Here is a 288,358-nt window from a genome sequence, read left to right as displayed (position 1 = left end):
GCATCCGGCCTAGGCAGAGCTGACTACGCATGCGCGGGCATGCCCTCGCATGCGCAGTCGGCTCTGCTCAGGTGTCGGGCCGGGCAGAGCTGACCGCGCATGTGCAGTCGGCTCTGCCTAGGCCCCGATGCCTAGGGAGAGTGAATTCCAGCTGGAAGACGCCACGGGAGCGCTGCACCGGGAGAAGACTTCAAGGAGAATCCAACTCGACCGTCAATCGTGGACTTGGTAAGTATAATTTTATCGAATTTTGCGTACCCCTGAAATGAGCATTTTCCCCCATAGACTATAATGGGGTTCGAAATCCGTTCGAACAGTCGAACAGTGTGCGGTTGTTCGAATCGGATTTCGAACCTCAGATATTTTAGTGTTCGCTCATCTCTATTAATATTACAATCCACAGTCAGTGGGCTAGATGGGGTGAATCATGTCTTCCAATGTGTGGTTCCTTCTCAATCAAGCTTGATCGTGTAGGATCAGATATCAGATAATGTAACGGTTCAAGTCGAATATTCCAAATTGCTCAGTTTTTAATGAAACTGAACAATTTGAAATCTGAACTGAAATGGCCGCCACGACATGAATTGCAGTTAATTATCATACTCTGGGGTTGGAAGAGAGAGTTTAATAGGAGGAGCCCATGGACCCTTTTGTTACCTCTTTTGGGCATCCTTCGCGTTATCTATGCCTCCTTGGTGACATTTGACTCTCTCCTGGGATGCCATACACCTGCAGAAGTAAATGATTGGGCCACAGCAATGACATGGGCACCCTGAGTCATACCGCTTGGCATGCCAATGTCACCACTGAGGCCCCATCACAGGCACATGACATCACAGAGGAGGCAGAGATAGAGGATTGGATGCCACGAGGAGGCACAAAAGAGGTAACAGAAGGTAAGTATGAATTTTTGGGTTTTTTTCACACATCCAACCTATTATACCCTGGGATCTGAAGAGACCCCAAGTAAAATAATTTCACTTTTGGTTCCATCCAAACAAATTTTGGCTGAAACAAACTGGAGGATCGCTTTGTACAAAAATAGGACAAAGGTTCTTCCATCTCTACCAATATTATAATCTTTTTGTTAGAAATATATATAAAAACAATAACTTAAGGAAGACCTTATCCCACCTCCATCAACTCCATTTCTTAGCATGTTTCTATAGGTACCATCCGCTGATTCCACAACAGCTGTTTTTTTTTCTCTAGCCCCCCATCATTCCTGAGCAACCAGAGCAGTTAGTTTTGGTGCCTGATATGCAACTTAGACTCTGTACTATCAGATGGGCAGTGTCAGGCAAGAGCAGGAAAAGGACTGTGATTCAGAGCTCCAATCAGAGGCAGACAGTATCAGAGTTCACAATCACACCCCTTGCCTGATCCTGCCTCCTCTTGACAGTATGGAGATGAAATAGTACATGATGCACCAAAAATAACAGCAATTATTACTGAAAAATTGTTTCCAACTGTGATGAAAACAGTGGAGCAGCAGCTCTTAAATTATGCAAAGAGATGGGCTTGGTGGAGGTGTGAAAGGTCCTCTTTAAGATACTAGAAGCGTTTTACCAAATACATTGCTTTATGTATATTGTTCTGTTTGTCAGATACTGATGATAATGTCTCTTCAGTTGCCTAGGTTTCCAACCACCCCTTCTGTTTTGTAGCAGTGGCCGAGTTGCTTACATCAGTCCCTATTTCTGGCCACCTTTATTCTCTTCACTGTGATTTGGGGCTAATGTAAGTCATATGACAAGAGGTAGAACATTGCTGATAGCATTTCTGTATGTAAATCCAGATAACAGAATTTCATTTTACTCTCAACAGAATGCAGCTGCCCTGGTCTGTACATGACACAGACTAAGCCAACCAACCACCAACGTATGGAAAACTAGGAAGTGGAGGGAGAGGAGACAGGAGAGTAGGTGAAACCCTTAGATGAGAATACCTCTTTAAACTTCTAACTTGCCCATAGTGAGATCAAGATCTACATGGTATGCAGGTTAGGCTCGGTTCCCATCTGTGCCTGGTCTCTGGGCATTGCGTTCACTTTGCTGCATGAAAAATGCGGGGAGAAAAGTGTGGCAAACTGTGCTTTCCTCTCTGCATTTTTGTCCCTTTTCGGGCAGAAACTGAAAGGAAATCACTCGAACCTCATTATGGTCTATGGAATAGAAACCCATGTGTAGATGTGAGTCAAGCCTTAGTTCCATTTAAACTTTACACAGGCTCTGAATACCTTCAAGAGTAAAAGAAACAATACTCACTACATTGATGCTGCCCAGGCACGTTGGTCTCTATTTTCCAGGTCCCTCTGGATACACAGGAAATTCCACTCGGTCACTGTCTGATTTGGGTCTCCATTGTGGCCATTGAGTATATGATTTACAGACCAGCACAGGATCTGGGCAGCGTTGGAATAAGGGATTAGTGACTAGGTTTAAAAAAAAAAAAAAAAAACATTCTAAGCATTTAAAAAAAAAAAAAAATTCCTGCCGGAAATTCGCTTAACCATGACCAAAAACCCATCGTATTGGCGCAGCCATGAATTCTTAACTCTATATGTGACTATGCTTGCCAAGAAATACACCTTGAAAAGTGTTGTTCATATAGACATGCTTAATATGATAGAATAGCTACAGCTGTTGTCACATGGAGGACATGGACATGGAGGACATGGACATGGAGACCATTGGAAACCATCTCTACGCAAGGATGAAAAATCATCCACTTGAGAACTTGGGCTATCCCATAACTTATATTGACAATAGTTGGTATAAAACGGTGTTATTACAGAGCACAGTGTATGATGGTTATATGTGACGTACTCATGTATCAAGACTTGGATCCAAACATTCCTGATCTATTTTGTTTCTTTGCCATTTCATGGTAAATCGAAAGACCTGATAACGAAAGAAAAAAAAAACGAGAACTCTTTTACACGGCCATAAAATCATCCAGCAGTTTGCCTGTATCTGTTGAGCGAAGCTCTTGATAGATTTGCCACAATCTACAGCATCAACTTTTGATTAAGTTTCCAGTAATAATTATATGTTTTTGGTTTAATTCCAGCTGAGAATTTAATGGGACTCATTCCGACAAGACACAGGAAATTGTCCCAATAGAGACTCATTTGGAAACGGTCCACTCGCAATTACCACTGTGCAGAGCTGTGCAAGATTAAAAGCGCAGACAGTGTAATTTCCACCTTGTGTCCTGGGCTCTGCAGAGTTGCTACTCATCCAGGCTGTCCATCTGGGGAGCAAACAGCATGTACACTTTGATGAGAAACCCTGGCCAACCGACCAGCTGTGAAAAAAAATAGATTACACTTGTCATTTTTTTCTCCGAGGTAATTTGCTGGGAGTAAAAAAATATAATTTCTTTGAAGGTGCGCCGTTAAAAAGGAATCCCGGGGATGTGTCTGATTTATATTTAAAAGTTCAACATACATTTTATTTGCCGAGGTTAAATTCTGTAAGAGCTATGTGGCTTTTAAGAGAGTATCACACCTAGGATGGTGCAGGATAAAAGCCGGCGCTCTTTGAAACTCAATACATAGAAAGGGATTATTAAGTAAATGGGTTTCTACATGTGTGGGACACGCAGCGTGATGCCATAATAGATGTTTGACACGCGGCTCTACAAACTGGATTGTGTGTTCTGCTTATTAAAGCTCAGTGGTCTGAAATACTTTGATAATGCAGAATAATAGAAAGTGAGGAAGGAGGATAGCACCTTTCATACTGGGTTACCTTGCCATACTAGCAGGGGGGGAAGGCTGAGAAGCTAGTAAGATCTAAGGCTTTGTGTGAGGTCAGCAGAGCACAGGAGGCATTCCCTTGTTGCCGAAGCTCATGGGAAACCAATGTGTCAAACTTCACATTCTGTACTTTCAGCTCAGTTTCCCTATGAGAGCAAGTTCAGTTCTGTATTCAGTTCTATAAGATGGCAACTCCTTGGTTCCAATACAAAACAGCAAATGTATCCTGACCATATAGCTTGGCTGGACATGTATAGATAAGTGTGTCATGAGATGAGCAACCTTTCATGATGTAATATCACAAAGTGATATTCTATCACAAAATGTTATGCTATTGTAAGGAATTGCAATAGGAGCAATTCCGCAGTAGCTGCTGGTGAACCCTGGGGGAAGGGGCACAACAAGACAGTGAGCCCTAAGCTGAATCCACCACTGCCCCACCTTCTTGCCTCACTGCCCTAGGTGGCAGAGGACAACTGGTCAACAAGCCCTTCCTATATATAAGTGGCAACACAGAAAGCAGACATGACAAACAACAACAAGGGAAGGTCAGCTAGCCAAGGGTATGGTAACAGTCAAGCAATGCAGTACACAATCGTAATCCAAGAGAATAGTCACAAGGGAAGCCAAAGGTCAGAAGTCAGTAATACAATAGTAGCAGAAAGAGAAACTTAGCAGGGACAAAGTTTAAGGACAGAGTCACAATAGCTAGCAAGCCTGTGTGGGCTGATAGCCTGTATATATGAAGCCAAAGACCCACTCTAGGCTTGACTGGAAGACAGGCTGTCAATAACACTGGCAAGGCTAGAATTAACTATTTGATGAACATAGGGAGAAAAGGTGCAGGAGATGGGTGTGGTGGAAATTCAATTACAGGGAGAGGTAACAGAGCAGTGTTCACAGTGCAATGAAAAACTCTAAGCAAAGAATCAAACTGTACATGACCAGAACAGGCAATGACGTTACAGCTATCTTTTGTAAATTGCAGGTTTTGGTTGTTTTTTTTTTTATCATGTAGCAACTTTGTATTGAATTTGTTTCAAGAGAAATTAGAGTCATTGTCAAACTAGAGGTAAGGATGGACATAGCTGTATTGTAAGCTGACCAGTGCCCATAATTTTATTCACAGCCCTCAGCCCTATTTCTTTGGCATTGATCTCCAATTCAGGGCTAGGGCAGAAAATAATCTTGGTTTGTGTAAATGGAAGCCTAGCCAAGACTTTGGTCCAAATATATGGTAGAGCAATATCTATAAAAAGTGGGCAGGGTGTAGCTGGGTTGGGACATGGTTGGGGCATTGATGGACTAATTCAACATTGCTTATACCAGAAAACTGGTGTAAATCATGCCTAAATTCTATGCCAGTTCAAGCATGGACCACCCAAAATACACCAAAATCATTGATAATGGTATTATTTGGGTGACTTTCACACATTCCCAGATACCTGAACAACTCAGTCCTGGGAGACTTGTTTCCCTCCAGAAAGTTGTGGGAAACTTTTTTTCTGTATCACATTCTATAAGGGTTAAGCTGTCTATTTCGGATGAGTGAGCAGGTATGGAATGAGCTGGCATTGTTATGATTTTCCTATAAGTTTCAAGTTCAGCAACCTATAAACCGCTATTGTACGCTGAGGTCTATCCAGACGCCAGAGTATAGACACTCACCTCTACTGGGCCCCATGGCATCTGATGCAGGTCCCTTTCCTGAATGATAGCAAAGGCCCCTGGGACACTGTTGAAGCCCATGAATGGGTCTCAGTGGTCACATGGGCATGCTGATATTATGACACTTGAGTATTATGACATTGGCCTGCCCCATGGAATTTCTAAAGGGCTTCAGGGGTCTCCCGATGTCATTCAGGAGGCTATAAGAAACCAAAAGGGAACAGGAACCTGCACCGGATGCCGCAAGGGAACCCAAGAGAGCAGAGTAAGCTTATTTATTACATTTATACATCTCCTATTATTATACTTTATGGTTTGGAGAGACTTGATCCTGAAATGAGACTGATGGGGGAACCTCACAAATATTCATGAGATGGCTCTTGCAAGGTTCTACTTTCTATTACTTTGTGAGGGCAGTAGATTTAGGTCTCACAAGCTTTCTCTGAGATTCCTGGTGGTAGTAGGTATCTCAAGACTGGGCTCACCACAAAACTTTATATCAATGTGCTCAGCTCCTCCTGCTCTATAAACAAGATGTCTGTAGATTGGACCGCATACTTATAGTGACAACTTCCCTTTAATATGTTGTAGAGACCGCTGTATAGCATTTCGAAAGGTTTTTCTACTAGATGTTGTGTCCAGAAATTTAGAAAGCCCAGGTGAATAATAATGGCACAAAAACTTCTAAAATTAAACTTTTTTTGCAGCTCTCACACCTTCTTCTAACACTACTGGCCTGCGAAATTAATCTTATCGCCACCATATTGGTTTGTCCCACATTTATGAACCCTCCTGCACCCTTTCATGCATTCTTAGCTAAGCGAGAACATTTTGGCCACGGCAGAAGACAATTAAACTGGTAACTTGTTATCTTGTTATAATGTCGTATAGAGGGAGAAGTCTCGGCGCACAGCGATGTCTGGTCAGGTCATAGTTTGAAGCTTTCCTATCACAGTATACTACTGAAATGTATCTGCATGTTCTTCGCCTCCCATGGAAATGTGCTATAGTGAAGCGCAGTCCTGCAGGTTTTTTAATAACATAAAATGAGTTTCCAGCAGACATGCAAGATTCACGTCTGAAAATGGAAAGAAGCCTTGAAAATATCTACATACCGGCAGTGTAAAGTCTCCAAGTAAAGCACTGTATAAAAAGTATATATATATATGTGTGTGTATATATGTGTATCCTACTAATGTTATAAATGTGAAAGTTTGGATATTTGTGTGTGTGTTACTCGATCACGCAAAAATGGCTGAACCGATTTGGATGAAATTTGACACACAGGTAGTTTGTAACCTCGATTAACACATAGGCTACTTTTATCCTGGTAAATGACATGGCTTCACGACTGTTATGAACTTAATTTCATATACTATATTAAATATGTCTTGCCAGCAGGATTATCAGCTAATTGGAGTTTGCTGATAAAGCCAGGTCTGTTATCTCTCTATGTAAACACACAGACAACACTGAGTCCATTGTGTACAAGCATCTGCATATTATCTGATCTGCTCTAAACAGCATGCTGACACACTGAGATGTGAAAACCCCTTTAAATCAAATTGGTAGTTTGCCAATTTTAAACATTCTGGGGGGGAAAAAAAAATCTAATTTGCCGCAAAATTCTAAAATTAAGAGAGCTAGACAGAAGCCCACAGACTTCTCCTCAAGTGAAGCTCAGGAGGATCATGGACACCAACAACACGCTCATTATATGGCGTCCCAGTGAGCTGCTTAGTTGCCGGAACAATCACGGGCATGACGCGAGAAATAAGTTCAGCGGCAGACCATCTTTACAGCTGCCAAAATGCCGGAGCAGGCAGATCATCAACGCCAACAAAACGCTCATTATATGGCATCCCAGTGAGCTGCTGAGATTCCGGAACAATCACGGGCACGGTGCAAGGAATGAGTTCAGAGGCAGGCCAGCTCTACAGCTGCCGAAACTCCGTAGCAGGCGAAAAATTGACGTCAGCAATTTGCTGAATATAAGAGGATCATCAACGCCAACAACACACAGATGAAGTCACGGGCAGAGGCTAGTCAGAAAATAAAAGGTTAAAAAAAAATTCAATACCTGGTACCCTTTAAGAGAATTTTTTAGTACAGTCTCTTTCAGCTCTAACTTCTCCAATATAACTTGAACGTCTTTAATTTTACTTTTAATATATTATTCATGAGCCGTTCTCCTGCTCCATTTGTCACCACCGGCTTACTGCGGCATGAGTGGGAATTATGTTCGCACAAACTGGACAACACCTGTGAAAGCCTTGTAATGATTCTGTGGCCCCATAGAAGGGAAATTTCAATAACAGCGCACGTCCCTTATTGTAAATGCTGTTTGAACAGCATGTTAGTATAGCAGGTTCACTTAAAAATATAATTTTCCTTTTGGTTGTTACCCGAGAAGTTTTGTTCCTTGTTTCCTCCCTACTGAGTGAATACTTTTAGAAGTTTCCCATAAGTTTTAATTAGGAATTGAAATACATTTTGTACTTTAATTTTGGTATTTTGGGCAGTAAAATGAGTTTGAAGAAGGGATCCTGCTGGTTTTTCTACTGAAATATTTCTATCTCCTCTCCACAAGCACAAGGTAGATAATGCTTAGCAATACAAAAATAATCTATGGAAGAAAAACTTTCTGATTACGAAAGTTAACCTGCCAGTCAACGCTACCGTCTCTGACAAGAGAGGGCTCAATCGGTAGATCATCTGTTACACTACAGTTCTGGCAAGTTTGGGGACTGTGTACCATCTTTCCCAGCATACTATCTCACAACGTGCAGCTCCCAACTCTCCAGACTGTTGTGTATTTGCTCCTTAGGCAACTACTGGTCAAGTCCATTGGGTGGGTTTGACCTCTCTCTCAGCAACTTGAGAGTTAACATGTATTTCTCTAGAACCTTCAGCCAATCCCAGAATATTCTGGAATATATAAACCTGCTCAGCCCTATGAACAGGTTTATATACAACCCTTGAAAGGGTTTTGCTATTGAGTTTCTGCTAGAATTTACTAATCTTGGCTTGCTTTCTAATTCTGCTGCTAATTCTGTCCTATGTCTTATCTTCTGCATGTGATCTTTTGGCTACTTACAAAAAAACAGCAAAATAAATAAACCTTTACTTCAAGTACAAAATAAGTAAAATAAAACACAGCCTTAACTTCAGGCAAAAAACGTCAAACATAACCCTGCTCGTCCGAGCACTAACTAAACAGTAAATACCTAACTATACATGTGGCTTACTACCAACCACATGAACAAACAAAATAGCACAGTATGTTTTCACCAGACTCTGAGTATTTCAGGAAAGACCCAAGCGCTCCCTCTCGCAAGCCCAGTAGCGAGCCCAAGAACCACACCTGGGATGAGACCTACTCCAGACCCGCACTGGACCACAAATATGTCAGAAACCTGGGGGAGATATATCGTGATTCCAGCACTCTGCCTGTCACCTTCTCACAATATATATATATATATATGTATATATAAAATTTCAATTGTATACAGTGCAAAGATTTTAGTTACGAGTGGAAAAATCGTTGCAAAGTAAGAATGTTTCCAGAATTAGAGGTGGCGATAGTTTATTTTTCCAATTACCAAAATAAAGTGAATGGAGAAAAGAGAAATGTGAATCCCATTAACATTTGGTGTGACCTTTGCACTTTGTCTTTCATCAGTTCTTCTCTGTACTTGTAGATAGTTTTGGCAAGGAAGCTGTTCCCGCCATCTTGGAGAACTAAGCACAGATCTTCTGTAGATGTAGGCCTGCTCCAATCCATCTGTCTCTTCATGTCATTCCAGACAGACTGGATAATGCAGAGATCAGGGCTATATCTGTGGGGGCATAGCATTACTTCCAGGACTCCTCCTCCAAAGGGCAAAGGTCACGCCAACATCTTTTTATTGCAGTGTTCTTAGGGTGCTGCTATCTTTTGCATTTTCAGACTGCCTCCTTTTTAGCCTTAGGAGGTGCACAAATGTTTTTGAGTTACTCAAGTGTGTTACATATTTCTATTCCATGCAATAGCACTAGAAGAGATCTTCAATTCTTTACTTGAATCTATTAATATAAAATGAAGATGTCATGGTAATTGTTCTGTCAAAATAAAATTCCATTTCAATCATAGACTCTAATGAGTCGAATAAGACTAAGACTATGCTACAGGCAATATTGAGAGTACATTACATGGACTATAGCAAACATTTTGGATTGAGCATTGTATGCTCTAAATATCATAGAGTTTACTCATGAAGGCTAAAAAAATGGCGTAAGATAAGAGTAACAAGATAGATTCTACTTGTCTCCACTTTAAGGCATAAAAGGGAATGAAAGACTAATGTACATCAGTGGCTCCACTCAGATAATTGGGAGCCTAAAAGTCACAGTAATATTGTAGGAACTGCGATGGTTTCCTATGGATTTACCATGAGTTGGGTGACCATTGTGAGAATTGTAACACATTTGGCATAGGAAACATGTACATGCACTGGCTGAAAGGGATCCTGGACAAATATTGGTTTCATTGAGGTCCGACCATAGTCTTACGTTTATGACTTGTTGCATTGTCAATGGTTGAAAAACCCCTTTAAGATTCCCGAATGCTAGGTCCCAATATTCTGCTCCCCATTCCTTGTTACGATTGTTCCTCCAATAGGTAGAGCATACTGAAGATGGACACTGCTGCAATGGAAGAGAATCATTATGCAAGCAAGTCTTCAAAGGGTTGTCTAGACATACTCTTCCACATAAAATGGCTCTGGGCAGGACGGTCGATGAGACAACTGTACGATTCAAGGAGGTATTGTGCTTGGATCCCATTAGATAGAATAAAAGCCACTCACAACACTTACTGGTTATCAGTAAGATGACTTGGCCACTGTCCCATGAAGCTTGCAGTTGTGTCTCTCAAGGTGTCTAATGGAGCTCTAGAGTATTCCTGACTAGAGATGAGCAAACACTAAAATGTCAGAGGTTCGAAATCCGATTTGAACAGCCGCACACTGTTCGACTGTTCGAACAGATTTCGAACCCCATTATAGTCTATGGGGGGAAATACTCGTTTCAGGGGTACGCAAAATTCGATAAAATTACTTACTAAGTCCACGAGTGACGGTCGGGCTGGATTCTCCTTGAAGTCTTCTCCTGGCGCAACGCCCCCGCAGCGTCTTCTGGCTGGAATTCACTCTGCCTAGGCATCAGGGACGAGGCAGAGCCAACTGCGCATGCGCGGTTGGCTCTGCCCGGCCCGATGCCTGAGCAGAGCCGACTGCGCATGCGAGGGCATGCCCGCGCATGCGCAGTCGGCTCTGCCTAGGCTGGATGCCTAGGCAGAGTGAATTCCAGCCGGAAGACACCGCAGGGACGCTGCACGGAGAAGACTTCTAAAGGTAAGAGAAGATCCAGTGTTGATTGGAAGAATGTATAGCATTCTGCCAATCAACGCTGGTTCTGCATCGAACCTTAAACTTCGAACAGCTAGTAGTGTTCGATCGAGTACGAGTATTTCAAATACCGTAGTATTCGATCGAACACCTACTTGATTGAACACTACTCGCTCATCTCTATTCCTGACCCCTTTAATATCCACAGGATTGTCTGATAGATGTGGATTTCTATTTCTAAATGAATTTCGTTCCATGGATAATCTTCACCCTGTCTCCACTGACCAATACAGATTATTGGAAGTGGTTGAGTCTTAACGCTTTGAGTTATGGTGCATCCAACACCCTTGCTGATCAGCCAGTGCTGGAACTAGACAGAGGACTAGCTAGAAAGAAATTTTTCCACCCACTCAGTAGTGGCTGTGTCGGCTCCAATTCATTAGTAGTCTATACAAACATCTGCTCCAGAAAGAGGGAGAGGAGGGGGATGTAGCTGCAGTCACTCTGCTTGAGCAGCATGATGGGGGAGAGGGGGAGTGACGCTGGGGAGGAATCTGATTGGTTCAGAGAAGACAGCACTAATATTATATCACAGCAGGGCCTTTCGCCAACTTAGCATACAGGTATGGCAGTAGCAGCAGGCAGTATATCTCCAGCTGGCTAAGTACGGTTTATTATAATGGTAGCTACTAAGCTTTTTAATCTGTTTATTAAACTAATAAGAATGCAATAAAATATTGCTCAGAGCATCAAATTATAAATTGGGTCACCGAGCCTGGTTTGCAAATAATTTATGATGTGTATAGTATATTACGGTGGTCTATTATCAGCGGAGTCTCTCTCCTAATTGTAAACAGATATATTTTTACATGCGTACTAGGGGGGCCTACGTATTCTGAATGCAAGAGTCTAGTTTAGAAAATATAAATCTCATCTGCACGGCTTTCCTAGCAATAAAATCATTTCTATAGGGAAATAAGACAAGATAATGTAAAATCTATGATAGACTATTATACTTGGTCAAGTGCCAAATTGCCCTAAATATTTTACCAGGAGGGTCTCAAAGCTATTATCAGGCAGCAGGGCCACATGCCGACAATGGTATGTTTGCTCTCAAGGCCATCATTGTCTAATTAGCAGTATCAAATATGCTTCCTTTTTAATTGACTTAATTAGTCAATTACTCCGAGGTTTGCTTTTTAATAAAATTGCAAAATTTAATAAGAGAACTGGAGTTTTATCCTTGGATCTATGTCCCACATATTCTTATGGAGAATGAATCTGTCTATCATGGTGGGTATACATTTCCATGTGAGTTCCTATGAGTAGTGAATAGCATTAACATGGGTAGACAGAACATATGACCTGGAGACCCTACTCTCCTGGGAGAGCGGACCTTCCTGGGTCGCTAGGTGATAATGGTGACAAATTCTCTCGCTAAGTCCAAATATTCAGTATGTAGGCTATATCTAGCCTGAACTTTGGTGCACAGTGGACAGTTGGCATACAAAAGGTCCTGCAGCAGGATGTATCCTAGGGGTTGGGAAGACAGACTGGGTGGTATCCAAACATCTGAGTCCGGAGAGCCATAGAAGAGGAGCCTGAGTACGGAGGAGTGTGCAGTTTGCTACCCAACAGGTGAACAGAGGAACCATGAAGAGAGGGCAGATATAATATCATCATGACCGTCTCCATGCAAGGGAGAGGGAGACTTCCCCTGTACAGGTCTGGTGCCAAAGACCACAAGTAAAAAGTTTTCTTCTCCATCCCAGGAACAGAAAATACAAAATTGTTGTAGAACTCGACAGGTGGAGTCTCGAACACTAGAATGGGTACCCTTATAACAATACTTGAATGAAGCGACAGCAGGCTTGCTGCCAATCCATTCATTCTATGGGACGGCCAGAGATTGCTATGACATGACTTAGTTATCCTCACCAACTCCATAGAGATAAATGGAGCTACAGAGTGCCTTACTCTTCTGACAGGGGCACAAGATACCAGGTTCATATTATGGGTACAAGTCCCATTGTTAGTGGATACTTTGGTCCTACCTCCTCATTGGCCAACGTGCCACCACAGTCCTCAGTGGCCAACGTGCCATTTGCTTGGTCAGCCTTCACAGAGCAGCTTCCCAACCACATTGCCCTACTGGAGACATAGGGACTTTCCCTGTAGGATTCTAGTGGACTCAGGCTTGGAGAATATAAAGGGAGTGTGACACCAGAACTCAGCATAATAACATAGCCCTGCAGATAGATAGGTTACGCTCATCAGAATCAAATATTTGTGTTTTCCTCTGTGCCATTGTTACTGAGATATCACAGTATTTTCTAATATGCAAATGAATTTTTTGGAACAATGAATGTCTTTCCCTTTGCCTCTTCGGAGCAATGACAACACCTTCATTGCTCCAAAGTCTTAATTAGAGATGAGAGAACAGTAAAATGTCCGAGGTTCGATATTCGTTTCGAGTAGCCCCTCAATATTCGACTACTCAAATCGAATATCGAACCCTATTATAGTCTATGGGGGGGAAATGCTTGTTTCAGCGGCAGGCAACATTCGATCAAATTATACTTACCAAGTCCACGAGTGAGGGTCGGGCTGGATCCTCCGAGAAGTCTTCTCCGTGCAGCGTCCCTGCGGAATCTTCCGGCTCTGAATTCACTCTGCCAGGCATTGGGCCTGGGCAGCGCCAACTGCGCATGCCTGCACTAAAAGTGGACATGCGCAGTCGGCTCTGCCCAGGCCCAATGCCTGGTAGAGTGAATGAAGAGCCGGAAGACGCCGCGGGAAAACTGCACAGAGAAGACTTCTAAAGGTAGGAGAAGAACCAGCATTGATTGGACAACTGTATAGCATTCGGCCAATCAATGCTGGTTCTGCATCGAACTTTTACATTCAAACTGCGAGTGGTACTCGATCGAGTACGAGTATTTTGAATACTGTAGTATTCAATCGAATACCTACTTGATCGAGTACTACTCGCTCATCTCTAGTCTTAATTTGCCTATTGAGAAAAATATCCTCAGTGAAGTCATCAATTTACGAGTGGAAAAATACTCCATTTTATAGAGGTGACCCTAACCTATCTATTTGTGGGACTAGGTTTATATGTAGGGTCCTGGGAAGAGGCTCCCTTTAAAGAGCCATTGAGACATTGACTTGTAGGGTAGCTAACTATACACTAGCTTCCATTAGAGAGTTTTCTTACTGCTAGAGTGTATTTGCTTGGCTTTTACCAAGGAGAATTGCCTGTAAAACTTCCTTCACCGGCTGGAATCCTAGCAAGAAGAATGGTAAGCCCGCCAAGTTAAAGTCAAAGGCCCTTCATCCAGCCAACAGTTACTGTACTATGTACTGAAAAGGGACAAAAAAACCCATATAACTGACTATATATGAGTGTATCTCCCTTTTGGTACAGGCTCTGGCTTGGTTACAATACCTACTCATGTTTCAAGGCTGGTTAATAGGTCGGACATTGACTTACAGGGTTTCTACCTATATCAGGCATCACCAAGACAGTCGTTTTCTAGAGGAGAGCCTTGGTGATCTGCAAAACAGTCTATGGGCTCTATATCCCAGCCTATGGAAAGATTGCTTGCTTTGGAATGCTTACTTTATAAGAACTCTATACATTTTGTGCAGTGTATACTTTTAATGCACTCCTGTCCTAAGAGCACCCTGGAGTCACGTCTACGCACAGTATTTGGAAACTATGGCTCTCGGCATGCCATTGAAGGCTATTACAATTCATATTATTAACAGTCAAGGTAGACTGATACTCGTGTAAACATATATTTGCTATGCCATTTTGCAAGTCGAAAACATAGCCTTGGAAAGTGAAGCGTTTATGTATCATGGCATGATTCCCAGTCAAAAGCCTGGCCCTAGGGAGTCGATGACCATGGAGCTAAGAAGCTGCCAGATATGTGGTGATTTCAGCTCTCTGTATCTCTCTAGCCAGGAGCATTGAATCCGTCAACACAGATAAAAAAAGATAATCCTGCGATGGGATCTGAGGCTGCTATTGGGGATATTCCAGGGCTTTGCATCTGGATAGAGCAGCTGCCAATCAAACCGATCTGCGTCCAAGTGATGCATTGTTCCAATAATGCAGGTAACACGGCGACAATAGTCATAAACACTCTGTACCGGTGTTAGCTGTCAGGCAAAATGAAAAGAGAATCGCTGCAGGACCATAATAATAATGAAATAATCATAATGCTGGTATATTTATTGATTTATGCTTTGACAAGGCGTCTTACCGTACTTAGAAAGCAGGCAACGCTTTTTTTTTTAAGTTTTACCTTGAATTGAAAAGCAGAGCCTTAGAAATATAGAACTAAACCTATGCGCAAAAGGTATTAATGGATGTTCAAGCGAAACTACGGCAGCCACCGAATCTGGAATTTAATGTATATACTCGTAATAGAAGGAGAGATTAGTATAAGGAATATTTTAATAGAAGAATATTTGCTTTGTGTTAGGGTAAGTTCACATGGGGTTTTTGGTCCGGAACCTGAGGCGGAGGACCAAAATATGGGTAGTTGCGACTGGATGCCGGACTGCACTGGCATCCCAGTTGCGCACTCCGCTCCGGATTAGGCCCAAATGAATGGGCCGAGTTGGGAGGGAGTGTCTTCAGGCGGATGTCACTAGGCGAATCCGCCTGAATAAATGAGCATCTCGCTTCTTTTTTCCGGGAGCCGGAACAAACGGCTCCCGGAGAAAAGAACTGACCGGCTCCAATGGGAGCCGTCTTTTTGGTCAGAATTTTCGAGGTGGATAGGGCCTCAAAATCCTGACCATAAAATCCTTACCCTAAGGGTAAGTGCACACAGGGTTTTTTGGATCGGAACCTGAGGCGGAGGCTACCTCAGTTTCCGATCCAAAAGCCGGGGTAGCCGCGATTGAAAGCCGCTGCGCTGCATCGGCATCCAGCCGCGCACTATGCTCCGGATTAGGCCCAATGAATGGGCCTAGTCCAGAGGAGTTTGTGTCTTTCGGCTGAATTACGAGGCGAAACGTCCTGAAGAATGAGGACCTCACTTCTTTTTCCAGGAGCCGGCTCCCGGAAAAAGCTCCTGAGCGGCTGCCATTGATTTCAATGGGAGCTGTCTTTTTGGTCAGGATTTTGAGGCAAAAACGGTCTCAAAATCCTGACCAAAAAACTCAGTGTGAACTTACCCTTAGGCTCAATGCACACAGAGTGCAAGAAGCATCCCCACCCAATAACAAAGGGTGTCTTGGTGCCCCCGCACTGCTGAAACAAGTAATAGACTCTGATGGTGTAAATAACAAAAATTTGTCAAATCTGGACTGGTCTAATTGGTGAGAGCTGCAAAAAACAAAACAAAAAAACAACCCTCAAAAGGCTGCAAATTTTTCAGAGACCTGGAAGGTATCATGATTTACTACCTAGTAGAGATGAGCGAACAGTGTTCTATCGAACTCATGTTCGATCGGATATTAGGCTGTTCGGCATGTTCGAATCGAATCGAACACCGCGTGGTAAAGTGCGCCATTACTCGATTCCCCTCCCACCTTCCCTGGCGCCTTTTTTGCTCCAATAACAGCGCAGGGTAGGTGGGACAGGAACTACGACACCGGTGACGTTGAAAAAAGTAGGCAAAACCCATTGGCTGCCGAAAACATGTGACCTCTAATTTAAAAGAACAGCGACGCCCAGCTTCGCGTCATTCTGAGCTTGCAATTCACCGAGGACGGAGGTTTCCGTCCAGCTAGCTAGGGCTTAGATTCTGGGTAGGCAGGGACAGGCTAGGATAGGAAGGAGAAGACAACCAACAGCTCTTGTAAGAGCTAAATTCCAGGGAGAAGCTTGTCAGTGTAACGTGGCACTGACGGGCTCAATCGCCGCAACCCAGCTTTCCCAGGATCCTGAATGGAATACACTGTCAGTGTATTCCCGTATACCCGATATATACCCCGATACCCGTTCCAACGGTGTGCCCCCCCACCTTCACCCCAGAAATACCCTGCAAGTCCCCTAGCAATAGAATTGGGGCTATATACACCCACAATTTTTACTACTGGTATACAGTGCCATTGTCTGACTGGGAATTCAAAGAATATATTGGGAATACAAATACCCTCATTTCTTGCTACTGCCATATAGTGCCAGTTTCTGACTGGTAATTCAAAGAATATATTGGGGTTACGTGCACCCACAATTTTTACTACTGGTATACAGTGCCATTGTCTGACTGGGAATTCAAAGAGTATATTGGGAATACAAATACCCTCATTTCTTGCTACTGCCATATAGTGCCAGTTTCTGACTGGGAATTCAAAGAATATATTGGGGTTACGTGCACCCACAATTTTTACTACTGGTATACAGTGCCATTGTCTGACTGGGAATTCAAAGAGTATATTGGGAATACAAATACCCTCATTTCTTGCTACTGCCATATAGTGCCAGTTTCTGACTGGGAATTCAAAGAATATATTGGGGTTACGTGCACCCACAATTTTTACTACTGGTATACAGTGCCATTGTCTGACTGGGAATTCAAAGAGTATATTGGGAATACAAATACCCTCATTTCTTGCTACTGCCATATAGTGCCAGTTTCTGACTGGGAATTCAAAGAATATATTGGGGTTACGTGCACCCACAATTTTTACTACTGGTATACAGTGCCATTGTCTGACTGGGAATTCAAAGAGTATATTGGGAATACAAATACCCTCATTTCTTGCTACTGCCATATAGTGCCAGTTTCTGACTGGGAATTCAAAGAATATATTGGGGTTACGTGCACCCACAATTTTTACTACTGGTATACAGTGCCATTGTCTGACTGGGAATTCAAAGAGTATATTGGGAATACAAATACCCTCATTTCTTGCTACTGCCATATAGTGCCAGTTTCTGACTGGGAATTCAAAGAATATATTGGGGTTACGTGCACCCACAATTTTTACTACTGGTATACAGTGCCATTGTCTGACTGGGAATTCAAAGAGTATATTGGGAATACAAATACCCTCATTTCTTGCTACTGCCATATAGTGCCAGTTTCTGACTGGGAATTCAAAGAATATATTGGGGTTACGTGCACCCACAATTTTTACTACTGGTATACAGTGCCATTGTCTGACTGGGAATTCAAAGAGTATATTGGGAATACAAATACCCTCATTTCTTGCTACTGCCATATAGTGCCAGTTTCTGACTGGGAATTCAAAGAATATATTGGGGTTACGTGCACCCACAATTTTTACTACTGGTATACAGTGCCATTGTCTGACTGGGAATTCAAAGAGTATATTGGGAATACAAATACCCTCATTTCTTGCTACTGCCATATAGTGCCAGTTTCTGACTGGGAATTCAAAGAATATATTGGGGTTACGTGCACCCACAATTTTTACTACTGGTATACAGTGCCATTGTCTGACTGGGAATTCAAAGAGTATATTGGGAATACAAATACCCTCATTTCTTGCTACTGCCATATAGTGCCAGTTTCTGACTGGGAATTCAAAGAATATATTGGGGTTACGTGCACCCACAATTTTTACTACTGGTATACAGTGCCATTGTCTGACTGGGAATTCAAAGAGTATATTGGGAATACAAATACCCTCATTTCTTGCTACTGCCATATAGTGCCAGTTTCTGACTGGTAATTCAAAGAATATATTGGGGTTACGTGCACCCACAATTTTTACTACTGGTATACAGTGCCATTGTCTGACTGGGAATTCAAAGAGTATATTGGGAATACAAATACCCTCATTTCTTGCTACTGCCATATAGTGCCAGTTTCTGACTGGGAATTCAAAGAATATATTGGGGTTACGTGCACCCACAATTTTTACTACTGGTATACAGTGCCATTGTCTGACTGGGAATTCAAAGAGTATATTGGGAATACAAATACCCTCATTTCTTGCTACTGCCATATAGTGCCAGTTTCTGACTGGGAATTCAAAGAATATATTGGGGTTACGTGCACCCACAATTTTTACTACTGGTATACAGTGCCATTGTCTGACTGGGAATTCAAAGAATATATTGGGGTTATAAATACCCTCATTTCTTGCTACTGCCATATAGTGCCAGTTTCTGACTGGTAATTCAAAGAATATATTGGGGTTACGTGCACCCACAATTTTTACTACTGGTATACAGTGCCATTGTCTGACTGGGAATTCAAAGAGTATATTGGGAATACAAATACCCTCATTTCTTGCTACTGCCATATAGTGCCAGTTTCTGACTGGGAATTCAAAGAATATATTGGGGTTACGTGCACCCACAATTTTTACTACTGGTATACAGTGCCATTGTCTGACTGGGAATTCAAAGAGTATATTGGGAATACAAATACCCTCATTTCTTGCTACTGCCATATAGTGCCAGTTTCTGACTGGGAATTCAAAGAATATATTGGGGTTACGTGCACCCACAATTTTTACTACTGGTATACAGTGCCATTGTCTGACTGGGAATTCAAAGAGTATATTGGGAATACAAATACCCTCATTTCTTGCTACTGCCATATAGTGCCAGTTTCTGACTGGGAATTCAAAGAATATATTGGGGTTACGTGCACCCACAATTTTTACTACTGGTATACAGTGCCATTGTCTGACTGGGAATTCAAAGAGTATATTGGGAATACAAATACCCTCATTTCTTGCTACTGCCATATAGTGCCAGTTTCTGACTGGGAATTCAAAGAATATATTGGGGTTACGTGCACCCACAATTTTTACTACTGGTATACAGTGCCATTGTCTGACTGGGAATTCAAAGAGTATATTGGGAATACAAATACCCTCATTTCTTGCTACTGCCATATAGTGCCAGTTTCTGACTGGGAATTCAAAGAATATATTGGGGTTACGTGCACCCACAATTTTTACTACTGGTATACAGTGCCATTGTCTGACTGGGAATTCAAAGAATATATTGGGGTTATAAATACCCTCATTTCTTGCTACTGCCATATAGTGCCAGTTTCTGACTGGTAATTCAAAGAATATATTGGGGTTACGTGCACCCACAATTTTTACTACTGGTATACAGTGCCATTGTCTGACTGGGAATTCAAAGAGTATATTGGGAATACAAATACCCTCATTTCTTGCTACTGCCATATAGTGCCAGTTTCTGACTGGGAATTCAAAGAATATATTGGGGTTACGTGCACCCACAATTTTTACTACTGGTATACAGTGCCATTGTCTGACTGGGAATTCAAAGAGTATATTGGGAATACAAATACCCTCATTTCTTGCTACTGCCATATAGTGCCAGTTTCTGACTGGGAATTCAAAGAATATATTGGGGTTACGTGCACCCACAATTTTTACTACTGGTATACAGTGCCATTGTCTGACTGGGAATTCAAAGAGTATATTGGGAATACAAATACCCTCATTTCTTGCTACTGCCATATAGTGCCAGTTTCTGACTGGGAATTCAAAGAATATATTGGGGTTACGTGCACCCACAATTTTTACTACTGGTATACAGTGCCATTGTCTGACTGGGAATTCAAAGAGTATATTGGGAATACAAATACCCTCATTTCTTGCTACTGCCATATAGTGCCAGTTTCTGACTGGGAATTCAAAGAATATATTGGGGTTACGTGCACCCACAATTTTTACTACTGGTATACAGTGCCATTGTCTGACTGGGAATTCAAAGAGTATATTGGGAATACAAATACCCTCATTTCTTGCTACTGCCATATAGTGCCAGTTTCTGACTGGGAATTCAAAGAATATATTGGGGTTACGTGCACCCACAATTTTTACTACTGGTATACAGTGCCATTGTCTGACTGGGAATTCAAAGAGTATATTGGGAATACAAATACCCTCATTTCTTGCTACTGCCATATAGTGCCAGTTTCTGACTGGGAATTCAAAGAATATATTGGGGTTACGTGCACCCACAATTTTTACTACTGGTATACAGTGCCATTGTCTGACTGGGAATTCAAAGAGTATATTGGGAATACAAATACCCTCATTTCTTGCTACTGCCATATAGTGCCAGTTTCTGACTGGGAATTCAAAGAATATATTGGGGTTACGTGCACCCACAATTTTTACTACTGGTATACAGTGCCATTGTCTGACTGGGAATTCAAAGAGTATATTGGGAATACAAATACCCTCATTTCTTGCTACTGCCATATAGTGCCAGTTTCTGACTGGGAATTCAAAGAATATATTGGGGTTACGTGCACCCACAATTTTTACTACTGGTATACAGTGCCATTGTCTGACTGGGAATTCAAAGAGTATATTGGGAATACAAATACCCTCATTTCTTGCTACTGCCATATAGTGCCAGTTTCTGACTGGGAATTCAAAGAATATATTGGGGTTACGTGCACCCACAATTTTTACTACTGGTATACAGTGCCAATTTCTAACTAGGAATTCAAAATGCGCAAGGCTCCCGGAAAGGGACGTGGACGAGGCCGTGGGCGAGGTCGGGGGAATGGTTCTGGGGAGCAAGGTAGCAGTGAAGCCACAGGGCGTCCCGTGCCTACTCCTGTGGGGCAGCAAGCATTGCGCCACTCCACAGTGCCAGGGTTGCTTGCCACATTAACTAAACTGCAGGGTACAAACCTTAGTAGGCCCGAGAACCAGGAACAGGTCTTGCAATGGCTGTCAGAGAACGCTTACAGCACATTGTCCAGCAGCCAGTCAGACTCTGCCTCCTCTCCTCCTATTACCCAACAGTCTTGTCTTCCTTCCTCCCAAAATTCCGAAGCTTTACAGAACAATAACCCAAACTGTCCCTGCTCCCCAGAGCTGTTCTCCGCTCCTTTCATTGTCCCTCAACCTGCCTCTCCACGTCACGATTCCACGAACCTAACAGAGGAGCATCTGTGTCCAGATGCTCAAACACTAGAGTCTCCTCCATCTCCGTTCGATTTGGTGGTGGATGACCAGCAACCCACCCTCATCGACGATGATGTGACGCAGTTGCCGTCAGGGCATCCAGTTGACCGGCGCATTGTGCGGGAGGAGGAGATGAGACAGGAGTTGGAAGAGGAAGTGGTGGATGATGAGGACACTGACCCGACCTGGACAGGGGGGATGTCAAGCGGGGAAAGTAGTGTGGATGTTGAGGCAGGTGCAGCACCAAAAAGGGTAGCTAGAGGCAGAGGCAGAGGTCAGCAGCTTAGGCGAAGCCAGGCCACACCCGGAATCTCCCAAGATGTTCCAGTTCGTACCCAGCCCCGAAAAACTCCCACCTCGAGGGCACGTTTCTCGAAGGTGTGGAGTTTTTTCAAGGAATGCGCCGAGGACAGATATAGTGTTGTCTGCACAATTTGCCTCTCGAAATTGATTAGGGGCTCTGAGAAGAGCAACCTGTCCACCACTTCAATGCGCCGTCATTTGGAATCCAAGCACTGGAATCAGTGGCAGGCAGCAACGGCAGGACAAAGGCCGCCTGCCGTTCACGCCACTGCCACTGCCTCTGCCTCTGCCACTGCCACTGCTGACTGTGCTGGCGATGCACTCCAGAGGACGAGCCAGGACACCACTTCATCTGCCTCCGCCACTTTGTTGACTTCTACCTCATCCTCCCCTGGTCCTGTCTTATCTCCTTCTCCTGCACCATCAAAGGCACCATCAGGCGTTTCTTTACAACAACCCACCATCTCTCAGACATTGGAGCGGCGGCAGAAATACACTGCTAACCACCCACACGCGCAAGCCTTGAACGCCAACATCGCTAAACTGCTGGCCCAGGAGATGTTGGCGTTCCGGCTTGTTGAAACTCCCGCCTTCCTGGACCTGATGGCAACTGCGGCACCTCGCTATGCCGTCCCTAGCCGTCACTACTTCTCCCGGTGTGCCGTCCCCGCCTTGCACCAGCACGTGTCACTCAACATCAGGCGGGCCCTTAGTTCCGCGCTTTGCACAAAGGTCCACTTGACCACCGACGCGTGGACAAGTGCATGCGGACAGGGACGCTACATTTCACTGACGGCACACTGGGTGAATGTAGTTGAGGCTGGGACTGCTTCCCAAACTGGCCCGGTGTACCTCGTCTCCCCGCCTAACATTCCTGGCAGGGACACGAGAAGAACACCCCCCTCCTCCTCCTCCTCTACCGCCTCCTCCTCCGCCACCGCCTCCTCCTCCGCCACCGCCTCCTCCTCCGCTGTTAGATTGACCCCAGCTACGAGTTGGAAACGTTGCAGCACTGGCGTTGGTAGACGTCAGCAGGCTGTGCTGAAGCTGATCAGCTTGGGGGACAGACAGCACACTGCCTCCGAGGTGAGGGATGCCCTCCTCGATGAGACGGCAATATGGTTTGAGCCGCTGCACCTGGGCCCAGGCATGGTCGTTTGTGATAACGGCCGGAACCTGGTAGCAGCTCTGGAGCTTGCCGGACTCCAACATGTTCCATGCCTGGCCCACGTCTTCAACCTAGTGGTGCAACGTTTCCTAAAGAGCTACCCCAATGTTCCAGAGCTACTGGTGAAAGTGCGGCGCATGTGCGCCCACTTTCGCAAGTCGACAGTAGCCGCTGCTAGCTTAAAATCTCTCCAGCAACGCCTGCATGTGCCACAACACCGGCTTTTGTGCGACGTCCCCACACGCTGGAACTCAACGTTTCAGATGTTGAATAGAGTGGTTGAGCAGCAGAGACCTTTGATGGAATACCAGCTACAAAACCCTAGGGTGCCACAAAGTCAGCTGCCTCAGTTTCACATCCATGAGTGGCCATGGATGAGAGACCTTTGTGACATCCTACGGGTCTTTGAGGAGTCCACAAGGAGGGTGAGCTCTGAGGATGCGATGGTGAGCCTTACAATCCCGCTCTTGTGTGTTCTGAGAGAATCCCTGATTGACATCAGGGATAACTCAGATCACACAGAGGAGTTAGGGATAGCATCCGATCCGTCACAGCTGGAGAGTAGGTCCACACATCTGTCCGCTTCACTGCGTTTAATGGAGGAGGAGGAGGAGGAGGAGGAGGAAGAAGAGTTGTCCGATGATGTGATGGTGATACAGGAGGCTTCCGGGCAACTTCGAATCGTCCCATTGTTGCAGCGCGGATGGGTAGACATGGAGGATGAGGAGGAAATGGAGATTGAACTTTCCGGTGGGGCCAGAGGAGTCATGCCAACTAACACTGTGGCAGACATGGCTGAGTTCATGTTGGGGTGCTTTACAACCGACAAGCGTATTGTCAAAATCATGGAGGACAACCAGTACTGGATCTTTGCTATCCTTGACCCCCGGTATAAAAACAACATCTCGTCTTTTATTCCGGTAGAGGGGAGGGCCAATCGCATCAATGCTTGCCACAGGCAATTGGTGCAGAATATGATGGAGATGTTTCCAGCATGTGACGTTGGCGGCAGGGAGGGCAGTTCCTCCAGTAGGCAACCAAGTTCTCACCGGTCCACACAAACGAGGGGCACACTGTCTAAGGTCTGGGACACCTTGATGGCACCCCCTCGCCAAAGTGCCGCCACGGAGGGTCCTAGTGTCACCAGGCGTGAGAAGTATAGGCGCATGTTGCGGGAATACCTTTCCGACCACAGCCCTGTCCTCTCCGACCCCTCTGCGCCCTACACGTATTGGGTGTCGAAGTTGGACCTGTGGCTTGAACTTGCCCTATATGCCTTGGAGGTGCTGTCCTGTCCTGCCGCCAGCGTCCTATCTGAGAGGGTGTTCAGTGCAGCCGGTGGCATCATCACTGACAAGCGCACCCGTCTGTCAGCTGAGAGTGCCGACCGGCTCACTTTGATAAAAATGAACCACCACTGGATAGAGCCTTCATTTTTGTGCCCACCTGTGTAAAGCACCCCAACATGAAACTCCATGTCTGTACTCAACCTCTCCAATTCCTCCGCATCCTCATACTCATCCACCATAAGCGTTGCACAATTCTGCTAATACTAGGCTCCCTCCAACATGATTTCCCCCAACTCTGCTGGTTAGAGGCTCCCTCCACCCTGATTTCCACCAACTCTGCTGGTTAGAGGCTCCCTCCACCCTGCTTTCCCACAACTCTGCTGGTTAGAGGCTCCTTCCACCATGAATTTGCCCAAACTGGGCTGTTTAGAGGCTCCCTCCACCATGAATTGGTCCAAACTGGGTTTTTTAGAGGCTCCCTCCACCATGAATTGGTCCAAACTGGGCTGGTTAGAGGCTCCCTCCACCATGAATTGGTCCAAACTGGGCTGGTTAGAGGCTCCCTCCACCATGAATTTGCCCAAACTGGGCTGGTTAGAGGCTCCCTCCACAATTAATTGGTCCAAACTGGGCTAATTAGAGGCTCCCTCCACCATGAATTGGTCCAAACTGGGTTTTTTAGAGGCTCCCTCCACCATGAATTTGCCCAAACTGGGCTGTTTAGAGGCTCCCTCCACCATGAATTGGTCCAAACTGGGCTGGTTAGAGGCTCCCTCCACCATGAATTTCCCAAAACTTGGCTGTTTAGAGGCTCCCTCCACCATTAATTGGTCCAAACTGGGCTGGTTAGAGGCTCCCTCCACCATGAATTTGCCCAAACTGGGGTGGTTAGAGGCTCCCTCCACCATTAATTGGTCCAAACTGGGCTGGTTAGAGGCTCCCTCCACAATTAATTGGTCCAAACTGGGCTAATTAGAGGCTCCCTCCACCATGAATTGGTCCAAACTGGGTTTTTTAGAGGCTCCCTCCACCATGAATTTGCCCAAACTGGGCTGTTTAGAGGCTCCCTCCACCATGAATTGGTCCAAACTGGGCTGGTTAGAGGCTCCCTCCACCATGAATTGGTCCAAACTGGGCTGGTTAGAGGCTCCCTCCACCATGAATTTCCCAAAACTTGGCTGTTTAGAGGCTCCCTCCACCATTAATTGGTCCAAACTGGGCTGGTTAGAGGCTCCCTCCACCATGAATTTGCCCAAACTGGGCTGTTTAGAGGCTCCCTCCACCATGAATTTGCCCAAACTGGGCTGGTTAGAGGCTCCCTCCACCATGAATTGGTCCAAACTGGGCTGGTTAGAGGCTCCCTCCACCATGAATTTGCCCAAACTGGGCTGTTTAGAGGCTCCCTCCACCATGAATTTGCCCAAACTGGGCTGGTTAGAGGCTCCCTCCACCATGAATTGGTCCAAACGGGTTTTTAGAGGCTCCCTTCACCATGAATTGGTCCAAACTTGGCTGTTTAGAGGCTCCCTCCACCATGAATTTGCCCAAACTGGGCTGTTTAGAGGCTCCCTCCACCATGAATTGGTCCAAACTGGGCTGGTTAGAGGCTCCCTCCACCATGAATTTCCCAAAACTTGGCTGTTTAGAGGCTCCCTCCACCATTAATTGGTCCAAACTGGGCTGGTTAGAGGCTCCCTCCACCATGAATTTGCCCAAACTGGGCTGTTTAGAGGCTCCCTCCACCATGAATTTGCCCAAACTGGGCTGGTTAGAGGCTCCCTCCACCATGAATTGGTCCAAACTGGGCTGGTTAGAGGCTCCCTCCACAATTAATTGGTCCAAACTGGGCTAATTAGAGGCTCCCTCCACCATGAATTGGTCCAAACTGGGTTTTTTAGAGGCTCCCTCCACCATGAATTTGCCCAAACTGGGCTGTTTAGAGGCTCCCTCCACCATGAATTGGTCCAAACTGGGCTGGTTAGAGGCTCCCTCCACCATGAATTTCCCAAAACTTGGCTGTTTAGAGGCTCCCTCCACCATTAATTGGTCCAAACTGGGCTGGTTAGAGGCTCCCTCCACCATGAATTTGCCCAAACTGGGGTGGTTAGAGGCTCCCTCCACCATTAATTGGTCCAAACTGGGCTGGTTAGAGGCTCCCTCCACAATTAATTGGTCCAAACTGGGCTAATTAGAGGCTCCTTCCACCATGAATTGGTCCAAACTGGGTTTTTTAGAGGCTCCCTCCACCATGAATTTGCCCAAACTGGGCTGTTTAGAGGCTCCCTCCACCATGAATTGGTCCAAACTGGGCTGGTTAGAGGCTCCCTCCACCATGAATTGGTCCAAACTGGGCTGGTTAGAGGCTCCCTCCACCATGAATTTCCCAAAACTTGGCTGTTTAGAGGCTCCCTCCACCATTAATTGGTCCAAACTGGGCTGGTTAGAGGCTCCCTCCACCATGAATTTGCCCAAACTGGGCTGTTTAGAGGCTCCCTCCACCATGAATTTGCCCAAACTGGGCTGGTTAGAGGCTCCCTCCACCATGAATTGGTCCAAACTGGGCTGGTTAGAGGCTCCCTCCACCATGAATTTGCCCAAACTGGGCTGTTTAGAGGCTCCCTCCACCATGAATTTGCCCAAACTGGGCTGGTTAGAGGCTCCCTCCACCATGAATTGGTCCAAACGGATTTTTAGAGGCTCCCTTCACCATGAATTGGTCCAAACTTGGCTGTTTAGAGGCTCCCTCCACCATGAATTTGCCCAAACTGGGCTGTTTAGAGGCTCCCTCCACCATGAATTGGTCCAAACTGGGCTGGTTAGAGGCTCCCTCCACCATGAATTTCCCAAAACTTGGCTGTTTAGAGGCTCCCTCCACCATTAATTGGTCCAAACTGGGCTGGTTAGAGGCTCCCTCCACCATGAATTTGCCCAAACTGGGCTGTTTAGAGGCTCCCTCCACCATGAATTTGCCCAAACTGGGCTGGTTAGAGGCTCCCTCCACCATGAATTGGTCCAAACTGGGCTGGTTAGAGGCTCCCTCCACCATGAATTTGCCCAAACTGGGCTGTTTAGAGGCTCCCTCCACCATGAATTTGCCCAAACTGGGCTGGTTAGAGGCTCCCTCCACCATTAATTGGTCCAAACTGGGCTGGTTAGAGGCTCCCTCCACCATGAATTTGCCCAAACTGGGCTGTTTAGAGGCTCCCTCCACCATGAATTTGCCCAAACTGGGCTGGTTAGAGGCTCCCTCCACCATGAATTGGTCCAAACTGGGCTGGTTAGAGGCTCCCTCCACCATGAATTTGCCCAAACTGGGCTGTTTAGAGGCTCCCTCCACCATGAATTTGCCCAAACTGGGCTGGTTAGAGGCTCCCTCCACCATGAATTGGTCCAAACGGGTTTTTAGAGGCTCCCTTCACCATGAATTGGTCCAAACTTGGCTGGTTAGAGGCTCCCTCCACCATGAATTTGCCCAAACTGGGCTGTTTAGAGGCTCCCTCCACCATGAATTGGTCCAAACTGGGCTGGTTAGAGGCTCCCTCCACCATGAATTTCCCAAAACTTGGCTGTTTAGAGGCTCCCTCCACCATTAATTGGTCCAAACTGGGCTGGTTAGAGGCTCCCTCCACCATGAATTTGCCCAAACTGGGGTGGTTAGAGGCTCCCTCCACCATTAATTGGTCCAAACTGGGCTGGTTAGAGGCTCCCTCCACAATTAATTGGTCCAAACTGGGCTAATTAGAGGCTCCCTCCACCATGAATTGGTCCAAACTGGGTTTTTTAGAGGCTCCCTCCACCATGAATTTGCCCAAACTGGGCTGTTTAGAGGCTCCCTCCACCATGAATTGGTCCAAACTGGGCTGGTTAGAGGCTCCCTCCACCATGAATTGGTCCAAACTGGGCTGGTTAGAGGCTCCCTCCACCATGAATTTCCCAAAACTTGGCTGTTTAGAGGCTCCCTCCACCATTAATTGGTCCAAACTGGGCTGGTTAGAGGCTCCCTCCACCATGAATTTGCCCAAACTGGGCTGTTTAGAGGCTCCCTCCACCATGAATTTGCCCAAACTGGGCTGGTTAGAGGCTCCCTCCACCATGAATTGGTCCAAACTGGGCTGGTTAGAGGCTCCCTCCACCATGAATTTGCCCAAACTGGGCTGTTTAGAGGCTCCCTCCACCATGAATTTGCCCAAACTGGGCTGGTTAGAGGCTCCCTCCACCATGAATTGGTCCAAACTGGGCTGGTTAGAGGCTCCCTCCACCATGAATTTGCCCAAACTGGGCTGTTTAGAGGCTCCCTCCACCATGAATTTGCCCAAACTGGGCTGGTTAGAGGCTCCCTCCACCATGAATTGGTCCAAACGGGTTTTTAGAGGCTCCCTTCACCATGAATTGGTCCAAACTTGGCTGTTTAGAGGCTCCCTCCACCATGAATTGGTCCAAACTGGGGTGGTTAGAGGCTCCCTCCACCATGAATTTGCCCAAACTGGGCTGTTTAGAGGCTCCCTCCACCATGAATTGGTCCAAACTGGGTTTTTTAGAGGCTCCCTCCACCATGAATTGGTCCAAACTGGGCTGGTTAGAGGCTCCCTCCACCATGAATTGGTCCAAACTGGGGTGGTTAGAGGCTCCCTCCACCATTAATTGGTCCAAACTGGGCTGGTTAGAGGCTCCCTCCACCATTAATTGGTCCAAACTGGGCTGGTTAGAGGCTCCCTCCACCATGAATTTGCCCAAACTGGGCTGGTTAGAGGCTCCCTCCACCATGAATTGGTCCAAACTGGGGTTTTTAGAGGCTCCCTCCACCATGAATTGGTCCAAACTGGGGTTTTTAGAGTCTCCCTCCACCATGAATTGGTCCAAACTGGGGTTTTTAGAGGCTCCCTCCACCATGAATTTGCCCAAACTCTGCTGGTTAGAGGCTCAATCCACCCTGATTTTCAAAACAAATGTTGGTGCCAACCTCAACTTACTACAAGGGCCAAATTCACTGCTGGTGACAAGCTCTCCTCACTGCAAGTGCCAAATACACATGTTTCAAGGTGTTTTCCTACTGTCAGAGAGGTGGTATTGAGTGTGTAAAGTGTGTAGTTGTTAGGCTGTGATGTTGGGGTAATAGAGGGTCTTTGGTGTGTTAGATGCCCCCAGACATGCTTCCCCTGCTGTCCCAGTGTGATTCCAGAGGTGTTGGCATCATTTCCTGGGGTGTCATAGTGGACTTGGTGACCCTCCAGACACGGATTTGGGTTTCCCCCTTAACGAGTATCTGTTCCCCATAGACTATAATGGGGTTCGAAACCCGTTCGAACACACGAACATTGAGCGGCTGTTCGAATCGAATTTCGAACCTCGAACATTTTAGTGTTCGCTCATCTCTACTACCTAGCACTGAAAGCTTGAAAAATTTCCTCTCAATAAATATATTCTAATGTGTTATTCAGACTGGACATGCCCTAAGACAAATTCATTTAGAAACTATCAGAAAAAAAAATGACCAGCTAGTCAGAGCACCCCTTTAATAGTGCCAATTACATAAGGAATGTAATGCAATGTACATATTGGCCCAGTAATAGTGCCAGAGTTGGTGGAGACAGGCGGCTTCCTAGGTTCCTTAGAAGGTGACCCCTATGGTATAAGAGATGACTATTCCCAATGATTTGGTCCCAGATGACCACTCTCAGTCCTACAGAGGTCTATGCAGTGACTCTCAACTTCAGGTACCTGATGGGGGTCCAAATGAGAAAGTCCTATCAATTGTTCCAGATTTCCCTATTAGAGTACTTTTTGGGTTGGAAGTTGAGCTGGGCCAATGGGTTCACACCAAGCCAAGTTCGAAGAGAATATTTGGCCATTTTCCTGAGGCTGAACGGGAGAGGCCACAGGAAAATGGCCGACGGACATGTGCAGTATATATAATAGGAACACAGGTTAAGGTTTTGTTGAAGTTTTTGAAGCCAAAACCATAAAGGGTTTGAATCTATAAAGGATAGATAGTACTTTTCTTCTTTCTTCAATTCACTCCTGATTTTGGCTTCAAAAACAACAAAACTTGAACGTGTGTTCTTACCCATGTGGAGTTAACAATGATAGAACCAAATGATACGTAACAGTCTCGCCTCACGTTCTTCATTTCGTCCATCAAACAAGATGAGAAACTGAGCGATTGTCCAATTGTCAATTCACATGTTGGATTTTTTTCCTATCAGAATCCGGTCCCACAAAATTGTGTTGCGTCTGCTACCAGCAAAGTGTGACTCCGCCAGCACTGAGCTTATTAACTTATTAACAAGTGTTTAATGCAATTCCTGCTGGAAGCTAAATTAAAGCCATTTAGCCAATGAACAGCACTTATTACCAATTAATTTCCTGGCAAAGCGGGCTTTTGCAATGTAGGACACAGTTTGTAGGTCAATGTGATGTCGCTAGTCTCGATAAACAATTCAAGGAGGCCCCGCTCATTAAACAGAGAGCTTGATTATAGCTTGTCGCGTGACTAAGTTGCCCACAATTGTCAGGTTGTGTAGAGAGTTTACAATTATAAACTGATGTCAAGGCGTTGTGTAGTAAGAACAAACACTCATAAACACCTCCTGGAAAACCTTGTTAGAGCAAATGAATCCAAAATTTTCCACATTGTTAAGTACCTCAATCCCAGCAAATAAAATTGTAATACAAGTTAAAGAGGTTTGCTAATGAAGACAACCTGTCTCCTACCACATAAATTGTAGATCAGTTGGGGTTGACTTCTTCAACCCCCACCAATCCCACAAGGGAGGGTCCATTGTACCTGCTTTTGAGTGAAGCCGTGGTTAAGCAGATGCACTGGTGCTGAGTTCATCTCTATGGGATTACTATCCGATTCTCAATTCGACTGGTATACCTTTAAGGATATTATGTCATCCTGGAAAGCTTCTGCAGTTTCAAAAGAAAGTAGCTGAGGAAGCATATATAAGCCTTCTCCCTCCTAACCCAAGTTGCTGAAAGGCAAAAAGGCCAGTGGCCCTGACGGCATCCTACCAGAGATGATCAAATACAGCTCTCCAGCAATACACGCGGCACTGGCAAAGCTATTCACCCTCGTGCTCAATGCTGGACACTTCCCCGAAGACTGGAACAAAGGGCTCATAACCCCCATCTACAAGAATGGGGACCAATATGACCCCAACAACTACAGAGGGATCTGCGTCAGCAGCACGCTGGGGAAACTGTTCAACAGCATCATCAATAACAGAATCCTCACCTTCCTCACACACCACGGGGTCCTCAGCAAGAGCCAAGCAGGGTTCATGCCTAACCACCGCACCACAGACCATATCTACACCCTGCACAGCCTCATCAAGACGCACGTCCACAACACCAGAAGAGGCAAGATATTTGTCTGCTTCGTAGACTTTAAGAAGGCGTTTGATTCAGTATGGCACCCAGGCCTACTCCTGAAACTCTTAGAGAGTGGAATAGGAGGAAGAACGTACGACGTCATCAAGAGCTCCTACACCGGAAACCAGTGCAGTGTGAAGGTGAATGGGAAAAGGACAGCATACTTCCAACAGGCCCGAGGGGTCAGACAAGGCTGTAGCCTGAGCCCAACGCTCTTCAACATCTATATCAATGAAGTGGCTACAGCCCTGGAGGCCTCACCAACCCCAGGCCTCACCCTGAACAATCGAGAGGTGAAGTTCCTGCTATACGCCGATGACCTCCTACTCCTGGCCCCCACCGAGAAAGACCTCCAAGAAAGCCTGTCAGTTCTGGAAAAATTCAGCACCACATGGGCCCTACCCATCAACCAGAAGAAGACCAAAGTCATGATATTCCAGAAGAAGGGCCACAATAAAGCCTCCACCACCCCACAATTCACACTGAACGGCTCCACACTGGAGAAAACCAACAGCTACACCTACCTGGGGCTGGAGCTCAGCCAATCAGGAAGCTTCAAAGCAGCAATAGAAACCCTGAAAGCAAAAGCCTGCAGAACCTTCTACGCCATCAGAAGACAACTGTACCACCTCAAACCACCGGTGAGGGTCTGGCTGAAGATATTTGACGCAGTCATCTCCCCGATCCTTCTCTATGGCAGCGAGGTTTGGGGCCCAGCCACCTACCCAGACCAGTCAAAGTGGGATTCCAGCCCAACAGAGAACTTCCACCTAGAGTTCTGCAAATACCTGCTCCATGTCCATCGCAACACCACCAACATGGCCTGCAGGGCAGAGCTAGGCAGACTCCCCCTATGGCTCACCGTACAGAAGAGGGCGCTAGCTTTCCAGGCACACATCCAGGGGAGCAAGCCTGACTCCTACCACCACCAAGCATGGCTAAACCACCTGAGCAAACCAGACTCTCACCAACCAAACAACAGCCAACCACCAAACCAAAAACACCAACAGATGATAACCAAGGCCGAAATAAAGGCGACCACAGAGGCAAACAGAGAGCGGTACATTGACGAATGGAGAAACGAAATAAATAACTCCAAGAAACTCACCATGTACCAATCCCTACTAAGGGACTACACCATGGCCACCTACCTGGAGAGGATACGCCACCCCAAGCACAGACAGACCCTGAGCCGGTACAGACTGAGCGCCCACAACCTAGAGATAGAGACGGGGCGATACAGGCAGACGTACAAGCCACGGGAGAAGAGACTGTGCCAGCACTGTGACCAGGGGGTCCTAGAAGACGAGACCCACTTCCTGCTACACTGCACCAAATACTCAGCTGTGAGGGCCGTCTACTACCAAAGACTCTCTGCCCACATCCCAGACTTCATATCTGCAGACGAGAAGAGGAAACTCTACATCCTACTGGGAGAAGAAGAGGCCACTGTGGAGATCGCTGCCCAATACGTGTCCAGCTGTCACCAAATAAGAGGACGATGAGACTCCACGGACTGTTATATTTATCCCAAAACACCCGCCCCACCCCACCTCCCCATATAGCAGTCACCAACGAAGAGGAAGATGAGACTCCACGGACTGTTATACCCCAAACCAACCGCACCGCCCCACCCCACCTCCCCATATAACGGTCACCAACGAAGAGGAAGATGAGACTCCATGGACTGTTATACCCCAAACCACCCACACCACCCCCACCACTCACCCACCCGAGTCCAACTCCTCCCCCCCAGCTCTACTAGCTTTGGCAATGCCAAATATCTATTCGGACGTGCCAATAAAGCTTTTTTTTATTTGATTTGATATGATTTGTTGCCTGCTAATTTAGTTCTCTAGTTTGGCTCTAAACCTGATTGTGACTCTCGGCTTGTTTTCTGGTTATTTGTTGGCTTGCTGATTCTGCCATCAACGTTCCCATTCGGGTTTGACCCTTGACTTTCTATTGTATATTGGTTTGTCTCCTTTTTCTGCCTCTGATGACTTCTCCTGGTTGTGACCCTTTGCCTGGACGATTATATTCCTGTTTCTGATCTGCCCTTTAATTTAGTTGTGGGTTCTGGTTTGGTTTCAGTTAGTGAATGTAAATGTAAATTTCTACATTTCCTTTACAGATTCTGGTGATGATAATTCAGATGCCCAAATCCAGAAAAGCTCTGGCCTTGCAGTTTGCATTGGTAAAGATGTTTGGAGTCTGTTTCACAGAGGTGCTAGTTTTAAATAGCTTGTTGTTCTGGCCTCTGTTATCAGCCAGTTTCTACTTTTGCTGTATTTTGTCTTTGCACTTCAACCTAGAACACTATCTATCTTGTAAAACCAGATAAGATAAGATAAGATATGATAAGATAATCCTTTAATAGTCCCACCATGGGGAAATTTCAGTGTGTTACAGCAGCACGATAATACGGATACAGGATAATACACAGTAATATATTGCAGAAGGAGACACACATAAGCTCAGAATAGCAGATAGGAGAAAAATACTAGGAGTCATTGCAGCTAAAGAAAAAGGTGACTTCAGGATCATTTAGTTCTCTGTGCAGACTGCACTTTGCTTGGCCTGATGTAGATCATGTAGCCTGACCGCGGTTGGGAGGAAGAACCTCTGATAGCGCTCCTTCTCACACTTGGGGTGAACCTCTGATAGCGCTCCTTCTCACACTTGGGGTGAAGCAGTCGTTCAAGTGCTGTCAAGGTCTCACACATGGGGTGGGATTTATTCTCCAGCATGGAACTCACCATGGACAATATATAGTTCTTAGTTTGAAAATGTGGTGGTAAATTTCTAACTATATCTGTTCAGGAGTAGAGATGAGCGAGTACTGTTTGGATCAGCCGATCCGAACAGCACGCTCCATAGAAATGAATGGATGCACCTGGTACTTCCGCTTTGACGGCGGCCGGCCGCTTAACCCCCCGCGTGCCATCTACATCCATTCATTTCTATGCGAGCATGCTGTTCAGATCGGCTGATCCGAACAGTACTCGCTCATCTCTATTCAGGAGTAAGAACTCCGGTTCCCCTATGTATACAGTGCTAATGGCCATGATGTAAATAGCGGGAAAGGTTCCGGACAGCATTGGAACGAGGCGTCCAAGGATTGGTGAAGTGAGTTTTTTTCTTTTATTCCTATGCAGTCTAAGTATTTGGTAAAAATTGTTACCTGTTCTAAAGCCATTTAACCCTTTATGAGCCCAGTCTGATTGACTTAAAGTTTCTAAAGTACCTTTCCCCTTTAACCACATAATGTTTCTGTTTGTAGCGATCAACATTCTCGCAATTTAGGTTTCATTCACAGAGAAACCTATGAAACTATATATATGTGGGGGGGGGCTTTTGTTTATTTGGTAGTAAATAAAATGTTGCCATTCTTTAACAAAGAGTGTGTAATCTCACTGTATAATAACAGAAAATAACAGTCATTGCAACTTAATAAAATGTCTCCATAACATACAATAAAGTGGATTTTAAGCCATCCCTGGGCCATACTTTAAGTCACAAAAGAATGATAAGAGTATATTGCAGCCATCTATTGGTAGAATAAAAGAATATGATAGAGGAACGCTCACTATAAAAGTCAGAATAAGCTCCTACGGTTATAGACTTTGAATCAGATGTTGCTTGTATGAAACAACACAAGAGCCATCTTTCTAATACTGTCAATCACACCAATCATTTGCGGGTTGACATTAGGTGGCTTGTTCTAGACCTCCAATTATTATAACGGTGTGACATCCATCCAGGGGTCGGAAGAAGCCTGAAGACAAGAGGAGACCTCCAGTTGCCCAAGGAAAAGGAGGCATGGTGAATATAGCTGTTTGTTAATTTACTCCCGTCCCTTGGCCTCCACTTATTACACTCTGGGATCTGATGAGACCTCAGAATTTAATAATAACACTAGGGTTGAGCAGATCTTGAGATTTCAAGATCGATTTTAATATCCAATTTCCAATTATTTTCCAGCCGATCTCGATCCCGATCTCAATCGTGAAATTTGCTCGATCGCCGATTGGAATCCGATCTTTTCTGATCCCGATCTTCAACCCTAGTCAATGCTTTTCTATGGGAAAAGTCACTTTTAGGGTTGAGCCGATCTTGAGATAACCTCCGATCTCGATCCCACTGGAAAAGATTGGGTCGGAATTCCGATCGCAATCGTGAAATTTACTCGATCACCGATCGGAATCTGATCTTTTCCGATCCCGATCGCTCAACCCTAAATAACACTTTTAGTTTGTGCTGAAAAAAGTTTGTCCCAAAATGAATTGGGAACCAAACCTCATGAATAAAGACGGCGTAGGCTCTTAACATTTGTTTCCAGGTTCGATTTTGTCCGAACTTGTTCTGATAGAACTGGAAGTGAATTTATTATACTCAGGGTTCTCTTCAGACCCAGAAATGTTTACAATCTGTGATCTGTTCAGATCCCAGATTATAGTAGATGGAGGCCCAATAGTCTCTTTTTGGTGACTGTTGCTTTGTCTCTGATTCCTCACCACATTAGACCCTTCCCTTGATGTCGTGTGCCAAGGGTTACCACTTCGGTCTGTAATTGGCCTTCAGCAGTGACATGGGCACTAGAGATGAGTGAACACTAAAATGTTCGGGGTTTGAAACCCGATTCTAACAGCCGCACACTGTTCAAACGGGTTTCAAACCCCATTATAGTCTATGGGGGGAAATGCTCGTTTCAGGGGTACGCAACATTCAATCAAATTCTACTTACCAAGTCCATGAGTGAGGGTCGGGCTGGATTCTTCTCCCTGTGCAGCGTACCTGCGTCCTCTTCCGGCCTTGAATTCACTCTGCTAGGCATCGGACCTGGGCAGAGCCGACTGCGCATGACCGCACTACAAGTGGACATGCGCAGTCGGCTCTGCCTAGGCCCGATGCCTGGCAGAGTGAATTCAGAGCCGGAAGACGCCACGGGGAAGCTGCACGGAGAAGACTTCTAAAGGTAAGAGAAGAACCAGCGTTGATTGGCAATGTATAGCATTCTGCCAATCAACACTGGTTCTGCATCAAATCTTAACTTCGAACAGCTAGTACTACTCGCTCATCTCTAATGGGCACACCAAGTGGCGGCAATTTTTGTTCATCAGAGACAAATCGCATTTGGAATTTTTGGCTCAAATGTAGTTTCTTACCAACCAATTCACCTATCTTTACTCATGAATATGCATTAAAATGAATCTCTTCAGGTAAATACACCAGGGTACCATAAATGATGGCCCTGTTTAAGCAAATAAATCAGTTTTTTAATGCAAAAATGGATGCAAATCTATATCTTTTATTACCAATAAAAAACCATATCTGTTAAATGGACCTTCTGAATGGACCGCAGAAACATGAATGGAGACTAAGATACATTTTGACATCTTAGACAAAGATACAAATAATGTTGCATGACGGTATGGGGTCATCTTTCTTATTCCACGTTTTTGAGCCAAATCCAGGAGTGAATTGAGCAAAAGGTAGAACTATAAGAACTTTCTATAGATTTCTCATTCTTTTCGTAGTTACTCTTGGCTTTGATTCAAAAAATCTGCAACCAAAAAGTAGCTTTTCTGCAATATGGCGCCTTATCCTTAAACAATGAGTTAAATGAGATAAAGAGGACCTTTCATGGATTTGGGCACATGCATTGTTATATACCGCTGGAAAGCCGACAGTGCGCTGAATTCAGTGCACTGTAGGCTTTCCCGATATGTGCCCCGGGTGAAGAGCTATCGGTGCCGGTACCATAGTTCTTCACAGTCAGAAGGGCGTTTCTGACACTCTGTCAGGAACATCCTTCGGCATAGCAGCGCCTATAGCACTGTACAGTGTAAGCGAGGAGGAACACCCCCTCCCTCTGCTTACAGTACTCATCCGTAGACAAGCACTATCAGGAGGGGAGGTACGGTACCGGCACTGATAGCTCTTCACCCGGGGCACAGATTGGGAAAGCCAATAGTGCGCTGAATTCAGCCTTACAGTGGTATATAACACTGCATGTGCCCAAATCCATGAAAGGTCCTCTTTAAAAAGAGCCCCAGAATTATTAACAGGGTGCATGGTTTTTTAATGCAAAATGCTGGTATGAAATATGTCAGCCAAGAGGTGTCGAATGAAAGACAAGACAGTCTTACATGACTAGCAATGTGCGACATAACTATTATGAAAAATTTGGTGCAGGTTTTCTATCCGGTCTACTTTCATCCTGTCTAGTCTCAGGTCAATACTAATAAATCTGTCCCATTGCATTAGTTTTATTTGCCTACCCTCAAATACTGAGTTCTATCTAGGACTTGATGGACAGAATGATAATCCACAAGAGTCGCGCAAGCATCAGTATGTATACAGTTAGCTGAGGTAGACTGGCTTAATAAACCCTGACAGGTGCCATTTTCGGAACATTTCCATCCAAACAGCCTATGTCACAATATCACCGTATTCCACTGACAAATACCAGCGCGGTAACGTGTCTGTCACTGTAATGTTTTACCTACAAATCATTGCCAGGCAGCAAGACACCTAGCCGGGACCCCCGGGGATTTTAATTATTATTTTATGAAGTATTTTTCTCAGATATTTTCTCCCTATCATTCTAACGTCAGATGTTTGGGCTTTGATGCTAAGTAAATAGTTTAGAAAAATCACAAAGTAAATTGACAGTGGAAGCCGAACCGCCATTATCTGCGACGTGGAATCATGTGGCTTTATTGTGATGAGAATTCAGATTATCTTAACCCTTTCCCAACCATTCTACGGCGTTATAGACGCTTGTTTTAGCAGCACCGGGATAAAATTTATTCAGCGCGAATGTATTTTTTTCGACTCCCATCGCTGTTTAATTTACATATTTCCTATTACTCATGAATATTGTAAAAGATTTCGAGAAAATAATGCAAAAAAAGGGAGAAGTTGTCAATCAATCCATGGCTTTCCAACTGGCCCGAGTGCTGTAATCTGACTGGCTAATTCTATTTACGTATTTATAAATTTTTTATGTATTTTTTTTTTACTTTACTTATTTATTTATCCATATGGTTTCGGCGATATAATTAATGTGGATAAAATTTATGATAATTTCCATATGCCACTGGGAAATACCACTGAATAACGGTAGGTATGAAATCAACAAGAATTTCCCAAAAGTTTTGTATTTCAGCAAATCTGAAACTTTTGGGATTTGTCTTTCATGAGTTGCTCAAAATTGGAGAAGATAGAGAAGAAGAAGGATCACGTAACCTTGAGCAGCAGCCTGGTGGGATTTCTCATAATGCCTTGCAGTCAGCGCTTCATCTAGCTGTAAGGGAATTGTTAGAAGAGCAATTCCCTAGTAGCTGCTAATGAACCCTGGGAGGAAGGGACATGACAAGAAAGTGAGCCCTAAGCTGAAACCTCCACTGTCCATGCCTACTTGTCTCATAGCCTTAGATGACAGAAGACAACTGGGCGACAGTCCCTTCTTAGCTAAAAGAATTTAATGAGCATCATATAGAACTATTAGGAACCTAATGCAATATATAATGGACAGTTAGTCCCAGGCTACTAAACTCCCCTGTACACTGAAGCAAAACAGCACTGAGCGTCCAACGCTCTCCAAACCGGAACCAAGACCCAGAGGTCTTCGCCAGAGCTCCTGATGGCGGAGATGGACTGGTAAATTCTGGGACACAGAACTGCAGCTGTCTAGAGAGCGTCACATACACAGTGCACCCAAGTTACAGTGGAACTAAAAAACCCATAAATTACTCACCTAGTTGGGTGAAGAAACAGATGAAGCTGGTCAGCAGGCTTCAGTGCAGTAATGGATGGTCACCAGTAGATAGTGGTAACACCGCAGGGTAGTCATACAGGCCGGGTCAGTATTCAGGAGGTCACACAGAATCCAGGGATAGTCAGGAGGTAGTCGAACAAGCTGGGTCATACACTGGAGGTCATGAGGTATCACAGGTCAGGAAGAGGGGGTCTAGGAGGCAAGCAGGGTTATACACAGAGGCCAGATAACAGGAACACATTAGGAGGCAGAAAAAGGCAGGACAGTCAAGGACAGAAGCGTAGGGTGAGCAGATCCCCAGGAGAACTGAATAACAAGTGGCGAGCCAGAATGAGGTCCGCTGCTGACCCCCTGACCTTGGAAGTGCCAGTTCCGGTCCAAGGAGAAGACTGGCCACCCCCGCAGACTATTTCGGAGCTTCCAGTTCTCCCCTTCCAGGGACCGAAGGCGCCAGAGACGGCGCAGAAAGCAGAGCAGGCTGGCAGCCTCCATGCATCGCAGCGGAGGCTCCGGCTTGAGATCTAACAAGAACATTTGTCAGTCCATACTCAAGACATAACACAGTTTTCCTGCTGTATCCACAATGAACCTTTGAAAGGATTTTCTGGGCTAAAGAGTTCTAGTGTTCTTGAGTCAAATCCTACTAGATCTTGTCATCAACCTCTGTAATACAGTATTCTCTTGTAGGGTTCCGGTGTACTAAGAAATTTCTCTCTTTAATCGCCTATTCTTCTAGGAAAGGTCTTCTTCTGTATGTTCTGGGTGTTGCAATAGCTTGATTCCTAGATACTAGAGGTCTACATGGGAAACCTAAAAATATGACTTTAAGAAAACTTGTGTTGAGAATAGAAGAGATGTCAGCAATAGATAATGACACTGGTTCTGGTACCAATGGGATGTTTGTAGAGAAGCTCCAAGTTGCAATTTACTCCAGGTATGATTTTTCAGTTAGTATATTACTGATATGAAACCTATTTATTCTCGTGTGCGCTTTGCTTCCAAGCTTTGTACTTTGTTCTTTCCAAAATGTATTTTTCATAAAACGGGGCCCTGCTTTTCCCCATAAAGCCGCTCTTGTCTACAGGCTGTTCCAACTCAGTGCCATTCACTTGAATGCAAAAATACCAAATAAAAAATAGACCCTAGTTTTAATCTTGTACAAACCCTTCAAGGGTCAATCTCTCAAGCCGTGCTGATGAAAGTAACTTGATTCTAACCATCCTTAAGATCTTCAAACTGAGGTTAAAGTATTCTGCAGAATTATAGTGTCTTTGAATAGTGGCAGCATTCAGAAGAACATCTCAGGTGTCATCTGGGCTAAGAGTCTTGGTCATTGTTCCTAATGCCTCTGAAGCCATTATTCGAAGCTTAGAGATGGCAGACAATGCTCGCTGATCAGACTATGCAATTTCCTCCATTGAATAATATCATTTCAATACTTTATCCTGGCTTGAAGAGACAAATTTGACTGAAAAAGAGCAAATTACTGATTATTTCATCTTGAAAAGGGGTCGTGAGCTGTTACCTTGATATCTCGAGAGCTGCTTTTGTTTGCTTTGTCAGCTAGTTTGCCAATTACGAGACCTCATATGCAATTATCTGCACAGTTTTGTAATGGATTTGTATGCGCCATTATGAGGAAGAATGATGATAATGAAAAGTGATTTGTAGATATTTCATGGGTTAATCAGGGACTGGTTTGACAACTCGGTGGTGCCTGGGGACAAACCCTTTAAGTGTATTTAATTGTTCTCATTGTCTCGGAAAACAAAAAACAGGAGCATAATAGACTTCAAAGTTATTCTTACATGTGGAAGGACCTTAAATTAAGGAATAAGACCCAGGAGATAAGATGTTTGGATAGTCTGTGTCTCCCTATAGTCTTCCACGTTACCTATTCTGCTATACACTCTCTCAAACTGTGCGTCCAAACTGTTCCCAACTGTGTTGTCTGACTTCAGGCCACAGAAGGTCATAAGGTCCACGTATTTTCATACCCTGATCAGGTACACTTTTCTCTTGCTTATAATTTTAATCTTAACTGCTGAATGACCCATGACTAGGGCCGGCTCCAGGTTTTTATGGGCCCTTGGGTGACAGAGCCTCAGTGGGCCCCCTTGTGGAGGAGGAGGGAGAGTCGGGACACTACACGTCGCAGATGAAGCGAGTGACGTCACGCAGGAATGTGACGTTACCAACGCCATACCTCCCAACTTTTGAAGAGTAGAAATTTAGCTCTGCCCACTTTTATGTTGACTCCGCCCATTCTCATTCATTTTTCGTGTGCTCCCACACAGTATAATCCTCCTACAGTCACCCGTAATTATATGCCCCCCTCCATCTCTCCCCCAGTTTTATATACACCCTTCCTCTGTCCCCAGTTTCATGTCCCCCCTCCATCTCTGTCCCCAGTTTCATGCCGTTGTCCCCCCTTCATCTGCCCAGTTTCATGTCCCCCCGTCTCTGCCCCAGTGTCATGCCATTCTTCCCCCCCCTCATCTGCCCCAGTGTCATGCCGTTCCCCCCCTTCATCTGCCCCAATGTCCAATGTCATGCCATTCTCCCCTCCCTCCATGACTGTCCTAGCTGGTTTTCCTCTAGCCTAGCTAGGACTATAGCTAAGCCTCTTCTTTCACAACATCCTTATACTTCCACAGAGAGTAAGAGATGACTTATTGTCTCCTACAATAAGAGACTAGATGTAGATGAACCAACTCATAATATTACAAAATATATCATAGATTGCCCTATTTTTGCAGTTCAATGTTCTTGGTTCTCTTATATTATGGTCAATTTTGCTTTTGTACAGTAACTCCTGGCAGAATTGCATGTAAACAAATCAAACAAGGTAGACTACTCCTTATTGTACAGGTCCACAGCCTCAAAGGGAAAAGCAAAATGTGCTTCAGCCATAATGTGATTATTAGCAGGAACAAACTTATAGGACATCATGTATGAAGGCTTATACAGCCATAAAACAGAGAACCTGCACATATTTCAACTTTTCATAAAAACTCAGATACCCTTTACTCAGAAGAAGACTCATTGACTTCTGTGGAAAATTATTGGACATACTCTGTAACATGAGACCTGAGGTGAGACTAGCTGTAACCATCACTGTGATCTTTAGGGAGACATTAACTTGAGTGTTCTTCAAGAGGATTGACCTATTTACACATTTTTTCACCACTAGCTATCTGCACATTTTCATAAAGATTCCAATTTCTCACAACATATACTAAAGCGTAACCATGACACGCCAGTATAAGCCTTGACACGTTGTAAGCCATACCACAAACATTCAACCTATAGCATTCCTTTAGGGCCCCTTCACACGGCGCAAGCGCTCGGCTCATTCCGAGCCATACACGCGAGCGCTTCTAAACACTTCCCATTTACTTCAATGGGAGCGCTTGTAAATATAGATGAGCGAACAGTAAAATGTTCGAGGTTCGATATTCGTTTCGAGTAGCCCCTCAATATTCGACTACTCGAATTGAATATTGAACCCTATTATAGTCTATGGGGGGAGAATGCTCGTTTCAGAGGTAGGCAACATTCGATCAAATTATACTTACCAAGTCCACGAGTGAGGGTCGGGCTGGATCCTCCGAGAAGTCTTCTCCGTGCAGCGTCCCCGCGGCGTCTTACGGCTCTGAATTCACTCTGCCAGGCATCGGGCCTGGGCAGAGCCGACTGTGCATGCCCACACTACAAGCGGACATGCGCAGTCGGCTCTGTCCAGGCCCGAAGCCTGGCAGAGTGAATGATGAGCCAGAAGACGCAGCGGGGAAGCTGCACGGAGAAGACTTCTAAAGGTAGGAGAAGAACCAGCGTTGATTGGCCGACTGTATAGCATTCGGCCAATCAATGCTGGTTCTGCATCGAACTTTTACATTCGAATAGCGAGTGGTACTCAATCGAGTACGAATATTTCGAATACCGTAGTATTTGATCGAATACCTACTCGATCGAGTACTACTCGCTCATCTCTACTCGTAAAGCTGGCTTTACGCGCGCTCCCATTGAAGTGAATGGGAAGTGTTTAGAAGCGCTCATGTGTACGGCTCGGAATGAGCCGAGCGCTTACGCCGTGTGAAGGGGCCCTTACATGGCTGATGGCCATCCTAAACTTGACATAATTGGTGAACCCTGTCCCAACTTTTTGTTAATTGATACTTATTGGGACAATTGGTCGACCACCCCTCCTAAAACATCAACTTTTTAGATGCAAATTATTACGGTCATAATAACCAGAAGTTATAGAGACAGTATTGTGCGAATTGTTCTGCTCATAAGTCCCTTGGGCTGGATGTTGATCAGATAGTTGGTGCTTGTCACGTAGGATTATAGAATTGTGCTATAACAAAGCTAAAACAATTTTGTCAAGCTGAAAGAAAAGTTCTGTTCGGGGAAAAACACAAGAATTTCCTAATCTTCTACAGACATTAATAACACCTGCGCAGATTTATGTGAGTTTGTTTCGGATCTCAAATTAGATTGTGGATTGATGGATATGTCAAAACTGAGCCTCCTCCTTGGAACTTCTGTAACTTTATATCTATAAGAATTAAAAAATATATATTCTTCAAACTTCTACCAAGTAAGAAAATACAAAGTGATTCTCTAAAGCATTTTAGATAAAAAGTTTCTCAGAGCATTCACTACACTGAAAAAGCCTACGTATTAAATATATCTGCCAACCCAGTGGGTGCACCAACTCTTGGACGGGACTGTATTCTACTCTATGTTCAAGCAGCAGGAGTAGAGCGTAGTGGGTCACATGACCAAGTCGGAACAGTAGCAGCAGTTTCAAATGAACGAGACTCCTGACCCTGCTCTGAGCTCTGCAAACCATATAATGGGGGACTTGCATATGTATCAGTAAGTAGGTTTATCCAGTGCAATGAATGCACTAAGAAACTTTTTATTTCCATGAATATCCCAAACAGCAAACCATGAAACAGCCAGAGTATAGCTAGAGAAGATGTTTATACACACAGGAAGGCAGGGATTGGCAGAAGAAAGTTTAGCAGGTGAGAACACTAATCCTTAAAGAAACAGGAGCAGGGACAGAGCTACCAAAGCAGCTAGCCCTGCTAGAAAAGGTAGTCATCTGGCAATCACAGTGCGCCAATGTTATACAACATCCGAATGGCAAGTTAATGGCCTCCCTCCAAGTGATTGAGCCTGAGCTTTGATGTTACTTTCATCCTCTGTAGGATGGCTACAGATAGCCTTGTAATGTACTTGGCCGCCCTATTTGCTTTGAATGGCTTTGCAGTGCATACACCTGACTTCACAACAGCATTTGACTTCTGTTCTCATGATCAGTGGGGAATCCAATGGTCAGACCCGCACCAATCTGACACTTATCTCCTATCCTATGGTTTGGTCTGCATTCACACAGCGCTACTGCTATACGACATGATGTATAAAAAATATAAATGCTCCTAATTGAATGCTATATGAATAAACCAGGATCTAAAAGAATATCTGCAGATTAGGTGCAATGTGTATTAGAACACTACATACCCTCTATTCAACCCTATGGAACATTGTACGCACTAAGTACCGAGCATTAATGGATTTCAGAAAGGAACATCTGCCTTTGTATAAATTATAGACAAAGTGATAATTGAATAAGGTGCCATTTGCAGATTCCCACCCGTTTCATTCACACAAGCCCACCACGATGTTGCTCTCCCATTCACATGTAGACATGCTTAGAACTATGTATAAAGCACTTAAATGCTAATATATTCTTATAATACACAATGGATTCCATTACCGCTGCATGTCTTATCAGTGCTATACTTATTAGTGGTGACGTCCTCACGTACTGTAAGTGTTCAGAGGTGAACAGGTGCAGTTACATTTCCGAAGATGCATCATGTGCTTATACTTCTTGTACTGTAGAGGAGTTTGTTTGCAGCAGCCACCTTACCTATCAGCACAGATCACAGCTATCATGTATACAGTGGCACACGTACCATGTAGATAGAACACTAGAGGGAGCACAGTGTAAGGAGATTTCTACAGGTTCCGCTGAGCTCCCCCTACTGGTGACTGTAGGCAGCAAGTTTTGAGGACAATAACTCCACATCGTTGCGTATATGGCCCATGGTCCATCTCCAAGAAAGAGGAATTGACAGATCATTTTGGGTTTAGTGGTCAGAGCTGGAACTGCATGATTTTTAGATTTTTTTTTTTTTATATATATAGATCATATCATAGAGTATCACAGTGGTTAGCACTGTTACCTTGTATTGGCAGAGTCCTGGGTTTGAATCTAGGCAAGGGCAACATCTGCAAGGAGTTTGTATGATCTCCCTGCGCTTGTGTGGGTTTCCTCTCATACTCCAAAGATATACTCATAGGGACTTTAGATTGTGAGCCCTACTTGGAACAGCTTTGATTATACTTGTAAAGTTCTGAGGAATATGGTGGTGCTATATAAGTAAGCAAAAACACTAGAAATTCTAGGCTTAGGGGCAGGATACTGGTTCTAATCACATGACCTGGAGTCAGAACCAGCCTGGGTTCACTGCTTAAAAACCCAGGGGGATGTTGGATCACAGACTCCCTGGATGACACCTTATATACGAAAGCAAAATTTGGGTCAAATTTTCATCAGACCTTCACAACACAGTACTTGTACAGAGAAGTAACGTGAAGCTCCTGGGCCTGAATGCAAACATTGTACCAGGTCCCCAAACTATAATATATTGTTTATAGTGCTGGTCTTCCCATATTGGGAAGAGACAACTAGAGATGAGCGAACAGTAAAATGTTCGAGGTTCGATACTCGTTTCGAGTAGCCCCTCAATATTCGACTACTCAAATCGAATATCGAACCCTATTATAGTCTATGGGGGGAAAATGCTCGTTTCAGGGGTAGGCAACATTCGATCAAATTATACTTACCAAGACCACGAGTGAGGGTCGGGCTGGATCCTCCGAGAAGTCTTCTCTGTGCAGCGTCCCCGCGGCATCTTCCGGCTCTAAATTCACTCTGCCAGGCATCGGGCCTGGGCAGAGCCGACTGCGCATGCCCGCACTACAAGCGGACATGCTCAGTCGGCTCTGCCCAGGCCCAATGCCTGGCAGAGTGAATGAAGAGCCGAAAGACGCCGTGGGGAAGCTGCACGGAGAAGACTTCTAAAGCTAGGAGAAGAACCAGCATTAATTGGCCGACTGTATAGCATTCGGCCAATCAATGCTGGTTCTGCATCGAACTTTTACATTCGAACAGCGAGTGGTACTCGATCCAGTACGAGTATTTCGAATACCGTAGTATTCGATTGAATACCTACTCGATCGAATACTACTTGCCCATCTCTAGAGACAACTCATGGACCTCTAAGGCTCTGGGTCCAGATACAACCGCAAACTGTGCATTTTCTTAAGTCACGCCCCTATACTTGAATAAGTTTCATCCGAAGACTGACATTTCTAAATATCTGGCGGTAGTGACTTACCGCTGGCTGAATTCCATAATTTGGAATAGGGCTTTAACTTCACACAATCGCACATTTATCATCCATCAACATCAGCAGACCTGTCGACCAGAAGAAACCGAGAACTATTGGAGGACAACGCGGGTGGCGTGAAAGTAATCATAATATGTAGCTTTAACTTATTTTCCATGTCAGACATAGTTCTTTTCTTTATCGGTGGAGATCTACAGCGGTTTGATAAAACAAATGAAAGTTCTTCATGATGAATGCTAATAAGGACCCAACACAGTCAAGGCCATCATTTGTACAAGGCTTTCAGAAAGTAAACTTTCGGCTCTAGACTTGTTCCGTGAAAGACACAAGGTCAATCTATGTCTATTCAATGCGTTCCACCACGATGCTATGGATGGTCGCTTTGATACATCCAATAGAGTGTATAGTTAGTAAAGGACATTATCAAAAGGTTGTATCTACTGGAGTATTGTTTATCTGTGTTGATACAGAATTATTATGTATAGTTGATGTTCCCATTTTATAAGAGGAGGATCTGAATAGGTCAACAATAGCAGCTGTTGTGAACTCGTCCGACTGTGCCAACCACTTGAAGGCCACTTGGCAGAAGAGCAAATGACATAATATGAGCCAGCTTCTTCTTGTTTTATAGCAGAAAATAATCAGGATTTATATCCTACTATAGTGAACACAGTTCCTTGACTTGTTTTAATGTCCTTTATAGGAATTTACTTGGATATGGCTACTCGTGATACATAGACGTGTCTTTCCTTATCGTTCCTCTTGGCTCAACACATCCCAAGATGAATGAGATACATTGACCAGCTTTGAAGACAGACCTTGAATTTACAAAAAAAAAGTAGACATAAGCAAACTGGTTAAAAACAAGATGGTTTGTTTTGAGTTTTACAAAAATTTGGGCTTGATTGAAATTGAAAATTTTAGGGGTTTGCCACCCAGGAACCAGTATTATACTCAGAGGTCACAGGTCTCAGCAGTTCCTTGGGCTGCCAATATCATTCAGGAGAGCCCTGAAGGGGACCAGATGGCGCCATGGATTCCAAGAGAGGAGAATATGACTGTTATATTTATGTACCCCCCCCCCCAGGCTCCCAAAAGGCCCCAAAAGGCCCCAAAGTATAATGATATCAGTTCCAGTTCAGACCAAAACGAAACCTAAATTTTCTTGAGACAAACCTTGCAAGGTTTACACAACTCTAGCCCGGAGTTGGTTATCCTATATGCATCTATGTGTGGACACCCAATACTTGTGATGTAAGTTGCAGCCTAAATATAATTTGTTTTATGGGAAAAGTTATTTAAGTTAAATGGTGTTTCTAGCACCATCTATTAGAAGGTAGCTTCCTATGATTCCGTGTCCAACTTTCAAGAAGCCTTGCATCAAGAATTGGATGTAAACCAAACCAGAAAATTGCTTACAAAACGAAGAAAACACCCATCTGCAAATAGCTGTTTTGGGGTACTTGCCCATTTTAAGTATATAGCAGCGTACTGGTTGGCTAGGTGAAATTTCAGAAAAAGGGAAGGGTAGACACATCTGTAGATGTCTGGTCTATCATCCATTCATTACAATACATGTAGCTGCCAATGTTAGACTGGCCCACCAGTGTACTTGAGCATCCTTAGGTGGTTCAGGTTCTGACATAATAATGGTCAAACAAAAACAACCAAATTTGAAGGGTATTATGTTTTTTTTCTAAGGGTTTGTAGTGGGTGAGCCCCCAGTATCATTTTGCCTAGGCCCTAGGAACATCAGTCCGACACTTATATCTGTACAAGAGCTGTGTAGACGAACAGAGGTCCATGTCTAGTCAAAGAAAGATAACATTCCGTCTTCCATTTCTAGATTCCATTTAAGTGGCTGGAATTGCGTGATTCTGTTGCATACATCAAAGGAAAAGGTCCCAGGAAACCAATGGCTCATCTAAGTAGCTTTTTATTCAATTATATCTTCACCCTAAGGATGCAGATACAATTCAGTTTAGTGGGTTTTGGACCAGGTTCTTGCTTCATGCCAAGGGAATGGGGAAGAACAGACTGAATTCACCCTGATAGGGGGTGGTCTGACCTCTATGACCTCCCCGATCATCCATCTGTTCTTTTTGGTGATTTGTATACTATAACCACACTGGAACAGCTTCTGGTCTCTACGTGTTTGTTCCTCCGTGGCTGCAGCCTCTGCTGATGACTTATGTACCTTGATACATGAGGCTAACGAATGTCAGAGATTTGCATAAAATAATTCAGCAAGCAATAGTGTTAGAATGTCAAGTTCCGCCTTACCGGTGTTGGCAGGTACTATAACCCATCACTCTGCTGCCCGGGGGAATTGAATGCATTGTAAGCTGTGATTTATTTGATAACAGTACAGAAAATAATTTTAAATATTTCTGAGAGTTTCGATGATTTTACACGGGGAGGTACAAGCGAGTGATTGGGGTTACAATGGTATCATCTCAGAAGCTGAATGCCCATTATCGAGGGCTGCAATTTCATCCTGTGATTAGAGCAATTTTGTGTCATTTATACTGTTCTTTTGTATGATAATTAGTAAATTTGCAAATGTCTTTTTAACTAAAATGTCCTGATTTTAGTCTTTTCTCTTTAAATAAAACAGAGTGCTATTTCTTAGCCATGGTTACTCTTAACCCCTGTCTGCCAGTGGCATTTTTCGATTTTCATTTTTGACTCCCTGCCTTCCAAACCCCATAACATTTTTATTTGTCCATTCACAGAGCCATGCAAGGGCTTAATGCTTGCAGGATAAATTGTTGTTAATAAAGGTACCATCTATTATTCCCTATAATGGGAAGCTGGAAAAAAATCTGAATGGGGTGGAATTGGAGTCTGGGACACACATGGAACGCTTGCCACAGCTTAAGCCCATTGAGTCATACAATACTAGTATAGAGGATGGCATTTACACAAACCTCATCCACACACCACAGAAACAAACCCATTGGACAAGTGTCTTGCACTGCAACTTTTGGACTCACAGCATGTCAATTATTACTTTATGTTTGGCCACTGTTTTCAAAGCGGGGGCCACTCGGACCTTGCAGATAAACTGCAGCTCTTGTCAGTGTTATATAGTTTGTTATATATTTACACAGTTTATCACAGTTATAGGTTGGTTGAAATGCAATACACAGCTTGAATGGATTACAGTGATTGTGTTACACTGTGCACAGTTCTTGTAATCAGTGGAATGATGGGGGCTCACCGGGGACAAGATTCACCTACCCTTAAATAAACCCCTGGCAAGAGACCTGGATAGTTCACATGGCCACTGGTAAAACAGAACACGCATTGCAAACAAACAGCACAGTAACGGTCAAGCGCACTGCGCCTCCAAGGCTAAAACATAAACACTAGAGATGAGCGAACAGTAAAATTTTCGAGGTTCGATTTCAGTAGCCGAATATTGAGGGGCTACTCGAAACGAATATCGAACCCTATTATAGTCTATGGGGGGAAAATGCTCGTTTCAGGGGTAGGCAACGTTCGAGCAAATTATACTTACCAAGTCCATGAGTGAGGGTCGGGCTGGATCCTTCGAGAAGTCTTCTCCGTGCAGCGTCCCCGCGGCGTCCTCCGGCTCTTCATTCACTCTGCCAGGCATCGGGCCTGGGCAGAGCCGACTGTGCATGCCCGCACTACAAGCGGACATGCGCAGTCGGCTCTTCCCAGGCCCGATGCCTGGCAGAGTGAAAGAAGAGTCGGAAGACGCCGCGGGGACGCTGCACGGAGAAGACTTCTAAAGGTAGGAGAAGAACCAACGTTGATTGGCCGACTGTATAGCATTCGGCCAATCAATGCTGGTTCTGCATCGAACTTTTCCATTCGAACAGCGAGTGGTACTCGATTGAGTATGAGTATTTCGAATACCGTAGTATTCGATCGAATACCTACTCGATCGAGTACTACTCGCTCATCTCTACAAGTAACTTAAACTTGTAGAAGTGGATTGTAACTCCTGCATTATTCTACACCAAAACTGTGAGATTCTGTTAATCTTATTTAGCGATTTACACTGGCAGCAGAAATCTTAGCAGAGCGTTGCCCGGGCTTGATCACACCCCTGGGTATATCACGAATGCATGACTATTTCCTCCGCAGATTTGCAATTAGGTTCAGCAAACATTTCCTCAATTTTTTTTTTCTACCTTTGTTACATTACATTATTTCTGATCCTTCTTTAACGCAGAATTCCGGTAATAAACGTTCTCGGAATAATTTTCCTAAGGGTTTCAGGACGTATTTGCTATAATTTTATGCTTATTTTCTGCTTTCAGCAAATCGAATCAGAATATTTATGTGAAATATAAGAATCAAATAAGTGAATGTAGGATGACACCGGCTTTATCCCACCGCTCTGACATTTATCATCTGCCCAAACTAATAACTGAGGTTATTGAGGAGCTATTCTTAGGAAGTTGTGTTTCATATTTTCCTAGTGTAGGATGAGCCTTGTGCTTTATTTCTGATGTGCTATGATAATTCTTCCTGCCAAATTATGACAACTAATCCGTCAAGGGAAGACACAATAATGATGATTTATATTATGAAGGAGAGGTGGACGCAGAGAGGGAGGGGGAGGGTATTTTATATGGACAGTGTTGGGAAGACTTGACCTTCAACGATGGAGACCTATTTTGGTGACATATGGGATCCACAATCTCAGCTTCAAGGGCTGCTCAGGTAACGTCCCAAATATGCCTCGTCTATCTCCAACAATATTTATTGCATTTACATCCATTTTTTGCAAAGTGTGCAGATTATCTCGCTCTCTACACCTACTCTAGAGAAACGCACCCCCCAAGACACCCAGAAAATACGATGTATTCTCCATACCGATTGTAGACAGTTGCATAAAAGATGCCCCAAAGTAAGAATGATTTCAGGAATAGAAGGGTTAATAGTTTCAAATGAAGAAAAAAGAAATACCATCAATATTTGGTGTGACCTTTGCCCTTTGCCTTCCATCAGTTCTTCTCGATACACTTGCAGACAGTTTTTGAAGGAACTTGGCAAGGAGGTTGTTCCCGCCATCTTGGAGAACTAAGCACAGATCTTCTGTGGATGTAAGCTTGTTCCAATCTGTCATCGCAGACAGACTGGATGATATATCCCTTGCATACTATGGAGTATGGGAGAAGATAATAATCTGGCTACCTAAAGCCACCACTTGGGGAAAATAAGATGTCCATCGGAGGCACACATCAGGATTTCGGAACCTGTACCCCTAACTAGTGTTGGGTGAATCGTTTCACAATGAAACTGATTCGACCCGAATATTCCAACAATATTTTCCAACAATATTCTAACAATATTCCAAAAATTTGGGATTCGTCTTGGGAGACCTAAAATGACTGTCACGACAAGATTTCTTCAGACCCAAGGGAGGTGTAAAGAAAATTAACCAACCATTTATACTCAACTTCCCTTACCTCTTTCAGGCCTCCTCACGGCATCCAGCAATCTGTATCATCCTTCTCCGGGCGCTCCGGTGCTCTTCTGTGATACCGTGCACCCTGGGTTACCGCTGAGGCCTGTGATTGTGACCTACGCTTGGAAACAGCCCAGATCCCCCGGTCCAATTTGCACAGAAGAAGTAAGGCTACTTATAACCCCTGCAATCTCTCAACCCTACCCTTTTATAATTTTTAATCTCCCCCTACCACCAGGGGGCAAAGCTTTAGTATTTACCTATTCCATGTCAGGTATTGCAATAAAATGGCGCTCCAATCCCTATAAAATGTTGCAAAATTTCTAACTTAGGGTTAAAAAAAAATTATACTTAAGAGTGTACGTTCAGTACAAGTCACCGGGTGGTTGCCATGTCCAGTGCCGGTTGATCTCTCTGATCGTATTTTTGGTTTTGTTTGCAACGTTTTCATAAAAGTAGCAGGAAAAAAGAACAGCCATTCAATAAATCTCAAACATGGATCACAACAGGTAAAATCTCTCTGCTTCTGAAATATCATACATCACAAAGCTACTGTAGCAGGCAGACATTTTTGAGAAGTAAAAAAAGAAAAATTGAAAAACAGCAATAGTCAACTTAACTATTTGTATGCTGTATCGAGGGCGGCTCGCCGGTATTAAGATAGGGAAAGAAAGGACGCACGTCTCACGCAGGCTGCAATTTAATTGATTTCTCTGCCTCAAACAAAATACATACAAGCTGTTAGGTAGAGATGAAAAGCCTCAAACCACAGAAGGAATCAGGCAAAGTAATGGGAAAATGTAGACGAAGGCAACGCACTGTTAAGTAATCTTTGATGAACACGAAGGAAGAGAAGAGCAGCTAGAAAATGGCAATGCAGATGGGGGCAAGTGGGTCACTGGCCAGAATCAAGGACAGAGGAGACCCTCAACTAGGGATGGGCAAACCACTCAAGATTCATTTTGGGTATCTCAAGTCCCAGATTCGTTTTGAGTCGAACAAATTCAGATAGAAAGAGAAGGGAAATTCATCAGACCCCAGAGTATCAAAGATGGAGGTTTAAAATTTTTTTAAAAAAATTATTCTCCCCTGCACTCACTTCTTTTCGGCCTCCATGTGGCATCCGGCACTCTGTCAAGGCCTTATCCCCACATTATAATGTCCCACGGCCAGTCCCCTCCACATTATAATGTCCCCCACCATTTGCCCTACATTATAATGTCCCCCACCAGTTGTTCCCACATAATGATGTCCCATGGCCAGTCCCCTCCACATTATAATGTCCCCCCAACTTGCCTACACCAGTTGTTCCCACATTATAATGTCCCCATCAGTCCCCTCCACATTATGATGTCCCTCACTAGTCCCATCCACATTATAATGTCCCCATCAGTCCCGTCCACATTATGATGTCCCCCACCAGTTGTTCCCACATAATAATGTCCCATGGCCAGTCCCCTCCACATTATAATATTCCCCACCAATTGACCCCACATTATAATGTCCCCCCAACTTGCCCACACCAGTTGTTCCCACATTATAATGTCCCCATCAGTCCCCTCCACATTATGATGTCCCTCACCAGTCCCCTCCACATTATAATGTCCCCATCAGTCCCGTCCACATTATGATGTCCCCCACCAGTTGTCCCCACATAATGATGTCCCATGGCCAGTCCCCTCCACATTATAATATTCCCCACCAGTTGACCCCACATTATAATGTCCCCCCCACTTGCCCACACCAGTTGTCCCCACATTATAATGTCCCTGTCAGTCCCCTCCACATTATAATGTTCCTGTCAGTCCCCTCCACATTATGATGTCCCCAACAGTCTCCTTCACATTATGATGTCCCATGGGCAGTCCCCTCCACATTATAATGTCCCCCACCAGTCCCCTCCACATTATAATGTCCCTGTCAGTCCCCTCCACATTATGATGTCCCCCACCAGTTGTCCCCACAGTATATTGGATATACCTGTTCAAGTAATAATGGATCAAGCAAACCCAGCATGGAGTGAATGGATTTGTTCATCTCTACCCTCATCAAAACATTTGTGAGCTTACTTTCCATTTCTTGGAGGCAGATAAGCAGAATAATTTAGAAAAGTTTAGTAATAACTGGTGATGGGCGAACCTCGCAAGATTCCTTTTGCCAATGTTTGCAAGATTGGCCAATAAGTTTTGGTTCAAAGTTGCTAAGTCCAAACCCCAAGGGCTATTATTATATTTGGGGTCTCAGAGGAGGAATCTTGTCTTCTTCTATAATGTCAGGTCTCCACCCATGGGTTCTTTCAGACTGTTTTTTATCATCTTGCCCCATGGGTAACTATCATCTTGCCCCATGGGTCAGATGTTATATGTGCAATCTGGCATCAAGTATTCCTTGTCCCTGCAACACCTCCGCAAGACCAATGCAGCATTACATCATGTCTATTTATTGTCTGTATAAAGCAAGTCCTCCAGAGCCAGAGGAGCTCTTTGTATCTATTCCCCGCTCTGTCCATGAGATGAGGATCCTAAACAGAGGACCTCATATGTAGATACATGGAAATGGATTTTCTAAAAACCTTTAAACCAAAAAGAACACAGTCCGAGGACTTTTACATACTGGTGATTTTTTTTTTATTATTTCAGGGTGAAATTCCACATTTGACATCAATCTTCTTTTAAGAACAAAGTGTCAAAACATCAAAAGCTCTCCCATCGCCCATGCATCGATAACCAGTTTGTCGCTGTATAATTTAATCCTAACTGTAATTTCCAGCCCACAGATTCTCATAATCCCGGGCACTTGTGAGTAATTTCCAAACCTGAAACAATTGTAGGTAGATCAAAATCTAATCTAAATACAATTCCAGCCAATATCAGCATTTCTGAGCTTCTGGTTAATATAATATGTCTATAAGGACAGAGCTAGAGTAACCAGGATAGCACTTTATATGTATACAGGGCCAAGCTGTAGCATAGAGCCTGACATGCAACCTGCAACAGCAGTGGTCAATTTCCCAGGTGTTGTTGAAGGCTGGGCCCCAAGAATCACTTTTTCTGAGGAGTCCGACAGTGCACGGAATATGCGATGGAAATCCATGCAAACACGGGGAGAACATACAAACTCCTTGCAGATGGTTTTATGCCCTTGGCGGGATTTGAACACCGGGACTCCAGCGCTGCAGGGCTGCAGTGCTAACCACTGAGCCACCGTGTGGCCCCAATGTGCATGGCCCCTTCTATCAGATAATGACCAGGTGTTAGACCCCACTGGTTTCTTACTGATGGTCAATATTCTAGTCCCATAAGGAGTTTGTCGCCTGGAGAATCTATACTGTTTGTTCCTGGATGTTTTTGTACTTTTAGCTTCTGTTTGATCAGCTCTAGAATACAAATGCCGCTCTGCAGAGCTGACCCTGAAATAATTCACTGCAGACCTCTCTACCCTTGGATGAGATGGAACAGCGTCTTGCACTTATTATTACAATGGATTCAGAGATGCACATGGCGGCAGCCAGGTCACAAGGAATGATTAGATTTGCTTGGATTAATAGGTCATAAATGTAAGTAATGTTAATCCACTTCAGTATATATTTTTTGCAATACACATGAAATGTCAAGGGGCATTCACAGAAAGTTAGGGTAGTTCTTGGAAAATGGTTCAATCTGATGGCTTGTCACTCCTCTCCAGGGTTCTTACAGCCCCTGCACTCCTGGTACTATGTTTTTGCATTCTGCACTTGCCCTGCACACTCCTTTAGGGTGGGTAAGCATTAAAAGGACTAGAGCATATAACCCATAAAGCATTCGCTACCCAATCCTCAGTTCCCATGTCATTTAACGGGAGATAAATCATTTCTAACAAACTGTTCCCCATTTTTCTTTTTCACTTGTTTCAAAAATTCTTCAGGATCAGGTCACTAAAGAATATAAGTTCCACCTGAGCCATCTCTGGCGCAGTGGTGTCGAAAAATGTACCTCCAGGGTCAGAGGAAGCAGTTGCTACCACGCCATGGATAATGAAGAGGCCCCAAAGGTCTCTCTGTCCCATAAAATAGACCACTATTCTAAATAGCAATGGAAGGGGCCCGATTACAAATTTTGCATTGGGGTCCGGGAGTTCCGACTTACGCCTTTGTTTCCATTCTGTAGAAGATTGTCGTTTGACTGCTCACATGCCTTACTTTCTTAAACAGGACCTTTCATGGGTTTGGGCACAGGCAGTTTTATATACCGCTGAGTTTTAGAACATTGTCTCCTGTGTATAGATGGGTGAACCTCCCATGATTTGTTTTGGGTTTAGGTAGCTTGCGTCCCTTAAATGTTTTTTGTCAAACAAGTTCAGACAGAACCAGAAATTACATTATTATACTTTGGGGTCTCTTCACCTCTTTTGGGTGTCTTTGTGGTGTCCCGCTCCCAAAGAAACACATGATCATCACAAAGCGGTTTGCCCAACTCCTGAGTCCTAAATCTTGCACCAACATCAAGGGCAAACCCAACCATGATCAAGTGAAAGCTAGGCAGTGCCCAGGGGTCAACCACTCCTGTCGACATCCAAAACTGCTCTTCACCATTGCACCAGCCCCCGTTGAGTACCAGAAGTTTAGTGATGTTCCCTGTAGTTACTGTGAGTCCAATCACGTCCAACTACTACTCCCGTCCTCCCTGCATTTCAGCATCTCCAAATATACCATAATGTAAGGTATAGACTACACAATGCTGTAGAGAAAGTGCAGAGCTGAGAACTTTACAGTCTTGGAAGCCATTGCCAGGATTTTTAATAAGTATGTGGGATATTTGGGAAACAGCTGGCGATTCTACTTACATTACAGTGGAGGTCTCTGTCAGCGCTCCAGAAATGTCAGGGAATACGCAGTGTTTCAGTGATGAATCGGAGCAGTGATTGAATGACTGCCGCTTTTTACCATATCTCATCACCAATTTCTTGTCCCCTCATTTTTCAACGTAATTTCATGACAGCGAGACACAGAATTAAAATGTTAGAAATGTCAAGAAGTTGCAAAAGTGTTCCAATATTTTTTAGTTAATACACGAATATTCCAAATATTCTATTCCCGCTCTTTTCATTCTGCATGCCTATTAACCCCTTGATGAGGACCTTTCATGTCCTCTAAGATCGTGAGAGTTATAAACTGCTGGAGAGCTGGCAGTGTGCTCAGGGATGGTTTTAGAGAAGGTGGGACCCTGGGCAAGTTTACAAGTGGGGTCCTAAATTCTAAGAAATACCCAGTGGCGGAACTACTACCACAGCAGCTGCTATAGAGCCCGTGACCATGGGGGCCTGGTGGGGGGCCCCTGCTGCTTTTGGTTTGTACATAGGTCATTAACTGCTGGAGTTACTCCAGCAGGTATCAGGCCCTATTTACTTACTGGTCCCAACTCCTGCCCATGGCCGCCCAGGCTTCCCCTTCAACCTTCCTGGAGATAGGGGCAAGGAGATTGGTAAGTATAGCCGCGGTACTTGATATTTGTCTCGCTTGGACAAATTGCTATTATTATACTCTGGTTGATACGGTGGAATTCCTCTTCACTTTCCACCCTCGGCAGTTTCGCTGCAGTCTGGCTGTGATGGGATGCCGATGCGGTGCGTCAACATTCCTTCCCGGTATCCCTTGCCTTACTAGACCCGAATGGGCCTAATCAGGACTGAGTCTTGAGCCGCTGAATCAGCCGCAGATTCCACGGCATGATCGAGCAGGACGCTTCTTTTTTCTGTGCCTTACTGCGATCTATTCCTCCCATTGAAAACAATCATTGGTGGATTCCAGGAGTAATCTGCTCCAGATTCAGGGGCGAAATCAGGGGTTCTGTATGCTGAGTTATTGGAAAACATGAGACCCATAACCATTCTTGCACAGGGGTCCTCAGTTATCAATGTCCACCCCGCTTATATGTATGGGAATATACTATATACAAGTCTTTATGTACTGTATATGTGTGTACATACTGTATTTTTTATTTTTCACCTGTCCCTGACTCATGGTATCACTAGTGACCACGTGGCTTGCCCTGACCATCCATATGGCAGGATCCTTCCATCCTCAGCTCTGATAGTCTTTCCCATCATCCAGTCTGCACCCATGGTCTCTTGCAGCCCTCTTCTCTGACATCACATGCTCCAGGTTCACAACTGAAGCCTGTGATTGGGCCTCAGCAGTCATGTGGGGCCGCCAATTTAGCCACAATTAGGTGCAGATGAAGACCAGTTGTCAGGAAAGAAGACTGGACATCCAGGAGAGGTGAGTATCAGTGGGTTTTTTTTTTTTTTTTTCTAAATGTAGATTGTGAGCCCCACATAGAGCTCACAATGTACATTTTTCCCTATCAGTATGTCTTTTTTTTTGGAATATGGGATGGAAATCCATGCAAACACGGGGAGAACATACAAACTCCTTGCAGATGGTTTTTTGCCCTAGGCGGGATTTGAACACTAGGACTCCAGCGCTGCAAGGCTGCAGTGCTAACCACTGAGCCACCGTGTGGCCCCTTTTTTTTATTTTTTATACCTCCCTATGGCCTCTGCTTACTATACTATGGAGTCTGAAGTATAATAATAGCACTTTTGGATTGGATTAAACTTGTTTGTTCCATACTGACCTTAGAAGGTGAACCTCGTGAACGGAATCTTGCAATAATCGCCCATGTCTAGTCTTCAGGTTGCTCTTATTGTTGGGGACATTATTACGTGTCATGGCTTCTAAGAGACTGAGATTACAGATAACCTAGTTATTGAGTATCATATGCACAATGATCTTTATAAGGCAATGCACCAGGTATCTGAGGGGAGAGCATATAATCCAGAATGTACCTGCAAGCCATAATCCTAAAACATTACCTGCGTCTGCAAGAATCTCTGAAACAGAACAATCCCTTCCTCCCTGACGGTTCCATGTAAGGCTGCCATAAAACATAAAGCAGCAGCGACGCATATGCAATAAGATAAGCAGGTTTTGTTTACAGCATTAGGAGCCTCGCAGAGAACAACAGCTGGCAAGAGTACAGACAACGCAACCTGAGGAAGAAACTGGCACCAACTTTCCATCTTCAAAGTGAACTACAGACAAGTACATCTATTTATCTCTGGATGAAGTTGACAAGCACATGTGTTTTTAATAAAGCCTCCGTGCAGAGCTCATGAAGAACCACGAGGGAAGAAAGAGCATAAGGAATAGAGCTGGACTCCAATCAGAGGACAAACCGAAAGCTCCTGGGCCCTAATGCTAAATCCGTAACAGGCCCCCCGCCTGCCAGGTGAGCAAATCGATTCAGTACAAAACAAATTTGTTATTTGAATTTCCAATAAAGTTTCAGATTACAACAAATCTGAAGAGACCTCAGAGTAGGTGGAAAAATAACGTAATAATTGATGTACCGAGCAACTCCTATGGTAGTGGGAAGTTGTTGACAGCCTGACGACTTGTATTCCTGGAGACAACAGCAGCAGTAGAAATATCCAGCACCCCCTCGGGGAGAAACGACTAGGAAGAACACCTGACCAATGCATGAACACTGCGCTACTCCAGAGGTGTTGAATTAACATGCACTTTATTGGAAATTCTTACACACGACGCATTCAGAACAGCTTTTCAGGGAGTACCCCTTTCTCAAGTGTATAACCAGTACATAAACGTTATCCAGACTCATTGCCTCTAGGAGAACTAGACTGAGCATGTGTGGAAGCAAGGCAACATGGGATACAAGAGCACAACAGTGAGAGAGATTGTTACAAGATCATTGTCTATAAGGACTATCAATAGATGTGCGGCCTCCAAAGTGATCCCTCCCGTTTTGGTCATTTGAATACTTGTCATGCAGTTTGTTCAAGTCACCGCTATTGGATCTGACTTATATGAACTGGCAGTCCATCTTGGAAGACCAAGACTGATTTAGCAGACAACTTAGAGAGAGTGAACCCCTTAGAAGGAGGAATAAAGAGGAGGCAATGAGTCTGGATAACGTGTGTGTACTGGTTATACACTTGAGAAAGGGGTACTCCCCGAAACGCTGTTCTGAATGCGTCGTGTGTAAGAATTTCCAATAAAGTGCATGTTAATTCAACGCCTCTGGAGTAGCGCAGTGTTCAAGTTCAAGTGTTCCTCAGAGTAGGTGGAGAACTAAAAAAAAAAAATTGAGACTTTTGGAAAACTTATGAACCTGGACTGTTACAAACCAGTTCTCTCAACTCTATCAGACACTAGTGCCCTGCTACCACCAATACCACTGTACCCCTAAAACTAGGCTGGTTATTCCAAATAACAACTCCACAGTGAAGCTTTTTTGTTATTCTTTAATATCTAGATATACAATAGTGCCAGTTGACCAGAATCAGGTTGTGGTCTCACCAGCGTTTGGGTCCGTCCCCGATTCCGATTGAAATACGAATGCAAGATTTTTCTCTTATTCGACTTTGAGTGGAAATCTGATGAACCCCCTTTACTGTCTGTCAACATAGTGAGAGCTCGGGGCAACACGATGGCTCAGTGGTTAGCACTGCAGCATTGGAGTCCAGGGTACAAATCCCACCAGGAACAATATCTGTAAGGAGTTTGTATGTTCCCCCCGTGTTTGTGTGGATTTCCTCCCATACTCCTAAGACATACTGATAGGAGAAAAAAAATGTACATTGTAATCCCTATATGGGGAGTGAGGGCTTGTTTTTTGTGTGACGAGTTGTACTTTCATCTTGCACCATTTTGGGGTACATATGGTGTGATGGTTTGATTTTCTTTTATTAATGTTTTTGGGGGATCCATGAGAAAAAAAAATCATAATTTTTTGCAGCATTCACTCTGCCTATGAAATGACATGACAGCTTTGCATGGAGGGTCATTGCGATGACGGTTATACCATATTTTAACGCCTTCACAAGTAATACCTCTTTTTTGAAAGTGAGCAGACAGCATGCAAGATGGCTCCTTAAGACTGGAATAAGAATAATACAACAGGCAACTGCTTCATATGAATAGCGCCCAGCAGTAGATGATCATTTTCATGGCATTGTGTATCACAGTGAATGTGAAGTATACAGCATGTAACATATCCACAAAGTGTTTTTATCCAGTATGTATTCTATTAAACATGTATGACTTGTATAACCTGCCACAGGGGCTGTGCTCACAGTGTGTCGGATATAGCCAAGCATGTAGAATATTTAACTATATCACTTCCCAGTTGCACAGCTCAGGGAGAAAAGTATGTTGCATCGCTCGAAGCCGTGCACACTCAGCTCAAAATGTGCCCATCAGTAACATTCATAAGGGAAGGAACGCATTAATAAATTATGCTGCAACGTAGTCGCTGCCAACAGTGCTGGCTGTTTATTTATTGATTCAATCTGTAACTTGGGAGGTGGCACAGCACGCCTGGATAATGCCCCGCAGGCAGCGTCTTCTCACTGCTAACTATGAGATATGTACTGGTGGTAATTCTAACAAATGTGCGCCTCTCAGCCATACCCCGTGCTATTTCTATAATGCGGAGAGTGTTAGCGCCATCCCATGTGCAGGTCATCCCACTGGGTGTTACTATGTACTAGTATACACCCAAATCCTAATGGATAATAAACTTCCCTATACGTGCCAGAGTGTAAAACTACTGTAAAGAGATGCCCCGCTAGGAAAGACACCTATAGAGGCCATACCGCGCTTCCCATAGCTATAGCAGCACATACGGATTCCAGTATACACAAGTACGGTGGGAATTGCTTTATTTACAATTGTGATATTGAGCCAAAACCTTTATTAGCCCATTAGAGGGTCCAATGTGAGGGTTCAAGGAGTCCGACCCTTTACATTAAATAAATATGGACCCTGGAATTAATACAGACCCCAGATCAGAGCCTCTAAACAAATACAGACCCCAGACCAAATTAAAGATAGACCCCCTAACCAAACCCCAAACTCACAGACAGTCTAAATGTAGACCCCCATAGAAGACCTACTAAATACAGACCCCAATACAACAATGAGACAAAAAAAAAAACAAATACAGTCCTTGAGACAAGACCCTAAACCAAAAACAGACCCCCACTTAATCCAAGGTTCAAAAGCAAGACCCTAAATAGAGACCCCCTAGATAAGACCCCCTAATAGGGTACTGAAAGGGTTGGACTTGATGTACTGGTGTCTTCAAATCCAACCCCATCAAACAACTACCTAATAAGGACACCCAGACAAGACTCCTAAAAACAGACTTCCATAAATATAGACCTTAAACAAGACCCCCTAAATCCAAGCTTTCTGACAAGACCCCAAACGAGAACCCCAGACATTTACAGTAATGTGTGCCCCACCTAGTTCTCCGGTTTTAGCCTTTACAGAACTGGTATATATAGTCTATATCTATATATGGAGCCTGGTGCCAGGGTGGATACGGATCGTTTTCCTTCTGAATAATTCTTCGTCTTTGCATAGAAATTAATTGGGTAAAATTAATAGGGAATGATTGGCTAGTGAGTTTTACAACATGAGAGGGGGTCTCATCCCACCCATTACCAAGGTGGAGTTAAACCGAGTGGCAGGGGTGCAAATCTTAGCTGAGCAAAATGAATGACATGGGACAATACATGGTGCTGGTCAATGGAGATCCCAGCACTCGGCCCCCTACCATTTTAGCTATGGAGATATGATAGCTCCTGGGACCCCCACCATGTGCCACATTGGAGTCCTGTGTTCCCTATTCTCCGAAACAAGACTGTGACTAGAAGACTTTAAATGGAGCTGCAAATAAGTATGTGCACTGCCACTCCAAAGTCTATGAACTGATGGAGACCATTAAGACCCCCCAGAATGGGATTTGTGTCTCCTTCTTTGAAGAGTAACTAATAGCCATCAAAAACAGGTACTCAACAGATGTGCAGGCCCATTTTCTAGGGATATCCAGTCCACTTTCCTCTACATTTTTTGGGCGGAAACTTGGTGGAAACCCGGCTATGGAGTCCATGAGCTTCTGCAGATAACCGCTTCCATTTTTTGGATCCCCAGACATTCCCGAAGAACGGAAACCAGAACACTACTGGTAACCTAAAGTCAACATGACAAATTCAGCTCCACGGCACCTCTATGTAAATTCTATTTATTGAGTGGAAGGCTCGGAGGAAAGATTAATAGGGAAACGCAGAATGAATAATGGAGACTAAATAGCCCCAAGGCCACTTGGCAATCCCGTCTCCACCATGCCAGAGGTTAGGTGGCCTTTCTACAAATCCCGGGCTGTTGCCTGATAGATATCCCGCCCCGAAAGACTTAAAATCCCATTTTTTTTCCAGTTCATGTATTTGTGATCTTTAACTAACCCTGAGTAAATGTGAAACAGCGGGGAATAGCTAATACCACAAGAAAAATCGTTCCTTAGAAGACATAAGCTGAAAGAGCACTAAAGTAAAAAAGGTTCTAAGTAGCTTGAGAAATGTCGCATATTGCGGATTCGAGGGGGAGGTAATAAAGAGCGTGCGGATTTATTTATGATGAACATCTGCCTTCTGTATATCAAGCAAATTAAATTAATACAAAAGGGATCTTCGGATGCGTCTTGTGCCGCAGACGGCTCTATCTAGTGAAGGGCTTCTTAGCAACCTCGGAAGGGATTTCATTTAGGGAGACAATGCCCGCTGCAAATATAACAATCTTCTCGCGTCTCCTTTGTTGTACAAGGTTACTGTAGTCAGATTTATGCTGGGGAGAACAGATACAATTCAAGTGCCAGGAATTCATTGTATATGTAACCTGCTCATGGGGCTTTCTGGGGAAGAAAGGCAAATGTTCTCCCGAAGTTTGTTCCAGTACAGAAGCAGAAGAAAACACATTGCTTACTCCGAGTGATTTATTTCTAATGAAATATCAGGCATGAAAGCTCCGGCACACTGGCATTTCAACAAAGGAAAGGAAATATTTTCTGCTTGAGAAATCAAGCTGTTTGCGTACGGTGAACTTCATCCTGACGGCTTGCAAATCTGTATATGAGAGGATTAGGTGTATGGGGGGAAGCAAGGTTCATGGGAGGGGTCGCTCATGTAAATACTTACTTGTATTGTGCCATATTATTCTGCAATGTTTTATAGACATTGGCAACACAGCCCCGTATAGGGCTCAGTCTACATCCCATATTAGTATGTCTTTCGAGGGTGGGAGGAAACCGACAAAAACGCAGAAAGGACAGGGGCCACACGGTGGCTCAGTGGTTAGCACTGCAGCCTTGCAGCGCTGGGTCCTGGTGTTCAAATCCCGCCAAGGGCAAAAAAAAACCCATCTGCAAGGAGTTTGTATGTTCTCCCCATGTTTGCATGGATTTCCATCCCATATTCCCCCCCCCCCCAAAAAAAAGACATACTGATAGGGAAAAATGTACATTGTGAGCTCTATGTGGGGCTCACAATCTACATTAAAAAAAAAAAAAACACAGAAAGGACATGATCAGACCCCAGCGTTGTAAGAGCTAACCACTGAGCCACCATGCTGCCCACAGGGTAGTCTGTGAGCCTTATAAAGGACAGTACCATATGGAAAATCCATTATGGCAGTGCCAGGTCCTTACAGGTGAAAAATTCGCCCTGGTAGCAAACCTTTTTGCATCAAAGTGAAATCCTGCTGCTGAAAAATTACATTTTTAATCATGCATATGAGCTTTTTGGTGCAGCGGACATGGGCGCTCCTGCCAGAGTATCCATTTTCACCCATCTGAATGTTCTGCCTAACCTGAAGTTTGGCAGCGTGTTGACCACAGGCATGAATGGGTTCTCCATGTCTTGTGTGCACTGTACAGCTCATCTGCACATGGATTAAAAGTTGGTTTTCTTGGCAGTGAACTTGCCCCTATTAAGGGTAAAATCTAAGGATCTAAGTTATTTTAACTGGGGCCAAACTGTGATGGCTGGACAAGTGGGCATATCCAAAGACCATAGGTCTGGAGGGAGGTTCCTGGTAGGCAAAGATTGGTACTGATCAAATCTGGTTCAAGGAAGGTCAACTGGTGATCTAACATCAGGGTCATTGGCACTCAGGGATCATCAGTGTACATGGGAAGCAAAGGTTAACCCATCGTATTCCATCTCACAGAAATGTTACTGTATCACAGTCGCAGTGTAGTCAGAGTGTCAGTGCTGACTCCTGTTCACTGCCAAGGCACCTACAATGGGTGTGCAAGTCCTCTGACCAATGTGGATGTGACTTTAACACGCATGACCTACCTAAACATTGCCACAGACCACGTACGTCCACTTTTAGCAGGATAATGCACCCAGCCACAAAATCCTGGACAACCCCTGTAAGACCTATCGTGATTTCAGGGAACAACATAGGAATAAGTGGTCCAAAAATACTTATCAGAATAATAAATAGGATATTTGGTCTTAGCACACACAGTTCTTCAGCTTTACAAAAGTTCCCACCAGTAGGTGATCTGTCAGGGTCTGACATCCGGACCCCACACAGATCATCCGTTATAGCAGCCTCAGGGTGCCATAAGCTGCTTGCAGATGAGCGCTGTATGCATAGTGGTGGTTCCAATGAACTGCAGCGACGCTACGATTACTTGAACATGAGACGCGCTACGCTCGCTGCCCGCCCACTAGCAGCTTCTGACACTCGGCGGTTGCTACAAAAGATGATCTGTGTGGCATTTGGGTGTCAGATCATGATAGATCACATACTTATTAAAATATATATATATATATACTTATTAATATATATATATATATATATATATACACACTGATGACAATTTTTCATTTTATTAATTTATTTATTTCTTTACATCTTAACCCATTAAAATTCCGATTTTTTTTTTCCAATCCGTCAGATGTTGATGTAAATTATTCAAAAAGAAAATAAAGGAATGATGTAGTCTGATGTATTTTTGACATATGCATTAAAGGATCCATTGAATTATCCATCATTTTGCAGTACATGAAGGACTCCTCGAAGCGACTGTATATTACATCCTGACTAGGAGAGTGTTATTGAATATATTCTGATTAATTTCAGAATTACATGATACAATATCAGCATCCCGGTATTGAATCCTGCTACATTGTAGCCATTACTATGGGATTTATGTTTCCATTCACGTTGCTAGATAGTTTATGTGATACAAATCAGTACGTAGAAAACTTTCACATAATGTATCTGAATTTCTGGTTGGAATCAATTTCTCTCCTCACTCAGTGGAAACTATTTCTATAGAAGCTTATTATGAGTTAGTTTGGAAAGATTTCAGTATCTTATCAGCGAAATAAAATAGTGCTCAGAGAATCTGGGGAAGGAAGAACTCTGCGCCCTACCAGCTCTTTGTTGTGATGACTTCAAACTAACAATGGCCGATACATGGAAGCGCCAGTCTGAAGCTATAAAGCTCCAGATCCTACAGTGTATAAATATAACACTATGATATTACGGGAATCTTGATTAAACTCAACTTGTGAGCCAAGATTCTTACATCCGATCCAAGCGATTCCTTTATAGAAGTGTCCTGATCTGACATGGGAAGTGGCGTCATACTGGGGGAGTCTCTTAAACCTGAGAATAAATTATCAAACGGCCCATTTTCCAGATATATGTAGGGCATGTACATCTCTACTTCTGGCATCAGAAATATTGGAGGAACTTTGTATGAAAGGGGTTTCCTACTCCAGTCTTAATTCATCCCTCCAGAGGACCCAGATGGAGCTGAATTATTAAGGGGGTCTTAATAATTCAAGTGTGTGTCAGCTGGGCCCATGTGCCTGAACCCAAGTCTATGCTGCTCAGGGACTGGTGTAGATTTCTGATATAACTCATGCCATTTTTTCAGAATGACTTATGGTAAAACGTTTGGATGGAGGAGTCACGGATTGCCTAGATTTCCACCCTGCTCCACCCACTGGCGAGAGGGACGCAGGAATTGCTCCATCACATGAATGAAATGGGCCAACTTGGGTCACAGTTTTAACCCCTGTTAGTAAATCTGGCTATATACAGGACACAGTATCACTACCATTTAATAGTCTACAAGGGTCTAGTAGACCCTTGTAGCAAGTGACTGACAATAGTCAACCCCAAATTGCCTTTTCATGGACTGGTCCATTTAAGATCATTATAGAGACACAACCTGGCAGCTCTGAATGCTCTAATGGCTATGTCCAACCCTAAATTGTCAAGGCATCTTGGTACTACAGTAGATTGGCAACGGATCTTTACGCCACAATATTTCCTGCATGTTGGCACCAATTCAGTGAAACTAAGATGACAATAAGTTTGGTCTTCCCAAACTCATGGCTCTGTAATGGGTCAGATATTGACTTACAAAGTACAGATTTAGGCTTTACCAAACAATTTTTGTACCATCCTTAGAAAATTTCATCTCACACTAACACTATGTGCATGGTGCAACCACGTTTCACTTTGCAAGCCATAGTGCAAAATCAATGTACCTTTAGTAGGATTGAGCGATTGTGTTCGGAAAAAAATCGGATTCCGAACACGATCTGTTTATGTGGGATCGAGATCGGTGATCTTTTCCCACAATGCCTTCACATTGAGTATATAGTGCGCCGGCTGCCTCCATTCAATCTAATGGGAGACTAAAGCTACTTACCGCCAGAGATGGCTGGTCCGCTGCCGTCTTCTTCTACTCGCTGCCCCCTCCCTGCCAGGTTAGGAGAGTGTGGGCAGGTAAAGGGTGGGGAGACGTGATGTCTCCCCTCCCACTAATATCATTGATCTCTATGAATGGGTTCATGCCCGGAAATCCAGTTCCTCCGATCCCTGGTTGCTCTGTTCCTTACATTATCAGAGCACGGTGGAGAATGGAAGTTCTATCTCTGCCTCCTCTAGCGATGCGCTGACCCTGGGTCACATGTCCGACCCTGCTCTACTCCACAGAGTAAATTGAGGTCAGTCATGTGACCCAGAGTTGGGGCATCACCCAAGGAGCCAGAAAGACAAGGCTTCTCCAGTGCAACATGGGTTATGTTGTGTCTTGGTGAATTTCCTAATATGATACAGTGAGTTCTTATACCCCAAATGACCCCTTTAATAATTCGCTATAAATCCAGATAGATGACTGGGCTAGGAGAATCATCAGCAGAATTAATTTATTCCTAAAAAAGTGCCAAAAAACCCCCACAAAAACATCACCTGTGAATGCAGACATAGCCAAGATTACTTGCAGGAAGTGATATCTGCAGCAGAACACATCTCCTCCACAATATCTCGTCGTTCGAGTCTCTTCCGTACGTTTTCGTGAATTACCGTATATTGGCCTCATTAAATATAATACAGCTTTTATTTTAGATTTAGCGTTTTGTAAGATTATCTTCCACTTCATGTGATAAACTGTGTGCGGAACAAACAAATGAAGCAATGCTAAGCCGCGGCGTCTTCTCTCCTCGCGCTCTAATGTATTTGCAGCTCAGATTTTTACTTCTACGTTATTATTTTTAGATGCAGAACATCTTTCTTGCCAGAGGCTTTATATATGCCGCAGATTAATATTATCGATGCTTCATTTTTTAATTGCATTGCCTATGTTAGTTTCGAGCAAGTTGCCGTAAATTAGCTTAATTAATCAATTTATGTTAATTATGTGTTACAAACACTTGGTTCATTTGCATATCAGTACCAGCGAAATGAATAAAATATATCAGCCTTAAACCGCAGGTGGGGTAAACCTATTGTCAGTCACAGGAACAAACAGAACATAAGAACAATAGGAAGGATTTAGGATTTTTTTTTTTACCTGAAATATTTTGGGAATTGATTATTGAAGGTAACACAATGGGAGGGTGATAGGGTTGAGCGATCAGGTTCGGAAAGGATCGGGTTCTGATCAGCAATCGAGTAAATTTCACGGTTGCGATCGGATGGAAAATCGGATTTTAAAATCTATCCTGAAATCTCAAGATCGCTCAACCCTAGAGGTTGAAGGTTTTTTGATGGGTTGTTTAATAAGGCTGCTGTCAGACGGCCATAATACCATTGATGTAATTATAGAGGTCGCAGTGGTTATAGCTGAAACTGGGCCCATATCCCAGGGGGGCCTACAGGTCATCTTCAACACTCTTCTCTACTCTATGGACCTGGAGAAGGAGTAGAGCAGAGTAGAGAAAAATAATCAGCAAGGGAGGTAGCGTGCAGAGACTTCCAGCACTCTACTATGCTCTGCAAAGGTAACCATCAAGGCTCCGGAGACCAGCAAGGAATTCACTGATCAGACTTAATTTTCATATCAGATCATAGGAAATGCCATTTCAGTACATTGAACTATAGATGTGTATGACTTTATTATTTGCTTTGTGATTTTTAGATAAGGCCTGGTTCACATCTGCATTCAGTATTAGATTCAAGGGCCCCTAAAGGGAATAGCGAATGCATTAAAAAGCGGTGAGCAATGAAAACCCACAGACTATAATGGGGTCCATGTGTTTTCTGTGCGGTGTCCGCATGAATCATGCGGAGAGAGAAATTCTTCAAGAACTACTTTTCTCTCCACATGATTCGTGCGGACGATGCAGTTCCCAAGCAAACTCCCTGAATGGAATACTGAATGCAGATGTGAACCAAGCCTTAGGCCCTGGCACACTACAGTCACTGTACACTGTAATGACATCTAGATACAGAGAAAGACCAACCAGAATTCTTCCTCCTTGAGCCCCATCGTGTCAATCACATTGCAGGGGCCCCTATGGCCAATCATTTTGCAGCTGCCTGAGGCCTACTTCTGTGCAGGCATATATCCTCAGCTCAGGCTATGTTCACATCTGTGCCAGAGTTCCGCACAAAGTGTTTTTTCTTCCTCTAGTTTCAGTTTGAAAACAAGGGCCACCCAACAGATCCCATTACAATGAGGGCTGTTGGACGCCACGTGCTGCCGCTGTTCTTGTGGTCCGCCTATCCGTTGTTCAGGTCCACCAATGCAGGGGTGAACCTGCCCCTTTCGCCGCCCAAGGCGAACGACAGAAAGCCGCCCCCCACCCCCCCGGAGGAGGAGGGGGAGTGGATGGGCGTGGCGGAGTGAAGGAGGCAGGGCTAAGTGAAAGGGGCTTAGCGGCGTTCGCAGGCATGAAGAGGACCTGCTCTCTGCCTGAGCGTGAGGGGAGGCAGCTGGAGCAGCGCTGCTCCAGTGGCCTCCCCAATCGACCGCTCGGTGCTAAGCCAGTCCAGGACAGCTTGTCCTGGACTGGCTTAGGTAAGCAAAAATGCCGCCCTCCCTGAGGCCCTGGCATAGCGCCGCCTGAAGCGGTCGCTTCAGGTCGCCTCATGGGAGGTGCAGCGCTGCACCAATGGACCAAAACAATGAAGTGTGAACCTAGCCTCACAGAGCGAAGAGGGACTAGTTCAAGGCAAAAGACTACTGACTGGGCCCAATGCAGAAATAATCAAAGGCAAGGTCTTGGAAAGAATCTAGTTATGAAAAGAAAATTTATGTTGATGACATTTTAGGAATTTGCAAACCATTGTCAAGTAATATTTGCAGATTGAAGTTTACTGATGGGGCCTTGGGCATCCCAGTCCAACACTGGCTGCAGTCCAGATTGATAGATCATTACCAGGATTGATGGGGATGTCAGAATTTGGGCGCCTAAAGTGAAAGAGTATTCTAAAATGGTAACTGTTAAAACTGGTTAAACACAATCTCCTCCATCTGCTGCCATTGCCAAGATCAGTCCGGGATCTCATCTGTATGGAGACCTTAGAAAATAGGCCAGGGTAGGTGAAATTTAAAAAAAAAAAATCCTATTCACCTGTCCATGATATCCTTACAACAAGGTCCGGTCCTTACACTGGGCTGTCTTTTCGAAGTGGCTGTGGCGTCCCGGATCCCTTTGAGTCTCAGCAGTCACATGACCACTGAGACCAATCAGTGGCCTCAGGAAGAGACCCTGGGACATCACAGGTAGACTTCAGTGGTCGTGCAGAGATTTCCACCGGGAGACAACAATGGACTGTCAGAACTGGACCACACTAGGAGGCAAAATTTGTAACAAAGCTGTCTCGTGACTAATTGTAACTTACTGAAGGGGTGGTGGTTAATATTGTAATTTCTATTCAGTTCATCTCAGTAACTAAAAATAAATCATGTAAAATCTCACCACATACATAAATGTCAGCGCTTCATGGATTTCCATTATTCATATTCATACCAGACCAGTTCTGATGAATTGGACCTCTTAGAGAAGAAGACAACATCACACTTTTCTTTATCACCGCTGATGTCCTACTTGAAGAGTCGGTGCAGAAATATTAATAATGGGAATAAAGATCTGTTCTCCCATTTACATATTAAATCCTATTTATTTCCTAGAGTAAAATCTGATTAACATTTCAGTTTGCTATCACAAGCTCTGGTAATGAATTTGGATGAGATAAACAGTTCACGACCAAATGATTTTCATGAAGACAGATGAGGCCCGAGACGGACATCCACATGCTTTTTTAGATGCCAAAGTAGCAAACACCTTTAAAGGGCAATTTGCTGTCCAATGTGCAGGCAGTGAGTTATAGACGGGAGGAACTAAGCAGGGTGAGGTGAGCTCTTGACTAGACAACGACAGCGCACACTGAAGAACCAGGGACAGGTGAGCATGATATTTTTTACACCTTCCTTGGCCTCCTGCCCAAGTACTAAAACTCTTGTACACCTTCTTTAAGTGCCAGACATAATAGTCTCAGGCCTTCTGGTCAGCTGCGACCCACACCGGGAGCATCTCAGGAGGTAGCGACATGGCAGACTCCCAGCAAGGAAGTTCAGATCCCCATATGGAGGTTAAAGGGTTAATACCGGGAAGTCATTGAAGACAATACCCTTAATACCAATGCACCAAGTAGCGGGTTGCAGCAAAAAAAAAAAAAAAGCGCTGTAGGAAAAACTGCAGCGGCAACACAGGTTTCCTCTGGAGATATATTGCTTCCATTATACCTATGGTGACGGTTTTGGAAATGGCAGCGTCTTTGCTGTGCGTGTTTCTTCACAAGGTGTGGATGGGATTCACCCGTGACTGTAAAACAGTGTGCTTTTTTCCATGGCTAAACAGCCGCGTTTACACCACCTGGGGTCCTGGCCTAAAGTTGGCCCAAAGTTAAACCATACTGATACCACAGTGGGTTCACAACCTGTAGCCAATATATATATACACTCACCGGCCACTTTATTAGGTACACCATGCTAGTAACGGGATGGACCCCCTTTTGCCTTCAGAACTGCCTCAATTCTTCGTGGCATAGATTCAACAAGGTGCTGGAAGCATTCCTCAGAGATTTTGGTCCATATTGACATGATGGCATCACACAGTTGCCGCAGATTTGTCAGCTGCACATCCATGATGCGAATCTCCCGTTCCACCACATCCCAAAGATGCTCCTCTATTGGATTGAGATCTGGTGACTGTGGAGGCCATTGGAGTACAGTGAACTCATTGTCATGTTCAAGAAACCAGTCTGAGATGATTCCAGCTTTATGACATGGCATTGCATTATCCTGCTGAAAGTAGCCATCAGATGTTGGGTACATTGTGGTCATAAAGGGATGGACATGGTCAGCAACAATACTCAGGTAGGCTTTGGCGTTGCAACGATGCTCAATTGGTACCAAGGGGCCCAAAGAGTGCCAAGAAAATATTCCCCACACCATGACACCTCCACCACCAGCCTGAACCGTTGATACAAGGCAGGATGGATCCATGCTTTCATGTTGTTGACGCCAAATTCTGACCCTACCATCCTAATGTCGCAGCAGAAATCGAGACTCATCAGACCAGGCAACATTTTTCCAATCTTCAATTGTCCAATTTCGATGAGCTTGTGCAAATTGTAGCCTCAGTTTCCTGTTCTTAGCTGAAAGGAGTGGCACCCGGTGTGGTCTTCTGCTGCTGTAGCCCATCTGCCTCAAAGTTCGACGTACTGTGCGTTCAGAGATGCTCTTCTGGCTACCTTGGTTGTAACGGGTGGCTATTTGAGTCACTGTTGCCTTTCTATCAGCTCGAACCAGTCTGGCCATTCTCCTCTGACCTCTGGCATCAACAACGCATTTCCGCCCACAGAACTGCCGCTCACTGGATGTTTTTTCTTTTTCGGACCATTCTCTGTAAACCCTAGAGATGGTTGTGCGTGAAAATCCCAGTAGATCAGCAGTTTCTGAAATACTCAGACCAGCCCTTCTGGCACCAACAACCATGCCACGTTCAAAGGCACTCAAATCACCTTTCTTCCCCATACTGATGCTCGGTTTGAACTGCAGGAGATTGTCTTGACCATGTCTACATGCCTAAATGCACTGAGTTGCCGCCATGTGATTGGCTGATTAGAAATTAAGTGTTAACGAGCAGTTGGACAGGTGTACCTAATAAATTGGCCGGTGAGTGTATATATATATATATATATATATATATATATATATTGTATATAGATAACAGATAGATGATAGATAGATAGATAGATAGATAGATAGATAGTACAGTCCACAGAGGATGTACGCAGGTTACAAGAAAACGTGGACAGACTTAGTGTTTGGACATCCACAAGGAAATGAGGTTGACTGTGGATAAATGTACAGTGCGTCTGGGTAAAAATAATCTTCATATAACATGTCCAAGGAGAAGTAAACTGAGAGAGTCCCTGATGGAGAAGGACCTGGGTGTACTGGTAGAATAGATCAGAAATTAAATAACAGCATAATGTCAATCAGCTGCTTCAAAGACTAGCAGGTTATCTATCTATCTAATATTATCTATCTATCTGTCCGTCCTATCTATCTAATATTATCTATCTCCTATCTATCTACAGTATCTATCTATCTACAGTATCTATCTATCCATCCATATCTATCTATCTACTCTCTCCTAATACAGAGCCCAGGCCGCACTACCCTAACTACACATCACCTCCTCCTCCCCCCTGTTCTGTTCTGACTCTGAGGTCTGCTCTGGTGCCCACGACACTTGGCCTATGGGAGATTTCCCTATAGCGTTGGCAAGTATAAGAAAATACTGTTCTACGTTACATAATGGATGCTATATAAACACAGTAACAAAAACCTGTATAAATAACCATAAATAATAATAGAAGTGAAAAATGCTAAACCCAGCATCGGCATACATTGTGTTGTATATACTGGTTATGTCCTATGAAACGTGATGATTCTTTGTTTAGATCAACCTCAGATTAATATTTAGCATTTATTTAAGTTTATTTATTCGGATCCTGCAAAGAACAAAAAATATTAAACAAAATGGAAACGTAGAAGGTAAAATAAAGAAATAAATTAATTAAAAAAAGAAAAATCTCGTATAAAATACAGTATTTCAGGGATCAAAATTTTGGTCTGGGTGTCAAAGACCAAATAAGATTGTTAGTAATAAGAAGAGGCAGATCCAGCGAGTGATGGGGCAGATATGGGAATAATAATATTAGTATATAGCACATACAGCTATGGTCAGATACAGAGCGCAGTCAGCCCGGGCTCAGGTATTACAGACAGTGGCAGATCAGGTAACTGTGTGTGACCGGAATGACAATAGTCGCACAATGTGAGCGCACACTCCCAGGGGCCGGCCTGCTGCAGGTTGCTAGGTGACACACACGCTGTTTTTGTGTATTTCCTGCTCCAGTGCCTGTACTGGGGATCTTCCAGTATATCCCAGCTCATTGCACCCCCAGCCCTGTATTCCTGGGAGGCCTGGGTAAGTTATGGCAAAGTTTTCCCCTCTAAATGGCTTGTGGTTAACCCTTTCTGTGCCCTGGCAGTGACTCCTCTAGCTCCCATGTACTGTAGAGGCTGCAATGTCATCCCCTGCACTGTGACTGCTACAGACCTGTGCAATGTGGAGCCAAGGAAGCCAATAGCGCCCCCCTGAGGAGACTGTACACTGCTATAGGGGGATGTATTCATTGGCACCCATTGAAGTGGATATGTGGTTTGCAACATGTGGCTCTAAATGCTGTTGTGGGACTACAACTCCCAGCATACCAGAGTATCTGAAGAGCTGCAGGTCACAGATCACTGATGCAGGTTATTCTGAGTCTACCAAGGTCAATTGTAGTTATGTACACAAGTATAGCATCCAGTTCAGACTTATACTTGGTAAGGGGGTGCAGTATCCCTCCCCTCTTATGTACTGAAATTATATTGATATTGTGGCCATTACTATGAGGCTGGCACTATGGGTACTGTAATAAATCTGGTATTGTGGATATTACTATATGATTGGCACTATGGGTACTGTAATAAATCTGATACTGTGGATATTACTGTATAGTTGGCACTATGGATACTATAATAAATCTGATATTGTGGCCATTACTATGAGGTTGGCACTATGGGTACTGTAATAAATCTGATACTGTGGATATTACTATGAGATTGGCACTATGGATACTATAATAAATCTGGTATTGTGGACATTACTATGAGGTTGGCACTATAGGTACTGTAATAAATCTGGTATTGTGGATATTACTATGGGGTCATTCCATATCAAGTGATCCAAATAGGAATATTTTTTTTACCTGACGTCTTTAGATTTTTTATGAAGTACAACTTAAGTTAATTACAAATAAAAAGTTTTGAATTTTTTTCTTCATCAGTTAATTTTTTATAGACTTCTAAAGTTTTGAAAAAGTGTGAATTTTGGCCTGGTATGGCTTTACATTTTTTAACATATCTTGGGCTAGAATTAAGATAAATAGGTGGGAGAGGCATCATTTTTCTCAGCGCGGTACCGGCTTTCATTTGATATGTCACAAGACGAGATTTCTTTATATTTTGTTTTGGAGAAATCAAATTCAAAATTTTGATGCGCAATTGTGAAAAAAATGTATGTTCTAAAATTGTGAAAAAATGCATTTGTGTTACTAGTGTTCTTGGTTATATTTGTACAGGTTTTCAACTTGGGACCAAATTGGGATCAATTTTTTTTAATTTTTTTTTTAAGCCTTGAATCATCTGATTTTAGGTTTGTGTGGCTTCTTCCTTTTTTCTTTTCAAATTACAACTTGCTGAATTCAACATTTATATGCAACAATAAAGAGAAACAAAAAACAAATCCCATAAGTGCCAGAATAAATACATCTTATCATCATAACACAACTTGTCCAGCATTTTCAACCTGAATGCATTGAACAAACCGAAAGAAAAGAGCTGCTCGTATCCTCAAGTGCGATTTTCTAAATAGTCTCATCCTAATTATATGTTAACAAGAGTACAAGAACCAATATTTATAACACCTATTTCTACATGTAACAATTGTTTTTTATTATATCACTAAACATGTAATTAATTAAGAAAAATAGTCCAGTAGATAAATCCTCATTCTATAAAATATGAACTAATCAAACAATTAATAGGACATTTTTAAACTACTGGCCTTTTATCATCAATTTGTCCTTTCTAGGGAGTGAAATGTAATCTTGTCCATAAGCGCTTACTAGCAATGGCCATTTCCTCTTGTGTCACAGAGTATGTACGGCCTGTCATGGTGTTAGGCTCCACCTGAGTTAATATCTGATTTTTGTTGACTTGTAAAATGTCTGGTTTTCTTGGATACAAAAAGGATGGTGCTGGACCAGAAGGATGCATAAAAGTCAATTTTATTGTCTTCATTTTCACAATCTTTGGAGAGTACAGTAGCCAGCCACCAGCGCCAATTATATTCACAGGTCACATAACCAGTTATGTCATCCATTGCCAATCTTGTGCCGCCTTCTACCACTTCATGGACTTCACTGTCATTTTAGACCACAGGCTGAACAGATCTGAATTCAAGATTTTCGGAATGACACTGTAATAGTTGTATTTTAAAATATTATCCCATCGCGATCCCAACTTGAGTTTTGGTACAGATGTGGCTAAGGGCATAGCAGGCCCATGTGCATTTTTTTGAAATTTTTAAATAAAACGTTTTTTTTTCGGAAATGCGTTTTAAAATTTTGCGTTTGCGTTCACATGGGTAAAATATAAACAAAGATACTCTTGTGACATATTTGGTGAAAGCCTGTATAGTTCTGAGTAGAATGGCGTTTATTTTGTTTCTCTATCTTTTTTCTAGCCTAAGTTATGAGGAGAAATGTAAAGGCAGGAAACACCGAAATTCGCACTTTTTCTGAACTTTAAAAATCAATTAAAAATCAAAAAAAATTTCTAGAATTTTTTTTTCTTCACATTTTGCATTCTCTGACACACTATTACCAAATGACAAAATCTCAAAAGAATTAAAAATATAGAGGGAAAAATCATTGGTTCACTTGACACGGAATGACCCTATGACGTTGGCACTATAGGTACTATAATAAATCTGGTATTGTGGATATTACTATGAGGTTGGCACTATGAGTACTGTAATAAATCTGGTATTGTGGATATTACTATATGGCTGGCACTATAGGTACTATAATAAATCTGGTATTGGGGACATTACTATGAAGCTGGCACTATGGATACTATAATAAATCTGGGATTGTGGATATTACTATATGGTTGGCACTATAGGTACTATAATAAATCTGGTATTGTGGACATTACTATGAGGTTGGCACTATAGGTACTATAATAAATCTGGTATTGTGGACATTACTATGAGGTTGGCACTATGAGTACTGTAATAAATCTGGTATTGTGGAAATTAATATGAGGTTGGCACTATGGGTACTGTAATAAATCTGGTATTGTGGATATTACTATATGGCTGGCACTATAGGTACTATAATAAATCTGGTATTGGGGACATTACTATGAAGCTGGCACTATGGATACTATAATAAATCTGGGATTGTGGATATTACTATATGGTTGGCACTATAGGTACTATAATAAATCTGGTATTGTGGACATTACTATGAGGTTGGCACTATAGGTACTATAATAAATCTGGTATTGTGGACATTACTATGAGGTTGGCACTATAGGTACTATAATAAATCTGGTATTGTGGACATTACTATGAGGTTGGCACTATAGGTACTATAATAAATCTGGTATTGTGGAGGTTGCTACCAAGGGTGTAGTTCTAGGTGGTAGTAAGTGGTTTTAGGCCCAAGACCCTGACGGGGCCCCAAAGTTCCTCTGCTACATACAATTTACCACTAATCTAAATGGCACAAGGTAGGTAGGTGCCCCATTACAGATTTTGCATTGGGTTCCAGAAGCTTCACGTTGCACCTCTGGTTGGCTCTGTATACTACAATGAGGCCGGTTATGTGGATAGTACTATGAGGGTAGTATTTTGGGCAATGCAATGATACTGCCACTGTGGATATTACTATGAGACTGGCATTATGGGACTACAATAACACTTCCAATACTATGAGCAGTGCTATATTGTTATATATATACTATATACTACAATGATACTGGCACAATAGACATTACTAGGAGACTGTCACTATGAGTGACTATGAGGTAGGAATTATGGATACTGTAATGATATGGGCTTTGTGGACATTACTATGGGGTTGGCATTTAGGGATCTGACAATGATACAGGTATTGTGTTCATTACTATGTGGGTATATTAGTCTTCCTATGAGGTTGACTACATGGGCACTATAATAATTCAATTTTGGGAAGGTAAGTACCATTTCCCTTTCCTGCAGAAACCCTACCATCCTACTTGTATATACAGAATAATTCTAGGCATTGATCTATAAACTATAAAACAGCATGAAAATACATCTAACGAAGCCTTATATAAATACTTTATAGGTGCTGAGAATAGAAAGCCTAGTGGGGGGTGGAAGTCTACAGAGCAGCTCAGATCTATTCAATAAATAGTCAATATATGATTTATGATATTGTTCTCTATGGAGATCTGCAGGATAATATATACAGTACTAGCTAGCAATTGTATAAGGACTATGCTCAACCACATATTGGAAGTGTCTACAAGGAATGAATGAACCGCTCGGAATACAGACGCGGGGGGCACAGTATACAAACACTATACGGCCAGGACTTATTATTATGTATGTATCTAGCCACTAGTATAAGATTGGTGTAATACAATGTAGCAAAAGACAATATGGTACAGAGATTGGAAACATTGTGTACCCTGGTTTATAATCTATAAAGATCGGGGACTCTATAGAAGAGGTCAGGGGACAGAGTACGCATGTGTTGCACGCAGTGTTGCAAACCAATAGAGGGCGCTCACTGGAATGTGCAAGCCTGTCTTCCCTGATGTAAATAGGAAGACAGAATCTCAGTGATATGGCCCAATAAAGGCTGCTCCCTTTAACATCATGCTCGACCTTCCAAGAGGCGTTTGTTTTGCAATGATGCTGGGATTATTACCAGGTATAGTCTCTCAACCGAGAACGGCTGTTTCGACGACCAGGTTAGTCTTCTCTACACCGGGCTGACGAGATGCAATAACATCGAAAAAGGGACAGATAAATTATTATGATGGGATATATGTCAAACTTCAAAATCAGTTGCACATTGTTTTTTCCCACGGTGCTTTTTTTTTTTTGCTGTGGCTCGCTACATGGTTGCTACGTGGTCTGTTAGTCTGGAGGACCCGTTCTGTCTGGGATTAGACAGGTAAACCAGGATTTTGGTTGTGCACTGTGTAATTCCCAATTTCCCCTCTAGGTGGTGCTGTAGAGAAATTGATCACATACTGTCAGATTCTGGCAAGGCGAAACATTGTGATTAGTGATCGCTTTATTGTTAAGGGATTGTCCAAAATTGTAACCGAAGCCCCCCTTTAAAAGTTATGTGATGAAGGAATGTTAACAGATTACGGAGCAATTTACCCATATATATATAACTAAGATGAGTACAACATGTTTATATTACATCCATGGATTAATTGAGCGCTAATAGATACACAGCAGAGGGAAAGGTGTCGGCGCTGGCGTCTGCTCTCCGGAATATAAAGTGAACTGGATGCTGTTTACCGTGCTGCTACTATGGAGATAATCCTGCTGCAAGGCTCTGACAACCCGAATGAGATCTGAAGATTTAAGTGCTCGGTGAATAAAGAAAAATGCAGCTATATAGTTCTTGTCTTCAGACTTATAAAGAGGAATTAATACCAGGCCTGGCCTCTTATAGGTATTTATTACCTAGGTGTCTGCAGTGGAACAAAGTAATAAACCACTCGCACTATATCAATAAATAAATAGCAATAACAAGACATTGCTGAGACATTTCAGATTAAGAGATGTCACGCTGGACACCTTATGGGAGTATAAAGGAGGCAAATCTGCAGTTCAATAGAACAGTACATTAAAGATAATCTGTCCCAATAGGAATGATTTACTTGTGCAAATAGACTCTTTATTGTAGCCATGTAGGGATTGTTGGTGCCATTATGGGGGGATGGGGGCTACGGTAGTATTACAAAGCAGTCATACGAAAGAATGGAAGGAGGATCATATCTTACATGGCTGTCTCATGACCACCAGACCAAGAGCGGCTTCTTATGGTGGCTGTCTGCATTGCATGATAGAGGAAGATAGCAAAGATGGGTGACTAGGGGTGAGCCAATATTGACTTTTCAGGATTAGGGTTGAGCGATCGGATTCCGATCGACAATCGAGAAAATTTCACGGAATTCCGAACACGATCTATCGGTTGGGATTGAGATCGGTTATTATTTCCCACAATTCTTTGCTACTGGCCAAGCAGGGGGTTAAGGCTGTGTGCCGGCTGCTTCCATTCATTCCTATGGAACCGCAGCGGAGCCTTCACACTGAGTATACACTCTGCTCAGAATGAGTGGAGCGTATACTCAGTGTGAAGGCTAACATTGTTAGCTTTTCCCACAATGCTTGGCCAGTAGCAAAGCATTGTGGGAAATAATCATCGATCTCAATCCCACCTAAAAAGATTGTGTTGGGAATTCTGAACACGGTCGTGAAATTTTCTCGATCGCCGATCGGAATGCGATCTTTTCCGAACACGATCGCTCAACCCTATGGGTGACTGTTCTTTATTACATCTGTATTCTCAATAGGAGGTGGTAGGAGGATTAAAAAGAAAGCACAGAGTGGAATGCGCTCTTCTTGGGACAGTATCATAGATCAATGCAGTTTACGAGTTGAACCCTCCAAGTTCGTCTGGAAATACCAGCTTCCCAAAGTCCTGTGGAATCCAAACACGATATGTGGACGTGATCGTTTAGATGAGGGTCACAGACTACCCTGGTGGAACGACTGGCAAGCAGAGGCCGTACAATGTCGGTATATGAAGACTAGTGCAAACACTGATGGACAGTGATATAAAGACAGGGTGGTGCACTCCTCGGATGCAAAGACACAGATGAAGAATAGAAGAATAGTTTATTGGTCAAATAACGTGTTTTGGGGTTTAGCGAAAACAAACAAGCACCCCTTCGTCAGATCTCAAATATAGCATGCCACCGGTTCCTGAACGTGGTCTCGTGCTTCAAGGGACCACGTTCAGAAACCAGTGGCACGCGGTATTTGAGATCTGACAAAGGGGTGCCTGTTTGTTTTCGCTGAACCCCAAACGCATTATCTGACCAATAAACTATTCTTCATCTGTGTCTTTGCATCCAAGGAGTGCACCACCCTGCCTTTATATCACTGTATTCTCAATAGGAGACACCCACATAGAACAACCACTTCTATTTCTCAGTCTAAAATTGATATTTATCACACAGTATAGGTAATAAAAGTCTTATAGCTGGGGACTACCCACTGCTAGGACCACCACTGATCAAGAACAAAGGTCCTGAATGGATTAATGGTTGTTCATGCTCGCTGCCACCCTATTAAAAGTCTATGAGACTGTCCATGGCTATCTCCATCAGTCCCACAGACTATGAATGAAGCAGTCTCATCTATGCCTGAGTGTCTCAACCCCTGCGATCAGATACTATATAATATTGGAATAACCCTATGAGCTCGAACTTCTATGGTCAGGCTAGCCATGGCTTTACTTTCAGAAGTTGGACCCATGGGGCTTAGCTGATCCCAATGAATGGATTGTAGTGAAATAACCACTTTAACACCTCCCTTTAACCCCAACATCTCACATCATATTGGCCTTCAGAATATTTAGTATCCTTTCATAGACTGAAGGTCCAATGCCCTCTTTCGACCAATGATCCTCCCCATTGCTGTTATTTTGTCGTGTTTGTGACTGAGCTCTATCATGATCTGTAAAGTACCATGCTAACACATATCCTAGAACTTTAGCAACCAGCTTACTTATTCAGACAGATAAGATAGACGACTAATGATAATGAATCCGGAATCGAAGAGGATGGATGAGTAAGCTCTAACCATCAGTAGCATGAGTTTTGGTGGATTGATGGGCAAGCCATGACTAATAGATTCATGCACTGAGATGAATTAGGAATTGATAGGCAAGGCAAGCATAATAGATGCATGAGTGGAACCAAATCGATGAGTAAAGCTCGACAAAGCTTTGTCGCCATCTTAATATTTTGTCTATTCCAGATCGAGAAGTGAATCTAAACTTAAGGCAGATTTCACATGAGGAGGCCTCCGTAAAGATCATTATTTAATTGATCTTGCACATTACATGGAAATGGTTATTAGAATATAAATCATCCCCATGGTTATGACAGACAGTCACGCAGTTATGCTTTCTAATTACAGACACCCAATAATAATTTCATCCATCATTTGCCAAGCAGTGAACTATTTAAGAACTGCCGTCATTTTGGAAAATTGTTTAGATCATAAAACGAATAACCTAGAGAAAAATTTTTTGTTACTCCCTTTACATAGGCATAGTCGAAAATTCTGCACTCTAGTCTCATCTAGATTTATCCAAGTATCAAAGAAAAAACTTAGTATTCATCCGATTAATAAAATCCCATGGATAGGGCTGGGCTACATGGTGACTTTGGCCAAGAAACGTCACATTCTGAAATTGTGATATTGTAGTATTGTGCTTTCCGTATTACTGCTAATAAAAGTACATTTGGTTGGCGCGACTACGACTACAGCCATCACCATAAATACAGTAGGTTTATACTTCTGGTGACTGTGATGTTGCAGTTGCAGCAACTTGTGGATCACAGTGCAGGACCTATAAGTATTGGCTTCCCATGAAACTGGGCCAACCATGTTTAGGGTCTGAGATAGGTTATTTGGATTGTGACAGAGTGTAATAAGAAACTCTTGGGCTCCAATGAAAAGTTTGTATCCAGGGCTCCCACTTACCATGAGCCTTTTATAATGTTGGTGTCTTCTAATATGGCAGAGCGACATTTGGTTTTCCATGGGTGCCAGGGTCTGGTGTCGATGCTACCATTCAACTTCTGGATTGGCAGCCCATTAGGCATAACACTATAGAAGATGGTAGAGCCATATGGACTACAAGTTATAATGTTGGTCATATACTTTAGGTAGTCGACAGCTGCACCGAAATCAGAGGGTACAGCCAACATACAACTAATGCACATGGACAAAGTAAGTTAATAGCTATGTTCCTCTTATAGCACCAACAGAACTAACCTTAATTGTCTACTTTTTTAGTAACTACTCAAAATACCAAAGTGCCCCATGACAGTCACAGTGCCCCATAACCAGGACAGTCACAGTGCCCCATAACCAGGACAGTCACAGTGCCCCATAACCATGACAGTCACAGTGCCCCATAACCAGGACAGTCACAGTGCCCCATAACCAGGACAGTCACAGTGCCCCATAACCAGGACAGTCACAGTGCCCCATAACCAGGACAGTCACAGTGCCCCATAACCAGGACAGTCACAGTGCCCCATAAGCAGGACAGTCACAGTGCCCCATAAGCAGGACAGTCACAGTGCCCCATAAGCAGGACAGTCACAGTGCCCCATAAGCAGGACAGTCACAGTGCCCCATAAGCAGGACAGTCACAGTGCCCCATAAGCAGGACAGTCACAGTGCCCCATAACCAGGACAGTCACAGTGTCCCATAACCAGGACAGTCACCATGCCCCATAACCAGGACAGTCACCGTGCCTCTTTAAAGTGCCAACTGCATTGCCCCTTTAAGGTGCCAGTCACTGTGTCCTTTTCATATTATGCTCAGGCATGATATTTGCACAAATAACCCTACAGGTATCAGGGACCAACATCAATTCTTGCTTCCATTTTTGACTAAACAATGAACCTGGAGACAAGACTGCTCTTCAAATGTCAATGTATCCAGTGGCGTAAGTAGGAATGGCGGGGCCCCGTGGCGCACCTTTGACATGCCCTGACCGACGCCGAAAACCCCGACCGACCCCGCCCGCCGCATTCCTGCACACACTATTACGCCCCATAGTGGCCCCTGCACACACTATTACGCCCCATAGTGGCCCCTGCACACACTATTACGCCCCATAGTGGCCCCTGCACACACTATTACGCCCCATAGTGGCCCCTGCACACACTATTACGCCCCATAGTGGCCCCTGCACACACTATTACGCCCCATAGTGGCCCCTGCACACACTATTACGCCCCATAGTGGCCCCTGCACACAGTATTACGCCCCATAGTGGCCCCTGCACACAGTATTACGCCCCATAGTGGCCCCTGCACACATTATTACGCCCCATAGTGGCCCCTGCACACAGTATTACGCCCCATAGTGGCCCCTGCACACAGTATTACGCCCCATAGTGGCCCCTGCGCACATTATTACGCCCCATAGTGGCCCCTGCACACAGTATTATGCCCCATAGTCACAGTATTATGTCCCATTGTGGCCCCTTCACCCACTATTATCCCCCCATTGTGGCCCCTTCACCCACTATTATGCCCCGTTGTGGACACCCATTAACAATTATTATACTCTGGGGTCTTTTCAGACCCCAGAGTATAATAATCGGAGACCCAGGGGAAGAACAACATAAAAAAAAAACAACACTGTAACTTACCTGTCTCCCGACTCCCCGCTGGCGGCCATCTTCAGTGACGTCATGTGACCGGGAGCCTGCGTCGCGACGCATAAGGACGCAGGCCCCGATCATGTGACGTCTGAGACGTCACACAAGTAGGCCGAAGCCTGCGCGGAGCCTGGAGAGGTAAGTAACGCTGTTTGTTATGTTCAGTTACCTCTCCTGCACTTCCGATCATTATACTCGGGGGTCCGAAAAGACCCCCGAGTATAATAGTGCTTGTGGGGCCCGCAGTGTCACTTACCGATCCCGGCCCCTGCCAGGATCGGTAAGTATATAGGGTCCGTTAGCGGCTGGAGTAACTCCAGCCGGTAACGGCCTATTAAAAACAAAACGCAGCGGTACCGGCTGCCACTGGGCCCCTAATGTCACTCACCTTTTGTGTAGTCTGATCCAATAATAAGTAAGACTCCACTTCCTTTGCAGTATATATTTGCCAATCTTCAGACACTGTAGTGAAGGTATATCATACACATTGCACAGTGCAGACATAGGTCCGGCTGGGAGCTGTGTACACAAAACGATAGGGGACTTTTAGTCAAGAGAACAGGCAACCAAAGGATGTTACAGTGTGCATAGCATCAAAAATGGCTACATTGGAGATTATATAGTGTTTCCTCCCTGAGAGGGGGGTCGTGGGGAATCACGCTTGCTTTTTGGGTGTTTTTTGCCAGCTGGGCAGTGCCCAAGTATCTACAGAAAGTTAGAATTGGGAACTTTCCTGCAGTGAAACTTTTCTAAGATATTTTAAGTTGAGTATATTTGATATTTCAGTATATTATTATATCATTTCTCTTGTGTTTTGCAGCTCCATCAGGCTCACAGAATACAGAGATTTTTTTTTCTCCAAGGCAACATCATGTACAAAAATGAGTATCAGGTAAAATCAGTCCATTATAAATATATCATTTACATAACACTTTCTAGGTGACTTTTTATGGTTGTATTATATTTAGCCATATATATGTCTTTCTCTGCCATTAAAAATGTAATGGAAAAGTTGTGAGAAACCAACATGACCACAATTGGTCATCCAATGTTTGTAGACCTGTAATGGCCACCATGTTGTTCATAATGCAACTTTTCCAGAATCAGATAAGAGTAAGTTCACACATGGCAGCCATGATGCCAATTGTAAAGGTGCAGACTTACAGGACATCTCTCGTCTTCCATTCCAGTATCAGGTCCATTCTGTGTCCAGACTGGCAGAGCCAATAGTAAAGCAGCTCAGGGGACCAGCCAATGACTGGCCTCAATGGTCACATGATGGGTGCTGATGATGTCACTGCTAATACATCACAGGTATCCATTATCTGACCGTTGAGGCTAGTGATTGGCCATGAAGGTCACCGGAGGCGCTTCATTTTGAGTCCAACCAGTGAAAGCATGGAATGGAGTGGAAGTACCCAATGCCGAAGAATGAAGGACCAAGAATAGATGAGCAGTGTTTCCTTTTTTTTTTTTTTTACTTTAGCCCACCCCAGCCCTACTGGGTTTTCCAGTTTGTGTGGAAAATCCCTTTAACTGCAAATCTATGTATTGTCTATCCATTAAACTGTAATGAACATTCCACACAGGATAGCTACACATTGGCCCTATAAGAAAGCAGCTGCTCCGGGATCAGAGGCTACGGCAAGATGCAAAGAAATGGAGATGGTGGAGGGGGTGAAAGGTCCTCTTTAAATCATTCCCATATAAACTTCTTTTATGAAGAGAAGACTCTTTACATCCATCTTCTGTAAATTTCTAAGCACCTGCAGGGACCATATTTTTTATCATTTACAGCACAAGATCTTGGATCCTTTAGACCAATGGACTTATGACAAGAAATGGGCGAACCTAATGAAATTTGTTTGGTGACTGTAGTTGGGGTTCATGCACCTGTTTTGCTTCAGCCCCCCAGAGTGTAACAAATGGAGGCTGGAGAAAGATAACAAACACTAAGGTCTTCGTCATGCGATTCTGTTTTGGAAATGCAATAATTTCAATATGTCCATTGACGTGTCCATCAGATCTGTTAAAAATGTCACAGTGGTGCGTATAAGTCCTAACTCACCTTCCCTCCTGGGCATTGAGGCATCCAGCGCTCCTTCAGGGATCTCTTCCGGCCTTCTGTGTGACATCACGAGCCCTGTAGGACTGCAGCTGCCTTTGATTGGACCTAAGCAGTCACATGCCAGTGTCTTTAAATTTTGGTAAAATTTGACAAGTCGGTTTGTTCTCTATTGATCGATACATGCCACCATACCTCTATTAAATACAACTAGGGTTGAGCGATCGTGTTCGGAAAAAATCGGATTTCGATCGTCGATCGAGAAAATTTTGCGATCGGAATTCCGAACACGATCTGTTTATGTAGGATTGGGATCGGTGATCTTTTCCCACAATGCCTTCACACTGAGTATATAGTGTATACTCAGTGTGAAGGCTCCGCTGCGGTTCCATAGGAATGAATGGAAGCAGCCGGCACACAGCCTTAACCCCCTGCGCGCCGGATGCCTCCATTCATTCTAATGGGAGACTAAAGCTACTTACCTCCAGAGATGGCTGGTCCACTGCTCTTCGCTTCGCTGTCGGTCCAGCTGCCGTCTTCTTCGCCTCGCTGCCCCCTCCCTGCCAGGTTAGGAGAGTGTGGGCGGGTACAGGGCTGGGAGATGTGACGTCTCCTCTCCCAGTACCCGCCCACACTCTCCTAACCTGGCAGGGAGGGGGCAGCGAGGCGGAGAAGACGGCAGCTGGACTGGCAGCGAAGCGAAGAGCAGCGGACCAGCCATCTCTGGAGGTAAGTGGACACCAGGGGGTACTAAGTAGCCAGAGGATTAAAAAAAAATCCTCCGGCTACTTAGTGATTCACTACACAGCGTGGATTCTAACAATTGTTAGATTCCATGCTGTATAGTGAATAGGATTGCTTTTAAAATCCGATCTCCGATTAATAAAAAAAATCCCATTGACTTGCATTGGGATCGGAATTGGGATCGAGATCGGGTTCGAATGAAAAATGATCGGAAATCGGATTTTAAAATCGATCCTGAAAAGTCAGCATCGGCTCAACCCTAAATACAACGTAACATCCTGAATTGCGCCGATCCATCAGTTTACATTAGATGCGAATACTAAGAAGAAGCTAAAGACAATCAAAAATTCCGGAGCAGCCGGCGTTGTGTACAGATAGGCTTATTTTTTAGCAGATCATTGAAGCGGAAAATGACAGGCACAGGTGTATATGTTTAAAAGCTAAGAAAATATTCGGAGAGTCGCTGGACCCGTACGGGAAATTGCTTTGGGCACCTTCACAAACAGCAGAACTCATATTTTGTTTTTTAAAGTTTATAATAGCGAGAGCGTGATCAGACACGGGCATAATAACCGGGGAGGGATGAATAAGCCGCTGTGTACTCTGTCATCCCACACCAAATAAGAACTCTCTGCCTTTGGCACAGAATTATATTAACTCTACTAAAAAAGTGATGGGAATGTATGAGTCGCTTTTGGTGAATATTTAATTTTTCTTTTCGCACCAGTATGTCACCCAGCGTAGTAAAAAAAATAAAAAAAATAAGCTTGTACGGTTGGCGACGGCAGTCCGCTGGGTTTGTTTAAGCTCCTGTGTTTTTATGTTCTTTGAAGCTAGTGGAATATAATAGAAACACATTAGTTATTCACAGACATAATAGGTATTTACTGCGGGATCCGAATACGGTACCCAAGCAGTTTTTGAAATTTTTTTTCATTAGATAGTTATTCATTTAAAGGAGCTGTTTAGTATGTCCAATTGCAAGGCCAGGGTTGTAACACTATAAAACACAAAAATTCTGTGATAGGGTTAACTATCTGTTGTGACGTAGGACAGGTTAAAGATACACAGTCCAGTCATATTAATGTGACCACCGCCTACTTTTGGCGTCAACGTTAAATAACCAATGGCAGAAGGCACGTGTCATCAGCCATCTGGGTGCGCTCATCATTGTGGAAGACACAATGGATCAACACAAGTATGCATCTATCCTTGTGGACCATGTTCACCCCTACATGCGAATTGTTTTTCCTCAGGATGATGGCATCTACCAGCAGGACAATGCGACGTGCCATAAAGCTCGCAGTGTACGTGCGTTGTCAGGATGAGTTTACCGTACTCCCTTGGCCAGCAAATTACCTGGACTTGAACCCAATCAAGAATCTGTGGGACTACCTTGATTGGGTTGTTCGCGCCATGGATGCTCAACCACATAACTTAGCACAGCTGGCCACGGCACTGGAGTCGGCATGGCTCAACATCCCAGTGACATCATCACATCCCCTCTCTTCCTGCACGTCTCGCCGCGGTCCGCTCTGCCAAAGGTGGCTATTCTGGATTTTGACAAGTGGTCACATTAATGTGTATGGACTGTGTATTTTGGTGCAAATTTAGGCAAATTGACCCCACCTTTCCCTCAGCCTTCTTGAACACCCATGGCATGGCCAAGATTAACTCATAGTCAGGACATGTTTCCCAGGATGCAGGAAAGCACCCGAATTCTGGGACTGTCCTGCCAAATCCAGGACAGTTAGGAGGTGGACAAACTGCGCCCCCAGGCATGGGTGGCTAGGTGACACCCATTGAGCTAACCTACCTGTCATCCAGACTCTTGTGTTATCATGCACATAGCAACAAGTCACTTTTGTTCCTTTTGATCTCTTTGGTTGTTATAATCTACAGTGTCCCTATGATAACCCCAAAAATAGGGGTGCCCTTTCTTGCTATGAATAGGTCAATGGTTGTAGTCACCACATTCATAGTCTTTAGGACTAACAAAGATAACTAGGGTGCCCTATTACCGATTTTGCACTGGGGCCAATACGATTCAGGGTTGTTTGCTGTTGGATACCGGTATGTGGTCCTCTTTCTCACTTGGGAATTGTTGCAGAGATACCAATAGAGCGAAGGGAGCTCAACTATTCAGTCTTCAAAAGTACCCACAAAAAAAGAACAGAATTTTCTATTAGGTGGTGCATGCATAGAAGGGCAACGCCGGTCATATCTTCAATGCTGGACATTATGGTCATCGGCCAGTTGAAGCAGCCTGTCACTGAAGAGTTACTTTATTGTTACTTTATCCCTGTGCTGCCTAATAAAAAAAATTGGATTTGGATCTCGTTTAACCAATTTGTCCTTCTTGCAGTCCAAAGCATTGTCTCAGAAAAGGATCTTCCTGGTCTAGGGTGGCCAATTTCTATGGTTGATTCTGATCTATAGTCATGTCTTGGTGTAGAAAAAACATACATGTCATCTTCCCTCTCCTCAAAAACACAATAATAAGGAGAGTACCATAGGTGTAAGATTATCCATGGTGGGAGCCCTTCTTCTGATGCCCATGTAGATTGTGCATGATGGGAGCCCTTCTTCCGATGCCCATGTAGATTGTCCATGGTAGGAGCCCTTCTTACGTTGCCCATGTAGATTGTCTATGGTGGGAGCCCTTCTTACGTTGCCCATGTAGATTGTCCATGGTGTGAGCCCTTCTTCCGATGCCCATGTAGATTGTCCATGGTGGGAGCCCTTCTTCCGATGCCCATGTAGATTGTCCATGGTGGGAGCCCTTCTTCCGATGCCCATGTAGATTGTCCATGGTGGGAGCCCTTCTTCCGATGCCCATGTAGATTGTCCATGGTGGGAGCCCTTCTTCCGATGCCCATGCAGATTGTCCCTGTTGGGAGCCCTTCTTACGTTGCCCATGTAGATTGTCTATGGTGGGAGCCCTTCTTCCAATGCCCATGTAGATTGTCTATGGTGGGAGCCCTTCTTCCGATGCCCATGCAGATTGTCTATGGTGGGAGCCCTTCTTATGTTGCCCATGTAGATTGTCCCTGTTGGGAGCCCTTCTTACGTTGCCCATGTAGATTGTCTATGGTGGGAGCCCTTCTTCCAATGCCCATGTAGATTGTCTATGGTGGGAGCCCTTCTTCCGATGCCCATGTAGATTGTCCATGGTGGGAGCCCTTCTTCCGATGCCCATGCAGATTGTCCCTGTTGGGAGCCCTTCTTACGTTGCCCATTTAGATTGTCTATGGTGGGAGCCCTTCTTCCAATGCCCATGTAGATTGTCTATGGTGGGAGCCCTTCTTCCGATGCCCATGCAGATTGTCTATGGTGGGAGCCCTTCTTCCGATGCCCATGCAGATTGTCTATGGTGGGAGCCCTTCTTCCAATGCCCATGTAGATTGTCTATGGTGGGAGCCCTTCTTATGTTGCCCATGTAGATTGTCCATGGTGGGAGCCCTTCTTCCAATGCCCATGTAGTAATACAGCTCTGTTATAAGTACCTGTTATCTACAAAACAACTAAACTTTTAGGATTACAATGTAAGTATATCGGGCAGTTCAGACACTGGTTAGTCACGAAGCTTTGCACCTGACTCTGTCCACTGCCAACAATACTCCTAAGGTCTGCCAGGTAGTCTGCAATTCCTCCCGCAATGGCCGCCAGGAGGTTCCTGTGTAATATTCCCAATTTCCTTTTTATGGCAACACTAATTGTGACAACATCCCCCCTTCACAGCACAGGTTTTACTGAAGCGTGTGATCTTTTGGAAGACGCTGTCGTATGGATTAGTAGCCCCCGCTGTGATAATGGAGACGGTTTTATTCGTTTTTATTTGCCATCATATACAATTATGTTGTCGCCTTCGTTTGTGCAGAAAAGTAAAATGTATGAATGATAGAGACCGATACAAAAGAGCACTTTACAGTAGTGACAGATATAGCGTAGAGTGTTCATGCTATGAGACAACTTAAAAGAAGAGGTTGCTTTTATGGCGGGACACTAGCTGAGCTTTTGGCATTCGGGAAAATCTCGCTAGTACAAAGGAATCCAATCTGTCTAAGCCCTTGTTCTGAAAAGCAGCGTTGGCTAAATTTATGACATAATGTATTCTTAAAGGGAAGGCCCCCTTAGTAATCATTCTTATTTCCTCCTACTTTCCACCTTTTCAATTGCCCTCCAATTTTTTTGAGGGTTTTCAATCGCGGACCATTTGCGGACACATTATATTTAATGTGGCCTCTTACACCACCGGATATTTTATCCGTGGTGTGGCCGGACCGCAACCGTGGTCCGCAATTGATAGGACATGGCCGTGAATTGCAACACTGCACGGACTCGCCCATAGAACTCTATGGGCGAGTGCGGCAGGACACGGACTCTTCAGAGCAACTAGTGTTGCTGATCAGCAATTTGCGGACTGTACATTCAATACGGTTGTGTAAGACCAGCGTACATTAATGGGATTGAGGGGCAATTCCAAGGATGGGGTACTAGGTTTTTGACTCCTACATAAAATAGTATTACAGTCATGTGAACCTGGGCAGTTTGTGCTCATATGTACGTAGGATGATCTGTTACACTAGGGTTCACACCTTCTTTCTGCTCTTCTGGTCCATTGGAGGACCAGCAGAACATCCATTAGAGGACCAGAAGAACATCCATTAGAGGACTAGAAGAGCATCCATTAGAGGACCAGAAGAACATCCATTAGAGGACCAGAAGAACATCCATTAGAGGACTAGAAGAACATCCTTTAGAGGACCTGAAGAACATCCATTAGAGGACTAGAAGAACATCCTTTAGAGGACCAGAAGAACATCCATTAGAGGACTAGAAGAGCATCCTTTAGAGGACCAGAAGAACATCCATTAGAGGACCAGAAGAACATCCATTAGAGGACCAGAAGAACATCCATTAGAGGACCAGAAGAACATCCATTAGAGGACCAGAAGAACATCCATTAGAGGACCAGAAGAACATCCATTAGAGGACCAGAAGAACATCCATTGGAGGACCAGAAGAACATCCATTAGAGGACCAGAAGAACATCTATTAGAGGACCTGAAGAACATCCATTAGAGGACCAGAAGAACATCTATTAGAGGACCTGAAGAACATCCATTAGAGGACCTGAAGAACATCCATTAGAGGACCAGAAGAACATCCATTAGAGGACTAGAAGAACATCCATTAGAGGACCTGAAGAACATCCATTAGAGGACTAGAAGAACATCCATTAGAGGACTAGAAGAACATCCTTCGGGGGACCAGAAGAGCAGAAAAACAGACACAATTACATCAGTCACTCTGTAGCTATATTAGAGAGCTGGTATTTGCCATGCCATTGTATGATAGATATACAGTAGATAGATAGATAGATAGATAGATAGATAGATAGATAGATAGATAGATAGATAGATAGATAGATAGATATGTTTTCAGATTACTGACCTGTTATTTTCTCATTTGATGTCTTGTAGGGGGGACCATTTGTCGAAGTCTTCAGTGCACAAGGAAAGGATCCGGTAGCCAAATGGAGACTCTTTGGCAGTCAATCAGCAATCTGCAAAGTAAGAGGATTCTTCCAAGAATTAATACAATGATTTTTCTACAATCCGCTCTCTATATTTCCAGATGGTAACTTTATACTGTGTAGATGAACAGTCTTTCTGGCTGTTATTGGAAGCTCGCTGCTGGGATTAATTAATAGAATATGATATTACTTTTGATATTACATGAGCAGATGTTGTGTGTACTCTGTAACTGTATAACTCTAATGTAATATACAATTATTAAGACAAAGGCAAAATTATACAATTACCATGAGTGAGCTGGACCAGAATATATGGGGGTTTCTCCTCCAGCTCTTTATTATCAAAGAGATAATACTTAATAAATTGATTTACTTTTTCCACAAACAGCGCCACTCATAGGCCATAGGCTATGTCTGGTATTACAGCTCATCAGCATTTAAGTGAATAGGAATCAATTGCAATACCAGGCCCAGTCTATGGGCATATGAGGCACTATTTTTGGTTACAAAAAAAAAAAGACAGACTTTTTTTCTAATTTTTTTTTTATCATGAGATAAACCATACTTTGTCTCACCATAGACAATCCCTTTTATATGGGATTTGCATGTTCACTGCAGGTCCAAATTCCCACAAAGTGGTCACTGTAGGGGAAATGTAGTTTTACAAGAAGGCCTTTCAGATTATTCATTCTTGCATATAAAGAAGACCTCCTATATAATGTTGTTATTCCCTAGTAGGGCATAGGAACAAGGGTCGTCCCTTTGGCTTTTATGGACAAAAAACTTCTCTGAGGGTAAGTTCACATGGAGGTTTTTGGATGGGAACCTAAGGCAGAGGCCGCCTCAGGTTCCCATCCAAAAACTGGGTAGCCGCGACTGAAAGCTGGTGCACTGCACCGACATCCAGCCATACACTCCACTCCGGATTAGGCCCAATGAATGGACGTAGTCCGGAGGAAGGAGTGTCTTTAGGCCGACTCGCGAGGCGACTCGGCCTGAAGGATGAGCATTTTGCTTCTTTTTTTCCGGGAGCCGGAAGAAACGGCTCCTGGTAAAAAGACCTGAGCGGCTCCCATTGATTTCAGTGGGAGCAGTGCCGCACCTCCCACAAGGTGACCTGAAGCAACCGCTATGGCAGGGTGACGGGGAGGGTGGCATTTTTGCTGTCCTGGACTGGCTTAGGGTCACCGTCACTGAGCGGTGGATTGGGGAGGCCGCTGGAGCAGCGCTGCTCCAACGGCCGCCCCTCACGCTCAGGCAGAGAGCAGGTCCTCTCCCTGCCTGCTCTCTGCCTGCTAACACCGCTCTGCTCGGCCCCGCCCCCTCCGCTCCGCCCCGCCCCCTCCTCCGGGGGGGGGGGGCGTCTTTCTGAGTCCGCTTCAGGCGGCAGAAAGCCATGGTTCACCCCTGAGTGGGAGACGTCTTTTTGGTCAGGATTTTGAGGCGGATACTGGCCAAAAATCTCTGTGTGAACTTACCCTAAGGGATTCTGCTATCGGGATAATCCCTACTTTACAATAATCTTTAATAGAAGATTATTATTCTTTAATGGAAGCGACATAGTCTGCCCGTCCCTTTAAATCTTTATTCCAGGTTTCAGGTAGACGGTCCTGCCAGCGCTCGTACGTTTCACACGGCGGTGCGTGTTGTAGCAGGTGATTTATTTTTAATCTAAAAATAATAACATGCTTTAGAAAATTGATTAGGACAATTGGCGCGTGGTTTAATGAACAGCATTCACCTATCATTCAGCCGCTTACACTACATTACCTGCCATCAGGCGCTCTCGGGGGTGTAATGTCTGCTATTCCAAATTGAAAAAAAACGAAAGAATCTTCTTTGATCAGTTCTGCTCTGTGATTTTTCTAATAGCATTTGATGGCTAATTTATTATATTTTTATTAATATGATTCAAGGACTTTGATAAGGAAGTGAAGAGTTTCGTCTTTGTCCTTGAAGGAAGCAGCCAGACTATCAAGATGCAGCTGCCAAAGGAGAACAAGCAAATGCGTAAGTGTTCGGGTGTTACTGGAAGTTTAAGGCTTGTCCTAACGTAACCCGTCTTCTGCCATGAGAACAAATAGATTAGGATAATACTGGTTGAGGTTTATTAAGAGTGTCATAAAATACATCATTTTAGGTAATGATGCAAATTGGCAGGTGCAGAGTTTTACGTTTTTCGGGACATTGCCAGATATCTTGAACATTTTGTCTTAGTAACATAGTGACACAATAGATAGGGTTGTACAAAGACACAATCCCACGAGGCTGGTGCCAACTCCAGATATGGCAATTGGACTAAACTTGGTCATACAATTTAGATTTTAGACTGCTGAAGTGGCAGGTTTTGGCCCACATTGTGCAGATGCAACTTTTTTGTTGCAGATTCTGCTACTTTTTTGAGCCAAAGCCAGGATTGGCTTCATAATGAATGGGAAATATTTAGAATCTATCCCTTGGGCTCAATCCACTCCTGGCTTTGGCTTAAAAAAAATGCAGCAAATAGAGATGAGCGAGTAGTACTCGATCGAGTAGGTATTCGATCGAATACTACAGTATTCAAAATACTCGTACTCGATCGAGTACCACTCGCTGTTCGAATGTAAAAGTTCGATGCAGAACCAGCATTGATTGGCCGAATGCTATACAGTCGGCCAATCAATGCTGGTTCTTCTCCTACCTTTAGAAGTCTTCTCCGTGCAGCTTCCCCGCGGCGTCTTCCGGCTCTTCATTCACTCTGCCAGGCATCGGGCCTGGGCAGAGTCGACTGCGCATGTCCGCTTGTACTTCAGGCATGCGCAGTCGACTCTGCCCAGGCCCAATGCCTGGCAGAGTGAATGAAGAGCCGGAAGACACCGCGGGGACGCTGCACGGAGAAGACTGCTCGGAGGATCCAGCCCGACCCTCACTCGTGGACTTGGTAAGTATAATTTGATCAAACGTTGCCTACCCCTGAAACGAGCATTTTCCCCCCATAGACTATAATAGGGTTTGATATTTGATTCGAATAGTCGAATATTGAGGGGCTACTCGAAACAAATATCGAACCTCAGACATTTTATTGTTCGCTCATCTCTAGCAGAAAAATATGCAACAAAAAAAGCTGCAATTCCAACGTGTGGGATCTCAGCCTTTAGATCAGGGGTCCTCAAACTGCGGTCCGCGGGCCACATGCGGCCCGCCAAGCACTTCTGTCTGGCCCCGCCGACAACGCCGGCAGGCGTGCATTTATAATGAATCTCCTGGGGAGCTCGGGCCAGGCCATGGAGTGCACTTCACTTTACCTATTGGAGGGCACCGCTCCCGATGTCTGTGCGACCTGCTCTGCCTCTGGCCCACTGTTTAAAAAGTTTGAGGACCCCTGCTTTAGACAGTCTACTGTTGGTTGATCATACCTAAACCTACGACAGTCTGTCCTATAAAGTCAACCATCAACTAAAGTTGATCAGAACCAAAGTCTGTCATGTTGAATTTTTTCTGCCATTCTTGTGTATGGCTAGCCACAAAGCCATTTACTTTTTCGGTACTTCAGTCAGCATTGAATGACTTTCATCTGTTAATATCCCAGGTGTCGTGGTTGTTCTTGTGTTTGGGACAGTTGGTTGTACAACCAACAAACCACAGTTCATTTCAGATAAGCGATGGCAGCCTCAACTCTAATGTATGGGCATCTTAAGTCCATGATCAGTAGCCTATCCCAAAAATTTCTAGCTCCCATAACCTTGGATGCACACTCGGCATTTTTATTCCCAACCCATCGACCCCATGGGTTTCTACAAATACTGGACAACCTCTTTAAGTGTAAGTTTTAAGACAAGACGAGAAGATGTTATATCCATAGAACTTAGATGTTGTAGAAACATTACTAACTTGGTTGGTTCCCATTCAAGAGAAGAGGCACTTTACTTCATAGGAGACCATCCTTCAATGCTAGATGAAGTTACGAGCCCGTAGCTTGAGGTTGCACTACTGAGATATTCTAATAATATTTTGTTCCCTTCTGGCGCTGCCAATTGGAACTATTTCACGAACTCCTTGTATAGAATCAAACCAGCAGTTATAACATTATAAACCTTCTTGGCTTAAAAAGTAATCAATCTTTGTGTGTATTCTACTCTGAATATTGATGTATTTGGTGATCTGAATTCACTCTGTAGATTAGCTATAGGAGATATAGAGGGACCCCGCTAGCACATGGGAAGACACCAGTACTATACATAGTACATGGAAGATGGGGGCTGCTGCAGGTATTGCATCCTTTAGTGGAAATGTAATGGAACTTAGCAGTGTCAAATGTGTATAAGTTCTTGAAATGAATTGTGGTCCCAGATCACAGACTACACCAATGTGCTCTTCTTGCATGTATAGTATAGTAAAGCATTTTGTTGGTGCTTCCCCTTTAAAGAAGACCTGTCCCTAGGTCTAAAAAGCCTGGTTTCACCTTGAACATGTTGGTGATTTGTTTATCCAAATCTGTTCAGCCATTCCAAAGATATAAGCCCTTTTAGGGTTTCTACAAATTAAGGTAGTCAATGGAGCGGTGACACTGTGGTTTCTCTGAGGGTGGAGTATCTGTGTGCTGTACATCATGTAGTGTTATTGCCCCCTTAACTAGTAGACCCTAATTTACTTCAACAACATAAGGGCTTATATCTGTGGAATAGCTGAACAGATTTGGATAATCTTAACACCAAATGCTCCGGGTGATAGCACCTATCAGATCTTGTATGTGACTGGACTTTTCGGACCTGGTGATAGGTCCTCCTTAAATTCATTGGATAAGACAGTAGAGCAGACATAGTAAAGTACTTGTGTCTAGATATTGCGATACAATTTTGGTGTGTCAAGTTCTAGGGACAATTATGAAGTTCCTAAAAAATAATCCTCTGTGCATTATGTAACAAGGGGATGTGGCTTTGCGGAAATGAGGTGTGACCTAGCAGGAAAGGGGGCATGGCTTAATTAACTACATGATTAGTAAATCTGCCCTATAATTGTCAGAAATATACAGGAAGTGACATCATTGATTGACATGGCCATCCGTTCTCCATTACAAGAGGTCTGGTATCTGGCTTGTCCAAAGATGTCACATCACATCCGCTAACAGCATAGCCTGCCCGCTAAGAAATAAATAGGAATATCAGATAATCGTGCAGAAGTATCCGGAAGACAGAAGATAGTTTATAGGCAGAAAATAATTTTAAAAAAATAGACGTATTAAAATGCAGTCTAGTGCTAATGGTAGGGAGATGAATTATTCTGAAGTTACTAGCATATTTTCAATTATTTCTATTAGCAGAACTTTGTATAGTAAATTAATATATCCCTACAATAAATGAGCCTTTAATTTGTTTATTGCTAGCATTAATATAAAGTGTTCCCATTCCAGATTTTCACATTGCCATTCATCATGCAATATTACAACTAAAAACTGGAACACAGTTTATGAATACTAATATTTAATGGAGTAAATGCTATCAAAAAATGAAGGCGGCTAATGTTTAGTTACCGTATATACTGCAAAGGTTTGCTACTCGCGGTAGATGTTCAAAGTCTAGGACAGAGCAGGTGATGTAAGAAGACCCAGGGGTTGTAAATTAGTTGTAATCTAATTGGTGGAGTCTAAATTGGGGCCACCCAATTCTCCCACCAGCCCCGCTCAACCCCGAATGTCCCAATACGTCAATCATATGACGGACCCAAATGGATCCCAATGGACCTTATTGGGTATAATGAGGTCTGTTGTGTATCTGTTATGGTAGTCGTCATATAGGCATGCATGGGACAAAGGCCCAAAATGGAACCTCCAACACAGATCGAGATGTAGCCTATGTCACAATTATGTGCAAATATAAGCTAAACTAATAACACAAAACTGTTGTACTTGTTATTTGTATTAATTACAGTGATAGAACATTCACACGGAGAAAAAGTAAATGTAACCTTAAATTTAATCATCTGTAGTGTTATGAACGTAGATGTAGGGCCACAATACAAGCAGTAGCAGGAGGTTGACTGATAACTGCGAGCCAAGACCAAGCCCAAGATGCCTTCTCCAGGGCTCACCACAAGGTGAGTTGGACTTGCACTGAGTCTAATCGGAATAGTCACCAAACAGATAGGTGTACCAAAATTAAATAGACTAAAACTTATTGGTTTGGATTTGTGACCCTGGATTTGTTTCCCATATTTTGCTTTCGTCTACTGACTCTGTCTATTACATCCTCTTCTGGTTTTGACCCGTGCTTGTACCACTTCTCTGGTCTCCACTAAAACTTACAGAGTTGTGTGGAGACCAGAGAAGTGGTACAAGCACGGGTCAAAACCAGAAGAGGATGTAATAGAGTCAGTAGACCAAAGCAAAATATGGGAAACAAATCCAATCAGATGCATTAAAGCAGAGTTAGGAGGTAAATAGAGTATCCAGAAAGCGAGCCAAAAGTCAAAGCAAAGAGGTACACAGATAAAATGGAGAGCCAAACTAGGAAAAGCACCTAAATTAGTCAGCGCTTGTGTCAGGAGGGTGGGGTGTTAAATAGGCCTGCTCAGCTTTATTGGGGCATTACAGCAGCCACCACTGAAACTAAACATTGTGGTCTATATCAGGTTTGCCCAAGACTACCTTGCATCAAATCCTCCATTTTCTGACTCGCTTGCCACTTTTTAGAAAAGCAGCAATTAAGTCGGAAAAGTGGTAGGAACAGGGTGAAGATCAAGGCAGATTTACTAGAACTCAATCAAAACTGAAATACATCCCAGTACCTAATGGGCGTAAATTTTAATTTTGGCACGTTCGACCTTGCAAGATATGGCAGAATATTTACGAGGTATAATTCTTAATAAATTGAGGCCAGAGGGAGAGAAATGAATAGAATCTCCCAACTGAGTACAACAAATTTGGGAGAGAAATAAGGACTATGTCACTTGAGTAGCACCAATGAAGAAGATGTTAATTCAGCCCTATTGAACTTGTAAAACTACCGTAGATACTGCATATGTTTCGGACTCCACCCTAGACTCTTATTAACTCTTTAGCGGCTCTCTAACTACCACATATACCATGAAATATCATAAATTGTTTGCTTATTTGTGACTGGCTTACCTGGTTTTCTATCTATACTTTGTATACACTATCCTGAAATGACCCATTCCTTTAAGCAGCCCGCCATCTACAAGACATCATGGAAGGATCATAGACGTAGTAGTGCGCATCACTATAATCCCCAGACACCTATAAGACTCTCTGTTATTGTGCGTTACACTAGGACATCGCCACCCACTGTATTAGTTTGAAGTCAATGCCCTCGTATGGTCTGCTTTTTTTTATATTCTCTATGCCCAGGTGCCATGTGGTTGACCATTCAATTCAATGAATGGAGTCCTGTTCATTAAACCATAAGTGTGTGAAAGGGACATGAAGCGCTTCTGTGTCCTTTGTATCCATTTCGCTAGCATTCAGCAGTATGTCGTGTCATCGGAGCCCCACTGAATGCGGTAAAAGCAGATGAAAAGCAGAAATGCACTTTTGATGCTCCTTTCAGGTGTTTTTGATGAGCCGGGCAGGATGTCTTCATTGAAATAAATTCAGTCGAAAAAGTCATCTCTGTGTCGAGATGCTTCGATTCAAGTGTGTAAAATGTTTTAGAGTAGATAGTGTACGGGCACGGATGAGGACATTTGCTATGTGGAGGAAAAGTTAAGGCGCTCCGAGTTTGAGGACAGTGGAAAGTACTCAATGGGTATTTACACCTTTGCAATTTGTATATTGCTCAAGTGCTGCTAAAATAAAAATTGGGTTACTTAGTAAAAAAAAATAAAAAAAAAAATATATATATATATATATATATATATATATATATATATATATATATATTTGCTTATAGGGCCTTCTAGAAAAAATTCAAAACCAAGGGTGGGTGTTAAATAGGGTTGAGCCAATCTTGAGATTTCAAAATCCGATTTCCGATCATTTTCCAACCGATCACGATCCTGAAATTTGCTCGATCGCTGATCGGGATCCGATCTTTCCCGATCCTGATCGCTCATTCCTAATTGTATATTATATATACAGTAGGGTTGAGCCAATCTTGAGATTTCAAAATCCGATTTCCGATCATCTTCCAGTAGATCGCGATCGTGAGATTTGCTCGATCGCTGATCGGGATCCGATCTTACCTGATCCTGATCGCTCATCCCTAATTGTATATTATATATACAGTAGGGTTGAGCCAATCTTGAGATTTCAAAATTCGATTTCCAATTATCTTCCAGTCGATCGGATTGTGAGATTTGCTCGATCGCCGATCGGGATCCGATCTTTCCCGGTCGCTCAACTCTAGTGTTAAATGAATAAAGTCATACTCACCTATTCCCAGTACTGTTATACAGATCTAGTCCCTATTCACGCCAGTGCCAGGACTGGCTAGACCAAAAGTGGCTTATATGATCTATGCGTGGCCACTGCATTTGTTGAAGAGGGAGCAGTGACGTCACCCTGATACCCTCCGAGGCCAGTGATTGGCCGCAGTGGTCACATGAGCCTATTCACTTCCTGTCTGGCCTAGGTCCAAAACGGAGAAAACGGGAACAGGACTGTACAACAGAGCAATGGAGAAATGAACTGGTATCGATTTCCCTCCGAGACAGTCTGGTAGTGGGGGGGCCTATAATGGGGCCTATCACCCTGCGCCGGCTCAAAGGTTATGAAGACTGGCATTCGAAATGCCAGTCTTCATAAATCTCCCCCATAGTTTTATCTCTGGCTTTCACGCTGGGCTCGGAGAAAGATGTTCCCTGGGCAGGATTGGAGTAAGCCTACATCCAAAGAAGATCCTTGCTTTGATCTCCGTTCACAAACGTAAACTATTAACCCTTTGATTTCTGCCGGTCTTCTTACTTTGCAGCGTTTATTCTGCACCTGCTTAAAACATATGCACAGCAATGAATGCATTATTTTCCTTTTCTATCTCCCTTCTGAAGAGCACTTTGCATTTCTCATTGATATTCATTCATCTATAGGACCATGGAGAGTTCATAGCTATGCATTACTTTTCATACACAATGTGACATATAGTAATATTACGGCGTCCCTGAAAGGAATTCATTGTACATTGCGGTTCTTGCCTGGCGACAGGCTTTTACGACTGAGAGCCTCTACAATATATTTTCCTCTGTGTCTATAGATTTCTAAGTGGAGTAATAATAATCCCAATTGGCTCTTGATATATCTTATGACTTGTGATACACCGAGATACGAGTGCAATGACGATGAAGCGGGAATCAATTCGAGGGTGACGCAGACTTTCTTCACTCTCGCCCCACCAAGATCCATCTTTTCTTTGCAATAAAGTAAGGATCTTCTTTTAACCCCTTGACTACCTATCGCTCACTGCATAGTATTGGGAGGATACAATTATGGTTTTGTTAACCCTTGTTTCTTGGGAAGTCATTGAGAAACACATCAAGACAAATTTTTACGTGTGTTTTTTGTTTTGACCGTGCCAGTATTTGAAGGACACCTGTCATCAGGATTCGGGCCCCTAAATCGGCAGCTTGTCCTTATGCTCCCAGGGCCCCATACTTGGTAGGTTCATCCCTATCTGTCACATGTTTGATGATCTACTGGAAAAGAGTCCCAGACTCATCTCCAACAGCGACTGGTGCATGTACATTGTGTCAACGAAACGTACACCTTGTACCCGAATAGAGAGACCGAGATATGGGGCCTTAATACCCAGCAGCATAAAGACATCCGGCTGGTTTAGGGGCCCCAAGGCTGGTGCTAGGTTCCCTTTAAAGGGGTGTTACGATGACAGACTAATTGCCAGAAACGGCGCCACACTTGTCCATGGACTACATTTATGCAGATAAGCCATATTCACATGAATGAAGATGAGCTGCAATAACACAAACATCCATAGACAAGAGTGGCGCTGTTTCAAGAAAAAAAATCTGATGTTTTGCTCTAGTTCTGAGCAAGGCATATGCCATAAATGTGTTAGGTTGGGTCTTAGTGCTGCAGAGCCATCAGCTAAAGCAGTCGCGGAGTCCACATGAAAATTGCCTCCCATTGGTTTCAGATTCTGGACTGAATTTGGAACTGATTTCAAGGCGGAATTGATGTCATATAAACCTAGCCTAAATCAGCTGATTAGTGGGGACTCCACCAATCTGAAATTGATAGGTCATCATGGTCTTCAAAAGGACATGGACTGCTAGGCGTCGGGTCTTGAGCAGAGCAGATTGCGAAGGTGCACAGGCCACGGGAAAATGGCCGCTTGCCCAGTATTGTTAGCGGCTATTTTCCCGTGGCCTGTGCACCTGTGCAGTCTGCTCTGCTCAAGGCCCGACGCCTAGAAGTTACGAGCCTGCGCTGGAAGAAGACATTGAAGATGACGCGGCGGACGAAGGAGGCGGCAGCGCTGAAGACAATTCTCTGGCAGCGGTGAGAATGCCCCAACGCTGTTTGGGCACTGGGGCCCGCCCCCATCGCTGCGAGAGAACTCATTTGCATACCGGTAAAAAACGGTATTTCTAAGGACCGGCGCAGCGGAGGTCTAAAGGTAAGAGATGCATAGCCTCTCTAAAGGCTATTCCGATGTCTTATCCACAAAAAAAAGGTTTTAATGGTAGAAATCCTTTAAAATCCATTAGCTAAGAATGGGCGTACAATGTAATGACAGCACGATATTTACCATGCAGTTCGCAGTTGTCCCGCTCCTCCAAATACACTTGACCTTAATTTTAAAGCCGCTGCAATGCGCCACATGTTTTATATGCCGGATGCAAATCTCAGTAGCTTTTCTTTTGTTGTTCTCATTACAAGATTATTGAAAGAACGTATTATCGTGAAGTCCGGGCTTTCTCTTTTGAAAAAAAATGGCAGTGTTTTAGAAAGACTTTGCTTCTGTCATGTAAAGTTACTGGAGGAATCTTAATATGGTGAGGGTGAAAGGCAGATGTGCCAAAATTATTAAGATGCCTAGTAATAATTCTGGCCCATTGCAGGAGGTCCCATATACTTGGACTGATTTTACGTGTAAGTCATGCCAATGACGGATGGGATTGATGGACACAATACTCCCGGATGCCTGGTGAGACTCCTGGTGTATGTGAGCCATCGGTTGGGGCCGTTTCTCTGGCCAGCACTCGTCGGGCTCTATCTCCCAGTTTCGGGGATCTGCCGACTAGAGGAACATTCCGACAATCACCGTTCACCTTCCACTTCGTAATCACACAGGCCACTGTCGATTTTGGGTAATTCAGTTCCCTTAAGGATCGACCATTTCCGTGGTACCCCACAATTACCCCTTTCTTGAAATCGGACAACTCTGCACTTCGTGGCATCTTGCACGCGACTAATGCCAATGCTGTTTCCTATTTAATAGCGGAAGGTATGACGTACATCACGACTGCAGATATCTTCATTTACATGGGTGTCCAAACACTTATTGATAGACAGTGTATAAACCACCTATAAACTAGTATAAAGTATATATCATCTAGCCCCAAAAGCTAGCCATTAAAGCTGATCGGTGCAGAGTATATGGCACCATATGGAACCTGCAAACCACAACCCAACTACTAAGTGGCCAAACGTAGACGCATCTAATGTGATACAATATCACAAAATGAGCTTGTCTCGAAAAGCTGGTTATCTCGGGACACATATATTTAGACATATCCCCCAAGAGATGCAATAAGAGCGGACACATTTGTTTGTCTATGTGGAGATTTTTGAATGGTTTGGTTTTATGATGTCTTCATGTTTCTGTCTTCAGGAATAGGTTTAGGAAATATATACATACGTATACTGTATATATAACTAGTATTCAATTTATGAACTATTAGAGTTGGTTGAGTCTTTCCTCTTTGTCTTGGCTTCTCTAGTTGGACTGATCCAGAGGTTCTTGGTCTTCCAGCTTTACATCCCGCTAGGACAAGATTTCTCTGCTGAACTCCTGTAAGTACCCGAAGCGTCTGCATTATTTGACACTTGATCAATTGAATTAGTACCATTCGCTATTAATTGCATCTGGCACGTCTCACATTAGAAATTGCGACTTATGAAGTCAACGGTAATTAAGCTAATTTAATTATTTCCAACGTACTAGTATATTCCGAGATTTCCTAAGAGACGACACGGACAGTTCATCTGTGGAAATAAACAAAACAGCTTATTTTGCGAATGTGCAGTGTTTCCTATCAGAAAGGATTAGACTATTTACCAAGGATTTCAAGTGATGCATGGAAAAAGTCTAAGACTCTATGCAAACGACCGTGTGCTTTGTAACTGTGCAGTTAGCATACTGACCTGTTCATCTCTATGGCAGCATACACACGCCTGTGTATTACCACGGGTCTGTGTATGTGGCAGTGAGTCCTATACATGTCACTGAGAAAAGTGGTTGAAGCCGTGGAAGCAGGAGCAGCCCATACATGTCATCGGATGCTGTACCGTTGTGTGACCGTAGAGTCATATGAGAAGCTTCTACTCCAACATAAGAAAGCAATAACCATATACACAGTCCAGTCATATTAATGTGACCGCCGCCTGCTTTTGACATCAACGTTAAATAACCAATGGCAGAAGGCGCGTGTCATCAGCCATCTGAGTGCACTCATCATTGTGGAAGACAAGATGGATCAACACAAGTATGCATCTATTCTTGCGGACCATGTTCACCCCTACATGCGAAATGTTTTTCCTCAGGATGATGGCATCTACCAGCAGGACAATGCGACGTGGCATAAAGCTCGCAGTGTACGTGCGTTGTTCGAGGAGCACCAGGATGAGTTTACCGTACTCCCTTGGTCAGCAAATTCCCCAGACTTGAACCCAATCGAGAATCTGTGGGACCACCCCAATCGGGTTGTTTGCGCCATGGATGCTCAACCATGTAACCTAGCGCAGCTGGCCACGGCACTGGAGTCAGCATGGCTCAACATCCCAGTGACACCATCACATCATCCCCTCTCTTCCTGCACGTCTCGCAGCGGTCCACTCTGCCAAAGGGGGTTATTCTGGATTTTGACAGGTGGTCACATTAATGTAACTGGACTGTGTATAATACAGGCAGACCTTTCCTTTAACCAGGGCAAAGGTTCCATTTTCTGCCCTAAACCTGTATCCAAATACCCTTGCTGATCTCTGTGTCCCAGTAGCTCCCCCTCAACTACCAGTGGCTTACCTGTATTAAAGGGTTTTTTGGACCCCAACAGTGTTTTTTATACTGATGGCCTGTTGACACGGCCATCAGTATCTGATCAGATCCTGACGCCCAGACCTTACACTAATCAGCCGTTCCTGATGTCTCTGGGCTGTGGTCAGGGCCAGAAGCAGCTCAGCTCTTATTCATGTAATAGGTCCCATCCAAACCACTTCGTAGGGATCAGAGCAGAGCTCCCTCCAGCTCTATCCACAGCAGTATCTTCCAGCACCAGAAGGTAGCCAGAACAGCTGATCAGTGCAGGGTCCGGGTGTCGGACGCCCACCTATCCTGTGCCAGGACACCCATCCTGATCAGCTGTTATAAGAGGTCACAGCCTATAACTCATCTGTATAATCTTATAGAATTCCTACAAAGAACAAAAGTGTTAACCGGCTACATCTCTGGTCCGTCTTCACCAACTCTGCTGACGGATCTTAGCCTTGTGGGCAGGGCAGACAAGATACAAGTCCTGTTGCAGCCACTTATATTATAGCCTGTCCATGAGAACGTTTCTTTACATTGTTCTCAGTTATAACTCCAATAAGAGACAAAACAGAAAGAAAGGAAAGGTAAAGATTAATGGAAGGAGTCTTGAGATTTTATTTTTCTGTGCATTTCCCGGGTTAGTGTTCCTTTTAATAGTCATCTACACAAGTACAGGCATCACGTCTCTCTTCATCTTCGCCAGCGTCTTGGAATGTAAAGGAACCCAGTGGTCTTTCACATCCATACTACTTAAGTGTGCTTTAATGTTAGCCACCAAGTGGAGAATAATTTGTTCACTCCTCGGCGAGATGGAAAGTGTATATCACAATAAACTCTCTTAGTTTACCTTTAATATACCAAAGAAAATCTTCACAGCTAGTAAAAGAAGTATATATAGAGCCAAGAAAAAAACCCGAGAGGTGCGGGAACAAGATCATATGGGATGTAAATGTAATGTTAAAGGGATTGTCTAGGCATTCAGATCAATGGTCATCCATGTGTATGGGCCATATCCATGTGGCCGAGCCAAAATTTGATTCTAATGGGGTTAAATCTGACCATTTTCGTTATGTTTTATTTTATTCTCCACCTTGTGTTTGCTGGTCCCCCCTTTTATTTGTTCTTTGTTGGTCCGGCCGTTGCAGGGGTTGCATTTTCAATATTACTAGATGCCAGAAAATGGAGTCCCCTGGCGTCCAGTTGGGGAGATGAGGAGCCCATCAGTGTGTTGTATTATTAAATATTATTATATTTTTGTGTTAGGCCTTATTCACACGACAGTGAGTCACGACCATCACATGGTCAGTTTAATACCCATGAATGTCTAATGGGCTTCAAACATGTCTCTATTTTTGGTGGACCATTTTTACGGGCATTAAATGAACTGACTTGCTCCATGTTAATCTGTTTTGACACACATGAAGATAGCCACGTGAATAGATCCTTAGACGTTCATGGGTTTTAAAATAGCAATAAGACAGGCCTCGTTCACATCTGCGTTTGGTAATCCGTTCGGGAGTCTGCATGGGGCCTCCCCCAACAGAATACCGAACGCATTGGTAAGCGGTGTGCAGTGAAAGCACACGGACCCCATAGACCAGGGGTGCTCACACTTTGTCAGCATGTGAGCTACTTTATAACATGACCAAGTCAAAAGATCTACTACCCACTACTTGTGGGTGGGGCCGGGGTGGGGCGTGTCTGTGGGCGGGGCCGGGCATGTGGGCCGGGCGGAGCGTGAGAGCAGGAAACAGCGGCGTTCTGTGGCCGCCCAGGGATCCCCGCTGTCTGCTTGTTCACAGCGCAGGCTGAGAGTTATCTTTGGACACTGGCAGGCTGGGACTGCGGCAGCCCCATCTGCCAGTGTCAGTAGATGACTCTCAGCCTGTGCTGTGAACAAGTAGCACCCCGGCTCCCTCCATCCCTAAGGGTGCATGCACACTACGTAACGCCGGGCGTGTATGAGAGCCGTACACGCCGGCGATACAGCAGGGCTGCCGAACACTTCCCATTCACTTCAATGGGAGCGCTCGTAAACGCCGCTGTTACGAGCGCTCCCATTGAAGTGAATGGGAAGTGTTCGGCAGCCCTGCTGTAACGCCGGCGTGTACGGCTCTCATACACGCCCGGCGTTACGTAGTGTGCATGCACCCTAAGAGCGGCCTGCAAGTGTCCGGAGTGCTTGTTCACAGCGCAGGCTGAGAGTCGACTCTCAGCCTGCACTGTGAACAAGCAGACACCGGGGATCCCTGGCTGCATCCCGCGATCGACCCATACGTCCATTGCGATCGAGCGGTAGATCGCGATCGACGTATTGGGCATCCCTGCCATAGACTATAATGGTGTCCGTGTGCTCTCCACACGATGTCCACACGGAACATGCAGACAGGAAAGTACTTTGTGATCTACTTTCCTGTCCGCATGATTTGTGCGGGCAGCACGCGGAGAGCACACGGACCCCATTATAGTCTATGGGGTCCGTGTGCTTTCACTGCACACCACTTGCCAGTGCGTTCGGTAGTCCATTCGGGGGGTCCCCATGCAGACTCCCTGAACGGATTACCAAACGCAGATGTGAACTAAGAGTACGCCTGTCAGGGATCGGAGTCAAACCCACACTGTATAACAATTCAGATATAGGTCATGTGAATAAGACCTTAGGATTTTGGTCGGAATAAGGATTGATATAATTTAGGCGATGATTAAGTATAGATTATAGATTATTTATAGACATGTTTATGTGAGTTGTTTACACCTCTCTTATGTATAGGGTACAGGTCTTACATGATGTGCTGTGGTCGTACTGTGTTTGCTGCAAAACGGCCCAAGCTTTGCCTCTGGCAGTGACTAATAGGGAACGCAGTGATTTAGTCGAGACCATCAATATGTATGTCCCAGAAAATACAGCGACTGGCTCAGCGGCTCTAAATTTCTAATAAAATTGTGCATGGAAGAAGTCACGAATCCGAAGTAAACAGCCGGTAATTAGCTTTGCCAGTGCAATGAGACCTATTGTACTATATCAGGAGATATCTCCGCACACATCTTAGCAGATGGTCGTACTTAGTCATATATGTGATATATAGAATAAGAGTCATTAAAACTTTCCTCCTATCGGCGACGGACTACCAATACGTTAATTGTTTGCTTAAGTTGCGGGTTTTTTTCCTCTTGCGTAACAGACCTGAAATGAAGGACGGCCTTAGCTTGCCATTTTCCTTAAATGATGAACGGCCTTGTGCGGGCTCTCGCCTGTTTATGCAGCAGAATGCAAAGGATCAAATCAACCTTGAAACAGACATTTTCATCTGTATGCAAAGATGTTACATGCTGCACTACATGCGTACGCCGAATTTACGCAAAGCATTTGCTTTGTTCCCGACCTTTCGATTAGCTCAGCTGCTTATTGCTGATGATGAGGATATGCTGAGTTACGCCTGAGAGATGCAAAATGACAGTAAATTATCTCTAACAGTCTTAAAGGGACCTGGACGTAAAAAAAAAAGGAGAAAGATTGTTTTTAGAAGTGGGCAAACCCAACTTGTACGGAACATGGTTTGACCCAAATATTCCAAATTGTTCATTTTTTTTTTTACCAAACCAACCAAATGGAGATTTGTCTAAAATGACCGCCGCAATATACTGTATTCTAGTCTACCGTAGAGTATAATAGATGGAAACCCGGGGGGAAGTGACAAAAACAAAAACAAAAAACATTTGTACTCACCATCTGTTACCTCTTTTAGGCCTCGTCTGGGACGTCTGGTGCCTGAGGTCACTGCTGAGGCCTCGTTCACATCTGCATCGGTAATCTGTTCGGGGAGTCCGCATGGGAACCCCCCCGAATGGACTACCGAACGCATTGGCAAGTGGTGTGCAGTGAAAGCACACAGACCCCATATACACTATAATGGGGTCCGTGTGCTTGCGCAAGATCTCCGCAGGGAACATGCGGACAGAAAAGTACTTCACAATCTACTTTCCTGTCCGCAGGCGGCACGCGGCAAGCACACGGACCCCACTATAGTCTATGGGGTCCGTGTGCTTTCACTGCACACCACCTGCAAATGCGTTGGTAGTCCGTTCGGGGGGTTCCCATGCGGACTCCCCCGAATGAATTACCAAATGCAGATGTTAACCAAGGGTGAGGCCTGTGATGATGTCATGATGCTCGGCCTGCCCTAGTCACTACTTAGGTCCAGTCGTCCACAGTGAGCCCAAGTGCGTGACATCACAGGAGAGGGATAGACATCATCAAAGAGGTCCAAAAGAGGTAATGATTTGGGTTTTTTTGAGTTTTGTTTTTGACTGAGATCTTCAGGGCTGCAGATATAATTGTAAAGTTGGAGGACTTGGAAGAGAGCAACAAATGCTGGGCAATCCAGATATGGGGTAATATCAAACTAGTGGAGGCCAACACCTGAGACCCTCACTGATCAGCTGTTTGGGCAAGTGCTACATACTAAGCACAGTGCCATACATTGAATGTGAAGGAGTTCCAGACAGACCATGTAATAAATTAATGCGACATCCATGACCAGTAAAGCAGAAGTAGCACTCACCACAGCACCGCTACCATTTCAGGCTTATCTAAGGGGGTTCCACGTATCTTATTAATGGCCTATATTCAACTCTTGGAGAATCCCTTTAAGTCAAATGGAAAAGTAAGAAAACCCCTTTAAGGGAAGGGTTCCCAGAGATGGAACTTTAACCTATCAAGCATTAAGCATACGGCTATGACTTAAGAGTTTTCCAGACTATAAATGAATGATGACTTACCCTAAGAATGGTCATCAGTATCAGATTGGTGGAGATCCAACACCAGAAACCCACATTCATAAGCGTTTTTAAGCATCTGATAGACAGAGAATTTAGCAGGAAGTAGACAGCTCCGTTCTCTGTGTAGTGGCCAGACCAGGTACTGCAGATCAGCTCTATACAGACAATGGAACTACGTCCCACTCCACTTACTGAGAACGGCTGATCATGGGGGTATCTGGTGTGGAACCCCCACCAATCTGATATTGATGAACAGTCCTTAGGATTGGAAAACCATTGCAATGTCCACGATTAGAAAGTCCCTTTAAGAAGAACTATAAAGTCGTATATGTACTGGATAAAGTCAGCCAATACGTGTGACAGTCCTCCATGTCTAATCTTCCATTCTAACTAAATAAGCCCTCATTGGACACATGCTGTCTATACGTTTCTATACCTTAGTACTGAAGTAATTTCAGAGCAGAAAATAACTTGTTTCCTCTCCTGAAAAGAGCAACTAGACAAAAGAAATAAAGCCGTTCCCTTCAGCGATAGAAGATATCTAATCACGCTCTATAGTCTTTGAGAGGCTTTCCTTGTATACCAGCGCTGTACTTGTCTTTTGACTATTGGGTTGACACAAGCGCGCGCCTCTTTACTCCCGGTAATTACATTGTTTGTCTATAGCACAGCACACGCCACAATAGCGAGCAACTCAAAGGAAAGAGAATATTCGAAAGGCAAGTCAGTAGGTGAAAACCAGGAGGGAATCCCCTTGATTCTGACAGGGAAGATGAATATTAGGAGCCGTGCCGCGATATATCTCATTAACCTGTCGAATTAGCAACTCTTACCACTGTGCCAGCCAAGACTTGTGCTGCTTTTGCTTTCATATCTGCAATACAGAAATAGATCTTCCTGGCAGTTTTATTTCACATACAGAACATAATAATTTAGGAAGGAATTCTCAGAGGTGCCGCCTGGCAGATTCCTAGTAAGAGCAGAATTGTTCCAAGATTAAAGTGCGGAAGTACATAAGCTTACATATTAAAAGGAAATGCAAATCCGCCCAAATCACATCAACCACAAAGTGTAGCTAAGGGAGTAGAGAAAAACCACAAAAAATGAGATTCCCCTTTGGTTACCCCTGGTACAATTAGAGACTAATATTAACATTAGTCTACTGCAAGGGGAAGGTAGGAATCGCAGGACGCTATAGCAAAAGCCTGATTTGTCTGAACCCTTGTTCCCAAAATAGTGCAGGTGGCATATCTAGTTATTTGCTTCCATCCCTCTCCATCTGGCTTAGACCTTCACCATGGCTTCTTGGTGCTGCGTCTACTACACCGAGAGATGTTCCTGATATTCTCCAGTTTATATTGTAGGTGGGGGTCTCACCTCAGCACATGATGGATCCTTTGGTCTCTGTCATATCAATCAAAATGGCACAAATGTATTAGGACAAAAGACGTCTATAACATCTCTGCCTGTTCGGGTCGGTGCACCAGGAGGCATGCCCAGTTATGATTCCTTGCTTTAGCTTTTTGTTGCTCTGTTCTATTCCCTCATCTCTATAATTGATTTCCCCCCACACCCATCTCCTTCTCCTTGGTTTCCCTCTTCTCCTCTAATAGTTTATCTTAGCCTTACCTGTGTGATTGACAGCTTATCTGCCAATAAAGTCTGGGGCAGGTCCTGGGTTTCCTATAAACAGGTCATCAACCCACACATGTTTGCTGACTTGTGACTTTGTCTTTGCTAGCTATTCTCTTGCTATTGTACTGTATTACTGACTTCTGACCTTTGGCTTCCTTGTGACTTTTGGATTGTGATTTGGTACTGCTTAGTCTCTGTGCATTTAACCCTTGGCTTGCTGACTCTGCTTCTCTGATGTTTTGTCTTGCCCTGTTCTGTGTACGCTTATTCAGAGAAGGGACTGTCACTCAGTTGCCCCTGTCATTAAGACAGTTGTGGCAAGTAGGTAGGGACAGGGGTTGGATTAAGTTTAGGGCTCACTGTCTCTGTCTTTCCCTTCCTCCCTGGTTTCAACAGCAGCACCTGGGAATTCTACAACTAGCAATTCCATTACAACATCCTTAATCTGTGTTTCTCGGCAAAATCTACAAAAAGATGAAGTTCTTACTATACATTTTGATCATGTTGTATAAGACCCCAGAATATAATGCTGCGGTCATTTTACTTCACCCAAAATAAATCTCCATTTGTTTGGTTTTGTAATATTTAGGTCGAACCCGGCTGGGAATGAGTTGGTTTATCCATTTCGTTTGATGACCCATTCACAGGATAAGTGGAACGGGGAGAAAGTGCAGCCCTGCTCCTATGCAAGTAATAGGAATGGTGCTGCAATTCCCTGGCAGCACGACTATGCAGTGGATGACACTGCTGTGCTACTCCTATTATTTGGATAGGAGCTGTGTTGCAAATGTTCCCCACTACCAGAGATCACATACGGATGACCTATCCCGTGAATAAGTAATCAGTATGGCAAAACAATTTGGAATCAGAAAACCCCTTTAAACTTTGGTTTGTGATGTCATGTGCCTAAAAATCCAGTGGCGTTTTTGCAATTGTCATGTCGCGGTTGGGTATGGTCGCCTATCACAATGCAACCTCATGGACAATCCATTAGGCGAGATATCAGATTGTGACATTGCGATCTTCTTGTCACCATCTAGCCATAGACTAAGGAGCAACTATAGAGAAATCGACAACATTTTAAAGGGCACATAGCTAAATTTGACCATGATTGGGACTACGGGGCTTTGCAGAGGACAAGGATTTTGTGTTCTGTGTTCTGCTCCATTACGCTATGAAGCTTAAATCTGCAAAATAAAACTTTTTGCAATGTATTGAAAATGTTGCATGCACTTACTTCCAATACCAACTTATATATGTGAAAACAATTCACATTCGTATGCAGTTATATTTCTATTGCTTAGTTTTCACATTGCAAATACTGCAGACGCTGTCTCTCCCAAGGGAGGTGTGTGCCCATTAGACATTCACCTAAACCAGCAATTACAAGTGTACATAACGCTGTGCACATATGCTCTATACACAGAGGATACAGAGCAGAACTTGTTGAATCTTGGTCGTGAAGTTCTGCCCACACAGCGGCTGCCGTCCCTGTGCGCTGTTTGCAGGCAGCCATCTGTTAGCAGCGAGGAGCTGTCCAGGTGCTGAATTGCCGCATTGTATAGCTAAACTGACAGGCTTATAATACTCTGCAAGAAACTGTAATTTAATATCTAGAACACGGCGATACCTGACATGAATGATAATCTAAGTGGGCTGTGTCTGTAGGGGTGGAACATTGACAACTTCAAGACTTCTTACATAACTGGCGATATACAGTATTGTGCAAAAGTTTTACGTAGGTTTCGAAAAAAACGCTGCAAAGTAAGAATGATTTCAGGGATAGAAGGGTTAATAGTTTATGTGTTGTCATTTAACAAAAGAGAAATGTAAATCCCATCAATATTTGGGGTGACCTTTACCCTTTAGAGGAGGAGTCCTGGATGATACGGCCCCCGCAGAGCCCTGATCTCAACATCCTCCAGTCTGTCAGGGATGACATGAATCTGCAAAATAACGCGACATTTACGATCCACGCTCCCATTGAAATCAATGGGAGCGTATACGGCCCGCAAAATCTCACACGGCGTATACGTGCCACATCACGCGGCACCTTACTCCGTGTGAACTCCCCCTAAGGATTCTTAGATCCTTGCTGGTCTCTTCTAGTCCCTCCAACATACAGGAAATGACTAATCAGACAACCACTGGCCCCACAGATAACCAAGGAGACCAATGTCGCTTCTTAAGTTTCTATGCCATTTCTTTTAATTATCCGAGCAAACCCTTGAGATATTAAAGTGTATCTCCAATAATGGATCATTTCAGAAATGAACAGTACAGATGTATATAAGAAACTTGGTAATAAATCTTAAAGAATTCCAGTTCTTCTCCACCTATTGGGTTGCTCTCTTCCTCCTAATCATCACTCAGACATAGAAGTCTATGGAGAGGGTAGGAGGAAGTTAATTGATGTATTGCCTTGTTATTAGGGTTGAGCCGATCTTGAGATTTCAGGATCGATTTTAAAATCCAATTTCCGATCATTTTACAGCCGATCCAGATTGTGAAATTTGCTCGATCGCTGATTGGGATCCGATCTTTCCCGATCACTCAAACCTAATTGTATATTATATACACAGTGGGGTTGAGCCAATCTTGAGATTTCAAAATCCGATCTCCGATTATTTTCCAGCCGATACCAATCCTGATCGTGAAATTTGCTCGAATGCCGATCATGATCTGATCATTCCCAATCACTCAATCCTAATTGCATATTATATACACAGTACGGTTGAGCCGATCTTGAGGTTTCAAAATCCGATTTCCGATTATTTTCCAGCCAATCCCGATCGTGAAATTTGCTCGATCGCCGATCGGAATCCGATCTTTCCCGATCTGGATCACTCAACCCTGCTTGTTTTACACAGTGATGGAGTCTTGTCTTGAAGATATAGCTGTGTCAAAGGAACTCCCTGACTAGCAGAGTAGCAGAGCTTGTGCCTTTTACAGCATCCTCCTCCCTCCTCTCCTCTCCATAGACTTCTTTCTCAAAAGTAACTGATAAGCAGAGAAGGAAATGTGTATAAGGAACTAAAGGTTTTTGTTAGACTTTACCATATTTTTGACAGCGTTTCTATTATTAGTGTCTAGAATTTTGGATCCCCACAGACCCCATTAAAACTACTAGTATGAGAGATCTGGCATACCTGTCATGGCTTCACTGTAAGCCATGATGCTAGTGTGAGCAGAGCCTTTCTCATCCTAATCAGTGTCCCTCTGGGCATTTCTCTGTACTCCGGACCGTTACCGTTGCAGACACCGAGAACAATGTATCTCTTCCTATTGTATCTGCTGTGTTCTGTATTGTGCTGCCTTTTCTTCGTTGTGCTTAGGATGGATCTGCAGGAGGCAGGAATACATCTGGATATGTTTGTCTTTGACAGTATAGGAGGAATCTTGGAATGTTGTGTGTTTAGTGCTAATGTGAGACTGACTTGTGTGTTCGCCGCCATCTGGATTGCTGCACTCATTATTATCAGACATGCATATTGTCTGTATCCTCTCCTGAATAATTAACAAAAACCAGACAAGATGGGCGCGCAAACAAGGCCTTTAATCTGACTTCATCCTAATTAGGAAGGGAGGGAATGTGCCGGCACGCCTCTGTGTTTCTGAGCACATTTTTATCTTTGGCTTCCATGTCTTATATGTCAGGATAGAAAAGGTGCTATAAACACGAGCACGTATTTGCAAACAAGTTTTGTTCTTCTTACAGTCATGTCTGTCTCAGGCTTAATGTGTCACATCTAGATCTGCTGACATTTGTGCCTTTTAGTGAGTAAGGTGTGAAGGCAGAAAAACAACTGTATATAAAGATAGTAAGTGCGCCGTGGCATGGGTGTGCCTTTAAGGGGCGCAGAGGCGGTGTTCACAACCGTGCCCTCAAGCCAAGCCACAAACGTCCCCCTGCCACATAAAATATACCACTAGAGATGAGCGAGTAGTACTCGATTGAGTAGGTATTCGATCGAATATTATGGTATTCGAAACACTCGTACTCGATCAAGTACCACTCGCTATTTGCTACTCGCTTGTAGTACGGACTTTCGCAGTCGGCTCTTCCCAGGCCTGATGCCTGGCAGAGTGAATTCAGAGCCGGAAGACGCCGCGGGGAAGCTGCACGGAGAAGACTTCTCGGAGGATCCAGCCTGACCCTCACTCGTGGACTTGGTAAGTATAATTTGATCGAACGTTGCCTACCCCTGAAACGAGCATTTTCCCCCCATAGACTATAATAGGGTTCGATATTCGATTCGAGTAGTCGAATATTGAGGGGCTACTCGAAACGAATATCGAACCTCGGACATTTTACTGTTCGCTCATCTCTATATGCCACGATTACTACATTGTACATCTTAGGAATATAAAAAGAATGAAGCCATGTCATGAAGTATGCGGTTTCTCACCTCTAGCCCGCTGGCTGGATGCCATTTGATCCAGGTTTAGCTCTGCTATCTGGATTTGCTAATGCAACATCATGCTCTTGTATTGCCGGCCTCTGGTGAATTCTGTTATCAAAGGGAGTTATCCACCTGTTTAATACCAATGACCTACCCTAGTACCCCCACAGATCAGCTGTTCCATGACAAAAATTTAAATGGGCTGTCCACCTTTGTAATATGGATGACCTATAGTTAGGATAGACCATCATTATTACATTTACAAGGGTTGAGGAGCTGGGACCCTCGCAGATCAGCTATTTCATGACATCTTGGCTTCTGGTAAGTTTTATATGGCCGGAGCCGTACTTCAGTGCTGTCCCATAGACGTCAATGAGTATCTAAATCCGCCAATATACTTTTTACTAGGGGTGAGCAATGCAGTTTCTGACATGTATACATTACCAGGAGCTGTACTGTCCTGCAACCGCTGATCTGCGAGGGTCCCAGTTCTTGATCCCTTGCAGATCTAATAATGATGGCCTATCCTAAATATAGATCATCAATATTAAAAAGGTGGATAGCCCCTTTAAATTATTCCTACTCTAATAAGCACTGAACTGTCCTAAGGATGTGTCATCAGGATAAGTGACACCTGGCACCCCCGCTGATCAGTTCTTCTCAGCAATTGAAACACTCTGCGGAGGGTCAGACAAGATACTCCAGATCATTAATTTTAGTGGGACCTAAGCTGCAGTAACTCAGTTCCACCACTACACAGAGAACGGCGCTGTCTGCTTCCTACTCCACTCTCTGTAGATCAGCCACTGAGAACAGCAGATCGATGGGAATGTTGGGTATCAGACCCCCACTAATCTGACATTGATGACCTATCTTTACGGTATTTTTTTATATTTTTATAGCCCAGAAAACTCCTTTAAGCTCACATATGAACTGTATTCTATGGAGGAAAACATCACAGGGTAAAAGCTGCAGATAACATAGTTACGTGAACGCCATTCTGGCTTGGAAAGTAGAGATTTATTGTAACTCCCACAACATATTGCAAAAATAAAAAAAGAAAGAAAATCAATTTTTATTCCTTTTAATGATAACATGATAAGGTAACTTATTCTTCTAACGCTCCATCGCCGTCCATTGTTCTTGGGGGTGTAAGATCAAGGGCTTTATGGTATCAGCGCAACAAAGGGTGTCATCTTCTATTATAGTATGCTTTGGTAATGATAAAAAGAAATGCAGTATATATCTACCCCCCGCAGAGGAGACAGCAATGTGAATTCAATCCACTTCAATCTGTTTAGTGTTGTCCTTGTAATAGATCCGCGGGAATCAGAAGAGTCTTCTTATAAATGGGGGTGATTATTTATTCTGTCTGATCGGACGGATATCAAATATTAGAGAGGAATCAATGTGGTAGAACAGAAGATAGAAGAATGATGTAGAAGGGAATTAAAAGGGAGGAGGGGGCAAGATGACAAGCACTATTGCACATTGGTTATAGGGTTGGGGGTCATAGGACGTAAGCAGGACTGGAGCGGAATTTGGTGGATCCATTGTATAAGGTCATGACCGGCCTTACATATTACCATATTATAGGTTATGCGTCTTAGATTTTTGAAGATGACACATTGATCCAGGGATTTATACTGATATACGGACTTGGAGTCAGGAAGGAATTTATACCCCTGATGTGGGCAATTGGCATCAGCCTCATGGTGGGGTTTTTTGCCTTCTTCTTCTGGATTAACACTGTAGGGTACTGTAGGGTTATAGGTTGGACTTGATCGACCTGTGTCTTCATCCAACCTCATCTACTGTAGAAATTGGATTAAAGGGGTTATTGAAGGGTCCTCCCATGGTGGTTTTTTTTGCCTTCTTCTTCTGGATCAAGACTGTAGAGTATGGGAGGGTTATAGGTTGGACTTGATGGACCTGTGTTTGTATCCAGCCTCATCTACTGTATAAACTGAATTAAAGGGGTTATTGAAGGGTCCTCCCATGGTGTTTTTTTTTCCTTTTTCTTCTGGATCAACACTATAGAGTACTGTATTGTTATAGGTTGGACTTGATGGACCTGTGTCTTCATCCAACCTCATCTACTGTAGAAATTGGATTAAAGGGGTTATTGAAGGGTCCTCCCATGGTGGTTTTTTTTGCCTTCTTCTTCTGGATCAAGACTGTAGAGTATGGGAGGGTTATAGGTTGGACTTGATGGACCTGTGTTTGTATCCAGCCTCATCTACTGTATAAACTGAATTAAAGGGGTTATTGAAGGGTCCTCCCATGGTGTTTTTTTTTCCTTTTTCTTCTGGATCAACACTATAGAGTACTGTATTGTTATAGGTTGGACTTGATGGACCTGTGTCTTCATCCAACCTCATCTACTGTAGAAATTGGATTAAAGGGGTTATTGAAGGGTCCTCCCATGGTGAGTTTTTTTGTCTTCTTCTTCTGGGTCAACACTGTAGAGTTCTGTAGGGTTATAGGTTGGACTTGATGGACCTGTGTTTGTATCCAGCCTCATCTACTGTATAAACTGAATTAAAGGGGTTATTGAAGGGTCCTCCCATTTAGGACCTCATCTAGTAGTCACTTAATAATGACTACAAAGATGGCTACCCAAATGGCGATCTCAAACTTTGAAGGACCCTACAGATCCCTGCATTGCACAATGGTGGCATTGTAGGGAAATTAAAGAGGTTTCCCCAGACTTTGTAATTGATAATCTATTCTTAGGATAGGTCATCAGTTGGAGATCCTTGGGGGTCCGACACCTAGACCACCCCACAGATCAGCTTTTTGAAATGGGAGCAGTGCTCTCTGCACTTCGCTTCCACTTCACAGGCCATGTGACATCATGTTCATCGTCACATGGTCTGATTCCAGTTCAAGTAAATGGGCTGAGCTGTGATACCAAGCCCCAGTCACTATACAGATGTACAGCACCGTGATTGGAATGTAGTAAAGAAGCCGCAACAATTGTCCAAACATTGTGGCCTCTTCACACAGCTGATCAACCAATGGGCTGGATGTTGGACCCTTGACCTATCTTAAGTCCAGAAAACCCCTTTAGATTAAGGCCTTGTTCATATTTGCATTGGTAATCCATTCGGGGGAGTCCACATGGGGACCTCCCTGAACGAAATACCAAATGCACTGGCAAGCGGTGTGCCAATGAGAGCACGCGGACCTCAGGGAACATGCGGACAGGAAAATAGTTCCCAATCTACTTTTCTGTCCGCATGACTCGGGCGGAGATCTCGCAGCAAGCACACGGCCCCATTATAGTTTATGGGCTCCGTGTGCTTTCACGGCACACCGCTTGCAAATACGTTCGGTAGTCCATTCAAGGGGTCCCTATGCCGACTTCCCGAACGGATTACCAATCTCAGATGTGAACCAAGGGTCAGGCTATTTGTAGTGGGCCACATCAAACAAAGCACTGTGGGAAAAAAAGTGGCGATAATTCATTGAGATTTTTCCTGCAACGCTTTGGTCTTCCATTATTCCTATGGTGTTTCCGTAGGTATAATTGACATGCTGCGATTTCCAGCATGTCCGCAGCACCCATTTCCTTGGATGGGCTAGGCCATTCAACGCTTGCTATTCTATATAACATTTCTATTGTCCAGTCTGTCGGCTTTTGTCTTTGCACTCGTATATTAGTCATTGTTCACATCTGAAAAAAGTTTTCCCCTTTAAGAACTAGAAATCTTTCAAGAAAGGTCGCTTGATAAATTACTAAGCATTTGTTGTAAATGGGATATGTAATGTAGGTTAGAAGGTTTTTTTACAGCGAACATTTTCGAAGTTAAATTAAAAAAAAAGGTCCATATGTTTGAGAGCTCGGCGTCTCCCGCATCCCGACTTCAGTGACCCAGAGTTGGGCTTTATACGCAGTTTGACTCCCATTTTGATTAATTGCATCTGTGAGATCATTGTAGCGTCTTCAACTAGGCTGAAAATAGTGTTGTGCTTGAGTTGCTCTTCCAATCTAGCAAGACTAATAGAAAAATAAATATGTTTAGGAGAATGGTTTAAAGGTTGCTGTGTGTGCAGGGAGGTGCGGGCCGGTTACCAACTTAGGTTTAGGAAAATGCTTCCTTCTGTGCCATAGAAGACAATGTGGGGAATTCGTCATTCCCTGTCCGCCATGACCTGGCATAGAGGGATAATATTGAGGTCCATGGTTGGTGCAAAGCCCTTTCTTGTGCCAATGGTGAGCCACAAGCCCCAACCCGCACCTCACCCATCGTGGGTTATCATGCCAGTTCTTCTGGCGTAGATTTCCATTATGGCGCCAGCATGTCCAACGCATTTAGGAAGAGCCCATAGTCTTAATAAATTTGCTCCATTGGGTGGTTGTTGTGGTTGGTAAGTTTTGGTTAGACTATCTGATCACGAGATGAGCAAACCAATTGGTAACAAGCCAGATTCATTATGAATTTTCCAAAAAATTTACCCATATCCAAAAATGTTAGGGTTTTCCACCCACTAGAGATGAGCGAACACTAAAATGTCCGAGGTTCAAAATCCGATTCGAACAGCCGCACACTGTTCGACTGTTCGAATGGATTTCGAAACACATTATAGTCTATGAGGGGAAATGCTCATTTCAGGGGTACGCAAAATTCGATAAAATTATACTTACCAAGTCCACGAGTGACGGTCGTGCTGGATTCTCCTTGAAATCTTCTCCCGGCGCAGCACCCCCGCAGCGTCTTCCAGCTGGAACTCACTCTGCTTAGGCATCGGGGCCTAGGCAGAGCCGACTGTGCATGCGCGGTCGGCTCTGCCCGGCCCGACGCCTGAGCAGAGCCGACTGCGCATGTGAGGGCATGCCCGCGCACGTGCAGTCGGCTCTGCCTAGGCCGGATGCCTAGGCAGAGTGAATTCCAGCTGGAAGACGCCGCAAGGACGCTGCACGGAGGAGACTTCTAAAGGTAAGAGAAGAACCAGCGTTGATTGGCAGAATGTATAGCATTCTGCCAATCAACGCTGGTTCTGCATCGAACCTTAAACTTCGAACAGCTAGTAGTGTTCGATCGAGTACGAGTATTTTGAATACCGTAGTATTCGATCGAACACCTACTCGATCAAACACTACTCACTCATCTCTACCACCCACAAATCATTATAATACTCAGGGGTCTCAACAATCGGAGGCTCAGGGGAGGTGTGGAAAACTGAAAAAACACATACTCAGCATTCAGGGTTCTTTCCCGGACGTCTTCCAGCCTCTTCTGTGACGTCAGCTCAAGCTCAACAATCAAGGTAACCTAGACTGAATGGGGTCACTGTATATCCTTTACAGTAGGTCAATCTTTTAAAGGTTAAAGTCAGTCGAAAGTCAGGCCGGACATTGGTCAACCCATATTTTTCCTATATTTTGTAGCTTGCTGCATAGCAACCATTTACAACTTTTTGGTACTCTTTTTAGTACTTTTCCATACTCACCCAAGGAGGCTAGGGTCGTGGCAAAAGTGACCCCGCCCAAGCAGAGCCCACCCACCGCTACGAAGCATGGCCTGTGGCTCGATGAAGGGAGAAAAGGGGTCAGAGCGGCTCGAGCAGCAGTGATGGCCACCTTGGTTTCCCCATCCCCAACCCAAGGAAAACTCATAGTAAGCAGATATGGAACCTAAAAATTTTCTACTGTTTTTGTTTTTTCATAATTTTCCATGTCACTATCCATATTTTTTAAAGCATTTAAACTTGCAATTTTCACTTTGGCCACCAAGATTGACAATTTGCAATTCTGTAGACGTTTACTTTGCAGCATTCACCTCATTTACATCAATAATAGTATTACAATAGAAGATAACACCTCTATAGAGATCATCACATAACACCCATCATTGCACCCACTACTGGCAATAGATGGCAGCAGAATCATCAGCGATGTATTTGTCTACGGACTCCATGTTTTAGATTGACATTGCTATTGACAGCTGTGTAAAGAAGAGGGAACCTCGTACTACGAATAATGAACCCCTCAACCTGGATTGTGTAGCATTGATTTGACATATATTGGACATTGAATTGACTCAGCTACATGATACGTACTTGACGGAACAAATAAGCGTGGCATGGGCGCTGCAAATAGATATGTAAGCAAAAATAATGTAATGTAAGAGACAATAGCCATAGACATGAGTGGTAGCATGAGAGTGCTCAGCCTGCAGAACTGTGTTTGTAAATATACTCAATGTCAAAAAAAAGCACCCAGATCGAAACATCAGATAGCTGGCGTGAAGACAGATGTGTAAACTATTATGTATGTGGTCGGAGTAAACACTGGTTCTAGCCACAAGAAGGAGTAAAAAATCTTCTTCCTGCTGCTCTACAAATAGGATTCTAGATGCTACTTTTGGGTAGTGTACTTCTTGGTGAAAGATCGTTGACATGCGTCTTCAAGACATATATTTTGCCCATTTCCCAAACTTTGAAACTGGTTTGAGAGAAGTATTATGGTCCACAAATTGCCCACTATCTTGGATGTTCTGACCTAGCTGTTGGGTGTTGGTGTGGAGGGGTTGGGTGAGACCACACACAGTGAACAGGCTATGGATGGACCACACCAGTAGAGAGGATCCAACATTGTACTTGTCCACCATCCAGACACAAGTGGCGTCTTCATTACACACCATGGACCATTTCCAAGTGCATGCTTGATGCCCAGAGACGTGTCGGGAGTGGTTCATGTACAATACCACCTCTTAGATCATCTCACTTGGTGAAATTCACAGGTCAACTTATTTTGTGGTCCCACCTTTGGACCTTGAGAATGGAGTCCCATGTACCCAGTTGGAATGGAGCCGTGGTTGAGCATGGTAAAAGTATCGGAAGAGAATTGCCCAATTGTTGCCTTTCGTAGAAGGCCAACAGAGGTGTCTCTGGTCCCATGCATATGGAGGGTGCTTAGATGGAATAGCTGTCGGCTAAGTCAACCTGAGGCTACCGGACGTGTATGGTGTTGCCATCTTGCATGAATGTTTTCTCCCTTTTTTGTTTCTAGGTTCGTACGTGTAGGGTCTATCATAGACCTCATTACTTTTCTATTCCATATGCAAACGACTCGTAGACATTGTGTTAGGATGTGATAATGTCCTCAGATGTCAGAAAGCATTAGGCCTGACGTCACGTACGCAATCAGCACAATAAATTGTCGCCATTATGTGCGGCTTAATGCAATCAGTAGAGCATTGGTATTTAATAATAAACCACAGCCACAGTTGACAAGTTAACAATGGAGCTGGTGTTTCCTCCAGTAACAATGCAACATAATTGACAGGTTTTTGCAACTTGGTAAATACTAGATATCAAGGAAAGCAGAAATGTTTTATTTATATCTCACGCTGTATTTACCGATGAAATTGCCGGCGGAAAAACACTGAACAACCAGATAAGCTGCAGGCCGCCTTCCAATGGCCGAGTTTATATCAAATATGAAAGCAGGTGTTGCAGGTGTGAGGCTGCAGCTGGCGATAGGCGTAGAATAATCGCCTTTTGGCGAATCATTAAGGTGCCCGTACAGATTATGGTAACTGCTTACAGTTTAAAGGGATTGTCTGTGACCCAAGGTCATTGGATACTGATGACCTATCCACAGTATAATCATCAATATGTGATTGGTGGAGATCCAACACCTAGAATCCACACTGATCGGCTGATGTGGCTGACAGGGCCGGAAGCTGTATACATGGTATATGGATGGAAGTAGTGAATAGGAGCAGAGATGTGGTTTCCCAGCCATATACTACAGTGGTGGCAAACTACAGCTGATCAGTGCAGGGGCCAGGTATTAGACTTCCATTGATCGGATACTTAACTATACTATTGACTGCAGACTGATACCAGGCAGAGGGTGAATGCAGACTGATACCAGGCAGAGGGTGAATGCAGACTGATACCGGGCAGAGAGTGAATGCAGACTGATACCGGGCAGAGGGTGAATGCAGACTGATACCGGGCAGAGGGTGAATGCAGACTGATACCGGGCAGAGAGTGAATGCAGACTGATACCAGGCAGAGGGTGAATGCAGACTGATACCGGGCAGAGGGTGAATGCAGACTGATACCGGGCAGAGAGTGAATGCAAACTGATACCGGGCAGAGAGTGAATGCAGACTGATACCGGGCAGAGAGTGAATGCAGACTGATACCAGGCAGAGAGTGAATGCAGACTGATACCAGGCAGAGGGTGAATGCAGACTGATACCGGGCAGAGGGTGAATGCAGAATGATACCAGGCAGAGGGTGAATGCAGACTGATACCAGGCAGAGGGTGAATGCAGACTGATACCAGGCAGAGAGTGAATGCAGACTGATACCGGGCAGAGGGTGAATGCAGACTGATACCGGGCAGAGGGTGAATGCAGACTGATACCGGGCAGAGAGTGAATGCAGACTGATACCGGGCAGAGGGTGAATGCAGACTGATACCGGGCAGAGGGTGAATGCAGAATGATACCAGGCAGAGAGTGAATGCAGACTGATACCAGGCAGAGAGTGAATGCAGACTGATACCGGGCAGAGGGTGAATGCAGACTGATAGCAGGCAGAGAGTGAATGCAGACTGATACCGGGCAGAGGGTGAATGCAGACTGATAGCAGGCAGAGAGTGAATGCAGACTGATACCGGGCAGAGGGTGAATGCAGACTGATAGCAGGCAGAGAGTGACTGCAGACTGATACCAGGCAGAGGGTGAATGCAGACTGATACCAGGCAGAGGGTGAATGCAGAATGATACCAGGCAGAGGGTGAATGCAGACTGATACCGGGCAGAGGGTGAATGCAGACTGATACCAGGCAGAGGGTGAATGCAGACTGATACCAGGCAGAGGGTGAATGCAGAATGATACCAGGCAGAGGGTGAATGCAGACTGATACCAGGCAGAGAGTGAATGCAGACTGATACCGGGCAGAGGGTGAATGCAGACTGATACCGGGCAGAGGGTGAATGCAGACTGATACCGGGCAGAGGGTGAATGCAGACTGATACCGGGCAGAGGGTGAATGCAGACTGATACCGGGCAGAGGGTGACTGCAGACTGATACCGGGCAGAGGGTGAATGCAGACTGATACCGGGCAGAGGGTGAATGCAGACTGATACCAGGCATAGAGTGAATGCAGACTGATACCAGGCAGAGGGTGAATGCAGACTGATACCAGGCAGAGGGTGAATGCAGACTGATACCGGGCAGAGGGTGAATGCAGACTGATACCGGGCAGAGGGTGAATGCAGACTGATACCGGGCAGAGGGTGAATGCAGACTGATACCAGGCAGAGGGTGAATGCAGACTGATACCGGGCAGAGGGTGAATGCAGACTGATACCGGGCAGAGGGTGAATGCAGACTGATACCAGGCAGAGAGTGAATGCAGACTGATACCAGGCAGAGGGTGAATGCAGACTGATAGCAGGCAGAGGGTGAATGCAGACTGATACCGGGCAGAGGGTGAATGCAGACTGATACCAGGCAGAGGGTGAATGCAGACTGATAGCGGGCAGAGGGTGAATGCAGACTGATACCAGGCAGAGGGTGAATGCAGACTGATACCGGGCAGAGGGTGAATGCAGACTGATACCGGGCAGAGGGTGAATGCAGACTGATACCGGGCAGAGAGTGAATGCAGACTGATACCGGGCAGAGGGTGAATGCAGACTGATACCAGGCAGAGGGTGAATGCAGACTGATACCAGGCAGAGAGTGAATGCAGACTGATACCAGGCAGAGAGTGAATGCAGACTGATACCAGGCAGAGGGTGAATGCAGACTGATACCAGGCAGAGGGTGAATGCAGACTGATACCGGGCAGAGGGTGAATGCAGACTGATACCGGGCAGAGGGTGAATGCAGACTGATACCAGGCAGAGGGTGAATGCAGACTGATACCGGGCAGAGGGTGAATGCAGACTGATACCGGGCAGAGGGTGAATGCAGACTGATACCGGGCAGAGGGTGAATGCAGACTGATACCGGGCAGAGGGTGAATGCAGACTGATACCGGGCAGAGGGTGAATGCAGACTGATACCGGGCAGAGGGTGAATGCAGACTGATACCGGGCAGAGGGTGAATGCAGACTGATACCGGGCAGAGGGTGAATGCAGACTGATACCGGGCAGAGGGTGAATGCAGACTGATACCGGGCAGAGGGTGAATGCAGACTGATACCGGGCAGAGGGTGAATGCAGACTGATACCGGGCAGAGAGTGACTGCAGACTGATGCCAGGCAGAGGGTGAATGCAGACTGATACCGGGCAGAGGGTGCTCTGCTTGCATTCTACAATGAATTGTCTGTCGCTGTCAACCTGTGATGGGGAGAGCAATGGATATTAATTATGGTAGTGTCAACCCACCCTTAGACAACTGCAATTGGCTGAACAAAACAAAAGAGCATATCCTCGCCTCCCTCCACCCCTGCCACTGCTGTTCCCGATGGTGTCCCTGTCTCTGCGCTCCACTTCCTGTACCTGTTCCAACATAGCAGGAAATGGCTGTCGTTACCGCCCCTTCTGCCATTCAAGGGTTCAATGAGTGATGAATTTCTAATAGGGTTGAGCCGATCTTGAGATTTCAGGATCGATTTTAAAATCTGATTTTCGATCATTTTCCAGCCGATCCCGATCGTGAAATTTGCTCGATCGCCGATCGGGATCCGATCATTCCATATCCCGATCGCTCAATCCTAATTGTATATTATATGTGCACTGGGGTTGAGCCGATCTTGAGATTTCAAAATCCGAGTTTCGATCATTTTCCAGCCGATCCCAATCGCGATCGTGAAATTGGCTTGATCGCCAATCGGGATCCGATCCCAATCGCTCAACCCTAATTTCTAATGCTTGTTTCTTTAGGTATGGTATAAATGGAAGCGATTAAAAATGCAAAGCTAACACCAGCCAACACCTGATGGGCGACATCCAATATTTTATAATCCCCCATATTCCTGCAGGGTAATTATCGGATGACTGACGCTTCTTGAAGGAACTGTTCTGATAATAACATTCTATTAGGGAATTGCGAGTTCTCGCGTTCCATCGTATCATCATTAGACTGGCTCCATAGTGGAGTGTAACCAACAGGGAAATTAAATTAATAACCATCCACCAAGAGCAGCTTCAAGGATACATTACTAAACTACCTGCCCGGATCTAATATTCCACCGCGCCGTCCGTCCTAAACAAGGTTCAATTTACAAGCCATTCTTACCTATTACTTATAGAATGTGTAATATTGTTAACGGAACGGGAATGGAGATTGTTCTAGTCTAGCAATCCATCTAATGGGCTCGGAGCCGTTCACTGTAACCGCCATTTACATACCTTACATGTTAATTATTTTCTTTTTTTATCCGGCGAGTAGATTTCTTTTTTGCTTAGTAAGAGAAAGTTAATTCACCCGTAAAGGAATTAGAAACGGCTGGGTGTTAATCACATCCATAATTTATCTTACAGATTTTCCTGGGTTTTTCGAAAAAAAAAATGGAGTTTTTAAGACTTTTTTTTTTTCTACGTGATGTACCTCTGTCTGTGTTACGGTACAGTAGACTGCATTGACACCTAGAGGCAGGAAAATAATTCGAGCTCCAGTCGGGAGATTATGAGGAACATCTATGGCGGGGAGTAGAAATGACAATTTTGCCCGTGATAATTTTTTTTACCAGATTTCAATAAAGACTTGTGGATCATATGACTAATTTACTAGTGTTCGGGGATTTATAAATGTATCTGCAAATATACATTGTACACGTGTACATATATGTAGATTGTATCGTGCAAAAGTTTTAGGCAGGGTTGGGGAAAATGCTGGAAAGTAAGAATGTTTTCAAAAATGGAAGGGTTAAAGAGATCCTATCTTTGAAACAGATTTTTTTTCTGAGTAATGAGTTCTTTCGCAGCACTGGGGGCAGGCTCCAATGCTCAAACAGCACTGGCGGCATCCCCAATGCTGCGAGAGAACCCTCTCCAGCGCCGCCTCCATCTTCATCAGCAACGTCCTCTTCATCCTCTTTTTCCGGCGCCGGTTTCAGACTTCTAGGCCTTGGGCCTCGGGCAGAACAGACTGCGCATGTCCACAGGCCACAAGAAAATGTCCGCGTATTACTTTGTACATTGAAAGCAATAGGGAAAAAAAGACTCCCACTGATTTCAATGGGGAGCGAACGTATGCCGGCTCGCATTCAAGTCAATGGGAGCTGCTTTTTACGCGCTCATTCTGAGCGTGTTTTTACAATCAGAATGAGCGCACCGTAACTCCGTGTGAAGGCTCCCTAACTAGGCTTAGTAGCAACAATGGAAATTGCAGGTACTTAAAGGGATCCTATTATCGGATACCCTTTTTTTCTGACTAAGACGTAGGAATAGCCTGGGGGGCCACACGGTGGCTCAGTGGTTAGCACTGCAGCCTTGCAGCGCTGGGTCCTGGTGTTCAAATCCCGCCAAGGGCATAAAACCATCTGCAAGGAGTTTGTATGTTCTCCCCGTGTTTGCATGGATTTCCATCCCATATTCCAAAAAAAAAGACATACTGATAGGGAAAAATGTACATTGTGAGCTCTATATGGGGCTCACAATCTACATTAAAAACAAAAAACAAAAAAAAATAAGACATAGGAATAGCCTTAAGAAAGGCTATTCTTCTCCTAACTTTATATGTCTTCTCTGCGCCACCGTTCGGTATGCAAATGAGCGCTCTTGCAGCACTGGGGGCGTCCCCAGTGCTGCGAGAGAAATCTTCAGCGACGCCTCTAACCTTCTTCTGGAGCTCCCTCTCCCTTTGTCTTCTTCCATCCTGGGTTTCAATCTTCTAGGCATGCGCAGTCAGCTCTGCCCGAGGCCTAGAAGATTGAAATCCAGGACAGAAGAAGACACAGGGAGAGGGAGTTCCAGAAGAAGATAGAGGCGTCACTGGAGATTTCTCTCGCAGCATTGGCGACACCCCCAGTGCTGCGAGAGAACTCATTTGTATACCGAAGAAAACCCGGATTTCTACCGAACAGCGGCGCAGAGAAGACATCTAAAGGTAGGAGAAGAAAAGCCTTTCTTAAGGCTATTCCTACGTGTTAGTAAGAGAAAAAGGGAATCCAATGATAGGATCCCTTTAAAAAAATAGATAATTAAAAATAAAATCATCAAAAATATTTGTTTAACATAAAAACTTTGCCTTTAAATACAGATAAAATACACCAACATCAATATCTTTCTGAAACAATACTGGAAATATAAGAGGCTTTAGTATTTTTTAGCACTTTATTCTGTAAATTGTTGAATGTCCCAAGTCAACCCCAATGTTATCTCATGAATATCTCTACGGCATATCGGCAAATAAGTAAACCTGTAGCGCCCCCTTAAGCAGTGTTAATTTTTAATATGTTATTGTTGTTGTTGAAGTCTAATTACACAAGCGGAGCCTTTATTTTGTCTTGCAGTATCTATAGAAAAAGCCAAGTTATTAAATATGCTCCCAGTGTTTCTAGCCTCTCATAGCCTAAAGACATCGAACTCCTCTGTGATGCATGGAGCTGTATGCAGAATATCCTATTGATCTCGGCTATGTAGAATACTTGAAACACTAGCTCAAAACAATTCAAGCCTTGTGCACTTGAAAACGTCTTAAGACACAAAACACCATGTCACAAAGATCGGAACATCATAGATTTAGGTAAAGAATTGCTTGAAGGCGTGATACACGTAGTGAAACATCCCTGCCAGCGGGGGCAGACTTATTCTTTGTCTTCTCTATCCGTACTTTGGAAACTGTTGGGCGTGGATCAATGGTTGGTGGGGTGCAGGTACCTGCCAGTGTCAGCTTTGGGACAAAACAAGGACTCTAAAGTAGAAACCGCACTGATAATGGCAGCTTTGTGTTATCAGTGCAGTGTCTGAGGCTAGAAGGGTCGACTATATCAGGTCCTACAAATCAGGAGTGGTTCACTTGTCTCCAAGCTGAAGGATCCAATCTGAAGACAGAGACATCATAAAATAGTAATGGAGGTAGGAGGCTCATCTTTTATATCCTCTCTTAGGAGGATTCTTCAGGAATGTCCTCTTCACGCGTCTTCTTCCGGCGGTGGCTTCAAACTTCTAGGCCTCGGGCAGCCGATTGCGCATGCCCGCCGGCCACAAGAAAATGACCACTTACACAGTATTGTAAGCGGCTACTTCCTTGTTGCCGGCAGGCATGCACAGTCGGCTGCCCGAGGCCTAGCAGTTTGAAGCCACCGCCGGAAGAAGACGCGATGAAGACCCGTTCCTGAAGAAGATGGAGACGGCACTGGAGAGTTCTCTCACAGCATTGGGGACACCCCCAGTGCTGTTTGAGCGCCGGAGCCCGCCCCCAGTGCTGCGAGAGAAGTCATTTACATACCGACGAAAACCGCATTATATACCAAATGGCGCCGTGGAGAAGACATCTAAAAGTAGGAAAAGAATAGCCTTTCTCAAGTCTATTCCTACGTGGTAGTGAGAAAAATTAAGTTTTAATGATAGAATCCCTTTAAGAAAACCCTATTTAAGGGGAGACTATTAGGTCCAAATGCCTCCCATACCATAATATAGGGGCTTTTAATAGGTGTAGTAACATACCTTCTTATTGACAAACCAATGAAGCAATGAACAGATAGTCATCTTATAATAGATATCCAAATCAACACGATGGCTCAGTGGTTAGCACTCAGTGGAGTCCTGGGTTTGTATCCTGCCAGGAACAACATCTTCAATGAGTTTATATATTCTCCCCGTGTTTGCATGGATTTACTCCCATTCTACAAAGACATACTGATAGGGAAAAAAAATGTACATTATGATCCCTATATGGGGCTCAAAATCTACATAAAAAAAAAAAATCAACCTCAAGTGCACAGGGGGCGGGGCTTGAGTTGCCTACAGACAGCTGTAACATAAGCAGAAGCTTAAAATGTTGTGGGTGTCAACAGAACAGAAGACCTCTATGACCTCAGAAAGCTATCCCACTGCAGACACACCTTCCACTGACCTTCCATGTTGGAAACGTAGCGGCGGCGTTGTCCCGGGTTGACATATCCTTAATGTCAGTCTAATTGAGAAGTCCAGTAATAGGTGCCTAGATCCTCTCCAGACAGGCTCGGGGTTAATGTAGCCGCGAGAGCATCTGCTGAGAACATATCTTCCAGCTTGTAGGGCAGATGACTATTATTAAATCCGATGCGCATTTGCAGGTGTTATTTTAGATTTTTTGCAAGATTTTTTTTTATTTTTAGCAGCAGATATTTTATTGTACAGTCTGAAAGCACTTAAACAGTCAAATGGAGCGATTTTGTGAAAGGTTACCCATGTCAGCAGAGTCGTGTTTACAAGGTAAATGCACTTAGCTAATGTCATACTCCATCTGATGTTATGTTTTATAACAATGCTCAAACGTTCTTGTTGTCTGCATTTTTATAAATAGTCTAGACACCGCGCAAAACCAAAATGCCTGGAAACCAAATTCCCATCCTCAATACAGTCAGGAACAAAGTCCAAATCTATTAATTTTACAAGTGTATCTGTAGAAAGATTGATTTAATGGTGCCGTAAATGGCGGCGGGATTGTTAGATTGGGCTCCGGGTTTAGCGGGTGATTTTACAAGCGCTAGTTTCTATGTTAAAAAGCTTTGTAACGCTCGGTATTAAAGTACTGTTTCCTTCCATTTTATAGGAATACATACTTAGAAATCCATTAGCTCTTTCTGTAGGATTTTATATGAATTCTAGAATGGAAAAGACATAACGTGAGACGCGGTATACAGCAGAGGGGAGACAGGAGACAAAAAGCTAAAGGATGATATTAGACTATACCCAATGTTAGAATCGTCCTGTAAGAGACCGGCTGGGTGAGGAAGATGGAGAATTCTCTTAACACGTACCGCTCAATACGGCTACTGTGCTTAATTTTATGGGGGGTGTTAAACGGAGGCTTTAAAAATTGGTGGTTTATCCAATAAATGGTGTATGAGCTATTATCTGGGCTCCAAAAAATTGCTCCATCAATTGAAGATATCGGATTTCTTGTTGAGTTTGAGTTTCTGTCTCGCAAGATAGATAGATAGATAGATAGATAGATAGCTATGAGATAGATAGATAGATAACTAGATAGATAGATAGATAGTATCATCATGTATTATGTATGCAGCAGTGGTGTAACTAGGAATTGTGTGGTCCCATAGCGAACTTTTGACATGCCCCACCCAAGACCAACACCGAAGACCTCAACCAGCCGAAACCCACCTCCCCCTTGCATTCCTGCATGCACTATTATTCCACATAGTGGCCCCTACACACAGTATCATCCCCCATAGTGGCCCCTAAACACAGTATTATGCCCCATAGTGGCCCCTAAACACAGTATTATGCCCCATAGTGGCCCCTAAACACAGTATTATACCCCATAGTGGCTCTTGCAAACAGTATTATGCCTTCTAATGGCCCCTGCACACAGTATTATGCCCCATAGTGGCCCCTACACAGTATTATGCCCCATAGTGGCCCCTACACAGTATTATGCCCCATAGTGGCCCCTACACAGTATTATGCCCCATAGTGGCCCCTACACAGTATCATGCCCCATAGTGGCCCCTGCACACAGTATTATGCCCCATAGTGGCCCCCTGCACACAGTATTATGCCCCATAGTGGCCCCTGCACACAGTATTATGTCCCATAGTGGCCCCTGCATACAGTATTATGTCCCATAGTGGCCCCTGCATACAGTATTATGCCCCATAGTGGCTCCTTGTTCACAGTATTATGCCCCATAGTGGCCCCTAAACACAGTATTATGCCCCATAGTGGCCCCTACACAGTATTATGTCCCATAGTGGCCCCCGCACACAGTATTATGTCCCATAGTGGCCCCTGCACGCAGTATTATCACCCCTAGTGGCCCCTGCACACACTATTATGCCCCATAGTGGCCCCTTGCAAACAGTATTAAGCCCCCTAGTGGCCTCTGCACACAGCATTACGTCCCATTGTGGGCACAATTATTATACTCTGGGGTCTTTTTTTTTTTAATAAATAAACCTCATGAAACAGGCCTGGACAGAAATGCTGGTTCCTTACCTTAATATTCTGTTGAACAACCTTTTGAGACAATCATTGCAATCAGATGATTCCTGTAACTGTCAATGAGACTTCTGCACCTCTCAGCAGGTATTTTGGCCCCCTCCTCATGAACAAACTGCTCCAGTTGTCTCGGGTGTGAAGGGGCCTTTTCCAGACGCCATGTTTCAGCTCCTTCCAAAGATGCTCAATAGGATTTAGGTCAGGGCTCATAGAAGGCCACTTCAGAATAGTCCAATGGTTTCCTCTCAGCCATTCTTCGGTGTTTTTGGGTCATTATCCTGTTGACCTGCGACTGAGACCAAGCTTTCTGACACTGGGCAGCACATTTCCCCTCTAGAATCCCTTGATAGTCTTGAGATTTCATTGTACCCTGCACAGATTCAAGACACCCTGTGCCAGATGCAGCAAAGCAGCCGCAGAACAGAGTCTCCTCCATGTTTGACAGTAGGGACAGTGTTCTTTTCCAAATATGCTTCATTTTTCCATCTGTGAACATAAAGCTGATGGGCCTTGCCAAAAAGTTAAATTTTTGTCTCATCTGTCCATAGGACATTCTCCCAGAAGCTTTGTGACTTGTCAACATGTTGTTTGGTTATTGTTACTTTTGTCAGATTGAAGTTATTTCTGTGACCATTGTGAGGTTTTTCTTTCGTTAAACGAGGGGACCAACAATTTTGTCCACGTGTGTATTTTTCAAGTTAGCTATGCTATATCTATAGAGTGCTGTAGAAACTGTAGTGACTGTACAGCACATGAGATTGGGTAGTCGTGTGTACAAGCCCGAACAATCAGATCCCTTAGCTTGTTACTCCGGATCATTCGAGTGAATATGCTTATCCATAGACCTCTGTATATCCCTTGTGCTGGATCATTAATACCAATGAGACGTCTATAAATAAGTAACTGATGTCATATAAACATAGTTTCCAACCAAAAGTGACATATTGATCCAAATGGGAAATATCATAGGAATAGCATTACCGGAGCGTGTGAGTCTATGCCTGTGGCTGCAAATTCCCATTTTCCATTAATGGCATCATTTTAATCCACCCCAGGAAAGCCGGCCTTCTGTTTATCACCAACATTATCTTAGATGGATTATTCATGTGTAAATATGGCTTTAGCTTTGTCCCAGGCTGCAATAAAAATGGATGTAAAAATCAATGAATGAATTCAGTATTGATATACTCGGTATAACGGTGAGGCTAAATATTCATATCTAGTATTTCACTCCTACAGACATCATACTTACAGAGCGCCTGCAGGAGGCGCCATACAACACAGTTATAGGTTACTACCAATGGGATCCAACTTTTATTTCGCAAAATTCATTTCAATTCACTCTCTACCAGAATACACATAGAATCGAAATGGTAAAAAAAAAAAATTAATGTATTCATGTTTTTTGTAAAGTAGGTGCCAAAAGCAAAGCTCCCAATATACTAGAAGCATGTGGGACTATACTAATTTACATAAAAAGGGGCATTATATTTAGTTTGGGGCTTTCTTGGGTAGAAGATGAGTTAAGGTTTAAAATGTTGGCATCGCTATGTATTTGACTTCTCTGTCCTCTAGAGGTCAGCTGCTAAAGGGGCTTTTCCATTTGGGCAAGTTTGCCCTATTCCATTGGTGGTGAGGGGTACAACTACTCAGACCAGGGGCATAGTTATAAGGGGAGGAGTGGGTAGAGATGAGCGAACTGTAAAATGTTCGAGGTTCGTTTCGAGTAGTTCCTCAATATTCAACTACTCAAATCGAATATCGAACCCTATTATAGTCTATGGGGGAAAATGCTCGTTTCAGGGGTAGGCAACATTCGATCAAATTACACTTACCAAGTCCACGAGTGAGGGTCGGGCTGGATCCTCCGAGAAGTCTTCTCCTTGCGGCGTCTTCCGGCTCTTCATTCACTCTGCCAGGCATCGGGCCTGGGCAGAGCCAACTGCGCATGCCCGCACTACAAGCGGACATGCGCAGTCGGCTCTGCCCAGGCCCGATGCCTGGCAGAGTGAATTCAGAGCCGGAAGATGCCGCGGGGAAGCTGTACAGAGAAGACTTCTAAAGGTAGGAGAAGAACCAGCGTTGACTGTATAGCATTCAGCCAATCAATGCTGGTTCTGCATCGAACTTTTACATTCAAACAGCGAGTGGTACTCGATTGAGTACGAGTATTTCGAATACCGTACCGTACTACTCGCTCGTCTCTAGTAGTAGGCCCTATCAGGACCTAGAAGGTTCTCATTATTCTAAATGACACAAAGTAGGTAGAGCCCCATTGCATGGAAGCTCGGGAGCTCCAAGGGGCTTACAGCAAAAGCTATTTTTGTTCCCCATTCTTAATGCAACAGTAGTCGGCCAATGTCTGTGCCACTCTATTCATTTCAGCTTGTCTATCCCCTACACTACCATTAAAGTGAAAGGAGTAGAATGCGCTTATCCTGACCATGACTATATTCAGTATGGAGGACAAAACTCCCCCGTTCACTCAGTTGGTGGTGATTTGAATAACTGGACTTCCATCAATCTGCAAGTTATCCTTTGCCCTTGGAATAGGTCATAACTAGTGTTAAGCGAATAGTATTCGAAACTATTTGTCGAATACCTCGCTCCCATAGGAATGCATGTAAGCGGGCGAACACCAAGGGGTTAAGCGTTGTGAATCTTTGCCGGCCGCTAACACGCATTCCTATGGGAGCGAGGTATTCGTATCTACTATTCGCTCAACACTGGTCATAACCTGTCCCTTTAACTCCACCAGAGCCTGGATCTGGCCCACTGTAGGGTAAACATAGGATTTACATGAAAGCCCCACTACAGAATTCCAAATTTAAGGCATATATAAGCTGAGCATGTTAGAAGCAATGGTCTGAGGTTCTAAATTCCACAGAATAGGTGCAGCACAAGAGAAGGTTGGATGAGAATCATAGATCTTTGAATACAGGATAGATGGGTGGGTCAACCAAGGTGAGAGAAGAGCAGCATGTGGGTGCAGGATTGGGGAGAGACCAGTGGGAGATTTTTATTTCTAAAAGATAGATCAAGTAAAACGCGTCGCGACAAGACATGGGAAAGCAGAGACGTCTAATATGACCTCATAAGGACTGTGGGAAAGGGTTGTCATCTTGAGACATATCCCTTAAAGAGTCGAAAAACTACTCTTGGTTTAGATTTCATGCAAATATTATAAGCTTGGATTTCGCGAGCACGACGCCGTCCAGGTAACTGGTTCTAAATCAAAGGATCTGAGAAATGAACTTGCGGCGCCGTTCGACTCTCCAAACACTTCTCCAAATGTAGATGTTACGTGTGGAATGATTGCGGCTAATGACCGCGGCTGGCGCAGTTACTCACCTCCTGATCACTCCAATATTATTATAAATGAGGTTGATTTTCCTTTTGACTACCTCATTTTTTCTCAACATGGTCCTATTACTTTCCTATCACATTCCTGACCCTTAGATATGAATGCTCCAGTGGAGACATAATAAAAATATATTAACTGTTCTGTGGCTGCTCCAACGAAACTTCAGGAGGGGAAGAGAAAAAAAAAATAATGAAATAAAACGTGACACTCGGGTCTTACGACTGACGGCAGCTTGTAAGAGCGGCAATAAATAGATTCCCTGGAACCAGTACCTGTCTGTAGAATGACAATGACTCCTGGCTCCTCGAAACTTGTACTGTGTAATGGGATTTCTATAGCTTCATTCCAGATACAATATTGTTGATTTTTATTACAGAGGGGAGAAACTATATTTCTGCAGATATCCTCTAATCTTAATTTCTGATGTTTCGTCACATTCGCGCTAGGAGATGGGAACATCTACTGTTTATGCAAATAGCCTATCTTGATTCAGCTCCGGCGAATTAGACTCATCTCATGCTTTTTATATGGAAGATGGATCTACCTGGAAGATTGAAACAAAAATGAGACTAAGCCTGGAAGTAGAGAGTGAATGTGAATGCAGATCAGATGATAATAAGTCAAGAGAACATCACGGATACAGCAGGGTAAAATCCGGACAAGTGCAAAATAATATTACAATCTGTGACCTCAAATGCGAATGGTGAAGGTTCTAGAATAATGTGCAAAATGGAAATAATCAGAGTGTTTACTACGGGGGAGAACAATTTTCTTGAAAGGAAATTCCAATTTCAGGAAAAATTATACAACTTCCGATATAACGTTCTTGGAAAGCAAAAACAGAAGAAGCCGAATAACACATCTGTACGGATAGATAGTAGTCCCTGTTGTCTGTTAGCATGGAGACACAGTAGATCTGCATAGGAGCTGCATACACAAAATTGTAGCCTATTCGTAAATTTTGTAGAATTTTTTTTATAAGAGGCTCTGGATGCCGTAAAACAAAAATCTCCACTCCTTTGGCTAAATTCTGTCCCGTCAGTTAATCTCCAGCCGAAAATGGAAGATTAACCCCTGTGTTTCTTTAAGAATCAAGAAGAAAATTCTGAGATCCAACAGATAGTGTGGAGGGATAGTTCTTGTTTACTTTTAGATTTTATTTTTAGATTTGGTGTTCTTGTAAACCTTACGTGACGCAGACATTTTTTAATTTGGAGTATTCATTTTTTACTCTCTACGTTCCAAAAGCCGTAACTTTATAATTATTATGTTTATATAGTTTACATAGGGCTTGGTTTTTGCTTGACAAGTTGTACTTTAAATTGGTACCATTTATTATTCTGTACAATGAACCAGGAAGCGTAAAAAAAATTCAAAATGAGGTGGAATTGAAAAAAAATGTAGTCCCACCATATTATTGTGGGTTTTGTTTTTGTGGTCCACTAAAAATTGTAGATTAGCTTTATTCTCTGGGTTGGTATGATTGCGGTGATACCACATTTATATTGTTTTTTTACATGTTTAAATAACTTTAAAAATTAAAATTTTTGAAGAAAAAAAATTATTTTACTCACCAAGTAGGCTTGGACCCAAATATTCCAGATAGTTTTTTTTTTTTTATACACTATGTTTTATGGATAGGTCCCTAGGAGTCCTAACAGTGTTCTACACTATGTTTTATAGATAGGTCCCTAGGAGCCCTGACAGTGTTCTACACTATGTTTTATAGATAGGTTCCTAGGAGCCCTGACAGTGTTATACACTATGTTTTATAGATAGGTTCCTAGGAGCCCTGACAGTGTTATACACTATGTTTTATAGATAGGTTCCTAGGAGCCCTGACAGTGTTCTACACTATGTTTTATAGATAGGTTCCTAGGAGCCCTGACAGTGTTATACACTATGTTTATACATAGGTTCCTAGGAGCCCTGACAGTGTTATACACTATGTTTTATAGATAGGTCCCTAGGAGTCCTGACAGTGTTCTACACTATGTTCTTCAGATAAGAATCTTTAACCAGAGTCACCTGAACCTGAAACTAAATGAACCCTGAGAGGTTCACCCATTTCTAGTAGAGAGCCTAGCCTGAACAGAAACAATTGCATGGGAATTTCTGGGGGCTAGAGAAAAAAAATGTAATTAAATAAAAAAAATTAGAAAGGTTTGGGTGGTTGGAGGAGGTGATTTGCAATTCAAAAGTGAAGATATGATAGAAATCTTAATCTATTTCATATCACCAGCCTTGACTATATATCATTTCGTCCACCGCACTTCGTCAAATCAGATGCCACTGTCGATAATAATATATAATAATCTAGTTAATATATTGAAAGAAGGAGATTGTTGATTGTTGTTAAACGTCGTCGGTCCAGGAGGAATATTCTATAACACCTAAGCTTGGAGACTTGGAGAGTTTAGTAAAGAAAGACCGGACTTTACGGTACTTAATGGTTTGCAATAGCTCCCATGATAATACGAGATGAAGGCTTCGCACATCCATGATTATTAAAGGCTGAGGCTTTCTCACTTCACACAAATTGAATTCTTTCACAGAATGAAGGGCTTTTAAAATACAGTACAAAGTGCAGAAATAAATTAGCATGTAAAGTGATCTGTGATATCGGGCTTTGTTTCACCTAAGTTTGAAGAAAAAAAAAATTCTCATTACTTATCTTATAAAATGTCATCTTTAAAATGTGCCGCAGCCGCACCTGACACTGAATTTTATAGGAAATGCATGATTTTACATGATGTTATCGAAAGGCAATTTATTATGTCTGCTATCATCTGCCTAATATTTTTTTTTTCTCTCCCAGAATAACCGATTTGGCAAATATTAAAAGAAGATTGTATTTATCGACGGTCCACAAGGAATTATCCGCAACGCCGTTACATGCAAAGATTCCGCTTTCCATCATCAGGCGTAGAGTCGTAAGTCCTCGGTCCTTGTTGTGTGGAAATTTGTGTAAAGGGCGATATTATATGGTAACACTATTGTAATGGGGATAATGATTAGAGGGATAATGAATAGAGATGAGCGAGTAGTATTCGATCGAGTAGGTATTTGATCGAATACTACGGTATTCAAAATACTCGTACTCGATCGAGTACCACTCGCTATTCGAATGGAAAAGTTTGATGCAGAACCAGCATTGATTGGCCGAATGCTATACAGTTGGCCAATCAACGCTGGTTCTTCTCCTACCTTTAGAAGTCTTCTTCGTGCAGCGTCCCCGCGGTGTCTTCCGGCTCTGAATTCACTCTGCCAGGCATCGGGCCTGGGAAGAGCCAACTGCGCATGTCCACTTGTAGTGCTCGCACTTCTCGAAGGATCCAGCCCGACCCTCACTCGTGGACTTGGTAAGTATAATTTGATCGATGGTTGCCTACCCCTGAAACGAGCATTTTCCCCCCCATAGAGTATAATAGGGTTCGATATTCGATTCGAGTAGTCGAATATTGAGGGGCTACTCGAAACGAATATCGAGTCTCGAACATTTTACTGTTCGCTCATCTCTAATAATGAACAGTAAGGTCTAAAATTATTAGATATATGCCTTACCCAAGTCACCAGTAAATTTACGGATATGTCCTTTCTCATCCTCTACGCTAGATATGTGTCATGGATGAGCAGCTTTTTGCAATATATCACAAATTGATATTCTATCTATACTATATGTATATATGCCGAAACAATTATCTCTCATCTTATAAAGCTGTTTCATTGCTTCCTTTTCCGCTGCTGAAAGAATTGTCCATTCGAAAATTGATGCTTTATCAGTCTATCCAAGATGGACTGCAAGTCACAGAACTCTGGTTACTCATCTCCATAGGATTCTATTGGGAGGGAATGGGAAGGAGCTGAAGTAGAGACACACAGACAGAGACAAAGCAGACAAGGACTTAAACATACCAAGTGCAGTATTCGCATCCATATAAGTCAGTACTTCTCTGTGTATGTCCTGCATGGTCCTGGGTCTGTTTCTGAGTGACAGAAAGCAGATTCTCCTCTACCTACTGTATGCAGAGTATGGCAGCTAGTCTCCACTCAGCAGTTCAGAAAGGACTGCAAACTACAGATAACACATGCTTTGGGAAAAAGTGGTCCTTGGTCTGTTTCTGAGTGAGAGACAGAAAGCAGATTCTCCTCTACTTACTGTATGCAGAGTATGTCAGCTAGTCTCCACTCAGCAGTTCAGAAGGGACTGCAAACTACAGATAACACATGCTTTGGGAAAAAGTGGTCCTTGGTCTGTTTCTGAGTGAGAGACAGAAAGCAGATTCTCCTCTACTTACTGTATGCAGAGTATGGCAGCTAGTCTCCACTCAGCAGTTCAGAACAGACTGCAAACTACAGATCAAGCATGCTTTGGGAAAAAGTTCTAAATAAATATGGTTATAAGACATATAATGACCAGATATTGTCTTACACCTCATGTATACACACATAGTGGTTTTTCCTGAAAAGTCATTTGAAATGACAGATACACTTGAAACCCTTGAGATAACAAAGTACTTTTCACTTCTAAACCTGGCCATTTGTGCAGCAGATCTCATCTGCTGTCCAGATTCACTAAGGCTATGTTCACACTTGGTTTGGGGGCTTTCATTATGGGTAAAAGTGTCAATAATAGGACAACCACTTTTAAGAGGACCATTCTCTGCCTCCACCAACTCCAATGCTTAGCATTAGAGATGAGCGAACAGTAAAATGTTCGAGGTTCAATATTCGTTTCAAGTAGCCCCTCAATATTCGACTACTCGAATCGAATATTGAACCCTATTATAGTCTATGGGGGGAAAATGCTCGTTTCAGGGGTAGGCAACGTTCGATCAAATTACACTTACCAAGTCCACGAGTGAGGGTCAGGCTGAATCCTCCGAGAATTCTTCTCCCTGCAGCGTCCCCGCGGCGTCTTCCGGCCCTTCATTCACTCTTCCAGGCATCGCGCCTGGGCAGAGCCGACTGCGCATGCCCGCACTACAAGTGGACATGCGCAGTCGGCTCTGCCCAGGCCCGATGCCTGGCAGAGTGAATTCAGAGCCGGAAGACGCCGCGGGGAAGCTGCACAGAGAAGACTTCTAAAGGTAGGAGAAGAACCAGCGTTGATTGGCTGACTGTATAGCATTCAGCCAATCAATGCTGGTTCTGCATCGAACTTTTACATTCGAACAGCGAGTGGTACTCAATCGAGTACGAGTATTTCGAATACTGTAGTATTCGATCGAATACCTACTCGATCGAGTACTACTCGCTCATCTCTACTTATCATCCTTCAAAAGGTGTTGTTCCGCAGATTCTGGTCCAGTTGGAATTTTTTATCTATCCCCCACCATTCCCGAGCAACCAAAGTTCTAACTGAAAAAATTCTAACTGCATCGGAATCAGTGGAAAGGTGCCAATTGAAAGATGCAAAAAGTTTAAGGTGGTGAAAGGTCCCCTTTAATGGGGTCTTTACAGGAAAGGGTCTCTTTAAGGGTGAATGCTACATCCCTGTCTAAATGGGGAACTCTAAATGAAATCCCAGAACACACCTAGGTCCTAAATACAAGGGACACTTCCTATCTGTGAACCTGTCGAAAAAGAAGTTCGAAGAAATGATTCCATAAAAACTTTTTAGATCGAAAAGCGACTAATGAAATGCAAATCCTTCCGAACTATTTTGAGATGGCAACACTTATGTTCCGAGCATTTGTCTTCTAAATAAGTTTGAAGAAAATTCAAGTTTTCTGCTTATACGCAGTCTGTGCTAGAGCGGAGGGGAAAAATATGCTGATAAAATTATTATTCATAAAGTTGTACCACGGAGGTAGTTATTAATTTGAAATAAAAAAGAATAAATCTATTTTGCCGGAATGTAATTTAAATTAGTTGGGTCTGGTGTCACCCAGTACCAATGCTTAAAAAACAAAAGTACACTTTAATGAACAATAAATTAAATTGTATCTGAATACGTAGTTCAATTACACGGTCTCCATCGGAGAATAAATAAATCATTCATGCAAAATATGAATAAAAAAACTTGATCAATTGCTCGGGAAAAAGTGATTAATTGGCTTAAATCTTCATTAGACTTCATAAGTGCTGCATTTCGGTGTGTTTGTCTGTGCAACCCAGACAGGGAAGGATGAAGAATCCAGCAAAAATTGGTCAACTAGGGATGTATTAAAGGGACTCTCCGAGAAAAACACTGATTTATTAATGCCGTCTAAAAGTAAGACAGTCCGAACCTGAAGCCTACCTCCTGCTTATAAAATCATGTCTCACAAATACTTAAAGAAATCTGTTTTCTTTTTCTACTTATTAGTCTCCTTCCTTATGCTTACTGAGGCTGTTTATTTGTATAGGAACAATCTCGTGTATACAGAAGTCTATGGAGAGGGGAGGGAGGAGGAGGCTATTATTTGATGTATTGCCTTATTCTGTGTAATGGTAGAGTCTTATCTTAAAACACAGCAGTGTCAGAAGAGTTCCCTTACTTATAGAGTAGCTGAGTTTAGCAGTTATTTGTCTGTCTTTTCCAGCAGCTTTCAACACCTACCCTCTCCATAGACTTCTATGTAATAGACTTCTTAAAGGGATTCAGTCATTAAAATGCAATTTTTCTCCCTAATATGTAGGATTAGCCTTAAGAAAGGCGATTCTTATCCTACCTTTAGATGTCTTCTGCGCACCGTCATTCGGTAGAAATCCCGGTTTTCTTCTGTATGCAAATTAGTTCTCTTGCAGCACTGGGGGTGTCCCCAATGCTGCGAGAGAAATCTCCAGCGCTGCTTCTATCTTCGCCTGGAACGGTCTCTCCCTGAGTCTTCTTCTGGTGTTGGCTTCAAACTTCTAGACATGCGCAGTCAGCTCTGCCGTCGTGCCTCGGGCACAGCCAACAGCGCATGCCCGCGGCCATTTTCTAGTGAAGTTGGTGGGGGTGGAGGTGGTGTCAAGTCCTCTTTAAATAACATTTGTCTGATGTAATATATACGGCATGGGTATATGAGTAGTGGTCTCCAACCAAACTTTTAAAAATTACAATTAGTCCTAGAAAAATGGGTGATCCTGAAAGAGAGATGTCAAACTTTTTGGCCAGAATGTCCCGAAATGTATGATACCCCCCTATACTGCCAAGATGCCAATTAAACTGGGACTAAATAGTGACACTACATTGAGATAAATGGCCATACATTGGTAGGTGTGTTATTCACATGTAGGCTTAGCCTAATAATAATGACAGCCAGGAACCCCAAATACAGTCCATGCCATAGGACTTCTCTAAAGCCATTTACAGAACCACGTGACCCATATAATATGCTTTTAAAACCACAAGATCCCCCTTAACATTAACAACGAGGATACCCTTCAAATACAATGATAAAGTAAAAGTCATGGGGGGCGGCATACTTTCCTAGGTGGAAAAAAGGAACCACTGCATCCAGATGACCTTCCTTGTGAAAGTTATGATGGTCAGGTTGTGTAGACAGATGGTTTCCTCTTGGTTCCACATATCCTGAGTTGTGTAGTTGGATATGAGCAGTTTAGAAAAATATGACATGTTTCCTGATATTGTGTCAGGTAACGTTTATGTTATATATGCTCTATGCAGCCACCTAGTGGTTATGATGGGAAATGCAACCATCAAATCTTTTACTAGCATGATTTTTTTATCTTGAGAAATTGGAGTCATTAACAAAATTTGCAGAATTTAAGGGTTAACATATGTTTGCAGTTTATAGAGCCTGGTGTGTTGCGTGCTCCATTATTAATCGGAGTCAGAGGTCAACCATTTATATTTAGTTTTATAGCCAGAATCCTATACAACTCTGCATCTCGTAAGCTGAATGTTTTCTCTCGTAGTGGTGCAATCTCTGTATCGACCTCGTTGCCTTTACAAGTGGGATCTTTAAAAGCGCAGTTTTCCAGTCATTGGATGGAATCACTGTTTCAGCAAACTGCAAACTGAGGAAGATTTACACCATGAAGCTGAAGCCGCAGGACACGCTGGAGCAAGGTTTGTAAAGTGATATTTGTTTAGTGCCCATAAGTTATCTAATGTATATGTTCTGTAGATATTCCCATGGGTGCACTTTACAGCATTGCAGGATTTCGCAATAAATAAGCTGGAGTTTAGAGTTTTGCAGGATAAGTAGAGGTGTAGGCCGGATATTTGGTCTCCGTGTAAAAGCAATACTACTCTAATAGCATTTAATTCTGATATATATAGTATATAGTAAAATATTCTGCCATATAGCGTGTTGTAGGATATATACTTTATACATATGCTTATGTACAGGGCTTCATGACATGTTACATTTATCACCTTCTACCATATGTGCATGTGTTTCACAGTATTTATGTAATTGTATATGTGTTCTAGGTTAAGGAGTGGAGGGGCGAGTTAAAAAAAAAAAAAATTTTAAATTGTATTTATTAGACCCCCTATGAGGTCCTGAACCCCATGGGGTCCAATCACTAAGGCAATGCACTGCAATGCTGATGCATTACAAATGCAATACAATATTTCCGACACTTCTATTACAGGCTACATAGAGCAGCCTGTAATAGAAGTTTATTGCAGATAAACCTGAGAGCCTTCAATAGGTTCCTGGCTGTCATGACAATGGATCATCAACCCTGGATCTCATTCGTAACACTGGGGATTCTTCCCAAACTGTGCTGCTGAGAAAATGGCGCCTCATTTAGCTGTAACTGAGGCATAGGGAGTCATAATGCCCACAGTCAGTACAGCTTGTGAGTGCCCGCCAAATTTAAAAGTATGGAGGATGTCGGGAAGGGGTTACATTCTGGATAACCTCTTTCAATATGTTATCGCTGTCCTCTGGTGCACTGAAGTGAGATGGGAAGATGATTTATGATACACAGCATTCCACTGTCAGAAAGGTTAACATTAACCTTATAGTGCCAAAAGTAGCTGCTGTTCAGCAGCATATTGCCAAAGAGGGATTATTTTGGGGGACTGTAGCGCAAAGAGGGAAACAATTAGTGTGTGTGTGTGTGTGTGTGTGTGTGTGTGTGTGTGTGTGTGTGTGTGTGTGTGTGTAACTACCAGGGGATGGGTAAGATGGGAAGCTTGTGTGTACAGCCATGCTATATACAAGTCTTCATGATGGTCTTTGCTCAGATAGAGAAGGAAAGGTAAATGTAAATACTGCTAAGTTGTAAAGGTAGTTGTGCAGGGCTGTCCATGCAAAGCTTGGTGTATGTGCGTGGCTCTAGTGCCGTACATGCATTGCATTACATGTGACCTCAGCGCGTGCACTGTACGACATGCAACAAGGTCACATGACTGCAGTATACACAAGTGACCATACCCTATATTACCCTTGTTAGCATTTGGGGGACAGTATAGCCACTTTCCAAATAATATGAGCAATCCTTTTAGTACATATCCCCCAAGCCAGTACAAGTGTACATAACACACCATCATAAATGTGCAAATATATCATCCATATAACGTGTGAAACAACCTGTCTTCAGGCACATCTCCTCAAATAGACCCCGGGAGATGTTCTCCCTGCGGTGACAAATATGACAATAAGTTCACACTTTATCTGTGACACCTTTATGTTGCCTTAAGTGGGTGAATAAGGTGTTATATGTGAGGTATGTACTAATAATAAGTCACCAGTCATCTGATTATTATCTATATCCTGTACATAGTAGGAAATATTGTGCAAGGAGACGATCGCCGGGAATAAAGCCTCGTCTTACATGGACCTGCTACTGTGACTCGCTTTCCTTCTATATTATATTACTAACCCTATGGATATTCCAGGTTACTGTATTTTACTAGGTAGTTTGTGGTTTACTAGGTAGTGAGTAATAAAGGGGTTAATGGTGTTCAAAAATTCTTTTATATTCTAAAAAAATAATGAAAAAAACAGTAATACCTTACCAATCCTATGGTGACGCATCTGGGATTTCTCGGCAATCTCTGTTTAACCAGCTCCATTTTGTCAACACCACTGAGGTCACCATTGTGGTCTATGGTGACCAGTGGTGACCAGTGGTCAAGTGTCATTTCAACACTTTCTTGGAAGGTCACCAATATGGCCAGTGATTGGCTAGTGGCCAGGTAGATAAAAGCAGGATCATCAACTATGTCATCTGGAGAGCAGATATGGTCAAAGATCTTTGGGGTGTAGTGTCTATTTTGATATGGAGGAGGGCTTTCTCGTTCATCAGATCGCAACGTTGTTCCAAGCCCTGATCTGTAGACACCAGGTAGCCTTGACTTAGGCTGCGGCCCTTTATACTCTTTAGATCATTGACTCTGTCTCCATCCCTATTACATTGCAGCTTGGAATTTCTAGCATACACAATATGTTATGGAAATGCTGTGGAATTTCACTTTGGATTGAATGAAACCTATCAGTTTGATTTACAACACTAAATGACCCACAGGTCCCTATGGGCTGGGGGTTATGCGCAGGGGTGTAAATTGAGGCGTTGCAGAGGGTGCAATGGCACTGGGGCCGAGGAGCCTTAGTGGGCCCATAAGCACTGGCATCAGTACTGAGATTGCGACTTCCATCTGACCCATAAGCCAAGGAGACCCACAGATTCCCCTAACCACACTAAGGTGGATTAAACTCCTTAGCTCCTGTAACCATTAAGAACTTGCTATAGGGATGAGGTAGAGGGCCCCGGACAAAAGATTGCATCGGATCCCACAAGACTTTAGTTATGTCACTGGTTATGCCCCCCAAATAGACGTGCACGCATTGAAAAAAACCTTTATACTTACCTAGTGTGGTTCTCCTAGAACCTATGCAGTTGTTCATTGAAGTCAGGGATACTATACGTAATGCATCAGACCTTGGAAGCATACACAGTAAAGGCTAGGTGTAGTTCCCCTACTGAACAAACACGCAGACGCCAGGTGCACTAGAAATGAATTCAATGAGACTAATCAAATTCACCTCTAGGTAAGTATAAGGCCCCATGCACACAACAGTATGCTGTTCGAGGGACGTTACGATTCTCCATCCCATTCTGTGGAGTAAGAAGCATGTCCTTTCCAGCTCTGGAAACCAAGCAGGACACCCCATTGAAATCAATGAAGACACTTGGATGACCCTCAAATGTCGAGTGCCTTTTTTAAAAAAAAAACTTGAACCCCTCAACCTGCAAAATTGGTCAGTATATAGTCAATTAATGGAGGCCTTGGAGAAAAATGTAACTGAAAGGAAAGGGTTACTGCCTGTCAACTGGACTAGTGGACTCTATAGACATTACTAAGCCTCTTAATACATTAGGGGCATCTCACTCCAGAGTTGTTAATATTAAGACTGTCATAGGAAACTCCAGTCTTACTATATGTCCCCCAGGGTGTCTACTGGCCCCATAGTTTGGACTTTCCAGTACTTACGGTTCTTCCTTACTGTTCTTCCATCGTCTATGGCTTTGCCATGTACATGATGCCTCATACTGTACAGACAGTTGCATCTGGCTCAACGGAACAGCAATTTACACTTGAAAAAAGGCGAGAGTACGTCCGAAACGCGTTGTGTGAATATTGCCAATAAAGTCTCCATTTCTTCATCCAACTGTGGAAGCCCCATTCTTATTCTCCTCATCTTCCAAGTAAAGGTTCAGGATTGGTCCTTGTTCGGTTCATATATACACCTCCGGGTGTTAAGAATCAGCTGCACGCTACTCATAGAGGAACCCTCTGACGAATCAGTCCCGATGCATCCAAAGGATCCCCACCAGGAGAGATTTCCATATATTTTCACTTTCCCTTGGTTTATCCATTGAATTACGCAATGGGGCGCTCGGTGTCCTCTCTTCTTCTGTTTTAAGATTGGAACAGCAGAGGATGCTGAGAGATTTCAGCTCTGAAGTCTGCAAAGTTATAGACTGAAAGGCTGAGGCCATACATTGTAGAAAAGCTGTTTTGTGTTGCTGATTTTGCTAGATTTCGTTGAGCCAGGCGTCCTTCTTTTTTCTCATTTCCTTTAAAACCGTTTTTGGCTTTGCCTAAAAAAAAACATAGTAAAAACCACAACATAAAATGCAGCTTTATCCGCAATGTGCAACCTCCAACAGGCCACAACGCTGTGTAATTTTTCTATGAAAGGAACAATTATTCAGCAATATTTTCCATTCCTAAAAAACTGCGGAAACCGTACCTATGCCTCTGTACAGGGTCTGGTGATATTAGCTATTTTATGGGAACCAATTTGTATTTTGGGTTTAATGGACCTGGAAGAACATCTTAAAAATATATTCTTGTATTCCGTCATATCCTTGTAGTTTTTAATACTCATTTTTGTTTAATTAGAAGAAACAGGCTAACTTTCCCAATAAAATTACAGCTCCAGCCATGCTTCATTAAATCCGCAAATCCGATCTTCTGAGAAGCCCAGATAGCTATCGGCGCGTCTGAAGCCGAGAGGTTTAAATATATAAGGGCTGTACTTTTTTATATCTGAAAAACCCTCCAAACAATTAAATGTAATGACGGCTCTCGAATTAATAAAATTTGTTTTAAGTCTCCCTCTGATACATGGCACAGTTTTCCCCTCTTGGTCCGGTTTGCTGGGATCACAAATGACTGTAATGAAGCTGGTCACTGATAATCTGTGGACTTCAAGGGGATATTGAAATAAATTTCTTCTTAATCATGAGCTGTGAAGCCAGTGAATCGTGAAAAAGAGCCATTTAAGCGAACCAGATTGCTTCAAGCCATGCAAATCTTAAAGTCTTAAAGCGAGTAGCCATCCTTGAACACCATAGGTTTAATATATTGTGCTGATTCAAAGGGTTTAAAAAGTAATATGTTGGAAAAAATGTGGAGTCACTAGGGGGCACTTTGGAGCTGAGTGCATACAGATCTGTCCTTCTTTACCTTTTTTCTTGGCAGATATGTGTGTCATGAGTTGGGATGAGTGGACTGGTTCGTAACAAGCTGGGTTTGTTACCAATTTTCCAAAAAGTTTGGGCTCAGCGGAACCAATAGTCTTGGAGAGTGCCACCTATGAACTACTGTTATACTGTGGGGTCTTTTTAGACCCCAGAGTATAATAAGCAGTGGATTGGTGAAGGTAAATAGATGAGTAAATATAGGGAAGGGGAAAGGGAAGGTGAGTAAATATAAAAAACAGTCATACTCACCTCTCCTGGCTCCCAGTGTGGCATCCAGTATAGATCCCTGTTCTCTTAAGGCCTGCTCCATCATGACGCTTGCATCAAAGTCCCACCTGGGGCTGCAGACAAAATTAGCCCGAATGATATCTGAAGAGACCCCAGAGTATAATAATAACAGTTCTGGTCCGATCTGAAACACAACACCAGACAAAACCTTGTGAATATTTATGTTAAGAGTTTTGCGCGGTTCGCTCAACACTAGTGTGAGAAGGTGTCAAGCAAAGTGCTAGAATCCCACTATATCAGCCCCAGGTTTCTGACATATGTGTGGTCCAGGGAGGGTCTGGAATAGGCCTCAGCCCCCAGGTGTGGGTCCTGGGCTCGTTACTGGGCTATAGAAATTTACAGAACCTGCACTTTCAGGGCAGATCCAGGGACTGAGAGGAGGCGTCTGGGTCTGTCCTGTTACTCTGAGTCTAGTGAGACTGGATCTTGCTTATTGGTTTGTTCGTGTGGCTGTTAGTAAGCCACACGTATAGTTAGTTTATTGTTACTGTTTAGTTAAGAGCTCGGACAAGCAGGATTTTGTTTCTTATTGTTTTGCCTGAAGGTAAGGCTGTATTTTAGTTTGCTCATTTTGTGCCTGAAATGAAGGTTTATTTATTTTCCTGTTTTTTGACTGTGTCTATTGGGAGAGGTGGAAAATATTAAATAGCTCATACTCACCTTTCCTTCCTCTCTGAAGCTCTCCTGCAACATTTGATCATCTTTCCTGGCATCCTTCAGCCTCTTACGGCTTCCTGGGTGACTCACTATGTTATTGTATCCCATATAAGCCGAGAGTGATGATGTCACCCACGAGGCTGAAAGATATGGGCAAAGAGATGGCAGAACCCTGGAGAGGTGACGGGAACTGGGTATGAACTGTTAATTATTTTTGCACGCCTCCCATGGTCCTATGATTACTACACTCTGGGGTCTCTTCAGACTGAGATTTATGGGAGGCAAACCCCAAAAATATTGGTCTCAGTTGAACCTGAAATTTTTGGAAAACTTGTGACAAACTCAACTCGTTACTTGCCGGCATACTCATCTCTAGCAGCTTATCTGCTTTGAAATGAAATGATCAGACATGTTGAAACTCAACATGCCCGACCCTTTTTGTCTTCACTTGCCATTGGGGAGGAGTTGGGGACACCATCATACAATTTAGATTATCAGAGAGTCTTATTACAACTAGGATTTCCGTGAAGGACTACCTGGCAGAACACACTTGTAAAAAATACAGTCCGATATAACAAGTATACTTCATTGTGCCGAAAAAAGGGGTCACCGAAAGCGTCCTTTAATTTTCAATCACAGTAGTATTTTTGTAAGGTATTAGTTATTATACCATAAAGTGAGAAAAGTATATTTTCTTCCTCATTAGAATAATAAGCTTATCAAACCTCTTTACGTTCCATAAAAGCTTTGAGCGGAAGGAAAACAAATGAAAGTCGGGTTTGTTTTTTTATTGTGTACTTTTTGTTTCTAGAACAATGGTAATGTTTGATTTATGACGTCTATAAAGAGGTTATGCAAATATCTTAATTACTTTATACATTCCATTTTCCGTTAATGTGTCGAGCGCTTAGCACAATCCTGCTTAGCGGAAGACTAAATAAATTATACACTTTGAGAAAAGTCGAAACTGAAATAAAAAAAAGTCTTCAAAAAATAAAAAAGTTGACATAAGACAAATGCGGGAAAAAAAAAAAGTTTTGCCGAGAATATGAAATGCCATTTGTATCTGGCAAAAAAAAATAATAAAAAATCATCGAAGAAGGAAGATTAAAGATTTGTGACAGATTTAAAAATAAAAAGATTTGCGTGCGTATGTGCCAGAGACATAATGGAAAAACGCTGTCCTATTTATCACCTTTCCCTCGCACATGCCTGTCAATTAATGCGGAAATCCATGACATACTGTACTTTTTATGATTACAAGCCACACATGGTAATTTTAACGAAATTGAAGACTTAGGACATCTGCAGAAACGAGTCGACTATTTATACTCCGGGCAAACAAAGTGAACACAGCGGGAATTCTGATTTTTAATAAACAATAAAGATGTTTTTTACAAGCTTTTCCAACAGCTCACGCTCTTTCCCTTATTGCCACAATGTGAACCGAGGTGATTTGCATAATTGTCGAAGAAGGTTGTGGTGCGGGTGTGAGATTTTATCCGTAAATGATCTGTAATTACAATACGCGTGAACAGGGGACTGACTTATTTACCTTTCAAAAAGAGCAGAATGTTAGAGTACAGGGCGAAGTTGTGCTCGCCAGTGCCAATCTGAGGCTAAGTTTAGGAATTCTGGTTTTCTGCTTCATCATAGGAGTCGAAGAACGGAATTTAGACTGTGAGGAACAAGTCTTACAAATCAAGTGGCCAACTTTATTAGATTCCATTAAACACAGAAGGTTAGGTGTACTGGAGTGTTGGTGGCCGCCAACACGATTCAGATAGGACACCCTCTGCCACCACCTCTGTACACCTAGTTTATTGGGTTTTAATGGAAATTAAAACAAGATTTGGTCTTTATTGGATGTTCTTTGTCCCTATGTTGCTCCATGAGGTAAGTGAAAGCCATCCACATTGAATTGGTGAGCTGGATCTAATTCTTATAAGAGTAATGGATCCATCACGTGGCTGACGGACCCCATGACCTATAATATGGAATGCTGTGGTCTGTCCACCAATTTACCATGCAAATTGGAGCTGAACAGAGATGGGTGAACCTACTCGCACTAAGCCGGGTTTGACCCTAATATTCCAAATTGTTTGTTCTTTTATGAACAATTGGAGACTCGTATATGGCAAACTAAAATAGCCACCACATTATACACTCAGGTCTTTTCAGATCCCAGAGTATAATAGGTAGAGACCCAGGGGAGGTGACTAAAATTAAAAACACTCATACTCACCTTTTGTTACCTCTTGTGGTTCCTCATGGTGTCCATCGGTCTCCTGATGACATCATGTTCACGGGTCACTGCTGAGGCCTATGATTGGGCCACCAGCAGTCACATGGATATGCCCAGAGTCATGACATCACAGCATCTTGGCATGAGTCTCATGGGGTATTTTGCCTTCCTCTGGATCAACACTGTAGGGGATTGTAGGGTTATAGGTTGGACTTGATGGACTGATGTCTTCATCCAACCTCATCTACTATGTAACTATCTGACTAAGGAGGCGGAGAGTATTTACTGGACACCATAAGGAGGCCCAAAAGAGGTTAGGGAAGGTGAGTATGAGTGTGAGGCGAGTATTTTTTTTTTTTTTTTTTTTTTTGTCACATCAATACAGGTCATCTTCTCTATAGTATCCTATATGTTTCTGCAGCTGTTTGTATGAGTTATGGAGCAGATTCTCCCCTACCTACTGTGTCTTGTCTATGGCAGACATAGCATCAGCTAGTCTCCACCTACCAGCTCATGGAGAACCGAATATTAGAGACTGAGCCTGCAAAGGGGAAACTTCTAGGAATGCAGAATACGCATCCAGAAGTAACAATATTTCTCATGTCCACATTGATTCTTCATCAGTATCTCATAATATATCAAATCTAAGGGAAGTGAAATGTACAAATGTGTCTGTTGTGCTTTGTTTTCCAGATATCTATGAATCTGCATTATCAGGTGGTGAGCCCACCGATACAATTCCTCGAAGCTGCCAAATTACCAGTGATGTGGAGCAGGTCACCCAGGTCCTGGATCTTACAAAAGTACGTAACACTGAAGTCCGGGAAGATGGAAGACTTGTCTTATCAACAGAAACAGGTACGGCCAGACATTTCTGTTCCTGTTATTCATCTGAGTGGTTTCTAAATGTTTTTAAAGGGGAATTCTACACTTCATACCTTTGTAAACAATATATATTTTACTTACAAACTGTATTACGGCATGATGATTGATAAGGGTTGAGTTTTGGGGGTTTGCAGACTGAAGAAGGTTCTAGTGTCTTCTGTAACGCTAAGTACCCTTTATCATTTTTTGGCTGTTTTTGTAAGGTGTATTATAGATCTATGATGGACACCTTCCAAATATCCCTTTATTATGGGGTCATCCCACAAAATGGACATCAGAGAGGTGGCTCTTACCCAAATTTACCCCCAAAGCAGGACCTCCTAGGTATTTTTGTTGCTGTTTTTGGATAATCAGCAGTGGGGCTTAAATTGTCCCATGAATGCTTGTCCTGGACTGACTTAGGTAAGCAAAAATGCCGCCCTCCCCGGGGCTCTGGCATAGCGCCGCCTGAAGCGGTCACTTCAGGTCGCCTCATGGGAGGTGCGGCGCTGGCCAAGATCAACTCCATACATTGCTCAGGGATGTGCTTTGTATTATAGCTCGCCCCATTCACTTCAATGGGTCTGAGCCTCTACTCTACCTTGTGACTGTATTTCTATCTTCAATAGCTGATCAGCAGGTATCTCAAGTGTTGGATCCCACTGATCACATATTGAGAAGTCATAAGAAAGTTTGGAGAACCACTTTAGGCTATGGCCCGACGTAGCAAGACACAGCTAAAAATGCAGCGAAAATAAAAGCCCCGTCACTGGGGGTGCCCGGAATCAGACTCTGACCAATGTGATATTAATGACCTATCAATAGGTTTCGGAGAACCCCTTTAAATATTAGATCTGTATCTGCTTGGACAGGCCATGGCGGCAGTATTATCTGACCGATTCTCCTTGGCCATGGTTCGCACACGTGTTGATAGAAAACTCAGAATAACCTGAAAGCTACTTTTACCTCTCCGGTTTTGTCACTTGTTTTCTAGCAGCTAGATATTGAGTTGGCAAGCGCCATATATCAGAATAACGGCTTGTGCTGGCAGTCTGCGTTGTGATAAAGGAGAGATTTTACAGACAGGGTGTGGGTACCGGAGATGAAGTATATTGCCTGTCAGGACAGACTCGCTGTGCCGGCTGTTGTCACCGTGATTGAATATATGTGCTTGGTCTACAGAACTATCACATGACATGTTATAAATACAAGCTGCTAAGAGTCACTCGGAGAGAACGCTCTCCGCTTAAAGCGCACCTGTCACCTATACGTTTCCACCGTAACGCACATGAAGGAGCACAAAGCAATCACATCTTCTTATTTATTACTCGTAGAATATATGGCTGGCACAATCATTACCTCGCCGGTTTCTTCCTCTCGCCGCGTCCTGACTTATATGTCAGCCTGGACCGCCGTGCGAATAAAGTGCCGCAGGATTTGTAGGATTTTTTCATATTATTCATGACAGTCCCTGTGGTCTCCTAAGGTTTCTTAAAGGGGTTTCCCATAAACATCGCCATATTTAAATTTGTAGAAAGTTCATTTTGAAGATTTCCTCTAACCATCTTAGTGGTGACATCTTCTGTCCATGAATAGAAGAACTTTCTATGGTGTGAGACTTGTCAGAAGCCCAGTCATGATGTCCTTATTGGGGTCGGGTTATTAGGCAAGGATACTACATGTACCAGAAGATAACCTCATGCTTTCTCCAATTCTGCCAATTCTGACTTTTTGCACCCCAACATATATCGATAGTGTGGTGTGAGGACCTGGGAGATATGTGGGGACACCATGAGCTACGTGGAGGAAGACTATTACCTGTAAGCATGATGTATGTTCCTTCGTGGTCGTTACACTGACATTGTAGGGGGCACAAGGGGGCAGTTTTTCCTTGCAGGTGAGACGGGGATTACAGTTATGGGGGGCTGTTACCTTGCAGGGGGCACACAGAGTTCACTATTAATTTAGAGGAACTTCTAAGAGGGATCTATTACCTTATAGTGCTACAAGAGAGCACAATTAATTTACAGGGAGTTTAAAGAACACCTTTTTACGACCTCCACCAACAACATCTCTTTTTCTTCTTTAATGGGCACAGTTGGAATTTTTTCTCTTGCCCCCACCATTCCTGAGCAATGATTTTGGTTAAATTCAGCAAAATTATGCCCTTTACTGCCAGGTGGGAGGTCCCTGCCTGGTAGTTCCTGTCTGATACCACCCACCTGACAGTAAACAGCGTAATTGTGTTGTAAGTAACATCACTGATTTCTCTGTAATGATGGGGGCTAGAGAAAAAAAAAATTCAACAGTTCCAGACTTAGTGAAGCAAAGCCTATGGTGTGAACTGCAATTGGTGGAGGTAGTGAAATGTCTTCTTTAAAGGGGCCTTTGGCTATAAGTGCTGCATTAATTGGTCACTTAAGAGAGCGCCTAGGGTGGATGTGAGGCACTCGGGCCCATGAGCTTACATAGCTATCCCCTAGAATACTACTGTAATTAGTATTGCTATATAATTATGTGCGATGCGGATGAAGCAGATGCCGGAACAATCACAGTCACAGCACAAGGAATTAGTTCAGCGGCGGGCCAGCTTGACAGCTGCCGAAACACCGGAGCAGGCGGATCCTTGATGCCTAAAACACGCTCATTATATGGTGTACAAGCCAGCTGCTGCGATGCCGGAACAATCACAGGCACGGCACGAGGAACAATTTCAACAGCAGGACAGCTTAAGAGCTGCCGAAACGCCGGAGCAGGCGAACCATCGTCGGCAGGAATTTGCCAAATATAGGCGGGTCATCGACGCAAACAACACGCAGACAAGGTCACAGGCAGAGGCTAGGATTTGATAAAACAGGAATCCAAGAGACAAAAAAAAGTCTCTAACAACTTTTCGCCCACACTAGAGCTCCCTATTCGTAGTAAATCATTTCTGTAATGTGAATAATAACATAACCCTCGCGCTGATTTCCAGTCCCCATCTTGCGGCCGCCGCGTCTTGATCAGGTAAGATTCGCAGCGTTTCATATTCCTTCCTCTAATTGAACGGAGTCGGGGCTTGTTATTTAATAGAAGAGTCAAGTCACTAATGGCAGCGCGTATTGCTCCGCTGAGTCTGCATCAAAACCAGTCATTTACTTTACAATTACAAGCTTGAAAATGTATTTATTTCCTTCCCGGTAATGGTAGAGATTCATGATCATCATTTTAATTAAAGAAGTTTTGGAATTCACTTCAAACACTTGAAGTTTTCTCAGTTTAGAAGGAGATTAAATGAGAAGGAGGAAGGCGGCATTTTTTTTTTTTCCCCCCGAAATGCTATGTATTAAATGGCGCCCGTCTCCTGCAAGCCGTGGAAGGAAGAGATTCAATGTAGATGTCAATTTATTAGGAAAGACATCAATAAAAACAACACTTTGTGTACGGCCCATGACAATGCCCAAGAAATAAAAACAGATTCTCGTATCATAAAGTGATCCTTAGAAGATGCCGTCATGTTATGTGCCGTCATTCCAACGAAACAGAGAATAAAGGGTTCTCCATCCGCGGTACGTGTACTCCAGGGGGTAATGATAATGATTAGAGATAAGCGAACAGTGAAATATTCGAGATTCAAGATTCGTTTCGAGTAGAGCCTCAATAGTCGACTACTCGATCGAATATCGAATCCCATTATAGTCTATGGGAAAAAATGCTCGTTTCAGGGGAAACCACTATTTGACTAAAGGAGAGTCACCAAGTCCACGAGTAGCAGGAGGAGAGCGTTTAGGAGGAGCGCTGTGCAGTTAAAGCGCACGGATACCATTATAGTCTATGGGGACCGTGCGCTTTAACTGCACAGCGCTTGCAGTTGCGATGATAAAAAGTAAGCTCCCTCGTAACCGCAAGCTGCCAGCTCTCCCGACTATCAAAGACGAGCCTGCGGCAAATCAACACTGGTTCTGCAGCAGGCTCGTCCTTGCTAGTCGGAAGAGCTGGCAGCATGCTGTTACGAGGGAGCTGACTTTTTCTCATAGGAATGCATTGACCAGCGTTGATTGGCCAGTGTACAGCATTCGGCCAATCAATGCTGGTTCTGCCGGAGGCTCGTCTGTGAGGAGGCGGAGTCTATGTTCAGACCACAATGTAGACTGCTGTGGTCCGATCTTAGACTCCGCCTCCTCACAGACGAGCCTCTGGCAGAACCAGCGTTGATAGGCCAAATGCTGTACACTGGCCAATCAACGCTGGTCAATTCATTCCTATGAGAAAAAGTCAGCTCCCTCGTAACAGCAAGGACGAGCAAATTTTTTACATGCCCCCCCTCCACCTACATGGCATACCTCTTTCCCATAGTGTCCCCTTCACACAGTATAATGTTCCAAAGTGGTCCCTGTACACAGTATAATGTCCCATAGCAGCCCCTCTAGACAGTATAATATCCCATAGCAGCCCCTCTAGACAGTATAATATCCCATAGCAGCCCCTCTAGACAGTATAATATCCCATAGCAGCCCCTCTAGACAGTATAATGTCCCATAGCAGCCCCTCTAGACAGTATAATATCCCATAGCAGCCCCTCTAGACAGTATAATGTCCCATAGTGGCCCCTCTATACACTATAATGTCCCATAGCTGCTCCACACATGCAGTGTAATGTCTCATAGTGGCCCCCATACAATATAATCCCCCTTAGCGCCCCCTCCACACAGTATAATGTCCCATAGTGTCCCCTTCACACAGTATAATGTTCCAAAGTGGTCCCTGTACACAGAATTATGTTCTATAGTGGCCCCCATATAGTATATGATTCCCTCCACACATTACAATGTCCCATAGTGGTCCTTCCACACAGTATAATGTCCCATAGCGGCCCCCATAAAGTATAATGTCCCGTAGTGGCCCCCATACAGTGTAATGTCTATTAAAATTCCAAAGCCATTTTAGAATGTCCCTATTATTTTTTAGTAATTAAAGCCTCCCCCTCCCCCCCCAGCCTCCTTTCGTCTTTTCAACAGGGACAGAGGAGCGCTCCTTTAAAATTATGATTTTTACCAATGTAAATTCTATTATATACTGTACATTGTCTTGATAATATAGTGGTGTAGAAGTAAAATATTTGTCCAAAAACGGATCTAATTCCTTGGTAAAACATGTTCTTTTCCATCCAGTAGAGGGAATTAAAACATATTAAAATAATTAGGATGTCAAGTGGGTAAGATTATTAATGTACATTAATATTACGGCACAATTCCTCAGGGCCTTAGTCTAAAAACCACACTCGTATTGCCGGATGTTTGTCATGAGCTTATGCCTTATGTCTTTAATATTTCAGAAAATTGTGAGAATTAGGTGGAAAAAGAAATGAAAGAATGTTAAATATAAAAATAAATTGTAAAATAAATCTGACATGAGTTCCAGTTGTATGCTCGCCTTAAAGAGGAACTGTCTCTAGGCCGGAAATGTCCAATGACATCCATCATCTGATCGGCGCGGTCACCCTCAGCGCCCTGGCTTTTTGGTTATCCAAACAACATGTCCCTATATGTCAATGTCAGAAAAAGGAGACATGATGCGCTAAAAAAGTGGGGTGTCCAATGCCAGAGTGGGCAGGGTTTTAGTGGGCATAGTTGTACAAAAATTTGCTTCGTCCCCAGGTGATTTGTTTCAGGACACTAGACAAGATTCCAGGACTGTCTTACTGAATCACATATTTGTCTTGTGGTTGGGTGGTCAGGGTCTACAATAAAGAGATTAGTGAGCCTCACCACAGCCATCTTGGTCATATATGATATGATGTATGGATATAGGAACAATTAGTATATACTAGTTACCATAATAAAGTTGTGCCATAATCTAAGAACTTCAAAGAGCAGCGTGCCCTACTCCATAGACTACAATGTATCCTACTCCATAGACTATAAAGATCAGTGTACCCTACTCTATAGCCTACAAAGATCAGTGTACCCTATGCCATGGATTGCAAAGATCGGTAAGCCATGCTCCATGGACTGCAAAGATCAGAGTGCCTTATCCATGGACTACAACGATCAGTGTGCTCTACTCCATGGACTACAACGATCAGTGTGCCCTACTCCATGGACTACGAAGATCAGCGTGCCCTACTCTATAGACTACAAAGATCAGTGTGCCCTATCCATGGACTACAAATATTAGTGTGTCCTATCCATGGACTACAAAGATCAGTGTTCCCTACTCCACAGGCTACAAAGATCGGTGTTCCCTACTCCACAGGCTACAAAGATCGGTGTTCCCTACTCCACAGGCTACAAAGATCGGTGAGCCATGCTCCATGGACTACAAAGATCAGTGTGTTCTACTCTATAGCCTACAAATATCAGTGCCCTACTCCATGAACTACAAAGATCAGTGTTCCCTACTCCATGGACTATGAAGATCAGTGTGCCCTTGTCTATAAACTACAAAGATTAGTGCGCCCTACTTCATGGACTACAAAGATGAGTGTGCCCTACTCCAGGGACTACAAAGATGAGTGTGCCCTACTCCATGGACTACAAAGATGAGTGCGCCATAGTCTAAGAGAAACAACGTTTATTAAATGTTGTTACAACTCCATAAAAAATTTTTGATCCATGGGTTCGAAACACATAAGAGTTTCCATGGAGCTGTTTTGTTCCCAAAGAACCATGAATTACAATACAGTCCCCACCAGCGCCGCACCTCCCATGAGGCGACCTGAAGCGACCGCTTCAGGCGGCGCTATGCCAGGGCCACGGGGAGGGCGGCATTTTTGCTGACCTAAGCCAGTCCAGGACAAGCTGTCCTGGACTGGCTTAGGGTCACCGTCACTGAGCGGTGGATTGGGGAGGCCGCTGGAGCAGCGCTGCTCCAGCGGCCGCCCCTCACGCTCAGGCAGAGAGCAGGTGCTCTCCCTGCCTGCTCTCTGCCTGCTAAAGACGCTCGCTCCACTCGGCCCCGCCCCCTCCTCTCGGCCCCGCCCCTTCCGCTCAGCCCCGCCCTGGGGGGGGGTGACTTTCTGACGTTCGCCTCAGGCGGCAGAAAGCCATGGTTCACTCCTGGTCCCCACCTCATTGTACTCGACTGAGATATGCATAGCAATGAAAATCTCTTCCGATGATTGTGTTTTATTGTGCCACCACCTTGCTGAAGGTTACTGTCACTGCTCTTTGTATTTGGTACATCTTGGTTTAGTGCGTCGTTCTTTAGACACCAAGTCCTCCATTTTGGACTCATACACTCGTATATACTTGTATTTAGCCCTGAAGAAAAGAAAACATTGGGAATTATAATCAGCAGTGCCGTAACAATCTATTTTACATTTTTTGCTTTGCTTTTGCGTTTCTTTTTGCGGCCTTTGCATGGACACAATGTAACAAAGCAGAAATGATAGTAATGGAGTGGAAGGTGGAGGACTGCAGAAATCTGTCTATTTTCAGATCTAGAACTATAAGCAGCAATTTCAGTTTACTTTATCCTACAATATATAAAGAATATTCCACTGGGGTATTTGTAAAGATCGGCCTTGTTCTAGGTTACGACCCATTCTTTTGTAGGAGGTGCGCAGTAAGTTCATACGGTTTCTGTGTATAGAAAGTACAAGGTGAAGATTTAGATAAAGAACCAGGTTATGACTTTATCTTGTGATGGATCGCTGCAGGAACATTACACATTACTATCAATAGTCAAATGTGCTGTTGTTGTATTATTTTGCTTTTTGCTCTTGGCTGTATCCGATCTCTCCGTTGTATACTTCCTTTCTCTCAATGTTAGTGAGAGCAGAATGGTTGGGGATTCCAGCCTAACTCTTAGGGCCCATTCACACATTGGAAAATGAAGAGGAATTTAAGATAGACATCGGATCCAACTTTGTTTTCCAGGCCCGGGCTACGCAATGTCTTCCACTGCAAATTAAGCCTAGATGAATCAGCGGGGAGTCTCAAGCCATGAACTATAGGACTGGAGCAATTTCAAAGGTCAAGCAGATCAAGCAGGACGCTTGTTGTGATCTCTGCTTCCCATGACAAACAATGGGAGAAAGAATCAAAGCGAAATCCACCCCAAATCCAATTCCAATGTATATGGGGCCATAGGGTTGACGTGGTCTCAGCTGTGACCGGGCCTAGAAGCCAAGACACTCTGAACACACTAGGACTGGATATATTATTTTTGATCCCCTTCCTGAATTTCTTTTAGGGGGCATTCACACGGAGTAACGCCGGGCGTGTATCACAGCCGTACACGCCGGCGTTACGGCAGACTGCCGAACACTTCCCATTCACTTCAATGGGAGCACTCGTAAATGCCGCTGTGACGAGCGCTCCCATTGAAGTGAATGTGAAGTGTTCGGCAGTCTGCCGTAACGCCGGCGTGTACGGCTGTGATACACGCCCGGCGTTACTCCGTGTGAATGCCCCCTTATGGTTGGCAATGTGTGTTTTAAATTTATGGCCTCTGCTCTCTGGTGCACTGAACTAAAAAGATTTATGATACACAGTCGTCATTCACTATTACAAAGGAGAAAATGAATCCTTTAATGGTAAAAAATAGCCTTAGTCAGCAGCATATAGTCAGGTGGAGATTCTGTTGAGGAGGCTGCGGGCATTGGTTTCTGTGTAGGGGGCGAAGACAGGAGATGGGAATAGTGGGAGGCTTGTACACAGAATTTTGATGAGGAAGTCTTCACAGTGGTCTGGTCTCAGGAAGAGAAGGAAAGGGAAATGTAAGTGATGCTAAGTTGTATGGATGGGACAAGGCTTAAAGTTGTGAGAAGAAGTTGCCTTGGGTGAGCAAGTGCGAGCTTTAGCACTCAGACCTGTGAGCCTTGCAGGGGTATTCCTATAACTCTTGTTCTGCAACCTGCAGGCTGTGTGCTCTTTTCACTTCCTGGATTTCTCAGCACATTGGTGGGCGGGGTTTCACTTGCTCTGCTATCTGCTATGTTTTCAGTCAGTAATGAGGGATTGGTTGTAAATGCATTACCACAGTAGAAAGCTGATGTTGAAACTGATATAGCAGAGTTGAATTTGAGTCAGCTTGCATTACATACAGAGGTAAAGGACTCCTTATCTCAACCCTTATCAACCAAACTTAATTAAACCAGCTGATAAGTGGAAAAGCTGAAGATAGACAGCACAGTAATCCCAAAGCTCTCACCTCCCCCATCTGAGGAGCTCCGTTGCTTGTCAGACATACACAGCTCAGAGCTGCACTCAGCCCCTCCCTCCCCCCCTGAGAGCAGGCAGCTATGTCACTTGGGAACTGAGCAGATAAGCCCCCTGGCCATAGAAACATAGTGTCAACAATGAAGTGAATAAATTAAGATAACGGCCAAACAAAGCAGTTTTGATAAAGAAATGTATTTAGGAAATGTCTTAAATCCACACAAATTAGCAGTACAGATAGGATGCTTTTCATGGGACAACCCCTTTAAGTTATGCGCTGGTTGGGGCAGATAAGAGTATGAGTCGGGGGAAGCATCCAATTCTTGAGGGAGGGCAGATCACACAGGCTTTACTGTATCAGACTGTAGATAAATTGAATAGCAAGCAGCATTCTGCAATGGGTAGAGAAATGAGGTGAATAACACAGGCTGTGTATCTGTATAATGAGATAGGAGAGCAAATACAGAAGAATACACATGGGGATGGGAGAATCACACAATCTTCACTATTAGGGTGCATGCACACTACGTAACGCCGGGCGTGTATGAGAGCCGTACACGCCGGCATTACAGCAGACTGCCGAACACTTCCCATTCACTTCAATGGGAGCGCTCGTAACAGCGGCGTTTACGAGCGCTCCCATTGAAGTGAATGGGAAGTGTTCGGCAGCCCTGCTGTAACGCCGGCGTGTACGGCTCTCATACACGCCCGGCGTTACGTAGTGTGCATGCACCCTTAGTGTATGTTAGAACTAAGGAAAAAGATTCCTCATGGGCTGGAGAAATAGAAATCAGTCAAGAAATGGGCTATGCTTATATATAAACAGACAGCAGCAATCTGGGCAAACAAGATATGCCATAAATGGCCAATAATATGGGTCCCACCTCTACGACTTATGTCTGTCTCAAGATCATAAGACGCTGCTTAGGTGGTGGGACTCACATCTATTGAACATACCCTATGGATATGCCATAAATGCAATGAGAATGTTATGTGATATCACTAAATAACAACAAGATGTTCTATTTGGATAGATCTGCTCACAAACAGAGGACAAGGTAACTCCCGAGACAATAGGAAGGGCGATAAATCTCATATAGCTTTTGGATCAAAAGTTTCAGGCCCTCCTCCAGCCAGTGGGAGAAAAACTAGTGCCAGATCTTCAGGAGAGGTGAGAAGTTTTGTGGTTGCCAATAGTTAAAGGGACAAATACCTTTCATTGATAGAATGTACTTGTATATATTATGTCCAGTGGTGTCTGTTTGGCTCTGTATGTGTCGGCTGGCTATTTTACCAGTCCAGTTAAACTTTTCTATATCTGTCCCAGATGTAAAGGGGTATAAGGGTGAATTCACACTGAGTAAACGCTAGCTTATTCTGAACGTAAAACACGTTCAGAATAAGCGGCGTCTAAAGCAGCTCCATTCATTTCTATGGGAGCGGGGATACGAGCGCTCCCCATAGAAATGAATGGGCTGCTTCTTTCACTCCGTGCAGTCCCATTGAAGTGAATGGGGAGTGCCGGCGTATACGGCAAGCTCTGCTCATGCCGGAGCGTACACGCCGGCACTCCCCATTCACTTCAATGGGACTGCACGGAGTGAAAGAAGCAGCCCATTCATTTCTATGGGGAGCGCTCGTATCCCCGCTCCCATAGAAATGAATGGAGCTGCTTTAGACGCCGCTTATTCTGAACGTGTTTTACGTTCAGAATAAGCTAGCGTTTACTCAGTGTGAATGCACCCTAACTCCTATTTGTATGCACCATTACAGAACATGGATGTCATAAAGTGAGGGTTGTCTAGGGCTGGAACCCATTATTTTACTGTTTTTATGCATTATCCAGTCAACTAGGTCTACAAGTAGACACGAAAAGTCCACGCAACAGATGGCTCAGGAGAAGGGATCTACAACTTTGGGGCATGTGACAGAAACAAGGGTCCTTTCCCCCACACTTTCCCATACTTCAGACCAGAAGAATAAAGAAAACATACAACACGCAAAGAAAAAGGAACAACGGACCCGAGGTGGGTCACATATAAGATAAAGAATGCCAACCTGTGGTCCTTCATCTAGAGAATTATAGGGGTTCAATCAAATGGGTTACCTGGGGAATGATAAAGCTTACAAGTGCTAAGCATCATTACTTGGGTTGAGCGATCGTGTTCGGAAAAGATCGGATTCCGATCGGCGATCAAGAAAATTTCATGATCGCCATCGGAATTCCGAACATGATCTTTTTATGTGGGATCAAGATCGGTGATTTTTTCCACAATGCATTGCTTAGCCTTCACACTGAGTATACGCTGTATATTCAGTGTGAAGGCTCCGCTGCAGTTCCATAGGAATGAATGGAAGCAGTCGACACACAGCCGTAACCCCCTGCGCGCCGGCTGCCTCCATTCATTCGAATGGAAGGCTAAACTAAATCTCTAGCAGCTACTTACCTCTAGAGATGGCTGCTCCAGTGCCCTCCTTCTTCTTGCCTCGCTGCCCCGCCTCCCAGGTTAGTGTTTAAAGCGCTAGGTAGGCGGGGCTTGTGGCTTAGAGTGTGGGCGGGTACAGGGCGGGGAGACGTGACGTCTCCCCTCCCAGTATCCGCCCACACTCTCCTAACCTGCCCACACTCTCCTAACCTGGCAGGGAGGGGACAGCAAAGAGAGAAGAGCAGCGTGGAGCAGCAGCGAGGCGAAGAATGAAGGCACGGGGCACAGGACCAGCCATCTCTGGAGGTAAGTGGACACCAGGGGGTAGGATTGCTTTTAAAATCCGATCTCCGATTAATAAAAAAAATCCCATTGACTTGCATTGGGATCGAGATCGGGTTTGAATGAAAAATGATCGGAAATCGGATTTTAAAATCGATCCTGAAAAGTCAAGATCGGCTCAACCCTAATCATTACTAATAGACAGACCGGTCCCCTGGAGCCCTGACATTACCTCTACAAGGGCAGTTGGGTAGACTGGAATTCTTGTGTCCGGACCTGATTCAGAGAAAATGACCTGGTCCTGAAATGGTTAAGATACATTACGGTTATTGGTCCTGGTTACTTGTATTATTGTTTATTTATCGAGTAGATGTGCTATTCCCTATACTTCTGTTTGGCTGCAGAATATAACACGTAATAAAAGTAGAATTCCTTGTATCGTGTTCTCTGCCCAAAGAAACCATCATCTAAGATTGGTGCTTGAGGCATTGAGTTAAAGTGAGCTATCAACATAACAGCCCCGTATACTACAATACACTACGATACACTACGGATCAGACCTGCATAATAGCACTAAGCCCTGAGGCTCCTCTCGGGTAACATGTACGAATGCAGCTGGGTGCGCCTCAGGCTTATCACTGCTTAGTATACAAGGTCCCAAGTGGAACCTGCCACTACCAAGTTATGATACGGCAAAACATCTCTAATAGGGAATGTTCAAAAGTCATTGTTGTAGGGGGAACTACCTCAATGCTAGTGCGGGTTTTCATTATTTTAGTCATTTTTTACTAAATACATTAAGTCTAAGTGACTCGGACATACTGTAATTCAGGTTTGTTGATGATTCACAGCAATATTAGTATCCAGTCTGAAGCTTGGCAAAATTTCAAGGCAGCCAAGACCTTGGTCAGAACTCTAAGGGCTCAGGATCCCAGTGGAAGTTGGAAAGTTAAGCAGCAAAGACCCCAACAAAACAATCAGGTCCAGACATAGACCAAACTCATGAAAAATAGTCTGTTTTGCATCTGTGGTCTGTGAACAATTTCCATCCATGTTGAGGTCCGTATGCCCACGAAGGAGACAGATATGGATACTGTTGTAAACCAGGTCTTTATACTTCGTCACACAGACTGAAGTAACGCTTCTGTTGGGCGTAAGGAACCCTTGTTCGATCTTGTCAATGCCCCATAAATTTGTAGGTGCCAAGGTGAATACATGAGGAACGTCAGAAACTGTGTGGCAGCAACCTGATGGATATATGTCTTGAATGTATCAGTCTGGGTAATGAACTAGTTAATATGTTTTAGGAACAGATCAATGGCCACATCCACCAATGGATCTTCTGACTAATGAGAAAGGCAGGAGACTGAGAACTGCTGGGAGTGCAAAGAAGGAGCAGTCAAAATCTGTGCTTGGTAAGTGACCTCCTAAGGGTTTGTTCAGTTTGGAAAAAAAGACATCTAATAATGCGCAAATATAGGAATGAGCAGTACGGAGATGTGTCTAATGGTCTCTGTATATGTACGTCTGTAACCGGGACACCAAAAGAGGAGAAGAAGGTTTACCATAGTCTTAGGCGGGGGCTTCACCGTATGATGTAGATGACTTTTTAAAAAAGCAAAAATATTATAGGTTATAGGAACTCAAATTTTTGGAACAGGATGTTGATCCACATATTTAGTCAAATGGCCATATTTTGATATTTTTTTCCTCTGAGACAATTTTACACACACACACACACACACACACACACACACACACACACACACACACACACATATATATAGACATACTTATTTCCACAAATCCTGAGTAGATTTAAAAAAAGTCAATGCGTGTAACCCCTCCTTCACATCTGTGTTGGTATTCCGTTCGGGGAAGTCTGCATAGGGACAGAATACCAAACACAATTGCAAGCGGTGTGCAGTAAGAGCACACAGACCCCATAGACTATAATGCGGTCCGTGTGCTTGCCGCCAGATTTCTGCACGAGTTATGTGGACAGGAAAGTAGTTCACAATCTACTTTCTTCTCTGCATGTTCAGTGCAGAGATTACACAGCAAGCACACGGACCTCATTATAGTCTATGGGGTCTGTGTGCTTTTACTGCACAGCGCTTGCAATTGCGTTTGGTACTCTGTTGGGGGGGGTCTCTATGCGGACTCCCCCGAATGGGTTACCAAACGCAGATGTGAACGAGGGGTAAGTTAGTTAGTCCATAGAGGATCCAGAAAGTATTTATACAGCATCTAAAGATATGGTGTCATCTAATATCCAGAGTAGCTGTAGCTTCTACAAGATGCTGCACTACCCGATAGTTTACATTTTACCATAACAACATGGCCTAGCGCGAAGTATCCAGCCTCGATGTCTAGTGATTTGCCATGTCTGCTCAGATGCTTGTGTCACGCCCGCCTGCCCCACAGAGAATCCCAGCGGAGAGCCTTCCCGTCCACTGGGTGGAGCCTGCCTATAACCCTGCCCCCATGTGACCAAAGCCCTGCCCATGTCCCATCCCCACTCTGACCTTGTGGGGCCATCGAAAAATGGTCTTGCTTATAGCTGGTCCCTGGTGCAAAATAGATTGGGGACCACTGATGTAGACACTATTTATCTGGATTCTTTATTCTGGATCCTATAATGGGGTCCATGTGCTTGCTGCCAGATCTCCGCACAGAACATGCGGACAGGAAAGTAGTTCACAATGTACTTTCCTGTCCCCATGATTCGTGCGGGCAGCGCGTGGCAAGCACACGGATACCATTATAGTCTATGGGAATCTGTGTGCTTTTATTGCACAGCGCTTGCAATTGCGTTTGGTATCCCGTTCAGAGGGTCCCCATGCGGAATACCAATGCAGATGTAAACGAAGGGTCAGTTTCCAGAAAACCATAAGGATCCTCTTTCCAAATGGCGGCTCTAGAGCGACTGCTTCTCGTTTCCACCAAGACGGATTTATTGCATATTAATCTTTTCGGAAATTGTCGTTTCTCTTTAAGTTATATTGGTATGAAAAGTAAAGCTTGGAAATAGATGAAGAAAAAAAAATCAGAAGTGAAAAATAAGCCAAACAACAACAAGCCATATGTGAGAAATGGAAGCCCTGTCTGGAAAGTAAATTGGTCACCTTAGTTATGAAACAGAGAGCAGCATTCTGAGTGAATAAAATGAAAATCTCTCCTCTGCTTTATGGCTTATCAGTGGGAACAGCAGGGAGAGATCTCAGAACTAATAAAAATCCACTTGCAATTTAAAACATGCAGATAAGGAGAAATGTATTTTATATGATATATTTTCTCTCAGACAGCTCTTCAGTGGGACACTGCGGAAATGAAGATAAGCTCTCTGTTCAGATCCATATGCCGTCCTGCGAGAGCGAAAACAGACCAAAGACATCAAGCAACGCAGGCGCAGACGTCCCAGGTTAGGCTGCCCCTCCCTTGTAATGGCTCCTGTACCTGCTTGATAGGGATATAGATCAGTTACAGACAAAGGATAAACTGTATACAGCAAGGGAATATATATATAGACTGTGTATATTAATATTAGTATATCCCTACAATGACTAAGAAGCTGCCAACACTGAAATATATCTCTTTAACCCTGAAAAGTTTAGACATGGCTGTACAGTCGATCTGCTGTATGCAAGATTCATCTCAAACTGGAAAGCTGCTATTTGGTCGTGGCAGAAATTCTGCAGCGTTTTACAGGGCCTGCAAAGTGTGGAATCGTATCCACATTTGGTGGGAAATTGTGTGCAGTGGGTACACGATTTCCAAAAATGAAAATCGCATGTCACTTGTGCCTATGTAAAAAAAAAAAAAAAAAGGTAAAAAAAAAGTGCTGTGGGAAAAAACGTGATATAGTGCACTACGTGGGACCTGAGCTTAAAGGGGCTCTATCAGCAAAATCATGCTGATAGAGCCCCACATATGCGTGAATAGCCTTTAAAAAGGCTATTCAGGCACCGTAAAAGTTATATTAAACTACCCCCCCATCCCCTTCCCCCCCAAACTGACATTGCTTAAAAAAAATGGCTTGGGCGCATGCGCAGTAGCATGCTGCTTCTATTACGGCTACTGCGCAGGCGCCCAGGCCATTTTTTTTAAGCAATGTCAGTTCGCGAGCGCCGGAGGAGGACGGGACCCGAGGAAATCGGAGGAAGAGGAGGCGTGGATGAAGAAGACGGCGCACCCTGAATGCCCGCCCACTGTGCACATTCGGTAAGTTTATCACATTCTGTTTTAGGGTTTTATTTTAAAACGGGGGGGGGGGGGGGGGGTAGTTTAATATAACATTTACGGTGCCTGAATAGCCTTTTTAAAGGCTATTCACGCATATGTGGGGGCTCTATCAGAATGATTTTGCTGATAGAGCCCCTTTAAAGGAGGCAATCAACGAAAAAATCTCTTCCAATCCACTTATATACTACTGTAGTAGGGGAAGGGGAATAGTAAATATACCTTTTATATACTAATGTGCAATCTTAGGGCCCCTTCACACGGTGTAAGCGCACCGTTCATTTAGACACGTATACACGTGTCCGAGCTCGGTGCTTCAAAACAGAGCCCATTGTTTTCTATAGGAAGCACGCGTATATTGGCATATACGCGCGCTTCCCATTGAAATCAATGGGCTCTGTTTTGAAGCGCTGCACTCGGACACGTGTATACGTGTCTAAATCAGCAGCGCGCTTACACAGTGTGAAGGGGCCCTTACTGTCTACAAAATCTGTTCAGTGCACCCGCGACATGTTCACATCTGCTAAAAGTTGACGCCGTAACGACACCAACCAATAGATGCAAATATATACTATTTCGTTAGAATCATCACACCTGTTTTTCCTTTAAGTACTGGGACTAAAGTAACCGTCATACATCACACGGTGGTAGAGATTGGCAAAACTCATGAGAATCGGTTCACCGAATAACTGTGGGGTCGTCTGCCTGTTTCTTTGGCCTGAACCAGAACTGCTCTTATTATACTCCAGGTTCTCTTCAGACCCAGAGGAGGTGTGTCAACAATAAAACACTCTCCTCACACACCTCTTCTGCACTTTGTTTGACATCTGGTGGTCCCTTGGATGGTGGCTCCGGATTGCTCCCATGGGAGCTCCATCCATCCTCTTTGGGCCTCTTAAGGCTTCTGGAATGAGATCAGCAGTTGCTTGTCATGTGTCATGATGGCAGTGCTCCCCAATGTGACCTCTGAGGCCAAATTACAGGTTTCAGTAGTCCCTGGTGCCCATTGACATTCTTCGAAGTCAGGAAGAGACCCAAAGAGGGCACCGTCCGCCATGACAGAGCCCAGACGATGGGAGTGAGATTGTTTGTTATGTTTACCCTACACCCCTGTGTCTCTGTTTATTGTACTCTGGGGTCTGAAGACCCCAAACTATAATAGTAGTTTGTGAGTGGCAAGCTCCAAATTTTTGGAAAATCAATAACAAATCCGGCTTGATACGAATGCGTTAGTTCATCTCTATACAGTGGAATACATTATCAGAGTATACAACATAATACACATCATACAATGCCTAATAAGAAAAATATACACAAGAGCTCTGGAGACCAATCATGGGTAAGAATAGAAGAGTCGCCCGCCAAGACATCTCAGGTTAACCCTTCATCAGGCTGAACAGACAACAAACAAGTGTACACAATAAGGGTGTCTTAGAACAATGCAGCTCTTTCATGACAACTTCAAGAAAATTCATCTTAATTATTTAGTTTTATAGCTTTCATATTTTTCAAAGGCAGAAGAGAACACATTGGAACGCAGCTGGGGGCATATTGTTTCCATATATCAGAGACATAAAGCAGAACTTGTTACGTCGACGTTATTTTTATTATTCTACGATGATCTGATTTGCAATAGTCATTAACAAGATTAATATTTTACCGGTCTCTATAAAAGGAACCAATCAGGACGGAGCTTGCTAATGAAGATTAATAACTATAGAAAATGGAATACATTAGGATGATTGTTCTGCTATTGTCTTGCAGCAATCCTCATCTGCTCTCTATGCTGTGCTAAACACTGGCACTTTATTGCAGTAACACGCACGGGCAATAAATAGGCAACAGCTGAAGGGGCGAGGCAAAGTTTACAAATGTAGCAGAGATGACTTTGTCCATTAAAACAACTTTCCAGTTCCTTTCACTAGATAGTCATCTTTTGGGTTGGATTTTGACCACATGTGGCTATTGCTACGTGAGCATGCACCTTTATATAGAAGAGAAAGATCAGCAAATAACAATAAAAGAGTGTTAAAGGGCTTGGCCAGGAATCGATATGGGCTAGCCTTAGGATACATATACATAGTTGATTGGTCCGGAGCCAATAGATGGCCCCGCACAGTCATTCCAATGCCCATGAAGTCTATGAGAGTTGCAGTGACAGTACCTGGGCACTAGACAGGACACAAAGCCAACTGCTTCTGGCTCCAAGCTGATCCGTGCGGGGCCAAATCCTCGCATACTTACAAATCCACCAGGTCTCTATATCTTTCATGCAGTTGCAGTGTGAAGTCGCCATTTATGTACCCACTTCCCTATCTGAATCAATGGCGTCACTTTCCTATACTACTGTTATAGTTATACCACCACCTTTTAGCCATTAGGTTTCTCCAGTAGAACAATATTGTAGAGCACATTAAATAATCATCTGTACTAATGTTTGGGGGATAAAAAAAATAGTTGCATGTGGTTTTTGCATGTGGCACATTATCCAAGCCACAATCTTTATTTGTTACACCATTTTTCTGGCATAATTGAATGCAAAAATCTACACCAGCCATGGGCCAAGGCTGACATTCTGGTGGACGATGGCCCTGGTTCATGAGGAGGCTTGAGCCTTGTCATAAGTTGGGCAAATCCTTTACGGTCACAGTTATCATTAACACCAGCATCTTGATGAATCCACTGCTATGTGTACAGTACCACTTTGTAGTATTTCCCCTTTAAGAAAAATGTCTATTTTTCTAATGATCAGGTTTCTACTGCCCAATCAACTTTTTGCAGTCATTGCATACTCATAAAACTGCCCTTAGAAGTCTATGGAGAGGGAAGGGGGGAGTAAGAGACTAGTTTCTGCCATACACTGCATATACAGAGTCTCCTGTCTTCCTGTAGTGCATAATCTGAAGCAGCAGCATGGAGGACGTTGTACAGCAGCACAGAGGAGTATAAGCTGTGTACCTTAACCCCTCTTACTCTGATCACTGTTTCTCACCCCCCCTCCTCCTCCATAGGCCTCTATGGGCAGCAACCATGGACATTTGTACAAAATGATAATCATAGTACAAAATTATCCTTCTTCACTAGGGTTGAGCCAATCTTGAGATTTCAGGATCGTTTTTAAAATCCGATTTTCGATCATTTTCCAGCCGATCCCAAATCATGAAATTTGCTCGATCGCCGATCGGGATCCGATCTTTCCCGATCCCTATCGCTCAACCCTATTTATGATATACAGTACGTTCCCTATAGCTTTAGCCGATGCAGTGCCATTACATTCCTACTCATCATAGTTCCTTGACCAACAAAAACTTATCATTATGAAAATTAAACCTTAAAAAATGTATCAGCCTCCTGTAAAAGCTTTTCTTGGTTGATAGTCATTGCTGACCAACAACTAGTGAAGAATTTCATCTTATATTGATTTTTGCTTTAAAATAAGCCTCAAACATCTTCAGGAGATCCCAAGGATCTTGATGTTTTTTTTTCCAAAAAGTTAACCTCCAGGACACAAACCTAGTCCTAGTCTAGTAATACATCAAGCTCAGTGAAATCAATTGTATGTAGAGAATTGCCAGACGGCCGTCTCGTGAATATTGGCTCAGTTCATAAAATGGAATCTGGAGAAGGATTGTTTGGCCTTTAAGAGTGTAGCATCTAATGAACTACGTGATCCATTCATCAATCCCCCAAGCTTGATTGTCGATAGCCGTACCTCCATGTAATGCATCTGCCTAGTAAGCTCTCCACATTCCTTTCCTAAAAGAAATGGAACATGACAAACCTATTTGTGTGAGCCCAGTCATTAGTCCTCCACCACAACAAGCATTAAGAGCCGTGCATTGGAGAGCAGCTGTGCTACACGGATAGCAAGCTTTCTTTAAACAAGATAAATGGACATCATCTTTTTAATGCAGCACTTTTGGAACGTACGGCAACACATAAATCATCAAGGTTCCTGTTTATGTATAAAATGTGCTGAAGGTTTGTTTCATGTTCTACATGGTTAAGCCCTAGGCTTTTGCTTATATCCTTAAAACAGCCCAAGCCGATCATTTTAAATATCGCATGCCTGTCGAAAGACCAACGGGATCATATACCAACGTACAAGAACAATCGGCAACGGACTGTGATCCATACGTGAAGCCATTGGATTACAAAGAGTCCCACCAATCCTAATCATCCTAGATCATAAGATATCCATATCGTCAAGCTGCGAGTATTAAAGGGGTTCTATATTTTCTATCGTTTTAACCATACATTGGTTTTCTAACCCAAACTTTTTGAGTTACGGTGTTGCATCACTTTGGAAAGGACCTTCAACCAAAAATATCAAGAATCAACTTAATTAATGTGAAAAGTTCTTTATTCTATATCAAAATTATCCATCTTCACTAGGGTTGAGCCAATCTTGAGATTTCAGGATCATTTTAAAATCCAATTTTCGATCACTTTCCAGCTGATCCCAATCGTGAAATTTGCTCGATCACCGACTGGGATCCGATCTTTCCTGATCCTGATCGCTCAACCCTATTAATGATATATACATGAATAGGGTTGAGCCAATCTTGAGATTTCAGGATCGTTTTTAAAATCCAATTTTCGATCATTTATTATATATTCTATACCAATGCCATCAGCAGACGAATTGTAACACCCAGAAGGTACAGAAAACCTAATTGTTGTCCTCGGGAACCTCAAGAAGTTTATGTTGCCGAGTAGAGATGAGTGAGTAGTGTTCGATTTGTTTAGTAGTACTCGATCAAATACCTCCCTTTGCATAGTTATTGGTGTACTCGGTCGAATATCACACAGTAAATATTAGATTCCCTTCCCACCTTCCCTGGCGCTTCTTTTTAAACCAAAAACTATGCAGGGGAGGTATTCAATCAAATATATTCCCTCATCTCCATTGCTGAGTCATAACTTTGTTATGCAATATATGAACAGTTGGACTTAGTGGACCCGATCCCAAAATAATAATATACCCCAACTTGTAAAGGTACCATATCCAGGAGAAGTTTCAGACCTGTCTCCTCTAGTGGAATCAACAGAATCTAACTGATCCTTATATTTCCCTTACCCTTCATTCACATCTGCGTTCTGTATTCCGTTCGGGGAGTCTGCATGGGGATCCCGTGAACGGACTACCGAACGAAACTGCAAGCGGTGTGCAGTAAAAGAACACAGACCCCATAGGCTATAATGGAGTCCGTGTGCTTGCCGCACGCTGCCCGCATGAATCATGTGGACAGGAAAGTAGATTGTAAACTATTTTCCTATCCGCATGTTCCCTGCAGAAGTCTGGCGGCAAGCACACGGACCCCATTATAATCTATGGGGTCCATGTGCTTTCACTGGCACACTGCTTGCAGTTGCATTCGGTATTCCGTTTGGGGGTTGGGGGGTCCTCATGCGGACTCCACTGGATGGAATACAAATGCTGATGTGAACGAGGCCTTACTTTATTGCAAGTTCTGATTAAAGGGATTGTCTTTTATTAAGTTTTATTTGATTGGTCCAGTTCAAATATTTGGAACCATCTCGTAATACCAGTAACAGCCCATGGACACCAATTTTTTATGTAAAATACCCTAATATATGCTTTTTTGGTGGTGGTGGTGGTGGTGTTGGCCCATGGACACCAATTTTTTATGTAAAATATCCTAATATATCCTTTTTTGGTGGTGGTGGTGTTGGCCCATGGACACCAATTTTTTATGTAAAATACCCTAACATATCCTTTTTTGGTGGTGATGTTGGGTTTTGGGGTGGTGGCAGGTGAGACTATACCCTTATTTTTAATTTTACACAATCCCTTTAAAACCAAAAAGAAGACAACATAAATTTTAACCAACCCCAAGAGTTGCATCAAATTTACAACAATTTTCATTGTAGTTTGATTCCAGAATAAAAGTTACACTGTACGATTATTACTCCCATAACTCTTCTCGCTACAACTCTTGAGGTTCAGGTCTCCGTTGCACCACCAGTTGATCCCACGGGAAACAGGAACTCGACACCGGAGCATATACTCAATAGGAACTTTAGAATATTTGCGAAGAAATGTCCGAAAATCTCTCTCTCTAAAGACGTTCTATTAAATAATCCAGATTCTAACCCCGATATGTTGTCACCTGTCAAAGCCAAAACTTATCCCTAATGAAGTCTTTTTCCACGCGTTCTGTTCCTCTCCATTTCTTGATGACATACCTCCTCTTAATTTTCTTCGGAGAGCACATTAGGTTAAACCATGGTCAGGAGAACTCTATGAAATAGTTATCTTCATGCATTTTTTATTTGCGTAGCCTTCTTCACGAGGGCGAGAAATTTGAAAGTCAAATTAAAACCGGAGCTAATGGGCCTCTTGGGAAACTATTTAAAAACTTTAAGTTTCCAGGAGACTTGGGCATCACAAGAGCCGATCACAGGAGCCTCCAGTTAGTTCATTTACATTCCTCCGTCACTGTCCACGAGAAGGTATCGCCGAACGATTACAATAAATGAAGCGTGTTCAACCCGAATTACATCAAAGTAGTAGAAGCCTTAAAGGACTTACTGCAAGGCAGGTGTTAATTATCATTTCAGACTTGTGAATTTCTCACACATTATTACAACCCAAACTGACAATGAAATGCAAATGAATTGCCCGTAGCTATGACCACTATTTTCCATCAATTATTGAGAAAATGGCAAGTTTGTCTAATGCCGTACCGGGGACAAAGTCTTTATTTTTTTTTCCTCTTCTGTGTTTCGAATCATCTAAGTGGAAAATATTATAGGGTAGTCAATGAGTACTTTTGTTTAGATTTTGTACCTTTGTACTTTGTAATGTAAAAAAGGGGTATAATTATACATTTTAATTGTAGTCATAGTTAATGGTCTCGAAAGAAACATATTGTGCTCTAAAGACGCGCGTCGTCGTATTGGCTAATAGGCATCGAGGGCTTTTGTTGTTTGAAATGGACGGATGGCATATTAGCAAATGTATTAATATGTCCATTAACAATGACGAGGAACAATACGAGAGCTGGATGTGGTTAAATGGACAGATATGACTTGTAGGTGAAAAACATCATGCATCGATCCCAAGGCAGGTGACTTACATCTATGGGAAGACTACAACTCTCACCAGTTACATAGCCAAAGGTTAAAGTACACCGGAGTAGAATTTCAGGAGGCAGCAATTTTGCAAACATATCTAGTTATCATAAAATTTTGGTTAGGAAAGTCGTGATTTTTTAAACACTGGGTCACTAGAACCCAGTATATCAACCCAGCCCAGATGGGAGCTGTATACAGTGGAATTGCACCTCTGCTACCAAACTTGAGCTTCTCATGGCAGAATACCTTGTCTAGGTCTTCTATCAGCTGATAAGTGCAGTGTCCATGTGTTGGACCTCCATCAATATGTTACCGATGACCTAACCACACGATAGATCATTAGTATCCATTATACCTGGGTTTTGTGCAACCTCTTTAATAGAGATGAGCGAGTAGTACTCGATCGAGTAGGTATTTGATCGAATACTATGGTATTCTAAATACTCGTACTCGATCGAGTACCACTCGTTGTTCGAATGTAAAAGTTCGATACAGAACCAGCATTGATTGGCCAAATGCTATACAGTCGTCCAATCAACGCTGATTCTTCTCCTACCTTTAGAAGTCTTCTCCGTGCAGCTTCCCTGCGGCGTCTTCCGGCTCTTCATTCACTCTGCCAGGCATCGCTTGTAGTGCGGACATGCGCAGTCGGCTCTGCCCAGGCCCGATGCCTGGCAGAGTGAATTCAGAGCCGGAAGATGCCACGGGGATGCTGCACGGAGAAGACTTCCCGGAGCATCCAGCCCGACCCTCACTCGTGGACTTGGTAAGTATAATTTGATCGAACGTTGCCTACCCCTGAAACGAGCATCTTCCCCCCATAGACTATAATAGGGTTCGATATTCGATTCGAGTAGTCGAATATTGAGGGGCTACTCAAAACGAATATCGAACCTCGAACATTTTACTATTCGCTCATCTCTACTCTTCAAGAAACGTAACTGTCTTAGAGAAAGGAATCGAGAAAAGTGAATAAAGATCTGATCCTTCTAGTAGCACGTCTGACTTTCTAGTTTTATTTCATGTTTATTTAATGGATATTTAACACCGGTGGACAATTTATTATGAAAGACTCTCAGGGTAGGAAAGCTCTTGAGCACTGACGGATTCATCTTGTAACATATCTATGTTATCTACGTGATAAAAAGACCTCGGAACATGGCATGAATATTTTACTGTGCATGTGGAGTGCACTGGAGTATGCTACGATTGCTTCCTCAAAGTTTGTCAGTCCGGTATATCGATAAAATTCCCTTTTCCTCCATCGATGAAAGTTTTTCTTCTCTGCATGGCAACATATTGATTAAATAAGAACATGGCAGCAAAGAGTTCTTGTAATAACCACAGTAGGGTTTGTATTTCAAAAAATGGATTTTCATGGCCTATGTGAAAATGGGATCCATTGGTCTTTTGTACAAGTTCAATTAAAGAGTTAATAACCTTAACCTATCTATCTGCAGACTGGGTTGATATATTGGATTCTGATGACAGACTCCCTTTCCGAGATTTTTTTTTTTTTTTTACAGATAAAATGTGTACTGAAAAGATTTTTTCTAATTGAGATCACATAAAAATGTCCTACCTTCTTGCAAAATTTTGTGAGCACCACAGTCTCTGTTATTGTCACTTCTTTTCTGGTCCTGATCCTGCGCTGCTCATTGTGCACATGACTTCAGTTGTCACACCCAACATTAATGTGATGAAAGCAGCATTTGTCTAAACTTTGACTGCCAGAGCAGCCAGGGTCAGGGAGGGTCCTGATCACCAGACAAGCCAGCACCTTATTAACACATCTAGATGATCTACAGCAGGGGTGCCCAATACGTCGATCGCGATCTACTGGTAGATCGCAAAGGATGTATGGGTCGAACGCGGGATGCAGGGATCCCCAGTGCCTGCTTGTTCACAGTGCAGGCTGAGAGTCATCTGCCAGTGTCCAGAGATAACTCTCAGCCTGCGCTGTGAAGAAGCAGACAGCAGGGATCCCTGGGCAGCCACAGAACGCCGCTGTCTCCTGCTCTCACGATCCGCCTGGCCCGGCCCCGCCCACAGACACGCCCATCCCGCCCATATGCCCGGCCCCGCCCTAGTAGAGCTTTTGCCTTGGTCAGCTAATAAAGTAGCTCACACGCAGAAAAAGTGTGAGCACCCCTGATCTAGAGGTTTGCATAAAATCGGTGGAGAGAATAGTTCTTCAAGGAGAACTTTTCTCTCCATTGTTTTTCTTGGACCTCTGCCTATTTATACACTGGGGTCCGAGGAGGGGTAATTGACCTACAGGTCAATGGGCACAATCCAGTGATAGATTGGTGGTGAAGAAAAGAACATTTCACGCCAACAACTTGTTACAGTTTTGATAGTAACTCAATGGTAACTTTTAGATTTACTACATAGCATAATTCGGTTATGAAATTTAGTTGTAAATTTACTAATAACGTGTCATCTTCCGCACCGTCTTCCATGACGTATCATTGCTTCTTGTGTATTGTATTTTCTAGATGACTGGATTTTTCCTGACAGTTTTCAAGATGTATCCAAACTGTCTGACAGTCAACATCAAACAGACACCAGCAATTTATATGATCGGTTGTCAGATAACAACCCGAGTGACACTGCCTATCTTGAAGAAAGGACCTCCAGGGACCCCGACAACATCTCCACTCACTCTTCGGTGTCTAGCTCACTGTATCATGGGAAACTTCAGGGTCCATCGTCTGACAAGGATACAGTCTCTCTAGAAGTTCTGGAACATGACAGACGGGGGGCTCGGATGGAAGATGATTTTTATGGAAGTGACAACAGCATTGAGGTAAGTTTCGGCTTCAATGGTGGAAAAGACGTTTGCTCGATGGACAATAAGTATTTGTGTAGAGGTGAGAATTATGAGAGATAAGCGTCCCATATAGACATTGTCCCGTCTGGTAGAAACCACTTTCTGGTCCTTCTCCTGGGACAATAACTGATGGATATAAAACTCATTTTTGATAAATATCCTGTAGATTATCATATATATAAATACATTATGCAGAAGCAAGGACACAGAATGACGGCACTAAAGCCTTCACTATAGCAACACTTAGGTATACAGGAGCGTCTTACTAGGGGTGCTTAGTTATCTGCTAATACAGATCTACAGTAATCCAGATAAGAGACAACTACAATGATACATAATATAGAGTGTAAGTGCGGTCTTTGTGTGCCTGGTAATATCCTATGTAATGTCAGATCTTAGCTATGCAGTCCTCAGCATTCCCTGGATATGATTGCGGGAGTATTACGCAGATGAGTATTGCTAAGAGCGCCTTCATTGATCCATCTCCGCAGATATGCTATTAGAAATGTGGCATTTTTCTCCATCATACGTCAATCCAAGAAACTACTCGACATTTCTCAGTGGTTTGTTCTTTTCTAACAAAGCTTACAGTTATGTTTTTTTGTGATCGATAGAATGTGTGCGGAGTCTTTTAGAAATTGTATTCACGTGGGGATAGTTATAAAGAAGACGTGACATTACTTTGCCCTGTTGGTTAGCTAGGTCATAATGACCTGGTTATAATGATCCTATTCCCGTGGTATTTGGGATCACCAATTACAGTTACTTTGTATTGTGACATTGATGACCATTATGTAGGTTAGGTCAACAATATCAGATTGGTGGGGTATGGGGTTGAGCCGATCTTGAGATTTCAGGATCGATTTTAAAATCCAATTTCCAATCATTTTCCAGCCAATCCCGATCGCTCAACCCTAGTTGGGGTGTATGAATTTAGAGGAGCGCTGTAACACCATGTATAAAACAGTGGCCGTGTTTGGTATGGAAGACCACAGTCTCATTTATTTGAACGATGAACATGGCGTCATGGCCCGTGAAGCAGCAGCAGTGTTCTTCCAAGGGCCCCAAGCAGTGGTCTCCAAAAGGTGTTGGGTATTGAACCCCTGCTACACCAATATGGATGACCAAACCTACGGATAGGCCATCAAAATCAAAGTCTTGGACAATCTGTAAAATGAAATATAACACATGCTTCATACACAATCCAGTCACATTAATATGAAAACCTGTCAAAATCCAGAATAACCACCTTTGGCAGAGCGGACCGCTGCGAGACGTGCAGGAAGAGAGGGGATGTTGTGATGATGTCACTGGGATGTTGAGCCATGCCGACTCCAGTGCCGTGGCCAGCTGCGCTAGGTTACACGGTTGAGCATCCATGGCATGAACAACCCGATTGAGGTGGACCCACAGATTCTCGATTGGGTTCAAGTCTGGGGAATTTGCTGGCCAAGGGAGTACGGTAAACTCATCCTGGTGCTCCTTGAACCACGCACGTACACTGCGAGCTTTATGACACGTCGCATTGTCCTGCTGGTAGATGCCATCATCCTGAAGAAAAACAATTCGCATGTAGAGGTGAACATGGTCCGCAAGGATAGATGTATACTTGTGTTGATCCCTCGTGTCTTCCACAATGATGAGTGCACCCAGATGGCTGATGACACGTGCCTTCTGCCATTGGTTATTTAACGTTGACGTCAAAAGTAGGCGCTGGTCACATTAATAGGACTGGACTGTGTAGCTCAGGTCGACTTCAATTCAATATTTGGCTATGCCACCTCTGGTAACAAACTCCCCGGTAATAGGGTAATTGTCGTGGTCTGGGTTATTTTATGGAGATGGATAGCCCCCTTTGGTGGACACACTACCCTCCCTGACTACAGCATCACCTATTCTATGTCATAGTCCTATATCAGATGTTACTTGAAGCTTTTGGAATCCAGTGCAAAATCAGTAGCAAATCCTTCAAGTGTTTACCTGGTATCTCCTAATATTAGGCAATATGACCTCATAGGCCCCAAGACCGGGTGCATTTGCAATCTCACTCCTTATCGATACGACCCGTCAGAATTCTTAAGTTCACATATTATCTGTAAAACATTATGTTCATGGATAGATTTCCTTGCGTCCAGACCAGTAGACAGCACTCCCGCAAACTTCATTAGAAGTTGATGTTCCTGTATTATTCCTAGCTGAATGGCAGCGTGACATTGTCTTCAAGTCTTTGTGATTTCCAGATTCCTTCTTTCTGAATCCAGTCACAGCCACAGACACTTAGGACTTTCTATGCCAATTAAGTCAGTCGGCCGGCTGATGAAATAAATGACTGAATATTTTAAGGTTGATTTCTCTCTAATAAATTGAATAGCATAGGCTACTGCAGCGCATGAAGATTATAAGGCGGGTTTCAGTAGCGTATTGTATTCAGGGCTTATCTCCTATTCACCTGCGATGAACCAGAAATGGACACAGAATTAATGCTGTAACCTGCAGTAGGGTAAAGTAGGATACAATACTAAGCATGCACATGATTTATAGAAAATGCACATGTGAGGATGCAAAGCTTGTCAAGTATCATCATCGTGTGCATGTTCCTGCTAACACAGACGGAAACAGAGAAGTCCTTATTCCATAGCAGATGAGGCTTTCAGACTCTTAGGTTGCAATGTAAAATTTGTAACCCCACTGCTTTCGTCTGTCATGTATAATGGTGCTACCTTGTTATCTGCCAGAGCAGGCTTTAAATTTCCCAAGGCATCAGGGTCAACGCGACTGCTACCTCTCCACTAGGTCCCAAGGGGTGGCCATAGTTTGGCTTTTGAGTCTCATGTGGCTTATGGGCCTTTTTTTTTTTTTTTTTTTTTTTGTCGCTTTCCTTACTATTCAACCTAATGACTGGCAGTGACTTACTAAATCTGTCCAAAATTCTTACACTGGTTTACTTCCCCTCCCTAGGAGTCTGGCTGCAACTTACTCTCTCTCCCCAGGATTCTGGAAGTGACTTACTGTTTCTCCCTGGGTGTCTGGCAGTGACTTACTCTCTCTCCCCAGGAGTCTGGCTGCAACTTACTCTCTCTCCCCGGGTGTCTGGCAGTGTCTTACTCTCTCTCCCCAGGAGTCTGTCACTGCCTTACTCTCTGTCATCCCAAGATTCAGCAGTGTCTTAATCTCTTACTCCAGGGGTCTGGCAGTGACTTACTCCCTCTCCCCAGGAGTCTGGCAGTGGCCTAATTCTTCTCTCCTGGAAGTGATTTATTCTCTCTCCCCAGGAGTCTGTCACTCCTTACTCTCTGTCTTCCCAGGTTTCTAGCAGTGACTTACTCTCTTACCCCAGGAGTCTGGAGGTGACTTATTCTCTCTCTATAGGAGTCAGGCTTTGACTTACTCCATCTCTCTCCAGGAGTCTGTCATTGCCTTTCTCTGTCTTCCCAAGATTCTAGCAGTGACTTACTCTCTTATTCCAGGGGTCTGGCAGTGACTTGTTCTCTCTCCTCAGGAGTCTAGCAGTGACTTATGTTCTTACTCCAGGAGTCTGGCACTGCATTTATCTCTCTCTCTCCCCAGGAGTTTAGCAGTGACTTATTCTCTCTCTTCAGGAGTCTAGCAGTGACTTACTCCCCCAGGAGTCTTGCACTGTGTTACTCTCTCTCTTCCCAGGAGTCTGGCAGTGACTTACTCCCTCCCCCCAGGAGCCTTTCTCTCTCTCCAGGAGTCTGGCAGTGACTTACTCCCTCCCCCCAGGAGCCTTTCTCTATCTCCAGGAGTCTGGCAGTGACTTAATCCCTCCCCCCAGGAGACTTTCTCTCTCTCCAGGAGTCTAGCAGTGACTTACTCCCTCCCCCCAGGAGCCTTTCTCTATCTCCAGGAGTCTGGCAGTGACTTACTCCCTCCCCCCAGGAGCCTTTATCTCCAGGAGTCTGGCAGTGACTTAATCCCCCCCCCCCCCCAGGAGCCTTTCTCTCTCTCTCCAGGAGTCTGGCAGTGACTTACTCCCTCCCCCCAGGAGCCTTTCTCTCTCTCCAGGAGTCTGGCAGTGACTTACTCCCTCCCCCCAGGAGCCTTTCTCTATCTCCAGGAGTCTGGCAGTGACTTACTCCCTCCCCCCAGGAGCCTTTCTCTCTCTCTCCAGGAGTCTGGCAGTGACTTAATCCCTCCCCCCAGGAGCCTTTCTCTCTCTCTCCAGGAGTCTAGCAGTGACTTACTCCCTCCCCCCAGGAGCCTTTCTCTATCTCCAGGAGTCTGGCAGTGACTTACTCCCTCCCCCCAGGAGCCTTTCTCTATCTCCAGGAGTCTGGCAGTGACTTACTCCCTCCCCCCAGGAGCCTTTCTCTATCTCCAGGAGTCTAGCAGTGACTTACTCCCTCCCCCCAGGAGCCTTTCTCTATCTCCAGGAGTCTGGCAGTGACTTACTCCCTCCCCCCAGGAGCCTTTATCTCCAGGAGTCTGGCAGTGACTTAATCCCCCCCCCCCAGGAGCCTTTCTCTCTCTCTCCAGGAGTCTGGCAGTGACTTACTCCCTCCCCCCAGGAGCCTTTCTCTCTCTCTCCAGGAGTCTGGCAGTGACTTACTCCCTCCCCCCAGGAGCCTTTCTCTATCTCCAGGAGTCTGGCAGTGACTTAATCCCTCCCCCCAGGAGCCTTTCTCTCTCCAGGAGTCTGGCAGTGACTTACTCCCTCCCCCCAGGAGCTTTTCTCTCTCTCCAGGAGTCTGGCAGTGACTTACTCCCTCCCCCCAGGAGCCTTTCTCTCTCTCTCCAGGAGTCTGGCAGTGACTTACTCCCTCCCCCCAGGAGCTTTTCTCTCTCTCCAGGAGTCTGGCAGTGACTTACTCCCTCCCCCCAGGAGCCTTTCTCTCTCTCCAGAAGTCTGGCAGTATTTTACTCCCCATTTAAAATGCACAATAAATGTATATTTTGCCGGCTACTATCTATTACATTTGGACAGTCCAAGTTAAACCTTCGATTCTTCCGAGGCAGGGAAAAGACTAACAAGATTTATAAGTTCACCTGGAATAGACATACAATAAGTCCATTCAGAATCCACCTGCTAAACACAAAAACCAGCAGGATAATTCTTGAGCGAAGTTGTGTATCCATAGGGTTTTTTCCATCTGCCTGGTGGAAATAGGTAAATTACAGTTTTTTACATATCAAACAGCACTTTCTTTAGAGCTGGTAAATTATTTATGTGCCGGAATAACACCGGGGATTCTACATATAAGTTTGTGTTTTCGATGAGTTTATATACTCTTGCAAGCAAACACAGTACACAATATGCTGTATTCGCTTGCAGAAATATATTTACCCGTCATATAAACCTAGGAAGTGTTATTTTACAGCTATACCATGCTGAGTGTATATGCTATAAGGATTTTATTACTGTCATACCTGGTGTATATGCGATATATATACTGCATATATTGTAATATACCAGAGGGGCTCTCCCATAATTACATATTTAATTTTCACAAAACAGAACAATTAGTATAATTATCCCAAAAAATCTCTTTCTATTGTTGTTCCAGATAAGATAAGATATTCCTTTAATAGTCCCACAATGGGGAAATTTCAGTGATACAGTTTCATAGATGGTACAGTAGTATATAACAGGAGAGAAACACATACAAGCTCATGGCAGATAGAGAAATCCTAGGAATCATAGCAACTAAAAAGGAAAGAAACACAGACACACTGCAGGATCATTTAGTTCTCTGTGTGGAGTGATGTGCTCATCCTTGTTGGCTCCAGATATCCCTAGTAGAGATGAGCGAGTAGTGTTCGATCGAGTAGGTGTTCGATCGAATACTACGGTATTCGAGATACTCATACTCGATCGAACACTACTAGCTGTTCGAAGTTTAAGGTTCGATGCAGAACCAGCGTTGATTGGCAGAATGCTATACCTTCTGCCAGTCAACGCTGGTTCTTCTCTTACCTTTAGAAGTCTTCTCCGTGCAGCATCCCCGCGGCGTCTTCCGGCTGGAATTCACTCTGCCTAGGCATCCGGCCTAGGCAGAGCCGACTGCGCATGCGCTGGCATGCCCTCGCATGCGCAGTCAGCTCTGCTCAGGCGTTGGGCCAGGCAGAGCCGACCACGCATGCGCAGTCGGCTCTGCCTAGGCCCCGATGCCTAGGCAGAGTGAATTCCAGCCGGAAGACGCCGCGGGGGCGCTGCACGGAGAAGACTTCAAGGGGAATCCAGCCCGACCGTCACTCGTGGACTTGGTAAATATAATTTTATCGAATTTTGCGTACCCCTGAAACGAGCATTTCCCCCCATAGACTATAATGGGGTTCGAAATCCGTTCGAACAGCCGAACAGTGTGCGGCTGTTCGAATCGGATTTTGAACCTCAGACATTTTAGTGTTCGCTCATCTCTAATCCCTAGTAGTGTTGAGCGAGTAGTATTGGATGGAATACCTCGCCGGTGTAGGAATGCGTGTAAGTGGCCAAACAACAAGGGGTTAAACGCATTGAATATTCAAAGCGTTTAACTCCTTGGTGTTCGGCGGATTACACGCATTCCTATGCCGGCGAGGTATTCCATCGAATACTACTCGCTCAACACTAATCCCTAGATGAGCAATATGACCGGCTTTGAAAAACAAGAGTCCCAGTGGTCAAACCCTCACCCATCAGACTTATTTATAAGAAATTAAAGGGACTATCTAGGATTAGAAACCATGGCTGCTTTCTTTCAGAAAGAACCCCACTTCCACTTCTCGGGGTGTGACATCACGTCCATTGGTCAGATGGCCATGCAACAGCTGAGTCCCAATCAAACGAATGCTAACACTATACAACCCCTTTAAGTGTCTATATTGGGACAACCCCCTTAAGACCATTTTAGGGTTGGGCCTGTTGTACCATTTCCTTGCTTCCTGCCTGTTTTCATGTCTACATCCCTATATAAGTAATTTGATTCCTCCTAGTCGTTATCAATCATAGTAAACACTTATCACATTAGTTTACTTAACATTTCCTCATTGTCTAAGCATATTTTACCTTTGTGACTGATCTTTGTGTTATCCGTCTACTCTTAAAGGCACATTTAATTGGTTCTATATAAATTATTCAGTTACAATGCTATTCCGGGTCCCCAGGCAGAAGAAGATCATTTGAGTTAAATTTGAATAAAATGATTCTCATATTTAAAAAGAATATTTTCCCAGATAAAGCCTCAGAGACACGGGATTTTCATTTTGTGAAATTGCCTGTGTGGGATTTCTGTTAGCTCCTGCCTTTTCATCCCTCTCGATCTGCCTCGTAGACTATTTCTTCTTTATATACAGCTCCACGTGACATTTCAGATAGGAATTTATTTTATTTTAATTCAAAGCAAGTACCTCAAAGCAACTCGCGAAAAATCTAAGGAACGAATGTAACACTTTGACCCCGCTGGTGCTCGTCTAACATTTATAACCGCACGTCTATGGAGAAGGAATTTGTGTAAATATGTATTTAAAGAAGACAAGTGTTAACAAAAGGTGAACGTGGAGGAGACTTGGACAATGCTTATCGATTGTGTAGCCTTACGGGCTATTATTGACTTCTCGAAATGACCACATGATAAAGGACCAAAATAGGTGTGTGATTTATAATATTGGTATCACTATATCATTAGAAGCTATGACAATCAAGGGTAAGTCCAGTGGCGTAACTACCGGGGTAGCAGGGGTAGCAGCTGCCACAGGGCCAGGGACATTAGGGGACCCGGTGACAGCCTCTACCCCTGTGTTTTTTTTTTCTTTTCTTTGTAGGCCATTACCAGCTGGAGTTACTTCAGCCGGTAACGGGTCCTATTTACTTACCGATCCTGGCAGTGGCCGGGATCAGTAAGTGACGCCCCGGGCCCCACAAACATCATTATTATACTCAGGTCTTTTCTGACCCCCAAGTATAATGATCGGAGGTCCAGGGGAGGTAAGCAAACATAAAAAACCATGTTACTTACCTTTCCGTGCTCCGGGCAGGTTCGGGCCTACTTCTGGACACTCCCTGACGTCTCTATGCAAGGATCTGGGATTACCGGTAATTCATACAAGACCAGAAAGGGGTATCCCCACAGCAACAAAAATTAAAACCTAACTTTTATTAAAGTCATTTAAAATAAGTCTATACAGTTCATGTGTACCTCCTTCTACCACCTAGTGCAATAACATCACTATTCCTCACTGAGTGGCAAATCTTTTTATGCAGGCGTGTGTTCTGTGATACCTAATCCGTATGTCGGGTGTTCACCCTCAATCTAGGTACTTGTTCACACCACTCTCTATAGCTCACCTAAGCTGACAGGTGCTCGTTCTGACCGCTCCCTCTCCCCTCCTCAAACAATTGGGTTTCAAATTGACTGTGCTGGGAGACTCTGCCTGAGCCTGGACACTTATGAGAACCTGCAGCTCTGGACCCTGCTAGTTATTCTGCCTGTATCTGTGAGGACAGATTGATATCCTAGGACATCAGATATTATAGCGTCTCTACGCATTTCATCAAGATCATCAGGAGACGATTAAAATTTTTTTGCAGGCTGCCCTAATAACTATAGCCTGCCATCTAGCCTATTGCAATACCAGCGATATGGCATGTGGTAAAAACCACAGTTGAGACCGGGACCCTGATGGTGGACTCCCTGACGTCACATGACCCAGGATGCAGGTCCTGGTCATGTAATGTCCCAGGTCATGTGTCGTCCCGGATGTTATTGAAGATGGCCGACACCACCGGGGACTGCAGCGGAGCTGGAGATAGGTAAATAACAGTGTTTTTTAGGTTGGTATCCCCTCTCGGTCTCCGATTATTATACTCTGGGGTCTGAAAAGACCCCAGAGTATAATAATTGTTCATGGGTGTCCACAGTGAGGCATAATAGTGTGTGTAGGCGCTACTATGGGATAAAATACCGCGTGTAGGGGCCACTATGGGGCATAATACTGTATGTAGGGACTACTATGGGGCATAATAGTATGTGCAGGGGCATAATAGAGCGTGCAGGAATGTGGGGGGGGTTAGTCGGGGTCTTCGGTGGGCGTCGGTCGGGGGGGCCATGTCAAAAGTTCGTTACGGGCCCCGCCAATCCTAGTTATGCTACTGGGTAAGTCTCTATGGCACCAGTGTCTCACGTATAAAACTTACGTAACAATGTTATTGTCTTTATGGGACCAGTATGCTAGTTGAGCCCCTTAGTCACCAGGGCCTGGGTGCGACTGCTACTTTACACCCATTAGATGTATGACCTCAGGCAAAATATTGGCACAACTACTAGAATTTCAACACAGGATTGTTGCAAGTAATCTCTTATGAGGTTGCACAAGACATACTACTACTTTCACCAAAGGTCACCTTGACTTCCTCGACTTCCATACATTTGCACTAATTTGTTAGAAACCTAAATGAATTTGGGAGAAGCAGCCCTCAATGCTTCCTCCTTTTGTGATTTTCCTAACATAATTGATGATGTTGGATAAAGTCCATCAAGTCCAACCAATAATCCCACCCTGAGGAAGGCAAAACGAAAAAGAAGGGGGAAGTCAAGGATGGGGAGTTGGAGTTATGGAAAAATAGAGCAGTAGGAGTTGTAAATTTGGAACGCCATTGCCTTACTACTACTCAGTGATTTATGTTACTGGAAAATCTAGTAGTACATGGGACCATGTAAACAAGATAGTGGAAGACTATGGTATTACACACATTGGGGTCTGTCCTTTGCTGAACGGAAATATAAGATATCACTTTAAAATGATAAAAGCTCCGCTCATTCATTATCAGAAGAAACATTGTTCATTCCAAGAACGTAAATGTGTCCAGCAGAATCCATTTGCTTTCATAGTATTGGGTATATGTGAGACCTGATGCCATTACATCCCTCACAGTCCCGTATTCACGCCTCCATCTCTGCAATTTTCACTTATTTAAACAGTATAATGAAGTTGATTGCATGGAAATTCCCCCCAGACCTGTCCTCGCGGATAATCCATACATCTCGTCTGAAAGGTTAGCGTATTTGTGGAGCCAGCGCTGAAAAGATCTGAAGGATGTAATTACTGCTTGCAAATGATCCTGGATTTAGGTTACATTTCTTAATTTCCTGCTTGTAGAACAAAGTTGGTCCATTTGCATGAAACCGTGGCTTCTGTAGCGATGACCTGAACCGGTCAAGAACCTTTTGATATCTGCACAGGTTTGCTTGTGCTAGATACTGCCCTGATAGACCAAAGCGAGAGCCGCTTATCACATTAGAAGATAAATAGACTCTAAAAGTCAGGTTGGAGGTGTCAGATCATCTTTTGTCAAGTTCTTTCGCTCACAAACAAGAAACAATCTAATATGAAGCCTGGACTGAAATATCTGTATACAGTGTGTGGAGATGGAAGGATACTACTGGTCCTCTCTAATGGAGGTACATGAAGGGAATTTTCGTGAAGATAATCTTGTTGTATTTGTGAGTTATCTGCTCCCTACTGGTCCTCAGCTGTGTCATGTGACCAGCAATGAGACTATCCAACTAACACAGTAGCTTCCACTATGTGTGGTCCTGACTTACCTCTCAATGGCAGATGTAAAGGGGAAAGGAAGATCGGGGTCTGGAATTTCAAAATGTCCATTACATTGTTCTAAGGAAGAATAAGGTGCCACAAAAGGTGTCTGGTTGTGGATACCTTTTGTCTCCCCAACCTTGACTTATGTTGGCTTCCTAAGATGAGTGTTCATGTGTATAGGGGAGTTGGTGGACATAGCTGTTGGCCAAACAAGCCAATTCCTATTGAAAATCTATTGACAACTGAGTTACTTAAAGCAAAATATTTATACTCATAGGATTCTGACGGCCCTACTGTAGGGACAAGGACATAGACTATGAAAGTGGTTTTAGGGTATTAGAAAATGTGTCTGATTTTTTCCCCGTGCTGGACACTGTGAGGATATAGAGACAGAGTGCCGGGTGCCATGAGGAGGTCCAAAAAAGATAACAGAAATCCCTGGTTCTCCACCTATTATATTTTGGGGTCTGAAGAGACCACGGAGTATAATATTTTCACTTCCAGTTCACTTCAAACAAGTTTGGGCTGAACTGGGGGATTGCTTCAACCAAACATTGAATGAAGCAAATATTCAGAGAGGTTTGCCCATCTTTAAACAAAAGTCTTTGACAACTCATTGAAGGAGTCAATTGAACACTCTGTGCCACAGTGTTGTTAACGCATTATGAGTCGTGTTAACTTTTGCTACATCTCTACCTCTTTGTGCTCTGGTGTCATCTGAATGTGAAGATCATGACTTTTCTGACTCAGGAGACATTGAAGTCCTTTTTTTTTGTGGTGTGTTCCTCTCCTACATTATCATCACAATCACTCACTTTTTTCCTGAAAGAAGATTTTCCTTCTGCTTCTGACCATGGCTGAGCGATGTAGTGGTTCTGTTGAGTTAGAGTTGGAGTTGTAGTCGTAGTCGGTGGTTTGGCTAACCACGTCCACAGCCCTGGAGTAAATGGTGCAGTTCTTGATGGTTGAGTGCAGTTAAGGTCTACATTCTCCATGCTCAGATTGCTCCTGAGATCCAGGTTTTTTGGCAGATCCCAGGAAAAGGGGTGCTGAGAAATTTACCAGCAAATTTATTCAGCAAATTTCTGCCGTCGATGGTTTGCCTGCTTCAGCATTTCAGCAGCTCTCAAGCTGTCCTGCTGCTGAACTGGTTCCTCGCACCGTGCCTGTGATTGTACCGGCATCTCAGCAGCTCGCTGGGATGCCATATAATGAGCGTGTTTTTGGCATCGATGATCTGGCTGCATCGGCGTTTCGGCAGCTGTAAAGCTGTCCTGCTGCTGAACTTGTTCCTCACGCTGTGCCTGTGATTGGTCCAGCATCTCAGCAGCTGGCTGGGATGCCATATAACGAGAGTATTGTCAATGATCTCCCTCAGCTCCGCTTGAGGAGAACTCTGTGACTTCTGGCTTCCTTCACAGCTCTCGCTGTTTTAGAATTTTGCAACGAATTAGATTTTCTTCTTCCCGGCATGTTTAAAATTGGCAAACTGCCAATTTGGATTAAAGGGGTTTTCCCATCCAGTGTGTCAGCACACTGCCTAGAGCAGATCAGATAATATGCAAATGCATATACACAGTTTAATCTAGTATGTGAACATAGATTCATAACAGTCATGAAGCCATTTCGTTTACAAGGATAAAAAGTAGCCTATGTGTTAATCTGGGTTACAAACTATCTATGTGCCAAATTTCGTCCAAATCCATTCAGCCGTTTTTGCATGATCGAGGAACAAACACACAAACATACAAACTTTCACAGTAGACTAAAAGCTGCTCGTAACATAAAAAGACCTTCAGGCGGTCGTATTCGCATAGTCAATTTTTTTTGGTATAACACAGTGTTCCAACACTTATCATTTGCACATTTTTATTAGTTCCCGAAGGTCTCTCATCACATGTCCAGGCCTCTATGGGAAGCTTTTTCAAAGCCGCACTGATTAATAGATCAATGGCGGAAGGATTATACCAAACATTAAGTACTTTAGGGCAGATTTAGAAATAACACCAGCAGGCGGGCATATTGTTGGCAGACCTTGAGAGGTTTATATTCCACTTATACGCACTTACCTCGGCAGTACACTGACAAGCTGGGAGTCCTATAAATCACTTATCGCTCTCTTGTTCTATATACACCCAGTTGCCAGCCGTTCTTACATCATAATTTGCTTTGAAAAAAACAAAAAAAAACAAAGAAAGTTTGCGTCTGTCTAGTCCTGCCAGGAAACATTGCACATTCGCCTTTTCATTATTAATTTGTCATTTATATTTTAAGACCGCGCAGATCAATGCGATTGGCAAAGGAAAATACAACAGAACTTTAAAGGAGACACCGGAAAATGTTGTAGGAGGTTCTGTAGATGTTAAAAAATACATGTCTACAGATAGTATATACGTTTATATGGATAGCGGGGGCAAGTTATTACAAAGTGTTTATTTAGGACAGGTAGGGGCTAGGCGTTGCAAAAATCACAATAGGCCACTACCTGACCATGGACAAGGTGACCCTGGACTGTTCACCTTCCTATATTTTCTGCATCTATTAGGAGATGGGATATAAAGGGATGTGTTCCACCACCTCGTGTCACTCCCAATCACTATATCTGATATTCTCCTCTTGATTCTGGCTACTAGCACTGCCCTGCTGGCTCAGGCCATGGATTTACTGATATCAGAACACTCTCAAGTTCGGTGGTCTATTTAAAGAGGAATCCTCTTGCCAAGCCTTGCCTTGTGTTTGAGAACCATTCTTGGTCCCCATTCCATTTTAGTTGTCTCCACTGTTGATTCTAATCCTGACCTCGGCTTTGTTCTTGTTCCTTGAATTGTCTACCTGTTACTTGTAGTCTTACTCCTGTCTCTGATCCTTGGCTCCTGACTACACTTTTATCACATCCTATGCCATGTCGCATTCTGACCTCCTGGTGACAGCTCCATTCCTAACCAATGTTCCATCAGTTCTACTGGGCCAAACCATTGTGATTCTTGGGAATGCAATGGTCTGCAGTAAAGTCCCCACTTTAAGTGTGAAGGTGATTCCTTAGACATGTCCACTTCACATGTTTATGTGACATGATTTCTTCTCCCATCACAGGTCCATATCACCCATGGAGAGAGGGCTTAAGCCAGACTCAGCTTGACTTCTCATCCACAGGACCATCAATGGAGGGTCAGTGAACAGTATATGGCCCCTTTTTCTCTTAGTCCCTTAAGGGATCCTATCAGTCAGACAATTTTTTCTAGGTACCACGTTGGAATAGCCTTAAGAAAGGCTATTTTTCTCCTACCTTTCGTCGTCTTCTCTGCACCGCCATTCGCCTACAATCCCAGTACTGTTTGGTATGCAAATTAGCTCTCTCGCAGCACTGGGGGCGGGCCCCAGCGCTCAAACAGCACTGGGGGCGTCCCCAATGCTGCGAGAGAACTCTCCAGCGCCGCCTCCATCTTCGTCAGGCGCGTCCTCTTCCTCTTCTGGTGGCTTGTAACTTCTAGGCCTCGGGCCTTGGGCAGAGCAGACTGCGCATGCCCACAGGCCACGAGAAAATGGCTGCTTGCACAGTATTTAGCCCCAGACAATTGAGGACTCCACTGATGTGATGAAACATTTTTTTGACAAATTTTGTCTTAGGGATTCAATAAAAGTTATATTTTAACTTAATTTCCAACAACCTGAAGGCCCCCTCAGCAGTTCACCAGCCTAGGAGGAGCACTGAAGGATCTAGTCGAGATCCTAGACGTGACCACCACAACTACGTTATCGTTACAGAGCCTGGTACAGATTTTGCACCAAGACCCAGGAGTTTAATGTTGTGTCTCTGCCCCAAAACGAACATATTCTGTGGTTACGACATATCTTTGACTAAGGCTATATACTATACCTACAGCATATGTGTGAAGCGCCTCGGTCTCCGATTCTGAACAAAAAATGCCTGACAAAATAGATCACAGCATGCAGCACTATTTTGCCCAGTAACATGATGAACGCCTGACAGACCATATTATAGCCAGTGGAGTCCATTGGGCAGAGCAATGCAAAGGAACAATGCAGATGTGAACAGAGCCTTATAACACATAGCTACCTATTGTGCAAAGTAATTTCAGAAGAAATTGCAAGAAAGCAGATCGCTGTTTTGCTCATGACTGTGGGAAAACACAAAAGAAAAGACTCCGAAAATGAAGACTGATTTTGTTTCTTGCCTTGTGTATTCATGGTGTATACTGATAAGATGATCACATTGAGTCCAAGAAGGGGGTTATCTTACTCCATTAGAATAATCTCTTTAAAATGAGCTCTCAGCATGGGTAATAGGGTCAGCGTATCCAGCATGAATGTCCATATAACCATATGTATGGTCTCTTTAGTAAGACATTTCCAGAGGAACTCTGGGGAAATCACTTCCCCACAATATACATATGCAAGATACAGTTCATCTGGCAGGCACTATTGATGTTTCTGGAACAAGTTTCAGCTTGAACAAAGAAAATGTAGCTGCACTCCAAAGATTTTCTGTTTTTCGAGAGATTTGTTTTGCAAGTTTAATAATCCAAATATAGTCATATTCTGTTCATAAAATAAAAATAACATCTACATATTCGGCTTATTAATTCAGCTCCGTCTGTAAGCTTAGACACTTCTTCAAGTAAGATAATTATTACTGCTGTGTATATTTTCCTAATTATTTTGCCCTCACCTAAGTTGATCCTTAGCCCCCACCACCACCACCACCCATCTCCTTGGCAGCCTAGAAAAATCAGGGTTCACACAAAATGGAGACTGGTCCAGAAGGAATACGGGGGTCTCTAGCTTGTCGATTCCCAGTCTAACTCATTGATTTCCAATATTTGCCTTCCAAGGGAACAATTACTCCTCTCTCGAGCAAGCTTGATGTGTAACTCAACAAAACCATTCCACAATTCCCAACCATTGATGTTCTAATGGATTCGTCTTCCTGAATATTAGGCAATTTTGAACAGGTTGAAGTCATGGATCATCTTTACCATAAAAGTAGTCCAATTTCAATTGGTTTGGCCAACCATCTAATGTTTATGGGATCATACCTAATCATTACCTGGTAACAGATGTTGGGGGAAAGTCTAGTAGTGGCTTTCTTCGAGAAAAGTATGCAAGTGTACTGGGGAGTCGGGTGAGGTTGGCCAACAAATATGTATATGGCCAGCATTTGTCTTTGCTATCTTCTAGAAAACCACTGGCCAAGTTCCAAGGAAGACCAGAGTTCCACATTACCCTAGTGGGAGCTCTGTTCTAGGTAATTACCTCCTACACTTACAGGGAAACATTACTGAGCTCCAGCTTCCGTTTCAGGCAGGTGTAAAAACATCTAAAGTAAGAAGGTCTACAAAAATAGTTAATAGTTTATTTTTGTGTCTTAACAAAAATAAGTAATGAACAAAAGAGAAATCTATATCCCATCAATATTTAGTGTGACCTTCGCCCGTTGCCTTCCATCGGTTGTTCTCGCTACTTGCAGACATTTCTCAAAGGAACTCGGCAGGGAGGTTGTTCCCATCATCTTGGAGAACTAAGCCCAGATCTTCTATAGATGTAGGCCTGAACTAATCTGTCTATCTCTTCATGTCATCCCAGACAGACTGCATGATGTTGCGATCAGGGCTTTGTGCAGACCATAGCATCGTCATTATCTTGCAGCATTTTTTCCACACCTGCCTAAAACCTTTTGACTACACCCCTACCTAGAACCTAATCTGATTACTTTATTTTTTGGTGAGTTATAGTATTTTATGTTTGATATATACCTAGCTATAGTTTTTGCTAAAACCCTTAGTAACAACTTACATCCTATCCATGGGGTAGGTAATAAGTGTCTGATCATTGGTGGTCCCACTGTTAGCAGTCCCGTGAACATGACAAAAGGGGTTCCATGCCCCCCATTGAAATTTAGCAAGAGTTAAACAATGCCACTATCTCTCTATTTAAAGTCTACCGGACTTAGAACATTGCCGAACATTGTATTCAACTATCTTGGTCAGTGCCATGTACGACCTTCACTCCATTCACATGGGAACCCCATTTTTGAAGATCGGAGAGCATCTCATTGATATGATCTTTTGCAATCAAACACATATTACCTATCCTGTGATGGGACAAAGCTTTGTCTGTCTTTCGCCACCACTAGAGGGAGCTGAAGAGCGTCCTGTATATGGCTTAAATATTGGATGGGTAGACACTATAAGTAGCACTCCGTATACCCTGTTTTCCTCACAACGCCTAAGCAAATCCTGGTAACACAATGTCTTGAGGCAGGCCTGCCAGTTTTCTGTCTTGCGCGCGCATATAAGAATATTTCCTCGTCAATTAACAATGTCCACCTTTCCATTAATGACACATTACATTTTCTCAGACACTATTAAATTATGTAGAGAGAATTGATGGGGTCATAAGGCACATCATCATTAAAACATTGCATTTATATTCAGCAGCAGTAGCGGCTCAGGTATCCACTCCAGCTAATGCAAATGAATATTAAGCCAGGCTCATGCTGTGTGGATTGAAGATTCATGAGTCATAGAAAGCGGTTAACAAGTCAATGTTATGATCCAGATGGCGCCAGTGGACCCCATAGACTTATAACAAGATCTGATGAAATGTCCATCATGTTGACGGCAGGAATACTGCTACATGTTGTGCTGTTTTTGCCATCAACATTGACGGAATTGTAGATGAAAGCCGTGATCATAGATGAAAAAGCGAAAATCTCCACCCAGGTCGAAATGTGTCTACCCTTACTCTACATTCAGTTAGGGACACCAGTTTTCCATTAAATAAATAAACATATTACCATGCAATTCACATCATAACCACTGGGTGTCACCCATAGACACTTATAGGATGGACATCTTGTGACAGAGTATCACAAAATCATGTTATTTGTAAAGTTGATCCTTTTGTGAAACACACAAAGGGACATGTTTAACCAAGAGGAACGTTGAAGAAGAATACGTCTGTATCAAAATATTCTATAGAATAAAAACAAATGATCAACTTCTCACAGATCAAATTATTTGGTCCTCACCATAAAGGTTGCTCCATTTATGAATTCTGTATTAGTAGAGGTATCCTAGTCCACTGGCCAGAGAAAAGTGGATCCAAAGAACCTATCTCACTCTGGGGGACCCATCTCCTTCATATACTGAGAGCCTATTGAGTCCTATAGGAACTGTGCAATGGTTGATTCTCCCTGTAATGGCTCTGTTGGGGTATTAAAGGGGTTAATTTACCAAAATATTTAACCTCTATCCAAAGGATAAATTGCTAATCCATGGGGGGGTCTAACTGCTGAGATTCCCACCGAATCCCCCCCTGTGGATTTTGTTGTGATGATGGAAGGAGCGCCCCCTGGTGGATACAGAGGAACCACTGCGCCCCCTCACTTCAATGGGAGTTTTGGAGATAGCTTCCTGTTGTACTTTGGCAGTATATGGTATACTTATAACCTGTTGTGAGGAGCATAGCTATAGGAGCCGCAGAGATAGCTATCACTACTGGCCCCTGGAGCCACAGGGGGCCCACAGGCCTCTCCACAACATGATAGCACATGACAACTGAGGACCCCATTCCATATTTTTCATTGGAGCTAAGGATATTCCACATACGCCTCTGCACATTGTCTCATATTGCCTGGTGGGGGTCTTCTATTCCTCACTTGAACGTTTCTATAAAGTCTTGAACCTATCCATCCCCCCCCCCCCCCCAATAAAAAAAAAAAGACCTGTCTTCCTGCATTACTGGTTCTTCTAAGTAACATAAATTGCACATCACTTTTTCTCAAAAAATAAATTGCGTCCTGGCGCCAGAATGTTTTATGTAAAAAACCAAACAGCCATTATGCCAGGGGTCAGAGCCTGGGCGCAGAGATAAAACACCAGCTGTGATTTAAGATGTAAATGTGGATTCATGGCCGCTCCATAATGTTTATCCTCCCAGGTATAATAAACAGGCATCAACTTCAATCCTGACATGTATGTAAAGTTCACCCTGATGTATCTATTAATATGTCATGACAATATTATGCATGTTCCTTGTATGATGTTTACCAAGTCCCCCTCTAAGGCATCCGAGTCCCATCTGCTTGCAGGAGGCGGCCGAGTTACCGACAGCAAATGGAGTGATTAAGTTGGCTGCAGACCTTATGCTTAAATCCATGACATTTCAGCCAAGGGCTATCTGCTGTTCAATGCTTTGTTCTGTCAAAACCGCTCTATTATTTCCGAAAACAATACTGGCATGAGCTAAAAGGTTCAGCTCCGCTCGGCTGAAGACGAGTCACATCTTAGTAGAGTTTACACAAACAAACACTGCCTTCCTGGCGAGGTTTGGGGTTCTTCTGGGTAGGAAAATATCTGGTGGGTTGCATTTATTTTAATGCAAGCTGAATGGGCTTTTAACACTCGCTGCTAGTTGAGCTCTTGCTGTCAGTGAGCGCCTCGCGGCGCTATACGCTACTTGCTTAGATGTTTTTACACTTCAGAACTTTTACCCTTGGCCTACATCCTACCATGGAAGATAGACATGAACATACAGATCACTAAACTCTATTGAGTGCCTGGGGTTCGCTCAGGTAGAATCACAATAGAAAGCAGGTAAAAGAGTAAACGTAGAATAGCGCCATAGTCGTTCATGGACATGTTTGGTAGTGCAGCTTTGCCTCATTCAAGTGGTTATAAGCTGCAATTCTAGGCACAATTTATAGACAAGAGATGTTATGTCATATAACCTTGTTAAAGGAAATGTATCATCTATACTGTTTCCTAATTAAGACCAGATACTGATAAATTGTCATTTTTTTTCTATTCTGTCTTTATTTTCTGATGGTAGATTTTTTTATTCAAATTTTTGCACTTGATTATTGGGGCGACCATCTTGCTTCAGCTGCTGTTGAATATGACAGCAACTTTCCAAATAACTTTAAAAATTGTAGATGTTTTCTGCCTGAAACAAATCTCTAAAGTTCCTGCCACTAGGTGCCTTCCTTCTTGATAATTTGCTGTTCTCTCCCTGTTACTATGGGAGTTCTGTCTTTAGAAACCTGCAGGATCAAGTCAGGAACAGAATGAGTGGAGGGGGAGGAACAGGTCGCTCACAGCTTCTGCGTGTTTACACACAACTTTCCCTGTCTGTATACTACTCAGAAAGGAGTCTTTAGCTCATCACATCACAGAGAGCTTAGGAGAGTCTACTTACTTCTATCTACTTCTGACTAGCTGCTTGTATTAGTGCTGGTGGGCCGACTTAGTAGGCATAGCACAGAGCAGATCCCAAATGTCTGACAATTTAGGATGTTTAGGACGGTGAGATGATGAGGCAGCAATCGGGAGCGAGGAGTCGAATAGGTCAGAGGAAGGAGGAGAGCACAGGGCAGCCGGGCTCATAGAGAAATCGTTTGCACCGCGAGCAAGTGCGGCCATCATGTTGGAACCGGTAAGCCGAGAGGCGAGAGGAGGTGGCACATGTAGGGGCCGTGGGTCCATGGCACGTGGATCCAGGTCAGAACCCCCAACAACAACAGGAGGGGAGCCAAACATTTGTCTCTTAATATTGGTCTGAAAGTGGACATCCCCTTTAAGTCTTATGTTTAGTGTATGATGTAAGATAAACTACAGTAGTGCAGATGGAGCGCTTCATGCAGATTTGCCCTCTCTATATTCATGGTGTCATACCCAAATTAACTCACCAATTTCTTTATTTGTTAGACAAATCAACCTGCTTAAATTTTCACTTCCTGCCTCTATGTATTGTACTTAGAAAAAAATCATATTCCTGAATTTTAGTGGTAAAATCTCAGCTATGATAAAAGTATCTGGCAGGTCTCTATCCCAAGAGGTACGCAGCAGCTGTATGTTCTACCCTACTGCTCTTTGAGGTGAATAACTAGTCTACCATCATGGCCTTCGCTACCAGATTCCTGCCCTTAGGCCAGGCTGCTCTGGCACTGAGCTACATAGTCATTTTTCCTAATAAGCCCCCGAGGGTTTTTTATGATATGTAACCAAGATTTTCCTGAGCCGTTTCTCTAACAATCCGCAGACAGGTGCACAAACCAGAACTTAAATCACTTGATATTCATAATTGGTAATGTTTCAGAGACTTATTACGTACTTAATAGCGCCTGAAACTCTCCATTTGGCCTACATAGCGCGTGATGCGGGCAGTGGGTTGAGAGGTGACAAAGTATAATTGATAGAATTTGATTTTCATGCTGAACAGGAGCCTATAAAAACATCATTAGTCTCCGCACACCGAGCTGCCCCCGCTGCCGTCTTAAGCAAGATGAATAATGTGATTGAAGGGTTGGCTGCGAGGGGGGTGTCACAGATCATGTCCCCTTATGATCCCATGACTGTCGTTCTTCAGGGTGAACACTAATGTCCATAATAACATTGTCATTCCATCATTACAGTATTGGTACATTGATCATATACAATCACCTATAGGTGTAGTAAATCCAGTACGATGGAACATAAAATGTAATATAAGTGAATAGAATGGGCTTATATGTAGGTAAAGAGAGGTCTATATGGGCCATGTATCAATACTGTCACTAAATCATGTCATAGAGGAAGCCAATGCATGGACTATGGGGCAAATGGAGCGAAGGGCCCAGACCAGGTTGGCCGTAGACCTTTAATTAATTGGTAGTATGAGCCTATACCCTCGCCACACAGTGTAGAAAGTCATGTACCTTAAGAATCATGACTATAAGATGGGGCCATTTATTCTTTATGGCCATATATATTTAATTGGTACGGGGCCACCAAAAAGCCTCTGTATGGATGAGCTGTTCTGGGCTGCACGAGATTCCCGTACTACACTGTCTACCAATAAGTATTTGGACACCTGTTGTCCGAGCAGCACAAGCGACAATTACAGCCTCAACCCTCCGGGGCTTTCCACAAGTCCTTGTATGACAGCTAGCGGTATTTTACTCCATTCGGCTTGGAGAAGACAGGTAAGTTCTTTCTCCGAGTTTGGATGACTGTTGCACTCCTCTTAGTTCAGCGATCCAACTTGTCCCAGAGGTCTTCGATAGGGTTCAAGCCTGAGCTCTGGGCAGGCCAGTCCAGTCGGTAACCTGATTGTCACTGTACCAAGCCATGGTAGACCTCGCTACATGACAGATGGCGTTGTCATCCTGGAAGTAACATTGGTTCGACCCATAGAACCGCCATAATGTAGGAAGCACAATGTTATCTAAAATAGTGCAATAGGCGTTGGCATTGAGTTTACCATGCCCTGGGACCAAGGGTCCATACCAGGAGAAACACCCCCAGACCATAACTCCACCTCCGCCGAACTTTACAGGGTGTCCAAATACTTATTGGTAGACAGTGTATACAGTGCACAGAGCCGGGAAGAAAATAGCTCCAAATATTGTATAATGGCCAAGGGGCATTACTGCAACTTAGCTCCCGTTATACTCAGTGGGTGCTGAGCTACAGTGACAGGCTTATATACAAGGTCATCTTACAGCTTTGCATTGAATGGACTGTGAAGGTGCGAAATCCCGCTTGTATTCCTTCTTATTCTTCCAGTTTGCATACAGAGTTTTGTGGCGTGCTCCATCAGACTATGTATGTATGTATGTGTAAATATATTTTCTCTATGCAGTTTTTTGCCTAAAATTGTAGCACAATATTGTATATTTTTTGGAAAAAATTCTGTCTAAAGCTAAATAGTCAAAAAAAAAAAAAAATCAGGTGTCTTCCATAAAGACAGCAACCAAGAACAAGCTTATGTTTATCGGAATGACCCATACATTGATGAGTAGTCCGAAGGGTGGGTCATTCAATTATCATACCAAATCCCTAATTTATGCTACAAAGGACTATATACTAACAACATGTTTTTTTTCTTATTTTCACAGGAGAGTTATTTTTCTCAGTGGACTTCCAGCCCTAAATCAGACCATGACACAACCCAGTTCTCCGAGTCATCCCATTTGGTGGACGTCACCAGCAGAAGTTCTGAGGGCTCCCTACATGCTCAGTCAAACATCAAAGCTTCCATTTCAAACACCGATACAGAAGCAAAGGCAGGAAGCTTCAACACTCAGAGAAGCCTGATGCCAACTCGCAGCTTGTCCCCCAGCGGAAGCAGGAATGAAATCTCTAAGGGAAATTCACTCATTTCGAAAATTCAACAATTTGTATCAGATAAAACGCTAAGGACTTCAATGAGTAAGAAATCCCTGAAGGAGATCCCCAAGGAAGAGCGAAAAATGACAGATGAAGCCTCCGTAAGTGAATAAAAACATCTTACTTTATGCTTGACTTCATCTTATTATTGTTGAGACGGGAGGGCATTTTGCTCTTTAAACTCGAGGTGTCATCAACAATAATTTCTAGAAATATTTTTGACATCACCAGTCAATAGTCCGGAAATCCATTAGTCTTATTTTTTTCTGGGAAATATTACAAGACCGTGATGTAAAATGATCTCAATGCAAGTTTGTCTCGGAATCAGTGGAGAAGAGACTATAGAAAAATAAAAAGAGATTGAGTTGGTCGTTGGTTGGTTGGTATTTTTTGAAGGCCAATAGAATGACCAACCTTATCGAGTCTTGTAGAGAGTCAAGACCAATATGAACACCTCCTTTGTAGAATGGCCCACCCTGATGATTATCTGATGTCCAATGGTTTGTCTTCTCTAATCCCTAGCGATAATATTTGATCTCAGATGGAAACCATGTGGGCCTACCTGGCTTCTCCAATGGGCCATCAACTGTTGTCAATGGGAAATCCTACAATAGGTGTCTTACCTGTATCTTTCATTGATATGAAGATTACAGATAGTGTCACACTCAATGGACACAATTTTAGGATTTTTTAGTGCAGCCAATAATAATCTGAAAAATTTAAATAAATAACTAAAAAATCTAAAAAAAAATCTAAAAATTAAATAAACTTTTTATTATTTAGATTATTAGATATTTTGATTAGATTTTTTTATTTAGATTGTTTTAATTAGATTGTTAGATATTTTGATTTAATTTTTTATTTAGATTGTTTTAATTAGATTGTTAGATATTTTGATTCGATTTTTTTATTTAGATTGTTTTAATTAGATTGTTAGATTTTTTTTCTTATTAGTATGCACGGAGAGAACATACAAACTCCTTGCAGCTGTTGTTCCTGGTGGGATTTGAGCCCAGGACTCCTGCAGTGCTAAACACTGAGCCACCGTGTAGCCCCTATAACATATAAATTTGGCGAAAGAAGAAGCCATTTTCTGATGACAGATTCCATTGAATGGAGTTGTTCTTGGCAATAATGGACATGTTAAAGGGTTGACCTATATTTTTATGTGGTCTCCAACCCAATGGATCTCCAACTGTGGCAAAATTACAACGTCGATCATGCTCAGAGTAGTGACTTTGCAACTGCTGGAAAGCCAACGGTTGGAGATCACAAACAAGAGTTTGGGTGATTTTATTTTAGCTCCAGGACTCTTCTCAATGTCTCCATCTAAATTGATGGTGGGGGTATATATATGAAAGAAACCTAAAAAGTAAAGTTAATGATAAAAGTAGAAATTCCATAATATCAAATTTTTAGTTACTATTTTTTAAAAAGAACCTTTTACTTCCAAGTGTATATTTTATTTTCTTACTGTCCGGCAGTTGTGTTTAAGAGGTGAGTTTCTCTTAGGTATAAAAGACAGGTCTGTTTTACAAAGCGATGGCTGGAACGCCATATAATAAGAGCGCTACTTCCAATTTATTGATTCGGGAAGGTTTATATTTGCCCACTGCGACAGGGAATTGATTCAGGAAGGTTTATATCTTCCAACTGTGAGCTCTGGTCAGTTATACCAAGGTTTTGTTTATCCTCCCTACAGAGGGAAGAAATAGGAAGTTGAAAAGGTTATGGATGGTTTACAAGTGAAAGAGCCGCAGAAAATCTAGCTGAAGTTTTAAGTTGTGTTTCCATTAGTTACGAGGATGCTATGCCCTGGGTACCAGTAATGTAATGATATTCGTAAAGTGCGTGGCGCTATCTATTAGAAGACCGCCCTAAAAATATTTACAGAGATAATGATCCATTACCCTTTCCCAATGTCCATGGAGTCCCAGTGGTTGTACCTGCGATCAGAGCCCGCACACTGATCGCAGGCATTAACCCATATGATCAAAGCATCATCTTACCAACAACGCATGGGCTCTGCCATTTTGGCTAGGACCACCACCACCCATGACAAGTTCTAAGGGCAGCGATCCATTACCTAGACAGCGTTTTTAAGGTTCCCAGGCCTTTCTTCAATACAATTCTATGGCAACCATTGTATTTTACAGTGCATTGCAGTGTATTATATTGGTGATCTGACCCCCTAGGGTTCAAGTAAATCTAACCCCACAGAAAAGATGCCTTATTCAGCCCCTAGTAAAAAATATATACAAGTAACGGGTGTTATAAAATAGTGTCATTTTTTTTTTTTTTCAAAGTTTTATATTTCTTCTTAAGGTATTAAAACATAACCAAAACTATATAAATTTGGTATCGCCATGATAGTCCTGACCCATAGAATACAGGTAACATTGTAACATTTTATCTGCGTGGTCAACTCTGTAAATACAAAATCCATAAGAAACTGGTGTAAATACAGTTTTTTTTCTCCAATTCGACCACATTCTAAATTTTTTTCAACTTCCCAGAACATTGTATGAAATTTTAAATGATAGTGTTACAAAGTAAAATTTGTCCTGCAAAAATGAATCCCTCATACGGACCTGTTAACAGAAAACTGGCTTTTGGAAGGTAGTAAAAAAAAATTAAAAATTTTTTTTTTTAAAAAAATGGTTCTAATGGGATTGGGCTAAAAGGTATGTTCACTTTTTCCAATCAGTATTTTTGTATTTTTTTCAATAATGCATCTAAAATAGGAAATGTCCTATCGTTTTGGGTATACAGCTCTTATGCAGTTCTATATATCTCCATAATGACATACTACAAAGAACTCATGTTGTCTGCATGAAGATCCTAAATCCCAGTGCAAAATCTTTGTCAGGCCCACCAACCATAATGTATTATTTATAGTACCGGTCTCTTCCTATTGGGAATTGACAGTTTATGGGCCTAAAAAATGTGAACACAGCTTAATGCTTCAGTAAAATGACCTAAACGATCACCATTGTTGTAGATTCCATAGAGGTAGCTCTCAAGATTAGAGATGAGCAAACACTGTTCGGATCAGCCGTTCCGAACAGCACGCTCCCTCAATAAGGGACCAATGATGATGTGCAACAGTTGCGGCAATTTTACTTCCATCCATAGTCCCCAATGGGCCCTAGCCTCAATTGAAATAGCTATGGCCATCTCAATGGAGCCATAGACTTCAGCACCTTCCAAATATTCCGCATTTCTCCCACATAATTAAGAAATCCTATCAATTTTTTTGAATTTTTCATGTAAACGGAGAGCTCAGTTGTGGGCAATATCTAATTATCCCCCTCGTGACTGCGAGATGTTGTCTCCTTATGTAACATTGTGGCCGACTTCTAAGCCGTAGATGAAAGTCTCCTGATTCTTGCATGCTGAAGTACATTACTGCATGGCCTTAAATAATTACCGCTAATCCCCAGAAGCACAATGCTGCCAAAAAAAACATACAAAGCCCCCCACCTAGAAGCGAATTCAGAACTACTTAGTAAACTTTAAGGGTCACGACGCAATGTTTTATTCATGATTTCATGATATTCTCTTTGTAGAGTTCAAATATTTTTTTTATATTAAGAAATATAATGCGTCCCTTTGGGTAATAGTGCCGCCATGCAGATACTTAGTAATTAAACTTTTACAGACGTGTGACTGTACTCAAACAATTCTGATTTAATTATAATTAATTATTTGGGCCAAGCCGAGTGCAAGAATAAGAATATTAATCTCCAAGTGTAAAGCTGCATGCCTCGAGCCGCAAGGAGTGTCTGCGCGGCAGTATTGTTAAAACGGCACGACTGTAGTCATTCATAGGCCCCTGCAGATGTGCCCACCCCAACCTTAGCCCCTCTCACGAAATTAAGTCAATGCAATATCATGACATGCCAGCAAAACCCTTGAGAGACTGTAATGCATAGCGCAACTGCTGGGTGTCTTCACATAGGCGCATACAGCATATCACTTTGTGACAAAATATCACAAAAGAATATTGTCATGAGAAGCTGGTCATCTCGTGGGACACATATCGTGGACATGTCCAGCCATGAGGAAACGTAAGGAAGGAGACAATGGCATCAACAAATTTTCAAGGTGTGGTGTATTGTACTCCACATTTGGGATATTTGCGCTTCCATATAACTGGAGGGACTGGAACTTGGCGTTACGGTTAAGAGAAACATTTGGCTTGGGAAAACACCCATGTCTGTATACCCTAGGGTACATGGAGGTCATACAATAAAGTTACTCACTTAGAACCTATATCTATAAGCCATAACCAAGACCATCTCCTCTGGAGGTCTTCAGCTGTCCATGTACTATAGCTCAGGTATGGCCATTCTTGCGTGCTGACAAATATTACTGCATGGCCTTAAATAATTACCAATAATCCCCAGAAGCACAAAAACATACCCACCAACCCCCGCCCGCCTTCCTCCATGTACAAGGGAATTCAGAACTTCATTCATGGTTATATCCATTGGCAACCTATCAAGAAAAATGACTATCGCCACCATGATGGTTAGAGAAAATTTATTAAACATTTAAAAAAATTTAATTACTTATATTTGCAACAATGTTTAACTTTTAATTGTCTACAAAAGCTAATATAATTAGATGTGAATAATAACCAAGAGTGGCTCAGTGGTTAGCACTGGAGTCTTGCAGCCCTGAGTCCTAGGTTTGTAACTGACTAAGGAAAACATCTGCAAGGAGTTTGTATGTTCTAGGTTTCCGTGGGTTTTCTTCTACACTCCAAAGACATAATGATAGGGGATTTACCGTATATACTCGAGTATAAGCCAACCCAAATATAAGCCCAAAAAACTGGGAAAACTTATTGACTCAAGTATAAGCCGAGGGGGGGAAATACAGCAGCTACTGTAAATTTCAAAAATTAAAATGGTCGGAGTTTTTGGGTGCAGTAGATACTGGGTGCTGGGGAAGGGGAGGGGGTGTTTTGGTTTTCTGTCTGCCCCTTCCCTGAGCTTGAGGACTGTTTTTTCCCCACTTGGAATTCAGTTTGGCTGTATATAGGGGATCTGCAGTGCTCCTATTAACCCCTTCCCGACACAACAGGAGCACTGCAGATCCCCTATATTCAGTAGACCGGGCACTATCAGATACAGGGATACCTAATGTGTTTGTTTTTCACACTCATTCTCTACTTATATGTATTCTAGGGAAAGGAGGGATTTAGAACTTTTATTTATATTATTTTTTTTATCATATTTTTCTAAAGCTTCTTTTTTTTTTTCACTATTTTATGGTAGATTCTATACATTTCTACATTACTATTGCGGCTGGTCATAGAACCCCCCCCCCCAAAAAAAAAATATATTTTTTTTTTTTTTTTTCTTGACTCGAGTATAAGCCGAGGGGGGCTTTTTCAGCACAAAAACTGTGCTCAAAAATTCGGCTTATACTTGAGTACATACAGTAGATTGTGAGCCTTATGATAAGGCTGCAGAATATGACAACACTATACAAGTAAGCAAAATAATAATCCTAGGCTTACCACTGACGCTAGGTTCATACCTGCGCTCGGGTTTCCATACTTCAGGTCCAATTAGGGACCCAAAAAAACAGAAACCCAAACCACTTAGACTAAAATGTGGTCTGAAAAACATGGAGAGAAAATCCTGTTGGCATTTTTCAAGCCAAATGGGGGAACAAATCCCTGAATGGTGAGCAAGCTCAGATGTGAACCCAGCCTTAGTAAATATGGTGCATCTGGGATTATCCTTGTGGTAGACCTCAAAATCTAATCCTTCCAAGAGTACTCATAAATCGGTGCTATAATTTGCACCAATTCCTTATTCATCAGTGGGTTAGTGGGTGGCCTCATCTTCTCTCCAATTCCCACCCTTTTTTTTTTAACCAATTTGAAGAAATGGCAAGAATTTTAAAATGTTCAACATTTTTGTGCAAACATTACCAAATTTGCTACTTTTGCACCATAAAATAGCACAAAATTGACTAAATTTCATCAATAAGATGCTTGGGTAAGCACCCACTAGGGTTGAGCGATCGTGTTCGGAAAAGATCGGATTCCGATCGGCGATCGAGAAAATTTCACGATCGCGATCAGAATTCCGAGCACGATCATTTTATGTGGGATCGAGATTGGTGATCTTTTCCCACAATGCTTTGCTTAGCCTTCACACTGAGTATATGCTGTATACTCAGTGTGAGGGCTCCGCTGCAGTTCCATAGGAATGAATGGAAGCAGCCCGTACACAGCCTTAACTCCCTGCGCGCCGGCTGCCTCCATTAATTCGAATGGGAGGCTAAACTAAACAGGTCTAGCAGCTACTTACCTCTAGAGATGGCTGCTCCGGTGCCCTCCTTCTACTTGTCCTCGCTGCCGCTCCACGCTGCTCTTCTTGCCTCGCTGCCCCGCCTTCCAGGTTAGTGTTTAAAGCGCTAGGTAGGCGGGGCTTGTGGCTTAGTAGAGTGTGGGCGGGTACAGGGCGGGGAGATGTGACATCTCCCCTCCCAGTACCCGTCCACACTCTCCTAACCTGGCAGGGAGGGGGCAGTGAAGGGAGAAGAGCAGCGTGGAGTGGCAGCGAGGCAAAGAAGAAGGAAGGCACCGGGCACCAGACCAGCCATCTCTGGAGGTAAGTGGACACCAGGGGGGACAAAGTAGCCAGAGGATTAAAAAAAATATCCTCTGGCTACTTTAGTGATTGACTTGCACTGGGATCGGAATTGGGATCGAGATCGGGTTCGAATGAAAAATGATCGGAAATCGGATTTTAAAATCGATCCTGAAAAGTCAAGATCGGCTCAACCCTAGCGCCCACCAATCCTGCTAGTGATGCAAAATACCAATGCCGTGGATACCCATCAATACACCAATAGCGAGGCCCCAAGCCATGGAAGTTACACTGTACCTAGTCATGCCCAGACGCCTTATCCTTGAGGACCATCTCCCGCACCGGGCGGTTTGTTGTCTTGTAGGTATTACTTAGCCCACGTAATGTGTTACAACAGACACGTGGAATGATTTTTGGCATTCCTAGCAAGTTCCTCCTTTTACAGTTTAAACAAAAAGTGATTCATTTTCCTCCAGACATATCCACCCAGCTTATTCCTAATCTTTTTTTCATTCTAACAGCCCGTCTATTGAGTTATTTTTAGTCCATAATAGAACTGCATAAATCTTCCCAAAACAGCCAAAGTAACAATGTAAGAAATGTGTGAAAAATTGAGCTCTTGAAACATTAAAGCTGCATAAAAAGCTCAGATATAAAATAATGACACACGGATGATCTTTCTTCATTCCAAGTAGGATCTAAAGAGTTTAACAACTTGCAGGGATTCAAGAATCCGTCTTCAACGTCTTAGAGAGATGTCCGCGTACAGCCCGGATCATTTTCATTTTTAGTATGCAGCGCTTTGCTGAGAATCACAGAGAATCTTACATGCCGGATAATGAACACAGAGTTCAGCCGATTCCCTAATCTTCATGCATTTGCAACATTTAACTGTACGGGCAACCAAAGTTTTTGCGATAAGATTTTTCTATTGGGACTCAAGGGTTAATGGATAGAATACTTTTTTGAGATTGAAACGCTAGGACACCTCCATAGACAGAAATCTCAGATTTACAATATTGATAATTTAGTCATTTTAAAGTGCTAATATGTTTTATTTTTTTCATAACTCCATAGTGCGGGTGAAGGGAACAAACTTTGTAATATACTTTATATAAGAAAAGTGCCCGTGTCTTCATTTATTTGCCTCCTTCTTCCACTGATCAAATCTGTACAATAGAAGTCTATGGAGAAGGAAGAATAGGAGATCATAATGTTACTGCCCCCCATCAGGGAGACTGAACCCCATAACACATGTGATGTAATCTGGGACAGGAGATGACATTATGGTATCACAATGACTACAGTTATGTGTGATCTACTCACTGTATATGGCGCCCCCTATAGTCCCTGTCCTGCAGCAGCTGCCACCCTATATATATATATAGGAGACGATACACTTTATTACTGTATATACAGATATTGGAATACACCAGAATATTGAGCTATAGCCATTACTATCATCATGGTCACTAGCTAAGGACTAATTCACACACAAGACAAAAAAAAACACAGACACAATATAGATAAGTTCGATATGTTTTTGTTTATTGAATAGGCAACATTGTAACAAAATATTACCGGCCCTTTAATTAAAGAAGGTCGCAGTGACTAAGAGCTCAGGCCTGGTGGGGACCATAGAATTTACTATGGCCTGGTCCCCCATGTCCTGAGATGAAAGTCACCGACCCAATGATCCAGAGGAAGGCGAAACAACCCCCGGAGAGTTATACCTCAAGGGGGCAAAAAATTCCTTCCTGGCCCCAAATATGTCGATCGGATATCTCCCTGGACCATATCTCGCCTGCTGCCAAGTGCTGTATGTATGTGTGTATGTGTCTATGTAAGTGTATATATATGTATGTGTGTATGTACATACCTCCCCACTTTTGAAGAACAGAAAGAGGGACAAAATGTAAATTTTAGCAAATTTAGCTCCGCCCACTTTTATGTTGACTCCGCCCATTCTCTTTCATTTTCCATGTTTTAACCGGTATGCAAATGAGTTCTCCACAGCAATGAGGGCGAGCTCCAGCACTCAAACGGCGAAGGGGGCGTCCCCACTGCTGCCTGTGAGCTCTTTTCAGTGATGCCTCCATCTTCAGCTGCAACCCCGCCTCTTCTGTCTTCTTCTGTCGGTTCAACTACCAACGCCTTCGGCCATTTTTGGGAGGCCGCTCTTGCTCTTATAGTTCAATACAGCAGCGTACTGCGCAGGCGTCAGAAGTTGGACCGAGACGGAAGACAGAAGAGGCGGGATTGCAGCTGAAGATGGAGGCGTCGCTGGAAAGAGCTCTTGGGCAGCAGTGGGGATGCCCCCATCACTGTTTGCGCGCTGGGGCCCGCCCTCATTGCTGCAGAGAACTCATTTGCATACCAGTTAAAACCGGTATTTCTAAGTAACGGCGCCGCGGAGACCACGTCTAAAGGTAATAAACGAATAGCCTTTCTTAAAGCTATTCCAAAGTAGTAATTAGAAGGGGCGCAGTATATCAGAGGGCCCCTTCACCCTAACAAAATCTTTCTACCATCTATTACACTGCTGGTAAATGTCTAAGCTGATGAAATTCATGACTAACCCTTACAACTGGATTGTTATAGAGACATAAATGGGTTCTGTACGCTGAGCTATTGGAAACATGGTGCCGTTCTTGGCCCGTTCTGCCCCTGGACCTAACCCATTGTCCTTCTCCTAGGGGTACAACTGGAGAAGTTACCACGTGAACCGACTCAGCGCCTCTGAAATGCAGATGTTGGCGAGTCTGAAGAGGCAGCAGAAAGAGGAGATGGAGGACGAGGGGAGATCTCATGGGCTCAGCCAGTCTCAGATTGACCACTGTAATGTTAGTATGAGCACCAGCAGTGATGATACCACCACCTGGACCTCCTGCCTGCCGCCAGTAAGTGACTCTATACTTCTAACAAGGGTAGTTAGAAAATTCACATTTTGTCTGTGCTTTTTCGGTTCCAGACTGGGCTGTGTCCAAAACTCATCTTATGTACACGCACAACACTTCTATACTGCTCTGCCTGTAGGGACCCCAACCATGGCAAACCATGAAGTGTCTGGGTCCTAAAGCAAAATATGTACCGGACTCCCCAGCTGTAATGGATGGTCTAAAGTGCTGGTCTCCTCGTATTGGGAAGAGACCACTTATGGGCCCAACTGAGACTCCTGGGCTCCTTAAGATACACACACTTGAATAGAGGCCCAGAGGAGGTACAGGCAATAACCACAGATACTCACCTCTCCTGGGCATCCAGTTTTCATACCGGCATCGACTCTTTATTAACAGGCCCTTACAGCCTTTTCCAGCTTCGTCTCTGATGTCACACATCCTGGGGTCACTACTGAGACCTGGGATTGGGCCTCAGTGGCCAAGTGGGGTGTCATGATGAGGATGCCGATGATCTCAGGTTCATAACAAATCCAACTCATTACCACTTTGCTCATCTCTACTATCTACCAAAAGTGGTTAATGGAAGAACAACTGGTGAACGGGGATATGAGGATCCAAGGCTTATGAATACACAAGAGGAGCAAAGGCCTGGCCCAGTTCTGCCTCACTTGATTTTCCAGAATTTTTAGCTCATGGAGAATCCAAGTATTTATTAACACATACATGTCCTTTTGATCTATTACACCTGGGGCTGATGGGGCCATCTCCAGGGTAGGGTAATGCAAATGCTGTGAGCAGTGCAGGGCATGATGGGACATGTACAGTAACGTGAAAAAGTTTCAGGCAGATGTGGAAAAAATTTTGCAAAGTGATGCTATATTAAAATTTGTGCCAGAGTCTCTTCAGGAGACTCCTCTATAGTGTTCACCCCTTCTAGTTATAAAACAATGGACACCATTAGGGTGCATTCACACGGAGTAACGTGACCTGGCACGTATACACCGTATGAGATTTTGCGGGTCGTATACGCTCCCATTGATTGCGGCCACAAAATCACAGGCGCAAAATAACGCGGCATATACTCTCCTAACTCCCTTTGAAATGAATGGGAGCATTTTGAGCGGTCATCTGCCGTCACGTGTATACGTGCCAGATCATTCGCAACGTTACATTGTGTGAACGCACCTGGGCAGGGAAGTTGTTCCCACCATCTAAGCACAGATCTATGGATATAGACTTGCCCCAATCCGTCTGTCTCTTTATGTCATCCCAGACAGACTGGATGATGTTGCGATCAGGGCTATATCATCGCTTCCAGGACTCCTCCTCCAAAGGGCAAAGGTCACACCAAATAGTAATGAGAATGACATTCCTCTTTTCTTCATTCCCTTCTTGTTAATTGACACAAATAAACATTAACCCTTAGGTAACAGATTTCCGCGCAGTCGTCACTACGGCTTATTAAACCTCCACAATATCTCACGTCGCTGCTGTTTTTTCACTTCCCATTAGCCCGGGTTTTCTGTGCCGTTTCTGCCGTGAGCACAAGATTTCTAAATCTACAAATCGCAATTATATATTTTAAGTTAAATAAACATTTTTTACAACATGACAAAAGATGACAAGCGGGGTTACACGGGGAGCCGCTTACCCGGTATGAATTCCGATAAGTGCTTCATACTTTTCTTCGGTGTGTGGGCGTTGGAACATTTTCATCCTTGGTGTCTTTTTTGTGTTATGCGAATCATTTTTGTGTTTATTGCCGCTTGTGCACATAAATACGGCGGAGTTTATAACTTCAGTTTAGCTGTAAAAATCCTCATCTGTCCACGCCGCGCCACTTATTTATTCAGGTACGTGATTTCCAGCGTGACGCGCTGACATTTACAACTCTAAATGCCAATTACCAGTCTTTATAGAAAGGGCTATTGATTGAGAATCTGTCAGGAATAAGAACCAAATATTCATTCACATTACCGAAGTAGGCGAAAACTAAGCCCAGGACCTTCAGGGCAGAAGAGGACACCGGTCCCAGAGGGCCCCTGTGCAAGGTAAATGTAGGGGCCCCTGGTTTTCACCTGCTAGATCATTCATGACTGTCCTGAAAATCCCTCTCTGTGTTCAGGACCACCAGTAAAGTCAGTTTAGGCTAAGTTCACACGGTGGCGGTGGGGCAGATTTTGGCACCGAGAGTGACACGGGGAGCCATGTCACTCTCGGATCAAAACTCACCTGCCATGACTGTCGCGGCTTCCGACAGTCGTGGCTTCCCCCTCCGGAGTCGGATCAAATGAATGAGCCGATTACAGAGGTTGCTGCCGCCAGGCGGACTCCACCTGAAGAAAGGACAGCCAGCCCATAGACCACCATTGTGAGGGGGCGGATTATGACGTGGATTACGCGCCATAATCCGCCCCCTCTGTGCCCGTGTGAACGGGCCCTAAATTTTTTATTTTTTTTTAAATGCATCACATTTGTTTTTGAAAGCATAATTTTTCTGCAGCATTTTTTTTCTGCAATGTGTACATGACATCAAACAAAAGCTCATTTGCTTTTCTTCGAATGTTTTTATTCCACTGTATATTCACAACCGACCCCATAGGTGGAGGCCTGGGAGAGGTGACAAAAATAAAAAACATTCATACTCACCTGCCATCACCTCATTTACGTTATCCAGGGCTCTCTCCACCTTCTCAGTCACATTATGCATCTGGGGCCAATCACAGGCCTCAGTGTTGACCTGAGCATGCTGAGTATCATGATGTTCGGTGTACACATTTGACCGCCAATGGCCCATCACAAGCTTCAGTGGTGACCTGGGCATGATGTGTATCATGATATTCGGTGTACACATGTGACCACCAATGGCCCATCACAGGTCTCAGTGATGACCTGGGCATGCTGAGCATCATGATGTTCGGTGTACACATGTAACCGCCAATGGCCCATCACGGGCCTCAGTGGTGACCTGAGCATGCTGAGTATCATGATGTTCGTTGTACACATGTGACCGTTGATGGCCCAATCACAAGCTTTAGTGGTGACCCCAGGCGCATGACATCATCAAGAGAGTTCTGGACACTATGGATAGATCCAAAACAGGCAACAGAAGGTGAATATGAATGTTTTTTTCATTTCTGTCACCTCACCGGGGCCTCCACCTATTATTCTCTGGAATATGAAGATACCCTATATTGGGGATAACACAGTGGCGCAGTGGTTAGCCTTGCAGCGCTGGAGTCCTGGGTTTGAATCCTGCCAAGGACAACATCTGCAAGGAGTTTGTATGCTCTCCACATGTTTGTGTGGATTTCCTCCCATACTCTAAAGACATACTGATAGGGAAAGAGGTAGATTGTGAGCCCTATATGGGGATCACAAGCTACATTAAAAAGCGAGAGAGACCTTATATTGTGGTGGCCATTTTAGTTTGCCCATAGTTTTTTTTGTAAAAACACAAACAATTTGGAATATTTGCATCAAACCCAGCTTGCTACGAGTCCGGTTTCCCATCTTTAGTGAGAACCTATTAGACAGGAAGTATTATTCTTTATTCAATCCACTTTTTGTCTTCACATATGCACTCAAAACCTGATTGTGTGTTCTTACCTTAAGGCAGCAATGCCCGGGATGTACTATAAGAGGTGCAGAAGAGCAGTTGTAACCAGGCCCTGGACCTCGAGAGGTCCCCAATGGTCCCTCTGCCCTAATGGCATAAGTTAAAAGGGGAGCCATAATTGATTTTACATTGGGGCCCAAGATCTTGAAGTTACGCCTTTGAATTGGTCCGTCTTACTGGTCTTGGCTGTATGTAGTACAGTACATCAATCCCCGTATCTACATAACCGTAGTGTAGTAATGTATATCCGTGATTTATAGTATTGCTGCCCACTGTCAAGAACACGAAGGGCCATTCAGCTTAATGCACTTCCCTGTCCACCATGTGTGAATGAGAAGTTTATCGGCCTCTATGGAGCACATTAGTGGACAAGATGCACTTTTGACATCATGCCGAGTCGATATTCAATTGACCACCAGCAGTTTAGAAGACAAATGTGCATTTACTATGTTATAAGGTAATCCATTATTTAGTTGAGGTGACTGGAGGAATTTATCAAGTCCTGTCTTGTTGAAGTTTATCCTAAAAAGTTGCAAAATAGGATTTGCCACTGTTTGGGCTATTTTGAGCTTCAATTTCTGCATTTTGCGATTTTGGCACCACTCACTCCCATTTGGTTAGCCTCTCAAGCCTATGTCCTCCAGATTTAGCAAATGTGATTTAAAAAAAAATAAAATGGGGAGGTGACGTAGAAAGTGCAGTAACATCCCAGGACAGAGGTGTTAGACTTTTGCCAAATTTATCAAACATCAGGCGATATTTCATACAACTTGGCACAACTTATGACAAGACTTCCCTAATGATAAATCTCCTCCATTGTGTTTATAGATTATAATATGTGGGCCATTTTCAAAAATATCAGGAAGCCCCTAGTGACATCATTCACCTAATTCTGCTACATGCATAGACTTATAAGCAGGGGCACAGCCGTAGTGCCAAGGGGCCCAAAAGCAAACATAAGAAGATATTAGTATTGTGTTTTGCTTATGAAGATGGGAATCCCTCTTGCAGAATATGCACTGGGTCCAGGAGATTCGTGTTAAGGGGGTTGTCTGTATTCATAGGATAGGCCAAACATGACTGATCAGTGGGGGGCCAGTAGTCATCCTGTGCACGGAGCAGCTGCTCCAGGGTACGGCCAGTAGTGTCCGGGCACCGTTACTGCAGCTGACTTCAATGGACAACCTGACCAGTTGACCAATACTGACCAGTTGACTTCAATGGACAACCCTTTTAACTGGGTACTGCTTCACTGATTCTGACGTAGTTGAAATTTTTTCTCTAGCCCTCACCATTCCTGAGAAATCAGTACTGTTAGTTTCAACACAATTTCACTCTCTACTGTCAGGTGGGTGGTGTCAAGTTGGAAGAGACAGACAAGGACCGCCCACCTGACAGGAGCATAATTGTGCTTAGATTAACAGTACGGATTGCTCAGGAACGGTGAGGGCTAGAGAAAAAATTCCAACTGTGCCAGAATCGGTGGAGAGCAGCCTATTAAAGGGTGCAAAGATGCTGAAAGGTCCTTTTTAAATGCATCTTAACTGATTCTGTACATTTTGTCGGCTCAGTATTTTTCATCATGTATATAAATGGATAATATTATATAATTGGTGGAGATCCGACACTTCTGTGGTTTCGTTATTCTTAAAAATTACCATATGTCATTTGGGGATGGAACGGGTTAGTTATAGTTTTGTAAAGTTTCAGACCATTATCTCCCTGGAGAAATTTAAGCCAAATTCATTGCAGATTTTATGGAACATTTAACAGAATAATTTATCGTTTTTACGAGTATGTTGTTTTATCCCTCCACATCTCAAAAATGACTGAACGGGTAATAAAATACCTGCGTAGGCTGAGCAGACTGTAAGCTTTCCACCTCATCAGGGTGTTCTAAAAAAAACAGGAGTAATGAAGTCGAGCTCAGAGTGTGTATAAAGTTGTAATGTGACCACGGGTTTTATTTCTCACGTTCGGACATCTCCGTTGCAATGGTAGAAATTTTTTTTTTATATTTTTAGATGAGTTTCTGCCAGCTGAAGACACAAATTTTAATATTCTCCTGCCATACATAGGGATATTCATTCAATAAAAAGTCCAGAAGACAGCTCCGTTCTCTGTGTAACGGCCAGACCAGGTACTGCAGATGGGAATATTTCAATGGGAGCTAAGCTGCACTTACTCAGTTCCACCACTACACAGAGAACGGCGCTGTCTGCTTCCTGCCCCATTCTCTGTGTAACAGCTAATCGAAAGGATGAAGGTTTATCTAACAAAGCTTTCTTTAAACTCAGATAACACCTCCTACATCATCCATAGACTGCTACAAGAAGGTCTTGGCTAACAATATTGCTGCACTGTCAGAGGGGCCGGCCTCACAGGTTAGTGTCTTTGCTGGGCGGTGAGGAATACCCCATTTACAGTACAAGTCTATAGAAGTGTACCGGCATGGGGGCATTCTTCACCGTCCAGTGATGATCTGCGAGGCCGGGCCTTCTGGCACTAATGGAATATACACAGTCCAGTCATATTAATGTGACCACCGCCTACTTTTGACATCAACGTTAAATAACCAATCACAGAAGACACGTGTCATCCGCCATCTGGGTGCACTCATCATTGTGGAAGGCACAATGGATCAACACAAGTATGCATCTATCCTTGCGGACCATGTTCACCCCTACATGCGAAATGTTTTTCCTCAGGATGATGGCATCTACCAGCAGGACAATGCGACGTGTCATAAAGCTCGCAGTGTACGTGTGTGGTTTGAGGGGCACCAGGATGAGTTTACCGTACTAAATTCCCCAGACTTGAACCCAATGGAGAATCTGTGGGACCACCTCGATCAGGTTGTTCACGCCATGGATGCTCAACCGCGTAACCTAGCAGAGCTGGCCACGGCACTGGAGTCGGCATGGCTCAACATCCCAGTGACATCATCACAACAGCGGTCCGCTCTGCCAAAGGTGGTTATTCTGGATTTTGACAAGTGGTCACATTAATGTATATGTATATTTCTGGCAGCGGGACACATACTTGTACACCCCAAAGTACCCTAAACTCTTCGCACCATCAGCTTGGCATTGGTATATAATATGTCCCAATATTGAGGACATGACAGGGTCTCTTTAATAACTATAAAACTACAAGCTCGGATGATGAGACTGAGCTCATTATATATAAGATTGTACCTCCAACTATAAAACTACTTTCCATAAATGAATAGTAAACATTAAAATAAGAAACTTTGTAATATATCTTATGAAAGAAAAATGCTTTTATCTTAATTTATCGGGCTGCTTTTCTCCCCCCTCCCCCCTTTACTTCAGTCTGTTATCGCTAATAGATCCCATATCCAGAGAGGAAGCAGACATTTTTCTTTAATAAGATATATTGCAAAGTTTCTTCTATTCCCCTGTACTATTCATTTATGTAAAGTTCTCCTATAATTGGAGGTCCACTTTAAGGCAATTACATATCATTAGTCGGCAATGGCTACGCGGGCGCACATCTGATCTACTCGCTGTGCTGACTTCTATACCGTATTCACACAAGTGCATTTACATTCAGATTGATAGAACCATTAGAAAGTTACTTTAGGAAGAGCAGTGACAGCACTGACGATAAATTAAAGCCGCTTCTATGACATTAATGTTATATTATGTGGCTAAGAGCTCTTACTCATTGATTTTGCATGCCGTCCTCCTGACCGTCCGCTTGGCCCCACAACTCCTAGTAAATCACTGTTTTAAGGAACGCAGCATAAATTTTCTATCTAAAGCATATTCTATCCCTTTAAAGTGACATTGAAATTGGAAAAGTCCCTGACGTGGCAGAAAAAACCAAGTGGTAGAGAAACACTAGTGCCCGATCCAGGGTCAGACTTAAGGGGTTGCAACTTAAGATAATCCTAAGATAAGATAATCCTTTAATAGTCCCACCTTGGGGAAATTTCAAACTTGTGGGGTCACAAATGATGTTTCAGTCCCCTAGGCTCAAAGAGGTTGCTTTTCTTTATTTATGGCCTTTCCTTACCGTGTTACCCCAAAAATAAGTCAGTCTCTTATATTAAATTTTGGTCCTATGTCTTATTTTCAGGGGATGTCTTATGTGCTTACTGTGCAAAGATTGTGTGAAGAAAAACATTGCAGCCGGCTGAACGCTGTGTGCGGTGCTCCGATGTATACCCTATGTATATATCATTAATAGCATTGAGCGTTCGGGAAAGATCGGATCCCGATTGGCGATCGAGCAAATTTCACGATCGGGACCGGCTGGAAAATGATCGAAAATCGGATTTTAAAAACGATCCTGAAATTTCAAGATCGGCTCAACTCCAGTGTCTGTCCTTTACAACTGAAACAGCCGGGCCAAAAAAGTTGGTAGGCAAAACTTTTTGTCCAACTATTTCCAACAGATGTAGGAGACTCCGACGCAGATGTGAACTGGATGGTGGGATTGTTTGGACAATCGATCTGATCAACGATTGGACACCAGGGCTGCCCGTGCTGAAATCTAATATGCATGGCCAACCTTAACCCTTACATATCAGCGACAGCGCTTTACGTCTGCAGAAATTAATACGATGACGGATAGCCCTGACGAATCCCTTTAAGCAATTTCTATCTAAAGGATGCACAGCTACGAGAGCAAATGTAAGAATTATATTCCCGAAATCTACAAATGTGCGATAGGAAGATAGGGATCTGCAGCTTGGCTTAACGTTGACATATCGCCGGCTTTTTATTTATTACAATCTGATATCTATGTGTAAAGCATGGCTTAAAAACAACATTATTATGTTCTATGGAAGATTCTTTGTTTAGTAAAGTTACCAACACAGACAATAGGAAAAAAAATTCTACTGAATAAGATGTTTCTGTGAGTTTCGGCTTTGGGCTGCAGTCTCGTTGAATCCTATTGTATGCCAACAGCTCCTCCACTTGGCGCTGCGGGGTATTGCAGTCACCTGTGCTGTAAATAATATCAGATATGATAATCAGTTAATATGGTTATCTGCTCTGGCTTGTGAATCTCAGATAATTATTATATTTTCCGTCTCTTTCCTACTTATCCATGCTTCATTAACACATACTGATTATATCCGATGGCTGCATTTGTAACAAACCTGCAGAAATGTGACCGCAGTGCGACCAGGAAGCGCCGTGAGCAAATGATCAGAAACGTCTATCTCCAGCCAGATGCCAAGAATACGATTATTTGCAGGGGCCTCTCGGAGCTGTGACCTTTGCATTTTCCTTAAATTGTATCCCCCATTAGCAGTGCCTGTTATATGTCAGGCATGTAATCTAGACTTTCAAGGAGGAGAAGTCCTAGGAAAAGTGACGTTCCTTGTGAGCTGTACAATGAAATACATGGCACATCATTGATTTATTAAAGATATATACGCATGCGCGACTCTTACACCTACCACATTTATCACATAGGAAAAATACCAGACGTGTTGTTTGCATGGTGTATAAGTGACATTTCTGCTTATAGAGTCCATGCAGATCTATTTAACAGCACGGTATTGCAAATCCCTCCCTTTAAGGAGGAATTTTCATCACTTCCCCAACTCCAGCCCTCCTCATCTTTCAATAGGCGCCGCTCCACTGATTCCGGCACAGTTGGAATTTTTTCTCTAGCCCCCAGCGTTCCTAGGTAATCATTGCTACTAGTTTCAGCACAAGTAGGCTCTCTGCTGTCAGGGGGGCGGTCTCTATCTTTCTACTGCAACACAGGACCGCCCCCCTCGACATTAGAGAGCGTAATTCTACTGAAACTTAAAGCAATGTTTTCTCTGGAGTGGTAGGGCCTAGAGAAAAAATTCCAACTGCTACAGAATCAGTGGAGCGGTGACTATTGAAAGACTTGGAGTTGGTGGAGGTGGTGAAAGGTCCTCTTTAAATGAACACTCCAGAAAAAGCTGATACACTGTGTTATGCGTAATGCAGAGCTTAAGGAGGCAGAGCATGACACAAGGATTCAAAGAACCAATCTGACATGACATTTTTGTGCTAATAAATTGCTTCAGCATGTCAGCGCTAGGTGTCTTCCTTCCCTTTAACTTGCTGTTCACTGCCTGTCACCTGAAGTCTGTCTCTAGCAACAGAGACGATAGTGACATCACATAGAGCTGGAGCAGCAGCGGCGGAGCAGTATGCACAGATGTCTGTTCTCTGCAAGGGTTATCATCAGACTTCCCTTGGGCCTACCAGTTAAAACGATTCTGGTGCCCACTATCCAACAACCTTTAGGAGATATGCATCAGTACAGTTCATATATGGGTCTGCTTGAGCATTATTGTGTTAGAAGATGGGACCACCAGAGGATGCCCCATTAGTACTCTAATGGGCCAGTCCAACACTGAAACTGGGAATGCAATGATAAACTATATTTGTTCCCAGATAACTCCTTTCCTGCCCCCCACCCAAAGCCATCAAGTATCCTGTGTGTCCTAGACATGGAAGGAACGTTGTATTGGTATTCCTACTGCCTATTGCATCACTTTTGTCTATACACATAGCTTTGCTGCATTATCTAACAGGTCATGGTATAGACATTAGTAATAGTAATATCAGTACACTGGGTAGCGATCAACTGGTAGATTGCATTTACAGGACACACAGAATAGTTGTGGCTGCACATAGAGCCAGAATATTGTAGACAGCTTTAAAGTGGGGGAGGAGGGACAGGAAAGGAAATATCACTGCTGATAAGGCTGGTAAGAGACAAGAATATTTTGTTTAACAACATACTCGTCTTGAGAAGATGAGAGCAACCTCGCCAACAGCACCAGCCCAGGAATGCCAGATGTGTACCGGGTATCTGAACTACAAAGCACTAACTTTCTGATCCATCTTCAGCTGAGGCCGACTTAGTGAAGAAGTGTCTTTTCATCCCACCGCGGACATGACACATCAGAAAGGGTTCTGCTCCAACCAGTTATCTTACAGCCAAATACAGAACAGGCTGAGCTCATAGCCACCCTTCCACCATGGCTTCCCTCATATTCTTAGAGTATATCAGATCTGGTTTGGAAAAGGTCAAGTGTGACAGAAACGTTGTCGCCAACTGTGTATGATCTGGATATAACACTGGACAGGCTGTATAATTGTCTTCTATGCAACTGAAGAGGACATGAAAAAATCCCAAGGAAGGTGAGGGAAGACGAGTATCAGTGTTTATTATGTTTCTGCACCTCTTCGAACCTCTGCTTATTATACTCTGGGGTCTAAAGAGACCCCAAAGTAAAATGATAACACTTCAGGTTCAATCCAAGAAAACTGAATTGGCAGGTGAACCTCATGAATATTCGTGAAAAGAAAATCTCATGAGGTTTGCCCATCTCCATCTAAAACACATGATAAAAGTGATGCACAGCGTGTAGGCATTTTTTGATGAAAATTAAGTCAGAATTCTCGTGTATGTAAATCTGCTCCAGTGTGTTCCTTTAAATTACACCAATAGAGATGGACGAACTGACTCGTACAAGCTCGACTCAAATATTCCAAATTGTTTTCTGACTTTCTGAGTTGAACTAAAATGACCACTACAATATACTTTGGGGTCTCTTCAGACGCCATAGTATAGTAGGTGGATGCCCAGGGAAGGTGTAAAGATAATAAAACATTCATACTTACCATTCTTCATCTCTTTTGGACCTTCTTGCTCTCCTGGTGACTTCATGTACCCAGGGGTCACTGCTGAGGCCTGTAATTTGGCCACCAACAGTCACATGGGCATGCCGACGCTTGGCACATACATGTCTCTGCTGAGGCTAAATTACAGGTCTCAGCAGTGACCTTGGATGCATGACGTCATTGAGGAGGCTGAGAGAGTGCTGATTGCCACAAGGAGGCCCAAAAGAGGTAAAAGAAGGTTAGTATGAATGCTTTTTTGTACACCTCTCCTGGGGCTCTACCTATTGTACTTTAGTGTTTTTAACAAGACCCCAGAGTATAATAATGTCACTGTCACTTTGACATAACTTCCTTAGGCGCCCTGACAGTGTTCTACACTGTTTTATAGATAGGCTCCTAGGAGCCATGACAGTGTCATACACTATGTTTATAGATAGGTTCCTAGGAGCCCTGACAGTGTTATATACTATTTTATAGATAGTTCCTAGGAGTCCTGACAGTGTCATACACTATGTTTTATAGATAGGTTCCTAGGAGCCCTGACAGTGTCATACACTATGTTTATAGATAGGTTCCTAGGAGCCCTGACAGTGTTCTACACTGTTTTATAGATAGGCTCCTAGGAGCCATGACAGTGTCATACACTATGTTTTATAGATAGGTTCCTAGGAGCCCTGACAGTGTTATACGCTATGTTTTATAGATAGGTTCCTAGGAGCCCTGACAGTGTTATACACTATGTTTTATAGATAGGTTCCTAGGAGCCCTGACAGTGTTATACACTATGTTTTATAGATAGGTTCCTAGGAGCCCTGACAGTTTCATACACTATGTTTTATAGATAGGTTCCTAGGAGCCCTGACAATATTATACACTATGTTTTATAGATAGGTTCATAGGAGCCCTGACAGTGTCATACACTATGTTTTATAGATAGGTTCCTAGGAGCCCTGACAGTGTTATACACTATGTATTATAGATAGGTTCCTAGGAGTCCTGACAGTGTTATACAATATGTTTTACAGATCCTACTAAATTTGTTCACCTCAAAACGAATCAGGGACCTGTGCCACCCGAACCAGAAACAAAACGAATCCTGAGAGGTTCCTTCATGTCTAAACACTGTAACACTGAATCTCTTGGGTCCTAATTAGAGATGAGCGAACACTAAAATGTTCGAGGTTCGAAATTCGATTCGAACAGCCGCTCAATGTTCGTGTGTTCGAACGGGTTTCGAACCCCATTATAGTCTATGGGGAACAGATACTCGTTAAGGGGGAAACCCAAATCCGTGTCTGGAGGGTCACCAAGTCCACTATGACACCCCAGGAAATGATGCCAACACCTCTGGAATGACACTGGGACAGCAGGGGAAGCATGCCTGGGGGCATCTAACACACCAAAGACCCTCTATTACCCCAACATCACTGCCTAACAACTACACACTTTCCACATTCAAAAAAACCTCTATCAAAGTGGGAAAATACCTGGAAACCTTCTTTACTCCCCAAATGGATGGACACAAACCCCAATTTAAGCTCAACAAACAGTAACAACCACCCCTTTAAATCACGTTCCCCATGACAACCACAAATGGAATAGGCAATGGGAATTCCAAAAGCCCTCACCCTTAACTGTCATTTTGAGTGTGTGTGTGTGTGTGTGTGTGTGTGTGTGTGTGTGTGTGTGTGTGTGATGTGGTAAGACCTTCCAAAATTCACTTTTCTAGCCCTTAACATGAGCCCTTCCAAACAAAGTTACATGACCTTAAGCTGAGCTACCAGCAGAGATTGAGGCCCTTGGCATGAGTAGAGCCTTGCACCAGCAGTGTTTTTGGCACTTAGGGTGAGTTGAGCCTTGTACCAGCGTGTGTCCCTTAACATCAGGCGGGCCCTAAGTTCTGCGCTTTGCACAAAAGTTCCACATTAACTAGGCTGAATGGTACAAAGATTAGTAGGCCCGAGAACCAGGAACAGGTCTTGCAATGGCTGTCGGATAACGCTTAAAGCACATTGTCCACCAGCCAGTCAGCCTCTACCTCCTCTTACCCAACAGTCTTGTCCTCCTTCCACCCAAAATTCCCAATCTTCTCAGAACAATAACCCCAACTGTCCCTGCTCCCCAGAGCTGTTCTCCCTTCCTTTGACTGTACCGCAACCTGCCCCTCCATTTCGCGATTCCACGGACCTAACAGACGAGTATCTGTGTCCAGATGCTCAAACACTAGAGTCTCCTCCATTCCATCTCCGGTCGATTTGGTGGCGGATGACCAGCAACCCACCCTCATCGACGACGATGAGACGCAGTTGCTGTCAGGGCAGCCAGTTGACATGCGCATTGTGCAGGAGGAGGAGGCGAGACAGGAGTTGGAAGAGGAGGTGGTGGACGACGAGGACACCGACCCCACCTGGACAAGGCAGATGTCAAGCTGGGAAAGTAGTGTGGATGTTGAGGCAGGTGCAGCACCAAAAAGGGTAGCTAGAGGCAGAGACATGTCCAGAGGCAGAGGTCAGCTGCTTTGCCGAAGCCAGGCCAGACCCGGAATGTCCGAAGATGTTCCCTTTTGTACCCAGCCCAGAAAAACTCCCCCATCGAGGGCACGTTTCTTGAAGGTGTAGAGTTTTTTCAAGGAATGCGCCGAGGACAGATATAGTGTCGTCTACACAATTTGCCTCTCGAAATCGAGTAGGGGCCCTGAGAAGAGCAACCTGTCCACCACTTCAATGCACCGTCATTTGGAATCCAAGCAATGGAATCAGTGGCAGGCAGCAACGGCAGGACAAACGTCGCCCGCCGTTCATGCCACTGCCTCTGCTCACAGTGCTGGCGATGCACTCCAGAGGACGAGCCAGGACATCACTTCATCTGCCTCCGCCACTTTGTTGACTTCTCCCTCATCCTCCCCTGTTTCTGTCTTATCTCCTTCTCCTGCACCATCAAAGGCACCATCAGGCGCTTCTTTACAACAACCCACCATCTCTCATACATTGGAGCGCCGGCAGAAATACACCGCTAACCACCCACCCACGCAAGCCTAGAACGCCAACATCGCTAAACTGCTGGCCCAGGAGAGGTTGGCGTTCCGGCTTGTTGAAACTCCCGCCTTCCCGGACCTGATGGCAACTGTGGCACCTCACTATGCCGTCCCTAGCCGTCTCAACTTCTCCCGGTGTGGCGTCCCCGCCTTGCACCAGCACGTGTCACTCAACATCAGGTGGGCCCTTAGTTCCGCGCTTTGCTGCAAGGTCCACTTGACCACCGACACTTGGACAAGCGCCTGTGGTCAGGGATGCTGCAGTGCTTATCTTTAATGACAGGCAGGGTGAATGTGGTGGAGTCTGTTCCCCGGGTGCAAACTGGGGTGGCCTATCTCCTCTCCCAGGCCAAAATTCATGGCAGGAGTAGACTGAAACCCTACGACGCTGCAACCTCCACCACAGCTACTAGCGGCAAACGCTAAAACACTGGTGTGGGGAGACGTCAGCAGGCGGTGCTGAAGCTCATCAGCTTGGGGGACAGACAGCACAGTGCCTCCGAGGTCAGGGATGCCATCCTGGCTGAGATGGCATTTTTTTTTCCCTGCTACACCTGGGGCCTGGCATTTTTACGCCTGTGATAATGGCTGGAACCTGGTAGCGGCTCTGGAGCTTGCCAGCCTCCAACACGTTCCATGTTTGGCCCACGTCTAACCTAGTGGTGCAAAGTTTTTTAAAAACATACCCAAATGTACCGAAGCTACTGTTGAAAATGCGGCGCTTGTGCGCCCACTTTTGCAAGTGCACAGGAGTCGCTGCTAGCCTAAAAACACTCTAGCAAGGCCTACATCTGTCCAAACACAGGCTGTTGTCCGTCATTCACACACGCTGAAACCCTACAATACCATATCTTGAGCAGGGTGTGTGAGCTGCACAGACCTTTGATGGAGTTCCATCTACAAAACCCAAGGGTTCCTCAAAGTCAGCAACCAAAGTTTCTGCACCATGAGTTTCCAGGGGTGGCAGAGTTATGGCTAGGGGAAGAGGCATGGATAGGGATGATGTCTAGGGGCAAAAGCAGTGTGGATGTGGAGGCAAGCTAAGCAGGAAAAACTGGGGGTACAAGCTAAGGCATGGACTGGGGTGATGTCTAGGGGCAAAAGCAGTGTGGATGTGGAGGCAAGCTAAGCAGGAAAAACTGGGGATACAAGCTAAGGCATGGACTGGGGTGATGTCTAGGGGCAAAAGCAGTGTGGATGTGGAGGCAAGCTAAGCAGGAAAAACTGGGGGTACAAGCTAAGGCATGGACTGGGGTGATGTCTAGGGGCAAAAGCAGTGTGGATTTGGAGGCAAGCAAAGCAGGGAAAATGGTGGCTAGAGGCAAAGGGATGTCCATAGGCAGCAAGGGCAAAGATGCAAAACTCTCCCGTTTCAAGAATTTTCCTGACTTGTTTCCCCACAAAACATTCCTGGGAGGAGGGCTGAAACACCACCCTCCTCCTCCTCCGCTGTTAGATTTACCCCAGCTACGAGCTGAAAACGCTGCAACACTGGTGTGGGGAGACGTCAGCAGGCTGGGCTGAAGCTCATCAGCTTGGGAGACGGACAGCACACTGCCTCTGAGGTCAGGGATGCCATCCTGGATGAGATGGCAATTTGTTTATCCCCGCTGCCCCTGGGGCCAGGTTTTTTAGCTTGTTGGAGGGCTCTGGAGCTTGCCAGCCTCCAACACGTTCCATGCCTGGCCCACATGTTCAATGTAGTGGTGCAATGATCTTTAAAAACATACCCCAAATTAGCTGAGCTAAGGGTGAAAGTGCGGCACTTGGACACCCACTTTCCCAAGTCTACAGTACCTGGAGCTAGCCGCAATACACTCCAGCAAGGCCTACATCTGCCTGAAGCACCTACTGTTGTGCGAGGTCACCACACGCTCTAACCCTAGATACCGTATGTTCAGCAGGGTGTGTGAGCAGCAGAGACCTTTGATGGAGTACCAGCTACAAAACCCAAGGGTTCCTCAGAGTCAGCTCCCTCACTTTCTGCACCATGAGTTTCCATGGGTGGCAGACTTATGGCTAGAGGCACAGGCATGGATAGGGGTGATGTGTAGGGGCAAAAGCAGTGTGGATGTGGAGGCAAGCTAAGCAGCAAAAACTGGGGGTACAAGCAGCCGGTGACATCATCACTGACAAGCACAGCTGTCTGTCAGCTGACAGGCTGACTTTCACCAAAATGAACAGACAATGGATAGACTCATCATATACATGTCAGTTACATGACAAATTTAGTGCAATTTGCAAGTCCAAGATGGTTTGGAGATCTGCGGAGAGGAATCTCACCACCTCTTGCGGGTGCCATCATTTGGAAGGCAAGCCCTGGGCTCAGTGGGTGAGAGCAAGCGCAGGATAATCGTCGTTTGGCCTGGCGGCCACTGCCTCTTCCACTGTTGACAGGGCTGGCGCTGCAGTCCAGACCAGGAGCCAGGACACCTCCACATCTGCCTCTGACACTTTGGGGAGTTCACCCTTATCCTCACCTTTTCCTGCCATTTCTCCTTTTGCCCGCGCCATCATGCGCCTCTTCCCAGCAACTCCCCATCTCCCAAGCCTTTCATTTCATGCTAAAGTACAGCGCAACCCACCCACATGCCCAAGGCTTCAACGGCCTCATCTCAAGAAATCTGGCCCAGGAGATGTTGGAATCCCGGCTGGGGGACACTCTGCCCTTTTTGGGCAGAGTGTCTACTGCGCCACCGCACTGTGCCGTCCACACCAGCACTTTCCCCCAAACATGAGGCGGTCCCTAAATTCAGCGCTTAGCCCTAAAGTTCCATGTGACCAGTTACGAATGGACAAGTGCATGCGGACAGGGACGCTACCTTTCAATTTGGGCACAGTGGTTGAATGTAGTTGAGGCGTGGACCGGGTCGCAAAATGTGGTGGCCTGACTTGTCTCCCCACACAACATTCCTGGGAGGAGGGCTGAAACACCACCCTCCTCCGCTGTTAAATTGACCCCAGCTACGAGCTGGAAACGCTGCAACACTGGTGTGGGGAGACGTCAGCGGGCCGTGCTGAAGCTCATCAGCTTGGGGGCCAGACAGCACACTGCCTACAAAGTGAGTCATGCCATCCTCGATGAGACGGCAATGTGGTTTTTGCCACTGCACCTGGGCCCAGGCATGTTGTCATGTGTGATAATGGCCGTAACCTGGGATTGGCTCTGTAGCTTGGCAGCCTGCAACATATTCCATGCCTGGGCCACGTTTTTAACTCATTGCTGCTAATCTTTTGAAAAAGGTACCCCAATGTTCCTGAGCTACTGGTGAAAGTGTGGCGCTTGTGCGGATAGTTTTTAAAGTGTATAGTTGCCGCTGCTAGCCTCTATGCACTCCTACAACGCCTGTACCTGCTGGAACAACGGCTGTTGTGCGACGTCTCCACACTGCTGGCACTAAACATATCATGTGTTGAGCAGAGTGTGTGAGCAGCACAGACCTTTGATGTAGTTCCAACTCCAAAACCCTCGGGTTCGTCAAAGTCAACTCCCTCAGTTGCTCAACCATGAGTGGCCATGGGTGGCAGACTTATGTGAAATCCCATCCCATCCATTGCACTGGACACGAAACATTAGCATGCGCTCAGCACAACTTCGGATATGGCAGATGCGTTAAGCAGGGTGCAGGGTACAACACAGACCAGGCCCGAGCACCAGGAACAGGTGTTAGAAATACTGCAGCATCTGCCATTTCCTTCCAATTTGGGGGTTTTGGACCCGCCACCGACTTGTCTGGACCTAAGTGGGGATCATGAGACACAGTTGCCATCAAGGCAAGCTGTGGTCATGTGCGGTTTGCAGTAAGGGGGCAGTGCGCAATTGGAAGAGGAGTTGGTGGATGACGAGGCCACCGACCCCACATGGACAGGGGTGATGTCTAGGGGCTAAAGCAGTGTAGATGTAGAGGGAAGCTAAATCAACAAAAAACCTGGGTAGAAGCAAAGGCATAAACTGGGGTGATGTTTAGGGGTGAAAGCAGAGTAGATGTGGAGGGAAGCTAAGCAGCAAAAACAGTGGGTAGAAGCAAAGGCATGCAAAACTCTACCCTGTTGGAAGACTTATTCCTAGGTCTGGAACACGTTAATGGCCCCCCTGGACAAATTACTGCCACTCAGGGGCCTAGTGTCACCAGGAGGGACAAGTATAGGCGCATGTTGTGGGAATACCTGGCCGACACCAGCTCTGTCCTCTCCGATCCCTCTGTGCTCTACAGCCTAAACTTATTTTCTCATCTTTTTTTCTGAACTGCACATCTCTTGCCTGCTTCCTTTGGGATCTTAGAAATGGTGGTCCACTTCCACAGATGGTAACTTCAATAGACAGTGTAACGGGAGTAGCTGAGGGATCGCTGTCTTAACCACTTTTTGGCACAAAATTAACTTCCAAAGCCAAATATGGTGCAAGTATATGATGCAAGGACACCTACACACCTATCTCTGACACATTGGGGAGTTCACCCTCATGCGCCCTTTTGGCCTGCACCATCATGCGCCTCTTCCCAGCCACTCCACATTTCCCAAGCTTTTCATTGCAGGCAGAAGTACAATACAACCCACCCCCATGCCCAAGCCTGTAACAGCCTCATCGATAAACTGCTGGCCCTGGAGATGTTGGTGTTTGTTTATGCTTCTGGAGACCCAGGCCTTCCGTCAGCAGATGGCAGCTGGGGCACCTCCCTATGCTGGGCCTAGCCGTTACTACTTCTCTTGGTGTGCTGTCTCTGCCTTGCGCCTGCATGTGTCCCATAACATCAGTCGGGCCCAGAGCTCTGCGCTTTGCTGCAAGGTCCACTTGACCACCGACACATGGACAAGCGCCTGTGGTCAGGGATGCTGCAGTGCTTATCTTTAATGACAGGCAGGGTGAATGTGGTGGAGTCTGTTCCCCGGGTGCAAACTGGGGTGGCCTATCTCCTCTCCCAGGCCAAAATTCATGGCAGGAGTAGACTGAAACCCTACGAAGCTGCAACCTCCACCCCAGCTACTAGCGGAAAACACTGTAACACTGGCATGGGGAGATGTCAGTAGGCCGTGCTGAAACTGATCAGCTTGGGGGACAGACAGCACAGTGCCTCCGAGGTCAGGGATGCCATCCTGGCTGAGATGGCATTTTTTTTTCCCTGCTACACCTGGGGCCTGGCATTTTTGCGCCTGTGATAATGGCTGGAACCTGGTAGCAGATCTGGAGCTTGCCAGACTCAAACACGGTCCACGCATGGCCCACGTTTTCCAACTTGTTGGTGCCATGTTTCTTTGAAACCTACACCATTGTGCCTGATATACAGGTCAAAGTGGGGCCATTTTCGTAAGTGAGAACTAGCCTCTGCTAGGCAGAAAACATTCAGAGCACACTCCTCTCATCTTCGCACCGTTGGCTGGCGGAGGAAGACGAGGGGGTTGGAGTGGCATCTGATGTCCCTATCCCACACGAGGCTAGAGGGTGCACTTCAGTGCATCCCATTGCTTCACCACAAATGGTGTGAAGGGGAGTGGAAAATGGAGGAAATGGAGAGTGACCCTTACAGTTGGGGCCAGCAAAGGCATGCCAAGTAACACACTGGCACACATGGCTGACTTCATCTTGGGTTGCTTTTCAACACATATTTCACATCATGAAGAACAAATAATACTGGATTTTTTCAAGCCTCGAACCCCGGTCTAGGTCTAATGTCTGTTCCTTTCTTATATTAGGGGAGAGGGAAAAAAAATTACTTCAGTGATACGTTTAGCGTACATAGACTGACTATTAATGTGTATCCCACTTAGTGTTGTTAGGGTTACACACCGTCACAACCTGGCTAAAGCTTCTATAGCTGTTAATAAAGTCAACATAACTTTACGGTATCCAAAAAGACAGCTGGTACCGACAGAGAGCAAGACAAATGTCACCCAAAGCTGTGAGCTCTGAACACCCACAGTGACTTTGGCGTCATCATCATTATAAGGGAGTGGGTGGTAATAAATAACTTGGCAGTGCCTAAAACCCAAAAAGCTTATACAACTATATTTACATTAAGATACACAAATGAAACTTTTCAGTAGCATGTCATGAGACAAGCTGATAAGCTCTTCCTTTGTGCAGTGCTATTTGAAAGTTAAACGCTGCCTTTATTTTAATTCTGGAGAAGGTGCAGACATTAGATTTAGAACATGTTGTCTTCATTGTCCAAATCCTCTATATAGGTAACGCGTTTTTCGGGCCGAGCTGTCTGGGAACGAGCTGGTGCAGCACTGACAACCTGGGTGAATATGGCAAGAGCCTGAGATGTAGGGTGAATGAATCCCCAAATTATTTGTGGAATTCCCAGTGAGACAATGGCACTGTATACCAGTATTAAAAATTGTGGGTGCACATAACCCCCATATATTCTTTGAATTCCCAGTCAGACAATGGCACTGTATACCAGTATTAAAAATTGTGGGTGCACGTAACCCCCATATATTCTTTGAATTCCCAGTCAGACAATGGCACTATATACCAGTATTAAAAATTGTGGGTGCACATAACCCCCATATATTCTTTGAATTCCCACTCAGACAATGGCACTGTATAGCAGTATTAAAAATTGTGGGTGCACGTAACCCCCATATATTCTTTGAATTCCCAGTCAGACAATGGCACTATATACCAGTATTAAAAATTGTGGGTGCACATAACCCCCATATATTCTTTGAATTCCCAGTCAGACAATGGCACTGTATAGCAGTATTAAAAATTGTGGGTGCACGTAACCCCCATATATTCTTTGAATTCCCAGTCAGACAATGGCACTATATACCAGTATTAAAAATTGTGGGTGCACATAACCCCCATATATTCTTTGAATTCCCAGTCAGACAATGGCACTGTATACCAGTATTAAAAATTGTGGGTGCACATAACCCCCATATATTCTTTGAATTCCCAGTGAGACAATGGAACTGTATAGCAGTAGCAAAAATTGTGGGTGCACGTCACCCCAATATATTCTTTGAATTCCCAGTTAGACAATGGCACTGTATACCAGTAGTAAAAATTGTGGGTGCACATAACCCCCATATATTCTTTGAATTCCCAGTCAGACAATGGAACTGTATAGCAGTAGCAAAAATTGTGGGTGCACGTCACCCCAATATATTCTTTGAATTCCCAGTTAGACAATGGCACTGTATACCAGTAGTAAAAATTGTGGGTGCACATAACCCCCATATATTCTTTGAATTCCCAGTCAGACAATGGAACTGTATAGCAGTAGCAAAAATTGTGGGTGCACGTAACCCCCATATATTCTTTGAATTCCCAGTCAGACAATGGCACTATATACCAGTATTAAAAATTGTGGGTGCACATAACCCCCATATATTCTTTGAATTCCCAGTCAGACAATGGCACTGTATACCAGTAGTAAAAATTGTGGGTGCACATAACCCCCATATATTCTTTGAATTCCCAGTCAGACAATGGCACTGTATACCAGTATTAAAAATTGTGGGTGCACATAACCCCCATATATTCTTTGAATTCCCAGTCAGACAATGGCACTGTATACCAGTATTAAAAATTGTGGGTGCACATAACCCCCATATATTCTTTGAATTCCCAGTGAGACAATGGAACTGTATAGCAGTAGCAAAAATTGTGGGTGCACGTCACCCCAATATATTCTTTGAATTCCCAGTTAGACAATGGCACTGTATACCAGTAGTAAAAATTGTGGGTGCACATAACCCCCATATATTCTTTGAATTCCCAGTCAGACAATGGCACTGTATACCAGTATTAAAAATTGTGGGTGCACATAACCCCCATATATTCTTTGAATTCCCAGTCAGACAATGGCACTGTATACCAGTATTAAAAATTGTGGGTGCACATAACCCCCATATATTCTTTGAATTCCCAGTCAGACAATGGCACTGTATACCAGTATTAAAAATTGTGGGTGCACGTAACCCCCATATATTCTTTGAATTCCCAGTCAGACAATGGCACTGTATAGCAGTATTAAAAATTGTGGGTGCACGTAACCCCCATATATTCTTTGAATTCCCAGTCAGACAATGGCACTGTATACCAGTATTAAAAATTGTGGGTGCACATAACCCCCATATATTCTTTGAATTCCCAGTCAGACAATGGCACTGTATACCAGTAGTAAAAATTGTGGGTGCACATAACCCCCATATATTCTTTGAATTCCCAGTCAGACAATGGAACTGTATAGCAGTAGCAAAAATTGTGGGTGCACGTCACCCCAATATATTCTTTGAATTCCCAGTTAGACAATGGCACTGTATACCAGTAGTAAAAATTGTGGGTGCACATAACCCCCATATATTCTTTGAATTCCCAGTCAGACAATGGCACTGTATACCAGTATTAAAAATTGTGGGTGCACATAACCCCCATATATTCTTTGAATTCCCAGTCAGACAATGGCACTGTATACCAGTATTAAAAATTGTGGGTGCACATAACCCCCATATATTCTTTGAATTCCCAGTGAGACAATGGAACTGTATAGCAGTAGCAAAAATTGTGGGTGCACGTCACCCCAATATATTCTTTGAATTCCCAGTTAGACAATGGCACTGTATACCAGTAGTAAAAATTGTGGGTGCACATAACCCCCATATATTCTTTGAATTCCCAGTCAGACAATGGCACTGTATACCAGTATTAAAAATTGTGGGTGCACATAACCCCCATATATTCTTTGAATTCCCAGTCAGACAATGGCACTGTATACCAGTATTAAAAATTGTGGGTGCACGTAACCCCCATATATTCTTTGAATTCCCAGTCAGACAATGGCACTGTATACCAGTATTAAAAATTGTGGGTGCACATAACCCCCATATATTCTTTGAATTCCCAGTCAGACAATGGCACTGTATACCAGTATTAAAAATTGTGGGTGCACGTAACCCCCATATATTCTTTGAATTCCCAGTCAGACAATGGCACTATATACCAGTATTAAAAATTGTGGGTGCACGTAACCCCCATATATTCTTTGAATTCCCAGTCAGACAATGGCACTGTATACCAGTATTAAAAATTGTGGGTGCACATAACCCCCATATATTCTTTGAATTCCCAGTCAGACAATGGCACTGTATACCAGTATTAAAAATTGTGGGTGCACATAACCCCCATATATTCTTTGAATTCCCAGTGAGACAATGGAACTGTATAGCAGTAGCAAAAATTGTGGGTGCACGTCACCCCAATATATTCTTTGAATTCCCAGTTAGACAATGGCACTGTATACCAGTAGTAAAAATTGTGGGTGCACATAACCCCCATATATTCTTTGAATTCCCAGTCAGACAATGGCACTGTATACCAGTATTAAAAATTGTGGGTGCACATAACCCCCATATATTCTTTGAATTCCCAGTCAGACAATGGCACTGTATACCAGTATTAAAAATTGTGGGTGCACATAACCCCCATATATTCTTTGAATTCCCAGTCAGACAATGGCACTGTATACCAGTATTAAAAATTGTGGGTGCACGTAACCCCCATATATTCTTTGAATTCCCAGTCAGACAATGGCACTGTATACCAGTATTAAAAATTGTGGGTGCACATAACCCCCATATATTCTTTGAATTCCCAGTCAGACAATGGCACTGTATACCAGTATTAAAAATTGTGGGTGCACGTAACCCCCATATATTCTTTGAATTCCCAGTCAGACAATGGCACTATATACCAGTATTAAAAATTGTGGGTGCACATAACCCCCATATATTCTTTGAATTCCCAGTCAGACAATGGCACTGTATACCAGTATTAAAAATTGTGGGTGCACATAACCCCCATATATTCTTTGAATTCCCAGTGAGACAATGGAACTGTATAGCAGTAGCAAAAATTGTGGGTGCACGTCACCCCAATATATTCTTTGAATTCCCAGTTAGACAATGGCACTGTATACCAGTAGTAAAAATTGTGGGTGCACATAACCCCCATATATTCTTTGAATTCCCAGTCAGACAATGGCACTGTATACCAGTATTAAAAATTGTGGGTGCACGTAACCCCCATATATTCTTTGAATTCCCAGTCAGACAATGGCACTGTATACCAGTATTAAAAATTGTGGGTGCACATAACCCCCATATATTCTTTGAATTCCCAGTCAGACAATGGCACTGTATACCAGTATTAAAAATTGTGGGTGCACGTAACCCCCATATATTCTTTGAATTCCCAGTCAGACAATGGCACTGTATAGCAGTATTAAAAATTGTGGGTGCACGTAACCCCCATATATTCTTTGAATTCCCAGTCAGACAATGGCACTGTATACCAGTATTAAAAATTGTGGGTGCACATAACCCCCATATATTCTTTGAATTCCCAGTCAGACAATGGCACTGTATACCAGTATTAAAAATTGTGGGTGCACATAACCCCCATATATTCTTTGAATTCCCAGTCAGACAATGGCACTGTATAGCAGTATTAAAAATTGTGGGTGCACGTAACCCCCATATATTCTTTGAATTCCCAGTCAGACAATGGCACTGTATACCAGTATTAAAAATTGTGGGTGCACGTAACCCCCATATATTCTTTGAATTCCCAGTCAGACAATGGCACTATATACCAGTATTAAAAATTGTGGGTGCACATAACCCCCATATATTCTTTGAATTCCCAGTCAGACAATGGCACTGTATAGCAGTATTAAAAATTGTGGGTGCACATAACCCCCATATATTCTTTGAATTCCCAGTGAGACAATGGCACTGTATACCAGTAGTAAAAATTGTGGGTGTATATAGCCCCAATTCTATTGCTAGGGGACTTGCAGGGTATTTCTGAGGTGAAGGTGGGGGGGCACACCGTTGGAACGGGGATTTGGGGTGTATATATGGGGTATACGGGAATACACTGTCAGTGTGTTCCATTCAGGATCCTGGGAAAGCTGGGTTGCGGCGATTGAGCCCGTCAGTGCCACGTTACACTGACAAGCTTCTCCCTGGAATTGAAGTTATATGTAAGCCCAATATATTCTTTGAATTCCCAGTGAGACAATGGCACTATATGGCAGTAGCAAAAATAGTGGGTGTATATAGCCCCAATTCTATTGCTAGGGGACTTGCAGGGTATTTCTGGGGTGAAGGTGGGGGGGCACACCGTTGGAACGGGTATCGGGGGTATATATCGGGTATACGGGAATACACTGACAGTGTATTCCATTCAGGATCCTGGGAAAGCTGGGTTGCGGCGATTGAGCCCGTCAGTGCCACGTTACACTGACAAGCTTCTCCCTGGAATTTAGCTCTTATAAGAGCTGTTGGTTGTCTTCTCCTTCCTATCCTAGCCTGTCCCTGCCTACCCAGAATCTAACCCCTAGCTAACTGGACGGAAACCTCCGTCCTCGGTGAATTGCAAGCTCAGAATGACGCGAAGCTGGGCGGCGCTGTTCTTTTAAATTAGAGGTCACATGTTTTCGGCAGCCAATGGGTTTTGCCTACTTTTTTCAACGTCACCGGTGTCGTAGTTCCTGTCCCACCTACCCTGCGCTGTTATTGGAGCAAAAAAGGCGCCAGGGAAGGTGGGAGGGGAATCGAGTAATGGCGCACTTTACCACGCGGTGTTCGATTCGATTCGAACATGCCGAACAGCCTAATATCCGATCGAACATGAGTTCGATAGAACACTGTTCGCTCATCTCTAGTCCTAATTAGAGATGAGCGAACAGTGTTCTATCGAACTCATGTTCGATCGGATATTAGGCTGTTCGGCATGTTCGAATCGAATCGAACACCGCGTGGTAAAGTGCGCCATTACTCGATTCCCCTCCCACCTTCCCTGGCGCCTTTTTTGCTCCAATAACAGCGCTGGGTAGGTGGGACAGGAACTACGACACCGGTGACGTTGAAAAAAGTAGGCAAAACCCATTGGCTGCCGAAAACATGTGACCTCTAATTTAAAAGAACAGCGCCGCCCAGCTTCGCGTCATTCTGAGCTTGCAATTCACCGAGGACGGAGGTTTCCGTCCAGCTAGCTAGGGCTTAGATTCTGGGTAGGCAGGGACAGGCTAGGATAGGAAGGAGAAGACAACCAACAGCTCTTGTAAGAGCTAAATTCCAGGGAGAAGCTTGTCAGTGTAACGTGGCACTGACGGGCTCAATCGCCGCAACCCAGCTTTCCCAGGATCCTGAATGGAATACACTGTCAGTGTATTCCCGTATACCCGATATATACCCCGATACCCGTTCCAACGGTGTGCCCCCCCACCTTCACCCCAGAAATACCCTGCAAGTCCCCTAGCAATAGAATTGGGGCTATATACACCCACAATTTTTACTACTGGTATACAGTGCCATTGTCTGACTGGGAATTCAAAGAATATATTGGGAATACAAATACCCTCATTTCTTGCTACTGCCATATAGTGCCAGTTTCTGACTGGTAATTCAAAGAATATATTGGGGTTACGTGCACCCACAATTTTTACTACTGGTATACAGTGCCATTGTCTGACTGGGAATTCAAAGAATATATTGGGAATACAAATACCCTCATTTCTTGCTACTGCCATATAGTGCCAGTGTCTGACTGGGAATTCAAAGAATATATTGGGGTTACGTGCACCCACAATTTTTACTACTGGTATACAGTGCCATTGTCTGACTGGGAATTCAAAGAGTATATTGGGAATACAAATACCCTCATTTCTTGCTACTGCCATATAGTGCCAGTTTCTGACTGGGAATTCAAAGAATATATTGGGGTTACGTGCACCCACAATTTTTACTACTGGTATACAGTGCCATTGTCTGACTGGGAATTCAAAGAATATATTGGGGTTATAAATACCCTCATTTCTTGCTACTGCCATATAGTGCCAGTTTCTGACTGGTAATTCAAAGAATATATTGGGGTTACGTGCACCCACAATTTTTACTACTGGTATACAGTGCCATTGTCTGACTGGGAATTCAAAGAGTATATTGGGAATACAAATACCCTCATTTCTTGCTACTGCCATATAGTGCCAGTGTCTGACTGGGAATTCAAAGAATATATTGGGGTTACGTGCACCCACAATTTTTACTACTGGTATACAGTGCCATTGTCTGACTGGGAATTCAAAGAGTATATTGGGAATACAAATACCCTCATTTCTTGCTACTGCCATATAGTGCCAGTTTCTGACTGGGAATTCAAAGAATATATTGGGGTTACGTGCACCCACAATTTTTACTACTGGTATACAGTGCCATTGTCTGACTGGGAATTCAAAGAATATATTGGGGTTATAAATACCCTCATTTCTTGCTACTGCCATATAGTGCCAGTTTCTGACTGGGAATTCAAAGAATATATTGGGGTTACGTGCACCCACAATTTTTACTACTGGTATACAGTGCCATTGTCTGACTGGGAATTCAAAGAATATATTGGGAATACAAATACCCTCATTTCTTGCTACTGCCATATAGTGCCAGTTTCTGACTGGTAATTCAAAGAATATATTGGGGTTACGTGCACCCACAATTTTTACTACTGGTATACAGTGCCATTGTCTGACTGGGAATTCAAAGAATATATTGGGAATACAAATACCCTCATTTCTTGCTACTGCCATATAGTGCCAGTGTCTGACTGGGAATTCAAAGAATATATTGGGGTTACGTGCACCCACAATTTTTACTACTGGTATACAGTGCCATTGTCTGACTGGGAATTCAAAGAGTATATTGGGAATACAAATACCCTCATTTCTTGCTACTGCCATATAGTGCCAGTTTCTGACTGGGAATTCAAAGAATATATTGGGGTTACGTGCACCCACAATTTTTACTACTGGTATACAGTGCCATTGTCTGACTGGGAATTCAAAGAATATATTGGGGTTATAAATACCCTCATTTCTTGCTACTGCCATATAGTGCCAGTTTCTGACTGGTAATTCAAAGAATATATTGGGGTTACGTGCACCCACAATTTTTACTACTGGTATACAGTGCCATTGTCTGACTGGGAATTCAAAGAGTATATTGGGAATACAAATACCCTCATTTCTTGCTACTGCCATATAGTGCCAGTTTCTGACTGGGAATTCAAAGAATATATTGGGGTTACGTGCACCCACAATTTTTACTACTGGTATACAGTGCCATTGTCTGACTGGGAATTCAAAGAGTATATTGGGAATACAAATACCCTCATTTCTTGCTACTGCCATATAGTGCCAGTTTCTGACTGGGAATTCAAAGAATATATTGGGGTTACGTGCACCCACAATTTTTACTACTGGTATACAGTGCCATTGTCTGACTGGGAATTCAAAGAATATATTGGGGTTATAAATACCCTCATTTCTTGCTACTGCCATATAGTGCCAGTTTCTGACTGGGAATTCAAAGAATATATTGGGGTTACGTGCACCCACAATTTTTACTACTGGTATACAGTGCCATTGTCTGACTGGGAATTCAAAGAATATATTGGGGTTATAAATACCCTCATTTCTTGCTACTGCCATATAGTGCCAGTTTCTGACTGGTAATTCAAAGAATATATTGGGGTTACGTGCACCCACAATTTTTACTACTGGTATACAGTGCCATTGTCTGACTGGGAATTCAAAGAATATATTGGGAATACAAATACCCTCATTTCTTGCTACTGCCATATAGTGCCAGTGTCTGACTGGGAATTCAAAGAATATATTGGGGTTACGTGCACCCACAATTTTTACTACTGGTATACAGTGCCATTGTCTGACTGGGAATTCAAAGAGTATATTGGGAATACAAATACCCTCATTTCTTGCTACTGCCATATAGTGCCAGTTTCTGACTGGGAATTCAAAGAATATATTGGGGTTACGTGCACCCACAATTTTTACTACTGGTATACAGTGCCATTGTCTGACTGGGAATTCAAAGAATATATTGGGGTTATAAATACCCTCATTTCTTGCTACTGCCATATAGTGCCAGTTTCTGACTGGTAATTCAAAGAATATATTGGGGTTACGTGCACCCACAATTTTTACTACTGGTATACAGTGCCATTGTCTGACTGGGAATTCAAAGAGTATATTGGGAATACAAATACCCTCATTTCTTGCTACTGCCATATAGTGCCAGTTTCTGACTGGGAATTCAAAGAATATATTGGGGTTACGTGCACCCACAATTTTTACTACTGGTATACAGTGCCAATTTCTAACTAGGAATTCAAAATGCGCAAGGCTCCCGGAAAGGGACGTGGACGAGGCCGTGGGCGAGGTCGGGGGAATGGTTCTGGGGAGCAAGGTAGCAGTGAAGCCACAGGGCGTCCCGTGCCTACTCCTGTGGGGCAGCAAGCATTGCGCCACTCCACAGTGCCAGGGTTGCTTGCCACATTAACTAAACTGCAGGGTACAAACCTTAGTAGGCCCGAGAACCAGGAACAGGTCTTGCAATGGCTGTCAGAGAACGCTTACAGCACATTGTCCAGCAGCCAGTCAGACTCTGCCTCCTCTCCTCCTATTACCCAACAGTCTTGTCTTCCTTCCTCCCAAAATTCCGAAGCTTTACAGAACAATAACCCAAACTGTCCCTGCTCCCCAGAGCTGTTCTCCGCTCCTTTCATTGTCCCTCAACCTGCCTCTCCACGTCACGATTCCACGAACCTAACAGAGGAGCATCTGTATCCAGATGCTCAAACACTAGAGTCTCCTCCATCTCCGTTCGATTTGGTGGTGGATGACCAGCAACCCACCCTCATCGACGATGATGTGACGCAGTTGCCGTCAGGGCATCCAGTTGACCGGCGCATTGTGCGGGAGGAGGAGATGAGACAGGAGTTGGAAGAGGAAGTGGTGGATGATGAGGACACTGACCCGACCTGGACAGGGGGGATGTCAAGCGGGGAAAGTAGTGTGGATGTTGAGGCAGGTGCAGCACCAAAAAGGGTAGCTAGAGGCAGAGGCAGAGGTCAGCAGCTTAGGCGAAGCCAGGCCACACCCGGAATCTCCCAAGATGTTCCAGTTCGTACCCAGCCCCGAAAAACTCCCACCTCGAGGGCACGTTTCTCGAAGGTGTGGAGTTTTTTCAAGGAATGCGCCGAGGACAGATATAGTGTTGTCTGCACAATTTGCCTCTCGAAATTGATTAGGGGCTCTGAGAAGAGCAACCTGTCCACCACTTCAATGCGCCGTCATTTGGAATCCAAGCACTGGAATCAGTGGCAGGCAGCAACGGCAGGACAAAGGCCGACTGCCGTTCACGCCACTGCCACTGCCTCTGCCTCTGCCTCTGCCACTGCCACTGCTGACTGTGCTGGCGATGCACTCCAGAGGACGAGCCAGGACACCACTTCATCTGCCTCCGCCACTTTGTTGACTTCTACCTCATCCTCCCCTGGTCCTGTCTTATCTCCTTCTCCTGCACCATCAAAGGCACCATCAGGCGTTTCTTTACAACAACCCACCATCTCTCAGACATTGGAGCGGCGGCAGAAATACACTGCTAACCACCCACACGCGCAAGCCTTGAACGCCAACATCGCTAAACTGCTGGCCCAGGAGATGTTGGCGTTCCGGCTTGTTGAAACTCCCGCCTTCCTGGACCTGATGGCAACTGCGGCACCTCGCTATGCCGTCCCTAGCCGTCACTACTTCTCCCGGTGTGCCGTCCCCGCCTTGCACCAGCACGTGTCACTCAACATCAGGCGGGCCCTTAGTTCCGCGCTTTGCACAAAGGTCCACTTGACCACCGACGCGTGGACAAGTGCATGCGGACAGGGACGCTACATTTCACTGACGGCACACTGGGTGAATGTAGTTGAGGCTGGGACTGCTTCCCAAACTGGCCCGGTGTACCTCGTCTCCCCGCCTAACATTCCTGGCAGGGACACGAGAAGAACACCCCCCTCCTCCTCCTCTTCTACCGCCTCCTCCTCCGCCACCGCCTCCTCCTCCGCCACCGCCTCCTCCTCCGCTGTTAGATTGACCCCAGCTACGAGTTGGAAACGTTGCAGCACTGGCGTTGGTAGACGTCAGCAGGCTGTGCTGAAGCTGATCAGCTTGGGGGACAGACAGCACACTGCCTCCGAGGTGAGGGATGCCCTCCTCGATGAGACGGCAATATGGTTTGAGCCGCTGCACCTGGGCCCAGGCATGGTCGTTTGTGATAACGGCCGGAACCTGGTAGCAGCTCTGGAGCTTGCCGGACTCCAACATGTTCCATGCCTGGCCCACGTCTTCAACCTAGTGGTGCAACGTTTCCTAAAGAGCTACCCCAATGTTCCAGAGCTACTGGTGAAAGTGCGGCGCATGTGCGCCCACTTTCGCAAGTCGACAGTAGCCGCTGCTAGCTTAAAATCTCTCCAGCAACGCCTGCATGTGCCACAACACCGGCTTTTGTGCGACGTCCCCACACGCTGGAACTCAACGTTTCAGATGTTGAATAGAGTGGTTGAGCAGCAGAGACCTTTGATGGAATACCAGCTACAAAACCCTAGGGTGCCACAAAGTCAGCTGCCTCAGTTTCACATCCATGAGTGGCCATGGATGAGAGACCTTTGTGACATCCTACGGGTCTTTGAGGAGTCCACAAGGAGGGTGAGCTCTGAGGATGCGATGGTGAGCCTTACAATCCCGCTCTTGTGTGTTCTGAGAGAATCCCTGATTGACATCAGGGATAACTCAGATCACACAGAGGAGTTAGGGATAGCATCCGATCCGTCACAGCTGGAGAGTAGGTCCACACATCTGTCCGCTTCACTGCGTTTAATGGAGGAGGAGGAGGAGGAGGAGGAGGAAGAAGAGTTGTCCGATGATGTGATGGTGATACAGGAGGCTTCCGGGCAACTTCGAATCGTCCCATTGTTGCAGCGCGGATGGGTAGACATGGAGGATGAGGAGGAAATGGAGATTGAACTTTCCGGTGGGGCCAGAGGAGTCATGCCAACTAACACTGTGGCAGACATGGCTGAGTTCATGTTGGGGTGCTTTACAACCGACAAGCGTATTGTCAAAATCATGGAGGACAACCAGTACTGGATCTTTGCTATCCTTGACCCCCGGTATAAAAACAACATCTCGTCTTTTATTCCGGTAGAGGGGAGGGCCAATCGCATCAATGCTTGCCACAGGCAATTGGTGCAGAATATGATGGAGATGTTTCCAGCATGTGACGTTGGCGGCAGGGAGGGCAGTTCCTCCAGTAGGCAACCAAGTTCTCACCGGTCCACACAAACGAGGGGCACACTGTCTAAGGTCTGGGACACCTTGATGGCACCCCCTCGCCAAAGTGCCGCCACGGAGGGTCCTAGTGTCACCAGGCGTGAGAAGTATAGGCGCATGTTGCGGGAATACCTTTCCGACCACAGCCCTGTCCTCTCCGACCCCTCTGCGCCCTACACGTATTGGGTGTCGAAGTTGGACCTGTGGCTTGAACTTGCCCTATATGCCTTGGAGGTGCTGTCCTGTCCTGCCGCCAGCGTCCTATCTGAGAGGGTGTTCAGTGCAGCCGGTGGCATCATCACTGACAAGCGCACCCGTCTGTCAGCTGAGAGTGCCGACCGGCTCACTTTGATAAAAATGAACCACCACTGGGTAGAGCCGTCATTTTTGTGCCCACCTGTGTAAAGCACCCCAACATGAAACTCCATGTCTGTACTCAACCTCTCCAATTCCTCCGCATCCTCATACTCATCCACCATAAGCGTTGCACAATTCTGCTAATACTAGGCTCCCTCCACCCTGATTTCCCCCAACTCTGCTGGTTAGAGGCTCCCTCCACCATGAATTTGCCCAAACTGGGCTGTTTAGAGGCTCCCTCCACCATGAATTGGTCCAAACTGGGGTGGTTAGAGGCTCCCTCCACCATGAATTGGTCCAAACTGGGGTGGTTAGAGGCTCCCTCCACCATTAATTGGTCCAAACTGGGCTGGTTAGAGGCTCCCTCCACAATTAATTGGTCCAAACTGGGCTAATTAGAGGCTCCCTCCACCATGAATTGGTCCAAACTGGGTTTTTTAGAGGCTCCCTCCACCATTAATTGGTCCAAACTGGGCTGGTTAGAGGCTCCCTCCACAATTAATTGGTCCAAACTGGGCTAATTAGAGGCTCCCTCCACCATGAATTGGTCCAAACTGGGTTTTTTAGAGGCTCCCTCCACCATTAATTGGTCCAAACTGGGCTGGTTAGAGGCTCCCTCCACAATTAATTGGTCCAAACTGGGCTAATTAGAGGCTCCCTCCACCATGAATTGGTCCAAACTGGGTTTTTTAGAGGCTCCCTCCACCATGAATTTGCCCAAACTGGGCTGTTTAGAGGCTCCCTCCACCATGAATTGGTCCAAACTGGGCTGGTTAGAGGCTCCCTCCACCATGAATTTCCCAAAACTTGGCTGTTTAGAGGCTCCCTCCACCATGAATTTCCCAAAACTTGGCTGTTTAGAGGCTCCCTCCACCATGAATTTGCCCAAACTGGGCTGTTTAGAGGCTCCCTCCACCATTAATTGGTCCAAACTGGGCTGGTTAGAGGCTCCCTCCACCATGAATTTGCCCAAACTGGGGTGGTTAGAGGCTCCCTCCACCATTAATTGGTCCAAACTGGGCTGGTTAGAGGCTCCCTCCACCATGAATTTCCCAAAACTTGGCTGTTTAGAGGCTCCCTCCACCATTAATTGGTCCAAACTGGGCTGGTTAGAGGCTCCCTCCACCATGAATTTGCCCAAACTGGGCTGTTTAGAGGCTCCCTCCACCATTAATTGGTCCAAACTGGGCTGGTTAGAGGCTCCCTCCACCATGAATTTGCCCAAACTGGGCTGTTTAGAGGCTCCCTCCACCATGAATTGGTCCAAACTGGGGTGGTTAGAGGCTCCCTCCACCATGAATTGGTCCAAACTGGGGTGGTTAGAGGCTCCCTCCACCATTAATTGGTCCAAACTGGGCTGGTTAGAGGCTCCCTCCACAATTAATTGGTCCAAACTGGGCTAATTAGAGGCTCCCTCCACCATGAATTGGTCCAAACTGGGTTTTTTAGAGGCTCCCTCCACCATTAATTGGTCCAAACTGGGCTGGTTAGAGGCTCCCTCCACAATTAATTGGTCCAAACTGGGCTAATTAGAGGCTCCCTCCACCATGAATTGGTCCAAACTGGGTTTTTTAGAGGCTCCCTCCACCATGAATTTGCCCAAACTGGGCTGTTTAGAGGCTCCCTCCACCATGAATTGGTCCAAACTGGGCTGGTTAGAGGCTCCCTCCACCATGAATTTCCCAAAACTTGGCTGTTTAGAGGCTCCCTCCACCATTAATTGGTCCAAACTGGGCTGGTTAGAGGCTCCCTCCACCATTAATTGGTCCAAACTGGGCTGGTTAGAGGCTCCCTCCACCATTAATTGGTCCAAACTGGGCTGGTTAGAGGCTCCCTCCACCATGAATTTCCCAAAACTTGGCTGTTTAGAGGCTCCCTCCACCATTAATTGGTCCAAACTGGGCTGGTTAGAGGCTCCCTCCACCATGAATTTGCCCAAACTGGGCTGTTTAGAGGCTCCCTCCACCATGAATTTGCCCAAACTGGGCTGTTTAGAGGCTCCCTCCACCATGAATTGGTCCAAACTGGGCTGGTTAGAGGCTCCCTCCACCATGAATTTCCCAAAACTTGGCTGTTTAGAGGCTCCCTCCACCATTAATTGGTCCAAACTGGGCTGGTTAGAGGCTCCCTCCACCATGAATTTGCCCAAACTGGGGTGGTTAGAGGCTCCCTCCACCATTAATTGGTCCAAACTGGGCTGGTTAGAGGCTCCCTCCACAATTAATTGGTCCAAACTGGGCTAATTAGAGGCTCCCTCCACCATGAATTGGTCCAAACTGGGTTTTTTAGAGGCTCCCTCCACCATGAATTTCCCAAAACTTGGCTGTTTAGAGGCTCCCTCCACCATGAATTGGTCCAAACTGGGCTGGTTAGAGGCTCCCTCCACCATGAATTTCCCAAAACTTGGCTGTTTAGAGGCTCCCTCCACCATTAATTGGTCCAAACTGGGCTGGTTAGAGGCTCCCTCCACCATGAATTTGCCCAAACTGGGCTGTTTAGAGGCTCCCTCCACCATGAATTGGTCCAAACTGGGCTGGTTAGAGGCTCCCTCCACCATGAATTTCCCAAAACTTGGCTGTTTAGAGGCTCCCTCCACCATTAATTGGTCCAAACTGGGCTGGTTAGAGGCTCCCTCCACCATGAATTGGTCCAAACTGGGGTGGTTAGAGGCTCCCTCCACCATTAATTGGTCCAAACTGGGCTGGTTAGAGGCTCCCTCCACCATTAATTGGTCCAAACTGGGCTGGTTAGAGGCTCCCTCCACCATTAATTGGTCCAAACTGGGCTGGTTAGAGGCTCCCTCCACCATGAATTTCCCAAAACTTGGCTGTTTAGAGGCTCCCTCCACCATTAATTGGTCCAAACTGGGCTGGTTAGAGGCTCCCTCCACCATGAATTTGCCCAAACTGGGCTGTTTAGAGGCTCCCTCCACCATGAATTTGCCCAAACTGGGCTGTTTAGAGGCTCCCTCCACCATGAATTGGTCCAAACTGGGCTGGTTAGAGGCTCCCTCCACCATGAATTTCCCAAAACTTGGCTGTTTAGAGGCTCCCTCCACCATTAATTGGTCCAAACTGGGCTGGTTAGAGGCTCCCTCCACCATGAATTTGCCCAAACTGGGGTGGTTAGAGGCTCCCTCCACCATTAATTGGTCCAAACTGGGCTGGTTAGAGGCTCCCTCCACAATTAATTGGTCCAAACTGGGCTAATTAGAGGCTCCCTCCACCATGAATTGGTCCAAACTGGGTTTTTTAGAGGCTCCCTCCACCATGAATTTCCCAAAACTTGGCTGTTTAGAGGCTCCCTCCACCATGAATTGGTCCAAACTGGGCTGGTTAGAGGCTCCCTCCACCATGAATTTCCCAAAACTTGGCTGTTTAGAGGCTCCCTCCACCATTAATTGGTCCAAACTGGGCTGGTTAGAGGCTCCCTCCACCATGAATTTGCCCAAACTGGGCTGTTTAGAGGCTCCCTCCACCATGAATTGGTCCAAACTGGGCTGGTTAGAGGCTCCCTCCACCATGAATTTCCCAAAACTTGGCTGTTTAGAGGCTCCCTCCACCATGAATTGGTCCAAACTGGGCTGGTTAGAGGCTCCCTCCACCATGAATTGGTCCAAACTGGGGTGGTTAGAGGCTCCCTCCACCATTAATTGGTCCAAACTGGGCTGGTTAGAGGCTCCCTCCACCATTAATTGGTCCAAACTGGGCTGGTTAGAGGCTCCCTCCACCATGAATTTGCCCAAACTGGGGTGGTTAGAGGCTCCCTCCACCATTAATTGGTCCAAACTGGGCTGGTTAGAGGCTCCCTCCACAATTAATTGGTCCAAACTGGGCTAATTAGAGGCTCCCTCCACCATGAATTGGTCCAAACTGGGTTTTTTAGAGGCTCCCTCCACCATGAATTTGCCCAAACTGGGCTGTTTAGAGGCTCCCTCCACCATGAATTGGTCCAAACTGGGCTGGTTAGAGGCTCCCTCCACCATGAATTTCCCAAAACTTGGCTGTTTAGAGGCTCCCTCCACCATTAATTGGTCCAAACTGGGCTGGTTAGAGGCTCCCTCCACCATTAATTGGTCCAAACTGGGCTGGTTAGAGGCTCCCTCCACCATTAATTGGTCCAAACTGGGCTGGTTAGAGGCTCCCTCCACCATTAATTGGTCCAAACTGGGCTGTTTAGAGGCTCCCTCCACCATTAATTGGTCCAAACTGGGCTGGTTAGAGGCTCCCTCCACCATGAATTTGCCCAAACTGGGCTGTTTAGAGGCTCCCTCCACCATGAATTGGTCCAAACTGGGCTGGTTAGAGGCTCCCTCCACCATGAATTTCCCAAAACTTGGCTGTTTAGAGGCTCCCTCCACCATTAATTGGTCCAAACTGGGCTGGTTAGAGGCTCCCTCCACCATGAATTGGTCCAAACTGGGGTTTTTAGAGGCTCCCTCCACCATGAATTGGTCCAAACTGGGGTTTTTAGAGTCTCCCTCCACCATGAATTGGTCCAAACTGGGGTTTTTAGAGTCTCCCTCCACCATGAATTGGTCCAAACTGGGGTTTTTAGAGGCTCCCTCCACCATGAATTTGCCCAAACTCTGCTGGTTAGAGGCTCAATCCACCCTGATTTTCAAAACAAATGTTGGTGCCAACCTCAACTTACTACAAGGGCCAAATTCACTGCTGGTGACAAGCTCTCCTCACTGCAAGTGCCAAATACACATGTTTCAAGGTGTTTTCCTACTGTCAGAGAGGTGGTATTGAGTGTGTAAAGTGTGTAGTTGTTAGGCTGTGATGTTGGGGTAATAGAGGGTCTTTGGTGTGTTAGATGCCCCCAGACATGCTTCCCCTGCTGTCCCAGTGTCATTCCAGAGGTGTTGGCATCATTTCCTGGGGTGTCATAGTGGACTTGGTGACCCTCCAGACACGGATTTGGGTTTCCCCCTTAACGAGTATCTGTTCCCCATAGACTATAATGGGGTTCGAAACCCGTTCGAACACACGAACATTGAGCGGCTGTTCGAATCGAATTTCGAACCTCGAACATTTTAGTGTTCGCTCATCTCTAGTCCTAATGCAAAATCTTTCCCATGACCTATATCATGGAATGTAATAATACTGCCATCCTCCCATGCAGCAGATGGGGTTTGGGGATGCACCTCAGGTTCCAAGGCCCAGATGTGAGGAGTAGGAAGGCACGTCATTAATGGCTATAGAGAAATATGCTGTTATTTATAGTCTACAACATCGTGTCATGAACAAGATGTCCGCCCTGTTAATGAATACGGAGTTATTGACCAAGGCTTTATGCTCATATTAATAAATCTCCCGCATTGTATTTAAAGTAGAAGCAGCTGTTGGCTATTGCAGATGTAAAATCTTTTATGTCTGATTCTGCGTTTTACTTCACGTCGATCTCTATATTTTGCAATAAGAATATGGCATCACTTTTGCGCCCTATAATTGTTCTTTCAAGTAAATTTCTGTTCCGTGATCGGATTCTGTAACAACCCACCAGCTGCTTTAATAATGTTCTTACATCTGTGCTTAATGTTTCTCATCAATGCATGAGACGTCCTCGCTGACAGACTCAATAATGAACAATCAGGCTGGATACGTGCAGTAAATACATTGCACATGTGAGGCGCTCATGTCACTGTCAATACATTCACCTTGTTTTCTGGTATCTGGGACCCGGTAGAATCTGCAAAAACAATGTCAGATTGCCATCAAGCCACACGTCCTCACAGCTTCCTTCTCACTTCTGAAGCACAAATTAATTCTTTGTTTTTGGCACAAAATCCGCCTCTGAAATATCCAGAGTGCCAATTCTATTATTGGCAAATAACGAGAAAAAGGGATTTGCATGGAAAGCCTGCCGTTTAGTTTCCCTCCATGTTGTCTGGATTGGTGTGAAGTAAATAAACATTAGGCAAATGAGGCTTAAAGGATCACGGAATCTGAGTGCAAGATAACAAGTAACACTCACAAGTATGAGGAATATGTAAAATATGTTATGTAACTTGGTCTGTTACAAGCCGGCATGTGCCAGTGAATAGTAGGCGCCAATCATTACTACGTCCTGTGCACCCTATTGGATTCCCCACCATCTCTAGACATTATATCTATGACTAGCTATGTTCATTTACTTAGGTTAGGTTCACATTTGCAGTGTTAGAGATGGAACATAAAGCCAGATGGATCAGATGGCAACAACCATTGAATTTCCATTTTGGTATCTACCAAACTGGAGCTGGAAGACTATTTTGTCTAGGATTGACGGAATCGGCACTCAAAACTGCTGACGGATCCTCCAACTCAAATGTGAATGTAGCCTAATTAACCTAACCGTAGCCCAGGCATTCACAAGGCATGCTACATTTATCACAAGGCACGTGCCATGGGATAGATTTGGGCACCTTGTTACAAGGTGGGTGCTTTTCTCTTTTAAAAGGGAGTCTCTCACCAGAATCCAGTATAACCAGTCACACAGATAGGTTAGTGTCACCTGAACCTAACAGTGTTTACCCCTTGTGAATTGGTTCCTCTGTGGCAAAGATATTGCCATTTTTGTCTATATGTAAATGAGCTCTTTGCAAAGAGTCATTGCTCCAAAGACGTAAGCTTCCCACTGGTCCACACTGCTCTCCTCCTTCCTTTCTCTGATGGACAGAGCCAGACAGAGCGTCCTGTCCCATTTACAGCTGCTCATATTCTCAGCGCATGCGTGGCACTGCTGTGGTCCTTGCCTGACCTGAGTCACATGTACTGCACATGAGCTGGTTTTAGGCTGGCCTAACCAAGGACTCTAGCATAGACTTCACACTTTTTCTATCTCCTCCTCCTAGATCAGAGAGGGAAAGACTACTATCTCCTCCTCCACCTCCCTATCTAGAATGTCCTAAGTCAGGGCCGTACCAACTACTCAGCTCACAGTCTAGTGGATTGCTCCAATTAAAGTGATAGTAGAGTTATGACGATACATTGTCTCCTAAAGAGAGTCTGTCACCAGAACCCAGCATATCAACCCAGTCCCGAAGAGGAATAGCTGAGGATGAACTATTTTTTTTTTCTTCCTTGTGAATTGGTGCCTCTGTTATCATGTTATTGGCATTTATGCCAATAGGAAATGAGCTCTGTGGAGCAACAAAGGTGCCAACATTAGTCCAAAGAGGGGGCCATGCTCTCATCACTCCAAAAAGCTCTTTTGTATATTGCAAAAAAGGCAATATCATGCAACGGAGACACTGAAGTGCAAAACACTGTTTAAGTCAGATGACATCAACCTATCTATCTGTGTGGCTGGGTTATTGTCACAGACTTCCTTTAAAGGGGTATTTCCACGCCGCATACTAACCAGTCTTCACTGCTGTAAAATCTTCTCTCTTCCTTGTTTCTTGCGTCATTTGGTGGGCGGATGGACAACCCCTTTAAGGAAACAGTAAAGCCTCATGCAAATGGCCAAGTGTGCATCCATTGTGGGGCCAAGTTTGCAGTGCAATGCACTCGAGTGTATTCCATGGGGGCTTCCATTGTGTTCTTTTCTAATGTCACGAAACAGGATAGGATCTGCTCTATGTTCATCAGAATGGAACGGCCCATTGGACTCCCCCTTCGAGGAACATCGGATGACACACTCGGTTGTGTGCATGGAGCCTTAGACAAAGCAATGAACTCCTTCCTTTTTCTCATGGTCCCAGTATGGTATTCCATTTTAATATTTCTAATTAGTTGGAATCACTGCGAATCTATATTGTGTATACAGTGTCCTATTTCGCTATGGATATTATATTTCTCTATGTAGATGTGTCCCATCTGTTTACCACCTTCGTAGAAAATAACGGTGAATAACATTGCCTTATGTTACATCTTATAGAAGCTATAATAATAAATTTACATTACATTATCGGCTTTAATAGGAAGGTATTAACATTCTATTCTCTGAAAGATCAGTCACTAAGACTCCGCTAATGTAGCCGCAGTAATTCTATAATGGCTCCTGCCCTCGAGCTGTACGCGCAGTCTGCCGCATGGTTAATGTAGCTCATGTCCTTCCATGTACTAGACCTGAGCGATAGTATGAACCATTCCTTGTGGGTATACGAGTACTGGCAGCCAGCGTTCACATCTCTGCACTATCTATATTTTCATAGACTCCGTTCACACATTAGTAGTGTTAAACAGTTTATATGGCTGCAGGTCATACAGAATAGTAATGTACCTGTACTTTGATTCTCCGGTTTGCAGCTCTGCGGCTTCTATTCCTTTAATAAGCCGCTCTTACTATTGCTTTGACTTTCGTATCGGCTTTATTTTGACAAGTATGTAAATGTATTTGCTTGTTGCAATCTATAAACCTGTTACCTAATAATGAGATGTATACGGCTGGGTTCACATCTGCGTCGGAGTCTCCGTAAGAGATGAGCAGCTTTTCGTGATAGGATGTCACAGAAGGAGATGCTATCTGTCCTGTAGGGGTGTATGTGTGGCCACTTAGTGGTTGTGTTGTGTATTGCCATTAAATTGGTTTCATATGAAAGTTGAGTCCTTAGCCTAAGTTAAAGGGGTTTCCCTAGTCCCAATTGTTTTTTATATTGATGATCTAGCTACAGGATAGGTCAACAGTATGTGACGGTGGGGGTCCAACAAGACCCTGTACCAATCGGCTGATCCAGCTACCTCTAGGTGCCAGAAGCTATAGTGCTGGCCAACGTCATAAGCCCCCGTCATCTGTGGGGACCGCAACAAGTAGATACATCGCTAACTGTATCCCATCATTAGGTGATAAGTTGTGATTGTGTGGGACAATGACTGTAAAACGTATTTAGATATCACAGGGCCTTATGTATCTTATAGTATCTTTAGAATAGGTCATCAATATCTGATTGGTGGGGATCCAACATCCAGCACCCTACTTGTTTGAAGACACCTCAGTGTTCAGATAAGCAATATGGCCTCTTCACTGCATACCAGGAATAACGCCATGTATTGTATAGTGGCTGTGCTTGGTACTGCAGCTTAGCACCATTCACTGATCTGTAACCAGGCTATACACTGTCTACCAATAAGTATTTGGACACCCAGTAAAGTTCTGTGGAGGTGGAGTTATGGTCTGTGGTTTTTTCTCCTGCTATGGTCTGGGACCCTAAACTCAACGGTGACGCCTATCGCACTATTTTAGATAACAGTGTGCTTCCTACATTATGGCGGCTCTATGGGTCGGACCAATGTTACTTCCAGGTTGACAATGCCAGCAGGTCTACCATGGCTTGGTTCAGTGACAATCGGGTTAACCGACCAGACTGGCCCACCCAGAGCCCAGACTTGAACCCTATTGAGCACCTCTGGGATGAGTTGGATCGCCGAACTAAGGGGTGCAGCAGCCAACCAAAATCGGTGAAAGAACTTACCTGTCTTCCTCAAGCCGAATGTAATATAATACCACGAGCCGTCATACAAGGACTTGTGGAAAGTCCCGGAGGGTTGAGGCTGTAATGGCCGCTCGGACCACAGGTGTCCAAATACTTATTGGTAGACAGAGTATGATAAAAGAACATGATGTCCCTGGCCTGTGAAACAGAAGCAAGGCTCACTTGAGTACTGGTTCTGGTTTAAACAGCTGATCTATTTGGGTTTTAGGTGTCGGATATTGATGATCTTTCCTAAGCCTTGAAAACCCCTTTAAAACAACTTGTGAAAGAATTTCCCTTTAAAAAGATAGGGATACATCCCTATATACGGAACATTATCCCTTTAAGGTACAGTACGCATGAAATTTCATGGGCTCTGAAATAATACAAACATAAATCTGTCCTGATATTGTCTGTCTAAATCACTAAATAAGGATCCAGCCGAGTCACTGAATCAATGTAATAGCGCAGAATTCCACTCCTCTTATCTGACAAATGTTACGCTTCTATAATGGGATGGGATTTTAATGTTATTTTTTTTCTTTTGTCTAGAATTTTTATTATCCTACGTTGCTACAGCCTACAAAAAAAATGACCGTGTTTTACTGTAAATCTGTGAAAGCCTTCGATCCATACATATTTCAGTGTTTCCATTTACAATTTTAGTCAAACTAAAAAGTCATTTACGGGCCGCACTCAGATTTGTTATAACGGACCCGTTTATCATCGTAGAGAATACCACAAATCGCGCTTCTGGTTGTTACAGTCAGTTAAAAGAAGAGTTTGTGGACTCGGAATTTGTCTCGGCGCTAATGGGCTGTATTCGTCTACTCCAGGCGGAATCTCTAGTGGACAATCCGAGATAACAAAGCCTTTTTTTTTAGTGGAGGTAAATGATATAAACTGCTCGGCCCTCATACTTACTCTAACAAAATCTTTCCTGCATTTTCTGTCTTGCTGTGCGGAGTAGATGGTAGGCCGAGGTGTAACCTGAATTGCTGGGTCTCAGCAAATCAGTCGGTTACAAATTTTCCAAATATATTTTAGGTTTGGCTTAACCCATTGTAAGATCACCACCCATAATAACCATTATACTTTGGGGTCTTCTCAGACCCCAAAGTATTATAAGCGAGGCCCTAGGGGACATGCAGAAACGTTACAAACACTATAAGGCCCAGTTCACATGGGGAAGCGGAAGGGCGGATTTTGGCACTGAGAATGACACGGGGAGCTTCCGACCGTCACGGCTTTTCCCTCCGGAGTAGGCTCAAATTCTACTCCGGAGGTCTCTGCCGTGAGGCGGACGCTGCGGATCGACAAGCCGCAGAATCCGCCTGAAGAAAGGACAGCTCACGGCATGATACCGCTAGCGGAAAAAAGAAACCTGGCAGTCTCCATAGACCACCATTGTGAGGGGGCGGATTATGACGTGGATTCCGCGCCATTATCCGCCCCCTCTGTGCCCATGTGAACGGGCCCTAAGACCTCTTTGACCGTCAACTGTGCTCTTAGATGACATCACAGGTCCTGGCTTCAGTGGTCCCTGGGACTTGCCGACATCATGGTACTTGCATCAAAGCGTCATGACATTGGCACGAGTCGCTGGCCAAATAACAGACTTCAGCAGTCTCCAGGGACTCGTGACATCACACTAGAAGCCAGAGGACAACTGAACTTTGCAAATATTCCCAATGCAATTCTTGCAAGTTTTACCCATTTCTAGTTCCAATGCAAAAATCTATAATAGGCCCCTTTAAAAGACTGGTGTCATCTTATGTGGCAGAGAGGTCCTTGGACTAACTCAGGCAACAGAACCCAGCTGTTCTGTCTGTGACAGCAGGAATACCCTGATTTTTAGAGTGTGATGCAGTATGGACCAGCCTCCGCCGAAGATTAGGCCAAAGAATAGCGATCACCCAAAGTAAACAGTGAAACTTCTTTATTAGCACAACGCGTTTCAGGCAAACAGCCCTTTCTCAAGTGTAAATAATCTTACCACAGTGGGTCAGAAGCATTCTTTCTTTTTTGGAATTTTAGAGTATCATCCATTGCCTAGACTCTACCATGTAGACCATCAACAACGTATGTGGTAGGGCATTGGAGTACCTATGGCAAGTATTGGCTTTGTAAGATGCAGGCAATAAGGGAAAAGATCCTATAAGACCCCGTTCTTGTGACCAGTTTTTGCTTTGGATTAAATGCAACAGAAGAACGATTTAATATTCATTTCGAGGACTCAAAATGAAGGGAATTTGTCAGGTCCAAAATGAGTCCCAACCAATAATATTACCATTAGGGACCTTAAATAAGAGCAAAAACGTAGCTTTGTACTACTCTATGTAATATACAGTGGCGAGGACCACCATAAAGATTGGCCTTCACAATAAGACCCCTCTCATCTATGTAGGACTGAAGTTTGGGATCTTACAGATTCATGCATTTCTCCAGGCAAAAAATGTATGATCAAACATAGAAAGCTTCATTTTTAGGCTGCGCATGTTGATATATGATATTTTATTCACTGTTCGTGGGATTTCAGGTGGAATCTCTGCCAGCAATGAGAACATTGCACCCTGCTGACCAAACTAATGACTATTAGATCAAAAGTATCATATTCATTAGAGCAAAATGTTTGACTATATTGGCTGTAGAGCCCACTCTTCATAGTCCTGGGGGGAGCGATCATACTGAGAAACCCAGCCAGTCAATGAAAGCTAAATTTGACTGTATACCGGCTGATCTGAACATTTAGGTGAGCTAAGAATATATTACCCCATATATAATCCTGACAGGCCCGCTAGGTTCATACTTCAGGAGTCCGCCTTGTGGCTACTGGTTGGAGGGTATGGCTCTCTAAATTATATTTGGCGGTGTGAGGACCTCATAGCGAATCCCCAGACATTTATGTTTAGGCTCCCGAGCTCCTCTTTACAAGCTACGGTTGAAGAGAGGTGCATGTGACAAATGAAATTTCCCTCTACATAGTTGCCTTTGGGAGTCCTTCTACTCCATGATGAATATCGTCTGCCTAGAGTATAGTATGGAAAAAATATGCAAATCTGACTTCCATGATGCAATTAGGAACCCAGTGCCTCAAGTATGCACACCAATAGAGGGCGCTCACTGAGAATGTGCAAGTCTATCTTCCATGATGTAATTAGGAAGACAGAGTCTCAGTCAAGCAAAACCTATAGAGGGCGCTCCCTTTAACATCATGCCAACCTTCTCAGAGGCCTTTGTTTACAATGATGTTGGGATTTTACCAGATACAGTCTCTCAGCCAAGGACAGCTGTTTCAATGTGTTGCATCTCTTCAGCTTGGCGCAGAGAGGACTGACCTGGCAGAGATGAGAGGCTTAGACAGGGTTGGGGGGATATCGTCACTCCATAGGGAGAGAACCACCATTTAGGTGTGTGGAGTCTTATTAAGCCATGAGCGCTCCACTGTGCAAAGGAACATGGGAAGAATATGCAAATCTGACTTCCATGATGTAATTAGGATGCCAGTGCCTCAAGTGTGCACACCAATAGAGGGCGCTGACTGAGAAGTGCAAGTCTATCTTCCATTATGTAATTAGGAAGACAGAGTCTCAGTCAAGCAAAGCCTATAGAGTATAGTGTGCAAAGTGGCTTGGACATGTTCAAGAGACATTTGAAAACCAGCACCAAAGTTGCAAGTCTTGTGTATGATCTAAATCGGGGTACCATCCGAATACATTCCCGTAGACCTGTGTTTCCAACCCATAGGTCCTGGGGGTTCAAAAGGGCTGTGGGAACCATAGTTATCCCCTTCCTCCACATAAGCAGTAACCTGATCTCCAAAGTAAACGGCAGGAAGACTTGGGATAGAAGTTATTTCATACTTGGACTCAATGGCAAACGTTGGTCATTATAAAGTTGTGAGTTACTATAAAGGCTGTGGAGTTGTAGTCGTAGTCCTGGAGTTGGAACTGGAATGGGAATTCAGTCACTAGTTTTTGCTGAATTAGAGGAGCTTTACTGCCACTGACCGACCATAGAGTCAGAGCAGGAGTCAGTTTCAGGCTGTGGAAAAATAGGAGTCAGAGTCAGTAGTTTGGCGTACCGAATCCATGGCCCTGGATACTATCATCACCAGGTGACCTCATGTTTCTCCATTAGGAAAAAGTTGACAAATGCATTACAAGAAATTAATTCAGAAATAGTATAAAATTCACATGACAAAACATAGTTACATATACTCAAATCTGCATTCACTCTGGCCACTACACAGCGAAGAGATCTATTTGACTCCTGGTGTCTGTCTCGGCTGTGGGTTCGGGTGCCAGACATCCACCAATCTGGTATTGAGAACTTATCCTTAGCATAGGTCATCAATAATATTTGTAGCCAACAAAACCCCTTTTAAGCTGTTAACTGTTTGTCATTGATTAGACTGGAGTGCATAGCTTAAAGGATGCCTTAGTCTTTACCCATAACCTGTGCAAGGAAATGGACTTTGCAGCAGAAGAAGACCCTGGTCAAGATTTCCAAAACAGCCAGTTGTAGAGTTAGAATTAGTGCCAAAGGTTGAGTGGACAGGCTACATGAGAACATGGTCAGAGCCCAGAGTAGAACAACCGGTAGCAGACAAAAAAATTTCAAGGGTGAGTCCAGGAACAATGCCGAGGTCAGGATCAGGATCAATCAAGAGTCTTAAACAGGAACAATGGTACAAAGAACAAAAGCTAGGAAAGAGTATGAAAAACAATCAGTAGTCATGGTATGACAGGATCATCTCCCCTTTAACTAGGCCACCAGGCCCGACATTATCTTAGAAGCCATCACTGTCGCACAGCCAGAGCAGTAGAGCAGCAGAAGATTGGGTCTGGAGCACCAGCCATTTTCATACCAGTCAAACATGGCTGCCGGCTGGAGCCTTGGGGGCTCGCCAGGGTGCACTGCTGGAGTTGAGTGTGCTGAGTATCGCCAACACTATAGAATTTTTTATTATATTGAGGGGACACGAATGGTTTAGTCTATAAAGTGGAATGGCATATCCAAATCTGATCACAAAATCTTGATACAAAAAGGACCATATATGTACAATAAGTTTTAGATGGAATAAGGCTTTTCGTGCACCCGACGCTAGTAATATTCCTTCTCACACACACTTAAGAGATAATGGCTTTGCCTTTGAGTTTCGACAATTTTATCCTAATTATTTCGGGTGGTTACGAGGATAAGACTGAACTCTTTAGATTACTTTACTCTTTAGTAAATGTCAGACTTCACTCGAGTTCAGTCTCAGCCGTGGTTTGTAAATGACGGTGTAGTGTACACAGGGGCTTGTAAAATGTTCCTTTGCACAACGTCTCCCAGGATTTCAATCAGGTAGATTGTGATATCACTTTATATTCCCGTTCTGCAAAGACGGCAGATCCTCCGTTATATGAAATCGCTTTTATTACTTTTGGAATTTTTGACATATTGCAGTCATTTTTGGCAAATTGATTTATGTTTTTGTCTGGTTCTTACAGCCTGTCAATCAAGGATCTCACTATCAAGCCGAAATGAATCCCCTGGCTCAATCCAACCCTCGGTAAGAGATTTCTCAAACTTCTCCTTAAAGAGGACCTATCACCATATCCAAAACTCCAACTCTTTGGTTCCTTCAATAGGTGACACCCCAATGATTTTGGCACAGTTGGAATTTTTTTTTTTTTCTCTAGCACCGACCAGTCGTGAGCAATCGGCGCTGGTAGTTTCAGAACTCAGTATTCTATTAAGGCTTTCTCTTGTCAGGTGGGCAGTACTGGGCTATGGTAGATAGTATAAGACTGCCCACCTGACGGTAGAATGTTTAACAGCATTGATTGCTCAGGAATGATGGGAGCTAGAACAAAATATTCCAACTGAGCAGAATTAGTGGAGGAGAAACTACTACAGGATACAAAGAGTTGGCATTGGTGGTGGTGCAATATTACTATATCCATGTTGTGTTGCTCTAATGCATATAATAATGCTCCTATGCAGATCTAGGTATCTCCATGGCTCCAGACTACTGACAGACCCTGTGTAGTCGAATTTCACAATCATATTTCATTCCATTTGTCACTTAGTACTTACGAACCTAGTAAATGTACTATACATTAGAAAGAAGTACTGTATATATAGAATGTTAGCAATATTGTTCATGATCTTGGTGCCAATTCATGCTTGACCAAGGATGCTCAGAAAATGGACTGAAGCAAAAGCTGAATTCTAAACACAAGTGTGCACATAGCTCAAGTGGTTGACTGGTTCATCTATGTATCTAATTATTGCATGTTGAGTTTATAGATATGGTTCCCCTTTATCAGTTAAAGGGGTTGTCGCATCTCAAGGATCCTATCTATACTGATAGGTTGTGTAAATTAAAGACATTTCCTAAATATATTGCTTTAGAAATTCTGCTTTGTTTTCCTGCTATGTGAACTTATTCCCTCCATTGTTTACACACGTTTCCACAACCACGGACCTGTGTGATAGGACAAATGATGTCACTCACTCACTGCTCTGCAGGCAGGACAATCAGATCAGCTAATTGCATTTTGCTGATAAAGCTGAGTCTGTTATCTCTCTATGTAAACACACAGATAACGCTAAGGGGGCGTTCACACTACCATCGGTGTCCGACAGGTAGTGTCCGCTCCTAGTGTCCGCTCAAAATCTGGCACAGACATTAGGAGCGGACACTAGCTGTGTCCGTGACACCTGTCATTTATTTAAATGGGCATCGGGTGCGTTCTTTTGCACTCCGTGCCCTTCCTTCCCTGTCTGCATGTAAAGATGTCCGACTTCTCAAGCGGACAGAAAAACCCGACATGTAGGGTTCTTCTGTCCGCTTGAGAAGTCGGACATCTTTACATGCGGACAGGGAAGGAAGGGCACGGAGTGCAAAAGAACGCACCCGATGCCCATTTAAATAAATGACAGGTGTCACGGACACAGCTAGTGTCCGCTCCTAATGTCTGTGCCAGATTATGAGCGGACACTACCTGTCGGACACCGACGGTAGTGTGAATGCCCCCTAAGTCTTTTCTCTGCAAGCATGTGCATATTATCTGATCTGCATAAGTGTTGTGATACCTCAATGTCCCGTTCAGCAAGGGGAGGGAGAAATACAGGAAGTGAGAAGATAAGACAACAGGCAAACTGCTGAAACAGTGAGATGGGAAAAGCCCTTTAATGTTGGGGCAAGTAATGCTCTTGTCTCTGAAGAACCCCTGGTATCCATTGAAAAACAAGTGATAAAGGGGGTTTTACAGGATAAAAATATTGATGACGTAAGGATACAACAATAATATTCTGACACTCGAGGCTCCATCAATCGGATGTTCTCAGTAGCTAATGTACAGAGATCAGGAGCCGGAAGCAGACAGCTCCATTCTCTGTGTAGTGGTCAGACCAGGTACTGCAGATCAGATCCCACACACTTAAATGGGAGTCAAGCTACAGTGACTCCATTTGGCTTCAAAAAAGGGAGCCCGTTCCATTCTCAATACTTGAAAACTTGATCTATGGGGCTAGCAGGTGTCGGACTATCAACGTTCTGCTATTAAGATAGGACCTATAAGCCACAGAATACCGGAGCCATCAGATCACAACCTTCATCCATCACCTTCAATTTGAGGCTCTAAAATGTCAAAAGTGGTTATTACGCCTTCATTAAGTATATTTCTGTATCTTCAATGTTGGTTTAGGGATATATACCGCTTTAGGGACTGGATTTTAGTTTCTAGCCATGGTCTAATGACCAAATTACCCATTAAAATATCTATGCAATGACCCCCAGTCTTCTCCTGCCTCATAAATTATTCCTTTGTTCCACAAACTGCAGAAAGCCTGACACAGACTGCGACCCTGATTTATAATAGATTAAAGGAAATCAATTTATTTTTGTGTTTAATATTTAGTTTACCTACAATGTTAAATGTCACATTTTCTTCAAAGGAGGCTTCAAAACACGTCCGTCCTGTCCCGCTTCATTAGGTGAGCTGCCCGGGGGTGGTTGCGGAATCTGAAATATATTTAATTAACCGGCAACATTTAGAATGCAGAACAACAAGCTATTTCTTAAGTGGAAATGGACTGCCGGCTCATGTCTTCATCTAGGGAAGTAAAAACACAAAATATGTGCCCCATTAGACCTGCCTGTTCCCGGAAAACGTCCATGATATGAATAGCGGGGATCTTACATATAACGTAGTGATCATTAGATAATGGATCCAATAGAATCCAAGCAAATATTCGACTTTCGATTTTCAAGTGCATAGGAACAAAAGATTTCTTTGTACACCTAAACCGATATTTAGTATTTTGCATAGGTCCTAAATTAACCCCTTGATGTGATAGTGTGCAAGGCAGGGTATAGGAGTTTCCACACCAGTATTCCAAACTGGATGGATTTTCCCTGGCAACAGCTTAGTTAGAGCATTGCTAGGGAAAACTTTAGAGCCTATATTTTATTAAAAGGAAATAAAAAAGGGTAATAAAGTATATTACAAAAATGTTCACCAAACACCCCTTCCCCCCTACACAATAGAAAAAAAGTGAAACAACACTTACAAGAGCTTACAAGACAACCTCCACTCCTTTCCGGTCCTCAGCTGTGTCATGTGACCAGCAATGAGTCTCTCCAAATGACATAGAGCCTTGTGTGTGGACAGGAAGTCATTTCTGTAAGAGACAAACTGACTTCCTGTCCACACAGAAAATCAGCTGTAGAGTCTGTATCGGTCACATGACCCAGCTGAGGACCAGAAGGGTGTGGACAACGCACCAGAATTAGCATTACCTTCACTACAACTTACATCATATACCTTTTTAATGGGGAAGTTCTTTTTTAAGTATATTATTGTTAGGATCAGTTTCTTTCTAAGAAGGTCACTTGCTTGAATTTGACTTCTTGGGTTCCTTCCTGCCATGTTTATTTCCTTGACTATATTGGGCACATTATATATTATTCTATGTCTTCATATACACGCGACACGTTCTTGCTGGATTGCCGGTACAGTATTTACGGTCCTCACATTCTGATTACTATAATGTCCTGGGCATTATAAATGCCGGCGTGATATCACAATGGCTTCTCCGAGCGAGCTCCTCTTGTCTTGGTTTCGGCATGGGCTCATTATAAATATGCCATTCTCTTTACATCTCATTTTCCTGATTTATGGTTAATAGCGCTGATATGTCGGCTCTTAATAAATAAATGGTAATAACATTGCTCTCTCATGTTGTTGTTCAGCACTATCGATAAGAGGACAGCGGTAACTGCATGTTATAACTTGTAGCAGTGTTATTGCCCTGTAGTGTCATTAATGTGGGATCCACATATACGGAGCGAGATTGTTTAGGTTTACCGTAGAAGACAGGGAAGATTTAAGGTGGAAGAAAAAGAACAACATAATCCGAAGTGGTAGAAAATAAAAGGGACAAAATATGAAGGAAAAAGGTACTAGAAAAGAGAATTGACATGTGTTGTTCACACTGCCCTCTAGATGTCAGCCCAAGAAAAACTTCACGTTGGTAAGGAAACAGTATGTCACTTTACATCCTGTTGCAAAAATACAAGGGTGAATTTATTAAGACTGAAGTTTCCTACATCAGTCTTGATAAATTCACCTGTAGACCCAAGAGGCGCCCTTGCTCTTGTAAGTCCCTTGCAGAAATAAAATTTAAGCCAATTCTTAGAGGAGCAGAAGGAAATCAAGAGGAAGGAGATGGGTGTGGTGGAAAATCAATAATATAATAGACAATAATGGGGTCTGCCTAGTGTCCGTAAGTTGTCCACCGTTTCAAAACTGGAACTAGTGTAGAGTAAAAAGTGGCCTTAGAATAGGCCATAAATATCTCATTGTTGGTGGGATGAACTTCATACCAGTGTCCAGCCACTATACAGCTATTGAGGACAACTGTATGGTAACGGGTTTTGGAAGTGGCCCCATACAGCTGGTTGCATCTGTTGGCTGATGTATGGCCTATCTTAAGAATAAGCCATCAATTAAAAATTTGTGGACACCCACTTTAACTCCTGGGTAGGGTTGAGCGATTGTGTTCAGAAAAGATTGGATTCCGATTGGCGATCGAGAAAATTTCACGATCACCATCGGAATTCCGAACACGATCTTTTTATGTGGGATCGAGATTGGTGATCTTTTCCCACAATGCTTTGCTTAGCCTTCACACATTGACTTGCATTGGGATCGGAATTGGGATCGAGATCGGGTTCGAATAAAAAATGATCGGAAATCGGATTTTAAAATCGATCCTGAAAAGTCAAGATCAGCTCAACCCTACTCCTGGGTGATCAATAATGTAACCATTACCCCCTCTCAGTTACTGGGTCTTTATGAACTGACTTTTAGTAGAGAGTAGACTCTGTAGACATCATGTTCCCCTAGGAATATGCATGCACTGTGTAAGTGGAGATTTGCAGACACTTGAGCTTTGCAAGTGGCCCCGTAAATTCTATTTGATATTAACACAACAGACTGAGACGCGGTGAGATCTGCCGGTCTCTTATACTTTTATGCCTTTCAATTCCACAATGACATCTCCTGCTGTTTTCCTAGTGATTGATAAAGTTAATACTCTGCTTCTGTTTCATTTCTACCTTTCATCCACCCAACCTTGTGGTCGAGTCTTCGGAGAACCTAATGAACGCTCTCTGTTATAGTCTGCAGGACTGTGATTATAGGTGAACTTCAAGACAGTGTGAAAAACTACTTTCTACTCGTTTCTCTGCAAAATTTATTGGCTTTGTCAGATGAACAGTTAACACATAAATCAAATGGGGTTTAATATGTGTTGTTAAATTAAGCAGGAAAGCACCCCTGGCTTCTTCATCGAATTTACTTACAGAAAGGGAAACAGTCTGGAAACTTAAGGTGGCCATACTCTACGTTTATGTGAACTCATTGGGATGTTTTTGTTTAGGGTCATGCCATGTGCAAAGTGATCAACAGTGGACAAGTTGTGTACAAAGTGTTAGAAAATCTCCAGCGATTGGGTAATTTGGCCAGATCTTCTACATCTCACACTGGTAGAGTTCATTGTGCATGGCCAGTCTAGGACAATACCTAAGAAACTTATGAGATATATTGGATGGTAGGACAAACAAGAGATAATAAGGGAGGTTGTGTGCACTGGATATGCTTGAAACAACTCCCGTGCCTAATATTGTTTGCAAAGTCAAAGTGTCAATGAAGAACACGTTGAAAGGGGACACTGAAGAACATCCATTGAGGTCATCTATGAACCACAGATGCAGATTCCAGTGCAATGGTGGGAGGTCCTGTCTTTCTGTTCCAGCCTACACCTGTCTAGAGAACATAATTGTGCTGAAACTAACAGAGATGAATGCTCAGTAATAGGGTTGAGCCGATCTTGACTTTTCAGGATCGATTTTAAAATCCGATTTCCAATCATTTTTCATTCGATCCCGATCCCAATGCAAGTCAATGGGATTTTTTTATTAATCGGAGATCAGATTTTAAAAGCAATCCTATTCACTATACAGCATGGAATCTAACAATTGTTAGAATCTACGCTGTGTAGTGAATCACTAAAGTAGCCAGTGGATTTTTTTTAATCCTCTGGCTACTTAGTCCCCCCTGGTGTCCACTTACCTGCAGAGATGGCTGCTCCGGTGCTCGGTGTGTTCTCCTTCTTCCTCTCGCTGCCGCTCCACGCTGTTCTTCTCGCTTCGCTGCCCCCTCTCTGCCAGGTTAGGAGAGTGTGGGCGGGTACCGGGAGGGGAGACGTCACGTCTCCCCGCCCCGTACCCACCCACACTCTCCTAAGCCACAAGCCCCGCCTTCCTAGCTCTTTAAACACTAAGGAGGCGGGGCAGCGAGAAGACCAGCATGGAGCGGCAGCAAGAGGCAGAAGGAGAACACACCGAGCACCGGACCAGCCATCTCTGGAGGTAAGTAGCTACTACAGATGTTTAGTTTAGTCTCCCATTAGAATGAATGGAGGCAACCGGCATGCAGGGGGTTAAGGCTGTGTGTCGGCTGCTTCCATTCATTCCTATGGACCTGCAGCGGAGCCTTCACACTGAGTATACAGCGTATACTCAGTGTGAAGGCTAAACAAAGCATTGTGAGAAAAGATCACCGATCTCGATCCCACCTAAAAAGATTGTGTTCAGAATTCCGATCGAATCACGATCGAGAAATTTTCTCGATTGCCGATCGGAATCCGATCTTTTCCGAACACGATCGCTCAACCCTACTCAGAAACAGTAGGCTACAATGAATGGAGTTGTGGAGGTGGTGAAAGGTCCTCTTTACATCTTGTTTGGCCAACAGCTATCTCTTACCACCCTTTCCCCACATACCAATGTATTCTTAATAGTAAGTGGGAGGAAGCTGTGACCAGACAACCTGGTTTGTGGTTCTTCTTTACAAGGACAAAAGAATTGGACATATTGAAATCCAACTGCCCAATCCTTCAATCTGGAGGCCTCCATACACACAAGATGGTCAACTGGTATGTTTGGCTGACATTAAGCTAATTTTTATGGTGTCTGGCAAATTCAGATAGAAAGTTATTCCCATAAGCATGTAGACTACCATGGCCTTGACGCAAAGATTTACTCGTATTGCTGTAGACTATTGATCCAGGTATGGATGGCCAGTAGAGGCCAAGAAGGAATTTGTTCTACTTTATGGCAAAGCCATTTCAGGGAGGTTTTTAACATCTTCTGAATCAACTGAGGTTTTTGTAAATGGAAAAGGTTGAGAATAATGGACTTATTTCCCATTCCTTTTGTAGCCATTTTGGTCTTTGGCTCAAAAGTGTAGGACTTTGGTCTCCACTCTGAGGTTCTCCACTTCTTGAGATACTAGAACCCACAGCATTCCCTATCAACCTCGGAGAACTGTTCAAGAATTGTCTTAAAAACAGAAGAGCCACACTTTGGAGACCCCCAGTGTAGATTACAATATCAGGGAATTAACAAAATCTCCAGCACTTATACCTGAGGAGAACATGAACACCACTCCAAGCTTGTTGATGACCAAGTTCTTTGCATGATACCTATATGTCATAGATTTCATGATATAGAGTGCAATCTTCTCGAGCAGCATCTCCATTATGTGTCAGCCCTGGGGAACCCTTCCAAAGCTTTTATTTGTCGGCTGTAGAGCCCTTAACAGTGTATTTTAGCAAAGCTCCCACCTCCGAAATAAACAAGAGAACAAATAAACATGTTTACTTTCTTATCAATGCTTCTTTTGGCGCCCACTCAGACCTGGGGGATCCACAGTAAATAAAGAGCAAGTGGCATGCTTACGCACTCAGACAATGCGAGCTATTGTATGCCTACGGCACAAATCATCTCAACCTCGGCTTCAAGTACTCGAGAAAGAATAAGATTGGAGGTGTGGGCTCTCTACTGTATGACTCACTTGAACCAAAGTTTTTCTTTTGATATCCAAGTGACAGTTTTCTTCTCATATATATGCAAATAACCATCTATAAAACGGGTTATATCGGTGCATTAATGTATATCTGTACATTAACAGCTTCACGAGCAAAGTGACAGATAAATTTGACAGCAAGTATAGAAAATATAAGAAAATAGACTCTGGCAGTAAATTAGATGCATACATCTGATACATGTGTATAAGGAAGCTTTGGCATGTAGATATAGCAGTGCTGAGTGCGACTTGAAAGTGAACCTTCCACCACCTGTTCCATCCCGGTACCGATTGCTCAGGAATGGTGGGGGGCTAAAGAACAAAACCAGCTGCACTGGAGACAGTGTCACAGCACCTGCACAGTCCAGTCATATTAATGTGACCACCGCCTACTTTTGACGTCAATGTTGAATAACCAATGGCAGAAGGCACGTGTCATCAGCCATCTGGGTGCACTCATCATTGTGGAAGGCACGATGGATCAACACAAGTATGCATCTATCCTTGCGGACCATGTTCACCCCTACGTGTGAATTGTTTTTCCTCAGGACAACGGCATCTACTAGCAGGACAATGCGACATGTCATAAAGCGTGCAGTGTACATGCGTGGTTGGAGGAGCACCAGGATGAGTTTACCGTATTCCCTTGGCCAGCAAATTTCCCGGACTTGAACCCAATCGAGAATCTATGGGACCACCTTGATCGGGTTGTTCGCGCCATGGATGCTCAACCGCGTAACCTAGCGCAGCTGGCCACGGCACTGGAGTCGGCATGGCTCAACATCCCAGTGAACATCCCCTCTCTTCCTGCACGTCTCGCAGCGGTCCACTCTGCCAAAGGTGGTTATTCTGGATTTTGACAGGTGGTCACATTAATGTGTCTGGACTGTGTAATAAAGGGCACGAAGAGTTGGACTTGCAGAATCAGACTACACATGGTTTCTCTGTAGTCTGTAATCATGGAGACACAAAGATCTGCATAAAATCTTTAGATGCAAAACAGTGGAATATTTTAATACCTCATTTAAGACTATATGCATATGTATTTTTAGTTTACATGCAGTGAAACAATTCAGTAGTTGCAGTCATGTACATACCCCAACCCTGTAAGGCATGTTTTGCAGGTCTTTACAATAAAACAGGACAACTGTGCACCTAGTTCCACCCACCGGAAAGCAGCTATCCTGTAAGTCAACTCTAAAACATGCTAAGATATAAGCCAAAGCAGACCCTCATCTGCAGACATATATTTCAGAGTGCTTCCCTTTCATCCGTGCAGAGTAGAGTTCTGGTTGGCTGGAGGAACCAGCTGTCTGGTTTGGCTTCCATCCTAGTCATGTTATGAGACCTGTTTGAAGGATCGGACATTGACTTATTAGATGCCTTCAAACATATGATGCAAGTGGCGCAGTTTTCTTGTTTGGAAACAGAGCTAGTTTGCATCTCTGCACAAGGAGAACAGTACCCCTCCCCAAATACAGAACACAAGGTCTCCAGTGTAGATGCTTAGCGACCTCATTTACATAATGAATCCAATCTTGCTGGTTCCAAAAGTCGAAAAGTGATTGTCCCATCTGGATAGCTGTTGTTATTGGGTAAAGCTACCGATGTCTACACAATGTCACAAGATTCGTGTTCGCATGTATGACCAAGCTTGTTGACAGATGCATTCCTACCAGTTTAGACAAACCTATGATATAGAAGATGAATTTGCTTCATCTAATTCAGAGATTGTTACTGCACTTGCTAAAGATGACACTTCCCAAAATGCTAAAAAAAAAAAAAAAAAAAAAAAAAAAGTGCTGGGTGGACATTGAACATGCAAGGAATACTGAATAATTTCAGCTCTGAAGCCTCTAGAATGGTGAATGCAGCTCTATAGTATAATACATTCTGTAAATCAGCATATGTAGTGGAGTGTGTTTGCAAAGTTATTCAGTTTTTCAGGTAGATTTGTTCAATATGTAATCTACATTACACTATCATGACCATACTGTCTCATTTCAGAGGGTTTACTGTAATATAGAAGTTGACTTCAGACCTCAGAGCCTTGGCTGGCCCACATGGCCACTCAGCCCATATATCAGCATAGGACTTTAGGAGCCTTAAATGTGTTTCCCAGTTAAAAAACATTGATGACTTCTCATAAGGATAGTTCATTAGTATCCGATCACTGAGCCTCCAACACCCAGAACCCCCTTCAATTACTTGTTCTGAGCAGCTGATAGACAGAGAATAGAGCAAGAAGTAGACAGTGCTGTTCTCCGTGTAGAGGGAAGACCTGGTACTGCAGATCAGTTCCCAGTCACTTTAATGGGACTTAGGCTGCAATGACTTAGTTTGGCCACTACATAGAAAATGGAGCTGTCTGCTTCCTGTTCTATTCTTTGTGTATCATCTGCTTAGAACACATGATTCAGGGTTCAGCCCCCGACAGATCTGAAACTGATCCCCTATTCTTAGGATAGGTCATCAATACTTTTAGCCTGATAGCCCCTTTAGAGGGGTTTTCCCATTTCCTTTTTTCTTCTTCTCACTTCCTGCATTCTTCAGCAAGCTGGTGGGAAGCAGCTTTGACTGTTTGATGGACAGATCACTATGAAGTATCTCAATAGATATAGACTTTGACTTTACCATGAGAGATTATTTATTATCATTACTAGAAATCTAGTATAAATTCAGATTGAATAATATGCACAGTAAATGTATATTACATTCAACGTGTCTTTATAGAACACTTACCATTCTTTACAGAGAACAGACTTGCAGCAAACTCAATGTTTTCTTTGTATTTACATAGAGAAATAAATACACTGTCCGAGTCTTTATCAGCAAACTGTAATTTGCTGACCTGATTGTCCAGACCACCGAGCTGTACATATAATGGGAGGAATCATCTAACATAGCAGGCAAACAAAGCAGCATTGCTAAAGTAATGTATTTAGGAAATGAGCTAGGATCCTTGAGTTGTGAATACCCCTTTAAGATTTGTTTCGAGGAAATGGCCAAAAATGTGATAATTTAAGAGGAAAAAGGGAAGAAAAGATTTTGGTTAGAAGAAGCACAGTACATAGTTCTAAGATGAGCTCCACAGATATAATGGAAATGCGAATCTCATCTTAGAAGAAGCAATGGTGTCGTGTTTCCCCAAGCATGGCTCGACGCTCACTGTATCACATTAGTATATAGCGCTCTACTCTCATCTGGTAACATAACCCTGTAAATTGCATCATCGGAGTCATATATGGAACACATTGGGTAATAAGCAACGTGCCCGCTAATATCCGAGAGCTGCACAACAGTGAAACAAATGAAAGTGATTTCCCCAATGTTACTGCCAGAAAAGGCAAGTCCCACCAAGGCCTACAGTAAATGAAGATATTATGTATTAAGGAGAGAATGTATCTGTCATTTTGACAGATTGTGTGGCACGGAACAGATTAACAGATTACTCTTAGTCAGGCAGCGGTGCGCTGTGAAAAATGTGCAGGAAATGATAACTGTCGGTTTGTGCTGATTTAATGATATTTTGAAGCCAAAATAACAATATAGGAACATGATGAGATGCTTCTCCATACTCACTTTTAGGACCCGGGAACGGGGTTGCCCCTTACATTACATGAACTTTCTCATAACTTCCAGACTCTTATAGAATGGACGGGACTCAGACCTATCGTTTCAATAAGTTAATGAATATTTGGGGCTCATTGTTTCTTGCCTAGTGTTGTCAAATTGGCACCATTTGTGTCTTCCATTAGTGACACTATCCCATAGTTATGTAGACAGTCACTTACAACGAGTAAAGTATAGGAGTAGGTTTTTTTTTGCAAAATGTAAGGATTGGTATGAAATTAGAAAAACCATTGTTGACTTCTTCGAGAAACAGTATCAGCATTATCTATGGATTGCGAATGTTGCTGCAAATAAATGGGACCTAGGTGCAACTCCAAGCACACCCTGTACAAAGGAGTACAAAAACGGGGGAGAACACCGAGCGTGCTTATAGTGTAGATGAGTTTGCAATGGATGTTGGAAATAAAAATGTACAGAGAAATGGAGCAGTTGGTCCCTCACCTTCAGGTGTTGTGATTGAGTCACAACACCAATGGAAGCCTAGAGGGTGAGGTGGCTACAGAATGCACAGACTGGTCACCGAAGACCAGACGGTAATGGAAGGAAGGAGGCCAGTGGATAGAGATGGACGTCTGCGCTCTCTGGTCCACAGATTGGAGTGTCGACAAGGTGAATGAAATATATGACCTTTATTGGACAAAAACGTACTGCACAATGCATATGGAGCTCCACAAGCTCTTCTTCAGGTGCACCATTACTTGCCAGGTGAGGTCAGATGTCTGTACCACGGAGTGGCTCTGTTACTGAAGAAGTATCACTGGTTTTCTTATGTCCCGGATAATTCCAATTTTTCTACAGATTTATGTGGAATACATGTGTTCTAACCATTCCTCTTGGTTTGACAAGTGGCAAGTAGTTAAGATGTTGCGTCACTTGTCGGAATGTTGCAGTCTCTTCAAACGTATAATTGGTGGGGTCCCAGATATTGAAACCCCTCCAATCTGATATTGATATCAATATCTTTGTCTTGAAATACACCTTTAACCTACTAAAAGGTTTTTAGTACTATAAATATTGATGGCACATGGTTGTGGGTCTGACCAGTAAGAGTTCCACAATGGCTGTTACAATGGCTTTTTGCAAATGAGCCAAGATTAACCAGGGTGGCAAAATTTGGTACAGTGCTAAAGAACAAAGACAATAACATAGGAGCCAGGGCTGTGGAGCCCTGGAAAGCCAATGCACAAACCAAGTATTTTTCCACCGCCTGACTCCGACACCTTCTGTGACTCCATAAATGGCTGACACCTATGGTCAGAGATCGTCTAACTCAGAAAAAGGCCAGTGATTGATTCCCATGACAGTAAACATGTAACAAACAATATATCTAATTATACAATATAATTGCATATTATAATGACAAATAATTCAACTTTTTTCAGACTCCGACAACACCCAACTCCAACCCTGATAAGAGCTCCTTTGTTCATAAGCAGGACCCAGTAGTGGGACCCCGGCCACCAGACATTCACAGTATAACGTATTGATTTGCTTTCACTGTATACAGTAGGAATACCCATGCACGAGGTGTTGACATCTGCTTGTCTCAGGCTATGGAGATAATTTCCTGAAATTCTACTTGTGAGATCCCCGACCTCCCTTTTTCCCTTTTCCTTACTTCCAATGTCAGGACATGGGCTGCTTAGTATTCCTCCACTTTGGCACAGAACGCAGGATCGGTCTTTGCATGTTGATTGTATTGATTACAGCTCGGAGCCTAGATGACGCATAACTAAGTGTCCCTAATTCATCAGAATATGCCTCATTACTTTCCTTCTGGGCTGAGAAGATAAACCGTTAGCTAATGCATGACATTCGAGGTCATTCCCAAACATATGTGCCTAACTGTGTAGTCATACGCCCACAGCTAGTCAAAGCCAGATACAGATCCTTATGTCTTCCTGTATACTCATCGGTACAGATTGCCAGTTATATAAATACTAGCATTTCCCGCTAGCATAACGTTTCATATACTTTACAATGGTTGTAAATGGCTCATTGAATTGGAGCGAGCTGCAGTACCGGTCATGGCCACTACAGAAGATGTGGCGCTGTGTTTGTTCTAGAGTGTCCCAGCTCTTAAAATAGCTGATTCTGAGCATTGGTCCGTCAATATTAAAGTCCAGAAAAACCCTTTAAATTAAAGATTTATTCTACCCAAATTACATATTTCTCTTGTATTTAGATAAATAATTGTTTTATCTGTTCATTTATTGGGGTTATTTGCATTATTTTTATACGTCTTATTTCAGTTTAGAACATTATAATAAACGATTCCACATTCCACTATGATATTGTTGCGGGGAGACCCTTGTGTATTCGCCATAATGCACATTTAGTGTTCTCCTTACAAAACAACTTGTATTTTGTGGTGTGTCTTGCATTTGTCGGCCTGTCAGCATCCCCGCAGCAGCCGGCGATGATCTGAAGGAATCCTGGTGTTGATCATTACCACGTTGCTAAAGTGTCTTAGCAAGTGTCATGTTAGGCGTTCACAGTTTAAGACAGCTTTGTTATTCAGTCTTGAGTCACACTTTAGACTGTGACATATTGAGAATGAGCGCCAAATAGTGCAACAAAATCAAAAGTTATAAAAAAAAATGCAATATGATCTTGTTGTAGAATTTTCTGGGGTTTTATCTGCAATGTATATAGGGGGATGGTAAAGAACCTGTCAATAAAATAGGGGCGTTAAGTTCTATCCAATGGACCCGACACCAGATCACCGGGTCCTGCCCCGAACCTGAGCAGGACCTTACAATTTGAGGTGGGGTTCTATAAGCCACTCCACATTGTCGGTTTAGGATAGGACGTGCTGATATTTACAGGTTCTGGGGATGATATCTCTCCTTAAAGGGATTCTACCATTAAAACCTCGTTTTTTTGTGGATAAGACATCGGAATAGCCTTTAGAAAGGCTATTCGTCTCTTACCTTTAGATGTGATCTCCGCTGTGCCGGTCCTTAGAAATACCGGTTTTTACCGGTATGTAAATTAGTTCTCTGGCAGCGATGGGGGCGGGCCCCAGCACTGAAAATGTGATGAGGGCGTCCCCACTGCTGCTCGAGAACACGATCCTGCGCCGCCTCTGTCTTCAGCTGGATCCTCCCCTTCTCTGTTGTCTTCCTCCTGTGTCACCTCCGATGCCTGCGCAGTTGGCTCTGCCAGTGAGACACTAATATAGCCAACTGTGCATGCCGGCCGGCGGACATTTTTGGGAGGCTGCTCTTGCTCTTGTAGTTTAATGCAGGAGCAGCCTCCCAAAAATGGCCACCGGCCAGCATTCGCACTTGGCTCTGTTGGTGTCTTACTTAGAGTAGACTGAGCTTACAGCATCAAACTGATTTATTCTTATGTCAAACCAGTAAGATGTAAGTCTTAGTTCTTGGACTGGGTAATGCAGTCCGACATGTAACCATATTTCTTGCCTTGTGAAAGAGCCCTAATAGTTGAATAATACAATTCTGGCTTCCTGCAGTTACCACTAGAGGGGGCTTGCTGCATAAAGTGGCATAAAAATGTTTCAAACCTAACATTAGTGATGTTTAAAAATTCTACTTGCAACAAAAATTGTTGCCATTGGAATTTTTATGGCACCCTCCAGGAAGGAGGAATGGTATAGGCAGGACCATTGGCATAGTTTATGGCATTTTTCTGATGTAAATGATGCCAGCTATGAGCTACGGGAAGGGGGGACTAATTTAGGAAAAGGCATAAGTTAGATGAATTCTCCAGTGACGCAAGACTGATGCACCAAACACCGATCTTGATAAATCCTCCCTACTATATTCTCCATGAGTTCAATGTATAGCCAGTATGCAGTAAGCAGCTCAGCTCCCTCTAGTGGTGGCTGCACTGAGCAGTCATTTTGACTCTATATCAGAAAATCAAAGCGTCAATGTCTTCTGGTGTCAGCTATTAGTAAAAGATGGACAGTGCTCCGCTATCAGGAGCAGAAAATACATCCGGATTCTGAGACATCGCAGACACATAAGGCTACATTACAGATGAAACGTAAGAATGAGCGAGCTTGTCTGCGAGGACTCAGAGGTATAACAATAATAAATGTCCTGAAGAGGCGAAACTGAAAACATTGATAGGTAACATCTTCTTTTCTGTCGCCAGGGATTGGTTAAATGCCTTCAGCCCTCCTATCATCCCAACGAGCCAGAATCACAATGCGGACCCTTTACTCAAGCTGAAGGAATCCAGACTGAGCTGTAATGAAGGTAAGAAGCCTATAGGATCCATAGATAAAAATCTCAATTAAAGATAAGCAATTTTATGAATCGAAGAACCTCAGGGATTCCTTTGAGAAACGTGGGAAATGTCAGCGGCGACATTACATACAATGCAGCCTGCTGTAATATCGCCTAACCATATGATTGTCGCTCTTTTTCCCGCAATGGAAAATTCACTGAGAGGGCTCATAAATCTTAGCCGTATGCTCGGAGCCCAAGGGATGGAGATGTCTTAGTGATGTACTATCCAAAATACATTAGACCTCTGAAATTGGGAATCCTATCAGCTATGTACATTTGTAATTGCTTATGACAGGACAATAGAGGCCGCGAAACCGGGCAAGGACTGAAATTAACGGAAAAATATTAGATGAAAATTGATATACATATAGATGGAATAATATCGTCATCATAGCTGGGAGCTCGGCTTCTACCAGGGAATTATAGCTAATGGGCTGAAGTTAATAATGTGGTCACAAGATAGAATCGGAGGTGAGAATCAAGCTGAGCTGTAATTCCACATATTGGCCATAGATAAGAGTGGCGCTGTTTTTGGAAACGTCTTTTATCATTGTCCTTGTTGTGATACAATTCAGTCAAACTGAGTGAATACGCTAAAGAAACACAAAACAAAGCTAAGAGTACAATGATAAGGCCAGAAAACTGTATCTCTGTCCACCCTATATACAGTACAGATGAGTAGAGCAGCAAGGAGGTAGGGACTCCCACTTCCATGTCTTGACTAGGATCTGATCAGGATATCCAAACGATATACAGACTAAATTTTCCAGTCTGGACTGCCCAGTATGCATGGGGCTTTAGAAGGGTCAAGCCAATGTTGCGATGCTTGTATCTATGTATCATGACATCAATGCACCACACATGACGGCTGAGACCCATTCACAAGCTCCAGGACTGTTGATAGGAGGCCGGAAGAGGCTTGAAATGGATGGGGACCTGCACCAGATGTTGCAATGGAGCCCAGGAGAGATGAGTTAGGCTAGCTGCTCACAGCCAAGTGTGCAGGCTGGGGAAGGGGGTGTGATTTTATAGTTGAATGCAGTCGAATGACAATGGGGGGTTCCATTCCATGCTTCAATGCCATGGATATGATCTGGTCTATAATTTCGGAATGAGACGTAGTATCGGACACCCCTCAGTAGAGCCTTGGCTGCACACTCAGTCATGTGCATGAGGCCTAAGAGCAGGGGTGAACCTAGGGTTTCTGCCGCCTGAGGCGGATGTCAGAATGCCGCCCCCACCACCACCACCCCCGAAGGAGGGGGCGGGGCCGAGCAGAGGGGGCGTGGCCGAGCGGAGCGAGCGTCGTTAGCAGGCAGAGAGCAGGCAGGGAGAGGACCTGCTCTCTGCCTGAGCGTGAGGGGCGGCCGCTGGAGCAGTGCTGCATCCACAGGGCCGCCCCAATCCGCCGCTCGGTGATGGTGATGCTAAGCCAATCCAGAACAGCTTGTCCTGGACTGGCTTAGGTTAGCAAAAATGCCGCCCTCCCTGGGGCCCTGGCATAGCGCCGCCTGAAGCGGTCGCCTCAGGTCGCCTCATGAGAGGTGCGGCACTGCGTATTTGTTATGTTTATGCACGTCCTCTAGGCTCCTACTTATTATACTCCTGCGGTCTGAAGATACCAGAGTATAGTATTGCCTTGTGGATGGTGAACCCCAAAAATTTGGGATTCAGCTGTATCCAAAATTTTGGGAAAATTCATATTGAATCCGGTTCGTTGCAAATCACTTCGCTCGTCCCTATTTAAGTGCCCAACCCTCCCCATGAGGACCCCATGCATGTTATATCATCTGCTGGTCCACCGAAATCTGCGGATTCATCCGGCATTAGCCTAATGTGTATGGCCCTGGGAACATAAAGGCCACTTTCTCCTTTTGTCCAGTATAATACTGCTTTAAGTCTGAGTCATCTGCCTTTTATTGAGTGAATATATTTTCTATTATGACTGCAGTTCAAGGGCTCCATTTGCATATCAGCGGCGTTTACAGCCATTCCCGTGATAAACAATGAATAGGGCTGAATGATAAAAGCCCCATACGTTCACCTCCCTTCATGTTTAATGTGTGTGGAAATGTCCAATTGCAGAAACAAAAGGTATTGTGCTGAGTTATTATGATTTATCGACCTTTAAATACCATCCACTGCGATGTAACTCAGTTATTTCCCACCGCCGACTCGCCCGCCGTAGCCTGCACATACGGTAATAGCGAGCAGTGATTTAACAGTCAATATTACGGCGGTCTTCACTCTTCACAAGACTTAAAAGGCCACGCAGACCCTTACATATAATACAAGCAAATGTGGCAGTGACATTTTTAAAAGGTTAATTCAAAGTAGCCGGAGTGTGCGCCGCGCCACATCGTAAGCGATCCTCCTGTATAAGTAGCTGGCTAAACACTTATTGATCTACATGGGGATGGGAAGCGATATCCAGAGATCAATAATAACTTATTAAAGGACCTTTCACTAGGGTTGAGCGATCAGGATCGGAAAAGATCGGATTCCGATCGGCGATCGAGTAAATCTCACAATCGCGATCGGAATTCCGACCCGATCTTTTCCAGCGGGATCGAGGTCGGAGATTATTTCAAGATCAGCTCAACCCTCAAGTGACTTTTCCCATAGAGGGTTGAGGATCGGGATCGGAAAAGATCGGACCCCGATCAGCGATCGAGCAAATTTCACGATCGGGATCAGCTGGAAAATGATTGGAAATCAGATTTTGAAATTGATCCTGAAATCTCAAGATCGGCTCAACCCTACCTTTCACCCTAAAAATAACCTGGTGCTAGAGATGGCAAACCGTTTCAGCACGAGTTGGAGTTGACCCAAATATCCTAAATTGTTCGGTTTTTAACAAAATACAAGAATTTGGGCTTCGTCTCGGACTAACAAAAAATGGGCACCGCGGAATACATTGTGGTAGATTATTATAGTCTAGGGTCTCTTCAGACTCCAGAGTAAAAGAGGTGAAGGTCCTGGGGAGGGGAAATTCTAACAAAATTAGGGACTCGAGGCACCCGAAACAAAACAAATCTTGGGAGGTTCGCCCATCTCTACCTGTAACGTTTGGTCTACCTATTTAGTAGAACCACTGCTCATTCTGGGCTTTAGGAGTCCAGTGGGCTGTCCTACTGAAGGACTAACAGTTATCTTGACATGTGTACCTATCAAACACAAAGTTAAGACCGCCCACTGGACTCCTGAACAGAGAGGTTGGAAAGAATAATCTATTAGTTCTACTGAATCCTTTACCGATCAGTGGGGTTCCAACACCTGAGACCCCACTGACCCTGCAGCTTCAAACAGCTGATCAACAAGGTCATGCCTACCAGTCATGCCTACATTTACCCTGGCTTCAGTCAGTCAGGCTGAATGTACATTGGAGGGAAAGGACCCTCATTCAGACCCCCAGCGAACAGGTATTTTATCCTCTATCCTGAAAATAAAATAAATACTTTTTATGGCATAACCCCTTTAATAACAGGTTACCCTGAATGACCTCTCTATATACAATACACAGTACAATACTATTGCAGCTTATATAAGAAAAAAAACCTCCTGAAACTAATAGAGCTTGTGGCTCAGTCAGTAGGAAAACAGCCTATGTTTCTTGGGTTCAAATCCCGGCTCACACTCAATGAAAAATAAATGAATAAAGTTAAACCCTAAATTCCTAGAGGATCTCCTGGGAACCTCCTCATTAATATTCACTGCAGTGAGGTGATGTCACAGAGAAGTGAATTGTAATGATCCAGGTAAAAGAGACTACTAGGTGACCAGTTGGGTGGTGGCACTCACTGGAATCTTAGTTGAGTTGACATTAGGGTTGAGCGATCAGGATCGGAAAAGATCGGATTCCGATTGGCGATCGAGCAAATTTCACGTTGGTTATCAGGATCGGCTGTAAAATGATCGGAAATCAGATTTTGAAATCTCAAGATCGGCTCAGCCCTAAAAGTGACTTTTCCCATAGAGAAGCATTGACTAGGGTTGAGCGATCGGGATCAGGAAAGATCAGATCAGGATTGGCGATCAAGCAAATTTCACGATCGTGATCGGGATCAACTGGAAAATGATCGGAAATCAGATTGTAAAATCTATCCTAAAATCTCAAGATCGGCACAACCGTAGTTGACATGTCTGCAGAGGAACCCTTGGGGCTCTGCAGTGATTGCAGTGATTGCACCCCCTATAGTTATACCCCTGATTTGAGTAGCTAGATCTCTGTATGCTTTAAAATATATTTTCTAAGCATACAATGTACTGGAATATAGAGATAGTTAGCTGATGTGTTTTTATAGTTATATCCTCCCCTTACAGTGCATTACCCAGCCATACCTGTCCTGAGACTGTTAAGTATAGTAATTGGGAAAGTTATGACTTTTTAGATTGAAGGATTATTGGCAATAAAATGAAGGACCATCGGGTTCTAGGATCATGACCTCACCATAGACTGATACATTACCAGTGGCTGGCAGCTGTGCCAGTGATGAAGAATCACCTTGCCCCTGGCATACATGAGTTATGTTATTGTCCTGTATCTGGGATCTTATTGGCAGTGAATATTGCTGTCCATACAATATAGCCTGGGAAGTCATTGTTGATCTCATGTCTTGTGTCCACCTGTGTCCCAGTTATTAGTTCTGAGATTTCATCTCGCTCGGCTGATGCGCTTTATTGACAAGATGCTCTCAAAGTATCATTTCTATAAACTCGGCGTATATACGTCAGAGGGATCGCAAAACATGTTGAAATACAGATGGAAAATTGTTCTGTTCATGGTGATACAAGTAACACAAACAAAGGAGCACTCTAAGGCTTTGTTCACATTACCTTTTTAACCTTCCATTACAGGTCCATAGTAGAGTGTATATTGTTAGATGGCTCTACCATATGGCATATAGTGACACATTCTGCCCATAGGCTCCTATGTTGGAAAAAAAAAGTATACTACACAGTATCCCACTGTACAGGAAGGAGCTGTCAGATACATTTTTTTTTGTTCACTTCAAACGGTACAGATATATCAGATACGTCCTTCCTTACCTTTCCTCTTTGTTTGGCATATCCCGAGATAAGTGGCAAAAGATGATCAGCTTTGATTTTTAAAAAAACGTGATTTTGGGATACTCTGTTGGGAGATGTCTATGCTATCTAATGTATGTCTGTGTGGAACCACCCAGTGGTTGTGATGTGCATTACATCCTGAGATTTTTGCTAGTATATTACATTTCTGTATCTAATTTGGATTGTGGGACATCGGAGTCCTTAAAAGGGTTTTTCCAGGGTTAAAGGGTTTGTCCAGGATCATATATCATTTTAGGCCGGGGAAGGTGTGAAAGAAGAAAAAACCTATGATGCTCCAGTGCCTCAGGCCATTCTTCTCTTACCTTTATTGTTCTGATCCGCGCTGCCATTCCTGAGAAATATCTTCTTTCTTCCTTATATAAATGAGTTTTCTTGTAGCTTGTGCTGCTTCAAAACTCGCCAGTGACGGCTCTGTCTTCTTCTCCGCCTTTTCTCGCACGCTTCCATCACATCTTGGTCCAAAACCGCCAACTGCACATGTCGGTTGGCCATTTTCCTGTGGCCAAACGGGAGAGGCCCACAGTATAACAATCGGAGGACCAGTGGAGGGAAGACAACATAAAAAACATTGTTACTTACCCCTCTTTTGCTCTGGCAGGCTTCAGGCCTGTTTGGTGAGATCCTAGACCTCATGTGGTCTAAGCCAGCGTCATTATGCGTCGCATCACTGGCCTGGGTCAGGCGACGTTTGGTCCAACATTGAAGAAATCTGTGGGGAGTGCACCAGAGCCTGGGAGAGGTAAGTAACAGTGTTTTTTTTATGTTTGTATCCTCCCCAGGGTCTCTGATCATTATACTCTGGGGTCTGAGAAGGCCCCACAGTATAATAATAGATCATGGGTGGGCTTCTATGGGACATAATACTGTGTGAAGGGGCCATTGTGGGGCATAATACTTTGTGCAGGGGCCACTATGGGGTATAATAGTATGTGCAGGGGTCACTATGGGGCTTAATAGTGTGTTCAGGGGCCACTATAGAGCATAATACTGTGTACAGGGGCCACTATGGGGCATAATAGTGTCTGCAGGGGCCACTATAGAGCATAATACTGTGTGCAGGGGCCACTATGGGGCATAATGGTATGTGCAGGAGCCACTAGGGGGCATAATAGCATGTAGGGACCACTATGGGGTATAATAGTGTGTGCAGGAATGTGGATTGTGTGGGGAGGGGAGATCTGTGGGGGCGAGGGGGCCCCATGTCAAATGTTCGCCTTGGGCCCCGCCATTCCTATTTACGCCCCTGCATCTGTGTATCATTGGCCCTTTCCTTTTTGTACCCCTCCTTGCACATCAGTGCTCTTTCCCGCTACTCCAGCTACATCAAAACGATCCTACAATTTTTCTCTTTAAGGTATATAGTCCTCCTACTATTATTACACTCTGCACTCTTCTATTATTATTCCGTATACTGATCCCGCTTATTAGCATTGTAATGTTGAATCCATCAGTAAATGAATTAAGAGAAAATGTTATATTTATTCCAAAGTCACCGAAGATAGAAAACCCATCACAAGAATACTTTGACACCCACGTAAAAACATGATAGAAGGCGCTATTGTTTGTCAGCACACTTACATTTTCTTTGACTATTGATAGCATATGGAAGGTTAACAATAGAGTAAGTAAAATAACGTGCGATAGGTTTACGGTCTTGCTGTGCAGATGGGAGTCCGGTCATGTCGGGAGATCATCGGGACCCAAATAGAATGTAAAATCATAGGACTACAATATCACTTGGGAATCCTACACTGGCTACTGAGACTACGTGTTCTTACACTGTGTTGTTTCTTACCCTACAGGTGATGACGGGATTGGTGCGGAGGAAGAAGAAGACATTCTGACCTTGCTATACGACCCCTGTCTAAACTGTTATTTTGACCCAGAGACTGGAAAGTACTATGAGCTGGCTTAGGGGAAGATCTGTCACATTGTTATATAATGTACCAATATTTCTGGCCATTGAGCTCATCATTAAAACATGGCGCTCTGAGGACACGTTCACGGAACAGGCCCACTACTTCCTTCAGGTTTGTCAAAAGGGTTTTCAAAAAAGTTAAAGGACCTAAAATAAAAAATAATAAAGTTTCTTTTTTGAATATATGTGACTTCCCGACACCTTGGTGCTTCTGTAGCTCATTGTCTAGAAAACCAAGACATAACGTATTGTCCGGAGTGAAATCTGTGTCTTCAACATCATCCACACATACGTTTTGGAAGTGCCATTAGTTTGTGGTCCGCAACCAGAAATGCCTCTCACCTGTAATCTATGAGACCAACGAAGATAAGACGACTCCGATGCTCAGAAGTTCCTGTAGAAGAATAGAAGCATCCAGTAAAAACAATCATTGCCTTCAAAATCTACCGAATTATACAAGACAACCACTATTTCCACGACATACAGGTGGACACGCAAAGGCGAGTCAGGGGTCTTTGGTATAGGACACCCCTATAGCAATAATCTAATTATAGAGGCCGCAGAAGTCTGTGTCACCCTCAACACATTAGGGCTGGACAATCTTGTTTGATCCCTGTGGGGCCACACGGTGGATCAGTGGTTAGCACTGCAGCCTTGTAGCGCTGGAGTCCTGGTTTTGAATCCTGCCAGGAACAAAATTTGTAAGGAGTTTGTATGTTCTCCCTGTCTGTGTGGGTTTCCTCCCATTCTACAAAGACATACTGATAGGAAAAAAATTTACATTGTGAGCCCTATATGAGGCTCCCAATCTGCAAAAAAATAAAAAAAAACTTCTTTGATCTCCTATCTGATTCCCTTTAATGGCTTATGAATCCTGCCCTCTAGTGCACTGCAGCGAGAAGATTCATGATACTTGATACTCAGCCTTCCACTGTCAGAAAGTAGATAATTAACACTTTATTGTTATTTATAGCTATACTGCTAGCTTATGTGGATTTCAAACTTTTCCTAAATACATTGCTTCAGAAAAACTGCTTTGTTTGGCTACTATCTGAGATTATTCACTTTATTGTTTACACTGCGTTTCCATAACCACCTGGGGAGGATCTTATCTCTCTGCCCAGGACAAGTGATGTAGCTCCCTGCTCTCAGGAGGGGAGGGGGAGCTGAGTGCTCTGGAGCTTGTATTTCTGAGCTGTTTATCTTCCAGTTATCAGTCGGCTAATTGAATTTTGCTGATAAGGGCTGAGGCAGGGAGTCTGATACCTCTGTATGTAAACACAGACCTAAAACGGAGTTGCAAGCTGACTCTTGGTCCTGTAGCATGTAAATTTGGGATTCTCATCACCTATCTGTCAGGAACATCCTACTGCACAGCAGCGCCTATAGCGCTGTACAGTGTGAGCGGGGAGGAACGCCCCCTCCCTCTGCTCACAGTGCTCGTCCATAGATGAGTATTATCAGGATGGGAGGGGGCGTTCCTTCCCGCTCTCACAGTCCAGCGCTATTGGCAGACAAGACGAACAACAAGAATGAGAGGTCAAACTAGACAAGGGATCGGAACCAGACGGGCAACGAGGTACAAAATCAGAATATAGAAGAAGAGTCAAGAGGTAAAAGCAAAGGTCATGTGCAGAATATCAGAGAAAAAGTGATATCCTAGCACATTCTATAGAGGCGAATAGCAAGCACCCATGCTAATGGGCTGTATATGGGAAACCTGGGATCTGCCCCCAGACATGATTGGAAAGTAAGATGTCAATCACAGAGCAACTAAGAGGGAACTCTGACTTGTCTGATACACTGAAACACAACAACAAGAGGCCGAGGAGGAGGGGATCATAAGTGGGCATGCTCCTGCGCCGTACCATGCGGCCGTAGGATGCTGCAGAAGTCTGAATGAACAAGGTGCTACATGAAATCTCTCCCAAATACATCTTGGTCTAAAACGATGTACTGCAGCTCAAATAGGTCTTAGATTACAAAGAAGTCTATACAGAGGGGAAGGGTGAGGAGTGAGAGAGGAGAAACACAGACATAGACAGTAGCTGCTAGAACTCAAGCAAGTTCTATCTTAATTCACTTTAATACAGGTTAGTACTTCTCCATAATGTCCTGTCGATGCTTCTGAGAGAGTCATGGAGCAGATTCTCTACTGTACAGTCTATGGAAGACATCATAGCAGCCACATTAGTAACAGCGCCCCCTGGAGGCTACAAGAAAAATCACAGTTATCTCACACCAATTTACCATATGCAATAAAGTGGTTTTTTGGAAGCAGTCGTTCGGTAAGAGCTCTCCACACCTTCCCAAGATAACATTTTGTAAATCGAGGGTCCCTTCACCCTGGCATATGCCATTTTCTCGCAGAAAAGCTAGCGGCAATTCCCATCCCTCATTCAGCTGCTGCAGACATCAATTCTGGCTCCTTGACTAGCTGTAACACAGGACACACTACATTTGCAAAATTTTGCATGGTCTATAGCGCAAGATACGAAACGTCTATTTGGGAAAACTGCAGGCAATGATCTTGTTTATATTCGCCTTGACTCCTGCAGCTGCTAACACGAGGCATATTGTCACACAACACATGCACGAAACAGATTTCAATTAGCATAGGGGACGGGGACTGTGTAATCCTTCATAACTCCATCTTGCCGCAGTCATCATTACCCTGGCAGGATGGAAGAAGCTCTTATCCCTCTCCAGTCACAATGTAAGACCCTCGGTTTTGTGCTTTTCTCGTCGTACTTGCGACTTGAAAAGGCGACAAGGCTAAATATAAACTTCCTTCACTTGCAGAGCTGTTTGGACATGATCTGGTGTCTGCTGAAGAGCTTCTGAAATCTCTTACTACAATGTCATCTCCATAGCAATAACGTACTCAAGGGCTTGTATAATGATTATTGCTGAATAGTAATGTGCACAACTGTGTGCTGAAAAGCAAGGATTCGAGAGTGCAGCAGTGTATCGGGGGGCAGCGTGACCCCACGTAACCTCTCCCTGACAATCACCCTCCTGGCTGTAGTCCATGGGGTCATATTAATCATATGAGATCACACCCCAGGGAGTCCGATGGTATTATAGGCTTAGTAGTGAGTACTGAGGTCCTAGACGGTGGGTCACGTGGAATATGATCCATATGTAGGTTTCCAGTTACCTCGTACATTCCAAAATTATACTAAGAGGCCATGATTGTAACATGAGTGTGTTGTTGGGTCTGCAACATGACTTCAGTATCTGGCACCAACAAAATTCTAAGGTGTTGAACCAAACTTGGAGTGTCAGGGTTTAACTTTAATGTTGCATTCAGACACAGTGGGAAGGTTTACTAATAGATGTGGCCGAACCTTGTGAGATTCATTTTGCAAAAATTTGCAAGGTTCATCCGCCAGATCAACCAAGAACAATGCACGTCCATCAATTTGATAGGACTAGGTTTTGTCTATGGAGAACACCGACAGCACACACAGGTGTCGGAATAGAGGCAAAGACAATGGGGTAGCTTTAGGGTGGGTGGTTAAAACTAATAATCAATTCCCTTTGGGGTTTGTCCACATAGGCTTATGTGAGATTTGTTTTGCAAATATTTGCAAGGTTTCTGCCTGTTTCATTTCCAAACCCTGGGGGTATATTAAGACCCCAGAGTATAATAAGTGGAGGACCAAGGGAGGTGCAATAAAATTAAAAAAAAAACCACTGATACTCACCTGCTTTCACCTCTCCCTCACAGTGTCCCAGTGTCCAGTATGTGTTCCCCAGTATCTTCAGTGGAGATGTCATGGGCCCCTGGGGACCACTGAGGTCTGTGATTGGACCTCAGGGGTCATGTCGGGTGCATAGACATCATGACATTTGCGTCAAAGCATCCTTATCCCACGTGACTGCTGAATCCCAATCACAGGCCTCAGTGGTCCCCTGGAATCACCAAAGCAGCTGAAAGGGGTCCAGAGAGAACTGAAGATGCCAAGGAATGAGCATTAGCTGCTGTGAAGGAGCCCAGGAGAGGTGAGGGAAAGTGAGTATCAGCATTTTTTCTTTTATCGCTCTTCCTCTAGACCTATGCAAATTTTGTGTGAAGCAAACGTTGGTGTGCTATGAATGTTCATGTGATGAATACTACATCTGTACATACACACCAATGGAAATGAGTCTATAACATATACACCCCAATAATATAATTGCACATAATCAGAAGTCATCATACACATGTCCTGACGTTCCTTATCTCTTGGTTCACAAGATGACTATCTTTTCAAGACAATGTGATTGTGTGCTCTCCTCTCGCTATGTAAGGGGGCATTCACACAGAGTAACGCCGGGCGTGTATCACAGCTGTACACGCCGGCGT

The 288,358-nt window shown here is 43.9% G+C and overlaps 1 protein-coding gene across 1 annotated transcript; it reads left to right on the top strand.

Moving 5' to 3' along the window:
* The first annotated feature begins 86,246 nt into the window (after positions 1 to 86,246).
* Positions 86,247 to 284,226, top strand: CFAP20DC (CFAP20 domain containing). The gene is made up of 17 exons (XM_075286776.1): positions 86,247 to 86,314; positions 93,718 to 93,807; positions 95,687 to 95,780; positions 105,660 to 105,732; positions 141,056 to 141,170; positions 146,086 to 146,239; positions 155,003 to 155,167; positions 165,351 to 165,487; positions 166,163 to 166,343; positions 168,332 to 168,439; positions 170,329 to 170,448; positions 180,866 to 181,176; positions 203,636 to 204,007; positions 213,217 to 213,420; positions 261,172 to 261,233; positions 276,862 to 276,965; positions 283,892 to 284,226. The coding sequence occupies exons 1-17, from the start codon at positions 86,294 to 86,296 to the stop codon at positions 284,002 to 284,004; spliced, it is 2,424 nt and encodes an 807-aa protein (XP_075142877.1). The 5' UTR covers positions 86,247 to 86,293; the 3' UTR covers positions 284,005 to 284,226.
* Positions 284,227 to 288,358: the final 4,132 nt, after the last annotated feature.

The sequence above is a fragment of the Leptodactylus fuscus genome, chromosome 9 (assembly GCF_031893055.1).
Source record: "Leptodactylus fuscus isolate aLepFus1 chromosome 9, aLepFus1.hap2, whole genome shotgun sequence".
Lineage (NCBI taxonomy): Eukaryota > Metazoa > Chordata > Amphibia > Anura > Leptodactylidae > Leptodactylus > Leptodactylus fuscus.
Note: the sequence above shows the minus strand (reverse complement) of the source record. Positions and strands in the feature narration are given on the sequence as shown.

Coding starts and splice junctions, on each gene's coding strand:
- CFAP20DC (XM_075286776.1), top strand. CDS start 86,294: ATGTACAAAAATGAGTATCAG. Junction 155,168..165,350: donor TGTCTTATCAACAGAAACAG/GTACGGCCAGAC, acceptor CTATTTGGATAG/ATCTGCTCACAAACAGAGGA. Junction 204,008..213,216: donor AAATGACAGATGAAGCCTCC/GTAAGTGAATAA, acceptor TCCTTCTCCTAG/GGGTACAACTGGAGAAGTTA.